Source organism: Archocentrus centrarchus, chromosome 11 (assembly GCF_007364275.1).
Source record: "Archocentrus centrarchus isolate MPI-CPG fArcCen1 chromosome 11, fArcCen1, whole genome shotgun sequence".
NCBI classification, from domain to species: Eukaryota; Metazoa; Chordata; class Actinopteri; order Cichliformes; family Cichlidae; genus Archocentrus; species Archocentrus centrarchus.
The window spans coordinates 12,237,431-12,505,280 of NC_044356.1; the positions used below are offsets into that span (position 1 = coordinate 12,237,431).

The 267,850-nt window shown below is 41.5% G+C and overlaps 3 protein-coding genes across 3 annotated transcripts; 1 reads left to right on the forward strand and 2 right to left on the reverse strand.

Moving 5' to 3' along the window:
* The first annotated feature begins 957 nt into the window (after positions 1-957).
* On the forward strand, positions 958-97,012 carry osbpl10a (oxysterol binding protein-like 10a). Its single transcript, XM_030741803.1, has 13 exons — positions 958-1,510; positions 16,239-16,414; positions 34,175-34,254; positions 39,335-39,403; positions 48,977-49,174; positions 60,751-60,991; positions 67,576-67,706; positions 84,454-84,603; positions 85,083-85,581; positions 91,494-91,680; positions 93,277-93,459; positions 93,559-93,712; positions 95,463-97,012. The coding sequence occupies exons 1-13, from the start codon at positions 1,230-1,232 to the stop codon at positions 95,505-95,507; spliced, it is 2,394 nt and encodes a 797-aa protein (XP_030597663.1). The 5' UTR covers positions 958-1,229; the 3' UTR covers positions 95,508-97,012.
* A 6,219-nt stretch (positions 97,013-103,231) lies between these two features.
* LOC115788632 (dolichyl-diphosphooligosaccharide--protein glycosyltransferase subunit STT3B-like) lies at positions 103,232-200,059 on the reverse strand. Its single transcript, XM_030741754.1, has 16 exons — positions 199,800-200,059; positions 160,653-160,761; positions 151,493-151,780; positions 136,764-136,829; positions 126,479-126,578; positions 124,934-125,032; positions 122,576-122,722; positions 118,844-118,892; positions 117,996-118,150; positions 114,586-114,797; positions 112,967-113,154; positions 112,048-112,219; positions 111,325-111,498; positions 108,917-109,030; positions 105,358-105,564; positions 103,232-105,193 (listed from the first exon to the last, which is right to left on the reverse strand). Exons 1-16 carry the CDS (start codon positions 200,057-200,059, stop codon positions 105,119-105,121), a joined length of 2,415 nt encoding a protein of 804 aa, XP_030597614.1. The 3' UTR covers positions 103,232-105,118.
* A 13,256-nt stretch (positions 200,060-213,315) lies between these two features.
* LOC115788070 (TGF-beta receptor type-2-like) lies at positions 213,316-237,432 on the reverse strand. The gene is made up of 7 exons (XM_030740958.1): positions 237,201-237,432; positions 234,508-234,649; positions 231,926-232,116; positions 227,341-228,113; positions 226,365-226,506; positions 217,152-217,276; positions 213,316-214,361 (listed from the first exon to the last, which is right to left on the reverse strand). The coding sequence occupies exons 1-7, from the start codon at positions 237,271-237,273 to the stop codon at positions 214,182-214,184; spliced, it is 1,626 nt and encodes a 541-aa protein (XP_030596818.1). The 5' UTR covers positions 237,274-237,432; the 3' UTR covers positions 213,316-214,181.
* Positions 237,433-267,850: the final 30,418 nt, after the last annotated feature.

The following is a 267,850-nucleotide window of genomic DNA, read 5'->3' on the forward strand; positions in this document are numbered from 1 at the left end:
CACCATGATATGACGCCAGATTGTTAATCTACTTATGTAGAACCTGCATATGTGCTTGATCCACTCTCCCCTAGCCTGAGAAATAACTCGCCTGCTCTAGAGACTGTAGTACTAGTAACCCAAGCCCTGAAGAAAGAGTGTAACTCTGCTGCAAGCCTGCTCACCTCCTTATTGTGGAAATCTGTCCCTGCAGCCTTTCAACTACAGACTTACCTGAGAGAATTCTTACCTGTCGCGAATCCCTGCTGTAGTGCTTACCTGCAAACATTCCTTGCTGTTGTTCATCTGTTCATTAAAACTGCTAAACTTTGTCGTGCATTGCAACACAACAGGGTATGATTTTTTTAGTAATTTGATGCTAAAGTATATAAAAACACTGAAGGCAGAGAGACCCACAAACAAGCTACAGCTGTAAACTTGACACTGTTTTGGTCAAATCTAAACCAAGATGGCGAGGACCAAAACTTCGAACTAGACCAAGGTGGATATTTTCATTTTAATATAAAGTCTATGGGTATTTATTTGTCAGAGCTAATACACACCGTTAGATGTTTAGACAGGCTATCCCCATAGATGCGTCTATAGTAAATATTTAGGGACTTACATTACACTTTCTTTCTTAAAATCCCTTCAGTAGGGCTTGTGCATCATTTTTGTAATTTTGGTAAACATATATGCAGATGTTATGGCTCACTGCTGTTCATTCTTCTGAAATATTAAAAAGTCAAGTGTATCAGCTTAAATATGTCATGTGAGGCTTTTCCTGCCCCTTCCTATCTTTATTTATTTTATTTTTTTTTTGAGGGGGGGGGGGGGGGGGGTTGTCTGATGATGCGTTTAATAGGAGAGTGCATAGTAGGTAATATCCGGGGGAAGGCTCAGAGTAGAGTGGGAGTGTCTGCGCTCTGCTGTCCTCCTACCAGGAAAACGCTGGATGAGACCCACATTGCCACACAGCCGCGCACTGCAGAGGACAGAGCAGGAGTCAAACACCATCGAGGAATATGTCAGCTTTGTCACGCACCGAGGGACGCGTAAAACACCGGAGCGGCGCAGTTTCTGCATATCCACTGCCTCTGCTTTAGTTCACCAGACACACATAGCCACGTTTAGCACTTATGCTTTGCTAAAAATCTGTCCTGCTGCTGCTGCTTCTGGTCCGTTCCTATCCCCTCCTCCCCTCTCTTCCTGCTCCTCCTCCTCCTGCTGTGTGCCGTCCCGTCGCCAGGATGGACAAGACGCTCTGCAGTCCGCATCCCGGGACCAACAAAACAAACTCTTCCTCCGCGGACCTCCGCGGGAGCTCATCGACGAGGAAGCACGGTGGGCGGCCCGGGTCGCACAGCCCCGGCTCCGGCTCCCTCGGCGGCTCGGCTGGAGCGGCAGGCAGTCGGGCAACTGCGCTGGGAAACAGCATGAATTTGCAGCAACAGCAGCAGCAGGCGCGCAAGAGGCAACTGGAAGGAGTCCTGAGTAAATACACCAACCTGATCCAAGGCTGGCAGAACAGGTAAGCACGTGGATGGGGTCGGGCACGTCTGACACGATTTACTTGCGATTCATGCCCCAGGTCAGGCTTCGTGTTGTTATTTGCCCCGTCCACGTTGCACTTTTACCACCACGTCACCGCGAGGGGGAGTGGGTTTAAGTCAGTCAAGCCTGGACGCCTGGTAATGAATTATTTTTCTCACTGTTTTCATGAGGCATACTTAAACTAGTAACGACACAGTGGACAGCAGACATTTCAGAAAACACAAACTGCCACGCAATTTTGTCATGTTGGTTTTTGCTGAGACTGAGTTAGAGGCGTGCTGACCAACTCTTTAGTGTCCTTTATTTTAGGGTTTTGTTAGAGGAAATCTTTCATTAAGAGCTGAAGCAGCTTGTGTATTGTTATTATATTAATGGTAAAGTAACTTCTGAAGCAAATGTACCAAAATACAGACACTATGCTGCCTTTCTTGGTCTGGTATAATAAACAGAATATATTTGGATTTTTGAGATTGTGGTGCATAACTTGAGCACTCAGAACTCGGGAAGGATAATATTTTCAAACTATTTTGGAACATTATTGATAATTCAAGAAAATAATGGATTAATCTGATTAGAATTATAGATGGGATGAAATTGGAAACTGCCAAAGTGATTAATCATTTGTTAAAGTTGCTGCTGACTCATCATCTGTTGATCCATTTAAGAGCTTGATGATTAATTGTTCCATCTTTAAAATATTGCTTACACTATTAACTAGGGACCTTATAAAATCTATTTATTAAAAAAAAGAAAAGCCATCCATCCATCCAACCATTTTTCTGCCACTTATCCGGCTCCTGGTCATGGGGGGCAGAGATGCCCAAACTTCCCTCTCTCCGGCCATCTCCTTCAGCTCCTCCCCGAGGTGTTCCCAGGCTAGCTGAGAGATGTAGTCTCCCCAGCGTGTTGTAGGTCTGCCACAGGGTCTCTGCTTAGTAGGACATGCTCAAACCACCTCAGCTGACTCCTTTTGATGTGGAGGAGTAATAAATGGTGAAGGTGGTAGTAGATGTTAGTCGTTTTTTTTTAATAATGTGTTATAATTAAGGCTTTAAGTACAAAAAGACCACTGTCTACAGCAGCGGTCCTGTCTGATATCCTCATTTCACAGACCAATACAGAGAGAGTTTTTATGAGAAGCCATGAGTGTGTTTTTAATTTTAAATGAGTGTGAGTCACATGCGAAACATCTGGTTGTGGTTTGGATTTTCTTTTTTCCCTCTGCAGTCTGAACAGTTAACATGATTTCTGCAGGATTGCCGCGTTTGGCAATGCAATTAGTTCTTCTCCACCTACACACAAAACTAACTGACTTAGAGCGTCCCATTGTTCACCGTAGCAGTGCTGCAGAGGAGAGTGAAGCTCACGTTGTATAGCCGTTGTGTGTATTGTTTGGGCTGAAAACAAGTGTATGTGTGAGAGGTGGGGTAGGGAGGCGGAGGGAAGAATGGCTTGTCCCTGCTCTCCCATCAAACTGACAGATGATGCACTGAACTGCATCTTGATACGCACCTGCAGGAGCACCTGTGGGAGAACGAGACAAATGTTCATTTCAGAGCGATCAAAGCGAGGTGACACCGGTTAAAAGAAGTCTTAACTGTGTGCGACGTTCTCGTGGGATTTGTCATCTGTCGCCTGTGAACTGCCTTTTAATCAAATAGGTCTGTGTGCCATGCGCATGGGTGTACTGATTTCTGATGTTTGCACAGAAGAACTGTATTACCGGATTGGTTTGGTCTTTGGGGGGTGATACTGCCTGTCCTGTCTCAATTTCAAAGTGCCTAAAGGTGAACGTGTAGCTTTCAAGGAGGGAGTCCTTTAAGTTCATCGACCCAAGCCGCTGCCAAGGCATCGAGCTGAAAAAATGTGTCAACACAGAGAGCAGTGACTAAAACATCCTGAAGACGTGGCGTGGAGCTGAAATGGCTTTTAGTTTTCACTTCGATTGTCTTTGCAGCAATACTAACGCAGGCAAATAGGCCTTCTGCTTGTAGCACTAACCTTACTAACGATGGCAAAATGTACAAACTAGTATCGTTTGAATTTGAATTCATAATTTCTAAATCCATTTCATCTTTGAAAGGAAGGAAAAGAGTTTACTTATCAGATTTTGCTTTGGATGTGACTAATCAAAGCAGCGATGTTTATCTGTACCTGAAATTCATTTAAAACTATGTAAGTGAATTAAGACCATTTCCGAAGTCGTGTTATTACCTCTGCCAAGGAGGACTGTGTATTTGTAGGATAACTCAAAGTTATGAATCGGTTTGCATCAACAGTTTTTCAGAGCTGAAGCTAGAAGGGATTCATTTTTGGAGTCAGTCTGGATCAGGATTTTTGAATTTTTGGAAGTATTCTTCACTAGTGTGGACTTTTTGTGTCATAGGTTCACAAATGCATACCACACTGAAATATATAAAACAAACCCTGGTAGACACTGTCTTGATGTTCTCAAGAAAATATCAAATATATTCTTCTGGATGTAGGGACCATGTAGTTCATGGATGGTGTGGAGCAGCGTGCAATCTGCTGGGATGGATAAAATCAGAAATCGACGTTAAGTACTTGTGCTCCTGTGACAGCAGAGATTACACAGCAAAGGGGGGGGGGGGGGGGGGGTGATGATCCAGATCTTGTCTGCAACTTTTCATTATGTCACCAGGCACCTGTCTGAGCATGAAAACCAGAACCAACGAAAAGGAGTCAGAGCATCAGTTTTACAGGAGACTCTAAAAGATATCATAGAAACACTCCTGCTGTCAGCCGCGTACTCATCAGAATTCCCAGCAAAGGTGAGAACAGCTCTTGGTATGAAGAAATTACATGTGGAGAAATGCATGGGAGTGGTGGGCGATATAGTCTCAAAATGATGTCATGATATATCAAGAAAAGTTTGAGATAAGGATATTTCTGATGATATATACAATGTATATAACACGTTACTCTGGTCTGACTACTTTTTTCGGTAATGAATAATCTAACACGTTACTATTTGCAGTCCAGTAATCAGATTAAAGTTACTTATCCAAGTCACTGTGCGTTACTATTTTTGTCATTTTCCTTGGGAGGGGAAGGGTGGGGTGTTGGGGGTGCCGGGTGTTGTGCCATAAAGTGATTTTCGATGTTTGCCAGAAAATGATTGCCTGTATTTAAACGGCTGTAAATGAATTGTTGACCTAGAATTTGTGAAACATGTCAAACATATCTCTCATGAATGATATCAGTTCATTTTGAGCAAGAAACAGCATTTCTATCATAAGGTAGAAACTGCATTCAGTTTTTGGCAAAGTGACTTTTATATATTTGTTTTTTTTATCAAGGTGAAAACTGTCACTGACATTAAGAATGTCTTTTTAAACAGAAATCTGTCTCAGAAGGCTGCAGAAATTGCAACAAATATAACATCACAGTCTTATAAAGATATTTTAAGTGGCCAAAAAGCACTGGATTGATTATAATGTAGTTACAATAACACAGACTCCTAAAAATTCTTGCAAAACAGGTTATTTCTTCATTTTATATTTAAGCCCTTCATAAATCACCGGGAGGAGGCCCCGTGGTAGACCCAGGACACGCTGGAGAGATTATATCTCTTGGCTGGCCGGGGAACACCTTGGGGTCCCCCCGGATGAGCTGGAGGAGGTGGCTGGGGAGAGGGAAGCCTGGGCTTCTCTGCTTAGGCTCCTGCCCCCGTGACCCGGCCCCGGATAAGCGGAAGAGAATGGATGGATGGATAAATCATGCTGACTGCACTGTATTTACTAATATAAGCAAAGACATTACACATAAAAGCACACAGAAACATCGGAATCGGAATCATATATATATATATATATATATATATATATATATATATATATATATATATATATATATATATATATATATATATATATATATATAAAAATAAAAATAATTATTGGCAGCAGCAGCTTTTATACATGCAAGTAAATGAAGGGCATTTTCCATCCTTCTTGTTCAATGAGCTCTCTCAGTGATGACACACTTCATAATTCAAAGTGTGAATCTTTTGAATCAAGGTGCCAGCAGCAGCATTGTAGTGCAATAGTAGTGATGCATCATGACTCAAATTTGAGCACAGAGATAGCCTTGGTAGTGTTTTCCCTAGAAATGAAGTAAAAGTGCAACATGACTGCTTAACACTTTAGTTTAACAATAACCAAAGTAACTTAACCTTTTAACTCGTCAGGAGCTGCACAATATCGTCACATAATAAAACTGAAAAATATTTAATGCCTGGAATGCTGTATGTTTTGTTGAGCTTTTTAACCAGCTGCTTAAAGCCTTGCTTTTCCACCATGTAACCACATCCATAATTTCTATCCACCATTTGCTCTTTCTGTCACATGGAGTGCAGTTAGCGAGCGCTCCAGTGGTTTGTTTATATGTGGGTCGCACATCACCAGCTACCGTATTTTTCGGACTATACGTCGCTCCGGAGTATAGGTCGCACCAGCCAAAAATGCATAATAAAGAAGAAAAAAACATATATAGGTCGCACTGGACTATAAGTCGCACTTTTTTTGGGGGGGGGGGGGTTGATAGAATCCGAGACTCAGAGCAGAAATTCCATCTTGAACGGCAATTTAAAATAATAATGGATTAAAGAACAGGACGAACATGGTTACGCCTACGTTACGCTAATGTAACACATTCAGCTACATGACGCACAACGAACACGTGTTCGGTATGTTAACGTAACATTAAGTTATTCAGATAACCATAGCATAAAGAACATACTAACAAGTTAACCAAACCATCAATCCATTGAATTCTTCATCCTCGGTGTCACTTCTAAACAATTCCGTACACTCCGTAGACGAAGCGCCGCTTCCTCTTCTGTGTCGCGTTAGTCAGACTCGTCGTCAGCTACAGTTCCAATTATTCCAGCCTTTCTGAATCCCAACAGGATGGTTTGTCACTGAAGCCCATGTTTTCTTGATCCATCCAATGACTTCCAGGAAAGTTGGGTGGCGCATTCTCCCAGTTGCCGTTAAGCTGTGCTCTCCATCCATCATCCACTGCGCTCACAGGTTACGCAAGACTGCCTTAAAGCTGCAGTTCACGTAGATGTCAAGTGGCTGGAGTATTTTGGTTCATGTGTTATAAATGTCACATATACGTCGCTCCGGAGTATAGGTAGCACCCCCAGCCAAACTATGAAAAAAAGTGCGACTTATACTCCGGAAAATACGGTACTAATATGTCCTCATTTCTAGCCTGGTTTTACTCAGCGGTGTTTTTTGCTTCAAGCGGTAAAACAAGTTTGTCGTTTCCACCTTTAGCAGGAGCAGTTTTCTTGCATATTTTGCAAAGCACTGTGCTTTTATGGAGGTTTTCAAAGTAGCTTCCTTTTTTGGTACTAAGTTGTCATCGGAGGCCGATGCGCTGCTCTTGCTCTTAGACATACCAGGCTTGTCTCGTTGCATGCACAAGGGAACGTAAACGCATACCATTGCTATAGCAGTTATATAGCTATATGACATTTTTATATCATGTAAAAATTCATACTGGTACAGTGTGATATGATGCAGCATTAGTGCTTGGTTTGTTGACTTTGCAGCTGATGGTGTAGCTGCAGTTATGGGCTGGCAGAGAGGTCACATTCCCACGTGAAAAGATCATCCCTAACCCAACTATGAGTCACTGCAGCGTTCACTGTTGTTCATGATGCTGTGGAACACATCACAGAGTCACTTTCACATGTTGATTCTTAAACTATGAAAGGCTGCTGCTGTTCTCAGTGAGCGAACAGTCGCCTTGTTCTCTATACAGAGATTTGTAGATGTGGAGCAAAATGAATCTACTGATGTGGAATATTAATTTATTCTTTTTTACACTATGTGCTGTTGCATTTTGAGATGATTTTATATTAAATATTGAAGATAAATGGCACTGCTGTCTAAATGGTGCCATATGGAAGGAAAAATTAACTCTGGCATGTGACACTTTTTGTGTTTTTACATTTGCTTTGCATCTGTCTGAAGAGGAAATGACAATATTGTGCACATTAATGCTGTGATTATACTTTTAAGTTCTGAACTTGTTTAGTTGAAGTTCATAATTATTCTATAAATCTTACATTAACAGCAGCAACTTTTCACAAGTCATGCTGTAGTGTGGAGGGAGTTTTCAGCCTTGGCGGACATATGGACTTACTGTGTTGCAGTGTGCAGGGCCAATATGCCATAAAGCCAGTCTATCTTTTTACTGTAGGTTGTATTATAGTGTTTATAGAGCAAATTTCCCATTTTTTAAAATGACATTTATTCTTTCCACAAAGTGATTATAGAATATTTTCAGTAAAACTGTAATCACTCTACAATGACTTTTTAACAGCCTTCAGTTTGCAGAGATGAGCAGCAATTCTGCAACATGTATTTTTTTAAGCTTTAAAAAACCCTGCTTTTATTGATGCCCTGTGAAGAGTTTGGCTTTCAAATGGAAAAAAAAAAAAGAATAATTTTGTTCTTTTTGGCTTAAAAAGATGAAAATGAGGGCATGAGTTTAATGGAGAAATCAATGTAAAGAAACTTTTACTGGCATCAGAAAACCTTTGTAATTAAACTAAATCTTGTAATTAAACCCATGAGATTATTTAATCGTAAAATGAATCAGGAATGAATGCTGGATTCAATGCTGCGTTTGAGCTTTTGTTCATATTTCTCCACAGAATTAGATTTTTATACCCTGCAATCTAGTTCTCCATCACTCTCTGGGCTCAAGGAAGCTTTTGCTGTCACCTGGGATGTCCATATAAAGGTATATTAGAGGTTTACTATTGTGTGTGTGTGTGTGTGTGTGTGTGTGTGTGTGTGTGTGTGTGTGTGTGTGGTGGGGGTAGACAGAGAAATATAAATCAGTCTGAGTGGATTTTAGAAGGGAAAAAAATAAAAGCTAATAAGGTTAAAAATGACAGGTTTTGTTGCAGCCAGGCCAGAATTCAAAACGACCTGTTTCTTTAAACCCATAAAGGAAGAAGAGCAGAAATGGGGTGATCCATCCTTCCTCAGGTTGTGTTCAGCTCACAGTTAATATCCGTAAGTGCCCGCAGCGTAAAAATAGAAACATCTGAAGGAGGGGAGGCCGTGCCCCGGTGGAAGACGGTGTTGGAGTAATTACGCTTGTCAGTCACGTTTCAGTCTTCATCATGCAGAGGAACACATTGTGTGTGTCTCTGTGTCTGTGTGTGTGTGTGTGTCTGTGTGTGTGTTTGGCAGGCCGTGTCTTGGTGGGCAGGAGACCTGAGTGGAGCTAATTCTGCAACTGTGTGGGCGGCCATGTGTCAGCGTGAAGTGCCGTTATGTTGAGTAGGTGCTGTGTGCGTTTGTGTGAAGAAAATGTGCTAGGTGGTCACTTTTGTTTCTATATGCACACACACAGTGCATGCTATACTTATGAGCACAGTGGATGATGCAAAGCTTTTAGACCTAAGCATTAAGGATAATCAGTTTGTATAATAATCATATTAATATATTATAACATTGTAATAACTTGCAGTGTGACTTTAATAAAGTGACATTATGGCAAAGGTAGTCACACACTCACAAGCAGTTGAACTGATGAAGGGAAGAAGTTTAATGTGCAACAGAGCAAATGGGCATAAAGTTTGCCTGAAGGTGGTGCAGAGATTAATTGAAATGTTTATCAAAAGAAAAAAGGGGTTAATAAGAATAAATGGTCTAAGGCAATGTAGACAAAACTAATAAACAGTGAGGAGTTGCTGATAGAAAGCGAACAATTTTGTATTAGTAAGGGCTTCAGTATTACAAGCATTAAAACTGCAGTAACTAGAAATCTTCCTCGTGCAGCTCTGTCATCTCTGTCATAAGCCCCTCCCACCAGCATAAGAACAGCACCTGTAACTTGTGTGCTAAAATAGCAAGGGCAAAAGTCAACAAGCAGACCTTTGGCCTCATGTGAAGCCATCCTGTTTAATTTACTCAACCACCACACCCTGTTCTGATCGCTACACAATATCACCTGATGGTCTAAAAAAAAAACCAAACAAAAACAAAGTCTCATCATTTTCTAGAATGCACAGAGGTGCAGAAAATTAGTTTCCTCTCAGACGACTTCAGTTACAATTAAAAATGATCAATTTTACTTTCCCACAAAGATGTGGGTGAACATGAAGGAGAACATAAATGTGGTTTGTGCGAGTCAGTATGTCCCTGATGTAAATGTTACGCAATGTCACAATAATTAATAAAGGAAGTGTTGATGTCAGATTGCAAGTCAGCAAGCTACTCAGCATACTGCGGGTGTTTTCCATACACAGACTCTTTGTATACAGTGTAGTGCGTTTGCATGCAACAGAGTTTATTCTAGTTGCGTGTTTGTGTGTGGTTTTTCTGTGCAATCTGAGTTTCTAACCACTAAATGCTGAATAACTTCATAATAAATACATTTTTTAGAGGCTTTTATCTCCCTATCATGCTATCTTTCAACATTAGCCTGATGACACATGTGCCACTAACATCAATAACTGTAATCGTATCTAACGATTGGCTGATATCACTCATCGATGCATCCATAACTTTCAGCTGTACCCCAAAAACAGGTGTTCTGGTTTATCTGGTTTTGCTTGCTTTATGTTTTTTTCTGACAGTCTCTTTGTTGTTGTACTTTTTTTCAGATCTCACAACTGGTAAAAACTATAGTGGTTGAAAAAAATAGACCCAGGTTTTAATAAAGTGAAAATTTTCCTCAACCATCAGGTGTCCAATCCAAACAGAACCATTATCTAAATCTTTAAATCAAGTCCTAATCCTCAAACGACTCTGCATAGAAATGAAAAATGACTAAAACGTAAAGGTGTAGAAGTCAGATCGGTTAGCAAGTCTTTAAGCATGCGTGCACGCTCGTTGATGCCGAACATGAGAACTCATCTGTTTAATGTTGGCCTGGAAGCCACAAGAGTCCATTTGAGAATTAATAGGTTGACATTATACAATCTCTAGCCTCTCAGACTAAACAATCTGTTTGCCACAGTGAAGTGTTTCCACTTAAAGACACTCAGAACATATTTAGCATGTCTGCAATGATAGGAAAATACAGAGTTCTTTTATTACAGGCACGTGGGCAGCCAGCTGTAACGCCTGATTTACCCCTTGCAGCTTTTGCGTTTCCATTTTAAAGTCGTGCATCACCTGCAGATGGTTACTGTGTAACCATTTCACGCTAGTGGACACAGTTTTTGTTGTTTTTAAAGTGAGTTTTGATTGTGGATTGTAGCTCACAGCTAGCTACCGGGGGGGGGGGGGGGCGAATGTTGATGACAGACTGGGGATCAAAGCAAGAAAAAAAAAATGACTTCAGATTCTGCTTTGCTTTAAAACTGCTGTTGTAAATGGGGACTTACATTCATCTTTCCATGCAGCAGATATTACTCTGTTAATGGTTTATAATTTGGTTTTCAGCATATGTATGAGGTACATTTTGCGTGCAGATCGCACATTTCAAAACATTTATAGCTCTCTCAATCTCCATTTTAGACGGTCTTCTTATATAAGAAGCTGTGAGCGTTGTTGCAGATGTTATATCCATGTCTTCCTAAGCGCTCTGCAGGGTGGGGAAAGTACTGTGATGAACAAATAATTTCTTTGCACTTGCACTCAGTGGAAAGGAGCTCTGCTGTGCTTCTTTGATCAAAGCTGTGAGTCGGGGTGGTGCAGCTCTGGTGGGTGTTTCTGTGGCTGAGAAAGGGAAGAAAACTGCAGGCGTTCGCTTCTCTTCATGTTGATATTTTTCTGTCTGTTTAGTGTGTGGCTGCCTTGTTTTGGCAGTTCACTTCATTTGGATCTTCTTTTGTACTCTTTCTCTGTTGTCAGTGACAGTTTTCACCCGTAATTTATGTTTTTGAAAGAGCAACTTTTACATTATAGAGGGCAGCAGGAAGGGAAGTGAGTTAGCATTTTGTGCTTCTGCTTCCTTTTAAGTCAGGTTCTTTTTAATAGTTTGTGAGTAGATGCCTAAAATAAGGTCTGTTTGTAACACAGTCTAGACATTTTCATGCTGCCAACTTGTGAAACTGCTACATTTCTCAGATAAGGCAGCTGGTAAAAAGTGCAGCCTGACCGATATATTGGCCAAAAATTTTGGCTGAGGATTTCAGAAACTGCTGATCTACTGTGATTTTTCACACACAATCATCTCTAGGATTTATAGAGAATGGTCTGAAGCACTCACTACAAACAGTGTATGCAGATGAGCATCTCTGTGTGCACAACATGTTGAGCCTTGACGCAGATGGGCTACAGCAAGAAGGAGGCCACACCAGGTGCCACTCATGTCAGCTAAGAATGCAAAACTGAGGCTACAATCTAGATGTGCTCACCAAAATTGGACAAGAGAAGATTGGAAAAACATTGCCTAGTTTGATGAGTATTGAAGATGACTGCAAACATAAGCTTGATGGGTCTGTGACTCTAAATGCATCCATGTTTCCTTACTTGTTGTAAATGTATCCATTTTCTTGTTATTTCTGATCACTTGATCGTCAAAATCAATGAATTGAATCAATGCCACAAAGAATTAAGGCAGATCTGAAGGCAAAAGGGGCTCCAACTTGGTGCTAGCAAGTTGTACCTAATAAAATGACCGGTGAGTGTAATTTTGTTTGGCCACAGTACAGTGTTAAGATCTTCTCATGATATTATGGGATTATAAAATGCCAGCAGTATGTAATCTCCTTGATAGTTGCCAATCGCTTTCTTATTGATCCCCCTTTGCCTGCCAATAGTCGGTGTGATTTACTCCTCCTGCCTCCTCTGACGTCTCTCCCAGCATATTTGAGAATTAACTGCCAAAAGAGCAGGGAGGAGATGCAAATCCTGCTGACGAGCCATTTCCTGCAGCACAATTGTTAAAGCCATTAGGAAATGGTAGCGTTTCTGTTGATGTTGACAAATGTGTTTGACTAAGCTCTTTTTAAAGTGCAAATATTGTTATGGTAGTGATTTATAGAAAGCTCTTTGTTGTCACAGATGTCTGTTCTCGAGCGCACACACGTGCCGAGGTTTGGAATTTATGTATAAAGGTTTAAATTAATCAGCCGTGCCGTCTTTAGAAACATTAAAACCATGTGTGACAAGATTCTCTGATATTTTCAGGCTGGATAAAGGAAAATTGACTGGAAATAATGATTTGTCTCATGATTGAATTGAGAGAATTGATTAGTCCATAAAGTCTTGAGTAATGCTTTGTCCACAAAGAGCCCTGCCTTAAGGCAATGTAATGTCTAACTTAAGTAACAAAGCCATGCAAGTTCATCATGCATTATGAGCCTCATTCACATCAATTTCTTTCAGTTTTAGTACCTTCCAATCTTTGTTTTCTCCAAGCTGCATTCTCTTTCTCTTTCTCTCTCTTTAAAAAAAAAAAAAAAAAGATCATATTGGATGCCTCTTGAAATCTGCTGGTTTCACATATCACCTGAAAGTGACAAAAGCCCACATAACAGATTGTGAGCCATATGCACAGCCTGCATTTTCCATACTGAGCATTTAAAATATTCTTCATGAGTCAAGTTTGATATTGGTGGGATATTAGATTTATTGGCTTAGCTCTTACTGGTTTTAAGTAGCAAAACTAATCATCTTTCGTTTGCTCGTTGATCCGCTGCAGCCCCGTGCTTCCAGAGGTGAAACCTTCTCTGCGGGCCGAGGCTGTGGCTTTGCAGGTCGGTATCAGTGTATCAGCAGCGCTCTGACACGAGAGCCCAGACTTTGCTCTGAGGAACTATTCATCATATCAAAGGTCTGCAATGTGGTTTAGCTGCAAAAGCAAGACTGCCCAGAGGGGGTCAGCGGTAAAGGCCTCCATTTTGCTGACTGAACAGGGGATAAGGCTTCATACTCCATACACTGTGTGTGTGTGTGCGTGCGTGTGCGTGTATGTGTATGCGTGTATGCGCTTGCTTAACATGCAGTGTGTGTGAGGCAGAAGAAGACAGCTCTGGATATAAACTGACGCAGGCAGATTGTTCCCTGGATGGCTGCGGTCAACATAAATCTCCAGCTCTCCTGATGGAAGGGGACAAGACTGTGAGCAGGGATCAATTTTCGGACAGCAGCGTTCCCTGGATGCTCAGTGGAGAGAGGGGTTGATGGGGAAAAATGCATCTTGTGAGGGGTTGATTGGTCCTTCATGATGCAAATTTCATCAGAAAGGAACTAATTAGAATATTGTGATATATCCATCGTTAAAGCAGTGATGTCTGAATAAGCTGCTCCATGTTTTTCTCAAAACTTGAAATCAGCCTTCACCTCGGTGTGCTCTGCTTGTTGTCACACAAACGCTCATTCTGCTTTCAGTGGAAACCTCATGACTCACCTTAAGTGTGAATTTAACAGAGTATTTTAATATCTCTATTTAGGGCAGCTTGTAAAAACTTCACCCTGCTGCATAAAAATTATTCAGCACCCCTCATTTCATTCATTAGCTAGAGCCTGACCTGGTGTCCGGGCCTCCAGCCCTTACAGTCGTATTGGTTTGTTTTGAGCTCCTTTAGATTAACAAACAGACACAGGCAGCATAAAACAAAACTAAAATGCATCCAGCATGAGGGTTTACCATTCATCATCCATCATGGTCTCAACAAAAAGGTGCTCTTTGCATTCATTTGCTGCTCTCATGCATTCATCGCTCTCCCCTCCTCCTCAACTCTGCGCTCCTGCCATCGCCCCTCTGACACACTCCTATTAATTACGACCCAGTTTCTTGAAAGCCGGGGAACCAATCAGAATGACCATCGTGCAAATGGAAAAAGAGGCTGGAAATTTCTGAAAAAACGAGTTAGCAAGTGTAACACTTTTGCTGTAGTGTTTCAAGACTATCAACAAAAAATAACCAATACCAACCAATGATTTAAAAAAACAAAACAAAAAATTTAAGTAGGACCCGTTAGTAAGTAATGTTTTGTTGGACACTCCATATGATATTTAGTAAGTTGACAAAAAAAAAAAAAAGAGAATAATCTTTAATAACTTCTTGATTGAGGAGCCAGCATATGTTTGAGGATCACACATCAATAAAGGTAAAGGTTGTAATGGTAAATATAAAGCAGTTTTTGGTTCAGCAGATGCTGGTTTATAGTTTATAGACATTTTTGTTCTTCTTTTTTTTTTTTTTTTTTTTAAAGTAATTAGAGAAATCCTCCCTAGGTGTTATTCTTTGGTGCTGAATCACAGAATCGATACGAGAGCTATTGTCTCTGCTGTGAGGATTTACTGCTTTTCCTAACCTAAGGTGTCTGTTTGGTCCTAGGAAACGGTGATGGATATTGTCACCTTTTATTTAAATAATGGTGCAGATAAATTGATAAAGAAAGTCGGTGTGTCGCCATAACACTGTACGACATACAGATTAGTAACAGGTGTAGATAGACAAGCTGCTGATATGATATTACAGAAGAAGGAGCAGTGCTTGTGTTTGAAATTGCAGCAGGAAGCAAACAGCCACCCAAACAACACATATGACATGGGATGGTGGACATTTTACACTTTTCCTTATTTCCTGTCATATACATGTATACTGTTACCATGGTGCCTGCGGCTCATATTATACATGGACAGAGTTTCCAATAGTGAGATGAGCGTATGTAAAAGGAATCCCTAATATCCAGCTGATGTTGCTTACAGGGAGGATGGATTTAAAGAGATGCGAGCTAAAATGTGATGAACTGAGGCTATGCATCACAGCCCAAAATAGGATGAATTAGCATTATTATGAACTGCGGACCATGCAGAGATACTCTAGTTGAGTCCATTAATACAAATATGGAGCTGGAAATGAGGATAATAGGTCTACTTAGGTCTGCTGATCAATACTGCAGCTTCTGTAATGGTGGGTGGATAGTTTTTACGCAGGGTGAATGTCAGGGAAAAGAGGGTGATACAGGGCGGTTCTGAACATGAAAACAAGACAAAGACAGCTCCCATTACCTCAGGCCTCTGTACACAAACATGAAAAGGTCAGCCATAGCCAACCAGTGCCACTGTGGTCTGTGCTGAACTGCAGAACCAGAACAAAGTGTTAAGCAGAGCCGACGGGCCAGTTTCTTGAATGTCATACGCGATCCTTTCCGGCCACAGGAAATGAAATGTGTCTTCCTCTGTGTGCCTGACCGGCTTTGCATCTTCCTGCCAGTGATGAGGGATTCAATTACCCAGTGATTGAATGTGATTCATTAATCACAAAGGAGAAAATGTGGGGTTTAATTTCCACGCCTCGGGCTGTGGGTTCTGCTCAAGATGACCGTGCTAATTGCTACCGTGAGTAATTTGGAACCAAGCTTGCCGGCTTCGTGGCGCTGAAAGCCGGCATTCATATAAATGAAGGGCTGAAGAGAGATGTGGTAAATAATATCCCGCAAGAATCGTTGTGTGGGAGGTGAGAAATGTAAAGGGTGTTGTTTGTAATTATGGCAGCAATCTTTTTGCCTTATTCATGTTCCGCCCCAGCTTATTTTCTTATACTCTCCCACATCCTGAAAAGTTTGTACAACAAGAATATATATATAAAGAAAAGTTTTTACCAGTAAGCAAGATAATGAGACCATAAAACTAAACGATGATGATAACACTCACGGTACTTCTTCTATTTCCCTTTCCCTGGTCTTTTTGTCTGGTTCATTACTTTCTTAACTTCCTTCTCCCTCTCTGCCTTTTCCTCCCGTGCAGGTACTTTGTGTTGGATCCAGAGTTGGGACAGCTGCAGTACTTTGTCAATGAGCAGGGGAAGAGCCAGAAGCCCCGCGGGTCCCTGCCTCTGATCGGCGCCTCGGTGATGACGAGTGATGAGGCTCCGCACATGTTCATCGTAAACTCCGTCAATGGAGAGCTGTACAAACTCAGAGGTATGTCCTCATGCTGCCCGAATACAGAAAAGAACAAACACTGAAGGGAGTGTGTGCGTTTTACTTTGGGTTCCTGTGGAGTGGAGTGTACATACTAGGGGTGGATGGATGAACAACAGGTTACGGATAGCTCATAAATTCAAACTGCAGTGTTTTTCTTTAAAGAGCATTGACTTTTCACCTCACTGTATTAGATTTACCTCACTGTTTTGCTTTGCTCTGGATAGTCTTAGCATTATTTTTTAGCAATAACAAGTAGTTGATGTTTTCAGCAAAATGCTTAATAGACACCTCTCAACACTACCTGCTCACTTCCAAACAGCAGACAGACACAGTTGGTGACTGGCTGCTGAAAATAATTGTGCATTTATGTGGGAGTCACGCTTCATTCAGTAGTTGGAAGAGGCCAAGAAAAGAGATAAAAGGGGAGGAACCTTGGATTTACATTCACAATGAAAACCCTGAGACCGGATGATTTTAAAGCGTGATGTGTTTATTTAACACTAGAAACGTCAGAATTCCAAACTTCCGAGAACCACCGGAAGAGGTGAAGTTGTTAATTTTCATCTACTTTTTCTAATTACAAGTGAGATTAGACAAAATAAGTATTTAAGCTGCCAAGGGGGTAAATATTTGCGATATTGATATTTCTGACGATATAGAAAAAAAATACTGAATAAGGTTTTCCAGTGATTGCAGCTTGCAGGCAGCAGCTTTTATTGGCAGCAGCTTTAAATGAAGGGTATTTTCCATCCTTCATTAGTGAGCTACCGTCACTGATGACAGAGTACTTAATTTGAAGTGTGAATCTATTGCAACAAGGTGCCAGGAGCAGCAGCAATATTCTAGTGGTGACACGGTGTAAATCAAATGTAAGCACAAAAGTAGGCCAGGCGGTGTTTTCAATGGAAATTTGAAGTAAATCTATAACACAATTGCTTAACACTTAAAAAAAAAACAAAAAAACAAAAAACTAAAGCAACTCTTCATGAGCCTGCACATCATTGTCACAAATGTTTTCTACCTGTGATGTTGCATCTTGGGTTGAGCTGCCTAAGTAATTTCCATCCACCGTTTGGTCTTGCTGTCATATGGAGCGTACCTAACGAGCGCTCCAGCGATGCTCAGTTCAGTTTTTTTTTGCTTTGGACATCACCAGCTGCTAGCCTCTCCTCCTTGCGTTCCTTTCTAGCCTCTTTTTTTTTTTTTTTTCTTGGTGGTTTGTTTTTGCCTCAAGTGGTGGAACAAGTATGTTGTTATTTTGCAAAGCATTGTGCCTTGTTGGAGGTCTGACCTCTGGTAGCTCCCTTTTTAGGTACTTGGAGGCTGACATGCTGCTCTCGCTCTCAGACATGGCTGGCCTTGTGTTGTTGTTGTTATTATGCACACTAAGGAGCATATCATTGATACCGCGAGATGATACTATTTTATCATGGGGAAAAAAAAATGAATACCGTGACATCATATGGGACAACCCTATTCCAGATCTAGCTTGATAGTGGTTATGTGAGTAAAAAAAACCCACAATAAACTAAAAATGACAACCTAAATATACTATAAACTCAACTTGTCTTTCTACTGTAGTGTGTTATGTATGTACATGAATTGTTTTTCATGCAAAAGTCTGTATGCACATGTGCCAAATCCAGCTAAGAAATCATGTTACTATGGCCATTCACTGAGTGAATTTGCACAAAGGTGGAATATCTCTTTAAGAAGTACTGCTGCAACATGATCCTTACACTGCTTACTGTGCTGAAGGCCTGCGCTTTCAGTGACCTGTATCCACTTAAACAAGAGAGACTCTTTTTTCTTTTGCTCCACTTGAGCTGCTGGAATGTCCCCTTACAATCTCTAGGAGGAGGATATCAGAGTAACTTGGCCTATATTCCCTGAATAACTCAGTGATCCGGTGAATCGAGTTAAAAGGAAACAATAATGCTACAGTGAAGAAGAGGCAGGGCTGTGGAGCTCACGGAAGAGGTGTTTCTATTTCCAGGGACTCATTCAGATGCTTGCCAAGCAAACTGCACTTCTGTCTTAACTGGTGCCAAGACCCCAAATTATACAAATATTTTAAAGGACATTATTGTTGTTGGGGTCAGCATCAAAGATATCCTTTTGAGATATTTTTTAAATTAAATTTAAAAACTTGTTGACAAAATAGGAAAATTTGTACTCACAAAACCTCACTTTGCTCAAACAGCAGGAGACAAAGTGGCTCAGCTGGGCTCTCTCAGCAGTCTGTGATTACGATTGGCTGGTATGCTTAGATCTGGTATTGGTTACCATGGGAACCCCTGAAACCTACTTGGATGTGGGTTTGGGGGAACTTTAAAAGTTCAGTCGGGAGTCATTTTTCAGTTTCTCCGGTTTAGATGATAAGCGGCGTGTAAGCCCACCAATGGTCTGAGTCCAAAGCTTTAAATGCCACCTTTATTCTCAGGCTGATATCTTTTCACAGGAGAGCTTTGAACAGCTAGCCGTATCCCTAGCCGCTGTAAGAAGATGCTGCATGCACACAATCTATAGACACAGCTATAAAGTATCCCGAGGGTTGTCTGCCTCTAAACTGAAGCGGCTCAGTGCTTTCACTGTCAGATGTAAGGAAACTGGAGGGCCGCGTGTTCTGTTGCTGAGCAAAGGTGAAGAGCAACTTGAATTTAATCATTTCTGAATGCTCAGATGGAAAATGAAAAGCTATTTATCATGTGAAGCTTCAGACAGGAAGCCGATGAAAGGGTCAAGTTTTTGTCAGTTGGGTGCAAACCGGCTCATTAGGATGCCCGGCACCATCTTAATTGTGCATCTTTATAATTAACACATGATGTTTTAAAGCCATTGTCAAGATTTATAATCTGATTAGGATTTGTATGTCTTGTATGGCTTCTTGGGGTGGTTCCTGTTAGCTGTGGACTGTTTTGGCTGTTGTAATTATTCAGCATAACTTTCACTGAATGATAATTTGTTGTTTGCCTGTGGACAAATGGATATTAGTTATTGTTGGATTTAGAGCATATATTTACCAAAAATGTGTCTGCATATGAAATAAAAAGTACTCAGCCTGTCTGTGACTTCACCCCTGTAGAATGTATATGGAGATAGTTGGTAATAACATGACTAAAATATTATAAATTCACTTGCTGAAAAAAAAAATGGAGCACAGGTGTATATATACAGGCTATACAGTTAGGCCCCAGTCATACACACCTAGAAACCTGGCAACCTCTGGTTGCAAGAGAAAAATGTGTATTCCCCCAATTGATTGGCAATCGGTTGGTGATTGGTTGCTCAAGGTTGCGGGCCAAGAGGGCGCGGCACCAAAAACCCTGACTTGTCTGCAAACACTCGCCAACTACTCAAGTAAAACTTGAAGAAATGCAGCGCAAACATTCCTCTTCAAAGTAAAAGTTGCATCCTACTTCTGCAAAAGCTGCAACTTTTACTTTGAAGGAAAACAGTCTCTGTTTACGGTTTACTTTTCACATTTTCACTGCTGCTCAGCGAGCAATTAGCAAGTGTTTGCAGACAAGTTTCCACCTTCCATGCAAACTACGAGGGACTGCCAGCAGAGGTCTTCAAAAAGTTGAACAGTTTTCAAATGAGTGTTGTGTGCGCAGGGGGTGGGGTGGGGTGTTGTATGCTAAGGGTGTTTTTGCACTGTGCACTCTGAGCACAGTCATTGCTGAGGACAGGACACGGGCCTTTAATCATGCATAACTTTAAGCCTTAATATAGCTTGAATACAAGGCAAAATCACCTTTATAGTCCAAAACTAGCTTTTGTACCAGGCTGTAAACATGTTTAATTTTGCTGTGAGGATTTTACATGGGAGTCTATGCAGAAAGGTAGCTATATATATGATAAAGAAAACAATACACATAACAACAGGTGATGTTTTACCAGAAACTTTTAGGGAGTACAGTATAACAATTGTTGATACACAGCATGCCCAAGCACATCTAACACCACCCAAGAAAAAGCAGTATTTGGCCTGAGTTAGGGGTGGTGCAGTTGTCAGCACTGTTGCCTCACAGCAAGGTTGTATTTCAGGATAAACACCTGACCTGAAAATCGTCTCCGGCTCTGCTCACTTTTGGTCTTTAGTAGAACTACACTGACCTAATTTTGTTTAGACAAAGGTGTCCAAAGGTGCTGTGTAAGGGAAAAAAAAAATTTAAGCATCCTTTTACTGCATTCAACTGACTATTTTTGATGCTGTGGTTTGAAAAATAATTGTTGCAACTCTCACATTTATATGCTGAGTACAGTAGTTTGGATACAATGGGTAAGTGTGTCCAAACTTTTAACCCAGGAGATGATTAGCTGACTCGTTGTTAATGTTACACAGCCTTCCAGTACTTAAAATCAAAGCACTAAAATTTTAAAAACTGATGTAAGTTCCCAGGGCTATCCTTGACTTTCTTGGAAGATGACTTCAAATATGGGCTTGATGAGTTTGTGTACATAAAGGGAATACACCTGTGTGTCCTTACTTGTTGTAAAACTATGCATTTTCTTGTTTCTGATCACTTGGTCATCAAAATCATTTACCCTCACCAGCCTCTTTGTTAGGTATAACTGATAAACTGCTCATTAATACAAATATTTTGATAAATATCACCTGGTCTGATGAGTTAAAGCAGCCCGAAGGCTTAATGTGGTCCAACCGGGTGCTAGCAAGGTGTACTTAATAAAGTGTCCATTAAGTAATAGTGCTTGAATAAAGTAAAAGCCAATTAACCCAGCTCGTTAAGAAGTAATTTTAATACAGTGCTCGTTATATTCTTTGTCTCTTGTTTGAACTTCTTTAGGGGGATACTAACAAAACTGAAACTACACGATCGACTTTTCTACTTTCACTGAAATAAACTTTTACTCTGGTACTTGTCTGAAGCAAATTAAGGAAGGACAGGACTACATCTGTTTTAGTCTTTTAGGGTGCTATCATCAAGGAACAAAAATCGTTAAAATCTGCCAATAATTGGGGAACACTCAGTCTTTTGTCTTTATTAGCAGCCACAGGTCACTTTCACACAGTAACTTTTAAGGCTTTGACTTTCTCAGAGAGTAAGTGCGAATTTCCTTTTAATTGGGTGTTTTTATTCTGCTTAAAGATGACATCCAATTCTTCTTTTCTGTCCTGTGTAGGAGAATTAAAATGAACTGCTTACTGCAAAAAAAAAAAAAAAATCACAAGGTGCAGCAGTCTGGAGCGTGAAAAAGCAATTAAACCTAAAGTTAAACCTGTAATCACGATGTTTCTTTGTATATAATGTAGTGGGACTGTTATAGCAAGAGTAATCATAGGGTTTAAATGTCATTGTGCTGTTCTGATGAGTGAAGGCTGGTTGCTCTAATTGCCTGGCAGCTCTTCCCTCTTTTCCAGTCTCTGTCAGCCGGTCCATTTTCTTGAAAATATATGTTTAAATTGCCCCGCTCATATCTCCCAGTGCTTTAATCAAATCTAACTGCTGGTCCAAGCATTAATCCTCAGACTCACCATTATCATAACCAATAACATCTTTCACAATGCTGTAATTAAAACATGTGTAATTAGGCGGCGGCGGTGGTGCCGTGATTGAGGGGGTTGGTGGTTTCTCTCTCTCTCTCGATCTCCAAATAATGTTCAGATATCGCTCAGCCGTCTCCCTGCGATGGATAGTGACTTTTAAATAAGACACAAAGACTGGGACGGGTGTCTGTTGTTTCTCATTTTGAATGAGCACACAGCTTCTCATTTTGCTGTGAGTATTCTCAGTTTCCACAGCAAATTTTGGGCATTCATCAAATGAATTGAGCTGTCAGTGTCACCTCTGAGACAAAACCCAGCAGAAATTCTTTCAGTATGAGAGTAATCTTCCTCAGTGAGGCAGCCATGCTTAGATAAGCACTTCTATTACTAAGTACTATTTTGCTTCCAAGGAATCAGACTTTTTAATATATTTTTGAAGTGGTTATAAGCAGGAGTAGTTCAGGCTTTTCGGAAGGTCTTTAAAGTTTTTCTCTGGACATTGGCTATTTTTTCACTCCTTTTCAGTCCAGTCCTTGTCCCTGACCATTTTCAGAGGAATGGGTTTTTGTTAACACTGATCTATGAATCATTCGAACATGAAAAGATGCCTAATTTAAGGGATGAATCAGTGTTGTGTCTACATGTAACAGAAAACTTGGCAAATAACCTATTTTAAATCTTTAGGCACTTTACTAGCAGCCCGTCACAAAAACAGTTTGTTCTAATTTATTTAACTGAATCTATGAAAAATGCCAAAGATAACAATTTAACAGGCATAAAATACGATTTTTGCATCAACAAGGTGATTCCCAAAGAGCTATTAGCTGAAAACTTGTCATATCTCAGCATGGTGTGCAGTGTGTCCTTAACAAATTTGAGGAAACTGGACAAAAGAAGAGGTAGGCCCAAAAAACTAGGAAAGTAATAGTGTCTGAAAGTCATATCCATAAGAAACAAATAAACATCCATCAAAGAACTGACACAGGACCTGAGAGATCCATCTACAGTTCAGAAATGGTCCCAGTGGAAGGGTGGCTGTCAAGAAGCCATTCTTAAAGAAGGGAAACGGGCTGAGTTATGACAAATTACACAAGAATTGGACTGAAAATCAATGCAAACAGGTCTGGAGAGATGAATCCAAACTTCAAGTGAGATGAGGTGAGGTGAGAAGTGCGGTAGTGAGTGTCTTCAGCCGTCTGTAAAACATGGTGGAGACTGTCCTGGTTCGGGGCTGCATTTCATCGAGCGGTGTTTAAACTGAGGCCACTTTGCTGCATTTATAATTCTGTCAGATTTTGAGCCACAATGCAATACCATGTGCAAAGCATCTGATTGACAGTAGCTTAATTTTTCAGCGTGACAGTGATCCCAAACACACTGCCATCACCATAAAAGCATACCTCGAAAAACACACCGAGAACAGAACAAAAGGCAGGCAGCATCCAAAGAAGAGTTCTGGCTGTCCTTCAAGAAGCCTGGAGAACTATTTTAATGTATGTCTGCACATGTTTCAATAAATTTACGCACCCCTTTCCCTATCAAATATAAAGAAATGAATAGGGGGGCTCAAGCCTTTTGCACAGTACTGTATGTATATCATTTGTATCAGCATATGCACAGGTGCACAGTAGCATAGCTCCATGCAGAGGCTGCTGCTCAGTACAGATGACTAATTATCTATAATCACAGCTGTGCTTGTGCACATCACTGATAAACATCAGATTTAGGCGCTTGCTCATCTGCGGGTAAGTTGTCCCTTTAGAGTGAGTGATTTTTGTGGATGATGAAAAGAAGAAGAAAGTTTTTTTTTTTTTTTGCAGAAAGACAGCTTGTTACAGGTGTTTCTGAGTGAATACTGTGTTCTCCCTGCAGGGGCGAGCAGCCACTCCCAGTGGGAGAGCACATATTGAATGCGGCGCTTGTGTGAATGTCTCATTTTGAGAGTTGCCTCTTCACTTAAAGAGACCTTCTGTAGCTGGCAGATGTTGGCAGTGAAAGAGATTGACAAGTGCAAATTGAATTCTTCCTGTACTAAAATAACCCCAGCCTCAAAAATAACATCTCAACTTAAAAAAAAAAAAAAAAAAAAAAAAAAATCAGAAAATGTTAGTTTGATTTTTTTTTTCTTTTTTTTTGATGATGATGCAATCCCTCATTAATCTACCGATAAAATGGTGCCGCCTTGTGTTGCAGTCACTAACAAGGAGGATGCCGCATTCGTTTTGCCATTTAAACAATTTCTGATAATTATAGTTGTGAGGGAACATATCAGAAATACTCTGGAACCAACGGGGAATTAATTTAGGGTCCAGTGCGCTTCAGAGAAACTGGTTTGTAAAATGTGATGAAAATGAAAATATTCTCAAATGTATCAATGGTGTTGCATTCAGTTACACATATAACAAGCAGCCAAAGTAGCTGTGTGAGGAGTTTGAACCTTTGCTTACTTTCAGTCCTGATCAACCAGCCAACTGCTGTGTAACACACAATGCTTTCCAGTGTTCCCAAAAACTGTTGGTGCTGCTTTTTCTTCAGACCTCTTCAAAGGGTACCGAGGACTCTCCTCTGCTTTGCTGCCCTTGGTCTCCAGTAAAGGAGTAGAGGCTTAATGGTGCACAGAGTGTACTATTTGGTATGAACCTTGAAACTGAGAAGTTTTTTTATTTATTAAAAAAAAAATCCACTGAGGCACTGTGGTGCCCCCTGAACTGTAATAATTTAAAGAGTGGACACAGTTTGACATGTTGAAGATAAAATTTCATAGAAAATAAACAAATACAGGTAAATGTGGCCTTTTTTTTTTTTTTTTTTTTGCATTTTAATCTAGAAGTTTAGGAATTTTAGGAAACAAAGTTTTAAAGTTACAATTTTGGACTTTACTCTGGTTTTGCATGTAACATCACATATTTTAATATTTTATTTATCATATTGAAATTATGATAAATTACATTGGTACTCCGGTTTCCCCCCACAGTCCAAAGACACTGGGGTTTGGTTAATTGGGTAAATTGCCCATAGGTATGAATGTGAGTATGAACGGTTGTCTGTCTCTCTGTGTTAGCCCTGCGACAGGCTGGTGACCTGTACGTACAGGGTGTACCCAAGGTCCCCCCAGTTGCAGGGAAGAGAATGGATGGTTGGATAATGAAATTAACCAATAAAGCCAGTAGGGCAGCTGTATGTTAACAATTGCTGAAAGTACTGCTGCATTTTTCTCTCGTCTGCACTGAGGACACATCCATATGGTTTGAAATTGTCACATCGTGGGAGCCCGAGTTGAGACGAGAAGGCGCAGATTCTGACTGAGCAGGAAGTCTGATTAAAAAGTGAAAATGAACATGAAGCATGACTTTACACATTTTATGTGTTTTAACAAAATTGGCACAGTGTCTGCCAAAGCTGTCTGTGCCAATCCTTTTGGCATGCCATGCTATAGATGATTTGGGGCGACTGCTGCTCTGCCAGAACATTTTGGATGGAGCTTGCGATCTTGAAATTTTGTTCTCCTTCTGCAGATGTGCCGACATGAATAGAATTCTGACAGAAACTTCTTGGCTCGCAAGCTGACACTGAACCAAATGCACTGAACCAAATGCCACGTAGGGAACAGTTTGGAATGAATATACATACCATTCGAGCCTGGCGCCTGCTGCTTCAGACACGTGCTTAATTCAGCGTGTGCAGAGTGGGAGTGCTGCTTTGTTTCAGGGTGCCATCAGGTTCAGAGGTTCAGCTGAGATTTATAAGTAATAAAATTTAGTAATGCCTCAGCTTGCTTTGTGCTTATGTGCGTTTTATGTTGTGTCTTAGTAGGAGTCACAAAAGGCAGCAGAACATTTGAAGTTGTGAGGGATGTTCAGTTTGAACTTTCTCTGTTTTCTCTCACTGTTCTGGCTCATCAAACCCAAAACACTGAGAGTTCAGTGTAGTAGTTTAAATCTGAATGAAGCCTGATGTTTCTGGGAGACCTGAAGCAGCGTTTAAGCCATGATCTATAAATAAGTCTTGTGGGCCTATTGTGCTCATTCATGTGAAGATTTTCTAAAGACTTTGGGCGTCCCTCTCCTGTTTTTCTGTTCCACAAAGATGCTCCCAAGTGCTGCTGTGAGCCTCAGATGGACTCTTTGGTAAAGTTTGCATCTGTGCAGACTTTACAGCAGCATTTAATCAGAAAGTATGTGACCTGCATAATTAGCACACCAAACCACTTTAGTCAGAATAAAATAGCTTTTAAACAAACAAACTAATTGAAATTACACTTTTTTTTTTTCCCCCATTGGCCTATTGTGCATTTCCCTTATATACACACTCACAGCCACTTTATGAGGTATACCTTTTCAACTGCTTATTAGCACATACACTATATTGCCAAAAGTATTCACTCACCCATCCATATCATTGAATTCAGGTGGTCCAATCACTTCCATGACAAAAACCAAGACAAAACCAAGCACCTAGGCATGCAGACTGCTTCTACAAATATTTGTGAAAGAATGGGTCGCTCTCAGGAGCTCAGTGAATTCCAATCCAGTGGTGAAATTTCCTCGCTACTAAATATTCCAGTCAACTGTTAGTGGTATTATACCACAGTGGAAGCATTTGGGAACAACAGCAACTCAGCCACAAAGCGGTAGGCCACGTAAAATGACAGAGCGTGGTCAGTGGGTGCAGAGGTCGCCAACTTTCTGCAGTCATTTGCTACAGACCTTCAAACTTCGTGTCGCCTTCAGATTACCACACAGGTTCCCCAAAATTCAACAACAGAAGATTGGAAAAATGGTCTGAGTCTTGATTTCTGCTGTAATATTCAGATGGCAAGGTCAGAATTTGGCATAAACAACATGAAAGCATGGATCCATCCCTTCTTGTATCAATGGTTCTGGCTGCTGCTGGTGTAATGGTGTGGGGGATATTTTATTGGCACACTTTGGGCCCCCTTGTACAAACTGAGTATCATTTAAAGACCACGGCCTACCTGAGTATTGTTGCTGATCAGGTCCATCTGTTTATGACCACAGAGTTCCCATCTTCTGATGGCTGCTTCCAGCAGGATAACTTGCCATGTCCCAAAGCTCAAAACTTCTCAAACTGCTTTCTTGAACATGATGATGAGTTCACTGTAATCAAATGGCCTTCACAGTCACCCATTCTCAGTGCAGTAGAGCACCTTTGTGATGTAGTGGAGCAGGAGATTCACACCATGGATGTGCAGCCAGCAAATCCACAGCAACTGTGTGATGTTGTCATGTCAACATGGACCAAAATCTCTGAGGAAATCTCTTCCAGCACCTTGTTGAGTCTATGGCAAGAAGAATTAAAGCAGTTCTGAATGAAAAATAGGATCCAACGTAGTCCTAGCAAGGTGTAACTAATAAAATATCCAGTGAGTGTACACTGTTACAGTGACAGATGGCCAAAGTTTTAAATAATGAAGTCAGTGTATCTATAAGTAATCTCCATGAGCCAGCTTGTTGTGTGTATTTTGGGGATGAGGGTTTAGGTTCTTTTTTTTTGATAAAGCAAAAAAAAAAAGTAGGTTGCCGCCTATGATGATTAATGCCATTTGTACTCCTAATTGCCATAAGGAATTAGGCCACAGTTCTTAAAGCAATGCTAGTACAGTCCTAATGAACCCAGTTCATTTAAAAACTAGTTTTTTAAGTGATTAATCTTTAACTTATTGCCCATTTTTCAAATTATTTCCAAAAACTAAACATCTGTGTTATTAATTAAGCCATTAATATTTGCAGTAGGCTCTGTCAAAGTCACAAGACAGTTCACACATCATACACATCAATAACACACTAAATCAGTGAGAAGGATGAGCCTCTCTCCCACAACTTCGCTTCTCTATTCCTGGAGTGAAGGATGACAAACAGATTCTGAGATCATCCTCCATTTTTAAATGAGTCCTGTACTTATTCTTCATTGCAGTCAAAGAGAAGTATGTGCTGAAGTGCTTGCTCACTGTAGCCACAGGCAGCTTGCTTATGTGGAGGAACTGACTGAGATTATTCTGTTTTGTGTCCTTCTCCATGGGTCAGTTTTCTTCATAAAGGCGGTGATTTTTGTTGCTGACTTCAAGAATAGACATGTACCCTCCTTGAATGGAGAAGTTGAGGCTATTGAGTATGTTGAAAATTTTGGCAACATTTGCCAACTTGGCCATACTCTCTGGGTCAAAAAATTGTGTATTGCTGGGTTTATCCTCTCTGCATAACACCTGCTGTAAAACTTTACCACGAGAGAGCAATCGCACATCTGAGTCTCATAGCAGTGCGTTAAATCCAGTATTCATATCCCTGCAAAGTTATCCAAACAGCCGTGATTGCAGTGCCCTCGACTTTAAAATTAACCTCAATCACAGCTGTGTTCAAAACACAGTGAAGATCCATGTCTTTGGCAGCAAGTTCTTGCTGTGCAGCATACAATGAGTAGTCATAATCCGTGGACATTATCTGCACAGTGTCTGTACTCTTTTTGCCCGTCATTGCCGCTGCGCTATCGGTACAAACAGCTGCACATTTTTCCCAGCTCAAAGATCCCTGGTTCAGTCTTGGGAAGAGACACTAAACCCTTTGGTGCTGCATTAGGAAGGGGATCCGGTGTAAAAACTCTACCAAATCAAACATGTGGAGCTACCTGCTGTGGAAACCCCCTGTGAGTAAGCAGCTTGAATATTTCCTCACCTCCTTACAGAATAGAAAGCTCTCCAAAATGTCCCCTTCACAGGGATACTCCATGAAAACAATCAGTTGAGCTGCACTGGAAATGTCTGACTTGGAAAACGGAATAGAAAATTGCTAAGATGAACAAAGTCTATCAGTAGCTGTGACTGAATGTCAGCTGAGAGCGCTTCAATTCTCCTCCTCACGTTGTCATTTTAAAGCGGTGCAGCTTTCAGTTTAGCTGCCTCTGTTAGCTCATCACAGGAGGGAGACAGGACAAAAGACATGCTGTGGAAGAGAGCCAGAGATTAATAATACCTGATTCAATTCAGAGTGGTGTATATATACATAGTGAAAAGAGGTGAATGAAAAAGAAACACTCAGTGCATCATGGGAATCCCCCAGCAGCCTAGGCCTATTGCAGCATAACTAAGGGATGTTTCAGGGTCACCTGATCCAGCCCTAATTATAAGCTTTATCATAAAGGAAAGTTTTAACCCTAATCTTAAAAATAGAGAGGGTGTCTGTCTCCTGAATCCAAACTGGGAGCTGGTTCCACAGAAGAGGGGCCTGAAAGCTGAAGGCCCTGCCTCCCATTCTACTTTAAAGTATCCTAAGAACCACAAGTAAGCCAGCAGTCTCAGAGCGAAGTGCTCTGTTGGGGTGATATCATACTATGAGATCTTTAAGATAAGATGGGGCCTGATTATTCAATTCCTTGTATGTGAGGAGAAGAATTTTAAATTCTATTCTAGATTTAACAGGGAGCCAATAAAGAGAAGCCAATATGGGAGAAATCTGCTCTCTCTTTCTAGTCCCCGTCAGTACTCTAGCTGCAGCATTTTGGATCAGCTGAAGGCTTTTCAGGGAGCTTTTAGGACAGCCTGATAATAATGAATTGCAATAGTCCAGCCTAGAAGTAATAAATGCATGAATTAGCTTTTCAGCATCAGTCTGAGATGTGTAGAGATATTGTGCCAATGCAAGAAAGCAATCCTACATATTTGCTTACTATGTGCATTGAAGGACATATGCTGGTTAAAAATGACTCCAAGATTCCTCACAGTGTGAGTGTAATGTCATCCAGAGTAAGTATCTGGTTAGACACCACGTTTCTAAGGTTTGTACGGTCGAGTACAGGAATATAAGTTTTATCTGAATTTATAAGCAGGAAATTCGAGGTCATCCAGGCCTTTATGGGTTTAAGACATTCCTGTAGTTTAACTAATTGTGTGTCATCTGACTTCATGGAAAGTAACAAAAGCAAGTGATGTGGGACAGATTGATATGATTGTGACACATCATGTAAGTCTTTATTGCCCCAAGCTAACATTTACTCAGGATATTTTTTTGTTGTTGTTTTTTGTTTTTGTTTTAGCACAGTGTTCCCCATATTTAGTTACACACTTCTTCTTCTTCTTTTTTTTTAAATTTTTTTTTTTATTATTATAATGATACACCTTAACTTAGTTCTAGGTTCAAGGACCCCAGTTTGAGAAGGTCTGGCCAAAGAGGTTTCAGGTATATTTTAAAAGAATTAATGGATTTAAAGACACTTATTAATAATACTAATTAAGACACTAATTAATAATATAAATGTACTTTTTAGTTCTTTCTTTTATTATAATAAAGCACAAAGTATAAAGAAGTGCACAGTGAAATCTGACCTGCATTCATCACAGCTTTTTTTCCTCTTCTGTTTGTGCTCCAGCTAGAGTTGACCTGCAGTCTGAAGGTTTTTTTTAATCAGTTCCATCACATATATTCTTTAATTAGTCAGTGAAATGAGATCAGATGGATAATATTTTCCATTCTGCCCTGGAAGAGGTCAACATGAGCAGACAGTCAGCGTCTTCTTGAACTGGAGGCTGCAGCTCACTGCATTAGTCAGCAAATCTGGCTGTTTGTGTTTGGATAGCAGGGTGGATTGTCTCTGTGCCGAGGGGAAAACCACATGCACGCAGAGAGTATCAAGCCACTTCCTGTGCTGTTCGCAAACTGGCCGAACAAATTGCTGTTGTTTCTTGGATACTGAATGCTCAATTTGGCATAGACGGGAAAATGAAGAGGTTCAAATGTGATACCAACCCTCAGGACATCATTCAGAAAGCAACATGATCAAATATTCAGGAACACAGTCAGCAAGTTCACTGATCATTTGGAAGCAAATGAGATTGCTGGCATCCAGCAGGTTGACCTCATTGATGCCTTTTGTGCAGCCCTCATCGCCCTTTGACAAACATCGTAGCTTAAAGCAGTCACTTGTTCATTCCATCTCAAACCCTGGTCTGGATCCTTAATTGTTTTACACTCTCCAGTCAGTAATGTAAGAAATGGTTTGATATTTTTTGGGGGAAATTTACTCACTTTCTTTCTGGACCAAGATTTAGAAGCAAAAGTTGATACCTCTGATGTGTACCCTAAAAATGAAGCTACACCCAGCAAGCTTAGCTTAGCAAATAGCCTGGAAGAAGCGGAAAACAAAGAGTAGGACTCTGCATGGCTATACCCCTCAGCACCATTAATTAACATGTTTGATCCATACAAATCGAAAGCGATGTGTAATGGGGTCATGTGGGGATGTGTGTGGTATCCTCATGGTGGCTACCTTCCAGTTCACTGTGCAGAACCACAACTGGATAATTAAACTTATGAAATATGTTAATTAGTGAGCTTTTGAGGTGCGAAGCTCATCTTGACTCTTTATGCTTAGCTAGGCTAACCGTCTGCTGGTGCTTTTATTCTCTGTTCTTTTCAGAGTTTGTTTTTTGTGGCACACAGACTTGTTTCTGTCTTTTTGGGTTAATTCTTTGGTTAAACTTGCTAAAGAGTTTGGATTTAACACAAGTAATAAGCACTGCAGGATGTTTAAAAAAAAAAGAAAACTGAACTTGCATACATTGCTTTCTTGAAACACTATAAAATGTGTGTCTCTGCTTCATTTTTGGTGTCAAAATATTGCTCATTGTTGTTTCACATTGACTCAGTCTGACTGTCATGAAGGAGCTAAAAATATTTACATGAGATTGCAGCAGATAAGCCTGGACTGATTTGCTAATAATTAACTCATTAGTCAATCAGTTTCAGTGTTGTAAATGTTGTTTATTAAGGGAAGAGTCTCTGGTCTCTGGATTGGCAGACCGGGGTGGTGGTCCCCATCTTTAAGAAGGGAGACCGGAGGGTGTGCTCCAACTTTCGGGGTATCACACTACTCAGCCTCCCCGGTAAGGTCTATGCCAGGGTGCTGGAAAGGAGGGTGCGTCCGTTAGTCGAACCTCAGATTCAGGAGGAACAATGCGGTTTTCGTCCTGGTCGTGGAACGCTGGACCAGCTCTTTATCCTCTCAAGGATATTCGAGTGTGCGTGGGAGTTTGCCCAACCAGTCTACATGTGCTTTGTGGACTTGGAGAAGGCATTCGACCGTGTTCCTCGGGGTGTTCTTTGGGAGGTTCTGCGGGAGTATGGGGTGTCTGGCCCATTGTTGTGGGCCATTCAGTCCTTGTACAACCACAGTGAGAGCTTGGTCCGTATAGCCGGTAATAAGTCGGATTTGTTTCCTGTGGGTGTTGGACTCCGTCAGGGCTGCCCTTTGTCACCGATTCTGTTCATAATTTTTATGGACAGAATTTCTAGGCATAGCCAGGTGGCGGAAGGCTTCTTCCTTGGTGGCCTCAGAGTCTCATCTCTGCTTTTTGCAGATGATGCGGTTCTGTTGGCTTCATCAGGGGGGGGCCTCCAGCTCGCAGTGGAACGGTTCGCAGCCGAGTGTGAAGCGGCTGGCATGAGAATCAGCACCTCTAAGTCTGAGGCCATGGTCCTCAGCCGGAAAAGGGTGGAGTGCCATCTCCGGCTCAGGAACAAGTTCTTGCCTCAAGTGGAGGAGTTTAAGTATCTCGGGGTCTTGTTCACGAGTGATGGGAGAAGGGAACGGGAGATCGACAGGCGGATCGGGGCTGCTTCTGCAGTGATGCGGACGCTGCACCGGTCCGTCGTGGTGAAGAGGGAGCTTAGCGTAAAAGCGAAGCTCTCGATTTACCGGTCGATCTACGTTCCTACCCTCACCTATGGTCACGAGCTTTGGGTAGTGACCGAAAGAATAAGATCGCGAATACAAGTGGCAGAAATGAGTTTCCTTCGAAGGGTGGCTGGCCTTTCCCTTAGAGATAAGGTGAGGAGTGCGGCCATCCGGGAGGGGCTCAGAGTAGAGCCGCTGCTCCTCCACATCGAAAGGAGCCAGTTGAGGTGTCTCGGGCATCTGATTAGGATGCCTCCTGGCCGCCTCCTGGGTGAGGTGTTCCGGGCATGTCCCACCGGGAAGAGGCCCCGTGGTAGACCCAGGACACGCTGGAGAGATTATGTATCTCGGCTGGCCTGGGAACGCCTTGGGGTCCCTCCGGATGAGCTGGAGGAGGTGGCTGGGGAGAGGGAAGCCTGGGCTTCTCTGCTTAGGCTTCTGCCCCCGCGACCCGGCCCCGGATAAGCGGAAGAAAATGGATGGATGGATGGATGGAGTCTCTGGTTTTTAAATGTTGCTTTCTTTTAAAGTGGTCTTGATCGATAATTCTCCAGACTTTCTGAAGGTTTTTCAAAGTTTTTCTTTGGACATTGGCTCCTTTTTCACTCATTTTGAGTCCAGTCCTTGTACCTGAATATCTTCAGAGGAATGCATTTTATTTGTTAAGCCACTTAACAGTGACCTATGAATCATTCAGGCCTTACAAAAGGCACCTAACTCAAGGGATGAGCCAGTGTTATCTACACATAACAGAGAACTTTTAGCAAAGAACTCATTTTAAATTGTATCTGTCCAACTCCATATTTTTTATCATTAGGAGGGTCACAGTTTTACTTCCTGTCCCTTTTAATCAAACTCTCTTCTGATTAGCTGCCTATCACAAACAGAAAGTGTGAACCTTAGGTGGGTGGAGCTTCTGTGCTTGATGACAGGTGTGAGCCTGAGAGGATTTCCACTCTCACGGACATCATGGAGATCCGAGAGTAGAAGTAAATTGTCTGGAATTGAGTGTTTAGAGCAGTCTAAAGCCGAAGCTTTTGCCTCATGTTGAGTACTTACACGTACGTTGACCTAATTTTTTAAAACTTTGGCTATGTTTAAAATCCTCAACTGTAACATTATGCCTATGGCAGAAAATAAAGAAAAGCATAACAGGTTCTTTAAATCTTTTTCTACAGTGTGTTGAGCCCCTAATTTCGAAGTCAGTGCAGTGCTGGAGTTCACTATAGACTGATAATAAGTGGTCACTAACCATCGGTGGATGTGGACACTTTAAGGCTTTCTTATAACTGCATATTTATCTGCACCTGAATGCATGCACTAATTTATCGGCCATGTCAGCAGTGTTCAAATAAATAGTTTGGTTGCAGGAGGTTGAGGGCTTTAATATTATTAATTATTAATTAGTTTTTGTTCTCTCTCTCTCTCTCTCTCTGTGTGTGTGTGTGTGTGTGTGTGTGTGTGTGTGTGTGTGTCTGTGTGTGTGTGTGTGTGTGGTGTGTGTGTGTGTGTGTGTGTGCGTGCGTTGCGTGCGTGGTGTGTGTGTGTGCGTGTTTCTGTAGCCTCTGATGCCAAAGAGCAGCAGTTTTGGATCAGCCAGCTCCAAGCGTGTGCCAGACGTCACTCTGACAGCAGTGCCAAGGTAAAACACACAAACACACACACAGAGTACACACACACTATTACAGAGTAACAGAGTTATAAACATGACCCTGGTCTCAGCTCTTGGCGTCTGTTGCTGTGGAAGATAAGTCAGCAGAGAACCTTGACATTTCCCTGAAGATTAATGTCCTGTTGTGTGTGTTTATAAATGCAACAGTTCTCCATTTCAGACACACTCATATGGGGTTCATGAGTTTTTTTATTTTTTATTTTTACAGGAGTTGGATTTCCCTCAGGTGAAATCCTCTGTGCAGTTCTGTTGTGCCTAAAGAAATTCATGCCCCGTATCTTTGCTGTTCTGCTCTTTAGCCTGCCGGCTTTGAGGAAATGGAAAAGTGACGGATTTCTTTGCTGCCATTTTAAGTTCTAAATGGCACAGACTCTCTTGACTCTCATTTAACAACCCTTCTCAAGATTCAATCTAACATTGTTTCCTCATTTTCTTCTTCTCCTGTCATTCTCCTCTTGTTGACCTGCTGAAAGAAATCTTACAAAAGCTGTTCGTGCAAAGGGCACCAGATCAATAAGTGGCGAGCTGCTGCCCAAGCAATCAAGTTATATACAGATTAAATGTGTCTAAATTTTTACATCTAGTTCCTGCTATGTGTAACTGCTGTACCATTTACTGACAAAAGCGTTAGCTTGCTGATATCTTTAGAGTGAAGTGACCGACAATGTTAATGTTGAAAGAACTCCCATAAGGCATTGCAAATCCCAGATTCCACACTTGAACGTCTTCCAGCCTTCTCAAATTTCAACCTTTTCATTATTGTAGTGTTTATGGTTAGTAATAGTGTTGTGCAATAATGCTTCTGAATAAATTTGTATTTTGTGTAGTGCAGTAAAGTATCAGTATGGTGCAGTGCTTCATTCCTGACTGCAATCAACACTTGGGCGGTTCCCATTTTTACTGTAGTGTGACTAATGGGAAGGAAACCTTGTGACTAAGTGACTGCACTAAAATGTTGGCTGGTTGCGAGTAGTTGGAGCCAGAGGTTAAACGTGCAACACCCTCTGCATGCACAAAATGGTCAAGAAAGCACTTCATGAAATACCAAAGGATGTGACAGCTTGAAACATCGCTTTGCCACACATGTTGCACATCACTTGTATCCTGTTAGATGGTGCTGATCATGCTCTTATTGGTCATGATCATGGGGGGAGTCCTTTTGGTTGACTGTCGCATTAGAAGGTGTGTTTGGGCCCTTCCTCTCACAATTATACTAACATCACTAATATGGTCATATGTTCATGCTTTTTATGACCATGGTTCCTACTGACTCCTACTGTTGTCATAATAAGTTATTGAGTTGTAACTTTATCGTGAACATTTCCAAAAAATTTGTATTATAGCTGAAAAAACATGAAGGTCGACTGCATCTTGAATTTCAAAGTGTTTGTATTAGATGGGCTCTGTACAATGAACCTATTTGACATTTTGGGGCAAGTTAATGAACTTGTACGATGATGAAACAAACTGAAATGGATGACATGAAAGTAAGAGTACTGAAAAATTATTTTTTTTTTAAATCTCAACACACCATTTGTATCTTCTTTCAGGTGATATTCAGAAGCTCGTTTCATTTTCCTTGGCTCTCACCCCATGAATGCTTATCAAAGTGAGCAAATCTACAGTCAAAGACCTTATTAAATGCCACGCAGATAAATGCCACATCTCTGCAGACAACAAGCGCTGTTATGCTTCCAGATGAACACTGTGCCTCTCACTTTGTAACTGAGCAGCCGTTTCAAAAAGGAAACAAATAACGTGAAAATGAGCGAAACACAAAGACATGTTAATGTGAGCGAGGAGGACAAGATTTCAAAAAGGAAAAATGAGGAGCATGATGTAAAACATCTTTAAAAATTTCAGAGCTGAGACCCTTTGCAGAGCTCATGTTTCTGTCATGTGAAACTTTGCTTGCTGTCTAATTTATGAATATATTTAGCGCTTCCTTAGAGACGGGACTTGGTGATTTAGGGAAATATTGTACAGTAATGCACTCCTGCTGCTTTATTAATGGATGCATGTGCAGCTAAGTGTCCCTGGCGGCGCTGTCCTCTTCTTATCTCTGTAGGCTTATTCCTAATGGATTACTGAGTTGGGTGTATTATTTCTACCTTCATCAAAAACTGTATTTTTTTCCAATTGTGGGTTTCATGGATTAATGTTTGGGCAGTTGCTTCTTTTAGGGTTTAGTGTGGTTGTCTAGGGATTAGGTTGTGTGTGTGTGTGTGTGTGTGTGTGTGTGTGTGTGTGTGTGTGTGTGTGTGTGTGTGCGAGCGCGCGTTCGCGCTGCCTGTATCTCTGTGGGGTGTATCCCCCATTCGCCTCATCCAGTGGCGATTGAGTCTTGTTATAGAGCTTCTTGTGGAGCTCCACAGCCGGCGGTGACAGTATGAAAATAAGCAGTGCATGAACGAGAGGAATAATACAAACTGTGTCATTTCTTCTGCAAACTTTTGATTTTAAAGTTGGGTTTGTACAGCTATTAAGATTGTGCTTTTATTGTTTGTTTTTGCTGCAGCTAGCAACAGACAAGCTGATTTTGGATGCTTATGTCTCAAAGGATCATTTTGTGACTGGTCCTTGTTAAAGCAGAGTAAAGTTTAGGTCTGAAACTTGTTTGCTTGGAAAAGCTGTGCATTTGCTGACTGTTAGGTGATTGGTTGCTGGCTGTCGCTAGGTGAAATCAGTCGCAAAGAAGGGGTTGTATCAGAAACCTCCTTTTGATTATTTTGGTATTTGGTAACGGCTGTGTCTGCATGCTTGACGCTGATTTCAAAGTAAAAGTTATGCCTTACCGCTTCAACCAACAAGTTTCAAACCGTGCAGCTTTTACTTTGAAGGTGAATGGTCTCTGATTCGCATCACTACCGCTCGACAAGTAGTTGGCGTGTTTGCAGACAAGTCACTATCTTCCAACGAACTATAGATGACCTGTAATCTGCTGGTGACCAAAACTGATCATGCTGAGCATGTGCATGAGAAAACGCACATTGATGACATCACTTGTGGTGTTAGATGTGTATATATCCACTGGAAGCTTTCATGATGATGCCTTTTTAGAAGCAGGGAATCAGTTTGTCTGTTCATACACTTACCAAACAGTGGAGGAACAGAGGATTGACCAACTACCATGTTGTGCACTTAGCTGAATCTAATCTGGCTATTCACAGCTTTATGAATTTAGATTAGATGTCAGTTCCAATGACGACAGATCCCAGATTTTTATATTTTCATCTTTTAGGTTATCCAAGTCCAGTGGAAACAGTCTCACTAGCTGCAGTTTTTATTATGTCCTTGATTTTTAAGTGAAAAATTATGTGTTCCCAGGCCATTCCGCTGAAAAATGTAGGACACAGTGTTACATGCAGGGAACGTCACTCACAGATTGTCAAACAAAAGTAATCTACATACACCAGCTTAACTATAACATTCTTGCTTTCACTATGATGGAAGTGGAAGTGTAAATGTGCTTTACATCCACACTGATTTATTTGCTCCCTTTCTGTTTTCCTCCACAAGACTTGCTGTGTCTTTTAGTAACTCTGGATGCTGCCAAACTGTCTGATTGAGACTGCCCAGTAGAGATTTAAGGTCCAGTCGCACAGGCCTAGATACTGGTCAATTACCCCCTGACAACCACAGGTTGCTAATGAAAACAAATATGTTTTTTCCCCACTGGTTGGCAAGTGGTTGCTGGTAGTCACTAGGTGAAGTTGGTTGTAAACAGGCATGTGGGGCTGAATCAGAAACCTCCTTGTGATTGTTTTGGTCAATGATTGATTACTGGGATCATGGAAAATATGGAAGACCCTGACTTCCTACTCTCCTACTCCAAGAACTGTAGTGAAACTTGGAAAAATGTGATGCAAACCAGAAACTGAGAAAGTTGTGGCTTACTGCTGCAACCCACATTGTTTAAGAGGCACAACTTGAACTTTCAAGGTGAAGTTCTCCCCTAAAACAGGAATGGTTTTACAGATGGATGCCACTGACATTTTTTCCATTCTCATCTTTTCTGTATGTTTTTTCACTAGTTTTGCAGTTGGCTTGGGTCAGTGTCACTACTGGTAGCATGAGGCGATACTTGGGCCCTACAGTGGTTGCACAGCTAGTCCAACTCCTCCAGGATGTGCCATCCTGGAGGAGTTGAAAGGACCTTCTACGGCCCTTTTCGTAGAAGGTCCTTCCCTTTTCTACGGACCTTCTACGGAAAGGGCCGTAGAAGGTCCTTAACCCATCAGCAGGACCAGTATCTGCTCCTTTGTGCAAGTAACAGGATGAGGACTTCCAGAGCCCTACAAATCCAACAGAGCACCTCTGGGACGTTATGTGCGAGTCCATCCTACGCTGCCAGGTTGCACCTCAGACTGTCCAGGAGTTCAGTGATGTTCTGGTCCAGATCTGGGAGGAGATCCACAAGGACGTCCGTCGTCTCATTAGGAGCATGCCCTGACATTGTCAGGCATGCATACAAGCATGTGGGGGCCATACAAACTGCTGAGTACCATTTTGAGTTGCTGCAATGAAACTTCAACAAAACTGCTGCATCATATTTTCATTTTGATATTTGGGGTGTCTTTGAATTCATCCCTCTGTAGGTTGATCATTTTCATTTCCATTAAATGCTGTCACATCCTTTCATTATTGAGTCCTTATCAGTCTAGATGGTTTTTAGTTTTTTGCAACTGAGATTTGAAGTGTTCCTTTAATTTTTTTGAGCAGTGTATATATATATTCCCCCCGTTTACATACTTTATATAACATGAGGGAGCTTGCAGAATTTTATAGCTAAAATTGACGATTTTCACAGAAACTTCTTTCAATCTGGTGATTGGTTTAAAGAGGTTTAAAGTTGAGCGTTCCACTTTGATGATGCTACAAAGACCACTGTGCAACATAATGTTTATGAATCCCGATGTTCTAGTGTCACAATTAAAAATGGTTTTATTTATGATACATATAATTTTTTTAAATCCATTCTTCGCTTTTTGGAAACAACTGCTTTTGTTCACATTTTTTTCTTCTACTTAGCTTGCCTGTTTGGTTTCAGGTGAGAAAGCTAAAGGGCTCAGATGAACACCTGAGTGTGGAAAGAGCAGGAGGAGGCCAGGAGCTGCTGGTGAGTAAATGACACACACGCACGGTTTCACCTTCAAATGCCAGACAGGGAAAACTGTCTTTCCTCAAGTGTAGAAATCTGTCCATGCCTCTTTGCAAAAACCCTCTTTCATGCAACTTTCTATTGAATAAATAGTTTAAATAGTTTACAGCCTCATTATGGTGCCTGATTCCTGACTAGCTTATTCAACATGTAGCTTTTCAACACATCAAACTGCTGCACAGCTGGAGCTGGTGGGGGGATTCCAATTACTGTGCTCGGCCATAATGAGAAAAGCAATCAAAAGATGAGAGAAAATTGGATAAGTAAGGAAAAAGTGGGAAGAGAAAATGTTTTATCACTCTTTTCCCTTCTGTCCTGTGGAGCTGAGTAACTGTGGGGCATTTCCACGGCAGCAGCTGTTATTACTGTACGCATTGCTGTGGTCTGATCCCTCGCCGAGCCACGTTGTCTGCCTCCCAGATCGTTATCGCAACGACTCCGATGATGAGGCAGCTGGCGGTGGAGGCACAGCTACATCTCTGATAACACATGTCTGTGACACAGAAAGTGTGGCAGGAATGATTTATTACAAACAGGGGCCAAGGATTTATTTTCCTTGTGAGTCTTTTATGGAAAAAAAAAAAGTGTTGATCAACTTCAGGTTCAGTCAGAGCTGACTTTTATTTTGAGCATGTAGCAGAAAATATGGTTGCATGCCATGCTCCTCTTCAATAGGAGGTAGGTGCAGATAACCAGGGGGGTGGACAAAATGGGAGCTAGTTAACAGTTTTGGAGTCAGCAGATCTTAGCAGATATCGCTCTCTTTACCTCCAATCACATACATGTAGCGCACATTTTAAGAATTATACAAGTGTGAATAAATAACAGCTGGTATGAAGTGTTTGCGCTCATATGCTGTGTTTGGGTTTTGCCAAATGTGGGACTGTGCATTATGCCCAAACATCTCTACCTTGGTCTTGTCTGTCCAAAGGATATTGTTCCAGAGGTTCTGTGATTTGTTGAGATGCAGCTTTGGAAACTTAAGCTGTGCTGCCTTGTTCTTTTTGGGACTCAGTCACAGAGGCTTAGAGACTGGTCACCGATCCCCTGACAATTACCAGGCGCTAAGGCAAAATGTGTGTTCCCCAACCAGTTGTCAAGTGGTTGCTGGGAGACTAGGTAAAATTAGTCGCAAAGAGGTATATGGTGCTGCACTGAAAACCCTCTTTGAGATTGCTTTGGTTGCTAGCAGATTGCTGAAGTTGCCTATAGTTTGCATGGAAGACACTGACTTGTCAGCAAAGACTTGCCGCCTACTCGCTGAGGGGTAATGAAAGTGTGAAACATGCAATGCAAACTGGAAATGGAAATACCTTGAAAGTAAAAGTTGTGTCTTACCACTGCAATCCACAGGTTTAAAAAAGGTTTGTGGTTTGTGTTTCACTATCTTTTGCATTAATTTAGCGAGTGTTTGCAGACAGCAAACACAAAAAAAGTCAGCCTCTTCCGTGCACACTATAGGCAACTGGGGCATTCTCCAAGCGGCCAAAGCAATCGCAAGGAGGTTTTTGGTGCAGCACCCTTTTTGTAACCAATTTAATCTAGCAACAGGCAGCAACCACTCACCAACTGTTTATCATGCTGAGGCCTGTAAAGTCTGAGATAGAGCTCTTTGGTTTTTTTGCAGTTTCTCTGAGCATTGCATGGTCTGACCTTGGGGTGAATTTGATGGGACCTCCAGTAATGGGTTGACACACACCTGAATGCTCCAGACCATGAAACTGTCCAAACTTCTGGTTTTATAGAGGTGCTCACACTTGCTGATGATCAATTTGTTAAATGCATTTGATTAACAGCAGCTGGCCTCTACTTGCCTTCCTATTTCCTACAGAAGTAGTAAGGTTGTCCTTAATATACCCTTAGTACTTTCTTTTTTATGTGATTGTCGTCAAACCTGTAACATTTATGTTGGTTTTGTGTGTTAGTTTGAGGAGTGCATTGGAAACATTGGTGCACATTTAAGTCAAATGCTTCATGTATGTTATGATTATTTCCTTACTCCTCAGCAAACATGGTTGAAACTGCAGTGTTATCTCCTGGGCCAAAACTGTTTGCTGTAGAAGGTGAAAACTGCACCACAGATGTTGATGATTCTGCACCAAGAGGTCCAGTCAGACAATGCATGAACTATCAGTCAGATTATTGCAATGAACTGAATGTGCTTCTGTTTTTTTTAATGTCTTTTGATTGGTAGTTATCTTTGGTGACTAAATGGTAGCAAACAGATGGCCACATGACTTCTTCTCCATGTGCACAGACTACTGTAGCCTGTTTTGTTTTTTTTATTTGTTTTTTTTATGAGCAACACTTTAAAGCCATTTACCTTCATCTAAATGTAAATTCATTCTGAGACCGTCACAGACATCATCTCTCTGCCCCTCGATGTCAGCATTATAAACACAACATCCAAGCAGTTCAGTGTGAAGTACGCTAGCTCAGCAGGATGGGAGATGAGCACGAAAGTAGGAGATGGAGTGGCCCTTGCAGCATGAACCAATTTTCTTTTCCTTTTTACTCTTCGCTGAAGATAAAAGTTTATTAACTTCATTTTTAAATTGATAAAACTGCAATATAAAACAGTTGTGGGTGATAGGGTGGTGCGGTGGTTAGTACAGTCACCTTCAAGCCTGGAGTCTGTGTGGAGTTTGCATGTTCTCTTGGTACTCCAACTTCCTCCCATAGTCTGAATACATGCATGGGGTCAGGTTAATTAATGATTCTTAATGAAAAAGGTGTGATTATGAATGGTCATCTGTCTCTCTGTGTTAGCCCTGGGACAGATTGGCAACCTGTCCAGAGTGTACCCTGCCTCCTGCCCTATTACAACTAGAATAGGCTCCAGTTTTGTTAATATTGAAAGCATATTTTTGCTGGAATATGTATTATGTCTTTACTAACCCAGGGGTGACTTAAAGTATGTGGGCAAGGCTTCCAAATTAGGACAAAAATAGTTGTGCAGAAGGTAATAAGATGTCGGCTGAAGTTTTTCTTTTCTTTTTTCTATGAAATGGGGCTGTAGTGTTACTTATTTTATATTTCCATTAATAGCAGGAAGATTTCCCCATCATTGATGGGTCTTGTTAACCAAGACTGGATGTGGAGAAAAGGCTGCCAGTCGATGGTTACTCAGGTCAAAATATTTGCTGGATTTCTTTCCACTGCACTTTTACTATTGATACATTTTGTACATTAACTACTTCACCTCAGCTAAGTTTTAATATTGTTTCTGTTTCTGCAAAGGTTTTTTTTTTTTTTAATGAGAAAACGTTATTTTGTTGGTTGTTTTGCCTGCTTAAACTATTTATACATAGCCAGTCCCAACCTCCTACGAATCCTCCTAATACTCGACCACTGAACCATGAAAATCTTTTGCCACTGCCAAAAGGATCGACCTTCTATTTATAGTATGGCTTTGTAGAACACTTGATGGTTATTATTTACTGAGGCGTGTGCATCCACATTTCTCAATATGCCCAGCTAATAACAATTTTAAATGTGCTATTTAATCAATTTCAATTCATTTCCTTCCATCGTGCTTTCGTCTCAAGCTGTAACTAATAATTATATTCTTATGATGAGTGCCATCAATGCCATTTATTGACCAGACTGATCACAACAGAAGTTTCTGCTAGGATGCATGTATTTCATTTCCTGTAAATAAGCACATTTACATATTTGATCAATAAATGGAAATGCATACCACTCACTTTTGTTAGGTGGAAAGTCACAAATGCACACAGCCCTGAAAGTAGCTGTGATCATGCAGCACAGGCAGACAAAGAGATGCTCTGCCAAGCTCAGTAAGAGAGAGACTGCAAGGCAGCACATCTTCATGTTGATATTACACAGTTGTTTTACTTTTTCCTCCTTTTATAACCAGAATAATTCAGCATACAGCTTCCATAATGAGTGTGAAGGGCCTTTTAGCCCAATTTATAATTTTCTGTTGTACATTAGTCACCCTTTATTTTATGTCTCTTAATCCTAGGTGCTAAGTCCAAAACAATCATTTGCATTCTCAGGCAGTTTTCAGGTCATAACAAAAATCTGAAGATGGGATTAAATTGTGTTAACCTTGTGCTGCTTTGTGTGTGGGGTGTGAAAGGGGAATGATGAGGGGGCAAAACACAGCAGGATGGCACCAAGTTCACAATGATTACTGTAAAAGGGAAGCCATGTGATTGGCTCAGTGTGTGTGTGTGTGTGTGTGTGTGTGAGAGAGAGCAGATTTAAATGAAAACTTTATCAGAGGTGTTACGTGGTCTCAGTTTAGAACTGACTAACTGTTAACCTCCAGGACTCTTTACAATTTGTGACAGAGGACAAAATTAAATAAATATAATTTAAATGTGACCTTTTTCCTATTTTAATAGCAAAAGGTCACATTTATGTGTCACATCTATGAGTCCATAGAGAAATAGTTCTGTGAAACAAAAACAGTAGTTAATACATGTAATTGCAAATCTGTGTAATTATGTGCATAACAGGGTTCGTCATTGTTTTTGTAACTGTGCCACAAGTTTGTCCAGATTTAAATTTTCGGTGGTTGTTGCCTCCCTTCTGCACCACTTGCTGCTCAGTACTCATCCAAGGTTTCCTTAAAGGGCTGAGGTGGGAAAAAATGAGTGAGAAAGCTGCATGTTCAACAAAGCACCGACTCTTTAATGAATGAATAAACGCATCTATCTCTCTGGCTGGAGCTCTTCCCATCAGTTCCCACAGGACGGTTTGACCTTGTTTATTGCAGTGCTGTCAGTCCTATCAGAGGTCGCATCTGGTGGAGTCAGCAAACCAGGTTCCCCTTTCCAGCCACAGCTGAGCCCAGCAGGTAGCCAGCTGCAGTTTCTTGTTGTGATAGTCTAAATTTATGTGACCTGGTTTCAGAGTTTCTCTGCAAAATCCTGCAAAGTGACACAAATTAAGAGGTACTGGACCACATAAGCCTGTTGCACAGCCTGAGAAAGCATCACCAGATGAGTACAGTTTTGTTTCCTAAGTAGACTTTGCATTGAAGTGGAAAAACCCCATAATAATGGAATCGACTGAGGTGAAGTGCGCCCACATAGAAATGCCTAAATAACCAGTTGCTTCACACGAGCTTCACCGTTATCTCGGCCATCTCCTGTTGTGTTCAGTCTTATGCAGATGTAGATCAAATTGTTGTGGTTGCCCATCCACCACTTTCTAGTTTTGTTTTTGCATGAACGAAGTATTTTTAGTGTCTCAAACTAACCAAGCAAAACATTTTACCCATCAAGTCTGTAAGGTGGAACGACCACCATAAACTGAGCCAGCTAAAAGGTGGAGGAGGCTGCCTATTTATTTAGTGAGCTGGTAACATTCAGTTCATCGTGCAGTGTTTAGCAGTTCCTGTTTCCTCTCTGGTAATCCTTAAACCAGAAAGGCTGAATGTAACTCAGCCATTGTTCTTCTTCTGTTTTTTTCCCCCCATTTACAAATTCAAATTAACACTTCCCACTTTAACATGCTGAAAAAAAAGAAAACCTTCAATAAGTCTTTATTTCTGTCCACCTTCCTGCACTTGTGTCTTAAATGGTGTGGTTTTAAACCCTGTTTAGAATTAGTGCTGCTCATCTGAGTGTGGAGCACAGCTGCTCTTTATCAAGCTGATTAGCAGCCTGATGACCATGTGATCCCTGTTTTGTTGTGAAGCTGGAAATGCACACACTCCTGACATGAGGAAGACGTGCACAAGAAGGCAAAATTTGCCCTGTAAGCTAGTCTGGTATCTGCTTGATACTTGATACTGTGTGGTCCCCACTTGTATGTTTATAGGAAGGCAGGAATAACTTGATATGTTGAAATACATGTCTTAAGCCCAACTTTGAGCAGTTCATTCTTGAAAGCTTCTCCTTGATATAACGTCATGGGGACACCCAGCTGGAGGTCAAAACCTGGAGAACCTGTCGAACCAAACCTGCCTCCTGCACAGCAACAGAGATTATCAATAGTGGGCCATTTAAACAGATATTGGAAATATGTTTTGATTAGATTTTTCAGTCAAAAGATTGCTGCATTATCACTACTGCCCTGGACCGCTGCACACAGGCACCCTGAAACTAACCGCCAGTATTAGTGCTGTATGTGGCCCAAAGCTGGGCCGCATGTCTTGGTTCTTTCATTTGAGATGCGATCCAAATATTTGTAGTTTGAAACAAATGAAAATTTTACAGGAATTTGACTTAAACTTTATTATTTCATTTTCATTTTACACTATATCCTCCTGAGAACTGAAGGAAAAAGCATCTTTCAGTTTAACTTTTTTTTTTATTTTTATTTTTTGGTGACCACTACAGAGGACATGGGCGAAAGTGTCAGGTCACACCTGTTAACCTTTGAATTCAGGAGTTTTCACTCCCATTACCACAGCTGTATAAAATCAAGCACCTAGCCATGCAGTCTGCCTTTACAAACATTTGAAAGAGCAGGTCATTCTGGAGAGCTCACTGAATGTGTATTGCTGTAATAGGATGCCACTGTTGCACAAAGTCAGTTTGTGAAATGTCTTCCCTCCTAGATATTCCACAATCAACTGTAAGTGGTATTATTGCAAAGTGGAAGTGTTTACCAACTCAGGCCCACTTATCAAGTCACAGAGCGGGATAGCCGAGTGCTGAGGTGCACGGTGTACGGTGCTGGCAGTAAGATCAGCACAAAAACTCTGCGCCGGGAGCTTCATGGCGTGGGTTTCCATGGCCGTGCAGTTCCTGCAGGTGTAATATGTAGGTGGCTCGGTACTCTTGTGTATACAGTGCATCTTTGTCGTGGCATTTCAGACTCTGTAACACAGTTTATTGCTGACTGGGTAATTGTGTGTAATTAGTGTTTTTCCCTGTCGTGCTGACTGGTCTATCTACCCATGATGCCCCACACAGGGCCAAGTCTGCCCCCACACAGGGCCAAGTCTGCCCACACCAGTGAAGCACCTGTGCTGTTAACATACGACTTCTTAATGGGTTTGAGTAGTGAATTTTAAGGCAGAAATCAAATATTTAGAGCGTTATTTACATATCTGAAAATGCTCTAATTCTTTAAATGCATGTCTGTCCTCCTTCCTTCCAGCACTGACCCTCTGTACAGTTTTCTTAATTTTTTTTTGTTGCAGTTTGTTGGAGTGTTTTGGGGCTCTGTGCGAGTTTTGAAGGACAGAACCTCAGCGTGCCTGCCTGCTCACACTCCTGAAATGCTGTCTTCTTTCCTGTTACTCATGGCTTGTGACTTAGCTGTGCACAATGCAACAACGTTCTCTCCTCTGAGCTGATTATTTTTCTGCTAGAAGATTTCTCAAGTACCCTACACTTAGAGTTTGATGAGGCATCTAATCAAATTGAAAATATTCTTAACTTGTGAGCAATTTTATTATGTGAAAGGAAGAGAACAAGCAGGGGCTCCCTGATTATCTCCGTGATCTGTTACAATGGCAGGTTCGTGATGGGTTTGATCTTCTTGGTTACTGCAGAGCGAGCAGCACTTTTTTTCCCCTCTCATTGTGTGGTTCTCTGGGGTGGAAGTTTATTTGATCCATTTTATTTTTACCGCTGCGGTGACCAGACCTCTGTGCTCTTCTGGGGGATAAATCTGTGCTGCCTCTCTGCTGCAGTATACTAATGGAGAGTAGTTGCAGAAGAGAGAGATAGTGGTCTGACATCGCTGCCTGTGTGAATGTGGAGGTCAGCGAAGTGAGGAGACAAGAGTCGCAGAGGGGAAGCAAAGGAGGCATCAAAATGAAAGATGTGATGTGATTTAAGCTTTGCCGCAGAGGGAAACAAAACAACAAAAGGGTGATTCTGTCTTTTGATAAAACTCAGCTGAGGCACCCACCATCTATCTGGTCACTTGTATCACGATAAAATATTTTAAGGTAACAGTTTTACTGGGGAATAACAACACACATCACACCGTGTCATTATTTATTTAACACAAACTAAGCCAAAGTGCAAAAGCAGTCCTGTGAAGTGCACCCCATGAGTTATTTGCTTGTGGAGCCACCTTTAGTAGCAATAACTTGATGTAATCACTTTCTCTTATATTGTTGTGGAGGAATTTTGGCCGTTCTTCTTTACAGCGTTGCTTCAGTTCATTGAGGTTTGAGGGCATCTGTTTATGCACAGCTCGGCCCCACCACAGCATTTCAATCGAGTTGATGCATTTGTTTTTTTATGTGCAAATCAAGAATATTTCCATTCACATATTGGTGAATGAGGGCCATTGTCCTGTTGCATGACCCAGCCAAGCTTTACTTGTCAGAGGGATGACCTCACATTTGACTCTAGAACAGGGGTCTTCAACTCCAGGCCCAGAGAGCCAGTATCCTGCAGGTTTTAGATGGCTGAATTACCTCCTCAGTATGTAGTCAAGTTCTCCAGAGTCCTGCTAATGACTTCTATATTTGACTCAGGTGTGTTGAAGCAGAGACACATCTAAAACCTGCAGGACACCGGCTCTCGAGGCCTGGAGTTGAAGACCCCTGCTCTAGAACATGTTGGTATACAGAGGAGTTCACGGTCTACTCAGTGCCTGCAAGGTGCCCAGGTCCTGTGGCTGTAAAACAAGCCCAAATCATCACCCCTCTACCACCATGCTTGACAAGTTGGAATGAGGTGTTCGTGCTGATATGCTGCGTTTAGTGGAGATGTTTGGGTTATGGCCAAACATCTCCACTTTGGTCTTGTTCGTCCGAAGAACATTGTTTGAGAGGTCATGAGTTTTTTGTTTGTTTGCTTTTTGTTTGTTTGCTTTTTCAGATGCAATTTTGCAAACCTAAGTTCTTTTTAGAGGGAAGAGGCTTTCTCCCGGCAGCCCTTCCAAATAAGCCGTACTTTTCAGTCTTTTTCTAATGGCACTGTCATCAACTTTAATGTTTAACATCCAAACTCAGGCCTGGAGAGTCTTATCAGTTAATCAAGTGTGTTTGAGTAGCAGCACCTGGCTGCTGCTAACCCTCTTAATTCCTATGGAAACAGTAAGGGTGCACTTCACGCGCTGCTTCTGCATTTTAGCTTAGTTTTTGTTAAATAAATAACAACATAACACATATGTCATGTGTTATTGTTCATGTGAGGTTGCATTTGCCTAATTTCAAGACCAACTAAGGATCAGATTATTTTTATTATGCCCTGATAGGTAAAACCTCAGAATTGAAAGCCGCTGTATATTCTTTGCCATATAACTGTAGGACAAAGCACTGTATGATTGTGTGTCAATGGATGAAAGTGGCTTATTGTGCTCAGTAAGTTTAGTACCGTGTAAGTAACAGTCTGTTTACCATGACTTACAAAGTGAGCTTAAACATTTAAACAAAGCCTCCATTGTGATGAGTTGGAAATGAGAAACCCATCTCATTAGATGATGTCGTCATAACAAACAACAAAGAACCTTATAAACATAAAACTATTTTCTGTATATGTGTAATAGTGAATACATCTTATTGAACCCTATTTATTTTGAATTCCTTTACATTATCATGTTCCTGTCATCTTTAAATCCCCTTACAACTCTCTCCCCTTTCAGGGCTCCTCTTCCTCTGGTCGGACCCGTAGTTTCTCTCTCCTTCCCCACCTAACCCCAACTTCATCCCCGGGATCTCCGAGGCACCTGGGCCACCCTGCTACACCCAGCAACATTGTCACAATCACCCACCACAAATCTCCAGCTGCAGCCCGGCGAGCCAAGAGTCAGTATCCAGGACGGCTGCTGGAGGTTAAAGAGGTGGGTGGAGGAGAACAGTATCAACAGGCCTGTGGACTTGTGGGCGCATGCTTTCAGCTTTTGCTTCTGTTCAACACAGATTTTCTTTCTTCAGTGCACCACGAGCCATTTACTTTCTTTCCAAAGAAAGTAAGAAAGTTGCTGAAGTAGAAGAACTATTTTTTTTTTTTAAAAAAACAAACAAAAAACCGCTAGCAATGATCAGTGTTTTACTCAGATACATCTTTTTGTAATAGTTACACCCTCTGTTATTACACTTAGAGAAATACTTAATACAGTCTGACTTGTGGTTTTGAAATTACGCTGGCGTGCTTTAGGTTGTTTATCTAATATTCAATTTCAATTTTTTTTCATCAGTTATTCCCATTAATAATAATGCTCTACTTGTTAAAACTAAAGCTGCTTTCCTGTGTAGGATAAATAATGTTCTGTTGAAGTAACATCATTCAGATGTGGGTCACTTTAACATTAATGCTCCTCACAGCTTCATTCAGACTTAGCAGTGAGAGAGCGCCGCGGTGCACAGACATCAAGTGATGTATAATGCATCAGGTCAGTTTTACTACAACACAACAGAAATACACAAGAATTTTTCTTTTTGGTCATTTTATCGGTGTTTACAGTGTCTTCCAAAACATCGTCTAAAATAACTTCCTGTCTTTGACCATCGTTACCCGTCTGTCACATGAGACTTACCTTAGTTTAAGAACGTGTGCCACTCACCTCCTGTGAAATAAAACTGTGTATGACTTAATGCCAGCTGGAACTCTGCATTTCCAGACCAGCTTAAGTCTGGAAATGATGGACTAAATAAAAAATGAGTCTGAAATTGTGATCAACTGGAAACTTTTCCAATTTTTATTAAACACAAACTAATTGTGGGTTGCCCTTTCCGACTATTGCACCAATACTTCAGGTTGAGTGGGCGATCCGTATGCTGAAAGGCCAGTGCAAGGCCTTTGGTTTCAGTCTGCCTCAGGCCATTTCCTGTGTCCCCCCCCCCCCCCCCCCCCGCGTGTGCGCTTTCCTGTCTGCTGTCAAAATAAAGGCCAAAAATAAATCTTAAAAGAGAAAAAAGCTGTGCTGTATTTGCTGTGACCTTTTGTCTTCAGAGTGTCTTCAGAGTCTCAGGTGAGACACTGGTGCAGTGAGCTCAACAGATATTTGTGGCATTGTGGCAGGCCTGACGCTGACTGCAGTGTGCTCACTCTTTATTATAAGTTCAGTTTTTTGGAGGGCATTTTTATTGCTGTGGCTTAGGAAGTGGAGTGGGTCTTCCGCTAATCGGAAAGTCGGTGGTTCGATCCCTGACTGCTCCAGTCTGCATGCCAAAGTATCCTTGTGAAAAATACTGAACCCTGACTTTCTCCCAATGCGTTAATCGGTGTGAATATGTTTGTATAAATGTGTGTGAATGGGTGAATGAGACCATCACTTTGAATGCTCAGAGAAGAAAAGCTCTATATAAGAACCAGTCCGTTTACCATTGTACTGATTAACGTGGCTGGTGACAGAGGGGGGAGCTGCTGGGAGTGTGCAATGATCAGCGGATGAAAAAACATCCAAAAAAAGGCTAAATTGTAAATCTTTAGTACTCTGCACAGTGTTGTCCAGCTGATCCCTGAAAGTATGTAATAAGTTATAGATTTTAAACAGTTTTATTGCTATTTCTATGAGAGTTTAAACTTGGAGGCACTTTGAGTTAATTAAAAATCTCCTCTCTTGACATTTCCCGTAAGTTTTGACATAGTTTGAAGTTCAAATCCTCATTAATTTTCTCTGCCTCAGTCACCAGTCCTGTCAGTTCTAGTTAGCACTTCGTCCCCATATGCTGCATCTCTATACTCTCAGAACAGTCGTTCACTCTTTTCTGCTTATCTCTGGAAAGATAAGCAGAAAAGAGTGGGGTTTTTTTTCCCTCCCCCCATCATTTTGTTAATGGGCTTGTCTGCAGTTGGTTTAAATTGATTAATTGCACAAGATTAGGCTTGAAGTAGGGTTTGTAAAGCAAAACTAATAGACATGATGAAGACATGATTGTATGCTTGGCTGGCAAACTTTATAGCCTTTGGCTGCAACAGTCTTGCTTTCACTCTTTTTGTTTAGAGACAAAATGTTCTTTTTGGATCATTGCCAGGCAGCTGTGCATCTGGCCACTGAATTATGGAGAGATGATGACAGTTAGGAAAAGGGAGGAAACATGGACAAGGAGAGACAAGAGGCTTTCTAAATGTAAAATACTTCTGCCCGTGTAAACTGTTGGTACTGAGCAGAGAAATAGAAGCTGACAGGGATGAGGTCATGCCGGCCATGATGGAAACTGTTGGTTAATCCCTATAAGATCCTTTCTGACATGTTTTTGTCCTTCAGCTGTGCAAACATAAATTTTGATAAGAAGTATGACACCCATGACTGTCATTATTACCTCAAATATTCTTGAATGTTTTAATTTTGCTTTAAATTGCTTTATTCATTCCCTAATTATGGCACAAGTAACTCTTCAGTATGTGAACATGTGTATATAGAGATAAACCCACTGAGTATTACCTGACTGCAGTTCCCACTAAAAGTCACACTGGATCTGTCAATTCCACGCTGTCCATTCATTATCTGTGTAATCAGCCATGCAGTGCATTTGGTTAGCACTCCTCATTCACATAAAGCTTGTCTAAGTGACTAAATAAAGTCAGCCATCTGACACTGAACAATGCCTCAGGAAATTTGTAAAAATACCATGAATGGGATTTTTCATCCTGCAAAAGGACAGACAGATGATTTCTATCCATTCATTTTCTGATCCACTTAGCCCACTGGAGCCCAGCTGTCACAGGGTGAGAGGTGGGGTACACCCTGCACAGGTCACCATTATTTCTCACCTCACATCTTTTCAGAAACACATTTGCTGGGCTGCTGTAGTCACAAAGTGTTTGTCCAGTCAAATGAAGCTCAGTGTGTGGACAGCTGTAAAATGATGGAGACAACCTGTCAATCATCTATGCTCACTTTATAATGGCCCGCCCATTGGAAATAGGTCAATAACTTGCATGCAAAAGACATTCTTTGACCTCCAGTGCATACAGATGCTGCTTCTTGTGTTTTTCATCTGTAAATAGGCAACTGCTTGCTAAAATTCTAAAAGATGTAATGCTTACTATAGTGTATGTAGTCCATAGACTCACACTAACTAAAAGGTTAGATACTGATTTGAATCATCAACCTTGACCAAATGCAAATTTGCCGCTGGATGCGAACAGCCGGTCGGCTTCATCTTCACTCAGTGCGAGTGAAGATGCAAAGTTCGCCAGAGTGAACTGCAGGGGGACGGCCACGAAAACAGTCATAACGAAAAAACCTAATCAGGCACTTAAATCACCCTCAGCCAGCTGAACATGGATATTTTAAAGACACTAACAAAGGCAATGTGGCTAAAGCCATTCAGAGCTCAGAACCAGCCACAAGCGAGCAGCCTCGGTATGAGCGATCAGAGCAGCTGCAGGAAAATGAAAGAGACGAGTGAAAAAGAGAAATGGTCAGTGTCCTGTTATCTGTTGAAGTTATAAACATGTTGGGTAAAGGTGAGAGGTTATTTTTAGCTCTTTCCAATTTGTTTTGGTGAGAGAAGAGCCTGTAACTTACTGCAGTTTGGGGGGAAAATGTAAAGTTGAATTATTTTCTCTTATTATAAAACAAATTTTGCTTTGAAGAACTATGCTGTCAGTTATAGCTCTTAGAAAGAGAATCGGAGTCGGTGAAAGTCAGTGGTGGCGCAGTGGTTAGCACTGCTGCCTCACAGTTAGCATAACATCTGGAAGGTGTGGGTTCGATTCCACCTTGGCCCAGGCCTCTCCCTCTCTCTGTGTGGAGTTTGCATGTTCTCCCCGTGCTTGCGTGGGTTTCCTCCTGGTACTCCGGTTTCCTCCCACCTTCCGAAGACATGCACTTACTGGGGTTAGGTTGATTGGCTACACTAAATTGTCCATAGGTGTGAATGTGAGTGTGAAAGGTTGTTTGTCTCTCTCTGTGTTAGCCCTGCGACGGGCTGGCGACCTGTTCAGGGTGTACCCTGCCTCTCGCCCTATGATAGCTGGGATAGGCTCCAGCCCCCCCCCCCGCGACCCTGAACAGGATGAGCAGAAGCGAATGGATGGATGGAAATTCTCATCAGTGCATCTGCAAAACCTTTTTGTATTTTTTAACTGTAAAAACATTGTTTTAGTCATGAGTCTTGTTCAGTCTTGTTTCTTTTTTTCGTTTTCATTATTGAACACAGTGGTTGACCTTGTTGCTCAGCTGAAGATTACAGGTATAACAATACAATCTTTCACCTGTGGATATCTGAGCTTTGGACCGGAATAACAACGACGCTTTATTTACTGTCTGCTTTGAGCTGGGACAGAGCAGCTTTATATGATGCCCACCAAACAGGAACCACAATATAAAGTAAAAGCTTCTTTTTCCTGTTAACGTGTCATGTATTTGAAACCTAACAGGACGATTGGTTAACCTTGTGCCGCTGTGTCACCTTTTCCTTAAACTGAAACACTAAACAGCGTATTAAAACCTGCCTTTTAGCTCAACAGTTTCCCTGCATGTGAGTGTGACGACACTCTTTGGAGGAGCATCAATGTTTCATGCGGAGCTCTCTTTCAAGCCTTTCCTCTCATTGAAGACCTGGCTGACTTCAAGTTGTTAAATTCCCCATTCAAGATGCGCCACGCTGTGCGTCTGTCTTGCCTCGCTAAGAATATCTCGCCTAAATGATTCACTCTCTGACAGAAAGAGAAGAAGCTAGTGATCAGCATGAGTGGAGGATAATTTCTCACCTCTCAGGAGCAGAGTGTCTCTCCTCAGAATGAACCAGGGACAGTTTGAGTAAATAAGAAGCAGATGGTGTGATCATTAAGCAAAACAAACATTCCTCTGGTGCCCGCGTCTCCTCCACAGACAGAGGAAACAAGGCCCTCTGTGATGCATGATTCATCCTCTGTTAGGCTTCACATTCTTTTGTTCCGGAAGAATTGGGTTGCTTCTTTCTGTGACCTGATTCATATCTCTCATCATTTAGCTCCTCTCCATCTCTCTTCATGTCTGCTATTTCACCTCTCCTCCCTCAGCCTCCTCCCGCCTTCCCTCCTTCCTCTTGTCATTGTTGTTTTCCGTCCTTTATTCGTGACGGGCTGATACGCCGGAGCCGACGATACAGGAGTGTGCTTGTGCTGTGATTTATACACAACTGCACACTGTAGAGGCCAGAAAACTGCTGCATGCTGATTACATTGTGGATTTATGATCAAACAGCAGCATCTGGGAGATTGTGTTTCTGGTTGCTGTAGCTGATAATATTCATAAACACCATTCAGTTGCTTCTTTTTCCTCATTGGTTTTTTCTTCCATAAGGGTCTCGTGAATCGCACTTGGTCTGGCCCTTCACCTGGAACCAGTTTGCCTCGGCAGACCCTACCAAAGGGCACGTTACCCCCCCCGGGCAGCATAGCTCCTAGGATCACTAGGACACACACAAACCACCACGATAAGGTGGCAGTGTCTGAGAGATTCACCCTTTTAGTGTATGGATGCGCTTTGCTAACCAAGCTTGCTAGCTTTACCTGAAAGCTTCATTCCTCTCACCCGTATATGGTGACTGAATGTGAGTGTTTGTTGTATGTGATGGACGGCAGAGATGAGGTCATCTGCGAACTTTCAGGTCATCTATCGGTTCAAACATGTTGTGTGAGTTGGCTGCTGTAAATTGACAGAGTTGTGTGACATTTCTGTTTGGTTTTCAACTAATTCCATTTTATTATGTTCACCAGTTTTTATTACAGTGTGAATGTTTATGTGGACACTCAGAACCTGGTTATTACAGTGACTCTGATATTATACAAATCACTGTATTAAATAATAAAATGGTGTCATACAAACTTGCTACATTTTTTTATATCTCTGAATATTGAGATTATCTATATTCATATGCTTTGTAGTCACACATTAACACATACAACATGCTCTATATGCCATAATAAGCTGCCATTCCTTATGCATGGTTTAGTATTTGGAATCTAAATGAAAGATACTTGTAACACAACCTGTTTCTATACAAATAATCTGCTGTAAATGTGTATTTTAAAATGTCATTCTATGGGAACCGTCCATTTCTGGTTATTGTCTCAGTACAGTTCAGTAATTTCTTCATCATGCAGAAATTCCAGTCCTGACATCTGTGAAAGGGAACGATATATGGATGAGGTTTTGTGTCGAATGTTTAGGCCATTGTCATGTTGTCACCTTCCATCCATCTGTCCCTTCACTGAATGCGTGACGGTGGCAGTCAGACCACATAACCGTCTCTCCACGGCCAGCTTGTCACAGCTGGCTGACGTGAATTCATCAAACGCCTCGACTTCTGGTGCAGCAGCACCACTGGGCACTTACACTGCCGTAGCAGAGCTGGATCACTGGGGTTATGCTATTTCTGGAAGCATCTCTGGTCCCGTTGGCTCCTGAGAGTGCACTGTGTGTGTGTGTGTGTGTGTGTGTGTGTGTGTGTGTGTGTGTGTGTGTGTGTGTGGTGGAGGAAGCTGCCATTATCAAAAGCTCTTTGATTTTTATTCTCATTTTTTACATGCTTACAAACCAAAACAAGGAAATTTTACCTATGTTACTGTTTACATACAGAAAGCAGTGGTTGTTACATGGATACACTTAATGTGATTCATAAGAGAAATAAGTCCTTTATTATTAGTAGTAGAAGTAGTAGTTGTAGCATTTTTTTTGTGTGTGTCTTTATGTATGTGTATTTATTTGAATTATACTTGAAGGTGACCCCTAATACCAGTGGAAAGGGAAAGTTGTTTTCTCCTCTTTTTTTGTTTTATTTTATTTTTCCATGTTTTGGTGTTCTGTTATTACTCCATACCAGATATTCTGATACATTCCAACATTATTTCACCCTCACTGACCAATTTTTTTTTTCCCCTTTAAAATATTACTTTATCTAAATTGAACTAATTTTCCTTTTGTGTGTGAACATGTCATTTTGTTCCCACATGAAGAAAAGTGGCTCCATTTTCCCGAGCACCATAAAACCCAGTGAGCTGTGTTATTTTTGAGCATGGTATGCTTTTCCTGAGTTGCTTTAGGTTGCATAGCAACACATTTGCTCTCCAACTTCATCGCCGCCTCCTAAAGGCCCCTTTAGTGAATGTAGACCCTCAGGCAGGTTCAGATTTCTGGCATTATTAGTGCAGCACAGACACAATTACGCTCCTAAAGTGTCCACTTTTCTGGCATGTTGCGTATGTACTGACTCTCATCTTCAGTATCATATTGACTATTTGTGCTGATAAAGCAGTAACCAAACAAAATACTTGTTTTACGTTTTGTTTTGTTTTGTTTTGTTTTACGGTGAAATCACTGCCGTTAGTTTAGAATCAGATCAGATGCAAACGAGAGACGAACAAAACTGCACGGCTTTGCTCTGCCGGGCCGTTATGTCATCCAGCTGATCACAGATTATCAGCTTCCATGTTACATGTTAGCTGATGAGCAGCAAAAAAAAAAAAAATACATTTAGAAAGAGTTATGCTATTACACAGACCACTGATGCTTTTTCATTGCAGTGGTCCTTTTTGTGACCACTTCCCGTAATGGAAGAAATCACTCATTTTTTTTTTCTGCAGTAAATTTTTTTTCATTTGCAGCCGTCATTCAGAACTCCTGGTCTTACAGTTGTGTGTACTGATTTGCAGATAAAAGCATGTTTTGCGTATTCATTTAGTCGGGCAAGGCATTTTCCACAAAGGAATAAAATTATAACGATGATAATCCGCACCCTCTGGACCCTCTCCAGCACTGCTGCTCCCGTGGTCATCTGTGATGTCTTCAAACTTGTGCATCAACGTCTGTGTCAAACTAGCCCGATTTCCATGTTGAAGATCATCGTTGTGATGATTGTCACGAGTGTGCTTGGTGTTTGTTTATTTTTTAAACATAAACAGGGGTCTTACAGCCTGATATTATGACCCATATCTTAAGGTGTGTAATGGAAGCATCCTGAAATGTAGAGCGGGCTGCTGTGCACCTGCTCGCACCACATTGATAACACAACATTTTTTTGACCACATCAGTGCAAACTTCAATCACCACCTGCCCTGCTTACCAGATTTGGATCTCAGATTTCAGGTCTCTGCTGCCATTCGGTTTCTGAAAAACGTATTTAAAGGGATGAAGGTAGGAGTGGTGTTTTTTTTTTTTTTTTTTTTTTTTTGTTTTTTGTTTTCCAGCATGATTTTGGAGTAATAGAGGATATATTGGATAAAGGTTATTTAATATGGAGGAAAAGAGGAAGACCACAGAGGAGATTCATGGATGTAGTGAAGATTGGTGTGACAGAAGAGGATGTTAGGGCAGGTGATCCGCGGTGGCGACCCCTAAAGGGAGCAGCCGAAATAAGAAGAAAATGGATGAAAATGTTTTTTTTTTCTTTTCCCCTCCATATTCCAGCTTCAATAACCCTGAAACCATTTACCTGATTTGAACTATTTTAATGTTTAAAGACTTGAGCCACACTCCTGAAAATCATTATTCATAGGGCCACAGTACCAAATATTTACCCTAAAAAAAGAAAAAAAAGATTTCTGGATAATGGAATTTTAAAATGACCCCTCAAAAAATGTCTAAAAACACTCCTGCCATCATCCCTTAAAATACCTGAACAGTTGGGACTTGATATTTTGCATTACTTAAGAAGAAGCAGATCTTTGACTTTTAATTTGATGGAATGAGCTTGAATGACTCTGTAATTTTAGGGGTCGCTGTTTTGACCCGTGCAAGTACAGAGAAAAGGCCTTCCACAGAATGCTTTAAAACTGGCAGCAGTGAATTTTTACTTTTTATAGCATAAAGTTGCTGCACCTTTTGATTGCACTTAATACTCTTGAAAATTACAGGATCATTAACCATGAACCACCATTAACCATAAAGAATTGTCACACGATTAAATAGAAAAGCAATAAATAACTATAATGCCCTATAAGTGTAGGAAAATTGTCTCAGAAACAGTGTGAAGGGTTTCAGCTGGAAAATTTTTGGGGAAAAAAGCCTGTTTGAAAGAATAAAACAGCAAGTTGTGATTGGCAGACAGTGAAACATAGTTGATATCAGCATGCACTGATACCATACACTGAGAATCTATTTATAACAAGCATTCAAAAAATGACATCCTTCTACCCGAGGACTTCAGCAGAGATGAATAATTGGAAAAGCACTGTGCGCTTTTTTTTTTTTTCTAAAGAAATTCCTTCACACGAACGTCTTTGCCACATAGATCCCCACTGCAACAGCTTTTCAGTGACTCCAGAATAGCTCTGTGTACTGATGCATGGAGACAGATGTGCTGTAGACGTGTGTGCAGAGGGCGAGTGTTTGTGAAGCCATTCAATATTAATGAATACAACATTTCCGGCGTGATAAACAAGCCAGATTCATTAGCCCTGAGAGAAGCTTATTACCTTGGAAGCAAGAACCGGCTTCCTTTTGTGATCCATTTAGACTCTGATAGGTGACTCATACAGAGATAATTTCAGGGTAAGAAATGCTCGGTGTGTCTGTGGCAGAACGGAGGAGAACTTTTCTGCTTTGACGAGTTTTCGCAGTTTCTTCTTTGGCACTCTCCTCCTTGGAGCAGATGGTTGTGTGGATCGCTCGTTTCCAGCAGTCAAGACTGAGGTTAGAGCACTAGAATTAATGCGGCATCACCACCAACACGGCAGTGAAGTTGTTGCATAAGATGATGATGATTGATGAATCACATTCATTTATCTTTTTTGCATATACTTAACATTTTTGGTTTTTATTTGTGCAAACAGGCTCCAGACCCTGTCCTCAGTGAATCCAACATGATCTGGTAACATTTAAAGATACCGTGAGCCATAATGTAAATAAAACTCTGCGTTCAGATTAGGATGTCCCTAATGCTAGTACCCAGCTCAGTGTTTTAATGTGCAAACAAACTGGTCTTGCTTTTAAAGATTTTCTCTTTTCGCAGTGAAACAGCACAGCTGGTACTAATTCGCTTTGCAATTCATGAGTCAGCATTGAAAATATCCGCTCTAGGATGAGGATACTTATTCTGTTTTTCTAATAGTCAGCAAATTCCACTAAGAGTTAGTGTTGAGTCCTCATTGTATACTTTCTGACTTACCTACCCAGCCTGTGACCACTAAAGACATAAATAAAGGGCATGCATCAATAGTTTCATCTTTTAAAATGGACAAATAATTTCCTAAAGCAGGTTTTGTTCTTAAATAAACTTTACTCAAAAAGCAGTCAGTTAAGCATTTATTGTTGGTACAGACTGTGCTGCTGAGTGTTCCTGACTGAGTCAAAATGACCTACAATGCCCGAGTTAGTTATGCTACAATCACAGAGAAATTGCAGTTTTTTTGCTTTTGAAATGGTTGCTTCAAAAACGGGAAGCAGGTCTGCAACCGCTCGCAGTCGGTGTCTTCAAAGCAACTTTGGTGCGTCAAGATGGTGATAAAACAGTGGAGAAGGAGTCAGTCTGCTGTCAGGCGGTGACCGAATGGGATCAGGATGGCAATCTGTTTGTGATAATATGGTGATTAAATGTGCTAAATTGCAAATCTGTTGCCGTCTGCATGCACAGAAATTCACTGTGGTTTATATTCAGAGTCCAGGCAGAACCTCAGAGATCTGAAACAGAAATTCCTCCACAAAAGCGTAGCTGTTGGAGAACTGCTGATTTAACTGCAAAATGTGCTCACAAACTTGCTTTTATATAAGATAATAACCAGGATGCAACCAGTTGAGTCAAGTCCCCTATGGCAAGTTGCAGACAAGTTGCGCTCATTGGCTCAGACTGAATCCAACGTGTTGGCAGTTTGTCTGGATTTATACATTTGATGGCAGTTATTTACAAACCTTTGTCAGTCTGTCTGAGAGTCGGACCACGACTCTCCTGAGACAGGTTGCCTCCCAGCAGGCAATCGCCTGGTGTTCAAAAGTGGATGCCCAGAAGTTGAGGACGTTGCACGCTCACATTCTGGGCAACCAGTTGGTCACCGCCACTGCTTACAGTCAATCTTTGACAATAAATAAAAAAATAAATTAATAATTTAGTGCAGTCACCAGGCAAGTTCTCATTTTTTTTAGAATGGAGGTTGCCGTCCTGCTTTTACTGTATAGTGACTGAGTCATTAATGAATGGCAGAGTAAAGTGTCGGTTTTAAGAAAGGAAATAAAAATGCTAAATATCACCAGCATGTTTTCTTTAAGCAGCTCAAAAACGAATGATGTGTGGGATGTTTCTGTCTACTGCAGTCGTATTTAAAGGGATAGTTTAGATTTTTACATTTAATGGTGTATTGATTAGCAGCAAAAACAGTGTTTTCTCACCCACCCAGTGAACAGGATGTGTTTGCAAGCTGAATTCAGAACCGCATCTTATATGCATCATATATGCTTATATGCATCTAAATCTGTTCACTCGCTGGAAATAATACTACTGCAACAGTTGATTCAGTATTTTAATGTCATGTGTAACTGTGCTTCCACAGGTGATGTCCCAAGCAGAGGGCCAGCAGAAGAACCTGGTCCAGTCCATCGACTCCCTGCCCACCAAAGGGCCGCTCTCCTGTCTGGATCAGGACCTGCTCCTGCTCAAAGCTACGTCGGCCGCCACACTCAGCTGCTTGGGAGAGTGTCTGAACATCCTCCAACAGACTCAGAGCCACAGCCAGGTGCCACCTCAGTCCCAGGTCTCCCAGCGCAACCACGCCTCCCATGGAGCCCCCTCTGGTGAGTTCGCCACGGGCCCCGTTCCAGTGCTGCTACTGGAGCCCCCAACCCCTTCATGCCCTACATCACCCTTGTCTTTTCAGCCTCCATCTCCCGAGCCCAGCTCCAGCAGCAAAGCCCAACTGGGGCAGCTAGACTGCGGCTCTTGTCCCTGCCTGATGGGTGCCATGAACTTAAATGTTTGCAGCAGTTGCTGTTGAATGTTGCCTTTGTGTGCTAAATTGTTTGTTTCTTCTTGTCTTTTCCTCATTAGTGTTGTTCTGTATTGCTTCCATTCATTTTTATGTCTTTTCATTGTTGTCAGTTGCATTGAAATGCCAACGGTTCCTCAAGATGGTCGTGCCAAGTACAAGCATGAATGTGAAGTGCGTATGAAAATGATTTTAATAGAAAGTATTGCTTACAGAGTCGGTTCAAACATTTCAGATTGTCTTCCTACATGCATGTGAGGAAAAAAAAAAATCAGGGTCTATGTGTGAATGAGTTAACCCTTATACTATGCATCTCCTCAAAGGATCAAGTCTTTGCCAAAGGAATCCACACTGGTGCCTAAAATGTCAGACCTCTGCCATGTTTAACCCTCTTTGTGCCAGATTACAATTGATCCAATAAAGTTGTTTCAATTTAAAAACCTTTACAGCCTGAGGGTGGTTATATGAGCATATAACACCAATGAAAAGGATAAAGGAGTATTTCTAAGGTTGAAGGAAAGTGAAGTCCAAAAAATGTAGGAGCCTAATCCTATTTTCCCAAGCAAAGAGGAATATTTATAATCTATTTATGTTCTCTGGGTTTCTATAGAACAACAGCATGTTAAAGGATTTCTCCAGGAAAGGAGAGGAGTGGAGCTGATGTAATACTCCTCTGAAAAGCTATTGAGTACCAAACAATCATTGCCTGTAGGCTTGAAAGGCAGCTCTAAAAGAAAATGGCAGATGTATTTTGTTTGTATTCACAGCAGTTACAGCAGAATGGATCACACCTTTTTATACACTATATTGCCAAAAGTATTCACTCACCCATCCAAAGAATTGAATTCAGGCGTTCCAATCTCTTCCACGGCATGCAGACTGCTTCTGTAAATGTTTGTGAAAGAATTTGTTGCTCTCAGGAGCTCCGTGAATTTCAGTGTGGTACTGTGACAGGATGCCACCTGCGCAACAAGTCCAGTCCAGTTTTCCTCGCTACTAAATATTCCACATTCAGCTGTTAGTGGTATTATAACAAAGTGGAAGAGATTGGGAATGACAGCAATTCAGCCACAAAGTGGTAGGCCATGTAAAATCACAGAGCTGGGTCAGCGGACGCTGAGGTGCATGGTGCGCAGAGGTCGCCAACTTTCTGCAGAATCGCTCACTACAGACCTCCAAACTTCACATGGCCTTCAGATTAGCTCAAGTGTGTAGAGAGCTTCATGGAATGGGTTTCCATGGCCAAACAGCTGTCTTACGTCAACAAGGGCAATGCAAAGCATCGGGTGCAGTGGTGTAAAGTAAAGCCTGCCACCACTGGACTCTAGAGCAGACGAATCACACTTCTCAGTCTGGCAATGTGATGGACGAGTCTGGGTTTGGTGGTTGCCAGGAGAACAGTACTTGTCTGACAAGTACTGTTCTCCTGGCAATGTGAAGTTTGGTGGAGGGGGGGATTACGGTGTGGGGTTGTTTGTCAGGAGTTGGGCTCAGCCCCTTAGTTCCAATGAAAGGAACTCTTAATGCTTCACATTTTAGACATGCTCTCAACAGTTTGGGGATGGCCCCTTCCTGTTCCAGCATGACCGCACACCAGTGCACAAAACAAGGTCCATAAAGACATGAATGAGCAAGTTTGGTGTGGAAGAACATGACTGGCCTGCACAGAGTCCTGACCTCAACCTGAAAGAAGACCTTTGGGATGAATTAGCGCAGAAGACAGCGAGCCAAGCCTTCTTGTCCAACATCAGTGTCTGACCTCACAAATGTGCTTCTGGAAGAATGGTCAAAAATTCCCATAAACAACTCCTCAACCTTGTGGAAAGGCTTCTCAGAAGAGATGAAGCTGTTATAGCCACAAAGGGGGGGCTAACATCATATTAAACTCTGGATTAAGAACGGGATGTCACTCAAGTGACAAGGCAGATGAGTGAATACTTTTGGCAATATAGTTTAAGTTAAAACACAAAATTGGATATTTCCTCATATTTTGCAGCATACTTTCCTTCTGTGCCGCTGACAATTCAATGGTTCCTTCCTAGTAATGGTAGCTGATGGCTAATAAACCATTAAATGTATATCTGTGCTGCAATATTGCCTTGTTACAGTTCCAAAGCTTTGTTGGAGGCACTGTATTCAGCCATTTATTGGCAAAAGAAGCATTGTTGGAAGTATAATAAATGAGTTTATGCTGTAGATTTTATTGCTGTTCTGTAGGGGTGAGGAATTAAATCAGACTTTGAGAGGCAGCTAGTCTCAAATCAAAGGTGTGTTCAGAAAGAAAGCCAGTTTACTTTGACCACCAGACCTTTTGTGCAGTTCTTAGTGAACCGCAGGGGCGGTGGCGGAGACTTGGATCTGATTTTATGGCTCCATCAAAATCACTATAAACGTGGTAAATACAATGGTTACATCTACATGTAAAATGATCTCTCAAAGCTCAAAGCTACAGAAACTTTCACACTGAAGGAGTGTTGGTCTTTTTTGAAAACAAAAAAAAAATCTGCTAGAGGGGGAAGTAATAGAGGCTATAACTGCTTTAGCACGGGTCTGAGCAAGATGGGTGTCAGGTAGCCAAGCTCAGATTATATTAATTTTTACTATTTAGAAAAAAAAAATCCAGAAACTGAACAGATACTGAAGAGCTGAATATTTTTGGCCCTGATATACAGATGCTAGTGATGAGATGGTTAGAAAAATCTGTCTCTGGTACTTCAGCATTTGACTGATCTGACAACTTTTTTTCTAATTCCCCAACTCTACTTTTCTGTTGACTGACAATCAACAGAAGCTCTCCTGCTCTCGTCTTTCCTCTGATTTCTGTCTGCATTTTCACTGCTTCTTCATCTCGGTTCTCTCTGAGCACACCTTTACAGATAGAGCAGGGAGCTGAACATCCAGAACAAGGATAACAATGGCTGGGTTTTGTTATGTATTCTGGCGCCGCTGCAGTCTGAAGCTGGTTAAGGTTTGAAAAATGGATGGATGTTTTCAAGTACCTTCTCTGTCCCCTTTGTAATCTGTTGTCACTGCTGTGAAACTGAACTGCTGTCCTCCCAGAGAGAAAAACTGCATCATTTATGCCCTGTGGGTATTCAATGGAGTGTTTAAGCCTTAAAGGTTGTTTTTCCACTTGTATCTGCAACTTTGGGAGGTGTCGTTTGGGTTTGGGTTGGAGGATCCCATCCTGAATCTGCCAGTCCTCACAGTTTGTTGGTCTTTTTTTTGCACCAGCAGTCACCCTGCCCTGTACCTGTTCATCAGACAGGGGGTGGTGTGGAGTGGGACCACCGGGCCGCAAGTACAGACCTCTTTCCTTCCGCTTCCTGGCTGATAAGTCCCGCGGGGGTCCAGCTGCTCCCTGCTTCCGGCATGTACCCACAGCACCTCAGTGAGGAGTTCTTTTTTGTTTTTGTTTTTTTTTTTAGGATCCTCGATTGTTAGCATAGCGTGGCTCACCAGCATGGGTGACACCAGCATGGGTGACATCCTAAGCAGCTGATAAAGGGAGTGGCTGGCTGGTTGAATGGTATTGTTATGCCCACAGAAGAAAGCATTGGCACTGCATGGGCAAGATAACTCTTCTAGAGAGCTGAGCATGAGGTTGGACTGAGTTTGGCTGGCACGTTGGTCCCTCCGGGCTCCTGTAGGTTTTACAAAACCAAAGCATCTTGTTTTTGAGTGAGCTCTAGTAAGAGAGTCACAAACCCAACAAAAACCTGCCAGTCACACACAAGACAGCATATTATCAGCTGATATCACGGAGGATCTTTGCTGCCCGCTCTCACTCTTTCTGGATCCCCTCCTTCCCTCCGCTCAGTCACTGTCATAAAGAGCTTGAAGCCCCACCCACCCTCCTTCTCCTTCCCCAGCACACAAGCAACATTTTCCTTTAAGGAACTGAAAATCCATAAAGGAAATTTACTTTGCAAACCAGTCCCCTTCAAGCTTAACAAAGAATTTTAGCAGAGAAATACATCAGTCCATGTAAATGAAAGTGAGAGATGAAAGTCTTATTAAGAGATGATAAAAGGAGGAACTCGTAGTGGAAAATTTTAATGTGACAACATCATCGCAAAGTCTGAATTGATGTCACGGCCCAGAAATGGAAGATAAAGCCATTGGAAAATATCTTCTGCATGAATGTTTGTCTCTCCACTGTTTGATCTCCAGTAGCCGTTTGATAACACACCTGCATGCCTCGCTCCAATGGCCCCGACATGCCCCGGCTCACCGAGTGCCTCTGCTTCTGGTGCTTCATTGTGACATCCCAAAAAAAAAGCATCACAGTACTTGTGAAATGGCAAAAACATCAATTATTTGCATCACTGTCAATTATTACGCCATTATTGCTCTTACAACTTTGAATTGAACTCTGAGGAAAACCATTTTCAAACATCTTGAATAACCTTTCAAAGAACGCACACATTGTGTTTCACACCGTATTTCGATAACAAATCTCTTGCCTTCAGGCAGAGCTGACTGCACTTGTGTCTCCAGTTTCCAGGAGTTCAGTATCACTGGAGGAGGTTGCTGCCAGTCAGACTGTCAGTTGACCAAAACAGAAGCTGGCCTGAGGGCTATTTCAGTGCATTTTCCAGACACAGACCCTTTGGGCCCAGCAGAATGCCAACCTGTGTCAGCACAGTTAGTTTCTCACTAATGGATATCAAAGAGCAGCCTCTTTGTGCATTAGACATTTAACCCAATTTTAGTGTAAAGACTGGAGATGAGAAGGATCTCTGGTGTTGCTCCATTAACAGTACTTTGAAATGGGATCTACGTCTGTGCTGTGTATTAGCAGCTTTTAAGAATGGAGTCTCGCAGCTTAAAATTTGATCTTTTTTTTTATTTAAGTGACAGTTGCAAATGATATAAAGTGACTGACTGATGAAGACACTTAACAGGAGACACTTAATAGCCCTTCATCAAGCGCTGGATTGGTTGCACATCATGTTAGAAGCCCTTCATAAGTGGTGGCTGAATTTAAAGTCTGAGGATGCAGTTTGGATGTTTCAGCAGATGTCCACGAGGAGCCTTGTTGTGATGTAACCTTTGTCTCCTCTTAGGAAATGCAGCTTTCAAGTGCAAACAGTGACTCATTGTGGTTGTGAAGGCTTAACACCTGCGCTGTTAAGTCTGTTTAAATCAAACTCCGGTTAGTTTTCCCCTTTGGTGCCGTTTGTTTGTGCAGATGTGAATACTGTAATTATATTTTGGTGTTGGCCAAAACAGCAGCACCAAAACTCTTTGAAGGAAGTGCGGTTCCAAATGAACTCCAGAGCGGTTCGTTTATGGTGAGAATGCGATTCGACCTCGATCCGACCCAACTAAGAGGTATACTCTCCTGGTTTGAGCTAAACAACAGGTATGCTTTGCAGATGTTGCAGAGCACCATAGACGTGCAGAGTACTCAAACTGAAGCAAATGGCTGTAAAATGATTGTAAATTCTCCATGTCATCAACTAGTCCGGAACACATCACCTATTGTTGCCCCCCCCCCAACCTCTGTAGACAAATCCGTTGTGACATTTTGTGAATATTCAGCTTCTGCTTTCGGTTTACCTGGCAGTCTTTTCATGCCCTCCTGCGTGGGAACCACTGCATGAACTGATTTTGCTTTGGAAAGGCGAATGTGAGAAAATTAAATTGGAGCAAGCGCTGATGTAACATTTAAAGGAGATGCGTGAAAATACTGATTATACAGGAACGCAGGACTCTTTTGATCCCTCTTAAGCATCCATGTTGTGCTCATTTGTGTACCCTGTAAGCACAGGTGTGAATTTTTAATTAGAATTTCTTTTTGAAATGTGTTAGAAAATCCTTAAAAAGGTGTCGGTTCTTAAATGTTGGCCCTTTTAATGCTGACATTTAACAACTATGCCTTCAAAAAAAAAGGTGGATGATTACCTCTGACAGTAAATGCCCAGTAAAGGTTGAGTATTTCTGGAGCATGATTTATTGTTAAATGCGCAACCACTGCAGTAAATGGCATGAAATCATTTGATTGATTTTTTTTTTTTTTCCTACTTGAACATTTGATCTTTTTCAGCCGGGAATCAAATTTAATCTCCATTCTAGTCACTTCCATATGTTTGATCATATGAATCAATGCAAGGCGTGATATAACACTGAACAAATATTAAATTCAAGCAGATTCATGCAGGCACACACACACAATTTCCTGGTGTCTCGGCTCCATCAGTCACGCACACACCTTCATATTGAGTGTCAGATATAAATAGGAGAGTCTGATATAGGTTATGTCCCTCATCCTTTTTTGATTCTTTCAACAGCAACAACAACAAAATCTGTAAACATAAACTACCTCTTCCTTAACCTCGTTGACTCGAAGCCTGCAGCTGGCTCTGACGCCGTGTTGTCGTTTTTCAGATGGTGCTCCTGTGTGGACTGTACCAAAGTCGCCCTCAGGGGAGCAGTTGAAGAACGGGGGTCTGACTCCTTTACAGTCAGCCGCGCCCTCCCCGGCCCTCAGGAAAAGGATTCTGTCCCATGGTGCTGAGGTGAGAAACATGTCATGCTGTCAATTATCATGTCAGCATTCTGTCTGTCTCTCTGGCCTCTGCTAACTTGGCTTGGTCTTGGTTTACATGGTATTGAGGATGCAAAAGAACTGCACAAAGAGTCTGTATGATTTCTAACTGCAGCGTCTTTTTGACAGATTGCTGTATAGTTGGTTGTTGACAGGGCTTGGTTGGACGGGTATAAAGAAAATCAATTTACATTGGCTCATTTGGCCCTAAGGTTCAGGCTTATCAAGCAAAGCATAGAGTATTTTTCCTTTGCTTCATTTTGCATTTATTGGATTGTGTCAGTGTATTATGAACAGGAAGCACAGTGAGCATGACATGCAGGAAAGGTCACTTCCTGTAATCAAACTGAAAAAAAATATGCGTCTACAGTGTATCAAATTCCACTGCCTGAAATATCTGCTTCATTTTCCTGAATCACTTTTTGTTGTATTGCCAAGTTTACCCGTATAAAAAATTTGGCTTGATATATAAAAATAGCTGGTTGCTTGGTGACTGCATTACATTTTTTTCTGTCTGCAACACACTGGTCACCCAGAGGTTGGGTGTGCAGGTCCCTCAGCCTCTGGGCGACCACTGTTGATCACAAGGCAATTGCGCAAGTTGCTTGGTTGGAAGCAACCTGTCTCCAAACAATCATTGTCCACTCAGATTGACTGCAGTCACCCTCTGACAGATTGCCAGCACGTCGCAATCAATCTGAGTCAGTCTGCTGGATGAGCGCAACTTGTCGGTGCCCAACTCAACTGGTTGCCAGCTGGTTGTATTCTGGTTATATTGCTATAGAGAAGAAAGGTTGCCAAGTGCCTACATCATTATTTGTGCATCCACAAATAATGATTTAATGATGATTTCTGAATTTGCATTTAACATGTGTGTGGTTCTGTCTGCACTCTGAATGTAAGTAGCTAATGTGAATTTCTGTGTACGTAGACATCAACACATCTGTGACGTATCACATTTTATCGTCGTATTTTCACTTGATCCCATTCTGTTGCAAACTGGTGCAGAGAGATTCCATCTCATTGCCATTTTATTGCCATCTTGATGCACCCAAGTTGCTTTGAGGACAGCAACTGACTAGAAGTGGCTGCAGGTGTGCTCCTTGTGTTTGAAGCAACCATTTCAAAGGCAGCAAGATTGCAAGTTCACTGCACACAGTTGCAATAATTTTGGTTGTGGCGCAGTTATAAATGATCTCAGTAAACATTTTCCTGATGAGTTTATGGTCTCCATCACTTATTCAAACGGACATGTTTATTTTGTACATTATGGTCTCAATTAGAGTCAAAAAGAAAAAAGGATAAAGCAGGGTTTGCTTTGGGGCAGGCCCACCTTTTGACTGGCTGTGAGCACATGCTCAGAGTTTTGCACTCTCATCCACCCTGCACTCATCACATGCTATTTCATCTTTAATATACAGTCTGTGGTCATGATGGAGTGCAGCATCCTTCCAGAGGGGACTGACTAGAAATATCTAGTTTATGTATTAACTGGCTGACCTTTGAGGATTTTCTGGAGCATTTATGTTTCCTTATCTTAGCTTTGTTGCCCTACCTATGTATATTATGCAGGTTTTAATTTCTGCAAACATTTTGAAGTGATTTTAGATTGATTTCTTTTTTTTTCCTCCCCAAAGTGTCTCTTTATTTATTTCAAGTTGTGCTTTACTGAAGTTGTGCAAAGTAAACACAAAGCATAAATCAAATACTTAAAGTTAAACTTTCAAAAAAAAAAATCTTAAAGATACCAACAAAGGCATTCTTCAGATCTTTTCGTGCTGATTGTGATGAATTAGCCTTTTGAGGCTCTGTAAGACTCATTTTCTTGCTTTAATGATTGCAAATAAAAAAAAAGAAATGGTACCTGCACACTGAAAAACAGGGCCAGTGGAAAACTCTGTTATGATTGCTCCTTTTAGCTGGAAAGGGGAGCACCTCACTCCTCTGAAAATTTTAAAAGAACTGCTGTCAAATAAGTGGGTCACACAGTGTACTGAGCCAGTCCCCCGGAGGGGTGTGTGTCTGGACCAACCTGTTTCAGTAACAAGAAATGGGGAGGGGGACCAGGTGACTGTGACGTAAATGTAGTGTGAGTTTGGTGGGGGGAGAGAGAGAGAGAGGGGCAGCTGAGGGAAAGGATTTTAATTTGCCTGTATTTACCCGTGAAGCCCTTAAACATAAACAAAACTTAACACTAAAGTTTAAGCAGCAAGTTTCACTGATTCCTACAAAAATGATCCCTCACAAAAGCATAAACTAATAATGTTTTCCCCCATTTCATCTTCGTTAATCCAGTATAACGTTCTTTGCAATGCCCTTTGTGGTAGGTCAGGACCTTCACTTAAGCATGTTGACTGACTCAGATATTTTTCCATGCCCACCAGCTACCTAGCTGGTTAATGATCATTGAGCTAGTACCAGTGTTTCATGCCAAAGCCCACCCTTGGAGGTCATGTGTCCATGACTGGACATGTTAGAAGAGTTTAACCAGCGCACTGTTGTGGTCAGTTGGGGGCATTATCATAAAAAAGCAGAGACACTGCTACAAACCTTTTAGAAGTATCATCATAGAAGCAGAAAATTAACCTTCAAGAAATGTAATCTTTGTATTAGTCTTCAACTGTTTATAAATCTGGTTGCTTTTGTTGTTTACAGCCACTTGTCTCTTTATTAGGTACACCTTGCTAGTACTGGGTTGGACCCCCTTTTGCATCCACAACTGCCTTAATTCTTCATGGCACAGATTCAGCAAAGTGTTGGAAACTTTTCTCAGAGATTTCGGGTGACATTGACATGACAGCATCGCACAGTTGCTGCAGATTTGTTGGCTCCTGTTCCACCACATCCCCAAAGGTGCTCTACTGGACTGAGATCTGACATGGTGCATTATCCTGCTGGAAGTAGCCATCAAAAAATCAGAAGTCCTTTTATTTTCATTGCATTGTAAAATACAGTGAAATTGAGGTGCTACTTCTGCAGGTGCCTCAAAATAAAAATAAAAAAAAACAAGCCATTCACACAATAAAACAGCAAATTCATTCACACAGTAATCAAAGCCCTTACAGCAGAAGATGATAAACAATTATGAATAAGAAGGAGTCAAGAATTAAATAGAAAGTGCCATGGTGCATTACAGTTGTCAAGGCTGTAATTGCACTTGGATAAAAAGTGCTCTTTAATCTGTTTGTCCTTGTTTTGATGGGTCTGTAGTGTCTGCCAGAGGGCAACAGGTCAAACAGCAAGTGTCCAGGGTCAGAACTGTCTTTTAGTGATTTTTAAGGCTCTCGAGTTAGTGTCTCTTTCCCAAGAGATTGTAAAAAGCAACACACAACCAGAATTCAGCCAATGATCTTTTGTGCTGTGTTTGTTATCGTCTGGATAGCCTTTGTATCTGCTGCAGGGCATCGAGCATAGCACACTGTTACACAGTACACCGGCATCCTCTCTGTGGTGGAGTGTTAGAAGGCCACCAGTAGTTTCTCATCCAGACAGTCCTCCTTCAGCAACATCAGGAAGTGAAGGCACTGCTGTGGTCATAAAGTGATATCCCTCACACCATTACACCACCGCTACCACCCTGAACTGTTGATTCAAGGCAGAATGGATCCATACATTCATGTTGTTTATGCCAAATTCTCACCCACTATCTGAATATCGCAGCCAAAATTGAGACTCATCAGACCAGGCAACATTTTTCCAATCTTCTATTGTCCCGTTTTGGTGAGCCCATGTGAACTGTAGCCTCAGGGTCCTGTACTTAGCCGGCAGTAGTGGCAATTGCTGTGGTCCCCTGCTTCAAGGTTCAGGGTGTTGTTCATTCAGTGATGCTCTTCTTGGTTGTAACAAGTTGTGATGACCCACTCTGCCCTGCCTTTGTGTAGCAGGTCTCCTGCAAGCACTGGAGGGCTGTGGCTCATTTCCACTCAGTGACACTGGCAACACCTGGGCCCAGTGTGTGCCAGTGCTCTGTGTAAGTGCTCACAGCTCATTTGATGGGTAGCTTTCCTCCCTGAGACACTTCCTTAGATTTTGGTTTGGTTTCTTGCACTTGACAGCATCGCATATCCTATTTCTTCACTCACTGACACTACTGACTGTACTGGCTAATTTAAGTTCTGCCTTTGTTCCTTTAATTTAAAATAGATAGTCTGTTAATTGGCATTTGTGTGTGCATCTCCCTTTTTTTTTCTCTTTTTTTTTTTTAATGGCCCTGCGGCCCGGTTCGTGACAAATTGCTTATTTGTGTTACTCCTTCACAGGAGCAGTCTGCTTTATGGGAGCAGTCTGTCCATTCACCTCTGGCATCAACAAAGCATTTTCACCCAGAGAACGGCTGCTTACTGGATATTTTCTCATTTTCAGCCCATTCTCTGTAAAGAGATGGTTGTGTTGGAAAATCCCAGCAGATTTTGCAGTTTCTGAATTACTCAGACCAGCCTGTCCCTTACCAACAACGATGCCACATTCAAAGTCACTTAAATCACCTTTCTTCCCCATTCTGATGCTTGGTTTAAACTTCAGCCGGGCATCTCGCCCAATTCTACGTGCCTAAATGAACTGATTTGCTGTCCTGTGATTGGCTGATTAGATATTTGCCTTAACAAGCATTTGAATTGGTATCCCTAATAAAATGGCTGACATGTTTATGTGAGCTTCTTGTGAGCATAAATCACTTTTTTAGGCACTTTTGTCACATGAATCACATTAATCCTTGCTTTTGTCATCTTTTTATTCAGACTTGGTGAAATAAAGTAACCCTCAGCTACAGATAAGATGAAGATTAATGGGTTAGGTGTCATCTCAGCAGTATTTAATGTTTTCCTTTTTATCCTTTTTTGTCAATGTTAGACTTTTATCATTACCTGTCAAAGCTTATGTTGCCTGTTAAACACTTGTCAGATTTTATAATGGCCTGACATTCATTTCAGTGCAATCGCAAAACAAATAATGGAGGGCTTCGAGGAACATTTTACCTTCTATAAAAACGTTTTTACACCGTGAGAGACTGACTGTGCCTGCAGCCGTCTAATCTGCAGCCACAGAGTTGTAATTTGTCATGTTAATGATCATTTTCTATTGACATATGAGTGTGAAATGGGTATTACAGTGTTGGAGTGTCAACCCATTCACAGACCAGCTGTACAGAACACTTTTTTGTGAGCAATCATAAGCAGAGAAGCGAGGGCAGCTCATAATAGTGATTTGGCTGCTTTTAAGACACTATTATGGCAGTTGTGATTCAGTCGGGCATCTCCACTGACATCCCTGCCTCTGTCAGTATGTTTTTGCCAACTTAAGTAAGGGATATGATGCTTCACTGATAGATAATGGCAAGCTATTAAGGACATCATAAAAATGACAGTGACTGTATTTTTATGGCGCTCGATAAGGCGGACATTGTCCTGCTTGTAACCTTCTTAATGATACAATGAATGTATGAAGAGAATTACGACTCATACTGAGAGTCTTTCAGCTCATTGTTTTTAGTTTGCTCTACTGCTCTTAACAGCATTGATTACAAATGTACAGTTCTGTGCAAAAGTCTTGAGCCACCCCTCATTTAAAAAAAAAAAAATAGTTTCTAGGAAAATGGGAAATAGGCTCAGTGATTTATTCAAGCATCTACAAACAAATGAAAAGGCAAAACCAGAGTTTGCTCAGTTCTAATGAGCTTTAGAGTCGGTATTAGTCTTCAGGAATAGTTCTCCAGGCTTCTTGAAGGACGTTCAAAGCTCTTCTTTGGATGTTAGCTGCCTTTTAAGCGGTTCTCTGTCAAGATGATCCCACACTGCTTCAATAATGTTGAGGTATGGGCTCTGGGGAGGCCAATCCATGACTGATAGTGTTGCATTTTGTGTTTTTCTAGCCAGGCATGCTTTTACTGCATTGGCAGTGAGTTTGAGATCGTTGTCAGTCAGACGGTATTGCATGGTGGATCAAAATCTGTCGGGACTTTTCTATGTTCATAATTCCATCAGTTTTGACAAGATCTCCAACATCACTGGCTGAAATGCAGTCCCAAACCATGACAGAGCCTCCACTGTGTTTTACAGATGGCTGTAGACACTCACATTTGTACCTCTCTCCTGACCTCCATACATACCGGTGATGATTTGAACTAAAATTTGAAAAATTTGGAGTCATTACTCCATAAGACCATTTCCCACTAATTTTCCATCCAGTTCTTGTGTAATTTGGAATACCTCATCCTTTTCTCCCTGTTTCCCTTCCTTAAGAATGGCTTCTTGACAGAAGCCCTTCCACTGAGACCATTTCTGATGATGCTTCAGTGAACAGTAGGTGGATCAACTGAAGGGCCAGATGCATCTCTCAGGTCAGCTCTGTGTCAGGTCTTTGCTGGATTTTTTTTCTCCCATTGCTTAAGAACATGACTTTCAGATTCTGTCCATCTGAACAGTTTTAAACCTGCCACTTCTTTTTTTTTTTAAAGACACACTGCACACCATGCAGAGGCATGCCAGGTTTTCAGCTAATAGCTCCTAAATATAATATACTGGTGAGCACTAAAAGTGCTAACTTAAATGCAGAGACAGTTAACTCAGTTAACTTAGCACTCCACTTGGGTTAGGAAGGTGTGTCTATAGGATGTATGTGTTCATAAAAAAACAAATATAGTAACTCCTAAGACTTCAAAGAAACTGGAAAAAAATTATTTACACAGTTAAGACATCCATCCGTCCATCTGTCCGTCCATCCGTCCGTCCATCCGTCCATCCGTCCATCCATCCATCCATCCATCCATCCATCCATCCATCCATCCATCCATCCCCACTTATCCAATGAAAGGCAGGGTACACCCTGGACAGGTCACCAGTGTATTGCAGGCCAGTCAAGAAACTATGAATAAATAATAATAAAGAAAAAAAGTAACTTAGTTGCTATCTTAGTGTTTGGCTAACCATGCTGTAAAAGTACCATATCAAGTGTGATTGTAAATTGTTACCACAAAGAATAAATGCCACTTTTTAAGGAAAGGCAGAGCTCTAATTTTAGGAAACATGCGTTTTACTTTTAGCACTCTGTCTCTCCTGCAGCCGGTTCCTCAGCACTGCCCTGCAGCTTGATCCAGATTTCATTAAAGCCTTTAAAGATGTTCTGGCTGCCGTTTGAAGGCGTAGGGCAGAGAGATGGAGGATGTACAGTGCGCACACATTACTCCAGCCTGGCGCCTGCGTTTATTCATCCTTTGAGAGGATTTTTTTAACCATCATAAATGCGTAGTCTAGTTGATTTAAATCATTAAGGGAAACAGAAGGTGAGACAGTGCGAGGGACTCGGCAGCCTTATCGTTAAGGCGATGTTCAGATAATGAAGGATAAAGATTGCTTTGGGATGATAATTTGGCTGATGTGTTGTGCTAAGTAATGGTAGTAATGGTGGATTTGGAGGGGCGCTGAGTTTGCCATCTTGTGGTAGTGAAACACAATGCAGAAAGAACTTGAATGAAAACAGCTTTAAAATATTATTAATAATGCTTTTGACAGAACTCTTAAAATGAACAACATTTCTGATGCAGGAAAGCTCAAGGTCAGTTTCTGATAATCTTGTCTGTTTGCCCGTTTAACATTTTCCACATAATCTCATGAGCAGTCTTGAGAGCAAGGAAGAAAATACATTACCCCAGAATAATAAAGGCTTTCTGTATGAATTATGTAGCACTGCTGTGGCATTTGATATTAATTCCTTTGCAGTCAGAAGGAAAAAGCTCAGGGCCGGTGCGTGACTGTGGGAAAATGGAGAGGAAATTGCTGGTGCTTGCAGAAATCTGGTTGGTTTATGCATCTGCAAGAGCTCCAGTGCAATCCCTTACCACATATTAGACTTGTCTACGGAATCACTGTGGTTATGAGCTGCTGCTGTAGAGCAGAAAGTTAATGATAAACAACTCTGCATTAGCAAGAAGAGGCTAAATACAAGAATAAAATGGTAAAAATCTATACAAAAAAATGTGGAAATCCCTTTCAATGTCAGTTATAAAGCCCACATTCTCACAACCAAGTTGTATGATATATGACATCCTCTATCTTCAGATCCAGGATTTGCAAAGAAACAGATGTCGTGTAGAGATTAGGCACAGATAACAATCAAAGCCACAGAAATCAAACTGTTGGATCTGAAGATGATTTCGTTACTCTTGGGTTCATTCTGGACAAAAATCCTTTATTGTTATTGTTCCTTTCTTGCTCCAGCAGAGGGCAGCAAAGTCCTCCTATGAATTGCTGTGCAGCTGCTTTGTGTATTCAGTATAGGAAAGTTAAAGATGTGTTATTTATTTATTTATTTATTTTTTTTTTTAGGTGGGGTCAAGTGTGGACTGACTGAATTTGTTTGGTTTCCCGCCCTCGACAGCAATAACACGTTAACACTGTGCAGCACTGACGTTTCCTCAGTCTTATTAATAGACAAAAGGTCCTGTCAGTCCCTGAGTCACAAAAACAAATAATGATAACTGTGTTCTCAGCTTTCATTCAGTCTGTTCAGCAACCCGTGAGTCACTCGCTGCTCTGTAATCTGTTTTTTATTAAACTTGCAGCTTTACTTTGAATGTGACGTCTCTCTGTTGGAAAATTCCTCCTCCTTTATCCCACTGAATCCTGAGATAGACACGTCATTTATATTTTAAAATTATTATTCATGAAAATGAATAATAATATAGTGTATCTATAGTTCCTTAATTTTCTCAGTTAATTGATGATTGATTTTTTTTTTTTGCATATTTGTCACAGTTACATGTTTCAGATTACCAAACAAGTGTAAATATCAGATATATTGGGTATATTAATAAGACAACCCAAGTAAAAACAAAATGCAGTTTTTAAATGATGATTTAATTTTTTAAAATTAGCACACGTGTCTGTGGGGCTTCTCAGTCATCCTGGAGCTTTAAAAAAGGGCGACTGGACTTCTATAAGTTTCTTGAAGACGTTTCACCTCTCATCCGAAAGGCTTCTTCAGTTCTAAAACTAGAAGGTGGAGAGACCCGGGTATTTAAACCCCAGTGGGCGTAGTCCCCTGGAGGTGGTTGTGAACCACTATTGTTCAATATGCATAACGCATGTGCCAAGGTGAGAAAGGAGGCGTGGGTCACCACAATCAATTTTTGGGACCTCGCCCCATTCTATCAAGTGACCTATTCAAGTCACCTGAACAAGGGTGTGGATGGGGGTTGAGGCGTCTGGGGGAGCTCAGGATTGGACTGTAAACAGGGGAAAGTTGGTGATGTAATCCACCTCCTCTGTTCAGTGATGGTTGTTCACAGTGGACATAGATGCTTCTTTTACTCCTCTTTCAAACCATCTGTCTTCACAGTCCAAAATGTGAATGTTGGCATCCTCAAAGAGTGCCCTTTGACCTTTAGATGCAGATGCACAGCTGAGTCTTGTTCTGTCGAGGTGGCTCTTCTATGTTGTGCCATTCGTTTGTGAAGAGGCTGTTTGATTTCTTCAATGTAGAGGTCCGAGCACTCTTCACTGCACTGGACAGCAGACACTTGCTGATCTTGTGTTTGGGAGTTTTGGGATGGACTCGTTTTTACCTTAGAGTGTAACGAGGGTTGAAGTATACTGGGATGTCAAGCTTGGAGAAAATGAGTTCCTCTGACAGGCCTGCCACATAAGGGATGACAATGTTGTTCCACTTGTCCTAGTTTGTGTCTGACCTTCATTCCTGTGCATCTTGGCTGATTTTGATTAAAGCCCAGGTGGGATAACCACATGTTTTAAGGGCTTTCTTTACATGTGTGTGTTCCTTTTGTTTCCCTTCTGCCTTAGAGGAAACACTTTCTGCCCAGTGTTGCAGGGTCCTGATTACCCCGAGTTTGTGTTCCAGTGGGTGGTGGAGTCAAAGAGTGGGTACTGGTCCGTGTGTGTGTGGGCTTCTGGTAAACTTATTATTGATTTAATATTGACTTCAGTGGCACATCCGTGCTTTTGTCTGTAGAAACAGTCAGTGTATTTGAAATATGAATCCTGAAGGAGAATGTCTGGCCATCAGTTCATGCCCTGAAGCTCAAGCACACTTGGTTTATGCATCAGACAATGATTTGAAACACATCAGCAAGACCAAAAAAACCAAAATGAAGGTTTTGGAGTGACCGAGTCAAAGTCTGGACTCGAGTCTGATTAAAATCATCCCAAAGCATCTTAAACAGGCCGTCCATGTTCAAAAACCCTCCACTGTGGATGAATTAAAGCAATTCTACAAAGAAAAGCGAGACAAAATTCCTCCACAATGATGTGAAATGATGTCAAACTCAGCACCTCCACCTTATTGCCAGATTTATTTATTAATTATTATAAAGAAAAAAATGTTTTGGGTGGTTTTATGTCTTTACGGGGCTGAACTGCTTTTTCATTCATATGCATTCATGTAGTCGGAGGCTGTGAATTATTTGTTGCAGTTGTGATATTGCATCTGGGTCAACGCCCACCTCTCTCTTTTTTTTTCTCCCTCCTCCGTTGTCCTCTAAGCATCTGCAGCGTCTCAGCTTGAACTCTTTTCATGGATTTCATTCGTTTTCTGAAGCTTTATGAGATCTAACATTCTGTTGTGATCTGGCAGGCGTCCCTCATCTTTAATGCATTACAGACATCTAAACAGCTTTAAGTGGATTTAAAACTGCTAATCACCCCATTGCCACATGGTAATTTACCTTGTTGGTAAGCAGTATGTACATTACTTGTATAAACTGGCAGAAGCAACTGCAACTCAAGCTTTTTAGTAACTCCCTGCCAGTTGACATTCACAATATCCCTGACATTTAACAAAAGAACAGCAGCTACACACACACACACACACACACACACACACACACACACACACACACACACACACACACACACACACACACACACACACACACACACACACACACTGGTTACTTTGGTAAGTGGTAGATCCTTCCATTTATTCACATCCAGTGCTCCACAGGCAGTGATTATACTACTTAGCTAAAGTGTAAAGCACACAGGTGAGAAGTTCATCGGTTGAGTAAATGTCAAACGATTGACAGAGTGATTATAAAGTGATTTTCATGTGGCTTCCTGTTAGTTTAAAGAGGACAGATATCTAGTCAGCTACAGTCTTACAGGTGGAAATACCAGAGTGATATAAGAGAGGTCAGGGGCTAACAGGCCGGACTCACAATAACAGCTCAGCACTACAGGAAATTAACGCGCTCTTGTGGGTGGACTTTGTTTCCCTGGAAGTAGGACGCATGATGACCGCTCTCACTATGAACTGTTTACGCAAACTTGTGATTATGCTTTTATTAAACATGACCAAATCTCCTACTAATCGCATCAGAGTGTCTACAAATAAGCTCAGGCTTCAGTCTTTTTTTTTTTTCTGCTGCTGACATCCTTATATGGTCATCTCAGGCGCACACCTTTGGCTGTGTCCACCAGCCTCTATTTCTACCTGGAAAACTGAGAAGCAGTTTCATGGTCATGTGAGGCCAAATGAAGCAGACATAACATTCTGAAGTCGATTCAAAGCTTCGAATTTGTATTTTGTCGCTTTTCACTGTAATGTTAAATATAAGGCCCAAAGAGATGTCAATGCACGAGAAAGAGGCTGAAACACCAGAATACACCCATCAGGGAGACGGCCAAAACAACAATCTGGTGCATTCTTACAAAGAAGGAACGCGCTGACCAGCTCAGCAGCACTGAAAGACCACAGAACTAAAGTGCACGATGACAGAATTACTTCCATGGTTGAGAAAAACAACCTCACAACATCTGACCAAGTTAAGAACGGTCTCGAGGAGGTGGGCGTACAATCGAGAGCCGCCTTCATGAATGGAAATACAAGTGTGTGTACAACAAGGTGCAAACTGCTGATTACAGTCAGGAAAAGGAAGGCCAGATTAGACTTTGGACAGATTAAAACAAGATTAACCGGAAAGATGGGAAGTGAAAAGTTTGGAGAAGGAGAGAAACGGCTCATGATCCAAAGCATACCACTCAAACATGGTGGAGGCAATGTTATGGCATTGACATGTACTGTATGGCTGCCAGTGCAACCGGATCACTAGTTATTATTGATTGACTGCTGATAGAAGCAGCAGGATGAACTCTGAAGTGTGCGGGGTTATACTCTCTGCTCAGATTCAGCCACAACCGATTGGACAGAGCTATGCAAAATGTAAAGAAAGACACAAACAAGGAGTAACAGACACATTTAGCATACACATAATTACCTGTATGGCATTGTTTTAAAGCTAGCAGTATATAATGATGAACGCTGATCTAACAGGGTGGACTGTTTGGTAGTTAAGTTCCCAGTTTTTTTGGATTGTTTGAAATGATTAGTTTCCACCTTAAAGCAGAGGACAGCACCGAGCGTAGCTGTGACATCCTTACACCGTAGATGTCGGCTCCCCATTATTAAAAGTGTCACTTTCATCATCTCAGGAAATCTCTGTGTGCATACTGCAGTAACAGGCTTTTGAACTGTAAGTGACTTTTATCTCATTCACTAAAAAAAAAACCCCAAACATTATATTTTCAAAACACAGCTCTCTCTTTAGCTGCTGTTTCATGTCCTAAACAAGCCTCTGGGTGTCTGCTGATCAGCTGCTGATCATGTTGAAGGCTGCCTCGCACGCAACAGAACAGAGCAACACTGAAGGTTCAGGGTCAGTTTTATGCTCTGCGTAGGTGGAAATGCTGCCGGAAACACCATCCAGCCAATTAAAATCTGAGTTTAAGCTGGATGCAGACAAAGCATTTCCTTTTTTTTTTTTTGTTCTCTCTCTTCTTTTCTGTGGACTGCTCCCAGAGGAGTAGAAGCAGGAGAAATCCACTTTACTCTGGTACAAACACTTCAAAGGCCGAGCTGGAAAGAGGACAGAGCTGTTGCAAATAGCAAGTGGTTTAGAAGTTGAGTCTCATACACCTCCAGTAGCATCCTTTTCTCAGATGTTGTTTTGACAAAGAAATGAGTGAAAATGGAAGTGATGATGATAGGGGATGAAGAGGACAGCTGGTGAATGAGGACAAGCCCTCCAAGTTGTAACTGAGAATGAAAAGGAGTCTTTGAAGTGCAGACTTGCACAATCTGAGCCTTCTGCAGACGCCTGCACTAGATAGAAAAATAAATTGGGGGGGGCATGTGAATGGTTGAGGAGACCATTAAGGAGAAAGATGATGATGAAACAGAATAGAGTAGAGGATGGTATGAATGAGGCGATGGGGCGGGGGGGGGGGGGGGGGGGGGGGGGGGGGGGGGGTTTGACTGAAAGAAACAATGACAGAGATGACAGTGTGAGGGCGGAGGAAGAGGGGAAGAATGAATCAAACAGAGGACTGGAGTTAGTTAAAAAAGAAGACAGTGAGTTAAGACCATTACAGAAGGAACGAATACTGGAAGAAGGAGGCATGGCAGAAAAAGGTAGATGAGAGTCCCGCCCCTTAAACTCCCAACCCTGCGTGTTCCTCAAAGAGTCGACTGCTGTAGGGGTGCAGAACTGCCAGACTAGTGGTAATTACAGGAGATGATACATACACCCATCCCACATATACTAGACATAAGAAAGGAGAGGAGGAGGTGTAGGAGGCAGGGAAGCCGTGTCAGAAGAGGACAGGAGGGAGGACAGCATAGGAAAAAAGTGATGAGGTAAGGGAGGAGGAGGAAGAGGTGAAAATGGAAAGATGAAGGGAAACACAGCAGATGGATGATGGGAGGGTGTAGAGAAAAGCATCACTGGGACTTTCCCTCAGCTGTTTTCTTCCCTCCTCCCTCATTTTAGAAAGGGGGGGGGGGGGGGGGGGGGGGTGGGGGTAGCAGAGGCGAGAGAGACTCTCTGTAAGTCATGCATAGCAACTTCGCTCAGGCACACTGTACGCCTTCTCTAAAAAAGACCCAGGACTCCTTCAAGGCGGCTGCCCACTCAGTCAGCAAATTCACACGAGGAAGAAGGCAGTTCGAGCTTTAATCACCTCAAGAGATCCAGATTTAGACCGGGTTTCCACCAAGAGAACACCTCTTAAATTGGATTTTACTCCGGCTGAAGTGTTGTGCAGTGGTTGTCCTGTTTGTGGAGCGAGAAGATTTAATTTCCCTCCTTCCTCTGGATTTTACTGTTGGTGCTGTTTACCTGAAGCCATTGTACCCTTTTTTTTGGTTTCTTTTTGGAAATGAGATCCAGTTTTATGCAGGTCAAGCCTGTAGCTGCACAACAATGCAGTGTAAGTGTTCATGAGCTGACATGTGTGCGTGCCCGCACCCTCATCTTTTTGTCTGTTTTGGGTGATAAAGTGTAGATGCAGCCTAAGGGGGTTACCCGGTGTGCACAAGCTTTGCATTTTCGCAGTAAACATCAGTGATGTGATATGGGAAGCAGCGAGTTTTCCTCCAATACTCGAGCGCCTTTGTTGACTTCATAAATTATAGAACAAATTAGCTGGCGGGGTTCATTCTCGTGGTAAACATTTTTTTTGCATCTGTTAAAGTTGCTGAAATGGTTTTTGAAATGCAAAAAAAGGCAGCATGCCAACACTCTTAGTCTCTCATTAATACATCTGATTTACCTAATTCTGTAACTAATAGTTGATAGAGATGCACTAATGTCTCATAGGTCTGCTATAAGCTATTAATAAAAATACATTCTTGGTGCTGCAGCTGAAAAATCTCCTTCCTGTTTGGTAATAATGCATTTACAAAGACAATGGTGGCATGTGAGAATTGCATTTTGGTGAAAAATATTCCACTACCACTCCACCTCATTTATTTGTCAGATCTAGCCACTAGTTACTTTACAGACTGAGGTTTATTTTTTGCAAAATATAAATCAAATCTAGTTGATAGACAACATTGTACATTAATCTATCAGGATTAATTTAAAATGAGCCCAACCTTTATGTAGCTATGACTCAATCTGCCATTCTTTATAAGCACTTGTGTTTTTTAGCCATTAGCTCATTTCGTCATGTTTTTAGGAGAAACCGTTTGACTAAAAAAACCTCAGCATTGTCTATTTATACACTAAATGTTCACATCAAACTTTTCTAATGAAACAGTGGCAGCGTCTTGTGAGCAGAACGTTGGGTGCTTAAAAGGTAAAACAGCAAGCATTCTTGCAAACAAGGGTGCATAGAAGTGGTTTTAAATATGAATATAGAACAACATTCAAATGAAGGATTTGATGCTGTACTGTTTGACGGCAGCAGCAGCAGGAACCCTCCTCTCCTTCTCCTCTCTCTGTCCAGGTAGGTCATAAATCTAAACACACTTTGTAGTTATTCATGATTTGAGACACATTATGATCCACTTTTGGCTGAGTTCAACTGCATTAAGAAGTCTGAGTTAATGCCAGCCACCGAGTCCACCAATATATCCACTTGAGGGTTTTCTGGAGAGCTGTTCTGACCTCCTCAGCAGTAATTTCCTGTCACTGTCAGGAACCTCTTTAATTAGTTAGAACCACTGAAATCATAACAGACCTCATCCTACCTTCCTCCCCTCCCTTTCATTTCTATATATATCACTCTGCTGCGAGAACCAGCCAACCCCAGGGACTCCTGTACATGTGTGCTCAAGCATGCTCGCTCCTGTGTGCGCTGATGTCTCTTGTGTAAAATGTTTTGGTGCAGAGAGCGTATACACTGTGTGTATGTGTGAGAGAGAGGATGTGTGGATCTGTTGGCATGTACCCATGGAATAAAATATTCAGGTGACAAGCGGGCACTCTAGTCCTGGAACACACTCGTTTTCTTCTGCTTCTCCCAGTTCTCTGCAGGAGCCCTCTGTGCAATTACACTGCCTGGAGTTTCAGATCAGACTTCCCTCAGTATTCCTGCCTGTTTACAGCTTTTTTCTTTCCCGCAGCAGCTTCACTAAAATAATCTAAAGTAGGAAAGAGGACATGTACTGTATGTATCTGTAAATGTTATTGCATAGAGTCACAGATGGAAATGGAGGATAAAGAGCAGAGGGGCGTGCAGAGAGTTGTTGTTGCCTTCAGGCTCGAGAGCACTTTCTGCATTATACATCAACCTCTTTCTTGTTTTTTTTTCTCCCCTCTTCCTTCCTGCTCCAAGTTGCTGCAGGAGATATCAAAGGCATCAGCTCTTCTTTAACCTCGACTGGATCTGTTTGTAGTTGAATGGTGGAACACAAATGAAGGGCACAACTTGTGTCTGCTATGACCACTGCAGACATTGCGAAGGTCAACGCTTGGGGCTCTTCAGTCCAAACAAGAGGCCACTCAGAGCACTGAGAGAAATTCAGAGCTCCTGTTGCCATTTCAAACACTCAGAGTGGCTTGAAAGGCCGGTTGGCATGGCTGGATGGGGTGCATTTAAAATGAAATGAAATGATTGACTGGTAATAATTGGTAATTGGTTGTGTCCCTATAGGTTGCTTCTCTAACAGCTCCTGTCCTGGCCTCTAAATGAGATGCATGACCTTATCACTGGGATTGACAGTTGAATGGTGGTGGAAGAAAATGGCTTTATCTTCCTCCTCTTGGCCTTTTCAGGGGACAGGTGCCAAAGCGAGCAGCATTGTGTCTGTGACTGTGGAATATTAAGTATGACTATCCTTTGGCGTTAGCTTTTGATCGACTTCTTGGTTTGTTTCATTTTGTGAGAGCTCTGAAGATGTCAGGATATAAAATATAAGCATAATTAGTATGGCAGATTTTTGCAAGCGATCTATGTGGGTCACTTACCTTTTCCCTCTTGTTTTCACAGCAGCACCCAGGGCTGGAAGACATCAGCCCCAGTGAGGAGGTGACGGATACGGAGGACAACGAGGAGGAGGACCTGGGTGTCCTGGATGACCAGCGGAGCATCATTCTCCACCTGCTCTCGCAGCTCAAACTGGGAATGGACCTCACACGGGTAAGGCACTGAAACACTGGCTCTTTACAAGAGAGATTGAGGATTGAGCACAGCATTAGTTCAGGCAGGCCACAAAGTCATGCATAGCCTGGAATCCAGATCATTTCATCTCACTTGCTCAGCTTCTGTGCACCCTAATGGCAAATCTCACACTGAAACAGGATTTTAGCCGGTTTGACTTACAGGCTGCGTCTGCAAGCTGCTTTGCAACTCACCTCTATCCCAGCTCTTTCTTCTTTAATGCTGTGTCTGCATTAATCAGCGTCATATCTGCTGTCACTGATGCCTGCTCGGCTCTGTAATTCAGCATCTTGCTGCTGCAGCTGCTCTTCCTGCCTTGGGCCTTTCATGGATGCAAATGGAAGGGCAGAACAAAGTCAAGCCACCAAATAGGTTTTGATTTTAGTGCTACTGACTGAAATAAAATGTGTGTGTCACAAAGAGTTAGCAATTTTAATTGTTTGTGTTGCTTTCCTTAGGTGGTGCTACCTACCTTTATTTTGGAAAAGCGATCACTGCTGGAAATGTATGCCAACTTCATGGCGCACCCTGACATGTTCCTGTCAATAACAGCGGGGGCCACAGCTGAGGACAGGATAGTCCGCTTTGTGGAGTACTACCTGACTGCCTTCCACGAGGGGCGGAAAGGTGCTGTGGCTAAGAAACCCTATAACCCCGTCTTGGGGGAGACCTTCCACTGTTCCTGGGACGTGCCTCGGGACAAGGTCAAACCTTTGGTGAGATCAAACCCAGGGTCAGCCCGGGAGCCAAGCAGAGGCCCTAACAACGCGCAGCAGGAGGAGGACTCACCAGACAGCTGCTACAGAGTCCGATTTGTGGCCGAACAGGTGTCCCATCATCCACCAGTGTCCGGGTTTTACTGTGAGTGCCAGGAGCGGAGGATGTGTGTTAATGCCCATGTGTGGACCAAGAGCAAGTTCATGGGCATGTCTATAGGAGTGTCCATGGTGGGAGAAGGTGAGTCAGTGTAACACAAAACTTTTATATCACAGGAAACAATCATAGCTTCCTAAATGTTTTGAACTTCTTTTTCTTTACTGAAGTGAAATTTGTATTGAATTTAAAATCTCAGATTCTAGAAAACATGATATGTTGGTAGGAAAAATTAGTTGCAAAGAATATACACTGCTCCTTGTGATTGCTTTGGTTACTAGCAGATTGATGTAGCTGCCAATAGACTTGTCTGCTTTAGGAGCATTTTTCCAAAATAATAGAAACTAGATAAAGGATGAACAGACATATAATCTAAACATGAATCAGACAGTATACAATGCAAACTCAGTTACAGCAGTTACAACAGGACAGCAAACTTTATACCAATACCAAAACAATGACAACCATATTAAACATGGACAAAGTATAAGAAAGATGTGGGTCAAAAAACAGGTTTCTAAGGATTTTCTACTCTTACCAGTGATGAAAAATAACCTTAATCTGGTCATCTCAGGCATAAAGCTTTAGCTGTACATGCACCTCTTCTTGTTACTTTCTGTTTGCAAGCGGCAGCCAATCGCAAGAAAGTTAGCTTAAAGGGAGAGGAGCTATATAAGCATTATTTTGAATTGTGAATCATGCAAATTTACTCCAGAAGGGTCAAGAATAAAGTATGAAACTGAAACTGAGAATAGTAGGTCCCCTTTAATCAAGAACAATCCCTCATATAATGTAGCTCACCTTCAGACACTCCCTGCCATTGTGTTCTGTCTATACGGGGACTATAAGACCTCTGCTGTGGCGATCGATAGCCCAGACCTCTCTGCTGCCACTGTTACATCATGTACAGTAAGCTGTCAGGGATGAGTCACCCTGAGCCGAGATACAGGAAGTCCTTGAGCCCAATCGACTAAATCTGGATAGATGAAATGAACACCTGCCAGCATGTTGTGATGCAGCACTTCGTCGTCATGTGTGGAGGCTGATGCTGCCGTCACGGCGACCGTCACCTCAGGATGTGATTGCTGGATTTTTATTTATTTATTTTGCAGTGGTGGCTTTCCTGACAGCAGCTGATACTGTATTTTTTTTTTTTTTTTTTTTTTTTTAAAGGTGCTGGTACTGATTGGCAGAGAGTCACCAGCAGAAAAAGAAATGATAGCTGATTTTTTTTTTTTTTAACATTTTAATCATTTTGGAACTGAAGATATTATTTGTTGTAGTTTTAGAGTTGAAAAGTTTGTCCAGTCTTGCTCGACATAACACTTCAGCTCAGCTCAGCAGTCTGTGGTCCCCGTTTCTCTGATTCTCCTCTTTATGAAGTGCCGTACATTTTAAACAGGAGATCGATCTGGGCTGGCAACGGGCCAGTCAGCTGCTCACTCTGTGTCCGTGAAGTCACATTTTTGTAGCTCACGCAGAACGTGGTCCTCCTGAAATACGCGTGGCTGTTCTGGAAAGAGATGTCATTAGTCTGTCTGAGAACGACTGGTTGTTTTCATATGAGAACTCGACGCCCTAAAACAGGCTGAACCGTGGACTCCTCAGACCACAACACACAGTTCCACAGTCTGTCCATCTGATTTGAGCTCACAGAACTCTGCAGTGTTGATATATGCTGTCCTCCTTACATAATACAGTTTCAAGTTGTCTGTTAGTTCCCAGAGTAGGCTTTTCTCGGTTCTTGAAAACATTTCATCTCTTCTACAGTTTCATGTCACATTTCTGGATGCAGGGACTCACTGTATTAAGTGACAATGATTTTCTGATGTACTTGCAAACTCGGGTGGCTGTATTTGTCGCAGCTACATGATGGTTTGTTGGGCAGTGTCGCCCGAGGGCTTGAAGCTCACGCACATCCAACAGATGTTTCCAGCCCTGCCTGAGATGTATTTTCTGAAATCTTTCATTGAGCAGTGTTCCTTTATGAACTGACTGTCGGTCCTCTCATGAATTTGGGCACAAAAGGGTACAAAGACTGAGCCTTTAATGGATGCTGCATTTATACCCAATCATGATACCTCACCTGCTACCAGTTGGACTGGTTAATGTTACAGTCATACTAGAGAAAATGGTGGTTGGAAATCATGCAACAACCAAAGTTATTGTGACAAATGTGCAATATTGTTGCCTTTGAAATGGTTGCTTTGAAGAGGTCTGCAACTACTTGTAGTTAGTTGCCTTCTTCAAATGGACTTTGGTGCATCAAGACAGCAATAAAACAAGAAGAAGACGGAGTTAGTTTGCTGTCAGCTGCAATTGAATGGGGTCAAGTTGGCAATTACATATAATCTGTGATAATATTAACTGTGATAAATCGGCAAAAAAAAAAAATCACAAATCTTTTGTTGCCTGTTGCCAGAATACACAGAAATTCACATTGACTACTTACATTCAGAGTCCGGCCAGAATCTTGATTTGAAACAGAAATTCAGAAGTTCCTAAACAAATACTGACGTAGTTTCATTGCAAAATGACACTCAACAACTTTGCTTTTATATAGGAATATAATCAGAATATAACCAGTTGAGTCGAGTACCCTGTTGCAAACAATGTTCACTCGTCAGTGCAGAGTGACTCAGAGTGATTGCAGCGTGTTGCCAGTGTGTCTAGATTTATAAATTAGATGGCAATTATTTGTAATCCTTCGCCAATCTGTCAGAGAGTGACTGCACTCGTTCCAAGTTGGATCATGATTGTTTGGAGGCTGGTTACCTTCCACTAGGTGACCTATGCAGTTGGCTTAGTGGTTGCCCGGCGGTTGAGGGTGTTACACGATTAACTTCTGGGTGACCAGTTGGACAAAGCAACTACTTGGAATCTGTCACCAAATGCAGGAAAATTCAATGCAATCAACAGGCAACCACAGATTTTTTCCCCCTAGTTGCGAGGAGGGTGCCTTCCTAATTTTACTCAAGTTTAACACTGTCCCATATTTTCAATATCAACTTCCCAATCTACTGATAATTAATTTGTTAAACATTATAATTTTTTTTTTTAATCTTCCAAGACTTCAGAAGCTTCATCATTTGAAAGGAGAAATTCTGCCTAATAAATATTCATTTCTTATATTTTGGGGTTGCTGCTTTAATTTGCTCTTAATGGGCTCTGAATAACTCTACCACTCCATGAGTTTAGACTCATTTACCATACAGACAGCTCTTTCAGCAATAACTGGTTAAGCCTGGCACTGCCTTCGCTCCTACAGGCCATTGTTGTGACTGCGATTAGGTTAATCTCTCACTATGTGTCATTATATACTCAAAATGGTGCCACAGTCCCCTGAAGGCATTTTGCAGTGAAACACAACAAGTGATCTCTTGTAAGCATGTGGTTGTGATGATAGAACAAGAAACTGTTCATAGTCACGAGACAGGCGCAGGAAAACTTGAGACCAAAATAAATCTGCTTGTGCACTGACTGAATGACACAGAGGATGCTGGTGGTGAGTGAATCACGAGAAGTATGCACAATAGTCTTTCTTTATAGGGATTCCTGCACCGGAAAGATGGAAACATAAACCCGGAGCACAAACACAAGGACATATGGACTGTTTTTATTGTCATTCACTAAAGGGGTTTCTCTTTTTGCTGAATATCCTCTATTAGACCCAACAGAAAATGACCATTGTTATTATTATTAGTTAAATAATTCAATAATAATGTAACATTTATTCCCAGTGTACACAGGACATGGAAACTTAAGCAAACTGAGTTTTCATTGTAGCAGTAATTAGAGCCAAAAATCTTTGTCATTCTTCTCATGTAAACATGACAGGAACGAAGATCAGATTCTGAGGTCCCTCCAGTGCAAGAAGAAAGTGGTCTGGTACCTGAGCTGATATTGCACATCATATCGTCATGTATTGCACAGTCAGTGGTTTATTTCACATGAGTATTATCAGTGATCTGATTTTAGTGAGGTGCAGAGTTTGATAGTCTGACAGCTCCAGGATAGAAACTGTTTTGCAGCCTGGTTGACCTCGCTCTAATGCTGCCTAATCTACGACCTGAGGGGAGTGGGGAGAACAGTCCGTGGGCAGGGTGGGAGGGGTCCCCGATTATGCTGGAGGCCCTGCTCGTGCATCTGCTGACATATTTTTAAACAATATAAGGACTACTGTGTTACTAGATAGGCTTCAGTATGATTTTTTTTTTTTTTAAAAAGGAGATTTTATCCCAGATATAAAGTTTAAACAAAGATAAGTTGCTTGTGGCTCATAAGCACACATGCGGTTGTGGTCCAAAGTTTACCTCCACTCACCACTGGCATGAATGTCATGGTAATTTGGGGATTTTAATTATTTCTTTGAACTGTTCTTTTTCCAGGGTGGAATGATTGCATTAGGGTTGAGGTCGGGACTTTGGAAAGACCATTTGAGAAGTTTAAAGTTAGCCTGCTTTATCTATTCCAAAACCAGTTTTGATGTCTGTTTGAGGTCATTGTCCTGTTGGAACACCCAATTGTGTCCAAGTTTCAACTGTCCAGCTGATGATTTGAGGTGAAGTGGAAGAATTTGGAGGAAGTCCTTTATTATTGGTTCCAATTTGTGCAATGTATCAGAACCACTGGTAGCAAAACAGCCCCTGAGCATGATGCTACCACCACCATGCTTGACAGTTGGTGCAGTGTGTGGATTAGACAAAATTAAATTCAAACTTGTGCACCCAGTTCTTGTTTTTTGAAGTCATTAAAGATTCATGATTCATAATCATTCCACCCTGGAAAAATAAATCATTAAATGTCCCAAATTACCATGACATTCATGCCCGTGGTGAGCGTATGTAAACGTCTGACCACAACTGTGCATCTTATACTGTCGATGCACTTGAGCATCTCAGAAGCAGAGCATGTCTGCACTTGATCTTTAATTTGAGAAACTGACCAGATTTTCTATGCTGTTCCTGTGTCTGACATACTGCCCCACATACCTGCTCTGTGCCACGTGACGCTGATTCTGCCACAAGTAGACCCAGTGCCATGTTAAGCAATCCAGAGCTGGAAGTGGTTGTGGTCATTTCCAACTCCTTTTTTTTTTTTTTTTTTGGTCTTAGATAATATTAGAGTGGCTTTGCATGATTCACATTTCAAAATAAGTCCTATTTATTTTAAACAGGACCTTAGTGGAGCCCTCAAGTTCATCCTCTGTCTGAGACTAGCTGTTTTTAAAACCACCTTCTCTTTAAGCCAACTTTCTTGTGATTGGCTGTCCCTCAAACAGAAGGTTTTACAAATAGGTCCCCACCTACATGAGACCATATTAAGTATATATATGCTGTCATTGCTGTTGTAAAGATGCAGTAGTTTAAAAAAACTCCACAGTTTAAAACGGTCTGGCACCTGAGAGGGATCACTTGCACATATGCTGACCTCATTACTAGAAACTTTGACCATATTTAATACAAGCATCCACAACTGTAGCAACGTTAAAGATCTTTCAGGTAAAATGTGAGCTAAAATACATCTGGATTATTTTCATACTTGTTTTAAAAAAAAAAAAAATAGATCAAACAGCTGTGGCCCAAAATTCATATGAGCGTAACTGTGGATGAAGATAATCGTTACACTCCTACGTGTAACTTCATGTCTGTGTGCCTGCTGCTTAATTCTCTAGTCTGCCTGCTGTTTTTCCACAAGTGAAAAATGCAAAATCAATGACAGGCACATCGTTGGCTTAGAGAAAACATCCACATGCCAGGTCCACGCATTTAATTACTTCAACAGCTGATTGTGTATTTAGACAAAGACAGACTGTGTGCAGGAAAATCAGCTGTGTTGGCATTCCTCACCTGATTTGAACTTTTAGGAAGATGGCATCATTTCTCTTGAATTACTCAGGCAATTTCTTCTCACAATGAACTTTAAAAAAAATACTTCTTATAGTTGCTCTCATCACAGGTTGGGAGTTTAACTGCTGCCTCCCTTTCTCCTCTCAGGAGTCCTTTATCTCCTGGAGCACGATGAGGAGTATGTCTTCACATTGCCCTGTGCCTACGCCCGCTCCATCCTCACTGTGCCCTGGGTGGAACTGGGGGGCAAAGTCTCCATCAACTGTGTCAAGAGCGGCTACTCAGCCACAGTGACCTTCCACACAAAGCCTTTCTATGGAGGGAAGGTACATCGGTGAGTGCTTTTTTTCCCCCCCTCTGTGATAGCCTCTCTTTATATGTGTGCTTCAGTTTAAGAAAGAACAGCTGGTTCTTATTGTTCACTTCAGGGAGGAAAAGAAATTATTCATCTGTGAGATAATCAGGCTTTGACATATAGCTGATTATGTCACCTACTGTTGTGCAGTAACAGCTCTTCATGAATGCAGCCCTTTTCACAGCTTATGCTTCGATCTTAAAGTACCTGAGAGTTATTTAATGTGAATGAAATATTTCAGCAGCTAAATATAAGCAGCTAAAATACAGGAAATGTTTGTCAGTAACTCAGGTTGACTTTGTTAATGTTGTTTATGACAATCTGTAGCACAGTTATTCCAAAAGACTTTTGCAGCATTAAGAGAAAACGTCTGCACACACTGAGTGGATGCTCCCATAAAGCTGATGTGTTAAATGTAGTTACGGTGGCACTACACCATCATCATCAACAATACGAATCAGGGATTTTCATATAAGATTAACTCAGACGTGGCTTCCTGATCATGGAATATAAAATTACTAATACCAAGGTAAGGTTGATCTTGTATAGTCCTAGGTATTCTACGATCCATGTGTGAGTCACAGGTTTTCTTGTAATCAGTCCAGGGGGTGCACAGATTGGTCAGTCTGGTCGTAGTCTCGAGTGACTGCTCTCTCTACCAGTAGCTGGTGTTTTGCTCCTCTGGTGTTACTGTCAATTCCTTTCTGTATGCCGCGCATGTATTGAGCCACTATGATACCTGAAAGGAGCTTCCATGTTGTTCTGAGACAGTTTATTGGCCAGTAGTTGGATGGGACTGGTCCCTTCTGGGGATCAGCACTGTCAGGCCTTTGGTCAGCCATTCCAGATGCATCTCATCCATTAGCAGCTGCTTCATTTGTGCTGCCAGGCACTCATGGAGTGCAGTTATGTTTTTTAGCCATTGGGTGTGACCTGGTGCTGCTCAACTCTTCATATGTGAGACTCCTTCTTGGAGGTCTGCCACTTTGATGGTTACTAGAGCGTTGTGGTCTGCTTTTAGATCCACTAGCCACTAAGCTTTGTTGTTATGTATGGCATCCATCTCCCATATGCTCTTCCAGTATTGCTCCATCTCCAGCCTTGGTGGGGGTTATTCTCATGTTGTTCCCCTGCCACTCAGTACGTCTTAGTTCAGTGGAGAACATCTGGTTTATTCTCCTGGCTTCTATGTCCTGGTGCATGTATGTCCATCCATCCACACACAGGTATATATGTGCACTTTTAAAGTGAGCATGGAAGGAATATTTTGAGGGGGCAGGGAGTGGAAAGTGGTTCAGTAGCCTGATGGCTTGCAGGGAGATGCTGAAGCTGCTAGCGAGGGTCTGGACATTGCATTGCTTATTGTGTCAGTGTTTTAAGGATTCATTTATTACTTCCTGAAACTAAGTGGAGTAGAGTGGTGCAGCTAGTAAGAACAGACAGGCAACTATTTAATAAGGATAAAGTGTCTACATTTTTAGGGTAAGTCTGAACTCTGCTTTAGACAGTGGTGGTGGAGAGTGAATGCATGCATGTTAAAGCATATTATTAATTTTCTCTGTCTTGCCACCATAGAGTGACAGCAGAGGTCAAACACAACCCAACCAACACCATTGTGTGCAAAGCGCAGGGAGAGTGGAACGGCACGCTGGAGTTCACGTACAGCAGCGGGGAAACCAAAGTGATCGACACGGCCAAACTTCCCGTCACCAAGAAGAAGCTGCGGCCTGTGGAGAAACAGACGAGGACAGAATCCAGGTGAACGGCAGCAGATTTTGTCAGCTTGTCTTTGGGTTTTGCGAGTGTCTTGCTGTGTTTTGTTCTCTGGCATGCTTTTAAATGTGCTTTGTCTTGTAGGCGGTTGTGGCAACACGTCACCAAGTCGCTGAAGGAAGGGAACATCGACGAGGCCACGGAGCACAAACATAGACTGGAGGAGTATCAGAGAGGGGAGGAGAGGCAGAGATCAGCTGATAACAAATCCTGGACACCCAAATACTTTACTAAAGAGGTACTGCTAGAGCCCTAAAATTCAGTCTGACCTGTTTTTTTTTTTTTTTACATTCAGTCCCATTTCAAATTATATCACAGGGCATGGCCATATTTACTCTACATTTTATACCTAGTGCACTCCATTTAGTCTGAATTCTAGGTGAAAAGCTTTGCACTATTAAGTCCTCCTGAAAAAGAGAAGAATTTTGAGTCTTGCTGTCTTTGTTTTTAACTCGAGGTAACGTCTCACCCCTCATCCTCATTAGCGGCACACAGCGCTTGTATCAGCATACAGTATAATCACACAGTGACTATACTGTATGCTGATACATATTTGGTCACAACAAACTAAATCTTGAGTTGCAGAATTCTGCAGTGGCAACTGACTACAAGAGAACTTCCTGGAAAGTCATATTTCTCCAATCCCCTCTTCCTCTGCTGTATTTCTGTCTAAAGCTTTTTAGATAAAACTACTAGTGCATCTCAAAAAATGTTATCAAACTGTTAAGTTTTGTAATTTACTTCCCAAAGATAAATTTTGTTCCATATAAAGTGAAATATTTCAATCCTTTTTTGGTTTGAAGTTGGGCAATCATGGCTCATGAAAATCAGAAATCCAGTATCTTAAATCATGAGACCATTTCATTTTGAGTTTGACTAAATTTCGATTCAGACAGCATAAATACCGTGCATCTCTCGATTTAGTTCATTACCACAATCACAGGGAAGACTGCTGACCTGACAATGACACCCTTCACATGCAGAGTGAGCCACAGGAAGTCATTGCTGAAAAGGCTGGCTGTTCACAAAGTGCTGCATCGAAGCATATTAATGCAAAGTTGACTGGAAGGGGGAAAGCGTGGTAGGAAAAGTTTGCATTGCTCGTGCAGCAGAGATGACTGCAGCCTTGAGAGGACTGTCAAGAAATTGATGCTAAAACCTGGGAGCGCTTCACAAGGACTGAAATGAGGCTGTTTTCAGTGCATCAACAGCCACCACACAGACATCTTAAGTAAAGGGGGCTACAACTACATTCCTGATATCGAGCCCCTCCTGAGGAAAAAGAACTGGACTGTTGCTCAGTGTTCCAAATTTTCACATTAAAGTAAAATTTTGTATTTAATTTGAAAATCAAAGTACTAGCGTCTGGAGGAAAAGAGGAGAGGCACAGAATCCAAGGTGTTTGAAATCCAGAGTGAGGTTTCTGCTGGGAAATTTCATCTGCTGGTGGTTGGTGGTTGGTCCACTGTGTTTTATCAAGTCCAAAGTCAACGCAGTCATCTACCAGGAGACAGGACACTTTGTGCTCCTATCAGCTGACAGGCTTTTCGGAGATGCTCATTTCTTTTTCCTGTAGGACTCCTGCCTATAGCGCCAAAACTACTACCTACTGTTTTACTGACCATGCTGTTACTGTGGCCAGCCAACTCACCTGACCTGAACCCCAACTCTGCGGGGTTCAGTAGCACCCCAGCAGTGCCACATGGTGCTCGTCTCCACGCCACATTGATGCAGTAATTTGTGGTGAAGGAGCCCATGAGCCAAGTATTAAGTCTATAAATAGCTATAAGTTATAGTTTTTAAAATGAGACCAAAAAACAGGCTTAAAATATTTCACTTGAAGCGCACTGAATATAGACATGAAAGTTCACCTTATTGAGAACTTTTGTGATTTTTACATTTTTTCTTTAGTAATGCTAGATACTAGTATTTTTGGGTAGGATTTAAGTTAGCTTCTCTTAAAAGGCTTTTTCTTCCCCCATGTGCAGGGAGATGGTTGGATCTATAACAACCCACTGTGGAAATCAACCTGACATCAAAAACACTCTTTTCTAAAGGATTGTAACAGTTCCTACTCCCCACACTGAGGAGGCCAGAGGTGAAACATGGAGAGGGGCGTCTTCCACGGACCTTCGAACCCACCCAGTGACACTACGGAGACACAAACAGGAATCAAGCAAGGTGCCAAAGGGATCTCCACGGTTTGGGACTCTTGGGACAGCAGTACATTTTTATATACGGTTAATATTCAAAGTAGAGTATTTCTATTTTTCACCTGCCAAGGCCTTTTTTTGCACTCACGCACAGTTATGATGCCTGCCACTAGTGTTCCACTTTGTATTTCTTTTTAACGATCAGTACGTTTTCTCAGAAATCAGTGTTTGTTCCAGGCGTTCAGTCGTGCCGCATTAGAATGGATCACATCTCCTGTAACACATAATACTGTAGTTAACAAATGAGTTTGTTTATAAGGCACTTTTACCATAGAAACGAATCTGCTATTTTCTATCGATGGCTTTTACCAATCAGGGTGATCTCTCAGAGCTTTACAAGAAATAAGGTCACCTAAAACTATTTAAAATTAATAAATGTATTACATTAGATGAGTTAGTATATATTAATATACAATATATTACAGCAAGCTACTAGAAAGTGAAGGTCCTGATTGTTTGTGTCTGCACTATGAATGTATCTTGGCAAATTTTAATTGTACAGTATGCTTTCCCATCTTGTACTGATGGCTACTACACATGCTTACTATGTTGCTCCATCACCTCTGCCTAACAGATGAGCCCCATTACTACCTCTCTTGTTTCGATATCCCAGGCATTACACACTTATTTTTTCCCCTCCAGAAGAAAAACACCAGTTTGTTTGTTGCCAAATGTTCGTCCAATCTGTTTTGTATTTGTGCCCCTCAGATGACGCTCGGATAATTAGGGAGTCCCTGTACACCCCGTCTGTGCCTCCTGAAGTTAATGCTTCTCAGTAGTTTCAGCTATGGTGGTGATTATGGATGAGGCGGGTTGCAGAAACACACAGCCATGTTTTCAAATCTCGGGGTCACTGGAAAGTTGCCTCTGTGAAGATAAGAGGATAGTCTACCAGAATAACAATCACTGGGGAACTGCAGGAACCAGCTTGTGGGATAGAAGAGGTTCGTGCCACTGTGTACTCGCGTTTTTATGTCTACATTTGACAAAATATGTGAAGAACATTCAGACTGATCAGCTTTTCTACAATAAAGTAAAAATTTTAAATGAAAACTTTTGTTTTATGATGAAAATAAACAAAGTAAAACTTCCTTCAGTTTTAAATGTTTGACAGTATTTGTATGTGGATCAGCTTTAACCAGTGCCAGTCTGTAGCCTCCACGATGGTCTGCATTATATAACAGTACAAAACAAACCTGTCAGCCATTCAAACCGCTGTTAAATCTTGTTTTACACCCACACTGACTGAATGAATGAATCCAACAAGCAGCTGCACACAAAAGGATGATCTGAGCTCGCTGAACTAGATGGCGATCGTGGATAAACAAGGGACTGTACATTAATAAAGATCTTCTACCTTTTTTATTAAACATGTCTTTTATGAGATCTGATAATACCCTTGCTCAGACAATACTCATGATTCACTCTGCACACTTCAGCTGTCATACCACAGATGTTGACTTTACCATGGCGATCCTCTCTTTTTTCCTTTTTTTTTTTTTTAAAGCCAATTTAACACAATCTCACATATCCCACTCAGATCAGCAGTGGCTGATTCAACAAATCCTTACATAACACTCAGCTGACAGTTCATGAGGGAAAACCTTGCTAGTAATGTGTTGGATCCCCTTATTTCCTTCAGAACTGCATTATTTCTGGCATAGATTCAACAAGGTGCTGGAAACATTTCTCAGATTTTGCTCTATACTGACATGATAGCATCTCTCATTTGCTGCAGGTTTGTCTCCTGCACATCCATGATGTTAATCTCCCATTCCACCACATTCCAAAGGTGCTCTGTGAGACTGAGCTCTGGTGACTGGAGGTCATTGTCATGTTCAAGAAACCAGTTTAAGCTTTGTGGCACAGTGTTATCCTGCTGGAAGCAGCCATCAGAAGATGGGTACACTGTGGTCAGAAAGGGATGGATGTGGCGGCAATACTCAGGCTGTGGTACTTAAACGATGCCCAGTTGGTACTAAAGGGCCCACAGTCACTTATATCACCTTTCCCCATTCTGATTCTCAGTTTGAACTTAAAGCAGGTTATTTTGCCATGTGATTGTTTAGATATTTGCCTTAACAAGCAGGTGAACAGGTGTAACTGAGTGGCCAATATGTGTATGTGATAAAAAAGCAAAGGAAATGTTACAATGTTACGCACTACCATGATAGTACCATGGGAACGTGCGAAATGACTGAAACAGACAACAGTCAATGAGCATGTTAAGTGGTACATGTTGCAGTTAACGTTACGATGGAAACACCTTACTCTGGCCCTTTACATAAAGCGTAGTGCATCAGCTAAATTAGTGTAGTCAAGTAACAGAGCTGTCAGAAAATCTGATTACTTACACTGTTGCTATTGTGATATCTGTAGAGTAGCTACTTTCAGCTGCTCCACTGTCACAAGGGGGTCACCACAGCTGATAGTGACCCATCCTGATGTAACCCCAAAGGGATGTGTGTCATATCTGTAGAGTATCAGAAAAAAATGAAATCCTCCTTTGTCAGTTTCTTAGTCTGCTCTTGTGGTAGCATAGACGGTATATAAAAGATGGATGTAACCACCATAACATCAACCACTGATTTGTGACTCAACATAGCTCTGAAAACTGATAATTTTTTTTTTTTTTTTACTGGCATGAAAGAATGCTAAGCTATCAGGTAATGCTAGCAAGCTTAGTATATGGCATTTATAAACTCCACCAATACAATGCAAATAAAGCACTAATTAGCAGATGTGTAATTAACACATCTGCTAATTAGTTAGTTAATTTTTTTTAAAATGCTACAATTTCACCAAAACCTAACCGGAAACTTCATGGAGTGGCTGTACCACACAACAAGCCTCCAAAAGGCACCAATGGCTTAATGTGGAGAGGTAAACGTAAGCGACGGAATTGGTGGACAGCTGTCCATGTCAGGCAACCTGTCAAAGCAGCCCCATCTCTAACTACAGTAACAAGATGGATGAGCTATAAAACAAATGTACTTCCTGTAGACTCCACAAACCATCCACAGAGGCCCTAACCTCTTTTTTGTACCAGGCTGTAAACATGGGAGTCTATGGAGGTTGTTTTTTTTGGCCTTGAGTGGCCACTAGAGGAACTGCAGTTTTACAGGTGTTGGCTTCAGATTTCATCCGCAGAGCCCCCCCCCAAAAAATTTTTTTTTAACACAGACCCCTACAGGCTTTAAGATGAACTATGTGAAAGTGTATGTATAATTAACATATTTAAGTATGACTCGTCATTATTGCAGCATATGCCATGTCCTCAAAAGGCCCATTTTACAGACTTGCCCCAGTAGGGAAAAAAACCCCATGTGTTCCCGATAACTGCATTTTCACACCTGTGCAGTGAAAAGGTCTGTAGCATATTAGCATCATCTTCAAAGGAATAACTTCACCTACAACTCCCAAAGCTTCGACTGGTGAAATCTGAGCCTGGACTGAAGTAATGGCCACTGCAGAAAGCAAGCCTTTTGATTTATGTGAAGTTGTCCTTTCTTCTGGCACCACCGTGAGGCCAATTCACTGCCCGACTAGTATTACTGTAACGAAGCCAAGACTTCCAGTCCTCGTGTGACTGCAGACTTCACGTTTAAGCACTGCTGCACGCTTTTTCATTATTGTTGGGACTTAAAAGGCCACCTGCTTTAATACATCATTCTTAGGCTTTGCCAAGCATCATTGCTCAAAGGAGACTCATCATGCTTTTCCTTATTTTCTGTTACATACACACTGTTACAAATGAGGTCAGCCCACATGCACAAGTAATGGCTATGAGCTCAGACTTTAAACTGCTCTTAAGGCTCAGTTTGAGCCCTTTTTTTCCTACTTTTAATTCTTAATGATGTCAGAGGGAGCAGATAATATATAATACTAATATTTTAATCTCAGGCACAGAAGCTGAGGGCACAGAATCACCTCCCGCCTGGCATTCAAACCTTTTGTTTCCAAGAGGCAGCCAATCAGAAGATGGAGGACTTAGAAATGAGAGGGAAGGGAGCTAAAACATGTAATTTAAGACAGGATGAACTGCTGGGCTTCACTAAGGCCCAGTTTAAGATTTTGACTGGAGAATCGTCAGCAACCACCCTCACCCATATGAGTGTTCTTTATACACGCTGCTGCAGACTCAGATGCAAATGTCTTCACCCAAAGGGTAATGCTGCCATCAAGTGGTTAATTTTGCATTCACCCATGTTTAAAGTCAGATCTGCAGAGGATACAAATGTAACACTTTCTCTTAAAGTGACGACATACTACAGTGTTTTGTCATTAAAGTGTATATTCAAAGATGGCTGAACAGAACAACAATGTAAAAATGTAAACTCTGAAGAAGAGCAGAGACATGTGGGAAGAAACTGCATTAAAGCAAAGATGGTGTCGGGGACAGATGCCACTGAGCTGAGAAATAAGGAAACTCAGGAACCATTCTGCTGTTCCTAATTTAAAAAAACAAAAAGCACAAAAGAGGAGCACACTGTACATCACATTAAGGCTTAGTCTGAACTCGGTCCTCTGTGTAACGGAACAAAGTGGCATCTGAAGCTTCAAATGGTGACAGAGTTTGAGAGATCGAAGCAGAAAAAAGTGATCTAGATACTTTTTTTTGTAAAGTATAAAGAAAAAAAAACAAACACCTGATATGAAGAAAAGTCACTTTTTGTGAGATGTGACAAAAGTATATCTGAATGATGAGTTAGTTTTTTGATGTCACTTTTTTTGATCAGGGGAAAAAAAAAAAAAAAGTTACAGAAGCGTGCACACAGTTTTTAGACGTAGCGTCTCAAGAACCCAAACACACAGAACAGTGCAATGCCCATAGAATAAGACAGGTTACCACTCAGAGCTGCGTCCCAGTTGCATACTGTACTACACTAAAGCCAAAACCATTAGGAGACATTGTCATAAGTCATTTTTAAGATACACACTCAAAAGTGGGCGTGTGCTGGTTTTCTTCTGAGTCATTATTAATATTTAGCTTTCCTTGTACAGAAGATGTAGCATGTAGTATGCATACAGGACAGAAAAAAATCAAATTAGTAAATTGAAAATCTTATATCAAGGCAGGAGCAGAGGTGGTTTCAGACCCATTTGTTGGTTTGCCCATTTCCCCCCATCAGGATTAAACAGAATGTTACTAAAACAAATTCAGTAAAAAAAAAAAAAAAAAAAATTAAAAATCAGAGGGAGAGGAAGTGGCCATTAAATTTGAGTGCAGATCCAGATCACTTTATCTAGCCTTGGCTCATTACTGTCTGTAAAGGTGCAACAACAAATTTACTGATAGTGTTTTAATAGTGAGATTCTGACCAAAACTGCAGGAGTCTTGTGAATTTATCTAATAGACTCCAATTTGTTCATGTAAATGGGGAGTCTTCTTCAGACACTAAGGTTAATTATGGAGTTCCACAGGGTTCTGTGCTAGGACCAATTTTATTTACATTATACATGCTTCCCTTAGGCAGTATTATTAGAAAGCACTGCATAAATTTTCATTGTTATGCAGATGATACTCAGCTTTATCTAATCGATGAAGCCAGATGACACACATCAATTAGTTAAACTGCAGGAATGTCTTAAAGACATAAAAGCCTGGATGACCTCTAATTTCCTGCTTCTAAATTCAGAGAAAACTGAAGTTCTTGTACTCGGCCCCACAAATCTTAGAAACATGGTGTCTAACCAGATACTTACTCTGGATGGCATTACTTTGGCCTCCAGTAACACTGTGAGAAATCTTGGAGTCATTTTTGACCAGGATATGTCCTTCCATGCACATATTAAACAAATATGTAGGACCACTTTTCTAAAATTAGAAACATCCTCTCTCAGACTGATGCTGAAAAGCTAATTCATGCATTTATTACTTCTAGGCTGGACGATTGTAATTCATTATTATCAGGCTGTCCTAAAAGCTCCCTGAAAAGCCTTCAGCTGATTCAAAATGCTGCAGCAGGGACTAGAAATCCATCCATCCGTTCACTTCCGCTTATCCTGTTCGGGGTCGCGGGGGGGCTGGAGCCTATCCCAGATATCCCAGCCTGTCGCAGGGCTAACACAGAGAGACAGACAACCATTTACACCTATGGGCAATTTAGAGTGGCCAATTAACCTAACCCCAGTAAGTGCATGTCTTTGGACTGTGGGAGGAAACCCACGCAGACACGGGGAGAACGTGCAAACTCCACACAGAGAGAGAGGGGTCTGGACAAAGGTGGAATCGAACCCAGGCCTTCTAAATGTTATTTTATCTGTGAGGCAGCAGTGCTAACTACCTCACCACAGGGACTAGAAAGAGAGAGCAGATTTCTCCCATATTGGCTTCTCTTCATTGGCTCCCTGTTAAATCTAAATTAGAATTTAAAATCCTTCACCTCACATACAAGGTCTTGAATAATCAGCCCCCAACTTATCTTAAAGACCTCATAGTACCATATCACCCCAATAGAGCACTTCATTCTCAGACTGCTGGCTTACTTGTGGTTCATAGGATACTTGAGAGTAGAACGGAAGCTTTCAGGCCCCTCTTCTGTGGAACCAGCTCCCAGCTTGGATTCGGGAGACAGACAGCCTCTCTATTTTTAAGATTAGGCTTAAAACTTTCCTTTCTGATCACGCTTATAGTTAGGGCTGGATCAGGTAACCCTGAACCATCCCTTAGTTATGCTGCAATAGGCCTAGGCTGCTGGGGGCATTCCCATAATGCACTGTTTCTTTTTATTCACCTTATTTACTTTGTTTATATTCCACTCTATATTTACTGGGAAATTAAGAAAACCTGGGCAGTTCGACATCTGTCAAGGCTGCAGACCCAGGTGGATGGGCTGTGCAGAGCCGTGCATACTCAGACTCAAAGCCTGGTGGACCTGAGCCGTAAGAACGTGCTCGCAGGCGAGAGGGGTTAGATCTGGAGATAAGGTTCGGTTCTGCACGGTGAGGACGGTAACAAATGAATATGGAACATTGGATTTACTGAATGGGTTCCCCAGTGAGACTGAAGGCTCCTGCCCCCGCCCTTACCCACCATATTGCTATCCTGGCTTTAAATGTGCAAATATGCTTTGCTAAGGTGTTTTTTTTTTGGACCCTGGTGAACCTTTTTTTTTTAACCTAACTACCCAATCATGTGTGTTTGTTTCCTTTTTCTGGGGACTGACTGTAGCGGCGGCGCCAGTGAAAGACAGCAGCGGCTGCGGACACCCATCTCCCCCATGTTAGTCTTGTCTGTTCTTCTCTGGATGGTTGTTCCGAACGCAATTTCGTTATGACAGAATGTCGTTATATAACTTGTTGTATAATGATTAATTTCGTTGTATGTATAATGACAATAAAGTTCTATTCTATTCTTCTAATCGATTATTAATCTGCGGCTCTCTTCGACAGCATGTCTTTTTTCTCTCCCCTCAGCCCAACCGGTCACAGCAGATGACTGCCCCTCCCTGAGCCTGGTTCTGCTGGAGGTGTCGTCCTGTTAAAAGGGAGTTTTTCCTTCCCACTGTCGCCAAATGCTGCTCATAGGGGGTCGGTTTGACTGTTGGTTTTTTCTGTATTATTGTAGGGTCTTTAGCCACAATACAAAGTGCCTTGAGGCGACTGTTTGTTGTGATTTGGCGCTATATAAATAAAATTGAATTGAATTGTGAGCGGACGGATGAATTTACTGGGATATTTTAAAAGTAAAATGTCATCTAATAGCTTTTTAAATGTAAGGAGTTGGCAGATCTCTCCATTCATATATACAACAGTGGATGCTCATATTAAGCAGTCTTTCTAGTTTTGGCTCTGTATGATGTCATCTCAGGCACACAACCTTCTGCTTGTGAGGGGCAGACAGACTTAGTTTCAGGACAATCTAAGAGGTTTCACAGATTAAATAAGAATTAGTTTGAACTGTGAATCATGCAAAGCTACTCCAGCAGAGTCAAAGAACAAAAACGGGGCACTTTAAAGACACCGCAGTCGGCTTTGAGGACCTTTTTCGGGAAAAACCATTACCTGGGAAATTATTCACCATCCGAATACCTGTACATGTCTGTATACATCAGGGGGCTGAAACACAACTATTACTGTTGTAGTAGCACACACAGTACAAGACTGGGACACAGCTTCAGAGTACCACAGAAACATTTGTCTATTACTCTCACTGATCCATCTGAGTTACAAGCAAAGATGGAAGTCAATTGTAGTTTCCCATTCAGTTCATCTTTTCTAGTTTCAGTGCCAGTTACCAGTTACCCCCCACCCCCCTTTCACAGTTCACCAGTCCAGTTGCAAATCTCGTGAGAATTTCCAGTTTCCAAATGCCTCAGTCTGGTTGACGCAGCCAGGCCGCCATACTGACGACACACGATGAGCTTAAACAAAACTAGACAGCCACGAACTAAAAATCAGGTGATGACCAGCGATGAGGCACTAGGCTTTGCTCACTTGAACTAGAGAGCTCCCCCCCGCACAGGAAGGGGGGCCTAATTTATTATCACTACTTTTTACACACAGTTGCTTGTTTCCGTCTTTAAAACCCTAGCAGCAGAAATGTACAATCTATGCATTTTAGGGGGGGAAAAAAAAGAGGTGTAAAAATTCACATTCAAATTCATCCTTTCAACAAAAATCTCGAGCCCCTCTGTACAAGAATTATTGCATTCACTGTTCTAATTGCTGTCAAACAAAAAAACGATCACACAAAGAAACTGAGAAAAATCAGAAACTGCATATTTAAGTCACCACAAGAATCCAATATATTATCATCCTTTTAGACATTTTCTTTATATCGCATATTTACATATTAGGCCAATTTCTTTTCCCCAAAAGAATCTGTGGGAAAAACAGGGGTCAGGAAGCCAGGCAGACAGAAAGGAGTCGATGACAAAAAGGTTAATATTACAGAAGGGCTGTGCGTAGACGTTGGCGTTCCTCCATACCGCATACTGTCCTCTGTACACGAGTCAGGAACAAAGTCCTCAGCTTTCACTGCTTTGCTTCCTCGCTCCCAGTAATGAGTTCACATGTGCCACGGAGCAAGGTCGATGGGTCTTTGGTGCAAATGTTCCTAGTCTTCTCTTGTTTCCCCCTTCACCCGATCCCTGTACTGATAAGCAGTTAATTAACATCACAAAAATTAAACCGACGCTGAACCAAGTAGAGCAGCCCTATGCCTCGCCACACATTCAAGTACAAAGTAAAAAAAAAACTAAAAAAACAAAAACAGAAGAAAAAAAAAAGCAAGACGAACGTCCTCAGGATAAAAACGGACGACAATTCTGGAGCTAGCCAGATATGACACTTCCTCGACACATGAGGGCGCTCTAACGACAAGCGCTGGAGACCAAGTGCCAGGTAAAACAGCACCTGTGTTCATCTTCATTGGTTGTTAGAGGTTTCTTCGCGTTTGTTCTCCTACAGTTCAGGATCCGTCACCGTTATTTTTTTTGGAGTTTCTTGCCCTTCTTGAGGGCAAGTTTGTTCTTGATGTGCCCTCGCTTTCTCTTGGCAGTCTGGTTGAAGAGGAACAAAAAAAAAAAAAAAGATTAATTAATTATTATAATTGGTAGGATTTGAATGACTTTCAGGAAACGTTTGGTACGTGAAAGTCAAACATTTTTGAAAGACAAAAATTAATGTTTAAAAAAAAGAAAAAAGAAAAGAATGAAAGGGTTACCTTTTTGGAAGTGTACTTCTGCTTGGGCACAGCACTCCGAAGCTTGTGGTCGAGTGGCTCTCTGTTTTCCAGGTCCTTCACCTTGTAGATCCTGACCAGCCAGTGCTCTGAAGTGAACGCCTCCTCCAGGTACTTGAACTTAATGTCCTTGTTGCCGATCTCAACGTTGCGTGTCCGGTCGAAGCCAGGCGGCGTCCTAAAATCCAGCTGAGAGAAGGGCAGGCTTGTTTGTATGATTTTCTGGCAGCTAACTGTGGATGTTAGTTACAGATTTTGTTTGACTGTAATTGTCCGTCTTCTTAGAGAGAGAGCGAGGAGAGGTGCACTGTAGAGGCAACAACATAGCTGCACAAGCAGACCACAGAAAGTTTGGAGGAGATTACGAAGAGAGCTGGCCACAGAAGGGCATCAACCACCAGGACCAGTATCTGCTCCTTTGTGTAAGGAGGAACAAGAGAAGAACTGCCAGAACCCTACGAAATGACCTCCAGCAGGATAGTGATGCACATGTTTCTGACCGTTTGGTCAGAAATGTGCACGAGGGTGCCATGAGGGCCTGATGTCCTTCAGTGGGACACCTGTGCTCACAGACCAGCACCGTGCAGCTTGATTGGCTTTCAGAGAAGACCAGATCTGGCAGGTCCACCACTGGTGATTAATTCTCTTCAAATTATGCTGCAGGGAACACCAGCAAATGCTGCATGGTGCTGGTCTATCACAAACACACACATAAACAGCCCACTGGAGAGAATTTTGGAGGGCTCTTGCAGCGTTCCTCTAATTCTGTCTTGCACAAAAGGAGCAGGTACGTGCCCTCCTGCTGGATTCATGTTTTTACAGCCCTCCTCATATAATGGTCTGTCTCCTGGTGTCTCCTCCACACTCTTGAGACCGTGCTGAGAAACACAGCAAACCTTCATGGGACAGCACATATGAATGTGGCATCCTAGAGGAGCTGAGCTCCCTGTGAAACCTGAATGGGCTTCAGGTACCGTCTCATGATATCATTAGTGACACTGATTAAAAAAACCAAAACTAGAGAAAATCAGTCAGGTGGGATAAAGAGAGCAATGGTCTGTGGCCACCACAAGCAAACTGTTTTGGGAAGGGCGGGGGTTGTCTCGTTGTCTCTCCAGTGCACCTGTTGTCACACTAATTTGCAACAAGGCAGCTGAAAAGGATCCGCAGTGTTTTATGCTTTCAAAACTGGACAGAATGATATCCCTCAAGTTTAACTGGCTTTGTGTTGTATTGTGATGAGCGGTACTTCATGCAAATCTAAATGCAAACAGACAAAAACATGACAGAGACTCCTGAGATGGAAGTTGTGCAATCCCAGCTCCCCAAAGAGCCAATCATGTTCCTGCACAGGCTGGCGTTATAGTTTCCAATTTGCCGTTATCATATTTTCATTTCAGTTCATTTCCAGGCTGAATGTGTTCATGTTAGTTTAATTTTACTTTGTTGAAGCATTTTTAGCTTTAGTTCAGTTATTAGTTTTACTGTTTTTAGAATTTTAATATTTAGCATTTGTCAGGGGCAAAATTTCTCAAGTTCAGCTTTGATATTGATGCACAAACAACACTTTGAAGGCTGCTGACTCACAGTAGCGCAGACATCCCAGTCTCAGACAGACGCACAGACTCCTGAGGCTGCTGGTGTTAATAAAACTGGAGACGCTTCCAGAAACAATCATTGATTTGGTTTACACGCAGATCATGTCAACACTCGGGATTAAGATGCTACTGAAGCTGTAAAGTTGTGAAAACTGAGCACGTAGTAGAAATATAACTTGCATTTTTGGGGTGGGGGTGAGGGGGGGTGTTAAACTTTTGAAGCAAAGCCAGCAAAACTTTTAAAACAATCACATTTTCATTTTTTTGGTGACCATTTCGTGTTACTGTTATACATTTACACAGAAGCTTTAAAACAGCTGCCCAGAGGTGGGGCCAAGATAACTGCAGAGGCTTCCAGAAAGACTCTGGCTGAATTATCTATAAGCTGCTTTAACTATTAAATTCACAACACCAGCGCTGGTATTTTGTTACCTCCTAACAGAAGCAAACTAACATTAGTTTTTAACCTGTTTCTGGTTAAAAACTATTAACTCAATAGACATAAATGTTATGAATATTCTCATCTTAGTGAATTTCTCAAAATGTCAGTGTCCTAAAATAAAACAAACAGAAGGCAGAAGCCTCTCCTCCCACAAACTGAAACTTCATATTTAATCTGTCTCGGCACAAAGCCGCTTTACGGATTTAAACTAAATTAGGGCTTAACAGATAAAGACAAGCGCAAACATTTTAAACTCAATTATGAAAGATAAACAGTGAGTTTGATTGCACCTTGATTACGCTTTGCAGCACCTTATGGCACAATTCCATCTCGCTTTGTATGAGCCACTTAAAACCTCTTGTCACAGTTATTCTGCTCTCAAGGACTCTGCAGCTACTACTAAGTACTTCTCAAATATATCACCTCCATTCTCAAAGTAACAGCCTCCATCTACGTTCCCTGTGTTGTAGTTTTTCCTCAGCCTGCTCCAGAGGACAAAGAGTATAAAATCATAGATTTCTGGATGTGTATTTATTAGTGTGGTTTAACCTGTCATTTTAATGTAAAGGAAATAAATGAGTTGGTTTGGAGGGCAGTCCATGGGTTGATTCTTTTCATCGTGAGCTCTATTCTCTACTGTATTATGCATTCTCAGTATTACAGTTTAATCTTGGTTCATGACTACAAAGTGCAACCATCATGAATGGCTGCCTCCACTCCACAGTCTTCTTCCTGATGTCCTCTAAGCCTCAGTTTCCACTTGTCACATCTTGTTTTCATAACCAGAATCTGCTCCCACTATTCTAACTCGTTCTCTCTTCTTTCTCCTCTTTGGGATCTCTCCATCCTGTCCTCCTCCTCCTTCTGTGCCTCAGTATCTCTACATCCTTACCCCAGAAAGAGCTGCAAGCTACACGGAGCTTTAGCCGTCTGTCCGCAGATGGCGGAAGCATGGATTGTACAGCAGGGATGTGAGCACCTGGCATGAAGGATCCCTCTCATCTCTCTTCTGCTGCCTGCCAGAAGTAGCCGTGGCGCATTTCAAAGCCTCAACCAATCCTTCATGTTTCCTCTTGCAACCTCTTTCCCCTCCAACAACCCCTCTCCGAACTTCAGATTCTCCCTAAGGCACCTTCTTAAAACCCCGTTCCACCCGTCTGTCATCCAGCTCTGCTTTTAAAATACTGTAAGTGAGACGTTTTTACACATTTGGCAGTTATACCTGCTTGTTACACCCTCATAAAGCTTCATATTACATAAAATACAGCAGTTTTCACTTCTATGGTGGTGGCAGCGGCTCGTTATTTCGTGCATCTGTAAGTGTAAAGTGATTCGCAATGCCCGAAAAAAATCTCAAATTCAGCAGAGTGTCTCTCTTCAGGCTTGAAATGTCCTCACATACATGAAAAATCGTCAGTGACCAGCACATATGCAAAGTTTCTGATGACGTAACTTGGCCACAAAGTGCTTGCAGTGTTTAATCAGAACTTCTCCCTCTCACCTGCATTTCACCAAATCGATAGTAGGACATCTTGTACATGAGGCAGTTGAGCAGAGTTGGTGAACCGGCCTTGTCCACTCTGAACTCTCCCTGAGGAGTGAAATAGTCACTCTCCTAAAGAAGACATGGAGGGAAATACAGGGGTGGGGGTGAAGGAGGGTCCACAAAATTACTAGATGGCATAAAGTACATAGCATCAGCATCAAAAATTTCACTCAAGCAGGACACAGCAGTAAGAACTGACTGAAGAAATAAATGATAAAGCCTGCTTGATTTTAGTGATGTTTAACAGAACAGGTCAGGGGGCCAATTATGAAGCATCTGAATTACAGAAAAGGTAATTCTAGAAAACAACCTGTAGTTAAAAAGCTGAAGTACTCAAACATTTTTTTTTGTGAAAAATCCTTTAAAATCATCCTTGCACTTTATTTCAAAAAGAGATCCAGCGCATCAAGTGTTCGGCAATAGCATGAAAATCTCTAGAATACAAACTTATTATTGTGTGCAGCTAAGGAATTAATGTGTTGTTGCAGCCATTAGTCTTAATTTTCCACCAAACTAACCACAGTCACACGAAATCATCTGGGAACTCTGATAACACCTAAGCACAAGTGCAGGGATTTGAGTCTAAAACAAGTGTGTGCAGTTTATCTACCACAAAGTAACCCAGTAATATTCATCATGTTTGATCCAGGTAGCCATTCATACAATTAGGCACACTCTTATTGAATAAAACAGGGGGCAGAGGATATAAGAAATACCTCCCAGTGAAGGGCAAAAAAACGAACATAACCTTAATGAAGGTTACTAAAAAAAAAAAAAAAAAAAAAATCTCCCCATTAACCACTCTGGTGAACCTTTGTAATATGGGAACAGCCAAAAGTAGCTTTCTGTGTAATTAATTAAATTAGTTTAGCCTTAGTGACACAGGCTGGATGGCAACCACGCATTCCCTGAGAAAAATGTGTAAAGAGTCCTCCTTGTTATTGCTTTGGGAGCTAGCAGATTGCGGTGGTCGCCCACAGTTTGCATTGAAGATGTTAGGGATAGGCCATAGACTGGTTTGCACCAAAAACCAGTCTTTATTTTCATTATATGAATTTTTCATATAAAACAATGCCAACGAAGGCCTAAACAACACCCAGAACGTGTGCGGCGGTGTCCGGAAGCGTTTCAGTGGGGACCTATTTCACCGTGGCACCGCAACGCTGCATGTGCACAAAAGCTTAGAGGCGAGGATGTCTGCTGGTGAAAGTTGTAAAAGCAAAGCAACTGTTGTTGAAGAGAAATTAAAACCAAAAAAGAGGAGCCGCGTCTGTGGTCGTACTGCCCAGTCGTAGACTGTGCCAACTTCTCTGCAAACGCACCAATCTGAAACATGCTAATTCAAGGAGTAAGGCAGCCAAAGCAATTACAAGGTTTTCCGTGCAGCACCCTCTTTGCGACCTGTTTCACCTAGTGACTGCCAGCAACCACTTGACAACTGGTCAAAGAATACACAATTTTCACTGCAACCTGTGGTTGCCAACTGTAGGCCTATGTGACTGAAGCCTCAATAAACTGGCAGCCCAGTGTACTGCTGTAGATTTTCAGGTGCAATGCAGCAATAATGATGACACACAATAGTGTCACTGCCCTTGAGGCCCATGTTCACTCTTTTCTCTTTGTATAAATTCAGTGTGAACCAGAGTTAAAGTGGAACAATATGCAGTTAATTCTTTGGTTTCAATTATATTGACCAAACAGTGAAAGTCAGGTAGCAACCAGCACTTGCAAACTACCGAATATTAAAAAAATTAAATGTTTCAAGTAATGAGGTCAGTCATCCCCGAGACAAAAAGGTTTAGACTTCAGACTGCTATAGACACAGTTTCAGTTTCTTCTTGTCTGCTTATGTTAGTGAGAGTGAATCATCCCAGACACACAGCTCTGCCTCTACTTACCCAGTGTTTACGAGGGGCAGCCAATTGCAAGATAGGTGGATAGCTGGTAAGAGCTGCACCAGTTCAAGAATAAAAATGTGGCATTGGAAATGAGCACAACAGGCCCCTCCTTTAACAAAGAGTGCTGTGGAAGTGTGTAGAAATGGGTTTGCAGTCTAAGACTCTAATTGTAGTCCCCAGCCCAAAACAAGTCCATTTTCTGTTTCTGTAAGAAAAAGCAGCTGTTCTCCAAGTCATGAATAACAGACCTTGTGAGTACATCTCAGGGTTTACTGTCTGAGCTCCAGTTTTTGGACAACAGAATGTGTGTAATTTTTACTTTTGTACAGGTGAGAAAGATATGAAAATGCACCTTGACTTTTATAGGAGGAAGCATCGATTTTACTGCTGTGTAAGTCCCGCTCAATTCTTTCTAAGAGGAAGCTGTGGCTCGGTTTACAGGTGCTGCTGCAGTCTTACACTCACCCTGATGTCCTTAGGGTGCTCTCCCTCGGCTATCCTCACCATCCACAGGAACTTGTTTATATCGTCGCCCGAGTAACCAATTACACCTCCAAAGATGATCAGCACGTAGTCCACATCCAGTGACCTCATGATCTGGTAGGCTGCACTCTCATTGGAAGACATGGCTTTCCCCACCTAGAAAGAAAGTGACGAAGATTGAGAAGCCACTGTTTAACTGGGGTTTCCTGTTTCATAAGAGCCGATGCTTCAGCACAGCAAGTGGCACAAAGGGGAATTATTAAACAGAGATCCATCATGCATTCTCTGTGATTACATTTCCTGTGGACAGATGCTGAGGAGACAACAGGCAGCAGGTAGGAAGTGAGAGGGAAGAAAGCTAGAGGGGCTTTAACGAAAAAAGACAAAAACATTTGTCTACATTTGGCAGCAGTGAGGGAAAAAAATAAATCAAACCCACAGAATCTGACAGCAATTAACTGAAATCTCACCACAGTGTAAATGCAATAGGAAAAGTTTAAGCAAACAAGATTATCTGGCTTGTTGGAAACAGCCGTTTTATACAATGTGGCAATTTCATTTTAGGAAGAAAAAAAAAAAAAAATTCACTGAAGTGCTCGCTAATCATCCAGCGACTGCGAGAAGAAACCATTTATTTCTCTGCATGTGCTTTCATCCACGAGTGAAACAGGAAAAATGAAGAAGACGGGAACAGAAAGGCCTTACCAGCGCTATGTGACTGTTATTCCATGTGTTGTTATCCACTAAAGTGGTTCTGTTGGCCATGCCCGCTATCTGATAACCATAGTCCCACCAGGACATCACACGTGCATGCTCATCTGTATTCTGTCTCAACCAGTAGTACGCCTCCCTGAAGTCATCCAGGATATTACGTGTCCTAACAAGGGGGAGAAAAAAAAAAAAAAAAAAGGTTGACAGGTAACCGCGTTGGCATGCATATGGCTGAGGAAGCCATTAATATTTCAGTTAAGACTTTGAATCAGAAGGGCAACAACAGCTGAAAATAGAGCATCCATATATAATGAACTGAGGGTTAAAAAACACCTTGCACTTTAAATGTTCATGTCCTAAATTTACCTCGAGCAGAGGGAGCAGACACGAATCCAGGGAACCAATTAACTGTAGGTATGGTAATCATATTACGTCTGTGTGTGTGAGTGTGTGGGTGTATACGTGCAAGAGAAAAGAGCAGAGTGACAGGCATGCTGCTCCCAGTAGCATAGCTAAACCACTGTCTGAGAACTATTGTAGTATCATTAATATATGCATGAGAACTTGCATCTACCACTTAGCCTCGGTCTTCAATATTTCCTCCTTAATGCTTTAAAAAGAATAATTATGCCTGTAAAGAGTCTCAGAGAGAATAATATATCAGGTTTTTTTTTTTTTTTTTTACTTGAGATGCTTACTGTGACCTAGAAGAATAAAAGTTAATCATGTACAGCCTCACATATCAATATTTCCCCAACCCCCCTGTGAAATATGCTCACTCTTGCTGCACAACATACACGTGCTAATTTGCATGCAAGGTGGAGGAAACCATCCTTCTTCATGGGAGATGAAGTTCTACGCTTCGCAGTTCCTTTACATCCATGAACAGTGCTCTGCATTGTGCGGCTCTCACCCGTCATGGTTGTATGAGGCGAGCACCACACTGGGACTGGAGTAGGCGTTGCTGGTGACCCACGTGCAGTGGACGGCAAACATCATGAGCAGCATCAACATGAGCATAGTAACTATGGACTTTATATTTGGACCCAACCCCTCCTCTGCTTTCTCCTGCTCTGACACATGTTTGCGCACCTTGCCAGCCTGCAGGGGGAGACAAACACTATCAGGACAGGTGGCAAAACAAGTCTGAAGCTTTCCAGAAATCTAAATTATTGAGTGTGATAAATTATTGAATGAACTAATTGAAGGAAATATTTTAGAGCATCCACAGTGTTTTTTTTTTGTTTTTTTTAAGGTAGTGTGAAGACATCAGTGAGAAATGCATGATGAACCTTGAGATGAGTTTGTTGGGTTTTTTTTAACAGCAGTTGAAATTTTTAACTAGAAGTGTGCAGAAGAGAAGCTCTGCATCAAATTAACACCTTCAGTTACGTCTTCAGCTAAACTGCACGCTGAAAGTCAAAGCGGGACAACATGTTGAGAAAAATGAGAATTTACTTGTGAACCAATCGCTGCAGAAAATGTGTGATTTCTTTCACTACCAACTGCCATGGAAGTGGAGATTAACTACTCTTCACAGGGATCTGGAAGCTGCATAGAAAATGTCCAGGAAATGTCAGGTGCTGAAGTGTAACTTCAATTTCTGGCAGTTCACCCCCTCGGCCAAGGGGAGGCTTTAATGTATAAATGATGCTGTGGGCAAATTCTAAATAGGATAACAGGGGGCCACCACTGCACTGCAAGTTCAATCAATTGTAAGATCTTCCCTGGTATCTTCTGTTGGTGTAACATCTGCCAGTGAGTTGTCCTAATGTGATGTGATATGTAATTTGTTCACACATTTGTCTTGTAAATGAGACTCTGGTCTTAATTAGACTACCTGAATAAATACATCTCAATTAAGCAGCTAATTAAGTATCCAAATGTAACCATGGCACAATCAGAGGGCAAAACTGAGATGCAAACAGGGGCTTTAACTGAAAAATTTCAGATCATGACCGTGATACTGGATAAACATGTTCCATGTCATTTAATGCTCCCAAAACTGTGCGTGCCCAGGACCTTCTGATATTTAAAAATTTCCCAGCATTTTTAATGAAATGTGTTCTTTGAGATAAAAATGCCTTTTAGAAAGGCATCTGGAAGAGAGGTATTTTGGAGGAAGCAAAGAGAAAGCTGGGATTACGTGGCAGGCTGGAACTGACGCATCCTCAGCCGTGACTGCAGAACAGAGTTCAAAATTCAACAAAGGCGGCTAAAATTATGGCAACAGAATCAAACAGTTGCCACTGAATCACAGCTGAATCACAGTTTACCCAAACTGGTGGGGGGTGAGGAGGGAAGCTGACAAATACGCAACTGATAAATCTAAACCCCAAAAGGTGCTATGAAAGTGTGAAACATCACATGGGTGTTCATTTTTGACATTTTTTGGGGGCTTTTCCATGTTATTACATTGTTTGCAGACAAAATTTTACCCTCATAGCAACATGACATCAACACAGTATAAAATTATTAACACTAAAGATCAGTGAAGTGTAAATTCAGCAGTTTTTCCTGACGCGTTTTGACCTTGTCATAGAGATTCCCGGAGTTCCTCTTGTCATCTTCGTCGCTGCTGTCCTCAGCGGGGGGTTTCTCCCTCTTTGTGTCGTCTCCCATGTAATGCTCAAAGACGCTGGAGAAAGCCACGGCTGACAGCATGCACACGACTGGAGTCAGAGTCAGCATCAGACGCACCATCACACCAGCAAAATAGACTGCGCTGATGGCATAGAGGGCCACTGAAAGGCAGAAGACAAAGAAGGCAGCGGGTGAGAGATGCTGAAATAGAGAATAAGGCAAGGAGAGCAAAGATGGCAAAGGTGAGACAAGGAGAAAGACGGCGTGAATGCAAAGGAGACAAAAAAATGAGTCAGAGTGGTGGAGGCAGATAAAGATGCGCAAAGAGAAATTGAGTTGTTAGAGTTACACTGAATAATCAGTCTATGTTAGTGCTGCAGATCTCAGACCCTGAACAGAGGGAGCACTGGCTGTTTTTTTGTCCTTGAAAAGTGCCGGCCCGGCTCAACAGGTGCATGGCTAATCAATAGCTCTAATTGGCTAATTAAATCTGTGGGATAAACATACTGCTGAAGGACTTTGTTTCCAGCACTTAAAGGTTTCCTACCCTGCATCCTGGCTGTCTAACCCCAAGTTTTATTTAAGTTGTTTTATAAAGAAGTTCAGTCTCATTATTTCAGGCTTTTTGAAAGCTGAGAGTGCTTAAAAACTACTGGAGAAAGGAAATGCTGTCCACAGCTAGTCATGATATTCTACCCAATTTTTTTTTTAAATAATCATCCATCTTAATCACAGATGATCAAATAAACTCCACTAAAAACAGAACCATTAGTAATTCAAGAGCTAATCCCAGCTGACAATGAATCAGGTATGACGGAGGAGCTATTTCAGGAGCCCCCTGGCTCTGAAAGTAAAATCCCCATTTACTTGCTCGCTCCATAAACAACATTAGAGGCCTGACTGTTGGAGAATTTAAGGCTATGATGTACAATGGAATTCTGCTGCTTGAATCATCAGTCATAACATTTTTCTAGACAATTTAGAAAAGACCTGGTTCTTCACTGTAAAATCAAAAGCTTGTATACATGACACGGTTACACAACTTGCCAAGTGCATTTCAGTAAGAAACATCCAGTTCCAGAGCTTAAAATCCCTCAATGCTCAACACTAGGCTGCTGACAACAGTAACAATACAATATGCATCCACCCGTCCATCATCTGCTTATCTGAAGTCAGGTCACAGTGGCAGTATGCTTAACAGGGTATTCCAGACAGCTTTCTCCCCAGCCACACTTTCCAGTTCCTCCTGGAGGAACGAGAATCTCTCCAGTGAGTTCTGGGTCTGCCCCGGCGTCTCTTCCCAGTTGGGCGTGACTAGAGCACCTTCAAAGGGAGGTGTCTGACTAGATGCCCAAACAACGTCAACTGGCTCCTCCTCACACACAGAAGCAGCGGCTCTACTCCGAGATCCCTGCCCCCACGGCAGTGCCCAGCCACCCTGCGGAGGAAACTCGTATTCGTGGCCTTACACTTTTGGGCATTACTCAGATTTCATGACCATAGGTGAGGGTTAGAACTGGTGAATCAAGATAGACTGCTAAAATAAAAGCTTTGCCTTCTGGCTCAACTTTCTCTTCATCACGGCAGTCCTGTACAATGTGAACATTACTGCTGACACCGCACCAATCTGCAGCCAGCTCACATGCCACCTTCCCATCACTCGTGAATAAGATATCCAGGTACTTGAATTCCCTTGCTGGAGACAGCCTCTCTCCCTCCAAACCAGAGAGAGCATCCCACCATTTTCTGGCAAAGAACCATGGCCTCGGGCCTGAAGGTGCAGACACTCATCCCTGCAATTTCACACTTGGCTGCAAACGGCTTCAGTGGATTTCAGCCTGTTTTTTTTGTGGGTTTTTTTTTTTTTCATGATACATCAGAATTATGTTTGTTTTAAACCCAAGTATTGGACCAGTGGCCACTGTCAGGGTTACTCATCACAAAAAACACCTACAGTTGTGGTCAGATGTTTACATCCACTCATCATGGGCATGAATGTCATGTAATTTGGGGCCTTTAATGATTTCTTTGAACTGTTCTTTTTCCAGGGTACAATGATTGTACAGAATATATCTTTAATGACTTTAAAAAACAAGAACTCTGAGCACAAGTTTGATTTATTTTGGATTTTTTGCAGTCCACAGCTTTTAAGTCTAGTCCACAAATTTTCAATAGGGTTCAGTTCGGGGCTTTGTGACGACAATTTGAGAAGCTTCATGTTAGCCTGCTTTATCCATTTTAAAACCAGTTTTGTGTTTGGGATCATTGTCCTGTTGGAAAACCCAATTGTGTCCAAGTTTCGACAAGTAGAGGAATGTGGAGGTAGTCACCCTCCATTATTCCATCCACTTTGTGCAATATACCTGTACCACTGACAGCAAAACAGTCCCAGAGCATGAAGCTACAACTACCATGTCTAACAGTTGGTACAGTATTTTCAGGTTTTACTCCTCCAAACAAATCTCTCATCATTTTGGCCAAATAGCTCAATCTTAGTCTCATCTGACCATAAAGCATTTCTCCAGAAGGCATTCGGCTCATCCATGTGGGCAGCTGCAAATTTCAATCAAGCTTGAAGGTGTGGATTTTGGAGCACGGGCTTTTTTAATGGTCGGCACCCTCTCAGTCCATGGTAATATAAAACTGGCTTCACTGTGGACAGCAATGCTGGTGTGCCAGATTTCAGTTCATGGCAGCCTGGGTTGTTCTTGCACATCCTAATCAGCTCCCTCTCATCTGAAGGTGATAAGTTTGGGTCTTCTTCCAGACCTCGGCAAAGTGGTAACGCATTTGAATAACTAGCAGTTATGTACATTTGTTTGAACTCAAGATCTTGGAATATAGTTTAGAAATGGCTCCATTAAGCTTCTGGAATGGTTTTACCAAAACCCTGACCTCAACCCTATTGAAAATTTGTGGACTATGCTTAAAAGCCAGGTATGTACCAGGAAACCAATTTAAATTAACTATGTCAATTCTGCTAAGATGATTGTAAAATATCCAGCCAGAATGATGCAAAAGTGTCTGATTGAGATGCAACTTGCTAAGGAACATTAACCAAATAGTAGTGTGTGTGTGTGTGTGTGTGTGTGTGTGTGTGTGGATTAGAGAAAATAAACTGAAACTTGTGCACCTAGTTTTTTTAAGTCATTAAAAGAAAAAAAGACTGTTTCTGTCTGTGATGAGTGGATGTAAACTTCTGACCAAAACTGTACATGTGGTTATTTTTAAAATCACTCACACATTTCAACTGCATTAGTGTCTGCAGTTATTCAAATAATTCGTGTTAGTCATAACGTTGATCACTACTTGATCTCCATGTTTTCATGCATTTATGTACCATTTAAAAAGACTCCTACCAAACACACGCTCATCATTGATGTTCTTGATGCAGAACCACAGGCCTGCTGGGAAGGTGCAGACCAGGATGTGGAGGTCAAAGAAGAAGGACACCCACGTCGTCGGCTGGTGCTCTGACACAGACGCTATGATGGGGATGTGGATCTTAGCGTAACTGTGTGGAGATGGGAGGAGGAGAGAAATTGGGAGGAGGGAAGAGATGGGTGTAATTCATGTTGAGCTGAATGCTTTGGGAGTGTTGAGACAAATTATACAATAGATCCTCCTGATTAACTCAAGAAATATGAGGGAGAGAAAAAAAAAAAAAAAAAAAAAAAGATAATTTCGCTCCCCCACATGCTTATGATAAAATATGAAGAAATTTAGCACTACTGATGAGTAATGTACTTTTCTGCTGTTAGTTTCTGATCTGTGTGTTCCCCATTTATTCCTAATGGGCTTTTACACAGCACTTTCTGTACAGTCTTAAATATTTCTCTCTCAAGTGTTTTGTTATTACAGCTGGGAAAGAAACAACACACAGCACATTAAGGAATTAGTATCAGCCTCAAAAGAGAGGGGAGGGGGTTGCATTTGTGACTGCTTCAGTCAGCAAACCAGGGCATGGGGGGGGGGTTGATTTGGTGTGCCGAAATATTAAACACGCTGCGGAGCATTTGGGGTGGTGGGGATAAAACAGAGGGCCTGGTGCTTTTTGGAAGTAAGGCAATACTTCAGCACAGGTGCGGCACAGTTTTCCCCTCTGGGATGTTGCAGGGGGGTTTACATCCGTCTCAGGAAACACACACGCACTCGGCTGAACAAGCATTCCATCGACAGAGAGAGTGTGAAGGTCAGCAGAGCTTACCCGGTGTCCCAGAGAGAATAGAAACGACCACTCCAAGGAGCAATGTATCCTAGAGGCAGAGAAGACGATCAATAAAGAAAAGCTCATCTTTAAATGCATTCCATTTAAGCCCTGAAATACGAGGACTGCTGTTGGGGTGGGTGTCCTGAATTGCGTTAATATAAAGATGAGCAAGATGAAAGTTGTTTGTTACAGCACAACGTGCTGAAGAACAAAATACATCAAAACCTTTAATTTGGCTGCCGTTTGTTGCAACAATATGTAATTATTTATAGGGTGAACTCTACCCAAGTGCGCAGCTCTGAATAAATAAAACAGGAAAAAAAAAAATACAATCCAACCTACTGGCAAGGAAAACAGCAGGACTGATTGCCTGAGGATAACAAAACTCAAACAGAATACACTGTTAGTATTAAATACAAGGGGAAAAAAAAATCTAATGTATAAGTATGTGGGACAGCAACTTTCTGATTGTACGTCTCCCCAACAATTACCAATAATGACCAAATAATAACACACACAAAAAAAACACCCTTAGTTGTCAAGAGGCACCCAGTGGAGGCTTAGGAAGTAATGATTTTATAACTGGGTTACATCTGATTTGTTCTGAAATATGGTGAAACTCTTCAACATCCTTGATGGCAAGAAGCCAGTGGAGAAAAAGGCATTTTCAGGGCTTTAATATCACTGCAATGTAGTGCAAAAAGCTAAACTTTCTGCCAGCTGTAGTTTAAAACCCAGAAACCTCTCAGTGGAGAACGTGTCAATGTTGAGAATGTATTCAACTGATGCTACTTAATTACCGGAATTGACTTGTTTATGAATGTAACTGAAACCATTTAGGCTGCAAATTAAGTCGCACAGCGTATTTTATGTGCGCATACAAATGTCTTATTTTGGTTGAGCTTTGATCTGAAATACATTTCAACCGAACTGTTGCCTGGGGGCTCTCACAGGCACTCACAGGAAGAGAAAAAAAAAAAAGCTTACCCAAATATTCTTACATTTTGTGACATGAACAACATACGGTTGTAACATGTCCTGTGCTGCTCTTCAAAATAGATTGTGAAGAGCGCATTTGTCTGTCAAAACTCAGAACAAAGCTCAAAACCAATGAATGACGGCGTTATTCAGAGCGGTGATTTAAAAGGATGACACTGATTTAACCAATCGATACTTGGCTCCGAGTTAAAGATACTGAGAAAACCCATCCGGCTTACTGTGCTGCATTTCAGATGGAAAACGTCTGACAGACCGGAGTGAGACGTGCGCAGTCTCACCTCAAAAACTGGCCTATCACCAAACAGCCATCAACTCCCACAGCTCCATTCAGATGGCTGACAGATCACAACATTTACCAGATGAAGCAAGGATCCTCATGAGATTGGGGCTCCTGCAGCTACACGAGAGGCCAATCAATTCTAAGGCAGGGAGGCGAACAGTCTGAGGATGCCAATATTACGCAGACTGTAACGTGCCACCATCTCTTTACTCGGAGCAAAAGCCGGACCAAAGTGTTTCGATAATCTGAAGCAGCATAGGAGAAGTGAAATATAGACTCTTGGCTTTAACTTAAAAGGGACAAAACTTTTTTTAATTAACCTTTGAAGAATTACAACCATTTTATCCAGTCATATTTTCAGGGGCTCAAATCTACTGTTTCATGGATAGATACACTCATTTTTTTCATAAATTAAGAAGGTGAATCATAAACTCCTTCATTATTCTTCATATTTTTATTTCCTTATGAACATAAAATAAAAAGGAAAGGAAAGTGGAGATAAAATATTATTTAAAAGGACAAGTAGCAGTTAAGGTGAAGTAATAACACCTTAACTTCCAACCAAAAAAAAAAAAAAACCTCATTCACAGATTTCCTTCTTGATTTGGTGGTAAAGAGAAAAATTCAATTTCTCTATTACGTAGGTCTCCATCATAAGTTTGAGAATCTTGCAGTACATGCATTTCTTGTTATCTTGCTTGCAGCCAAAAGTGTCTTACTGAGGTCACATTTACAGGAAACCGCAGATATAACATCAAACGTGAGAAAAATCTTTAGTACTCTCTCCAGGATCTTGTGCGTGCCTCGCCAAAATGAATGAATTTGCAAACTATCAGCGAACGTGCAACATGGGGTCAAAGGGCCCCTCAAGGGAAACAGGGAAGATTAAGAGTTTTGTAAATTCTTACAAAAATACATAATGGTGAATTCAGCACCATAAAAACATCTGGAAGTACCCAAGGCAGAGGTGGATGATCACTTTTTTCCTCCCCCTCTTTGCCATCCTTTTCAGGACAAAGGAAAAAGCCCTTCATAACATCCACACAAGTGAAGCCCACTCTCAGACATGTCATTACCAGGTTTACCCATAAAAAGAAAATATCACAAGAGAAAATACAAAGGGCTCACCACCATGTGGAAACCAGCCTCATAAACAGAAGGGCCAAATTAGAGATGTTAATAAGACAAAGACTCTCTGAAACAGGACTTGATCTATGAGCAATTTTGAGAAAATATTCTCATAATTAATATTGAACTCCTTTACAGTTAACTTTGTATTAGACCAGTTAACTACAGATGAGGCCAGTTTGATGTAACGCACTAGTTAAAGGAAGAAAATCCGGTGAGATGAAGGTGTTTTAAAGCAGCCTCTGGTGAAATGTGGAAGGGGGGGGGGGGGGTTCGTGTACCAAATTCTTCATATCTTAATGCTTTCCAAACATGATTGTAAAAGACTCGTGTAGCCTTTAAAGTCTAATCAGCTGTCTGAATTTGTGCTCTTAAATCTGAAGCCTTCAGCAGGAGACGTAAAAATCAATCAATAAACAGCAAGAAGGCAACATTTTAAACTGTCTGAAACCTTGAGCCCTGTGGCCACAAACTGAAGATAATGGGCAAAAACATCAACAAGGACAAAGTTTGACCAGCTGGCTGCATGCACTGGGGTCCAGGAGGGACAGTCAAAAACAGCAGTTCACTTGGCTGAGCACGATCCCAGCAAAGCTGCAGCAGTCGTATCAGTTTGCATTTGTTTATCGTTTCCCTTCCAGGTTTCATTTTCCGACAAAAAGAGCACTAGTTAAAAGCCCAGTGGAGAGGCCCGGAGGTTAGGGAATAACTTTTGGCTAAAAGAAGAAAACAAAAATGCAAAATGGCTGAAATCCCAGATCTGGATAAACATTGAAATTTTGTTAATGGTTCCTTTCACAAAAGGCAATTTTTTAATACAGAGAAAAAGCAGACAAGGATGAAAACATTACCACCCTCCACTTTCTCAGTCTTACTGATTATTAAAGTAATCAACTATAAAGTGATTTGCCTGCATCTTGACCAGTCTGTCCACATAACAGCACCCATCATCTGTGTTTGATTTACAGAATAGAACAGCATGGGCAGCAGTGGACAGCTTTATTTCTTTAAGGCTCCGCTTCAGTTCTCTACAAAGAAGATTTCTGTATTTGTTAGACTGGGTGGAAAGAAAATTTATTCAATGCTCGGTTGTGAACACTGTTTACTCTGGTCCCAACATGAAGCCATGCTAAAATGATTAAGAGTTAGAACTTCTCAAACTGTTCCCAGAGCAAAAGTTCACATTTTAATTTGCCGGCTTTGCCTGATTTTCAAATCTGTTAAAAATAAAGCTGAACCCCCCCGCCCCCCAAGATTATACCTCTGAAAACAACAATCCAACACAAACACAGGTACGGAAAGCAGCATGTGCACATACACACCTGTGTATGTGAGATAGATCACCGTGAGGAAGACCACACAGGCAGCGAGAGAGACTCCGAGGAAGAACAGTGTCTGGAATTCCTGTCTGGTCAGCCTGTCCTTTAGGTATTGGAGGAACGCATAGGCTTGGAGAAGTGCAAACACACCTGAGAAAAAGGCGCAAACAGATAAAAGAATGAGCCAAAGAATGAGGAAACTCGCACTGAATATTTGAGGAGGATCCGACTGATTCTGCATCCTGCTGGGAGCAAAGCAAGCTTATTTGGCCAAGAAGCACTGCTATTTTACTGGTATATAGCCCTGTTGGCTATTCATGCAGATATGAAAGAAATACTGCTGGACAGCATATTTCAAATGCATGGAACAAAATCTGTGTAAATAAACCACTGATGTTGTGTCTTGTTTTTCTTTTCCAGTCCCTTAGGTCATACTTCTTTTTCCCAGTTTCCTTCCTCACCTTCTCAGAGCATGTCTGTATTTGTCTGGTGATTTTGATATAAAAACTGAATAGAGTGAAAGGATTCTGTTTTTTTTTTTTTCCTCCCCATTTCATCACCTACCATCTTTCAACAAACCTTTTGTGATATTTCCCTGCTCTCCTGCTAGCGATCCATCGCCCACAGCAGGTCTCACCCATTTCCAAGGTTAAGCCCCTGCCTGTCTCCTGGTGTGCCGTCATGGTGCTAACATGCTTGTCACTCCATGCCACTCTGCTTTCCTGCCTCAGGGGCTGATATCTCAACGGTACCGACAGGTCCGTGGCTCTGTCACTCTCTTCCTGCCTCCCACTGTGCTCCATGAATGCTACCACCAGATGTTCTGAGCAGCTGCTACCCAGAGCGACATAAAGCCACACTTGCTCTTTGAGAGAGCGAGAGCGCGGGGAGCCAAAAACTCAGAGAGGCAGAGATGATGTTTGATGGTGCATTCTTCAAAGCCTCTTGTAACGCTGTTTGTGTTGGAGAGATCCAGGAAAACAGGGACACTTCAGTGTACACCTACCTGCTGCGGCGTTAAGTGAATTCTCCGAAAAGGCTCTGCTCCGCTTCTTAAAGCTGCCAACAACGTAAATGAATCATGCACATATGTACGCACCCATCCATGCTGTCAGGAAGCAGATGGGGCTCACACTTGAGAGGCGAAACTCAACAAGCTTTAATAAGCTACCCACAAGCCAAAATGAATAGTACTTAAAGAGCTAAGCCCATATGGGTGGCATGTAGGTGCTTACCCATATCCATTTTGAAGATGTACCAATGTTCTCCTACAGACAGAGCATGACTATCACTGTGGGCACATTGCATTCCTGCTAGTGGGTGCTTTGGATATCAACCAAGTCTGCAGAGTTCCAACTTTAATTCATGAACTGCAGTCAACCTCAACTTTCCATTTGGTATAAATGTGTATAAATAGATTACTTGCCCTCATATCTGGAAAGCACACAGATTGTACAGAAGCCTACAAGAAAATCATCCTTCAGCTCACTTCATTTATGATCCTTGGAAATATTTTCTTAATGACTTTCAAGTTTTAATCATTGGTTTCAAGTCTTCTCAAATACAGCATGGTCCCATTTAGAGTAAGCAGATGGTAAAGCAGGGCACGTGTCACACCATGGTGGTTTCATGAGTGACAGATCACTAACATATGAGCTTGCAGTTTCTGAGCGAGCACTCATTCATCACATCAGTGCACTCGTTAACACATCCTTAAGTGAATGACTGAAAGAAGACCAGGAAGAGACAAATCCAGGTTTGGGATACAAGTTAGAGTATTCCTTGTGTAGGTGCCAAGCCCAGATAAATGGGAGAGTTACATTAGGAAAGGCATCTGGTGTCAAATTGGTGCCAAGCCAAATATGCTGATCCATCCACTGTGGCAACCCCTTGGGAAAGAAGGGAGCAGCCGAAAGTACCTACTCGCTCATCGCATCCGGTTTCAAAAATCCAAGATGGCCAAAACGTTCGGTCTGAGGCTTTAAAATGGGATCTAACTAACGGGTGAAGCCATGGTGCCTTAAACTGCTCAATTATTTTATTTAACCATATTTCATATAGTCTTATTATATGAGATAAAGCGAAGATTATGAACATTTGTTTTATCAACATAAGCATGCTGATTAGATCATCTGCTAGCACAAATACCTGCTTTAGGTAAGAAAGAAAAATATGCTTGCACTTTCCTGTATTTGTGACATTTGGTTATGAGTGACTCATAAATTTGGACTAAAAAGCAGCAGTATCTTCCAAACACTGCTGACTTCATCATCAGATGGCTTGAGTTTTGTAGAAGGGAACCTGTTGTTCCAGGAAGAATAAAAGATCAGTCACCCTGCAAGCACAGAGGGTGTGACTTACCAGCGGCAGCCATGTGCTCACTCGTCCTGATTGGCTGGAAGCCGACAAAAGGGATCTGCATGGACAGTATGAGCCCCACAATGTAGAAAGTGCTGTAAGCTGTGAAGAGACGGGAAATAAAGGAGAAACAGGGAAAGACCAGATTTTTAAAAAGTCAAATCGTTAAAATAAACAACACTAAAGGGTGGGGGGGCAATTTGGTTCCCATTGAGGGAAAATCCACCTCAGTAGGGGTATTTAAAGTCTATTGATTTTCACTGTCGTACCTCAGAGGGAGCAAATACAAAATACCTAATCCAAAGCCATTTACTGAGAAAATGGGAGTTGGTTCAGCGCAGTGTGGCAGGGAGGCCCGAAGTGAGATGATGGTGCAGAGAACAGTGCAACTCACACCTTTTGTAGCTCGGGGAAACCAATTCGCAGATGCACCAGTTTAATTAAGATTTCATACTCTTCCTGAAGAGTGTGCCTCGTTTTTGAAGTAGCTTTGACCGCCCTCAGCGATCTTTTTCACACATCTGCTATTGACTCATGACAGACAGAGACGAATTGCAAGGGAACAGGCTATGAGGCATTTTATTAAACTAGGATTTTCTCCCCCACCTTTTTTTTTTTCCCCCCAACTGAACGACACCTGGTTCTGAAAAGAGCTGGTAAGGAATAGAGCAGGTGTCTTTTTTCTGTCATTGGAATACATCTACAAATATATTTCCCCATCTTTCATTTACTACCAAAAGGCGCACGATGAATGAAATATATTCTTGAGGAACAATGACAACTGCTGCAGATTTCCCACCTCCCCTAACAGCCCTGCTTCACCCAAGTAGAATTTAATTGTTGTAGGAGCAAAGGCAGGTCAAAGCTCTCTTACTGTGAAGAGGCCATAATTTATTTTCAATGCTCTCAGAGTCTGTGCTTTCCAGTTACAGTAAGTACAACATATAATCATGCGGAGATGATACTTGACATGGTATCGTTTATCTTGACCACAATAGGAGTGCCTGCTGTGAATTCATCCTAAGCTGAGGACAGATGTGTGGATGGTGGATGGTTCTCCGAGACAACAGATAACGTGCTGGAGCCTTCGCGTGCTTTGTGAAACTCAGATGTTATCAGGATACCAAGCCTACTCTCTTCACTAGTTCTCTGCCTGTGGTATATGCAAATAAGTAAATAAAAATAATAATAAAGAGGATCAGGTGGATGCATTTACTGCTAAGTGGTGTGTGGGTGTGTAGATGTCTGCACTGATGATGATGAAATGCTTGCTGTTGTGAGAGATGAGCACAGGCGTGACTGGGCATTTGAGCTTGTTTCAGGGTTAAATGCTTGGTCAAACATGTTGTGAGATGCATAGGAAGGAGCAGTGGTTTGTCTGCATAGTGCACACATTTCTATTCAAATAAAGTAATCTGAAGACAAGTGAGTCTCCATTACAGCATCTGTATGTGGGCGAGCTTTAAATATCAAGCCGAACAGTGAAAGTTATTGTCTCGCATAATTGCTTGTGCGCTGCGCGCTTGTGTTTGCGTGTGAGCATCTTACCGATATAGACTCTCCGGCTGTAGCGTTGCATCAGCAGCAGCACAAACACATGCAGTGGAATCAGGTTGATAATAAACACATAACCTCCCCACGCCGAAACCTGGAACACAAATACACACAGACATTAAATGGGCATTCATCGTTTCACAATTGTTTCGTGGAGGCGGGTGAAGCACATAAAACATGGAGGTAGCCATCGCATCAGCACATATTGCTTTGTAGACTCCCATTGGAGGCCTCAAGTTTAGCGTGTGGATTGTCACTGCCATGGCTTTTAAAACAGATCATCATGAGCAAGGTGTGTATTCAACTGAAACCAAGGAAACTGCAGGCTGATAGAATAACTTCAATCACAAGGTAACTACACCCCCAAATTATACCCATTAACTTTTTTTCCTCTCCTTTCTTTAAGTGGGGCCACAATTAACAAAATTACCATTAGGTGTATTGCATTGAGAAATAAATATAAACTAGCAGCTGATTAAATAAACTCATTAGGAAAGTGTGTAATGAAGGTTATATCATGAGAGCAGAAGGGTTTTTTTTTCTCTCAGATTTTTACATAAATGGACCTGGAGAAGATGCCCCCTGATGGCCATAGAAAACAACGCAGGCACTTCTAGACTGGGTACAATTTACAGACCCGGAAGCTAGACCCATCTTTTATAGTGTCTGGATCCACAGTGATGAACTATAGTTTTGTGCAAAAGTCTTGAGCCACTCTTTATTTGTTTATAATTTTCTAGAAAAATTGGAAGTAGTCTTCAGGAACAGTTCTCCAGGCTTCTTATAGGACACTCAGTTGGCTGCCTTATGTTCTGTTGTCTGTCAAAAACAACACACTGCTTCAATAACATGGAGGTCCAGGCTCTGGGCAGGCCAATCCATGACTGATAGTGTCCCATTGTGTGTTTTTCTACCCAGGTATGCTTTTACTGCATTGGCAGTGTGTTTGGGATCATTGTCACACTGAAAAATGAAGATGTTGCCAATCAGATGCTTTCCAAATGGTATTACATGGTGGATCAAAATATGATGGTACTTTTCTGGGTTCATAATTATATCCGTTTTAAAAAGATCCCCTAACACCACTGGCTGAAATTCAACCCCTAACCATGACAGAGCCTCCACCCTGTTTTACAGATGGACACTATTGTACCTCTCTGCTGATCTCCTCCTGATCTCCTGAATTGAACCAAAAAATTTCACATTTGGATTCATCACTGCCTAAGACCTGCTGCCACTGATTTTCAGCCCAGTTCTTGAGTACTTTAGCGTACTTCAGCCTTTTCTCCCCATTTCTCTTCCTTAAGAATGGCTTCTTAACAACAGCCCTTCCGCTGAGACCATTTGTGATGGAGCTTCATTGAAAAGTAGGTGGATCAACTGAAGGTCCAGATGCATCTCTCAGGTCCTGTGTCAGGTCTTCCCATTTTTTAAGGCCATAACTTTCAGATCCTGTCCATCTGCTGCAGATATTTTTTTAGGCCTGCCATTTGTCCAGTTCCCTCAAATTCTGACTGCCTGGAAGTTAAATATAAATTAAAGAGGGGTGGCTTAAGACTTTTACACAGTAATATAGGGAGGGGAATGAGTTTTGAATACTGGAATGTCCATTAAGTCACAAAAAAAGAACCCCCCCCCCCTTTTCTGTCAGTTTCCACAGTGCCTGTAGGATCTTATGTGCTACCAGCACCAGAAGGTGACAGTAATGTGCCTACAGACTGTTTGGCAAAAATCATTTAACAACAAAAACAGAAGAACAATAACTGCCAGACCAGGACAGCCTGTGTGGTGCTATGAGATTAGATGCTTCGGTAGAAACGGGAAAAAAAAAACAAAACATGTAAAATACGAGAGCCACCCAACTCTACTTGAACTCCTTCACAAAATAACAAAAATAAAAGCCTAATGTGAACCCCACCCAGTAAAAGTAGCAGGTCACAAATCTAACAACTATTCAGAGTCATTTGAGATTTTTTTCCTTCTTCAGGACACTGTAAACATTATGTGTCTGCTGGTTTGGGAATGCCTCGGTGCTTAGACTGTCGCTCCTGCAACCCACAGCCATGGATGGACGGACGGCAAATTGGAAGGCAAAATGTGGTCATGCAATTAGAAGTGTAGATTAAAATGGCTACTGTAGCCTATGATTTCAGTTATTCCAGTATGACAGAATTTGAATGAATGAAAGATCAACATCTGGCAACACTAAATCTGTTTAGTTGAATCAAACCATTCTAATCTAAACACTTAAACTCATATTTTCTCACTAGCTTCAGACAGAAGCCATACGCACAACTGGTGCATTTACTTTTATCATCAATTATCTGATCACTGTATATAATGTCAAATAATGGCATGGAAAATGCCCCTGCAGTTTCTCAGAGCTCAAGGCTGTTTTTAATGCCTTGGATCTTCTGACCAACCAAGAACCGAACAGACTAATTCAACGGACATAAAATCCTCTTTACTGCAGCTCCACTATTAAATGCAAGCACACAGCTGTAAAAAGAAAAACAGACATATACAGATTCAATAAAACCTTAGCAATCATATTTTACATGTTAGATGCACCAATAACTTTAAAAGCTCCACTAAAATTATACCATTTCTGAGGTCTGCTGGGTTTCACAGCTCTGGGTGTGGGGGCTATAAAACGACGGCACAAGAGGACAAAAAAAAAAAAAAAAAAATTCACTGACAAGTTTTCAATTGCCTGTACTTGCAAAGGGCAAATGGAAACGGTGAGAGCACTAGACAGAAAGTCAGAAGTGGATAGAGAAAAAGTGCAAGAACAGAGAGAAAGCATGGTGTTCAGAGTGAGCGAGAGACAGAGGAAGAGTGAAAGGATGTTTGTGCCAGAAAGTGGAACCTAGAAAGAGGTAGAGACAGCAGAGAGGAACGAATAACATATGCAAATTGTTTGCTCTTTCATTCACAGCAGCTTCTGTGAAAGATCCCCCATTGTACCTGCTAAAAGCGCTCAAAAGATCATTCATTATACTTTTGCAATCAGAGGGAAAAATAAGCATGTCATGTCTAATTGATAAACAATAATATCCCACACTGAATAAAAGAGAAAAGAAAATTTCTAAATATGTTCCTTGCAAGCGCAATTATCTTTTGGCAGTCATTCACGTCTGTTCACTCAGATGTTGACAGTCAATTAGTAGCAGGCGGACCGTAACTTATGTGGATGCAGGAGATGACTTCAATTTAAGCTTCGTTTCCACTATTGACACAAGGATGGCTGATCAAGTCCCTGCTGCTGACTGGTTGGGAACTAATTGTAAACATAACACTTGAAACGCAGTGACAGAGGCTAGCTGCTGCACTCCACTTGACTAAATACAACATGTCTCCTCTGTGTACCAACCGCGTGCATGCGTGTGTATGTCCAGCACTGCATTTTGCCACAATGCTGCCACAAAGTCTATTTTGAGTAGCTGGGCAGATGTTTATGTCTCTGCCCATAGATGCAGGTTGTCAAACCAATGACATCACAACCATGCAGGATACACTTGTGGCTGGTTTGATAAAATAGCAGCAGCATCTTTAGCAATTTGTGTAAGCATGACAAAGACAGGAGAACAGACGATGCAGAGTGGGAGTAAGGATGTGGAGGAGAGCTTAAGAAAATAATATTCCCACACAATATACCACCAAAAATAAGTGATCTCCTTAAAGATTTAAACACACTAAGAGCTACAACAAAACGTAGCTCTAAACAGCTCATTAACACCACTCTCTCTTGAATTTGGCAATTTAGAGAGAACTGTAATCCCAAAAGATACAAGGCACAAGTCTATACAGAACACTGCTCACACACGGGTTTTGTTTTTTTTTAATAACCTCAGGAAAATATTGATCCCTTTGACTCAGACTCCTTGACATTATTTAAGTGCATTGTTGACAGAGTCAAAGTTACATCAACACTTTTCCTAAAACTTGTTTTTTCCTTTGGGTATAAAACAGTATCAGGCCTGATGGCAAGCCACTGGTGTGGAAGGCGAAGTTTGGAAAAACTCCTATGGCATAACTGTTATGGACATGCGCGTGCGCATGCACACACTTCCATTTTTACTGGTACTTTCAGCTGCTCCCTTTTTCCCAAGGGGTCACCATCACGGATGACTCCACATGTTTCATTTGGTACAGATTTTACGCTGGATGCCCTTCCCGACACATTTTTCCAGGCCTGGGAACAGTGCTAGGAGTACACTAGCTTGTGACACCCACCCGGCAGCAAAACAGTGGATAAAAGTAATTTATAAACTGATAATGGCAGGTGATGAATTGCAATTCATCCTCTATGATCCATGACTTTGTCTAATGTCCATGATAAAAAGAAAATTCTGTGTGTTTGTGTGTAAGAGAGAGAGAGAGAGCAGGAACAAGCTCCATTTGAAATTATAGTTCTAGACGCCAGCCGAGTGCCCGAGTCACTGGGTAACAGCGGAGGGCAGGAATCAGAAAATGTCTGGAGCCAAGTCTTTTAGCCGCTATCATTCTCTGCATTTCATAGTCGGCTTATCTGATGACCACAGGGCCACTCTAAAGAGGATATAGAGAACACAGCATGCAACACAGAGAAGGGTTTTACTCTGCACGGGTGTGTGTGTGTGTGGTGTGTGTGTACACAAGTGTTTCCAGGCTACGTGCTCTCACTGGGAATCACTGATTATTTACAATAAAGACATTTTTTTGTGTTTAACTATTTGTTAAATGTGCTCTGTGTACCAACCATGACTATCAGATTCATTAAGATTTTGAGGTAGAATAAAAGTGTTTATGGCTGCTCTAGATATTAGTGTGCTTGGACAAAATCTGAAGCAGACTAAGAACCCCAACAACTAATAAGGCACTGACTGAACAAGTGCCATGAGGACACCTGAGGAGACTTTTGCGCAGTAGGACCAACCTGAATACCAGTTTTGGTGCTTTGGAGATAATTGACAATATTTGAAGTTGGGCTGGGCGATCTTCTCCATGATCCAATCATCCTAGTGTCCCTCCGTGACTGCCAATGACAAATACCAACCCCAATGGGTAGGGGAAGGTAGAGAAGTTAACATGCACGCACTAACATGATACAGCTCACTCCATAATACATACTCTGGGGCCCACGCATAAGACACAAGCCATCGCTTTCTCAGCAGTGCTCCTGCAACTTACTGGTGGAAGAGGGACGGAGACACACACCAGGGAGTTCATTTCTCACTTCCAGCATGAAGAGAAAGAACGTATGCTTTGCCAGTAGGAGAGCCTCATTCACATATGATGCGATGATTCAGCCTACTATAGTTAATGACCATAAGTCAGCGAATATCTGTTGAACTGCTAAAACAGTATTGCATCATAACATTTTTTAAAAATTTTTTTCTTTAGGCCTATATTCTACAGACTCAATTAAAAAAAAAAAAAAAGGAGCCAGTTGAGGTGGCTCGGGCATCTGACTGGGATGCCTCCTGGGCACCTCTTGGGTGAGGTGTTCCGGGCATGTCCCACCAGGAGGAGGCCCTGGGGTAGACCCAGGACACGCTGGAGAGATTATATCCCTTGGCTGGCCTGGGAACACCTTGGGGTCCCTCCAGATGAGCTGGTGGAGGTGGCTGAGGAGAGGGAAGCCTGCGGTTCTCTGTTTAGGCTGCTGCCCCCGCGACCCGGCCCCGGATAAGCGGAGGAGGATGGATGGATGTTAGATTCAACTCATTGTCACACAAGGCACACAACGAAATGATTGTTCCAGATCACTCATCCAGAGACGAGCATGTGTGGTCATGCAGCCAGAGACCGGCGCTACCTTTAGGCAATGTGGTTTAAGTGTCTTGCCCAAGGACATAACGCAGAGCAGGGACAGGGGCTCGAACCGACAACCCTCCGGCTGCAAGGCGAGTGCCTTGGATGGATGGATGGATTTTAAAAAAATAAATAAATAAATAAAAAATAAAAAAATAAAAATAAAAGGGTTCATCGATCCCTCCTCCATACCCTAATCTGAAACCACCACCTTTCATCTTCAAACATGGTGGGGGGAGAAAAAAATTTGTTCAAATTTGGGCTCATCACCCTATAAGACTTGTCTCCACTGATTTTCAGTTCTTGTGTAATTTGGCATACCTCAGCCTTTTCTCCCCATATGCATCCCTTAATGGTGTCCTGACACCCAGCTTCAATGAACAGCATCTCTCAGGTTCTGTGTCAGGTCTTTGCCATCTTTGCTCCTATTTCATAAGGGTATGACTTTCAGATACTGTTTGTCTGCTGTAGATAATTTTTTTTAGACCTGCCATTTCTTTTGTCCTCCATTTCTCCAGTTTTCTAAATTTTGAAGGACATATTGCACACCATGCGCAGATATAACAAGTCTTCAGCTAATGGCTCTTTTGGAATCACCTTATTGGCTGCAAAAATACTATTTTATGCCCGTCAAACCGTGTTATCTTTGGCATTTTTGCAGATTCAACCAAAGAAAAGGGAACAAATTCTGTGTTTTTTGTGACAGGCTGCTAGTAACAAAGTGCCTAAAGATACAATTTAAAATCAGTTCCTTGCCAAGTTTTCTGTTATGTGTACACAACACTGATTCATCCCTTGAGTTAGGTGCCTTTTTAAGCTCAAAAGAGTCATAAGTCAGTGTTTAGTGGCTTAACAAACAAATGAAATATTCTTCTGAAAATGGTTAGGTACAAGGACCGGACTGAAAATAAGTGAAAATGCAGCCAATGTCCAAAGAAAAACTCTGGAAGGCTTTCAGAAAGCCTGGGAGAACTATTGCTCAAGACCACTTTAAAGTTTTATGAAGGTCTAAGTCATTGGAAGCAAAATATAAATAAATGAGGGGTAGTTAAACACTTTTGTACAGCACTGTAACCTCCGTCAGTTTTCTCTCATTTGGAGATGATGGCTCAGTCTAGCCGTTCCACTCATACAAAGAGAGGGGAAAAAAAAACCTGAAGTTGCTCTAAAAAGTTGCTAAATGTAGGGACAATGAGGTGAACTGAAATGGTCCAAAACTCAGGTACAGCTCTAGTGTTCAGAACAACAAATATCTGGTTAAGCAAAGGATCTGGCTACTTTACAACAGGAGGGTTTAAAAGGAAGAATAAGCCAATGCTTTTGGATTTAACAAGCAGACAGTGCAGCTGATCCATGCATTTGCTTTTGCTCTCTACTCCCCCTTCACTCCAGCCTCACCGCTGGAGGGTTAAAAGGAGGATTTTGCACAGCTGCCAGAAAGGTTCCTGTGGCTCCTGTCCATCACTCTTTCCAACTGCTCAGATCCTCCTCTTAATCTCATCCTTCTCTACTCTCTCTTCTGATTATACCAACATTTAGGCAGGGGATTTTACCCTCATCGTCTCCATATCTGCCTTTAAAATGACGCATTCAATTAAACCCTAGGGGAAAACACAGTCGTGGCTATTTCCTGATTAAACTGACAGCATCAGGTGATATGGCCAGTTTAAAAAAAATAAATAGTGTGGGTTAACCAGTGTTTGTAGTTCTTTGTGACCAAGATCAAAATGAGAAAAAAAGCAGGTGCTGCTGGGAGCCTGGTGGTGTTGGAGACATACAAACGTAGTGTCATCTGCAGGGGTAGGTTGGCTGCAGATACAGTACAGAGAAAGATTGCAGAGAGGGAGAGAGCAGGTGTGAAGGAGAGTAGTAATAAGGAGAAAGGCGCATGGAGGCTCAGTATTCCCTTCCATCACGTTTTCTCCCTCTGTTGTCTTATCGTTCTGCATTTGTCACCATCTCTGTCCCCTCTCTCTGCTCCCTCCTTATCTTTTCACATCTTTGTTTCTTTGTCTCCATTCTCTGTTCTGTCTCCTTTTCTATTCACCCTTCCACTACTCCTCTCTGTAGTCCTCTCCATCCCCTCAACCCTTGGACGGAGTGTGATCGATGAAGCTGGATTTTAGTAATCTGTTTCATTTGACATCTTTCCCACTGATGGCCACAGAGATTTTAGCCTGGAATGAGTGGGAAGCCCGAGATTTCACTGGCACCCGTGACCATGACACACACCAACAAAAACAATGAAAACAATCTGTCTCTGATGCACTGTGCTTGGACTGTCTTTTTATCCAACCCCTGTCATCAACCCCCTGGATGAGCTTGTGCCTGCATTCATAAATAATGCAGAAAATACTGGATAAACTGCCCCTCCAAGTTTCCATGTAACACCATGTCACTGCTGGGAAGAGTGGATAGCCGCTCCAACCAGCCATTCCTGGGCCTGTTACTTTATTTTATTTTTTTAAATCATGGCCCAGTTCTGAATTGGAACAAGCCACACACACACACACACACACATACACACACAGACACACACAGACACACACAGACACACACAGACACACACACACACACACACACACAGACACACACACACACACAGACACACACACACACACACACAAAGTGGGGTTTGCCAAGAAAGAAATCCTCTTCAAAACACAAAAGGTCCTTTTGCCTTTTAGTTTTTAGTAGTGAACAGTTCAATTCAGCACATATTCAAATATTAGTGTTCAAGTGCCTTAGAAATTACAGACAAGAGCTACAGGTAGCACTTTACAGACGTCAGCTGCAGTCTAAGAAAATTATTTCACAGTAGGGAGGAAGTCTGACTAACATGACGACGTATTCCCTTCAGCACGAGAACAGAAAGAATCAGCCGGTACCAGCGCATTCATCTAAACTATAAACTACTGTGAAACCTTTTAGAACGTTGCTTTATATACAATAGATAAACACAGTATATTAGGTGCACCTTTCTAGTGCTCAGCTGGACCCCCTTTTGCCTTCAGAGCTGTCTTAATTCTCGTGGCACAGGTTCAATAAGGTGCCAGGAACAGTCCTCAGAGATTTTGGTCCATGTTGACATGATAGCGTCACACAGTTGCTTCAGATTTGTCATTTGCACACCCATGATGTATCCCATTCTACCACGTCCCAAAGGGGCTCTACTGGACTGAGATCTAGTGACTGTGGAGGCCATTTGAATACAGTGAACTCATTGTCATGTTCAAGAAACAACTTTGCCATGATGTGAGCTTTGTGACATGATGAGTTATCCTGCTGGAAGCAGCCATCAGAAGATGGTACACTGTGGTCTTAGAGCGGTGGAAATGGTAAGCAAAAAAAAACAGTCAGGTAGGCTGTGGCACTTAAACTGCTCAGGTGGTAACTAAGGGTACTAAGTGTGCCAGGAAAATATCCCCCAAAACCATTACACCACCAACGCCAGCCGCATGTTGCAGCAGAAATCGAGACTGATCTGATCAGGCAATATTTTTCCAATCATCCACAGTCCGGTTTTCCTGAGTCTGTCTGAATTGTAGCCTCAGTTTCCTGTTCTCAGCTGACAGGAGTTGCACCCGGTATAGTCTGTAGCCCATTTACTTCAAGATTCTACATGTGAGTACAGAGATGCTCTTCTGCATATCTTGGCTGCACTGAGTGGTTATCTGAGTTACTGTTATTTTTCTATCAGCTCAAAGAAGTCTGGCCATTCTCTGCTGACATCTTCACCTAGAGAAATGCAGGATGTTTTCTTTATTTCAGAAAACTCTCTGTAAACTTTAGAGATGTTTGTGTGTCAAAATCCCAGCAGATCAGCAATTTCTGAAATACAACAACCGTGCCGTGTTTAAAGTCACCTAAATAACTTTTCTTCGCCATTCTGGGGAGTGTGAATCTCAGCAGGTCGTCTTGACAATGTCTACATGCCTAAACGTACTGAGTTGCTGCCATGAAATTGGCCCATCAGACATTTCTGTTAAGGAGCAGCTGAGCAGGTGTATCTAACAAAGTGGCTGCTGAGCTTGTGTTAGCTCACATTTTGAAAAGAAATAAGCACAAATACACAAATGACATTTTATGGCAATCATGACTAAAATCTCAGTCATAAATATCAAGACAAGAAAAGAAATGGGAGCAAATTGTCAAGAGTCACTATTAATCAAAGCCTGGAACCAGAATTACACTAGGCTCCAATTCTGATTATTTTTGTTATTGATCACACCGTCTCTTTTTCTTGGTCATTACAAAAAAAAAAAAAAAAAAAAAAAAAAAAAAAAAAAAAAATTTTAAAAATCCTTGCAACAATGACCTGGAAACACAATGTGATAACTTTATTTTATTCAGTATAAAAATGATCAAACAAAAATGGAAACCTTTCAATTAGTTTGCAGGTCTAAATTAGGCAACCCTACTTAGCTGAATTTAATCAAAAGTTACCTGTTGTGTTTGTATGCAAAAAAAAAAAAATTCTTACCATGTAGAAATAGGAGAGACAACAGCCAATGGTCCAGAATACTGAGCCTGTCTTCACTGATTTCACCTAAGAGGACAAAAAGCAGAAAATAACTCGTTTCATTTTTTTTGAACATATATAATTTAATAACAAAAATGATTTGTGTTTCAGGGACAGCAGAAAGTAAAGTAACAAAGACTGAACATTTTTTGATGATGAGACACTGCACTATTCCCAGAAAAATATGATGGACTGAGTGCAGACAACAGACTGTGCTGAGGATTTGCTTTATTCCCTGCTGAAACACCGTTATAGTAAAAACTCATGTATTCTGAAACTGTATAAAACAAACTTGTGTACCCTTAGTAAAGTGCTACAAATACATTACTTTTAAACCTTAAAAGCAGTTTACTAATCACAGTGTAATGATCACAGCAGATATGGAGCAGCCAGCTGCCGTGAGAGAGATAAGGCTAGTCCACCGGCAACATCTTGTAAACAAGCTCTTCTTCTGAGCCACGGGCTGATACAGAAAGCAGGTGTACACATTAACATTAAAAAAAACAAAACAAAAAAAAAACAAATGTGCGTGCACGCATACACACTCACAAATAGAAGATGCATCCAACAGTGACCTTTAAAATGATCAATCTCAGAGGGACTAGCAGTGAGAATGCCAGCGTGCAATGCTGTCAAGAAGCTTTATTGTGTCAAGCAACGCTTAAAATAAGCCCAAGATGGGGAAATCAATAACTGCCAGACCAAGGTGGTCTCACCTCCTTCAAGGTACCCAGCCCCTGGATTAGCCAAATCAACTGTAATGCAAAAAAACAAACACAAAAAACCCAATCCTCAAGCAGTTCTTCTCTTGGCTGATGGGATATGCTGCTGTATCTGATTATGAATCTCATCCATTAGAAGATAGAACTTAGCATTGTTTGTGGAAAAAGTGACAATATTTTAAAGCCTTGTGGCGCAGTTTGGCTCAGCATGGCAGAACAAATTAAGATGAGCTCTTTTTCTCTATGGGAGATGGGACTGGTTTAATATTACAACCCCTGATCATTGATTTAATCTCAACAGGAGCCCATTTATCTTTTTTTTTTTTCTTAAAACCCCACAACCACACTGTTATTTGGCAAGCTCATTGGGTCCATAATTTAAGTCTAGTCAAGACAGATACTTTGGATAAAAAGCACTTTAAAAAGCAAAGAGCGACACATCCCTTTTTTTTTTCTAATCACTCTGACACATAAGCGAGTAAAAAGTAGAGGATTAAAAAGATCACTTGTTTTTCAACTCATACCCCACTTCAAAGATTAATCATCTATCAAAACAATCCTGGAAGAACTAAAGATGAACTTTATGAGTGTAAGTGGGTTGTTGTATTGTCACCGTAAAGAGGATTCTGTTCCAGCTGGTCTTTCTTTGTGTAGTGAGCTAGTTTAAGTACTTAACAGTGTCACAAATGTCAGCTGATTTTTTATTTATTTATTTTTTTTAATTGTAAAAGTGCTGCGCCACTCACCTCTAGGAGGACGTACTTTGCAGCAATTTGTGCTAACAAATAGATCATAGTTCCTAACAAGAGGTGCCGGGAACGACAAACCACCCCCAGCAGACAGTTTAGCTGATTTGAATGATGTCCGTCTCTCAAATGTGTCACCCTCCAAACATTAAATCAGAGTGATAACACAGAGGTCCTATTGTTCATGCCCATGATTTTCCAAGGTTTAAAAAGTGAACTAAAATAACTTTCATTTTATGAATGTAAATGGAGTTTCCCGTGCTAAATTTAAGTGGCCTGCAAATCCAGAATCTCGATTGGATCAGTTTAACTTTTAAACCAAATTTAAGCATGAAAAGATGCTTTCAATGACGAACAAAATAAATAAATAAATAAATACTGTTGGCTGCCAGTGCTACCCCTCAGCCTCTTGGCAGTAGAATCTTTAGGTGGCACAACTCCCCTGGAAGTACAAGTTGTAGAACATGTAATTGCCGGGTCTCAGTAGATCTTAATGCGGTGGTGCATATGAGCCTTAGTGACTTGCAAATGGTAAGAATCAGGAATAAGAAATGCTAAAATCGTAATAAATATAAACCACTGAGAATACTGTCACTTTCTGTGATCGGCATTATTATGATAAACACCAAGTCGTTCGAGATGTTTAGTAGATGCATCAATGTATGAATTTGAACAAGTTAGGTCACATCGTTCAAGTTATTGCATTCAGTTCAATTCCATTCTATTCAATTTTATCTGTATAGCAACAAATCACAACAGTCGCCTCAAGGTGCTTTATATTGTAAAGACCCTACAAGAATTACAGAAAAACCCAACAGTCAAAACGACCCCCTATGAGCAAGTACTTGGTGACAGTGGGAAGGAAAAAACTTCCCTTTTAACAGGAAGAAACCTCTAGCAGAACCAGGCTCAGGGAGGGGCAGCCAGGACTTGTTTTTAAGACTGATATCTATATTTGGTGATTTCCAATATATCAGCCAATATAACTCAGTATGGATGAGTTAGAAAGAATTTAAAAAAAAAAAAAAAAAAAAAAAAAAAATCACCCTACAAAGAGTTATTAAGGGAGAACCTATGCATAGACCAAAACAGTGTTTTGTACCAGGCTGTAAATGCTGTAAAGTTGTGCCATTTTAACATGGAACTCTGAGGGGACTGACTCCAAAGTGACTCCTAGAGGAACTGCAGTTTATGCCACTTCCACACTGGATTTATTTTTCAGCTCCAGAGGTTGGTCGATGGCTTGAGATTACACTATTCACAACAAATTCATTGTGGACATTCCCCTCACTCATTTTGAAAGTTCAGTCACTGCTAACCGATTAATCTGAGCTCGGGATGTGCGCAATTACTTGACCAGACAACTAATCGTTGCTATTGTTACTCCGTGGTACCAAACATACTAGTCGGTTAGCCTAATTATCCATCCATCCATTTTTTCCCCCCGCTTATCCGGGGCTGGGTTACGGGGGCAGCAACCTAAGCGGATGCTGCACCGGTCTATCGTGGTGAAGAGGGCGCTGAGCATAAAAGCGAAGCTGTCGATTTACTGGTCGATCTACGTTCCTACCCTCACCCATGGTCACAAGCTTTGGGTAGTGACCGAAAGAATAAGATCGTGAATACAAGCGGCAGAAATGAGCTTCCTTCGAAGGGTGGCTGGTCTCCCCTTTAGAGATAGGGTGAGGAGTGCAGCCATTCAGGAGGGGCTCAGAGTAGAGCTGCTGCTCCTCCACATCGAGAGGAGCCAGTTGAGGTGGCTCAGGCATCTGACTAGGATGCCTCCTGGGTGCCTCTTGGGCAAGGTGTTCCTGGCAAGTGAGGAGGCCCCAGGGTGTACCCAGGACACGCTGGAGAAATTATATCTCTGTTAGCCCTGAATGCCTTGGGCTCCCTCCGGATGAGCTGGTGGAGGTGGCTGGGAAGAGGGAAGCCTCTTTAACCCTAATTAACCCAGTGCAGGTAAATGTTTGTCTTAAAAGTTATGGAGCCATCTGCCACCAGGTGGAAATGCAGCCCTGACATCTTATAGAAAAATGCCATAATGTAACCTGAAGCGCACCTCCCAAGAAACACCCTTCCTTCCCTGCATTTCGGCTGCCCCCTCCAAGTTTGTACAAAGAAGCAAAAAAAAAAAAAAAAAAAAAAACTAGAAGGACAAATGTGTTTGTGCCTTAAAAAAATGAAAATAAAAAACTGACCACAGGAACCAAGAGGGGGAAAAAGTGCCAGCATTTTATGTTTGTCAGCCGATACCACATGAAAATCACTGGGACACGATCGAAAGGTAATTAACACACGCAATGCGCCTGCACAGGCAACAACATCAGCCACTTGCGTAGATTACGTCATAGCAACTGAAGTCTGAATTGGGGGTGAGCTGGAGGAGGCGGCTGGGTGAGAGGGAGGTCTGGGCTCCACTGCTCAGGATGCTGCCCCGGATAAGAGGAAGATGATGGATGGATGGATGGATGGATGTTTGTATTGTTTTGATGCGTGTCATGAATTGTAGAGCAACGATCATAATGCGCGGCACAATGCGCCACACTTAAGTCGCAATTTATTCTTTTTTTTTTTGGATGTCATTTTCTCAAATTCAGTGGTGTGTGAACATTGTTTGCAGTAATGCATTTTCATATATTTGTATCAATTGATTTTATGTTTTTATTCTTTGTTGTTTGGAGTGTAACGTGCAGTGTTCATAATGCGCGGTGCCACACAGTTAAGCAGCATTTAAAGAGCGATTCATTATAGAAGAATGCAATTAATGGTCTCAAAAGCCTTTGTTTAGATAGTTTTTGATATTGTCCATTAAACAGGCATAAAATTTTATTTGATATCTGAGCGTTTCTTAGTTTTAGACTAGTCTGTTAGTCTATTTTTTTCCCAGATTTAGTCGACTAAGAAATTAGTAGCCAGGAACATCCCTAGTCTGAGCCCTTCCATAACACCATCTTGGACTGCAGCTGGCAATGATAAACTTTCTTCTGCTGTGGAGCTCTACTAAGAGCTGGAGGGCGGCTTTAACAGAACCTGCAGCAGGTGGAAATCTGGTTCATGCTATGCCAGGCTGCAGAGCAGAACAAGGGCCACTGTTACCAGCAGCAGCTCAATACAGTACAGCTGGAGATACTACAGGGGCAGCTGATTTACGGCATAACAGGATCTGAATTTTAATTTCCATCTCTCTCTTTTTTTCCAAACATTCTGGATGAATCTTTTCCATTGATTTTTTTCCCCCCATGAAACGACTAACAAATTCAACTGGTTTCTTTTGCCATAGAGCAGCCTTCAGCTGACAATATTTTACATGTCACAAAACAATTAGCGAATAAAATTTTGCTGATAAACTTCTAAATGCAACTGTTGAACTGTATTCAGCCACATTAGGCTGCATTAGTTTTAGATACACATATCTATACAAACCTAAAATATAAAAGGGGGGAAGGAACCTAGCGTACATTGCCAAAGGCAGAACCACTAAAACATTAATTCTGTAAATGGCTCCATGCTGAGTCTACTTTTCTTTGTTTCTGAATGAAAACCAGCACTGTGGCAGAAAATTATGACAGTAGTTACTGTATAAGCCTGGGCCAAGGCTAGCATGTAGCCTTTTATTATCCTTTCAATGCATGTACAAAGTTGTGTTCAACTGGTGCCTCCCCCTGAGCCCAGCCCAGCCCCTGCTCCCTTTGTGAGGGCAGATGCTATTCTGTCTTATACCAGTCGAGCTAATTAAATGGGCAGGGAGAGAGTGGAATTTTTGTTACAGCCACATATGGAGAAGATATGAGGTCAGAGCAAGAGAGGGAGGCTGCCATTGTGTGAGTGTTGCTGTTCATCTTGGCATGTTAACCATGCAGCAGCTCTGCTGTGTGTGAGGGATTCAATTATAGATTGTGTGAGGGTATGCATGTTTTGGTTTTGGGGAGGTGGGTGTAAACAGAGATTATACAAGTGGTGTTGAATGGGTTAGCAGCAGATGAAATAAAGCAGTCTGTTAATGAAGATTGGGTTAGGACTTGAGGGAACCGCTCTGAGCTTTCACCATAGAGTGGGGGAGGACTGGAGTAAACAGAAATTGAAGGAAAGGAATCAGCAGTAAGATAGAGGAAGAGAAAGTAAGGTGAGCAAAACAAGAAATAGGAGAGAAAGCAGAACAAAGCACAAGTTCAACAATGGCAGGGACAAAGAAAGACAAAGACAATTAAAGGGAGACAAGATGGAAGCAAGACAGAGAGGAGGAAAGGAAAACATAAGAGACAAATGTGGGTAAATGAGACTGATAATGGGAAGCAGTGGTGCATGGCCAGAATGATTGTTTTTCGGGGGCCTTGCCAAATAGATCAGAGGACTGAATTGTGCTAGGTGAGTGCACGGGGATTTTTTAAAATTTATTTATTTATATAGTGCTGCTCTGCTGAGGACACGTCGCCTTAAGAGGTGAGGTGAGGGCTGCCATGGGGAACACCTGCCTCACTTGAAGATATATTATTCACATACACACAAGATGACAAAAAGCCATTTTATCAATGCAGAAAAACAAACAGATGTCCTTATCACACCCTAGTACACAAGCAGAGGTGAGATAAATGGTTGGAGGAGTTTTTGGACAAGCCCCTAAAAGTTAGCTGACATCATGATTTGGCACTGATCTTCTCAACAGTGACATATATATTTTTTTTCCCATAACTAAAAACTTTTCCTTATAATTAAATTCAGGAAACAGATGTGAAAATTATCAATTCTCAGTCATCCAGGACATGGTCATTTTGAGTGCTTGAAAAGCCAACTGGATTTCTTTATCTTTATGAAGTATTGCCTCTCATCCAAGAGGCTTGTTCAGTTCTACACAACTGATGGAGAATACCAGGGCCGCTGACCCACAATGATGTGAGTCAGCATGTGAGCCAAGGTGTGAAAAAGGGCGTGGGTCAATACCATCACTGGGGCCAATATACGAAACCTCTGTAGGATATTGCCCCAACGTCATGTGACCTATTGAGGTCATTTGAGGGAAGACGTGATCGAGGGTTTAAACTCCTGGGAAGGGATCTCAAGATTGCACTGTAGGTGGCTGATAGCTGGTGTCGTAAGCCACCACCTCTGTTCAACAATGGTCATTTAGTGGACAAAGGCCTCCTTTACTCCTCCCTCAAACCAAAATGTCAACACTGACATCCTAAAAAGAGCGCCCTCTTCTTTAAGTGCAGGTGTACCGCTGAGTCTTGTCCCGCTGAGGACACTCTCCTATGCTGTGTTTTTGGAGTGGCTGTCTGGTTTCCCTGATGTAAAGTCTAAGCACTCCTCGTTGCACTCTGCTGCACAGCATACAATATGTTGTCCAGTTTGTGTTTGGGTGTTGAGATGAACCAGTTATGGTCTGAGGTTGTTGCTGGGTTTGAAGTACATTGGGATGTTATGCTCAGAGAAAATTATTTTCCAAAAATGTTTTTCCTGAATTATTTTCTGAGAAAATTCTCTTGTTCAGTTTCTCCCTGTTTAGTGTGTCAGAGGTTCTTTCCTGCACATCTCAGCTGATTTAATGAAAGCCCAGTTAAGATAACCATGTTTTAAGTGCTGTCTGTGTATTCCTTTCCTTGCCCTGCTGCCTTGGAGGTCCTGATCACCCCGTGTCTGCTTCCAGCAGGTGGTGGGTGTCAGTGAGTAGGTGCTGGTCTCTGTATGTGGGTTTCTGGTAAACTTCAATGTCGAGGTTTCCATCCTCCTTAATGAGCACAGTCTGGGAACAGTACCCTGTTTTCAAAAGTATCCTCCCCAGTGAACAGTGATGGTGGCTTAAAACACCTGCTACAGCCACCTACAACGCAGTCTGGAGATCACTTCTCAAGCATTTCAATCCCCACTCACACCTTACCTCAAGTGACTTCAACAACTCATAGGATGGTGGGGTGGAGCAATGCCCTACAGAGGTTTCACACCTTGGCCTGGTAACAGTAATGACCCACGCCTTTTTCACACCTTGGCTCACGTGATGGTGATGAATCAATATGATTAGTAGTGGGTCAACAACCTTGAGGACAACCTCCAAGGGGATAGCCCCCCACTATCAGTTGTTTTAGAACTGAAGAAGACTCCTGGATGAGAGGTGAAGCATCTCCACAAACCAAAAATTCCAGCTGCCTTTTTTTTTTTTTCCCCAAGCACTCGAGAACTCAATGCATTTCATCCAGATTTGGTGCAGAGCCACAGCTCACCTCAAGTTCACCTCTCAAATATTCACTCAACTGCAGCTCTGCTGAGTTTGCAGTCTTTCCTGCTAAACTCATCTCAACGAAACTTTTTAATTTCCCTTTGTTTCTTTCCATTTCAATATCTATTAGCAAGTCAAATTTTCATAGATGTCACTTATTTTGGTAAAGCTGCATGTGAGCTGTCATTTAATGTAAAGCTCTTTGTTTTTACTCATTTAATCTAGTTCTGGAATGTATGATCAAACATTAGTATCACAGAAAGCTTCTGGTGGTTTCACGATATTATTAGCTTGCATAAATAGGCCTTTATATAGGTAACATTTTAATGTTACCATCAAAAAAAAAAAAAAAAAATCAAGCTACACAGCCATACAAACATTTTACTCTTAGTCTCTGTTGACAAAAATCAAATATCTGGCACAGGCAGGCTATCCTTTAACAGGCTGCCTGTTATGCTTTTCACTCATTACCACCATTTTCAAAGTCAGCATATGGTCATTAGTGTTAATGTTCCTATAGTGGAGCTGTATGGCGCAGCTTTGAGACACCTTTTGGGGGGGAGACACCTGTTAGCCTCGAGGAGCTGCCAGAGCCCCTGCAGTCCAAGTCCAGTACAAAAGCAGCGCAAGCAGGAATGAAGCAAAACAAGTTGTTTTTTTAAACTGGAAAAACTTCCAAACAGTAGAGGTAGCTCATCCTCATCCTCCATCTGTCTTTATGCTTCTTGTATGTAGCGAAAGAGCGCCTCTCAGCTCTTAACACACTGTTACTGCTAACTGGCTAGCTAGCACACCCAGCATGCCATCTGTAGATATAATTTTGCAATTGTGCAACTTTTAATAGCACAAATTGTCTATGATTCATTAATTACTGTGTGCTATGATGTTTGGTCAATAAAAAACATGAACGTAGCTTCCAGGTCAGAAAAGTAGCCAGTGAGGAAGTGCCTTAAACCTGCATTCATTTTGAGACATATTAATTCAGATAATGTTACTGATCTGAAAAAAAGAGCAATAAATTTGCAGCTAACTCACACACACGACCTAATAAAAAGGTCTAACCAGATCAAACAGTAAACCAGTAAATAAAAAAATGTTAAGACTTTCAATGAAGGAACTAAGAAACAAGAATACAAGAATGCAATTACTAAAGAATTTTACAAAAATACAAAATATTAAGGGAAAAAATTAAATCTTTTGCCATCGCGCAGCAGACAACTAAATCAATCTTTCAAAAGTGGATACAAGTTCCCAAATTTGTACTAATTTGAAAAATTCAACTTTGGTACTCATATCGATCTGTGAATGATTTCTCTGTAATGTTCAGCTGCCTGCTGCACTCCCAATCGTGGTCATACTATGTTTCAAAATGGAGGATTATTCATTGTACACTCAGACACGCCCGTGCTCGTCACGTCTAGTTTTTGGAAACCTAGATAGATGAGTAAAAGCTAATCTCGAGGGTTCAAAATAGGACTTTAAAAAAAAAAAAAAAAAAAAAAAGCGGGGGAGGGGGGGGGGGGGGGAGGGAGAGAGAGAGAGAGAGAGAGAGAGAGAGAGCGAGAGAGAGAGAGAGAGAGAGAGAGAGAGATCACGGTAGCTACATCCATCTTTCATACCATCTATGCTCGCAGCTAATATCATAATACATCTAAATGCCTGGAAAGGCCACAGGGGATTTTTTTTTTCCTGTTCACTGGTATTAGTTTTGAAAGTACCACCACATTATGCATGATGCTGGTACAACATCAGGTATACTGCCCAATGCAAATTTAATCCCTTCTGACTTTTGAGAAAACATTATGAGTGGGGTGTTTATCATTTGCTGGTCCCAAAACTCTTAGCTTGCGATCCTACTTTACATCACAGGAGAAAAATACTTCTAAATGGGTTTTTTTTAAAAACCTCTGAAATGCCAGTAACTTATTAGGTCTCTAAATTTGCATGAAATCCTGCATACATGTGTGCACACAGCCTAAATATGTTTGGCTTACCAATACTCATGGCATATTTGAGGTTAAACTCTCCCACTGTGTGCAAGAATCATCAGTTCAGTTTCACTCTGCTGAGCCACTACACAGGCAGAGACAGCTAGTGCTGTTGTACTGGGACTTAAATTATAGGCACAACAGCAGCGCTCAGGCAGCCACCTGGACACTAAACTGCAGGGCCATTGCCAGATCAGTGACAGCGAGCGAGTTCAAACAAGGGCCGCAGAGCTGTCCGCAAGCACACTCCAGTATAGCGACCCGTGCTACCTTGAAACCACATGTAGAGATTCATCCATACATGATTTGACAAAGTGACATAAATTTGGATGGCTAAAACCTCGGATGGATAAAAAGGTCCCTTCAAAGCCGGCGGCAGCTTCACTGCCAAGCTTCTTACGCTGTGACACACAGCAGTGAGTCACAATGTGATGAAATATCTGCATCACTACCTGGATAAAAGCCTTCACTACTCACAATGTCGCTGCACTTGAGTATAAAGGAAATCAACACCTTGAAGGAAAATTAAAAACCGCATAAATAATCAATGTCCTACTGCTACAAATTAGCTGCGACATGTGCAATGAAAGCACTTTTCTGATCACTTATTGAACCGCCCTTGGATGAAGGTTATGAATACGAGTTTAATAAGCCCTTCTAACATTGGGTGCCATTACTATTCAGCAGATAAATCATATAAAGAAAGAACGAAAGCTTCATGTTTTTAAGAACATGAAACATTAATTAAAACAGTTTAAATAAAGACTTGCCACAAAGTCAAGTCTACTTTGAATACAAACATGCTGCCTTTTGCAGTTGAGGTTAAAAAAAAGAAGGAAAAAAAAAAAAAAAAAAAAAACAGAAAGAGATAAAGCCTCATTTGTTTCTATTGTCACTGGCACTGCATGTAAAACACTGGGACATGACTACAAGGTCATTAACATGTAATGAACCACACACGACATCTGTCACATATGTAGGTTATGTTGTCGGCTCTACAGAGCCATTATTAGGCATTATGTTGAAATTAGTGCTGGTGTTATGACCAAAGATTTCACAGTATATAAAGAATAAAACTATTAGTCTCCATTAAGCTAATATAATGTATATTTGGTACAGGGCTACAGAGTCGGTCCTTAACAGGCTGCTTGTTCTGCTTTTAGATACAGTGAAATGCCACCTTTTGTCACCACTAATTAAAAGGCAACATCTGGCTCATTGGTGTTAATGTTTGCAGAGTGCAGCTTTGCAACAATCTCCATTTTGACTTCAAACTTTGTGGCACAAATGGGTCTATCACAGAGAATACAGGTGCTCTTCAGCACTTTGGGGAGAACATTGCTTTAGATTTAAAACACATGGAAAGTCAAGCGAAGTTATTACTGGTAGATCTAGCAGACTGCTCACCAGCTTTGCCAGAAATGTTAGCGTGCCCCCCCTTCCCCCCCAAAAAGTAAGCAAGGATAGCCCCAGTTTATTTAAGCTAATGTAGACGGTTTATAAATGAAGCGGGGCGCTGCTCATAAGTTTAGCAAGATTCCATTTTAACCATTCAATCTGTCAAAATACAGTGCTGAGAATGTGTTTGTTTCTGGTAGCATTACTCTGTGTATGTGTGTCAGTTTCTATTAATCGTGTTTATTTTGAAATTCATTGGTTGATTATGATGGTATTGAGGATTGTAAAAATTCTGCAATGCTGGCAACTGACTACAAAATTTCTCCATCATAACTTAATCTTTACCCATAAAGCAATAAACACATTTTTTAAAAAAGCCAATTAAAAAAATTCACTTAAGGGCGGTCATAAAAACATTTATGCACACAGAGGCGATGTGAAGAAAACCCAACCTCCATTGCCATGTTTACCAGTTATACATATGCAAAAGCTCAGGAAACCATGCTCGTGCATTTGTTGTGTGTGTGTGTGTGTGTGTGTGGTTTAGGTTTAACAGTGGCTTCAACTTGTCACAGCGCTGTGCAGTAATTGACTGAAGCCAGCATGAGCCGAGATAGAACATTTGTCCTGAACGCTTTATGTGCGGTGCTGTACATCATTCAAATACACATCTGCATAATTGTGTGACTTCTGCAGGCCATGTACAGCTTTGAGCCGTAAAAGCATTTTTCTTTTAATCAGCTGCATGCGGTCGCATTACATCACTGATATTATGAAAAATAAGGTTTTCTAAATAAATTGGTTATATAAATAGGTTACATTTGTCTGGCACATTTCTGTGGATCTCATATATTGGATGTGACCCAGCCAGGAATTATGACTTCCTACAATCACACAGCTACATTCAGGCAATAATAGACATGTGGCTTAATATGCATAAGTCCCCTGGCTCCAATAGGATTGTAGTATTCTATCACGTAGTAATCTTTTCTAGATAATACCAAAGCTTCTAAGCATTAAAACAAAAACAAAAAATCTATGTCCTTTGCCAACATAAACTGAGCCACAGAATCAAAGGAAAGACGCTGAAGCTCCAAAAGGAATTAAACCTTGAAAGCTTTTGTGATCGCTTTACTTTTATATTTATATTGCCTAATGTAATGTTCAATGATTAAATCCAAGGATAATGGTTTATGATTGTGGCAAAATCTGTATGTTTTATCAAAGCTGGCCCTGCTTATGTTTACAGCTAAGCATTTTGAGTGATTTCAAAGATAAACTCAGGGAAAAGGACGTTTTCACAGGTGTATATGAAAAACTTAGCACACCCCATGATTTAATAGCTTGTACTATAGCAACTATAGCAGCAGAAATTTGAGGTAATCATTCTCTGTATGACCTTCAGTCTCTCGCATCGCCTGGGAACCCTTCGAAACAAGCCATACTTTAGTCTTCTGCACCTGAGCAAGTATGGCTTGTTTGACATGACAGCTCATGACTGTACTGTCATGAGCCTTAGCGTTTAACATGCCAACTGAGGCCTGTAGAGTCTGAGATGTAGCTCTTCCGTTTTTCTGCACTTTCTCTGAGCGCTTGCACGCCTTCCAAAACTGCCAAAACTTCTGCTTTTTATAGGTGCGCTCACACTCGCTGATGATAAATTAATCAAGTTCATTTATTATCAGACCCTGCCTGCCTCTTAATTCCTACGGAAGCAGTAAAGGTGTACTTCGTTTTTCACAGGTCTGATTAAAGTCCTGTGAATACAGCACCTGTACCGTGTTGTACAGGCGCCGTTTCGCTTTTGCACGCATGTTTGAAAGATTTGCATAGGGTGGCAGAATTTTATTAAATAAGGCCTATACAAGTTGCTATCTGAAAAATCTTCCTTGCAATCAATTTTGTCTCTTCAGTGATCACTTTTATATTGATAACGTCTACAATATTAAATTTGTCCTCCCTGAAAATACCCTGCCATTTTCATTTGACATCTGCTCAGCACAGGTTAACTGTGGAGGTGGTAATTGCTTGTCTGTAGCCTGCTGCCTTTATATTCTATCCCTGCAATCCACAGGAACAAGAGGCTATTTCATTAAAAGATAATTTCACAGACTCAATGGGACGGCACAATACCGTACGAACAGGAAGTACTGTATGCTCACTTTGTGCTAATGAAAGGTGGTATTATTTATGCTTTCAAAGAATCTGCAGTTCTCCAACAATTCTCTTGAATTTTACGTTCTTCATGCCAGAATGATGACTAACAGATATCTTTCAAGTCTGAAGTAGTTGATATGTTGGAAGCATATAGCAAGACTATAATATGCCACATTCATGACTTTCATTTCATTTTGAAACATTTCAGCTGCATTTTTTTCCTCCCTCATCTCCATTAGCACTTTAACCTTGAATTCGTGAACTGCATCATTGCTGCAAAGCATTTTTCATCATCTGCTCTTAATCTGTATTTCTCTATGGCCAATACAAACTCAACTCAGCTCTTTAGTGTCAAGAGAAACCCAGTTATCGAGAAAGACAATTACTTCCATTTTCAATAAGCTGGAAATATTAAATATTTTTCTATCTGAGGATGAGTTTAAGCAGAATGGAGGCAAAAAATAAATTAAAAAAAAAATCCAGCAACTAACCGTGAACTAACACAGCTCAATACAAAATGAGAAAAAATCCTCAGTACTTGTCAAGGTCAACTCCAATAACAAGGAAGAAGTGGATGCTGATAAAACTGTTTGCAAAGCAGAGCTCTTCATTTTCACACTGACAAATACAAACACACACTCGCACACACAGGTACACAAGACGCATTCATAGCAAGAAAGCTGCAGGGCTGAAAGGCGGATGCTGATGCAACAGAAAAAAATAAATAAAAAGTGGACGGACTCAAAGTAAAAGTTTGTTTCAGGCATCTTTCAACTTGAAAAGCTCATTCCTTTCACCTGCTGTGGAAAGATGTGTTGCGGTGCAGCTGTTGCAAAGATTCAGGCTGTATTCCAAAAGGGGGAAAAAAAAAAAAAAAAAAAAAAAAAAAAAACTCTTTTTCCTCATCTCTGAAACTGCTTTGTTAGCTCAAGGTCTGTGGTACCACAAAGATAACCTGCAGAAATAATGTTTGATTGATTGAAAATAAAATTCTAATAAACTAATGAAATTGTTGAAGGGAAGAAAAACTAAAAAGATTAACTGCTTTCTAAACACAAATGCTCTGTGTTCAGTTCATGCATTTTTAAAAAAGGAAGGGAAATTGGAAGAGGGGATATTCAACCTTTAACGGGCGATCTCCTCAATTCTACTCTTAAAGGTCATCATATTGTGAAGGTTTTACAGTGCGGCATGTCGTTTCGACGGCTTCACGTGGTCGATGAAGAAGCCTGGCATATCTTTAAAGGATGGGGATAAATAATTCAACATCTGCAGCAAGTAAGATTTCAAAGTAGGACTATATTTGCAGCTACATAAAGCCTGTCCCCTATAAAGTGACAAAATTCTCCCAGGGAGTGAGCATGAATCGGATTCCTCACAAGCTGTCAGTTCATTATAACCATCTACATTGCACAATGAGATTCCTCCTCATGGCACTTTTAAATTGAGTCTCCACTATACTCACCCAGAGGTAGTAGGTGAACTGCAGGGCGAAGATGGCGATGCCTTCGTTGTCAAAGGAGCCAGCAACAGAGCGGGATATATAGCCAGGTACGATGGCGATGAAGCAGGCTGCCAGCAGCCCTGCACCCTGGTTCCACAGCTCCCGTGTCAGCAGGAAGGTGGAGATGGCGGTCAGACCGCTGAACACCGGAGCTAGAAAGACGCAAACATCGCGGATGTGGACGGTGATGTGGAGCATGTTGAGCACGTAGTGGATAAGGCCTGCTGTCACCATTAGCCCTGGGTACACCTGAGTGAGGGGACAAAGAAGAAGAGAGGCTGTGTGAGAGAAACAGGAAGAAGAGCAAAATAAAAAGCAGTGAAGTACTAAGTTATAATGCAGCATCATCAAGTTAAGGGTTTTCCTGTATTTAGGCATTTTTGGCACCTACCAAAGAGATTTTAACTCCAAGGAAAACTACACTTCACCAAATAAAATTTTAATTTTGTAACCATTTTCTTAAAATTGGGGTTTAAATTTACTCAAGCGTAACAGCCACTTGTTTATGGAATGGAATAACAGAAAAATGCATAGATTTCTTTCACACAAAGAAAAAAAGCTCAGCGCCTTTACTGAAATAAGCAGGTATGTGCCGAATAATTATGGTATTATCTATGTTGACAGACAGCAAAGTGCAGTGCAGAGAGTTAATTTGTTCCATTACTGCAGAGAGAATTATGGATTGCCTTTTTCATAAACCTTGGGACAGATGAGAACAGCACCTATAATCATGATAACTGCACACACACAGCTGCAGCTTGGGGGGGGGGGGGCTTACTTAAAAATGCAAACAAAGCTACAAAAAGATGCACATTTGCATCAAAAGACTAAAATCAGCATTAGGTGCCAAAATCCAATTGCTTTTAAGCGGATGGCGGGGGGGTGGCATCAGGCTTTCCTCGACTGACTGAATTTTTTTTTTCTTTTTTTCTTTTAATTCCCATGATGAGATACTCATACACTTTTACTGATTGCTCTTTAATGTTTACAGAAGGAGAAAAAAAAATATGCATTTGTATAATCAATAGTCAACTGGCCCGGCAATATTGTGTAACCAGTTATAATAGAAATACATCAGTTACTGAAAAAACAAACTTAACAGAAACAAGAGAAGAGTTGCAAACTGTTACCGCTTATGAATGTGAATCAGACCAATAAGACCAGACAGGTTGTGAACGACTTCCGAACGAAGAGGACAGCCAATCGTGTCAGAGCTGGTGACAGCAACAGACAGGATAAACTGATTATGAAGGCTGGCTCTGATTGGCCGCAAAACTGAACACTTGTGATGCTGTGGAGAGAGGACGTTACTGAACCGTTATCCATCACTGACCACACTCTGCACCACTTACCGAACAGGCATCAGAGCACCTTCTCTAACAGACTGACTCAGCTCCACTGCCGCAAGGACAGATGACCACATGCCATCACCCTCTATAATACAATATATCCATCTGACAAAAAGGCGGCTACCAAATTGACTACTACTACTACTTCTTCATCATCTCAAGTGCTTTAACAGCAGTCCCCATAATCTCAAATATGGGGATAAATTAAGTACAGTACTGTGCAAAAGTCCCTAATCACTGCTTATTTCTTTATATTTTGCTAGGAAAATTGGAAATAGGTACAACCGTTTATTAAAACATAAGCAAACACATGCAAATATACAGAATAAAAGGCAAAAATAGGTTTTGCACAATTTAATCACACTGGAAATCAATATTTGGTATTACCACATTTATTCTTCAACCCTGAACTCTCTTTAGTAGCTTTCTTGTCATTTCTTTAAGCAGTCCTTGGGAATAGTTGTCCAGGCTTCTTGAAGGACATTCAAAGCTCTTCATTGGATGTTGGCTGCCTTTGGTCCCGTTCTTTGCTGAGTTTTCTATTACAAGTAAACAACACCGGTTCATCCCTTGAGTTAGATGCCTTTTTATGCTTGAATGATTCACAGGTCAGTGCTAAGTGGCCTAACAATTATACGGACTGGACAGAAAATGATAAAGCAGCCAATGTCCAAAGAAAAATTCTGAAAGACCTTCAGAAAGCCTGGAGAACTATTCCCTTAAGAAAAATTTACCAGAAAATCTGACTCCTTGGAAGCAAAATATAAAGAAATGAGTGGTGACTCAAGACTTTTGCACAGCACTGCATTTCTCATTTCAGTAGGTCAAAATTTCACTGAGATTAAACAAGAGGTAATGTGGCCATTAACAAGCTCCATTAATGATGAACAAGTTATTGCTGGGTATTTAGGCACTCAAACACCAGCACGCACCTCCACAGAGCCAGTACTGTCTATCATATATCATAAGGGCCACCACAATGAAAAGAAATATTCAGGTCAGCCAGATCTAATTGCAAATAACCAAATTAAATGCAACTAAATTGGCCTTGAATAACACAGGGCACAATCAGAGGTTGGAACAACAATTATTTCCACTATCAATTTGTTGATTATCTCATTAATAAATCAGAACCTCCATCTTTCTGTCTGTTCTTCACACTCTCAACAACCCATCATCCAAGTCCCTAAACTTTGTGATCCTGAAATTAACTCCTCATTTGAACAACAGTCAGATCCTAAAGACAAACACTAGAAAAGCAGGATGAAAAGGAAATAGGAATCATTTTTGGCTTGCATAAGTGTTGCCATGTATCATGACAACAAGAATATAATTATTAATACCACCATCTACTGAGTCAAAGCTGGGGCCTGAGTAGGCGAGGCTTAATGCCCCTGTCTCATCTATACATGAGCAGATCCAATTAGAGCCTTGTGCAGTGCAATGTGGATGTCTGACATAAGACGGAGAATAAGAAGAAAGAATGGTTATGTTTAATATGTGAGTGATCCTTAATGTTTTTTTCACTGTAGCCCGAGTCCATACACTACTGCTAATAAATTTAGGTCTTCACATCTCCAATTAGCCAATGCCTAAAGCTTCACCGGCAAATCTGCTTCAGTGTAAATCAACCACATCTTGTCTCATAGCTGTGCAGATTGGACACAGTCTAGTCCTGTAATTATTACCCATCCTAAACTCTGCAGTATGGCCCAGGTCCCTCCCAAATATTACAGATATGACTAAGACTGTTCATTACAGTCAAGGATATTTTGCAATGAGGTCTGACTTGAACGAAATCTTTGTACATAAGTTAAAATCAACACTTATCTAAACTGGCATTCAAGAATGCACAACACAGCCTGCTCATTTTGAAAACGGCGTCAGCTAAAACTGCTAAAAGGCCTTACAAAAACGCACTTGAGTCATTGTCATTACGATAACAAAGAGCGGTTTATTGGATTGACAGCCCGCTGTTGTTCTGGACTGTCACATTAGAGAAGCCTTCCTTCCTTATCTGTGGCTCGGGAGAAAGAGCAACTGGCAGTCATCCTCTGGGGAGTGGAGGCTGGGTGGGAGTGAAAAGGGAAATAAAAAGGGAGAGGGCAGCTGGACTGGCGTGAGCATAAAGGCACTCAACTGTCACATTAACTGACATCGACTCATCTTTCTTCCAAACGGTGTGACCCATCTGAGTGCTTAGAGACTTAATGCTATCATACACAATTAATGCAGACTGTCAGGATCGTCTGTCTAATTTGGAATAAAGGACGGTGGGGGGGGTGTAAGGATGAGATTGGAAGCACAGTGGATGTGTGAAAGGCAGAGGCAGGCAGTAGAAAAGATATAATGAAAGATAAAGAACCAATGAGACTCGTGAGAAAGGAGGAGACAGTAAGACATATACTGAAAGGTGAGACCAGGTGTGTCAAACAAGAGTGAATATAACAGCAGCAAGGGTTTTTTTTTTTTTTTTTAATAAATCAATTCTACTGGGTGTCAGAGGTCACAGGAAGGAGACTCGGTGTTAAAGTGCGCAGCCCAGCCAGGCTATTACAATAGAGTGGAGAATATAACTTTGTAATTCACAAACTCCTAAGTTTTCCTAAACAAAAGTCATGGATTGCATTTACAGGCTTACTGCAGCAGTCTGAGATGAACCCATGCACACCCCTGCATGTTTTAAAAGCATAGGCTTGATGCAAATAAGGGCTCTCACACATTCGTTTTATGATTTCAAAAGCAGTGTGGGAGTAAAAGTAAATGCCCTCCTTCCCTGAAGCCTGTCTATGTTCACAAAATTATCTAGCTCAGTCATGCAAACAAGTGGGATTTTCACGATAAGCCTACACACTAAATAAGCGAGCGGCTTTCTGTTACTCCAGCAACTGGCAGCACAGTGCCCCTGAGCAAGGCACTGGCTGTTTGCAGCTGATTTTTCGCGTTAAACCACGTGCTGAAATCACTCTTTATATATCAGTGCTGACAAATCCCACTCTAGCTTCTAACTGTGAAGCTGGTTTCAACATTGCAATCTTCTTTGAGCTGCTCCCATCTGCCTCCATCTCACTTTCCAGCATCCACTTCTGTCACACCAAACCTGCATGTTGTCCTCCACTACACCTATGGTCTTCCTCTTTCCCTCCTGCGTGGCAGCTCCATATTCAGCATCCTTTGTCCAGTATATGCACTCACTCTCTCCTCTGTATCTCCAAACCATCTCTTGCTTCTACTGATTTCTTTCCCCTTTTCTCCAGAGCATACCTCCACCTCTTCAGGTCCTCTTCCACCTGCTCCCTGCTCTCGCTATAGATCACAATGTCGTCTGCAAACATCATAGTCCACGGAGACTCCTGCCTGATCTCATTTGTTAACCTGTCCATCACCACGGCACACAACGAGCAGCTCGGAGCTGATCCCTGATGTAATCCTATCCCCACCTCGAAGCCATCTGTCACTCCAAGCAATAAAATAATAATCTGAAAAATAATCCAGTTATTGTGACTCATTTTGAATGTGATTTCTGTTTCTCAAGTGTGCTTAAATGTGCATTTCCTTACCTTTAATACTGATATCTCTGTTATTTAGACAGTTCTGGGAAAAGGTAACAGTCATAGTTTTTATGCCGTTTGCATTTATTCCTGCAAAGTTTTTCCGGTTAGATGAAGCAAAATGGAACAAAATGGAAAAATATTAAATTGATCCTGAAAGTAACTTACTTTTAGCTGCAACTATGCCATGGTTCTATCAGATGTATCAACCTTTAGGCATCATCTCCTAGATGCTGCATATTTACATATAATAAACGAGACATTTGCATTTAGTGTGGCCAATATAATGACCCACCCATCTGCCAATGAAATGCCTGCACATCCTATAAGGTGATGTGTCACTTGCCATCTGGAACTTAACTTTTTCCATGTCCACTGTGGGTTACGGCGGACTGTTTTGTGTAGCCAGAATATGTAAATCTTAAAGAGAGCTACAGTAATGCCCCAGAATAACTGGGCATTTTAACAAACAGGAGATTAGTATGCATCCGGTAAGTGAGTATTTACATCAGCAAGATGAACAGGACACTGATTTAAAACGAAACTCAAAGCTAATATTCACGGTAAGGAAGCAACATGTCGCTTAGTGAACCACGCTGTTGCACCACATGACAGCGACATAGTTTGGGGGCAAATGAAGCGCTATAGCACAGAGAAATATGCTATATCCAGCTTTGGCTTGCATACAGAACTTGCTAGAAGGATAAATTCATTATTCACTTCTGTATAGTCAAGGGATTTCTTGACAATGAAGGGAGGAAAAAAAAAAAAAAAAAAGTCTCACTTTTTGAGATGCCACGGCCATTCTGCTGCAGTGCATCTTTCTAACATTTTTCTTCCAGTCAGATTAATTTGGTTGCCAAAGCAACTTGTAAAGCAGTATATTAGTTCCAGCATGATTTATGTGAATTTATTCCAGTGGTATAAGTATCACGCCTTGGCATCCAGAATCAGGCATTTTTAAAATGCCAAATTTTAAATAAAAGGTATGCAGTAACACTCTGCCAACAATGTTCAAAATAATAATGCTGGAAGTACTACAGGACCTCTGTAATTGCTTGGTAATTTAAGACAGAGCAAGCCGTACCTTAGGCCCAGCAGAATCACTCCACAAATTATACCAACTGAAATGGCTCCAGTCACCTTTTCAGAACCACTCAGCTCTACACTTCCAAGAGAAGTTCAGAAATCTTACAGGACCTTGTATGTTTTAGTCAGGCTATATTTGCTCCATTTTTATTTCCTGCATAATAAAGATGTTAGAAATCCAACCAAATTCCCTGTTTAAACTGACCTTAATTCTAATCTTATCAGGATTTAAATGCTAGTTTATTTTGTTGTTTGTGGATGTTTGGAACAACAAGCTTGATATTAATAAAAATGAAACAAGGAAAGGAAAATATAAAATGCAGCTACTGCCTGTCAATTTCCAAACCCCAGCTATAATAATGCTCAACCTCTGGTACTTCCTCCCTTTGCAAATTGTTTTAGCTTGAGGGTAGTCTGCTGAGGACATTAAAATATTTAACGTCCAGCATGAAAATAAAATTAATCTTAAGTGAAACTACTTTGAGCAGAGAGGGTTTTTGAAAAGCTTAATGCAGTCCGCTTCAAATTAACTCTGTGAATTACTCTGTTTGCCGTTTTTAACTCATAGACCATCAATACAAATGCACAGAGGAAGAATCTCAGCTCTGTGCATGCTTATATTTATGCTGAAGACAACACGCTGTACAGTCAAGGAATCTTGTAAATGTCATGAAAATTAACTTAAGACTATACGCCTTCCAGTTCTGATTACCAGTCTAATCATGAGTTTCAGCTCCCACCCTCTGGGTACACGGCTTAGCCCAAGCGTCCGTGTACTGAAACAGAACCAGTGCATCCACTATTACAAGCCAGGCTTGTCATGTGCAATTACCAGAATTTGATGGTAATTGCTTATGACAGATAAATCCTGATGGATGGGCTTGGGATTTTTAATTCCTTGGGTTGCTTGTGCAGTAAAGAAAACCATATTCAAACATCAGTATGTAAAATGGCTCCCACCTCCAGCTCTGGACCGTTTGCTTGGTGCTGCAGCGATAACATAAATTTAAATAAATGCACAGCATTAACATGCCTCGTTGTCTCAACTGTGTGGAGGATCTCCCCAATCAGCCTGAAGGGCAGAGACGGGAGTCACACTGCAGGCTCTGAGGTTCAGGCCCTAGTTCAGCTTTTTTAGCTGGGCTGGAAGAGGTAGGAATTTATTTCCACATTTATCCGGCACCGAGGACCTGGATTCTATAGTCCTGATGCACCATTAGCTGGTGCAATTACAGCTCAGAATGTAACCCTGGTGTGTCCATGAAGCTCGGCTGAGAGAACAGACAGCAGGTGGGAATGTTAAGGAGGAAAGGGAGATAGACAGGCCAAAGGTATTTAACTCACACAGACGTCACTGTTTACAGGATGACAAGATGAAGTTGGGAGAAGAGTTGCACAGAGGACGGGGATCAGGGAAGTGTTAGATGCATTTTGTGGAATCAACATCTCCCATTTCTCACTCAAAAAGTTCAATATTTTATCACAATCATTGTTGGTCACTGGGGTGGCAGCCGAGGGGAATCTGTCAAGTTAACTGTTGTTCCTGGATTGTGACTTAAATCCATGCTCTTTGGCAGAGGCTTACAGGGCTCTGTGGTATCCCTGAACTGCCAAGCCTGACTTTATAAATACTTCTCCAGTGCACGTAGGCAGGCCTGTATGGTGGTAGCTTTGATATGTTTATGCAACAGCTTCTTTATTCTTATATGTAGTATGCTTGTGTTTGTTTTTGTCTCTGTATTGAACCCGTGTGCTGACAGAAGATGTGTCAAACAGCCATCTCAATATGCCGGTCGACTCCTGTTTGAGCCTCTGCCTCCGTATCTCCCCGAAAAAACAACTGAAACCAATGTGTCACCAAACCAGGTCTGCCATCTTTTTTTTCCCCTCTAAAGCCAGAAATTATGGCTCAATTTCCAGGCTAGGTATGATGTCCTTATGTCCTGTCAGCCTTAAGACTGTTTTTGTCAGGTGGGCTCTTAACATTAAAAGCTTTCACTCCATTTCATCCTTAAAGTTAGAAGACTCAAAGTAGTTCTATTGTTTCAAGACCAGTTTATCTGCCAGCATCAGGCTTCATCTTACTCTCCTTCATGGACAAGACTTCACTGTGTCACATGGGCCAGCAAGTTGCTCCCAAGTTGAAAGGGGCAATCTAGTATAGTGCCATGGGCTCAGCATTTGTTGCTGACACTTATCCCAACCCCTTTTAGTGTGATACACAGCAAGCTAGTTCACACTTGAGGTCACTGTGTGATTAAACAAACTGCAGTACATCTTCAGCAAAATGTAACGCTGCAATCCTGAAATGACCAAACTGGAAACTACCTGCTGCATTTAATTCACCCATGAAAATCAAGAGATTTGGCAACACTGTGGTGGAAAAACCAAGAGGATGAAACACTAGTCTGACCTCATTTAGTAAAATAACAAAAATCAGGGGGAAAAAAGGGCAACTAGTTAAATAGAGTATCCTTGGAGGACTGAGTGTTTCAGTTAAGGCTGATCTACTGGGATTTTCCCACATATCTATCTCTAGGGTTTACAGAGAATGGTCAGAAAACTGTAAAATATCCAGAGTATTATGACACTGATGTAGGCTGTGTGCACCATTTGGTCTTCTTTTTCTAAAAAAAGGGTACAAACACTGGCTGTTCCCCGCTCACACTGGTCTTTATCCAAGTCAGTACTGCTCAGGTTTCCTCTCCATTATTTGTGATCACAAAAACCACTTTTTATTTTGCAATGCTGTGATGCTCATGGGTCAACAAGGTGATCCAGTGGTTAAGTGCTACCTGAGTGTTTCCTCCTACAGCCCAAAGACATGCTTGTTAGGTCAACTGGCAATTCAAAATTGACCGTAGGTGTGGATGCGACACTGTGTGGTGGGCTGTTGACTTATCCAGGGTGTACCCCACCTCCAGCTGCATGCGAGCTGGGATCGGCTCCAGCTGCCCTGCAGTCCTAAAACTGAATAAGCTATTAAGAATATGCATCAGTAGAGATACTTATGGCTCTTATGGGGATCTTATTATCAAGATTTAAATCTGTAGTTCTCTAGAGTGCCCTGGAAATGAAAAATTGATGAATAAATATGTAACACATGGAGCTCCATTTTGATGAGATACTTACTGTGCCACCAACGATCCTGCCCAAGGGGTACCAAGCCCTTTCGTCAAACCAATTGAGGAACTCATAGAAGCCATTGGTGGTGAGATGATGTGTTGATCTGTAGTTGAACCTGAAATGATGCAGAAAAAAGAAGAGGGATTACTGAGTATAATGCAACACACACACACACACACACACAGAACAAACATCTATTTCCATTTGTAGGCCAATTTTGAGCAGGAGAGAAAAAAAGATAAAAGACAAGACTCATTTCTAGGAAAGAATAGAATATTTACAGATTCTCAAAGATAAAGCCTCGATTCACAACGTGAGCCTTTGTGCTAATGCCAACAGCTCTCAGGTCAGTTGCAGATATACAGTACCAGAGTGGTACTGTCTGTCTATCTCTATCAAAAAAATGAGAGCGAATGTGAGCGAGACAGATGAGATAATGAGATAAAGGGCTTTTATACATACTGTGACATTTTCAGAACAAAGCCTGCTTATTGTACAGATAATTCCAATTTCAAGCACTGGCATGTGCTGAGGTGACAAAGACATTAAAAATAGGTCTGGTATTAGAACAGAGAAATAATGACCAAAGGGGGGGGAAACTAATAATAATACATATCAGGAATATCACTGCAAACAGGCCTCGATTCACACTGTAGCTGTGGTAAGCCGGGGAGGTTGGAACATTGTCAAGCAGCAGAACCAAAGAGCTGACAGTGCTGGGAAGAAGGCTGCCAAAGAGAACGACGTAAGCGTTCAGTAAATTTTCAGAGGCAGCTTCCTTTGCCACCGAGCTCATTAATGTAGGCCGCGTATGTTCAAAGGCTCATGTAACAGCATTCATATATAGAGAACCTATAGGAAAGCCATAACAAATCACTAAAGCACTATTATTAGCCAAATGTATATCACAGAAGACACGGCAACTTCATCTTTGTGACTAATAGGCTCTGGAAAAATTCTTTGATTCATATTACATCAATTCTAATAATATTACCAGGCTAGTTTTGCTTTAAAGCCTTATTTTCTGCCTATCTTCAGGCCAAACATGCACATATGGCTGTTGCTGCAGCAATGGCAGGCTCAGGAGTTTCAACATTGTGATGCTGTAAATTTATGTTTATGTGCATCTTAAAGAAGCATATACATGCCAAAGTTTAGAGGCTGTAAAGAGGCTCCTGCTGCACACATCAAAAGAATCTAAGTAGAGAGAAGTCTGGCATTTTAACACTACAAAACATTAAGACGTTTTCATCTGCATCTAAATCTGCAACAAAAAAAAAAAAGACAATCATACTGACTCAAAAGTGCAATCATTTTCTTATTTACTGGCAACAGTTAGTGAGAAAATTGAGATTAAAAGTCACTTAATTAACTTAAATACTGAACTTGCATTCTGATTTAAATCTGAAACCAAACAAAATAGTTTATTTTTTCCATCACAGAGCAACACACAAACTGCTTGGAGGAGCCAATTATAATCAAATTCATCTAACCTTAAAGAAGTGTCAACAGAAACACTAAAGCACAACAAGCACACACACAAAAAAAAAAAAAAAAAAAAAAAGCACAGGTGGCTCGAGCCTGACAACAGCTGCAAATCCAATCAACTACATTTTCTTACTTCCAATATATCCCACTCTCTAAGGGTTTGTGCCTGTTCACAATTAAACACTACTCTTTCAAAGATGGCTGTAATTTTAGCTACAAAGCTCTCATTTTGCCTTGCGTTACGACTCAAGAACACACCCTCTTCCTCCCCCGACACCCGGACTCACTCGCCATTTTGTTCATCTCTGGCTTCAGATGCCTGAAAGAGAGCCTCTGGACAACAAGATCAATTCAGAGGAAAATAGGAGTCGTAACAAGGTTTCCGTAGGTAAACCCGCAGAAGGATAATGTTTCCTGCAGCTGCCTTTGCCTCCTTTGCCTGAGGGTCTGTCACCCGGTCCACATCTTGCAGAGAGCGACCAAGGTGTCTGGTAGTTACTGGCTTCAGCTCTCCATCAATCACCCCATCTGCTGCCACCTGTGCTTCTCTTCACCCCCATATGCCACTGTCGACATCCCACGGTGGAGGTTGTGGGTTGGCAAGGACCAACAGTTGTCCTTGCAAGGTGGCTTCGCAGTCTGGGTTCAACCTCCTACTGATAAACCCCGTCTCTCCCATAAACTCCACATCTTAACAGTTTTAAGATATTTAACTATTCAAAAAAAATGTGATTATCATTATTATGTATGACAGTTATTCAGTATATTGATAAGTCAATGGGAGCAAAATGATCATAAATTAGAAGTCCAATATTTTCTATGCGTCAGATGAAAAAAGGGGCAAATACTCACAGGCACTGCGCCTCTTAAAGTGATCTTGAAAAGCTATAAAGAAGCTGACATGAGTGTTTATCCTTGGAGCTCCTCAGGCAATCACATTACTCAACAACCTGAGGCCTGAGGGTCTGAATCTGGGTAGAGAACAGACTAGGACAAACAAACCACCCAGCCGGAACAAAGGAGTCACACAGAAAAGAATACAGAACCATTTCAGATGCATCTCAGTTTTTCTGCTACCAAAAAAAAAAAAAAAAAAAAAAAAAAAAAAAAAAAAACCATTAAAGATTAGATTCTGTCAATTTAAGTGGTTATTATTCTTTATGCACACTTCTTTCTTTCTTTCAATATGAGTATTTCATTATATACTGAGGCATGGAAAGAAGCTCAATGCCACAAAGTAATAAAAGAAAAAAAAAATACAAAAGAAAACTACAGAAGCAGCCAGGTGTAAAAGTTCGACCACGGAGGGACTCTGAATGCAGGTGCTGGACAAAACTGGACAGGCAATTCTGCCTCATTGTTCTGAAGGTGTCGAAGCAGTGAGGCAGATGCACAGCAAATTCAAGGAAAGGCTTTATAAAAAAAAAAAACTTTGCGCACTGCCAAACCATATCCACACAGCCCATTTTCCAAAGATCTCATGGACAGCTGAAGGGAGCACTCTCTCTCTGCCCTTGTCACTTGGATGGGGCGGATAATGTAGCTCTGCCAGGCACATTAGCAATTTAATGCATAGCTGCCGATATGGTTTTCAGGCCCACAGAGCACACGATGACTAGTGATTCCACTGCAGCACCTCTGAAAACCAGCAAGTATGCTTCAAGCAGAGCAACACACCCCAAATACCATTTTTACAAACAAAAAAAAAAAAAAAAAAAAGGAAACAAAACCCACACACATGCACACTTCTGGATTAATATCTGCAGAACACCTCATATGAACTCCTCAGATAATATCTCAAAGCAAAACAAAAAATAGGAGCTGCACATTTGTGCACTTGATATCACAGGAAGCCTCCTGCAAGCACTGTCATTTATTTTAATCAAGGTCCGTTTCACTGATTACCAGTTTCCTGTTGAGACTGTGCCATCATCAGCAGCATGACTAAGTGGGCTCCATTCCTGTTTATAAACCAGTAATGCCTCATTCAGCATCAACTGCATAATCAGATGCATCATTGGCTTTTCCCTACTGGTCCATGTTTTGGTGAATATCTGAATGATCGTTTGTTCTGGGGGTGTAATCACCACCTTGACTAATTAACAACCTCCGTGAACAACCTGTAAATGATAACTGATAACTGTTTATGGACCAGAAAGGCAAATAACTTCACACAATGAAGCACCCGTCAGTCGAGCAGGTTTGACCATCGTCAGGGAGACGTTATTGTTCTTTAAGGGCAACTTAGTCTGAATTCCTGTCACAGTGAGCAACGTTGCTGTTTGCATTGTGAGCTGGTGTGTCTGCACTGCTCTGCAATCATAAGCGAAACCAAGTTGTTCACGTTGGACTTGGAGCTAATAAACCTTACTTGTACTGAAATGCAGGAAAGGACTCAAGAACAGACTCAGTCTATATACTGACTGAGCTATAAAAATGAGAAAAGCATCTACACCGGCAAAATGAACCTGACAATTACAACCCTTTACATTTTGTTTCACAGTAATATCTTTGCACTAATCAACTGACAGTGTCTGCACTGCACACTACCACCATACACATCTCTGAGTTCTGCATCAGGCTGCAGCTTAGAGTACAGAACTACATTATAAATACTGTTTTGTACTTAAATTAAATATTATGTTACACAGACAACTTTTTCCTATTTCATGCCAGCAACATGTTTCAAAAAAGTAAGAACAGGGGGAACCAAAGATAGAGTAGCTGGGTGATGGTAAAAAGAATAAAACAGCTGGTGAAAAACCCTCACAGCTAATAAGGTTAATTACCAACATGATTATGATGATTGCTATGGAAAGAACATCCGATGGAGGCAGAAGACAGTTACCACCACTCAGGCATTTATTTAAAAAAAAAAAAAAAAAAAAAAAAGCACCTAACTCCAGTGTTGTCTACACATAATAGCTTAGCAAAGAACCAATTTTAAACTGTATCTTTAGGCATTTTGTTGCCAGCAGCCTGTTGCAAAAACACATAATTCAGTCCAATTTCTTTAGTTGAATCGATGGGAAAAAAAAAAAAAATGCCAAACACCGTTTGACAGGCATGAAAGGGTATTTTTGCACCAACAAGGCAATTCCCAAAGAGCTGACAGCCAAAAACCTGGCATATTTCACCATGCTGTGAAGTGTGTCCCAAAAATAAAAAAAATTGAGGAAACTGGACAAGTGGAGGACAAAGAAAGAAGTGCAGTACTAAAAAGAAAACAAAAACACTATCTACAACAGATGTATGTGAAAGTCATGTTGCAGCAAAGATCTGGCACGGGACCTGAGCGATGCACTGGCCCTTCAGTTAATCTGCTGAAGCTTCATCAGAAATTGAAGTGAACTGAAAATCAGGAAAAAGGTCTTTTGGAGTGATGAATCCAGATTTGATGTTTTTGGTTCAAATCATTGCCAGTAAGTAGAGAGAAGATCAGGAGAAAGTTACTAAGTGTCTACAGCAATCTGTAAAACACGGTGGAGGCTCTGTCATGGTTTGGGGCTGCATTTCAGCCAGCGGTATTGGGGATCTTGCCAAAATTGATGGAAATATGAACTCAGAAAAAGATTTTGATCCACAATGCAATATAATCTGGAAAGCATCTGATTGGCAACAGCCTAATTTTTCCAGCATGACAATGATTCCAAACATACTGCCAATGAAACAAAAGCATATCTAGATAGAAAAAACACACACTGGCCTCCTCAGAGCCCAGATCTCAAGATTACCGAAGTGTGATTACCTACAGTGTGGGATCATCTTGACAGAATGAAACAAAATGCAGCCAACATCCAAAGAAGAGCTATGAATGTCCTTCAAGAAGCCTGGAGAACTATTCCTGAAGACTACTTAAAGAAATGACAAGAAAGCTTGACAGTGTTCAGGCTGTGTTGAAGAACAAGTGTGTCCATACCAAATACTGACTTTCAAACACCGTTTCTGCCTTATATACACACTGTAGTTCCATTTATGTTTGCATGCTTCAATAAATTGCTGCGTCTATTTTCCCATTTTTCTAGCAAATTGATTGGTGGCTCAAGACCTTTGCACAGTACTGCACATTTGCAAATATTTCAATTTAAGAATAAAATTTCCCAGAATTTTAAGATTTTATCATCTGTGGTGCAAATCTTTGGAATGAACACAGCGGAAAACCAAGACTGGATGGTGTTTCTCGTCTGGCTCTCAGATGGCACTGCATGAAAAACATACATAACATAATTTGAAAGAAAAATCCACGGCATGAGCTTATGTCCATATGACAATTGTGTCTGGGCTACCTGCAGAAAGTTTCCATATATGCTTGCGTAAAACGCATCTATAATATTATATATCATTAGTTGCAATACTAATGGTATATGATTATAGGCGACAGTGCACTGGGCTCTTTTAGCCATCGTAGATGGGACATTTGAAGAACAGGATTACAGCTATCAACAGCCCACAAAAACTTGCCTTGCAATATCCCCAAAATAGGATTTTCTGGTTGGATTACCACAGAATTGGATGATAGTGAGTTTTCAGTCACACTGCACACTTTTTCTAACTGTTCCCCAAACTAATGACTCAGTACTGGTGGGAAAGGTTATACTCAGCAGCTGACTGGACAGCTGCCAAAGCTTTAATGGTGTCTTCTGGTCCTGCCATCATGTGACAAGGTGAAGCATCCTGGCTAGCAGCGAAATCTCTTCATTGTTCAAGTTGTTAGACCCAGCAGTGAATAGAACTGTCCACCCAGAATCCACAAGAATTCTGTGCCAATATTGGAACAGGAGAACTACATAAGTCTACAAACTTCAGATACTGCTGCAAGAAAAGTGTGATAAATGATTTAGCCTACTATAAACAATGAGTGCAAGCAAAAAGAAACCTAAATAACTAGGTGAACTGTGTTCATAACATTATTTCTACCAATTAATTCAGGCTGTTTTTTTAATATGTGTTAACAGTAAGAGCAGGCCAATGACATATACATTAGCTACCTTTAATAGCCAACAGCAATAAAAAAAAAAAAAATTCCCCAATGCATAAGCTTGCAAAGGGGTCAACTTAAAATGTACTGGTATTTACTCTTAATTGAGCACTCAAAGCACTATGTACTATACTCAAACAAGCACTATTTTCTGTGTGTAAGCACTTTTTAATGTAACATTTACAACCTAACAACATTCACATGTGTAAATGTTAAATATAAATTGATTACATTCTGAATTACACATCCTAACATTCACAAACAAACCCGCACTTTTCTAATGATGCATTGGGAGCAACTGGGGGAGGAATATTTTTGCCAAAGGCATGGGCAGACATGCCGAATGGAGGAGCCAGAACTACTGACCTTCCAATTAGTAGACGACCTGTTCTACCTCCTGAGCCACAACCACCCCCTTACTTAACTTTGGCCTGACACGTAGCTAGACTTGAAATACTCTGGCAGCTACCCCAAAGGCATGACTGATAAGAGTCAAACAATATCACTTTCCCCTGCTTACAGTGCTGTCCTGAGCTCCCTCCCCAGGCGCCTCAACCCCCTCACTCCTTTGTTCAGGTGACCTCAATAGGTCACTTAATAGAATGGGGCTAAGTCCCAAATTGGTTTACCCCAAAACCATTGATTGTAATGACCCACGCCTCCTTTCACAGCTTGGCACATGTGATTATGCACATGAATAGTGGGTCACAACCACCTCCAGGGGACTATCCCCACTGGGGTTTAAATACCTGGGTCCTTCCACCTTTTGGTTTGAGACCTGAAGAAGCCTTTTGGATGAGAGTTGAAACGTCTTCTAGAAACAAACAAAAAAAAAAAAAAGTCGCCCTTTTTCAAGCTCCAGAGATCACTTTCACTAATTAAAAATATTGGTCAAACTTCAAGAAAACAATTACCAACTATGCAGAACCCAATTCTGCGCCACAGTTTGTTCTCTGTGGGCATAATTCAGAAATGTGAAAGGTTTGAACCCATGTTGGGAATAATCAAATGAAACCTATGGGCAATTTTTAACAGCTCTAGTATTTTCATATGTTTGAACACCTGTGAAGGCAGATTTCAGCTAGAGACCAATCACAGTGATGACATTTTTGCATTTTGAGAATATTACGGCAAGTTCTCGCAAATTCAATGTGTGAAGGTTAGTTTTTAATGGAAAGACAGGTTCAGGAAAGTAAGTATTAGGATTAATATAAATCTGTGATAGGCTGATACTGTTTGGCTGATATCAGTCAGGCTCAAGTATGATAGCCTTTGTTTTATTTTTTACTCAATAAAACACCATTTTTTTGGCAATATTGTGCATATGCACCTTCGAAAAAAAGAACTTGGTCAATCTGAAATTCTGTTTAGACTGGCAGAATATGCAGTAGGCTGACTGAGGCACTCAGTTGATTATGTGTGCACAAACTGGGGCGGGGGGGGGGACAATATTATGAGATAAACACCAAATGTGCAGCTAATTATTCTGCTAGGTCAACCATTTCCAAAGCTCCAAATAGGCTAAATATATAATTATCTTAATTTCAATATGTTAACACTTGCTGACACTGCAGAGAAGATTTTTTTGTCCAATTTAACCTGAAGTGCACAGCTCATCATTTGAGAGGAGGTCCAGGAAGAGCCTTTTAAACCTAATGCTACTGGAAATGAGGCATTACATTAAAATTGAACTCCACCCAAAAGATTTTTGAATATTAAACACTCATCCCACACAGCTGAAACATAGCTGTGAAAATTTGTCATCATTTATAATTTACAGTTGTCTTCACTGTAAATTACCCATAGATTTAACTAGTCTATCATAGTCCAGACTTCATTTAAATTAATATCTGGCATTTAGTTCATTTAGCATGGTCAAAAATGTGGATAGCGAGATCACAGGAGGTGCATATCCTACTATGTTTACCAGGGATGGTCCATACATTTTATAATGATGACAGACTGCTTTAAACCTGAATCCAAAAACTATTAGCTTTCTGTTAGTAATAATTATGCATCAATCTGGTGTACAACTTAACTGTTGTATCCACTTCTTCAAAAGGATATTTATACATTAAAATGCATGCTTGCATCAACATCGGAGCAAGAGCGGTTGTTTTACCTGTGCTAATAACTATTATAGTACAGACCTGCATCAATAAATGAAAAAAGATCAAGCCAATATTCTCTATTTACAATTACATTTTTGAGTGCAACGTTTTCCCCACAGACCTTACTTGGTTGAACAGCTCATGCATATTTTGCGATTAAAATTAAAAAAAAAAAAAAAAAAAAATTCCATCTAGCTGGGATGATGACTCAATCAATTTACTAGCCGTCGCCTGACAGCCATTTTAAAAGTTCAGTCACTGATAACTAGGGGTAGGTGATATAGCCTCAAAAATAGATTATTCAAGAAAATTTGCACTAATGATGAGGATACAGGCAAAAGATGCTGAATGTTTTATCACTGCTTGCAGCATTTATAAGCAAATGAAAAGCATTTTCCATCCTCCTCCAATACTGTCACTGATTACAGACCACCTAATTTGAGGTCCAAGCCTATTGAAACAAAGTGCCAGCAGCATTACAATGCAATTGTAATGACACAGCATAAGCCAAACATAAGCACAAAAGTAGCCTAGGTAGTGTTTTTTGCTGGAAATTTATAAAAGTATAACATAACTGCTTAACCCTTTAGTTTATCAATAAAGTAACTTAACCTTATAACTCTTCAGGAGCTGTATAATATTGTCACATAATAAAACTGGCAAATATTTTCTATCTAGGATGTTGCATCTTGAGTTGAGCTTTTTAAAGCAGCTGCTTAACAGCTCTGCTTTTCCACTATGTACCCACAAGAGTGATTTCCATCTTCCTGTTATATGAAGTGTAGCAAGTGCTCCAGTGATGCCCGGTGGAGTCATTTGTTTACATCTGGCTCACACAATCATCAACAGCTGGTTATAAGCTAACATTCTGCCAGCTAAAATTAGGCTCGAGTGTCCTAAATATCTCACTTTCCCTCTGATACACAGTTTGATGACATTCTCACATCATATGAGAGTTTACTTGCTAAGTGTCTGAGTCCTCCACATTAGATCCACCTTGAAGAAAGTTTCAGCAATACGGGATAACAGCGGCCAAATCAGCAACACTTACAGACAGAAGCCCCGGAAATCCTCAACAGCTCACCTCAGTATCGATGTCATAGGACAGACGTGAGCTTCTCTGACTCATCGACTTGTTTCAGACCCTTTTCAAAGTTTTACAGCCTCCTCGAGAGTAAACAGACGTGGACGCTTTGTACGGTAAACAGTGATCTTACAGCCTGCGCTCACTAGATAAACGCCAGCCAGAGCCTTTGAGGGGACTCTTGAGTAAAAACGTAAAATATTGTACAATATTTAAATAACAAATTTATTTCTGATTTATTTTTAAGCGTTGACATTATTAAAAGTATGTCAAAATATACAAAAACATTTTTATACTCATACAGTAGACAAAATATGCTGCCTTGTGCTGCCCCATAATGACCATAAGTGGCTGGCAGCTGCCGCTATGGGGAACGGAGGGTAAAAACATAGAACCTGAATTGTGATCCGTGGCTTCTATACCGCGGCTATCGGCTAACCAGTTAACAGCCTGTTCACATCTCATTTTTCCCCCCATACTGAAAGCCTGATGAGGTCAGCTGTGGTGATCCTGGAGTTTCTTGTCTAATGGTTGGACAGACTTAAATACCACCATCCTGGTCTGCAGCTGGTGACAGTGACCCTTGTTCTCCTCTGGAGATGTGCTGTGAGAAGCAGGGACACAAAAACCTGCAGCTCACAGAGGCTGCAGAGCAGACCGAGACTACTGTCGCATACTGCAGTTCAAGAATGTGGAATTTGAGTTCATACACGATGAGAAACTCAGTGAGACAGCTGATAACTGTCTCATTATTGTCAAATAATATATAAATATGCTTCATTGATGTATCTAAAAGTATACCTTGTTATTCATAACTAGACAAAACTAAATAAAAATGAATAGTGTACAACCTAGTTTAAAACCTCAAGACCAAAGAAATACCAACATTGAAATTTCTAAAGTAAACAGCCTGAATAAATAAATACATATTCTGACTAGTAATAAACATTGGACTAATAATTTGCTTTAAACTTTCCTGGATAGATCAAGGCGGGACAGCATGTTATCCCAATGTGCATCTTCAGGTACTACAGCTTCCTCCCACAGTCCAAAGACACGCATCAGGTGAACTGGTGATTCTACAAATCGGTCCTAGGTGTGAATGAGAGTACAAATGGTTGCCTGTATTTCTGTATGCGCCATGTGAAGAGCCAAATTAAATCATTAGTTTCGGCAGGCAGTAAAGCTTAGATTATGTGACATGCTTTAAAAGAAGTTGCTATGCTCCAGCTCTAACTGGGATCATTTAGACATACAGTAGCTGTAAACCAGCACTGTATATTTGCTCCAATACCTCCACACTTTGACAGTCACAATAAAAATTCTCTGTTCTGTTAAAAAAGGAAGAAAAAAAGGCTGTGGGGAACAGAGTTATTCAGCTCTGAAATGGAGCCATCTCATAAAGACTTTTCTTTGACTAGGTGTTGTTGTGTGAATGTAGCAATGTGGTGTCTGTTTCTGTAACAACAAATGTTTAAGGAAGCTTGTGGCTGGAGATTTCTTCAGTGTTTGGATGTGCTCCTTTTTGTGTAAAATACAGAGTTATTTGAAGGCAGTAGGCCACTGAGCTCTACATTCTCCTGACAGACTTCAAGAGTCCCTCCTATTGACATCCTAATTATCTTCTCACACACATTTAGACTGTTATTCACACCTGTGTGCAGCCTGGCAATACTTACCTATCACAAAGACCCAGACTTTTAATACCTTATGGGCCTAACAGGACAATCAATCTTAAATTGGGCCATATTCTTGGCAAAGTAAGAAGATGATTACACATGCTGAAAGACGACAATGAGAGTCACTCAAAGTAAACGATCTAAACAGAGTCAGTGATACACAGTGGTGACTACAAAAAAAGAAAGTCTGAAGCAAGAATGCAACGCACTGTCTTCATATGTATCGACTTACTGAGATGGCTGAGCATACACAGCTGAATTAAACAATTGCTTAATTTTTTTTTATTTTTAAAAATACAGGATGAAATGCAAAAAACAGGCACGTTAAATTTCAAATTTATTATTACAAAATTAAATTTAGGCGTCTTGTGGTTGCTAGTCAAACACCACCTTAATTGATTAAAAAAAAAAATGTTTGGAGCAAACAAAAGTAGCTAAGAGGTTTTTAATAAGAATCAGCCTCAAACATTTCTAATTAAAACCTGTCTCAAAATTAAATATCCGATGTAAGCATTTTAATCTCTCTCTCTCTCTCTCTCTCTCTCTCTCTCTCTCTCTCTCTCTCTCTCTCTCTCTCTCTCTCTCTCTCTCTCTCTCTATCTCCTCTCTCTCTCTCTCCTCTCTCTCTCATCTCTCTCTCTCTCTCTCTCTCTCTCTCTCTCTCTCTCTCTCTCTCTCTCTCTCTCTCTCTCTCTCTCTCTCTCTCTCTCTCTCTCTCTCTCTCTCTCTCTCTCTCTAAGTAAATGATCTAAACATACACACATTTATTCAGTGCCTATCCGGCTCATGATCCATCACAATTCAGTTTTATAATGTCTGAATCTAGAAAAGTTTACATTTTATTATTGACTATACTGCACAAAATAATGACAATTAATTTCCTAATTAGCTCAGAAGTTAAGCAGGCTTGCAGTCATATTCGGGACAAATTAATCCTGTTTGACTGAAATCGGACTGATACTCTGGGAAGAGCAACAATTCTTGTGAAAATGGAAAAGCACCTGTGAAACGACCAATGTGACCTTGATCGTGATTTCGGTGAAGGCCAATTAGAATCCAGTCACACGAGACTAAAGACCAGATGGTGACTCTCTGACAATCACCCACTGCTAGGAAAAAAAATTGATATTCCCTGACCAGTTGTGAATGGTTGCTGCAGTCAGAGTGAAATCGATTGTTAGGCCCCAGTCACGCAGGACAAGAGACTTTGTCAGTGATCTGGTAGCCACCAGTCACAAGGGAAGATTGTGTATTCCCTAACCGGTGGGCGAATATCGCTGGGGGGTGGCTGGCAGTTGCAAGGTGAAATCGATCACAAAGAGGAAAACAATGACGTACTGAAAAACTGCCTAATGATTACTTTGGTCGCTAGCAGATTGGGGTGGCTAACCCATCTCTAGGCCTCTATGGCTGAGACCTTAGATGATCATTGTGTGCAAGTTTCGCTAAAATCTGACCAATAGTCTAGGAGAAATCTTATCTTGCCCAGTGACACTCGTACATTTGGACATGTAGACGTGCTGCTGCACCTCCCAAGCCACAGCTGCCCCTGTCTCATGATTAGGGCTGCAAAGATTCCTCGATGCAATCGATGACGTCGACTACAAAAATTAGTCGACTTGGAATTTCAGCATCGAAGCGTCGTATTTTATAACCCATCCATCCATTTTCTTCCACTTATGTGATTTTGTAATTGCAATACACTACAGGAAGATATGGGGCAGTATTGCCTCCATTGTCTCCCAATAACAATACCAACGAAGAACATAAAGAACGAAAGAAAATGGAGACCGACTGTCAAAGGTGTGGGAGCATTTGACAGAAAAAGTTGAATGCAGACTGTGCAAAGCAGAGCTTTCTGTCCACGGCATCATCACTGCAGTGCTGAGCGTTTAAAACGCCGGCGCCCTGGAGCTGTGACGTCAGCTCTGGATGGGTACGCTTTGGAGAGTTAGTGCGTCGCTTTGATACCTGTTAATGTTTGTACAGTAATGTTTCTGTTGGTTTACCTGTCGGAAAACAAGCTCTCATGGATGATGTTTGCTAAACGCCACCATTTCAGTTATGTTAGCTAACGAGTGAAGGAATATAGGAGCAGCTACGTTGGCCATTTATTTTTCTCACATTAATATTAGTATTCATTCCGAATAGTAAACTGCTTTATGAACTGAATTGTCTAAACTTTTCAGGTGTTTCCATTCATACATTTTCTTCTTTTTTCAGTTTTTGCTTTCACTTGAAGCCTTATTTGAACTTTTGGACAGAGGCCATTTTTATTTACTTATTTGTACATTATATTTTCATTTTAAAATAAAAATTGCATTCACTTTAATATGCACTGTTTGATATTTATTGTGATGTTACATTAATGTTAAAAATACATCTGATTAGTGTCAAACTTGTATTTTTATGGGTTATTTTAATTGTGAGAAGAGACACAAGGTGATGGTAACAGGTGGGCAGGCTTGAACAGGTGAGACAAGACTGAAATAATCGTTGACTAATCAATAAAATTGACAGATTATTCAACTACCAAAATAATCTTTAGTTGCAGCCATATTTATGATACACATATCTCCAGGTGCTCATGAATATAAACCACTAATGGTTGGCAAGAACTTTAAATATGTACAAAAGCTTGGTACACAGAGAAGATGGTGACTATTAAACCATCTTGCATGAGGTGAAGGTCTGCTTCTCCTACCTGTGGAGAGGACAGAGTTGTGGAGTTGAGAAATTTAAGCCAAAGGTTTGGCACAAAGATTCATTTCACACTCCATAGATTTCTGCATTTTGAGCTAAACACCTACAAAGACGTTAGCGACCTACACAATGCACTCTCTCAGCATGATCTTCCAGCTCTCTGTGATAAAGAATGTGCTTGGTCAACTGAATCCAATGAGGCCAACAGAGACATTAAGAAGACAACTAAGGTCAAGACAAGCCCAACCCCAAGTTCCAATGATACCACAGCAGAGCTTGTTTAACTGCTGGTCTGAACATTTGGCTGAGTAAACATAAAGCCACTACTGTAATTTAACCTTTTACAACAAATATTTATCAACCTCACTGTGGAGAAAAATATTATATATATTTTCACAAAAGCAGAACATAAGACTGATGAGACTCAGTGCCATGTAATGTTTATGGCTTGAGGGGAGATTTTAAAGAATTTTGTGCAGGCATAGAAATAAAACTTTTATGCCTATATTTTTCCATCCTCTAAAACTAAGACTTTCAAGTTTTGTTTGAAGTAAAGGCATTATTTTGTTGGCCATTCAGTAGGCAGAGGAGAATGGAGAGGGGATGTTTGAGGATATAGCAAGAAAGCTTTATATCAAATAACCCATTGGAATAGACTGTAATACCAAAAGCAAACAGCAACAGTGAGTCAGTCTCAATAGGCTATGTTGAGATTATCAGCACTTGTGAAACTGTAGGCTGACGTGCAGAGAATCTGTCAATGACAAAGCCATTAGGTGACTCTGATTTCTGTGTTCAATAACACTATACCGAGGTGCAGCATATAATTAACCAACCGGGGCTCGTATTGATTAGAATTTTCAGAACAAAAATGAGAAATCTGAACTCCAACAAGTATGGGTTTAACACCAAAGCAATTACTGTGTAGAAAACTTAGATAAGATGGAGACATACATACAACAAGATGAGGGAGCCACAGTAAACCACAACCTTAATAAAACAAGAGCATTTACCATGATCCGTCTCCCTTCACCGACTTTGTTTTCTCTTTCAGAGATCAAAGCCAAATGACCAGCTCCAGTATTTCTCTAAAGCTCAATAACAGGCTGCAACAATTTCTTTAGAGATAGCCGTACCTCAGATTCTCAGACAGCATACAGCTTGAATACTGTCAGCTAAGCAGGCAAATAAATAAATTAAATGAATAAAGGCAATTATGTTACCTCAGTGAATGTAAATGGCTCTGGTTTTGCAAGAGCAACATGGACAAGTTCTGCTTCATTTCCCATCATTTGTATGAAAAGATGGAGCACTGATGGACTGATATCACGGGAGCATTGGAATTTCATATCAGGAAAGAAAAAGGTTCCTGCTGACCTGCTAATTAAGGCAATTACAATCAAACCATTCCAAGTAAGAATCACCAAGCTGAAAATCATTTGCATTGACTAAAATTTGTATGTTTAGCAATGTTATAACAAAAATATGGGAGTACTGCATTGCTGCTACAGTAGGTTTATTCTGCAATATTTCTATTGTTATATTCCTTCAGTTATTACCAGTCAGTGATGCTTTATTTTAAATATTGATAGACATTTTTTTTAAACAAATGATGCATACAGACACAATTTCAAGGTCTGTTTGTTATTGTGTCATATGTTAGAATGTCCATAACATTAAAAAGATACAAATACAGATTTGATTTTTTTCACCATATCATTCAGCCCTATAAATACCCATCTTTCAAAAACACCCACCTGCAGCAACCTGTGACACATATCAGCTGTTTACCAACTCACAGCTGCTTAACTGGGGCCTTTCATCTGCAGCATCCCATTAAATTTCCAAAGGATCTAATAATTTGCAGGGTAAATCCATCATCTTTAGCCAAAACAACGGTTTTGAGACATGTAGCATCCGCCATAATCTCATATGACTGCTCCAAAGCAAAGCTCTCAAATATCCCATCTGATGAATATGCTGGATTGACAACTGATGAGTCGACTTCAATTGCAACAGATGTTTCGGTGACATTCGCTGCATACTACATGGATGCCAGATGGGAAATTAAAAGCGTAGTTCTTAGCGCTGAAGATTAAAAGCAAGCACAAATATGTGTCTCGCTAACTGCTGTGTGGACAAACTGGGCGACTGCCACATGGTAAAAGGTCAGTGTATTACAGAAATCATCCTTGGCCATCACTTATTTGAATGATATTTTAATCATTTCGACAGTTGATGTAATTGATGGTTTTAGTGCTTCAAATTCCCTCAGTTTTTTTAAACCACATTTCTGACTGCAGTCCTTGGAGGGCATGAATTCTCCTTTCTTAACTCCATCTTAAAAGCTGCTGAGCCTATAAGCTAAGCAATACAAAATGCAGGATTTAGAATTATGTTAAGTGCCTCTGAAACAACAGTGATTCAAAGGGAGCTAAAGATTTGTACTTTGAGTCCATTTAAAAAGGTAAGGAGGGAGATAACAAATGTGATGCTCCCAAAAGCACAGAGTCACTGAAATTCAAGTTGTGGCGTGTGAATCAAAGGAAATGGATGAAAGGCCTGCCAATTCCACATTTAGCCAAGGAGTCCACTGGGGCAGAGGCTTCTCTTTTATCAAAACCCACTGTTGCCATCGACCAAAAATAGGGAAAGCACTGGGAGAGCCAAGCGGAGACAGCAGGCAGCAGTGAATTCCAGAGATAGGGAGTAATTACTGGCACAGAAAGAGCTTTGCTGTCATAACGGGTGGCTAATCAAATGGATATCACAAACACAAACACTGAGGACAAACAGCAGCAATAATTATAGGCCTAATCATCACAGGCTGAAATCTCTATTGAAGGCATTCTGGGGGGGGAAAAAAATGGAAAAAAAAAGTAATGTCTGAATTGATTCATGTTTTGGAAAAGTTTCAAGTTCAACTACTGACAAGGTGTGACAAGGAAGGCAATGACCAGCTATGCAATACTGATACAGTAGTAGGCCAATTTCATTCTGTTACACATATATATTTTGGTATTGATGCATATGTTGCCATTATCAAACTCCTCAGTTTCCAATACAGCAGCAAATGTAGCAGAGTATGCATCGTAGGTAAGCAGACAGTGGTGTTGAGTCCAATGGTGTTATCACAGCAACTTGCAATAACATCAGTGACACAATTTTTAAACTGCCTGATATAATGAAAAAATATATAGCATAAATGTAAGGTGCATATATGACAAATTTGAAGATTATCTTAGGCAGTGCCTAAATTTTTTTTAGGTTGTCTGAGGTGGTGCAGTGTTTGTAGTGACCCTTTTTCTTTTTTTTTTTTTTTTTTTTTTTTTTTTTTTAATTCCTGATCAGCTGTAAAAATACACTCACTGTTGTGTTCTAAGGCTGTAATGCTTAGAGAGACCTGTGCATTTTGGAGCTACACAAACACACACTAAATCCACCAATGTGAGGCTCTAGGTTGAAAATCCTGCAGTGAGGGGTAAACTGAAGGCAGCTGCCCACAGCCAACTACAGCTTGAAAATCATCTTCCCTTCATTCAAACATCCACCTGCTGGTGGAAAGGTTGAGATGGGGGAAAAAAAAAAAAAAAGCTCTATAAAACTCTGCAATGGCCAGAAATGGAACCATAAAAGTAGAAGTTAAAAAACCCAGCTGTGGACAATTACACTGTCTACATACAATTGATTCCCCTGGATAAAACATTACTGCTCTGCCTTTGAGCATAATGGCTTCACTATGTGCTATGGAGTCACTAAGCGATAGTAGAGAAAGCCAGTGAGACATTTATGGCTCATTGGCTTAAATATCAGTGCGAGGCACTCAGTAACACCCCAGTCAAGATTAGCAGATATGAGACGTTTTCTACAACCTCCCTCTACAAACTCAACAATCATTAGGACAGTTTGCCTACATCACAACACAAGTTATTGCTGCCCCAAAGCTGCCATATCTGCATGAATGGGCTTGCCGCTGTGGTTCGGAAATCCTGAGGGGTCAAAATTTACTGCAAGGGCTGAGTAATTATACACCGTCTTCTGTACCACTGCGGTCCCTTCATTATTTCCTAACACATGGCTGCCTCTGCTGTTTCATACTCTATGGCTGTGAGATAATGGGAGAGGACAAAGTGGCATACTTCCCTCTCCTCCTCCTCTGTTCCTCTTCTACTATAGTGGTGACAAATCAGTGTTTCAGTCTTACACAAGGGAGTCTGAGGAAGTTTAAATTCCCAAAACTTACAGCCTCTTCAGTGCACAGGAGAGCACAGACAGACTGAAGTCTGTGCAACCTAATGCAGGGCTTTCACTACTGTATTGCATGCCCGGCAGCACGCCAAACCTAAACTGACCACCTGCCGGGAATGAGCATCAGGGAGTTTTGTATTACAAATGTTAAGTTTGGAAATGCATTTCATTATCCTACTGTTACAGCTACCTTTGACCATAAAAACAGCCTGAAAGAGTGCACAGAACTATAATGAATTTTAAAAAAATAAATAAATGAGAACCAAGCAAATATCAAGCAACACAGTTTTACCTTCAGGTGTTGAGCTGATATCCATCCACTTACAAAAACCAATTAAGGAGGGCTAAATCTTTCATCTAATAGCCTATCCTACTTTCTGTTAATGCTGAAAGTGGGAAATGAACAGCCTACTGTGCCTCTGTCCTCGCACCAGCAGGGCTGTGTCTGTATTGCAGACACAAAAAAGGAGGACGAGGAAGAAGGAAGCAAGGAGGACGAGTTACATTAGTGAGTTTCCAAAAATAAAAATTAAAAAAATTAAAAAAATAAATAATAGATAGACATAGCTCCCAGGTCTGGAAAGTAAACAGAAGGCAGAAGTGCCTTAAACCTGCTTTCCGTCTTTCACAGCACGGGGGGGCTTATCTAGTTTAAATCAAGATTATCCAGGATACATTAATTGGCTAACAATCTGTCAATCACAAGTTGCTAGCCAATGAGCGTAGTGTCCTCAGTTTGTAAGACGTCCCTTCACTCATCACACCCAGTTTTAAAAAACAACTAACTGGACTTCTTTATATACACATTACCTCCACAAGAGATATCACCAAGTATCTGGATGGACTGAAGCACTGTTTATCTCAAAGACTCCAGTCCCAGCTAAGATCCTTGAATCTCAAGTAAATTTACAGTTAAAACACTGTCTATGCTGTCTGAATCATGAATGGCTGCTGAAGAAACTTACTAATGTTGGTTTTGGGCTACTATACTGGTAAATGATTTTGAAATTGCCATGTAAATCTATAAAACTGTTAATGTGATTTAGGCAAGGACATTCCAGCAAAAACAATACCGCTATGCTGACGATACCGTCATTTATACACTCTGTAGTGCAGGCAGTGCAAGAACCCATTTCACCCATTACAAACTGCTCTGCTACATTTAAACCTACTTTTAAATGCTCACCAAAAAAAACCTCAAAAACTCGCCCACAGGGGTTTAATGATTTTATCATTAAAATAATTGCAAATCTACTGAAAGGGTATGTGCATACAAGAACCTGGGTACATGGACAGATAACGGATGATCTTTTTAGGAAGCTTAAAGTCAAGATTGGCTTTTATTTTAGTATCTTTTCTTTTTACTCAGAAAAAAAAAAAAAGAGAGAGAACTTGTAGAAGGAAGCTACTATTCTGTCCAATTATGATGACGATATACTGTAAGTGCCTGCCACATCTTCAGTTTTACAAAGTCTTGAATCAGTGTGCCATGAGGCTCTGGGTTTCATTACAAATGTCAAGTCTCAGATTATAGACTACATTCTTTATGATTTTGTGGGCCGGCCATCACTGACCCCTACCAGAAAGCAGCACTGATATATTTTTATCTATAAAAGCTACACTGGGTAAACTTTCTGTCTGAGCTCCGGCAGTCACCAGCTACGCTGCTCCAAATGGTTGCTTTTTGATGTGCCCAGGGTTCTACAAATGGCTTATTCAGCCACTCAATAATGCATAACAGTGGCAGCACAGATTACATGTTTTACAGTCTTACTAGTGTTTATGTGCACCAGCACCATCTTGGATTGTGTAGTTGTGATTGGTGGGCTGGTCCAACTTTCCGAGGCGCATGTCTGACTTGGAGGGGGGCTTTTTAGTTGAAAATTCCGACATCAAATGGAACGCACCATGTATATCAGATTTATATCCTGCATTTTATGTTGTATTTGGTACATCTTTAATCCGTTTTGAGTTTGTACAGCTGCTACCTTGGCCAGGTCTCCCTTGTGAAAGAGATTTGACTTCAATGGGACTTAAATTAAAAAAAAAAAAATTAAAAACACATGACTTTCACAGACAGGAAAACTTCCTAATTTTTTCTATTTGTAAAGGAATAAAAGGTTGCTTTAAAGATTTATTATCAGATCAGGTCTCCTTTGTAGAAGCTAAAGGTGAACATGAACAACACAGGCAACACAAGCAACCCAAAGAGCGCTTGTTTGATGTTGCAGCCTTTAACGATCCACACGGTTTAATGAGCTACCACGCCAAATACTGATCTCACCACAGGGGGCTTTTTGACTTTGTACAACACAGAAAAGACTACTGCATCAAAAATGTGACTCTGCATGCATAATTGCACTAAAGGAAGGGGACACTGATTCACTGATGTGTTTTTTTTTGTTTTTTTTTTTTTTTTTTTTGGGGGGGGGGGGGGGGGGGGGGGGGGTGCAAATTACTGTAGTCATTTCCAGTAGAGAAAAGACAATGAGCCTTTTGTTATTTCCCCAATTAAATGTCACCCCAGACATAGCAAAGCTTCCACACTTTAGGCCTTCTGTGCCAAGGATAAAAGATTGCTTGTGGCTAAATAGAGAATACTGTAGCTGTGTGCCATGCTACTCTTAATTCAGGCCAAGGCTTTCTGAATGCATCTTAGTGTCTGAAGCCATGCAGCAAGACTTCCTAATGCTTAGACTGAGTCACTGTTGTCTGAGTTAACAACATTTTATACACCTCTCAACATGCGGTGCCCGATAAAACAGCTGTCTGACCTATTTTTGTCTCAAGGCATTAAAAGAACTGTGAGACTATGGGAGAACAGCTCCAAATCCTCCTGCATGAATGACAAACTAAACCAAATACCTTTCCAAGCTTGTGTTATGTGAAAAGACGTTCTTTAAATTTGGTCCCATCAAGTCATTACTGCCCGTTTCTGCCTGTCAAGCTTGTGCAGCTGCCCCACTGCCTAAGGTCATCACTAAAGAAAGCCAACAAAGCATGTGAAAATGATGGTCAAAATGACAGCTTATGTAGGAGGAACATCACAGCTATGCTAGGCAAGCGGTCAGCACTGCTATAATATGAACACGGTGTTTGCACACTTCCAGTGAGCAGAAATCTTATCACTCATTCCACACTGAAAACAAACGATTGCCCTAATCCGACTTTGAAACTTCAGCAAAGATAAAAATCAAGCAGCACAGCACAGATAATGTATCTGTGTGAAATGCACAGTGATAGCGTCTTAGTAGAAAACTGGGCTTAGGGCAAAGAAAATACATAAAAGGCAACAATGAGCTCATCTTGGATAAAAACTCCACTCTCTCTCACCCATACCCGATAGATTTGGAGTGGTGGATGAGAGCAAAGGCTTCCGCTCACTCTCTTGTCTGTGTAGCAAATCTCCAAATCCCAGCCAGAGGCAGAAACAGATCCAGCACACTATTACGGGTGAGCCTGAGAGACGGGAGTACAGTTCATTCGCAGCCAAATTCGGCTTTTGTCTAGCAGGCCCCCTCAAACAGGGCCCAACCTTCGCTGGAAGTGTCATAATGATATTATGCCGGCTCTGGCTGAAGCAACTGCAAGAAGGGTGTGTCTGTATAGGTGTGTGTGTGTCTGTATGCATGTTCAAAAGGAAGCGAGCGATTGAGAAGGTGAAAGCCCCAAATTCTTCATTCAACTGCAGCCCAGAAATGCACACAGAAGAAACTACCCCTCTGATTTCTAGAAGTAAATGATGCTGAAGGATGAGACTAATGTCAGTTTGTGCAGTCAGCACTCTAAAAGAAACAAGCTTTGTGCCAATGTCAGGCTGCCCCTATCAAGAAGAGGCGAGACCGTTTCAGAGATTACTCATCTATCTTTCATCAAAATTCCAAGTATTTGTAGAAATGGTGTGGCAGAAATTTAAAACCATAGTTGTACACTGTGCCTTCAATACGAGTCAGTATCAGGTCAGGTTAAAAAGCTCATTAATTCTCATTCTGAATGAGATGAGCTTATTAACACCTTAACTGGACTTGAACAGCCTGACCCACCCCGGTCGGAACAAAGTGTTTATCAGGCTGAACCAGCCATTCCCTACTCGTCAGAAAAGGTCGCTTATATGCACCTACCGGTCAAACCTATGACCTCACAACAATGCACCTCTGTGCACCAGTGTTAATGCTTATGGTACCCACATTACTGAAGCTCAGCTCAGATTAATACAAGCACAAAATTAAGCTTAATTAATATTTCTGCATTGAGCCTATTTAGAACAGGTGTGGGCTATTAATTTTCCTCAAGGAACCACATGAGAAACTGGGATTGCTGTGGAAGGCCACACCAATAAGCTGAATTTAATTTTACTCTTTATATGCTTCTTTGTACGGCCCCACACAATAGTCCCAGTTTCTCATGTGGTCCCTTGAGAAAATTAATTGCCCACCCCTGATTTAGAGTCTGTGATGTAGCCTACGCAGTTGCCACCATTTACACTTCTGCTTTGTGTGCCTGCAGTGGTCTGCAATTTATCTCTGAGTTCTCTTCCAGTGGATGTGAAAAACGGTAGCAGAAGAACTCGTAGCTGGAAATGCACAGGGGTAAAGAGGCCAAATCACAATTGTTTCAGTCTGTTGACACATCATGTAGTTAAATTTATAGGGAGGTACATTTCAGGTTATAGCATAGGCTTTCAGGAGGGTTTGTAGTTGTGACGTACCTAAAATGGAAATGTAATGCAGAAGTATAAATCCCACTTTGTATGTGGTAAAAATGAACTGCCAACAAGCCCTCAGCAGGGCTTTGTGCTTATTTTGCATTTAGATAGTAGGGTTTAGTACAAATATAAAGAAAGGGGAAAAAAGAAAAGGTAGGACCCCAACATATTTGAGTTCAAGATGCAAAACATGGCCAAAAGAATTATAATAATTACTAATCCATTTATTAGTATTTAGTATATTACAGTTTAGATGTGGTAAGTTTAAAGTAACATAATACAAAGCTGCCAATCTTCCCAGCGGAGGGAACAAAACTGTTAATGTTTGACATTTTCAAGCAAAATGCTAAAGTATTATCATTAAGAGCTGACCAGCGCAATTCTGAAAGGCTACCCTAAGACTGGTGAAGTCGGGTCCAGTTAAAATGGTGAATTTTGACTGAGAAATCTCATAGGAATTCACATCATATGAAGTTCCAGATAGGAACTCTAAGAGCATTATATAAATAGTCCTTAACTACCTCACTTGCACATTAACTGAGTGTAGGGTGTTAATAGCAATCAAAGTCGCCGAAACCCTAAAATGCCTGCACTTGGTCTGATCACCAGTACAGGCTTTTTGAAGAAACGGGGTGATGGCTAACAAGTTCTTCTTGCTTTGAAACAAGTCCGGAAAGCTGGAAGGGTCAGGCGGGAGTTAAAACAGTACGAGAACAAGACTTGCTCGCAAAGTTACAAAAGTCTTGCTCATGGGAAGAGAACAGACACACAAAAGAAACAACAAAAAAAAAAAAAAAAAAAAAAAAAAAAAAAAAAACAAAAACCAAACACCACAACTGGCAAGTACAAAAGTAAGAATGGCAGAAAGAAGAGTACCTCAGTTTGTCACCTCGACTAAAAGTATGTTTCAAGGTCAAGATAAGCAGTCATGGTAAATGAAATTCTAATGACTGTGGTAATTGCCAAATTGCTGGAACTATACTGAAAGGGAAATGTCGAAGTCTGAGGTCACTTATCTCTTGTGAGTTAAATCATTTCAAGTGCTTAATGATCTCCTTCGTATATCCCAATGAAACTTTGGGATCATTTTTAATGGAGCGGCGCCATCGTCAGCGCTGGATTCATTTCTTAAGTGTCGGAAATATCCCCCCTTGATCTCACTAACTAGACTCTCTGCTTAAAAAGGGAAACATGCTTTGAAGGTCACAGGTTGAGATGAAAAACTGTGGAAGTGAAGATGACAGGCTCATCACAGGCGTACATTAAGTTCACACTCTTTGATTTCAGTGCCAAAAGGGAAGGACCAGGAGAGGAGAGGCAGGAAGGCAGCATTTGTCACACAAAAAAAAAAAGATAGCAGGAAGAAAATAAAAGTAAACAACCTGTCATAGATATTATACCTATTGAAAATGTATAACTGAAGACATTTACATGGAGTTGGGAATTTATTATACTCCAAGCAGAGGTATCATTAGGCTGAATTTAGAGCGGGGTCAAGAGGAATCCAGATAATTAACTGAAGCTACAAGACACTGAGGAATATGCAAGTTAGTTTTACACTTTATGGACTTTAAAAGACATGCTGTAAAAGCACATCCATCATCATATAATTAATGCTACAGGAATCCCTCAAAAAAGTACTATGTATTCATTTTCAATGAGGCAAAGTTCAGCCAAAATTTGACAGCAAAGAGAATCAGGAAAACACAGATGACTGAAATATTAAGTATGTTCAACATATGGGGCATTCCATTTCCAATCATCAAATTTTTAGAGCATTCTCTGCTTGACCAGCTCCGATTTGCATAAAATTTTATGGTCCAAAGTCTGGGTGTATATAATGATTGCGATAAAATTTTAGCTTCGTATATAAAATACTTTAATATTTTTTCTTTTCATCGTAACCATGAGTATTAGGTAGTTAAAATGCCACTTTCATTCAACTTTGTCTCAAATGCAATGGAATGACCCACAGGTTAGAAACACTGTAACAGAAGATTGCCCCTGTTGTGCTTTTTGCACAACCTTAGATGTCAGTGATGGTGTAGCATCCGTGGTGGTCAACCAAGCCCAGTGCATTTACAAACACTATACAAAAGACATGCACACTTTTTAAAAAAGTGCCTTATACCAGCAATTTCTGCCAAACAAGGGAAAATGTAGATGTAGCAAAAATGATGTCACACACAGACTTTTTTGGATTTTTTAAGCATCTTGGCTGCCACCATGTTTGTTTTTTTGGAACCAGAAGTTGGCTATTTGGATGACATGTTGGAGCTGCAAGTTATCAGCAAAGGTTATCAAGCTGGGTGAGCAACTATAAAATGTACGGGCAGTACACCACACACAGCTTGCTAAGTAACAGACTAATAAAAAAATTAATTTAAAAAAATAGAATTTTACCAAAAGCACACATTTCTTGGACACTCTTCCCCAAACAGCAAGTCATTATTTGTCCAAAAATTGTCCTGAAACCACCAGTAATGCAAACATGGTTGAGAGGTCTTGGTCAGTGAGTGATTAGTAGAAGTGAGGTCTAGCAGACTGTCACTGTGGACACAATCCAAACTAAAGGATCCAGATGGATGAGTTCTATAAGAACCTACTCAGAGGCCTAAATCATGTTTTGGTCATTTTAAGATGATAGTCTGTGGATTGACTTGCTTTTAGAGCCGGCATCAGGTGGCTACTAGAGAAACTGCAGTTTCTGGCACTTCCACACTGGCTCAATTTCACAGCTCCAGAGGCTGCCACATCTTTGTATATTGTTCTATTATAGTTCATGTACTGGTGAAATGACATCTTTGCACAATGATTCTTTAACACAAGAAGAACAGCAAACAAGTAAGCTCAACTTCAGATCCTTCCACCTCTCCAAACCAGCAAAACCTGTGCTTGTGCAAATGGCATGACTGTGCTAAATGAATGAGCTGAAAGACAGCATAATCCATACTTCCTTCAGACCAATTACATGTTCAGCATTCCCACAGCAGCATGAAATAAAACTTGATATTTGCTCTTGTTTTGCAGACCATCTGTGTGCATTACACAGCAAATGCAGGGGATCAGCCAGAAAAGTTGTTAGACTTGGGGGCCTATGTGCTCTGTCCACATCCATCTTGAAGTGCATACAACCTGTTCAGTTTGCCATCCCACAATGCACACACTTTTCCACTATTTTTCACAAAACAAGAGAATGTGAGGGATATGTTGGCATGACTCTGGCATCCATATGGTGGCTGACTCAGAAAAAGAATTGAGCGTGACAGCCAGTTTGCTGTGGTGACTCAATAACAGAGCCCAGGAACGGTTACTTTACCTAACCCATCAAGCAAAAACTGTTTCACACAAAAAGGGGAACAAAGAAACAGATGGCTTCAAAAGATGACAGCAATTTTTCAGGATGTGTGTGGATTACAGAAACGAACCTCCCATTCAAATGGGTCATTCCAGCCTAATGTTAGGAAATCTAGAGGGACCGCAGCAGACATAATACTCAGAACAATGATTATAATTTTGAAGGAAAAAGATTTCTCTGCTGCTGGGGTGCTACATGTCTCAAGGACATATTACGTTGTAGAGTTGGCTGGGTGGGGGGGGGGGGGGGGGGGGGGGGGGGGGGGGGGGGGGGATCATTTCTTGTATTAATTTCAGAAAATCTGCTCTGAAGGCTTGGCTTGAATCAGAAGGAAGCTTAATAAAAAAAAAAGAGCAAAATGAGGCAGCAAATTTGTGTCTCTGCAGACTTAAAGCGCTGCAAGATGAGACTGTCAGAATAAAAAAAATATACAACATTTTAAACCAACTTCATCTTGTTGAATATGAGAATTTCAGCTGTGATTGTGGGAAAGAGAGTTAAGTTCTGCAGTGCCATTTAGTACCTCTGTAATCCCACTTTCACCTTTGGCAGACTGATGGACATAAAGCACAGCGCAACATTATCGACCAGATTAGTACTTCAGTGGAGTCCAACACACACAAGAGAAAGCATACAACTTTGTGATGCTTGAAGACATTGTCCGCAGTATTGGAAAAGCTGAGTTGGTGCCGCAAATAGCCAGGTGTGCAGAGCGTAGAAAGCAGACGAGGTTTAAAAGTCTGCCTCTACATCCTCTCCTAGAGAGCTCAAACGTGTCAGCTTTTATCCCCTCCTGAATGGTTATCAAATCTCTCCCTCCTCTGTGAGAAATGCTTTTAACCAGTCTGTTGCTATTCCAAAACTTGTCCACAGTACAGACGGTAGTGTACTCCATTTTTTTTGTGGACTACTAGTGAAAAAACATCCCCATTCATAAAAGACCCCTGAACAGATTAGTTTGGGGGGGGGGGGGGGGGGGGGGGGGGGGGAGTTAAAATCTAACTGATAAATCTATAATGTCTCAGTAGAAATTCAAAGGGCTGCCTTTTTTAGAATTCAATGTGTCTTAAGGCCGAAACAAACTGTTTATCTAATGGCCTGAAAGAGCACTGATGCCTGCTGTGACTTGCCTGGAGCCACAATGAGTCATGCAATGCTCAAAGCACTCCTCAGACATTTTTAGCAGCAGGTTAGCTGCATACAAACAATGGCCACAATTTTCATGAGGGAAACCTGCACTCTGAGAGCCCTCACACTACACTTCCATTGAAATGATGGTGGAAGGCAGGTCCTTGAATCCTGACAGAGTCTGCAGCTTCTGATGCCAAAAAAACTATTATCTGTGGGATATCTATATGGACGCAAATGCTATTGTGAATACATTGTAGTAGTTTTTACACTAATTTGTTTAAAATAAATAAAAATTTGCAGGTCCTGGCTGAACAGACACCCAACAGACCAAAGGAACAACTGTATAGGTCTATGCAGGCAGGGGTTAAATGATCCCACACTGGATATTAAATGTCGATAATGGATTTTTAGAGGCTTTTAAGTTTCTTGATTAACTTGTTTCAGATGATTAATTTCAATCTCAGTTTCCCTGCCTTTTCCTGCTCAGCAGAAATTTCACCTTTGCCGTGCAGACATCCAGAACTGTCAACTCTCTTTTTTTTTGAAGCTGGCACCAAAAGGAGTTGTGCAGAGGGCTAATCTGTCTCTGACAATATCCGAGAAAATCGGAAATCTTAGTTATCATTTGGAGACTTGGACAAAAGAACAGAGACCTCATAATTCAAATGTCTGTGCTAACTAAAAAGGAAAAACTAATCCAAACATAATACTCCTCAAAAGCATTGATCCTGCTCTTAATAAAATGTCTATTAATTATTTTACTGAGCTGTTACAGTCATTCCAGGGAAAACCTAAAACGAGTCCCGAGGCAGACCAACATTTTTTGTATTCCGTGTTCGCATTCGACTCCAACTCGCACATAATCACACATCAGGCTCATTTCAGCATTTTTTTGGCATAAAAATGTCACCTTGTTTCATAGTTGTGTGGCTCACCCAGGCTAACTGCCAGCTGCTTTACTGGATAACCCTGATGAAATGACAGGCTGTTTTTTTGCGGCCGGTCGGAGATTGACAACCTATTCCAGCTGTCATTCTGTCCTGCTTGACATGCCTCCACCCATCCATCTGGCATTTCTCATTCTCTGCCCTGAGCCCTCTTCCACCCGTTCCTCCGTCAGGCCCAGCCTGGCTTCAGGCTGTTCTTGCGCCTTGAAACAAAGCTGTGGCCTCAGACCGTAGTGATCCATAATGTCACACCAGGTGAGCTTACCAGCAGCTAGACTGTGACAATAAAGTCATCCACTCGCAATGGGCCAAGGGGAATGAACACAAACACAAGAGCTGAACAATGGACACATCTGCACCAGAAAAACAAGAGACGGGGTGCTGCCAAAATGGAAAAATGCCCACTGGCGGACTTACAGTGGGCAGACTAACAGTGTACTCTGGTCTGATTATATTAAAAAAACAACAACCAAAAAAAAAAAAAAAAAGCATTCAGCAAATCAATATTTATTCTGAATATTAAAAAGTCGACTAAAATCTTTGAATACAGCTATAAACTGCAGCTGTGTTTTCATCCCACTTTTGTCTTCACTTTCTCTTAATATAAGCGCATGTGTCTGCTGATTAATATAAACTGAACAGCTCCCTGCAGCTGCGGTTGACTTTAAGTGCATAGAAACCAAAAGTCTGGGGAGAAACAAACAGAACTACAGCTTCAATGATTCACAGATCAATCAGTCCTCTGCAACACTTTTAACTGATTAATTCCTTTTCAGGTCACCGGGTCCAGCCTCACAAATGCAAATTTTCCTTGGTTTCAGAGTTTTATGGCAGTCAAATCTAAATCAAGTCTTGTAAACAAAATCACAAATATAAGCCTCATGAATCCAAACTCCAATTTAAGTCAGTCTAATTTCAGGTTAGTTTTAATTTATCACAAAGTAAAACTGTTGAATCTCATAGTACCACATCACCCCAATAAAGCACTTCGCTCTCAGACTGCAGGCTTATATGTGGTTCCTGTGGTATTTAAAAGTAGGATGGGAGTCAGAGCCCCTCTTCTGTGGAACCAGCTCTGAGACTGGATTCGGGAGACAGACACCCTTTAATTTATTTTTAAGATTAGGCTTAAAACTTTCCTTTTTGATAAAGCTAATAGTTAGGGCTGGATCAGGTGATTCTGAATCCTTCCTTAGTTATGCTGCAATAGGCCTAGGCTACTGGGGGGCTTCCTATGATGCACTGAGTATTTCTTTTTCACTCACCTCTTTTCACTGTGTTTATACACCACTCTGCATTTAATCATTAGTTATTATTAATCTCTGTCTCTCTTCCACAGTGCATCTTTTGTCCTGTTTCCCTCCTCTCACCCCAATCATTCACAGAAGATGGACCCCTTTCCTGGTTGAAAATAGGCCTGTACATGCAAATCCAATTAGTCTGGTAATATTTAAAGGCAGAGATTCTGAGTTATTCTAGTTAAATGAAATTGTGTAGTTTCATCTGATAAGCAAAAATGTATTTTAAGCTGGAGTAAATTAAACCCATCCATCCATTTATACCAGTGTTTCTCAAACTGTGGGGCACATCCTATTGGTGGGGCGTGTTAGCAGGTACGTTAGCACGGTGACCTGAGAAACTCTCCGTCACCGTCTGCTGTGTACGCAGAGCCATAGAAGGACGTCCCTTCCCCCTGGACTGCGATTCACAAGGGGCATGAAAAGATATCATTCAGCAAAGTGGGACATGATGGAAAAAGTTTGAGAACCGCTGATCTATACAAACATCTTATCAAGAACCCTTTGGTGGAAGGCCAAGACCTCTTTGGTGGGTGTCAGAATTATTTTACATGCTAGAAAAACCCTTATCTCCTCCTAAAACTACAAGCCTTTGTTACATGATTTCCATTAGGAAGTAGTAATTTCTTAAGAGCTATGGGAAGCAGATACATGAGCCCTCAGGGACCAACTTAAGTTCTGAGGCCAGTGGCTTAGTCAAGGGCAATAGCAGGAGTGCTTTTAATCCCAAAACATCCCTGTTGGAGGAGGAAACCAAAGCACCCAGAACAAACCCATGTAAACCCAGGAGACATGAAAACAAATGGACCTCCAGAGTATATCAATATTCTAAGGAGTGAGAATACAGTGATATATAACACAGGAGGAGAAACAGAGGCCTTTATAGAAAATGCAACAGGGATTTGATTTATTTTATTTACAGAGCGATCAAAGACTGAAACAAACAATCTGAAGACTAGATGAGTGATTCATACACCTGAGATGTAAAAATATGCTAGAAGATTACACAAAACCTACCTTGAAACAAGGAAATTTAAGCAAAAGACTTCAAATGAAGACAACTAAATCTGAACGATGCAGAATAAAAAGCATTTAAGAGGTGCCAAACTGAACGCTAGCCAATCCTCCGACAGGGGAGCCAGGCAGTGGGCATAACAACCAACACAACATTAAGCCGGGGAAATCTTGATGTGAAAAATGCAACGGAAACTAAATAGCATAACCAGCTCGTGGAGTAGAGAGCCTGAACAACCACCACTTTAACACCAATCACCACAGTGTGGATAAAACTGCTTGACATTCACAGTGACCCCTACTTTGGCATTTATTTGATTAAACCGGCTCTTAGACAGTCTACCTAGCTTCCCTGCTAATGCAAAGCAGCAAGTTTCTAGGGACTTTCTGCAAAAATGTTGGAGGGATTAAATTGAAAGGAGGAAAAATTACTCAAGAATAAGCTGAGTTGAGCTATTTGAACCATTCAGTAATGCTTCAGAGATGCTTTAAGCAGCTGATCTTATTAAATGGGCTCTGGTGTAAGTAGTCTTTCAGCTACAGAAGACATTCAATTTAACCTGAGGCAGAGGCCGACAAAATAATAAATCAACCCTCCATAAAACCCATACAGCACATATATTACACATGAACATGCACACAAACAAACTGATAAAGCAGTTATTTGGAACAATGAAATTTCTTTGGCTTCACTGGCAAAATCTCCCTTTGTTTGAATGCCTGGCGGGCATTAATTTCTTCTCTCTTTTTCCACCTCCTACTATCCTATCGCCGTTTCTCTCACTCCTCCTTTCTTCTCCTCTCTGTATGCAGGTGCGCTCGCCCACAGAGCTGCATGCTGACTCCTGTCAGTAAGAGGACAGGGATGTATGATAAGCACAGATCTTCTTTGTTCCCTCCACCCCACTTCGCCCTGAACCATCCAGAGGGCATCAAGGACCACTTCAAAGCCAAAGTGAAGGAGAAAAAGAATGCAGTAAGAATGAGGCAACATTCAGGGCTTGTCAGACCGAAAATAATCCACAGCACCAAACCACAAACAAGGTAACAAGTCTGTCTTAACAAGCAGATATTAGGTTTCCTGCTTCAGTCAAACTCTACTCTTTCCCCTTAGGGAGGAGCACTACTTTTATGCTGGTGCTGCACGAGCATCACTGTACCTGTTGGCCTCGCATTGTTTAGTCAAGCACAAGAAACAATTCTCACTTGTCAAGCCCTTCACGAAGCTCTAAAAATAATAGAGGTGCACCTAAAAGAACTATTATTCCACAGATGGAAGAATGAAGGCATGTCTTGATAGAGGTGCTGCAAAGGAAACTCAAAGCATGCAAACTTACTGCTGACCAAAACAAAAAAAGTACACTGGTATTCAAAGAGTGCTGTCAATTACAGCCTTGCATTTTTTTTTAATTTGCTGCCCCCCCTTCCCCGATGGATGGATTCTCCAGGCTGAGCGGTCACGGAACGACGATCACGTCAAAGAGCCCACGACAACACCGAACAGCTGGATAAAAGCTGGATCAACCACGCATTTCCACTTTGCGTGACACACACCAAGCTGTTAACTGTCACCGTGATCATTTTTACAACTTGCTAACCATCGTTTTTCGCTTCCTTTTTTTCTCGGTCGTGTTTGTCTGGAGGTTCTGGGCAGCGCTACTACAGCATGTGCACATTTTAAGATCACTAGCCTTCGCTTTAACGACAACGCAGGCATGACGACAAAGAAGCGCGCCTATCTGTAGCGGTCCAGCCCCGCAATCTGCTATGTGGATGTTTGTGGGCAAAGTCAGCAGAAAGGTTGCATTTTACTAAGTAGACAGCAGATAATCATCCTCAGCATCTGGCAAATCTATACCATTAGACAGGCCACTTTGGCAATAACTGGACATCTGCACAGTATGCTGCACTGATATGTGGTATATTTGCCAGTATTTGAATGCATTGTAACAAAAGAGCCTTTTGTTTTTAACTGTGGCCTAAATTGATGAGACTGGAGGTCCAGAAAGGTGAATGAATGGCTCAACAGTGGAAACACTGCCATTTATATCATAAATGTTAAAAATTATGAAGTGCATAATCATACTCTCAGCCTTGAACAAGGAGCACAATGTTGGAACCCACTTTTCAAAGCTTTCAAAGGACAATGCTCTTAAAATCTCATTAGCAAACGGCTGCCAAAATTTATAAGACTGTTTTAGAAAGTTGGGGCAGAGGACAGGCTCAACCTAATTTGTAATGAATAATAACCAAGGTTCTTTTACACCGTGCCCTATATAAGCCATGGACTATGTTGAAACCTCTGACAATAATGTAATTAAATGTAAAGTTAAACAAATACTTAACTGGCTTCACACATCCTTTAAAGCTGCTAACATGTAGGTGAGCTCTGAATGTGAGGCACTGGCAATTTATCACTAACATACTGAACTACCTCTGTGCCATTACCCTGCATGAAGGCGTCTGCAGAGTCGTGTGGCCTCCAGACAGCTGACAAGCAACTGTACAGAGGTGGCAATCTTGCCAGCGCTTTCAGAAATGGCTAACGAGCAACACTGGCAAAGATGTAGATGCTTACAATGTGTCCATCCGGGCAGCACTAACACCACTGTTTACAATACACTCAGCACTGCCTGCAGTACGTGTGCTTAGCACGAGTCACATGCCGTCTTCGCGATAAGCCGTAAACTAGTTTAACTATACAGTTAACCCATTATTTCTTCTCTTTTATGCATATCCCCACAATACAACCCCAGAAAAAAAAGACAAAGAAAGGAGATTCAAGCAGTCTGTTTGAATCATGAACACACATTTAAAACAAATCTAAAACCTTGGCCTCTGTAAGACAAAGAGATAAATGTGTAGAATCAAATGACAACTGAAGACTGGGTTGTTTGTATGACTTTCATTGTACTATGCAGCAGCTAACCCAGTCCTGATGCCGCTTCCTGCCAGGAGCAGCTCATCCACACGCGCCCCAGGTGCCCTGGAAGAGATCTGTCGCTTCCCGTCTTCACACATGGAGCACACCTCAGATTCGCAAACCTCGCTGCGGTGCCTGACACTAGTCCGTTGGGAGGCACTGCCTGCGAAACAGCACTTAATAATCACAGGGTTGATATCAAGTCTCCTGACTGGGGAGAAAACAGAAGATGAAAGTTCTGTAAGGAAGAGGGGGAAAAACTACTTCCTGCATCCTTTAGGTGCTGTGGCATGACTTCAGCATGAGGGTGGAATAGAAATAAATGGCTAGAGCAAAAACTATTATCTTTGGCAGTGGGGTATGCTGTAGTAACTACAATCTATTAAGCAATGTAAGTACCCAGAACCTATTGTGACACAGGTATCACAGTTTCACATGTTCTGGAAATTCTTAAATAAGTCTTTAATTGAAAAAGTTTTTGAATTTCTGAATACATTTTCCTTCAAGGAGAAATCGGTGTGGACTCTTTTGGGCTAATGTCAGCGAGGATGGGCTCCCACTAATTTTTTTTCTTTTTCTGCTTCAGGTAACTGAACACTATATCCATGCTGAATATTTTATAATCTGCCGGACAGTTGGGGGGGTTTAAGCAGGGATCACAGCTCCAGCCAAGTGTCTGGTGGGAAGATCAATCGCAACTTATTCACCATTTTCCCACACTACAGTACTAGCTCACATGTTGCTGTGCCAGCAGCTGTTCCCGGGATGGCCTAATCTACTTTCAGATAAAAGTTGTGAAAAAGACATAAGAGGAAAAATAAGGAGAGAATGAACGATCTCTCACACACACAGAGCTAATTGAATTGGTTTTAAAAAAAAAAAAAAAAAAAAAAAAAAAAAGCTGAGGTGGTAACATTGTAACACAACTACCATCAGAGACCAGAGAGGGTTGAGGGACTGTACAATCTATATGCAAAACCGCTGACATTTAGGGTGTTCGTCACACATCTAACACTCAAAAGCAGGTCATAATATCATTGAATGTCTTCCTCTGTGTCTTACAAGGTCCCAACCTCCGAGGGGCAGAGGGGATTCTTCCCAGCCACAATGATCAAGAACAGAGTTAAAATTTTAAAGCTCTTTATTTTTGGTCATTTTAAGTCCGAAATGAAGAGTCAAGTGAAAGAGAGAATGTAGGCAAACATGATGAAATATGGAGAATGTGCTTTAGAACATGTTGGGCAGTTTTCCAGTGGCTCTCTGGCTTCAAAATCTTTTCTTGACCCAGTAACACTGCTTTCGCAGACTGCACGACTTCCACGGCAGAAGAAAGGAGGAGTTGTCTCTCACCTTAACCTGAACGTGACCCTTTCAAATTCACAATTTCCTTAGCTTCAGCATTAGAAATACAGCTATATGCAGATATCCAATTTGAGCTGTCCTTATATTATCCGACACTGGAAGTGGTGCGCCAATTGCACAATACAGAGAAGCTATACTTTATTTTCCCCAAGGCTTGGGAGATTCCTGATAAATAATGTGGGCTGCAAGTCTGAAGATGACACTCCACATGTCAGATTTAACCCCTGACAACTGCTGCCTACTTGCACACCCAGCTCTCAGCAGGCTGAGCTAATCCCAAGGAAGGTTCAGGCTGACTCTCTCAACTTCATGATAAAATTTAATCTTTCCACTATCATTTACATTCATTTTGTCATGACAGGTCACCAACTTCATTTTAGTAATTCCAGATAGGGAAAAAAAAAAAAAAGCCTCATATCAGGCCAAGACTAGAAGCAGTCAACTGGAGCTGTGCTGCGTCTCACACACACACACACACACACACACACACACACACACACACACACACACACACACACACACACACACACACGTTACGTGCATGCCTCACACTCTTCATTTCATATACCAGACAAAGCCTCCCAGTTTGGTGGTCTAGTTAATGTGCAGCTCTTCCCATTTCTCCCTCTAACCTTTCACTGCTGCCAGGTGGATATTTACTCATCACTCCCCACGTTTATGCTTAACATATCTGTGGCAGCGATGAGCTTGGAGCCTAGAAGCCAGACCGACTAATTCTGATGCTTTAATGAATTTCAATTAAGAGTTATCTGACTGAAATTAATTCATGTAAAAGGCAATGCCTGTGCATTATAACCCTGAGCTGAAGTATCTAAAAAAGTACTGCACCACCGGTGGGTTTTCCGAACACCAGCCGAAAACCCAATTCATTCAATTCCCAATCGTGTGATGCAGATGCCTTACCAAGCAACTCTTACAGCTAACCTCACAAATGAGTTTGGCATTTATGCTTGATAAAGCTACTTCTGGCTGCTCCCTTATTCACAAGGGGTCACCACAGCGGGGGTAGCTCCACATGTTTGATTTGGCACTTTTTTTTGGAAGCCCTTCCCGATGCAACCCCAGGGAGATCTGTGTCTCCTCACAGAATCAAACTGAGGATCTTTTGCTTGTTAGGTGAATGTATAAACTACTACACTTCTTCAAAGCCCTCTCAAATGACACATTACCGTGGCAGATTTGTGACATGCTAGCTTTACCTGGTGGACTTCATTTTTTGAAGGAATTCCAAAGAAGACATTTGAAGAGGTTTGGCTTTGCATTGCATGTTTCTCCTGTTTGTGAAGCAGTGTAATCTCTCAGCTCTACACATGCTACAGGTCCCACACCTGGTCCTTCAAAACGTGTTCTTGTCAAACAGCATGTAGGTGTATCACCACCATCTTCCAGTGGTAGTGATGCATAATGTCCGACCATGGACAAGTAAATTTAACGGAAAATTCACACAGCACAGCCCAAAAAAAAAAAGCAAACAAAACAAAAACTATACCATATAAAAAGGTGCTTCACTGCAAATACTAGTAGGCCCACTATATGACCAACAATGGGGTAATAATCTGCCTCTCCAGTGAGACTTCAACTCCCTTTTCTCCCCTGGAGCCTAGGTAACCAGTGCATGAATGCCAGTAATTGTTCAGCTGATACCCATCTCCTTATGCACCCCAATCATTGTTGGTTAAATCATCATTTATCTTTATGTAAATGAGATTAACTGACTTTTTTGTTCCCCCGCTGATGTATTTCCACATTATTTTTCTTTATGAACCACCAAATGTCTCTCTCCTTCCCCGTTCATCAGCAACTGCATAGTGAAGCTGCACAAAAGGAGGCGAAAGTGCTGCACCTAGGCAGGTCTACTGTTCCATCTGTGTCCTCCACCCACCCTTTGCCCAGTCCCAGCCACAAAGCTTTACAACTTTCCTGGCATGAACCCTAATTAGTTCCATCAGTGGATGGGAAAAAAAAATAAATAAAAAAATCCCACCTGAATGCCAACTAATCCCCCGATTTTTAAATAAACAAATATTAGGAAATTAAAATTAGCACAGCCGAATCATGGCAGCAACCCTTCTGCAAAAAGAGTCAGTACAGCTCGGAGCATTTGCATACTGCAGAATAAGCTTGACATTTGGTTGCTTGTAAATCCAATCTTGATTCTTCAAATTGCCAGCTTGTTTAACGTAATGGTTAGCTGCAGATAATTTGAAGCTCTGCAGAGGGGGAAAAAAAAACAATAAGCGCTCAGACAACAACAGCACTAATCATGTGTATCTGGATGCTGACTTCCAATCAGCATCCAATGTGCACGCAGTTGCTAAAACACATTTTCTGTCAAGAAGGTGAGAAAGTTATAATTAAGAAACTCTTTGAAAGATGTTCAACAAAACAACAATTCATGCTTAAAGAGGATAATCAAAGTAAAACTTGGAAAAAAAGCTCGTGGTGGAGGGTGGGGGTCAGGTTTACTACTAATCTATACAAACCTATTAATTGTTAGGAGTATAAACTATTATTAATTAAGATGCAGTACCAGTCTCTGTTCAGGACTGAGGTCCAGAGATGACATGAGGGGAGGTGGACCATTCAATGTTTATGAACAGCTGACTGTACATATTTTTCTGATGTAATCCTCCACTTTGATTAATGTGTTTGTTTTTTTATAGTCCCATTGTGGTTGAATTTACAGTTTTACACATTTAAGCTGGCAACAGAAGGTTCCTTTGAAATGCTGCTTTGTTTTTGCAGTACAAGAGAAAAGGGAAAAAAAGAAAAGATATTGAGAACAACAGATGTAGGCTACTCGTGGCTGCGAGGGCTTTTTAAAACTTCTGAATATCAAAGAATGCCTTTGCTTTCTTTTCTGTGACATGCTGCCAAAGAGCTGTGCCGTTCTTGCTCTGCAACTGTGGAAACGGGTGCCACTTTATAGCCTTATACCGAGGCAAAACAGCTCCCACTACTACTGTGAAATGCAGCACTGTACCCTACACTATATGCACCAACTCTTTGACCACCACAGTCTTTAATCGGATATATGAAGGCTGTAAAAGCAGCTTTTAATGAGTGCAAGACACATGGGACCACTCATTAACAGCGCTGAGGTCAGTCCTTTGAGCAAATTCCAGTCTTAAAGAAGGATCAAGCTCATCTGAACCATGCAGAACCCCCACAGCCATAAGCCTCGGCCCTTGGCCGTAAAATGCAATCAAGTTATCAACATAATTGAAGACGCACGTGTCACGCTGAGCTAGATTGAGCACCTGTCCTTGAAAATTAATGAATGAATCCATCAGCCCCTGATGCCTCGTTGAAGGCCACAGAACATAAGAGCAGCGAGGGAATGACAGCGCAACCAGGCGGCTGCCTGTGAATCCATGTGACGGTGTAACAAAGCGGAATAATTCTGCATTGTGATGGCAAACACACCAGACCGGATCCATTGGCTTCCGGGTTACAAACAACCTGCTGTTAACGAGAGGCACCGTGAAGCAACAATAAGACACGAGAAAACTCAAGGAGGAAATCTCAGCTGCTCCGACCAATCATATCACCCACACCAGTAAAGTAATAAAGCAATTAACCATTTTTATCTTTCCACAGGTTTAAAATGCAGAGGAACGTTTTCCCTTCAATCCGAATAAGTTGTACCTGCAGGTGAAGACTCCTCAGGTGAAGACTGCAGCAAGTACACAGACCCACTGTTGGGTAAGACACAACTGGACAAGTGGTCAAACCAGGCTAGTCAGCTAGCCGTTTATCACGTTTAAATGTCAAGGTCCCGCAGATAGGCACACTGGGCTACTGACCCCCATATACAAGTGTCTGTGCCAGGGACACGGGAGAAAAAAATCCGCTTAATCACAAGCATGAGGCTCTAAAACGATGACACAGAATCAAAATAAAAGTTAAAGCTGCATTCAAAACTTAACAGCGCTGAAGAGTGCCAACTTTTATAAAGCATAAAGCAAAGCGAGGGAATAAATATGGTAATGTTTAATTTAAAATTGTCCCCTGTGAGGATTTAGTCCTCAAGTCTTTCATTTCCATTACAAGCAACTGTAACTAGCGCACAAACATGAGCAGACAGTAGTTAGCTAGCTTACCACGGGTCGAACTCGTGGATGATGCTCTCGAACCGGATCACCGCAAAAAGTCTGGAGCTGAATCCCGCCAGGCAGGCCAGAAAAAGAATGCTAAACGAGAGTAAAGACTGCCACCCAGCTGGCTGTGTCAGTCCGCCAGACAGGCCTCCTTTGCCCCCTCCTCCACCCGCGGCGCCGGGTCGACTGTTCCCGTGCACCGAGCCCCCGGCGTTGGTGGACGCTTTGTGCTTGCCGTCGCTGGCTGCGTGTTGCTCCGCCATTTCTGCGCGCAGTGTCGGCTGGATTTGCTCCCGCCACGCTCTCCGTCTTTCCCTCCGCTCCGTACTGTCGTGTACTTCCCTAGGCTGTGCCCGCTCCTTTCAGGTATCCTATCATCTAAGTCCTTCGACTGTAAGGTATAATTTAATTCAGTATCACTACTCCGAGAGACCGCCGTCACATCCCGAAACGCACACTCATGCGCCACATACCGGGGATGCAACAGTCAATCCGCTTCACGATTGAACGCTGGTGGAGAGGGGCGGGAGGGATGCGAGGGGCGGGCTCTAGGATGATCAGGCGGCCTCTCACGGATCGACAGGTACGAGGGGGCGGGATTCTGTGGGTTTAGACCAATCAGAGAGCAGAAGCTACCAGAACGACAGATAACTTTACCAATTGAAACACACTAAATTACGGCTGCAACTGATTGAAATAGGGATTATCCTCATTATACAAAGTAATTCCGATACTAACTATAAATAAAATCCTAATCACTAACTAAAAGTTAGCTTTGTATAATTTAATTAAGTATTTTTATAGATAATAAATTACAGACCGAATGCGCACAAAGTTCTTAATCTCGAAAGAAGCACTTTTTCGTACCCAAAGGTATATAAGCAGGTGTGCGAAGATAAATGGTCTGTGTTACTGCAATATTTCTGTTGCCCTTGGATGTTCTGGACTGACGGAGGAGTGGTAATACAGATTGATGTGTCTCATCATTACTGTGTCCCCCAGCAAAGACAAGAACACAGCATTCATCATTCCCTTAAAATCAGGATGTACTTTCACAAGTTGCCCCAAAGCCTTGAAAGACTGCATTGAAATAAAACACTTTTTTTTTTTTTTTTTTTTTTTTAAAATTTCGAATAAATCCTCAAGTTTTTTTTTTTTTGATTGATTGTGTACGTTTATTTTGTACTTGTACTGTTTCAAGTAACCATGAGACAGAAGTAGGAAGTATTATTGATTTCTCTGAAGTGTGATCCAGTCCCACAGGGGAAAAAAAATAATAGTCCAACAGCCCTCTTTGGTGTAATTTGATAGCAAGAAATAACTTTTTTTCTGAAGTTACTGTGGACCAAATATATTTTCCTCATCTTCGCTAACATTTTTATATCTATTGCTGCTTAAAGTAAATGTAGTAATCTACTACTTATACAATTAATGCAAACATTAATTAATAAAACATTTCCAAACAGCAACATATGGGACCCATCCATCCATCCATCCATTTTCTTCCGCTTATCCGGGGCCGGGTCGCGGGGGCAGAAGCCTAAGCAGAGAAGCCCAAGCTTCCCTCTCCCCAGCCACCTCCTCCAGCTCATCCGGAGGGACCCCAAGGCGTTCCCAGGCCAGCCGAGATACATAATCTCTCCAGCGTGTCCTGGGTCTACCACGGGGCCTCTTCCCGGTGGGAAGTTTTTGGTGCTTCAGCATTGTGCCTGATTTCAGTACTCTTAATGGGTTTATTCTGATCTTTTTAGTAACTTGACTTCAGGCTTTTGAATTTATGAGATAAAAAAAACTAACTAAATCAGCTAATACCCTACACCGGTTTGAAAACTTCTCAACTTTTCAAAATTCACCTCCCTATTTTGCATCAACACTGTTTACAGCTACCCTGTCAGAGATGATCATTCTGAAAATACAAATGAAAAATTCATGTAAGCGAACAGGACTGAAGTTTGAGCCAGCTTAATGTGGCTGTGCATTGATGCTGTCCTCTGGTGAGATGAGGAGGGGATAAAGAGGGAGATGAAAAATACAGCTTTGGAGAGGCGGCGAGATGGAAAGCTGATAATAAAGGAGAGTAAAAGGATGATTATGAAAATTGATGGAGGTCATCATGGAAAGTAGATGGAGTGGCAGAAGTGGATAAGAGTTTTAAGTTCAGGAAAAGATCATGCCGACTGAAAGAGAGACACCATCAGCATCTGCAGCTGGGAGTCGGTGCCTAAATGAATTGACACACAAAGACTAAACGCAGGCAGACGGCGGCGTGTGATACATGTAAACACATGAAATCCCATACACACACATAAGCACATGCATATTGATGAAACCTTCCCTGTGTATGCTCACAACAGTGTGTTCATTCACACACGCGTGCACCCGGCGTCCCAGTCATTCGTCAAGGCCTGCTTATGCCACGAAAAATGCTCTAACCCTTCACGCTTTCTACTCTACCTTAACATTCTGAATGGGTGACCTTTGAAAAGAAGAAATTGAGGCTGTGAAGATTGCTTCAATTGCATCTCTTGTCAAAAGGCTAAGCCCAGATGTAAACCAGCCGAAATAAGTGCTGTTGCCAGGCTGGAGCAGCTTTGCTTTCACCGTCTCTCTTTAGAGGCAGACTTGAATGTTTCTGTTTTGTTTTTTTCTTCCTTTTTTTTTTTTTTTTTTCATCTCACAGGATCACAGACCTGCAGAGTTCTTAGGTGTCTACACCTTTTAATTTTGTTAAAGGGCAATTGTGGAAAAAAAGGAACTTAAATGCCTTCCACAGGTCAGCAAGAGAGGTGTCATAAATGATTAAGTGGATCATAATAACAATGTGCCAGTTTTTAAACTTTTCCCCAAATGTCACTGAAAACTTTACAAGAGTTAAATCCCATAAGCCAGAAATATCTATCATCTGTTGGTACAGTATTGATCAGTTTAAACAGTTTGTCTGGAGATGCATAATAATCTCACAGTCTGTTGTGCGGGTGTTTTTTTAACTTCATGAAAAAAAAAAATCCTTTAATAAGATGTCTCTGATGAGTGCAGTTGCTGTACAGTTTTAAAGGTAGCCTCCCATCTAATACATGCATCATGCGTGAGGCAAACATAAGAATGAGTCTGGAGGCCAAAATTGGTGTTAAGATTCCTGTCCAGTAGGCACAACATGTTCCCAGATTCTTGATTTTTCTTACAAAGTCTGAGGATTTGATAAGGAAAAAGAACATTATAGATCTATCTGTTATCTCTGCCCACTGTTTCCTATTGAGGGCCATTACTGGGGGCTGGAACCATTCCCAAGATACAATCGTTTGAAGGCAGGAAGACAACTAGATTGATTACCAATCCATCACAGGGATGGCAGGACTATCCGAATTCATATAGCCACAAGTCTTCAAATCACCAGCTTCATGTCTTTCAAAGGCTGAATGAAAATTTAAAACTAAGGTTTCTTTCCTTCATCGCCCTGAGACAGGCTGGCGACCTGTCCAGTGTGTACCACATCTCTCACCCTATGGCAACTGGCACAGGCTCCGGCCATTTCATAGGAAGCTCTGAAACCTTTTTCCCCCCCTGTCATGCTCTAATCCATTATAGCAGGATGATTAGCCAGCGCCAAGGGACTGCCACTGCACACCCAGATCTGCAATGAATTGAGAGCACTTAAAACAAGCACTTAGTATTCCAACAAGGTGCAGCATCCAACTGTTAGGAACTATTTATGTACCTGTAGCCAGCAGAGAGTTGGGCAGTCTGTTTTAATGTGCTTTAAAAATCTGATGATTAATAATAACAGGCCCCAGGTCAAGTTTCACGTACCACTCAAATAATTCCTTTTTTTATTTTTAAAACCTGGCTATTCAGGGTCTGCGAGTTAAATGACATCTTCAGTGCAAGCGTTAGCGATGAATCATGGGAGAAGAAATATCACAAGCAACAACCTGAGTTAGCTTCTGCTTTATGATGTGGGGTCCGTGACCAAGTACACAGGGGTTACCTGTGCGGCCTCATCAGTGACACACCATTTCACACTGAGCATGCCTCATTTCTCCACAGAGGGCCACAGAGAGGTAGTTAAATCAATCGGATGTGGTCATAGCCCTCTCAGTCCCCACTAACACACTTGGATGATACTCTACAACTGCGCGACGCGCTGATCTCGCCTTTGATGGGAGGAATGTTTACATGGGATTGGCATTCCTTAGCTATTCAAATATGCACTGTGCACAGTCAAGATAACTGTGAAATAGTGCGATACATTTCTATATTTTGCAACAGAATACAACACAGTCTATCATCCCAGAGATCAGAGCTTCATCTGCCTCAAGATGATATTGTATTCAGTGTGCTCATCTGCCATTTTCCCAGAGTGTGTGAAAAGTTTTCTCTCCCCGAGAGGCTGTGAAGCTGCGGAGACAAGGGCAAGTCTTCTTATTTGCTTGCAAAAATACTTGAATCAAGTACATATGCAAAAACAAAATAAAGCAATCAATGTAATATATTTTTCATTTATTATTAAACTGGTATTTGCACCTTTATTCGGTGTATCGTTTTAATGTCTTTTCAAGCTTTTTGTCACAATTACTCCACAAAATGATACAATAATTAGGCAATTCTAAAATTAAATTTTTTTTTTTTTTTTTTTTTTTTTTTTTAAAGCCTGTCATGTCTGGTAGATCTTGCAAGCAGAACTGTGATCTGAATGCGTTGTTGTGCCAAACATATTTGCTATTTCAAGATGAGCTCTATAGGTTCTCAATAGGCTCTTCTTGTTGTTGTTTTAACCCTTTATTTTATTTATCTGAGTTATTTTTCCACATACTATGTAACAGCCAGAGCTGACAGGCTGAAGAAGAGGAAAATAAAGAGAAGAAAAAGGGAGAGAGAAAGGGAGCAAAAAAAAAAAAAAAAAAAAAAAAAAAAAAAAAAAAAAAAGTGGAAAGAGCACAAGTCTATTAATCAGATACTTCATCACTTTAACATATAAAAAAATACTATCAATACTTGCAAAAATAAATTTGTGTGTGAAAAACAAAACTAACAAAGCATGTTACGCACACCAACAATTTTGTTGAGTTGTGATTGAGTGGGCGTTTGTGTCTGTGTCATGTTTGTGTCTGTGTCATGGAACGTACTTACCAATGAGGGCAAAACGCTGCAGCTCCACCCATCAGAAGCCAGAGGCAGGTACGGAAAGCCCCCAGAACCCCAGGCCACCAGCAGCCCACCAAGGGCCAGGAAGACCCCCGGCCACTCAGTCCAAAGACAACCGCACACCTACCCCAGCAGACGGGAGAGGGTGGTCTCAGACGGAGCCCCCCCAGTCGAGGAGCGAGGGCTCCAGGGAACCCAAGGCGATGAGAAGCCAGCCCCCCCCCAGCGGCCAGCCCCCTGCACTGGCCGGCGGCAGGGCTCCCGGGCCCACGGCACCCAAGGACCGCCCGACCCTCCACAGAGCCCCCCCCCACGCCGAAGAAGCCAACGCAGCCCCGCACCGCACCCCCAAGGGGGGCAGGCCAGTACCCACGCCAGAACACCCAGCCCCACCCAGGAACCCCGAGGCACCCCCATCCCAGGGGGGTAGGGGGGAGGAGGCAACCAGCAAGGAGTGGCCAGGAGGCAAGGCACAAGGCCCAGACCCAGGTCCAGCCATACATACAAACACACCCAGACACCCGTGTACACATTTATACACAGATACTCATATATGCCCATACATACTTACCCACACACAGATATGCCATACATACACATTCACTCACCCACCCATACTCACGGAGACGGTGACAAATACACAAAGACACACATTCATCCATAGCTACCCACCCTCTGAAGGCGGGGCAAGTGGAAACCACCCCAGGGCCAACAGCGACCCCAGGACGCCACCAGCCCGGTCCCCAAGGAACCACCCGACCCCTACCCCGGGCGAGACGCAAGAAATCGGGGTGTAAGATGACCCATCCACCCCTCCTCCTCCCCAACTTGTAGGTCTATGTGTTAATGTTTGTGAGTGAATGAGGTGTATAGGGTGCAGTTAAAATTGAGGGGACAGTTATGCCACAAGCGCCAACTGTTGGTCGTCAGCGCTTGCCCACACTGCCCCCCCAAAACCCTCCATGTCTAAAGTGCAAATAAAATTTGGAGACAGACAGTGACGAGGATCCGAGTGGGGCCACCTCAGCGGCCCATCTCATCAACCTCTGAGTAACATGCCTGCCCCAAAGGTCCTATGTGTATCAGGGTGTAAGTGTGTATGTGTTGTGAGTTATAATGACTAAAGTGCAATTAAAACGGAGAGGCAAGTGGTGGTGCAGCTCTCCACGTGGCCTCTCCATCCTACATCTGTGAGTGATGTGTATTCTGTGTGTGTGTGTGTGTGTGTTTGTGTATGGGGAGGGGGAGGGGGGGGGGGGGGCATATGACCAGGAAAAATCCTGGAAGAAGAGAGCCAGCTGGCCGCTGGCTCAATAGGCACCCCGACCTCCCACACCCCAGCACAGGGCAGGGGGAGGTGAGCCCGGGGCCGCGGTGACAGCATCCCGGAGCACTGCAGCACCCGAGGTTGGCGCCCTCGCCCCCACCGCAGAGGGCGGCCCGCTCCTCCTAGATGCCCATTCACTCAACAATAGACACAAACAGGCGACAGGACATACTGGCCTGGGCATGGAAATGCAGTGCCCAGTCCCCCCCAACCACCCCACCGCGGCCCCATCCCCCACCCCACCCCCCTGCAATGCAGGCACCCCAGGGCCCCAAAAGCGTAGACCGGACATCCCGACGTCAGGCCAACCCACCCCACCCGGCGGCGCGGCCGGGCCAGCAGAGGCCCCCCCCGCGCCTGGGGGGGCCCACCGGGAGCCGGCGCGGCCCCAGTGCCGGGGCCCCAGACCCCAGCCCCCAAGCCATACAGGGAAGACCAGCCAACCGACCGAGGGCCGGCACCACCCCCCCAAGCACCCCGCCCACACCCCAGGACCGAAGGCAGCACCATCCAAGCCCCCACCACCATCAACCAGGACAGGCACACAGACATCACCAGAAGGTCGCCCCAGGACCCCAGCCTCAGGAGGCTACCAGCTACCCAGGCCCCCGGAGTCCCCCCCCACCCCCCCACAAAGCACATCAGGAGCAGAGCCCGCAGCCCACCACCCCCACTAAGTAATGGAGCTGAGCAGTGGGAACCAAAGAGAGTCAAATTCCTCCAATTTGTTTTTAGAAGAAGCAGACATTCTCTCTAAACTAACATGATCTACTAATAAATTTCTGTACTGAGTAATACATAGTTTATTTTTTGTCTTCCAGTTCATGAGGATCATCTTCTTAGCGATGCACAAGGCAGTAAGAACTATGTGTGATATATTTAACTCCATAATTAATTCACTGACATCACCTAAGATGCATAGTCTGGGGGAAGTTGGGATATGACAGCTAAACCATGTGGATAGATCTTCACAAATCCTCTGCCAAAATCTCTGAACTGGTACACAAGACCACAGAGCGTGTAGATGATTATCCTCTGAATTGCTTGTACAGTGGGTGCATATGTTTGAGTGTGTAAGGCCCATTTGGAACATCCTTTGTCCAGTGTAGTATGTTCTATGGAGAATCTTATATTGTACAAGTTGTATTTGGGGTCTTTTAGTCATTTTGAAGATATTTAAACATATTTCTGTCCATAAATTTTGATCCAGGTTGACAGAAAGATCACGCTCCCATTTTGTAATTGGGAGGGAAACTGAAATTAACTAAAATTAAATTAAAAAACAGTGTGTGCATGCATAAAGCAGGCGTTACACACAAATGAGTAAAAAGAAGAACATTCACTCAATCCCTTTTTTTGTACTAAGAATAACTCTCAAAAGCGTATCAGTAGAGAAAATTGTCTGAAAACATTCACAGTTCACCACATTCATCAAGATTGATTCTGACTTGTCGACACGGCTGAAAGTGCCTGCAGTGACGCTTCAAATTTTATTGGCATGCTGCATAAAAATCTATATAAGAAAGCTTCAATTGATGGAGCACGAAATGAGAGAGAGAGAGAGAGAGAGAGGGAGAGAGAGAGAGAGAGAGAGAGAGAAGCAGATATTGAAAAATAAGGACAACCGAAATACTTACCTGAGCTCAACAGAGATATCAGCTGTCTGCAGGCAGAATGTCAGACTCCGAGAAGTTGGCTTGCATTGCTTCCTCTTCAGAGTAACACGCGCCTTATCAACATTTCCCTGGCTTTGGTGTGGTTCGCGAAGCCTCGGCATGCTGTCTATTGAGAAGACATGCTGTTCAGATATGAGAAATGTAATGTGTAAGACACGGTTGGAACCTGGCCTGACATTATCCCTGCAGGAGAGAAAAAAATATGACTCACGTGCTGAAAATTGAAGTATGCCTCCCAGTTTCCCCCCAGCTGCCTCCGTTTGACAAATGACCATTCTTTCACTTTCCTGAGTGGCCGACATGAGGTGTCTCAACTCAGAACACGACTTATTTATGTGATATTGCTTCAGTGACATCCCCAAAACCCCCGTGGCAAAAAAATTACGATGGCAGAATTCAAAGCAAGATGGGCAGATATACAAAGCACCTCACTGGGATCTTTCTGCTGTGGTTACATGTGTGTCCAGTTCCTCTGGAGTTCTACAGGAACGGCACATATTCATCTCAAAAACAATGCATTTTGACTTGAAGTCCAAGAAAGCTTCTGTCATTCTCATGTCTTGTTTCAAGCCACTGTACTGCTGAACTGTACAATAAATGTTTAAATTTTTGCTTTGTACAATAGTTTAAATTAAAGGCCAACTCTGGTCTATTTTCTGGCCAAATAGCAATCTGTACAGGGTGCTCAATACCAAGTGGCCCCTTGGTCCACAGTATGCATCTCTCTGCTGCGCCTGTGTCCAATCAATTCGTCTCCCGGCCGCCCTCGATAGGTCATCTGACAGAACACAATTCACACCTTTCAAGTAAAGTTAAACTTAGCTTGCCTTTCCAATGAGGATAGGAGAGATGGGACAAGGTGGGAGGAGAGGAGGCTGCAGGATGAGCAGACTGAAACAGCCGGAGAGCGAGGATGGACGATAGCCAGCTCTCTGCTGGATTATTGCTGCTCGTCTCTTTTTTTTTTTCATGTAACATATGAAGCCAGAGTAAGAACAGATTTAGGCTAGCATAACAACTCAGCATTTTTTAAAGTTCAAAACTGTGTCTCCCAGCATCTCTAAACCTTCCTAATTATCATCTTTTGTCTCTTTCTCTTTTTTAAATCCATACACAAACAGAAGTCTGTTTTTTTACTCTACTGCAAACTATTGCTGATCAAAGGAAATGAGGGTAAAGTGAATTTTTATTCCTTTCCTTCCATTTTATATTTTACAATCAACTTTGGTTGACCTTTGAACAGAGCTTTTCTGTGGGTTATTTAATAATGAGTGATCTCTGCCATTTCCTTCTTTTCTGCCATGGAACATTAACTAAAACGGGGCATCAACCAGTAAATTATTTATAAATAGATAAATTAATATGGCACACAGATAAACTGAGCCAAATTAGTCCCAAATCATTATCACATTTCCTGCAACTAGGAGATGATTGATGTAGAGAATTAAATGGACAAGCTGTCCTTGCAGGAGAGAAATTACAGCACCTTCATTTCAAACATGCTTCCATTTATGACAGCTATGTTTGCCCTCAACAGGCTTTATTCGTTTTTTTTTTTTTCTTATTGAGTACCCTGAGAGGCTTACAGCTGAGCACATAATGACACAATAGTTCATTCAGACATGAGGAAATTAAAGTAATATCAGAACTATCAAGTACACTGCCATGAGACAAAAATATCTAAGGGGACAGGAGGGGTAATGGCCTCTAATACAGAAGCAGTCTCATCTCTGAATCTCCGGGCCTGGGCTGCCAGCTGCTCTTATCTTACCAGGCACATCACCCCCTGGACAACTGCTGCATGCAACTGTGACTCAGAAAGTTTCCTCAAGAATGTGCCTCCTTCTGTTGCCAATCCCAAAGCTTCATGTGGCTCAGAGCAGCTTTATAACATGTTGAGCGAGCGTCTAAATCAGATGGGAATTTGGAATGGGAAAAAAGCAAAACAAAAACAGACAAAAAAAAATCCCAAAAACAAAACAGGGGGCTGTAAATGCCTGGACTGGTGGAGAAAATGATGATAACTGGACCCACAGAAATCTGACTGAGGAGTAATTTGTCTCTCTTCTCATCTCCTTACTAGGGTTTAAAATATTGTTTATAACGCTCACCAACCAACGCACTCCCCAGCAGCTTTGATTGATGTACGAGGTGTCGCCATGGCAACCAGCATGCGGGAATGATAAGTGACTTTGGCAGGAGAGTATCTCCTTCTGGATGATTAAGACCACCTAAGGGTTCTGTGAGCATTTCGCCTATTTGTATATAAGGGGAAGGAGGAATGAACTCTTCTTGGCTAACTACTCTGCCTGCTGTTGCCACCCACTCAAAGGGTTAATCAGATTAGGAAGTGTGATGATTGAGCAGGTGACATAGATCTATATGGTGCCACAGGTATGGAATTTGGCATTCATAGAGAGGTGCAGACTGGTGGATTTAGCTTCTATTTTCTGATATTTTTTTTTTTGACAAGCAGTGTTAGGGAGAGAATCTGAACAGAGGGAGTGAAATAGACAGGGAGAAATTTAAGCATTGTTTGCCAAGAGCGACTGTTTAAATGCAATTAGCTCCCACCAGGATAGAAAGTGACTGTAGTGTTTGGTGGCTTGTTGGTTCCTCTGAGTATGAGCCTTGGTAATAGAAAGACCTGTCACATCTTGAGCTCAGCCCCCTCATTCTCCCAGTGCAGTGCTCCCATGTTTTGCCCTCAAAGCACAAATGTAAGCTCACTGGATCTTGCACTTCAGCACTTGTGAATCCAGTTGGCTGCAGAAGGCACAAGCGATGCCTTTGTGCACCCTTTGCAGCAGAACCACCACTCCCTCTCCTGGTGAAGAGACAAAATGCAGGTATTAGACATATTTAGGTTAATATTATTCTGTTGTGTTGCTGGCAGTGATGTAAATAAGTGTGCTCAAGGTCCCATGATGCATTAAAGAAAACAAACACTACATTAATATCACACGCTTGAGGATATTAAGATATGCTAATAATTATTAATGTTGAACAGACAGCTAAGAGTTTAAATAAGATGCAAGAAAATGTCACACAATTTAATTCATTTGTCCACTTTAGTATATTGCTGCTAAAGCCTAAACTGAATTCATCTGCAAGGCACAGCAATGCAAGCCACCATAACGGCATTAAACATAACAGGATTATTCCTGACTCCATGTGCCACATGATTCATATGTAATTGCTTTAGCCAAACTGCACCTGAGAGTATAGACTTTTCCCAGAGGATCCGTGCTCTGCGGCTCCTGCAGTAAGACACTAAAAGCTCGTTTGAATTTGCTTTGGGAAGACATTATTCTTTCACTCACAGTTTTAAAAAAAAGAGGAAGGCATTTAGAAGCTTTCACTTTCTTCAAATATGTATTTTCCTCTTGAGAACTTGGCTTCGCTGCTGCAGGAAAATTGGCGTCACATGATGTGATTGTGAAAAATTACGAGAAATGTTACTTTTGACACCCCTGTGGTAATCCATTTATAATGCAAAATTATAAATTATTTATCATCAGCATGCACTGTATATATGGCAGCCCACACCCAGAGTGCCTGTGGCACAGTTTATGTAAAGAGAGCTTGTAAACTGTAGGAAGGGTGCAGGAAACCTTCCTGTGAGAGGAAAACTTAGTGTAGCAGAAAAAAATCACTTAGTGCTCCCCAGTGCATTTCTTTAAGTTCATGCACTTTCAGCAGCAATTATTCACACATACAGTCTTGATTAATGTGTTTTCAGTGAGGGCAATTTTGACATAATAGATTCACCACTAGAATCAACAGCTCTTACATAGCACATGGCTTGTTAGAAGAGAGCTAAATAACATACCGATACATACCACTTGAATTTTTTCCCCAGCAGATTATCATCTCAGTGTGACACTGATTTATAGTTTAGTGTAATTAATCAGATTTTTGCGAAATGCATTCTGGAGTTCAGTTAATGAATTAAAAGCAGCCACCTGCAGCCACAGGCAGCTGAAACAGGCAAACAGTGGCACAGACAGGTAGGCAGAGATTCACAGACAGACACGTGTTGCAGTCTGAGTCAGCTTTGGGCTGAGGATAAAAGGCTCGTCAAACACTGCAGACGCGCCATTGGCAAACACAGCGCAGGCCTCCTGATTCCCTTTTCTTTGCTTTCACCAGTGCACACACCACCACTGCAAAAGCATCAAGTATTATCTGTCAGTCAGCAGATAACTGTCACTCAGTGTAATCATGAATTTAAGATAAACCATTTTCAGCACTTAAATGAGTGAGAGCGAGTGTGTGCTTGTCAATATGAGCATGCAAATATGCTGCAGATCCTGTATACTGCTGGAAGTGATATCATCAGGATATAAACTGTTTAAAGCCTGAGATCAGATGATGGGCAAAAACCCATCATGATTTTAGAGAGCTTCTCATCCTTCAGAAGCTAAGTGCTCTGGCAGTAAATTAGATTATATCGTTCCATAGTAAAAGCATACTTCAGCACCTCTAATGAATGGCACTGAGTGTATTTTTTTGAACTTTCTCTATGAAGGAAATATTGATGAAGAGGGGGGAAAAAAAGGAAGAAGGCAAAAAAAGAGGAGAAGCTGAGAAACACAGGATTCACACTGTAATATCTAACACCACCTGAATAAACTACAAATGCTCCCAATACACACTCGTATCAATATAAACAATCCTACACGTGAATCCTTGTTTTCTGGTGTAGACTGAGTATGCTAGAAGTGATTGGACACAGTTTTATATGTGAGGCTGGACTTCAGTCTCAATTTTAGCAATATGCAGTCATTGATCACTTTAATGAGTATACCTTGCTAATACATGGCTGGATCCCCTTTGTTTCCTTTAGAACTTCTTTAATTCTTCATAGCACAGATTCAGCAAGGTGGTGGAAACACTCCTCGGAGATTTTGCTCCATATTGACTGGATAGCATCACACAGCTGGCGCAGATTTGTTAGCTGCACGTCCATGGGGAGAATCTCACAGTTGCACCCCATCCTAAAGTGCTTTATTGGAGTGAGATCTGGTGACTGCGGAGATCAGCGGTTTCTGAAATACTCAGACCAGCCCATCTGACACCAACAATCACACCACATTCAAAGTCACTTAAAAGTCACATTTTGATGCTCCGCTTGAATTTCAGCAGGTTGTCTTGACCATGTCTACATGCCTAAATGAATTAGTTAGCTGCCATGTGATTGGCTGGTTAGATGTGTGTTAATGTGCAGCTGAACATGTGTACCTCATATAGTCTCCGGTGTGTGTGCGAGAAAAGTATAAAGCAGCAATTAATTGTAAAAATAAGTGTCTCACAAAATCCCAAAATTAAACATTAAAGCACAACAGCAGACGAGAGCATTAATAAGAACACCAAACTGAAGCAGAGAGTACAGTAACATTTTTTAATAATGATTTCTATACAAAAAGTCCTTTAATACAGATAGTTTGAGCATTGGATCTGAATTTCCTTCTCTGTATAACAAAAAAGAGAAAAAGTTCAGCTTTTATAACATAGGGACTGACTGGATGCTCCAGTTTAGAGTCCTTAATACATCTCTCCATTCCCGTTAGTCTTTTTGTCTTATTAAACAGACTTCCTTTTTCAGTTTAGAGTCCTCTGAGTAAAATGCCCCCCCCCCGTCAGGGTGATTTTTCTGTCTTTATTTTACAGTTCATAGTCCTTGACATATGATCAGCTATCCCTGCAGATTACTGCTTTGGATGTTATTTTTTTCTCCTACTTCTTTGCTGTGAATAATTTCCACTTCATACCACAGGTTCTTTTAGCACCTTGAATGTTGCTTCATTCCACTCCTTTGACTTTGATCCAAGACCACCTGGCCACCCCGGAAAACAAAGTAACTGCAGGGGATCTTAGTGTCTGAATATTTTCCATTGCTCTCTTTTGCCCCATTTTTAATAAAAATATGTGCAGTCTGTTTAATTCCTATACCTGAAATGTCAAAACAAATAAGACACAAAATATATATAATTTGGTGTGCATAGATGTTTATAAAGTGCAAATAGTATTTGGTGAAGAAAAAAAAAAAGAAGCTTTATGATGTGATCTCCCTGTTTGTTCATGACTTAATCCAAACTATGTAAGCCCAATTTCTTCCTCTGCCGCACATCTCTGCTGATCCAAACCATGCAAACAGTGCCTCCACTCATATTCCCCTCAGCAGCTTGTTAGCAATTCCTCAGCCACTCTGGAGGGGGCGGTGTTTCTGTTAAACATTTACTTCTCATCCACCACAAAGATTTCTTCAGGGATTTTCTCCTCTGAGTCAGAGCAATCTGACAGCTTGTCCAGGTACTCCATGTCATCGAAGCGCTCAGCCACACAATGGGCGGTGAGACGGGCCTCTGGGTCGTGGTCCCAGCACTCCTCTATGGAGGCACACACCATCTGGATGCCCTGGAAGAGGAGAAGAGGATCACAGTTCTGATTAGTTCTCAGGAAAGTTTTAGCAGTTACAGACAGTGCTTGGTTTCCTTATCTGACCTTTCACATTTTGTGTTAGTTTTGTTTAAAATATAATTATTTGGATGATAAACACGAGTCATTATTTTCCAAGAAGGAACTTTCCCTGAGGACAAAGATCCTTTCAGGAAATGAGGACTTTTGATGCATTTCTACTAGAGAAACTAGCACCAAGAGTTATTTTTTTTAAATCAATGAATTTGCAGGAAAAATAGAATGCAATTCTTTGATCATAAATGCTACAGCTGCTTCATCTTGTCATCGTCTTGATTTAAAAATATGGAACAGGTAGCTAGAGACAGGGCTAATTCTAACAACTTAACAGTTATCTTTCAGGTGCCACAACAATCCTACACAAAGAAGAGCAAAATAACGCGAGAGAGGCAGAGTGTGTGGGAATGAGCTGGGACAGCTTGTAAGTGAATGAAGCGTTTTATTGTGACATACAGGGGTTGGACAATGAAACTGAAACACCTGGTTTTAGACCACAGTAATTTATTAGTATGGTTTAGGGCCTCCTTTTGCGGCCAATACAGCGTCAATTCGTCTTGGGAATGACATATACAAGTCCTGCACAGTGGTCAGAGGGATTTTAAGCCATTCTTCTTGCAGGATAGTGGCCAGGTCACAATGTGATGCTGGTGGAGGAAAACGTTTCCTGACTCGCTCCTCCAAAACACCCCAAAGTGGCTCAATAATTTTTAGATCTGGTGACTGTGCAGGCCATGGGAGATGTTCAACTTCACTTTCATGTTCATCACACCAATCTTTCACCAGTCTTACTGTGTGTATTGGTGCATTACATTGAATCATTAGATGCACATGGTCCTCCAGAATGGTTCAGTAGTCCTTGGCAGTGACGCGCCCATCTAGCACAACTATTGGGCCAAGGGAATGCCATGATATGGCAGCCCAAACCATCACTGATCCACCCCCATGCTTCACTCTGGGCATGCAACAGTCTGGGTGGTACGCTTCTTTGGGGCTTCTCCACACCGTAACTCTCCCGGATGTGGGGAAAACTGTAAAGGTGGACTCATCAGAGAACAATACATGTTTCACATTGTCCACAGCCCAAGATTTGCGCTCCTTGCACCATTGAAACCGACGTTTGGCATTGGCACGAGTGAGCAAATGTTTGGCTATAGCAGCTCAGCCGTGTATATTGACCCTGTGGAGCTCCCGACGGACAGTTTTAGTGGAAACAGGAGAGTTGAGGTGCACATTTAATTCTGCCGTGATTTGGGCAGCCGTGGTTTTATGTTTTTTGGATACAATCCGGGTTAGCACCCGAACATCCCTTTCAGACAGCTTCCTCTTGCGTCCACAGTTAATCCTGTTGGATGTGGTTCGTCCTTCTTGGTGGTATGCTGACATTACCCTGGATACCGTGGCTCTTGATACATCACAAAGACTTGCACGTCTTGGTCACAGATGCGCCAGCAAGACGCGCACCAACAATTTGTCCTCTTTTGAACTCTGGTATGTCACCCATAATGTTGTGTGCATTGCAATATTTTGAGCAAAACTGTGCTCTTACCCTGCTAATTGAACCTTCACACTCTGCTCTTACTGGTGCAATGTGCAATTAATGAAGATTGGCCACCAGGCTGGTCCAATTTAGCCATGAAACCTCCCACACTAAAATGTCAGGTATTTCAGTTTCATTGTCCAACCCCTGTACATAGCAAAGCATAAATAAATAAGCTGAGAGGAGAGGATTTCAAATCCTCTAGAATTCCATTTTTATGTTACACAGCTGAGTACAGCAGCATGAATGTGCTCCAGGTGACTGAAAATATGTGCAGTTATCTCCAAATCTAAACAACACTGTCTCACTCTTTATGACCATGTTTCCCCATGTTTGGAATGACCATAAACACTTCTGATTTAAAACTTGGCTGCCAGTGTGGAAAATAAAGTTTATTTATGTTTTCTGGGTCTTATAAGATTTATAGGCCCCAATCTATGATTCATGAGTTAAAGTGACCACATTTGAATTGTTTTTCTTGGTATTTTCTTGGTAAATCTAAGTATTAGGAAAAAATCATGTTAAAATAAAGCTGGATGAAAAAACTACTTGTTAACTATGTAAACCATAGTTTACACACACACACCCAGTGTGCATGATGCACAGTGCAGGAGACAGCCTGCGTCAGTCGAGTTCCTCCTGTTGGAATGAGGTGAGTGAGTATAGAATTGACACACTGAACACAGCACACCATTACCTGCACTGTTCTCACAGCAGCAAAGCAGACTCCTAGGGTCATGGAGCTGGCACATTAAAGACTGCTTAAAGTGGGCCGGTTATGCTCATTTCTGGCTCCATATTTTTTTATTCAGCTAGAATAGATTTGCACAATTCAATGTTATTTGTCTTAAATTTGGCCTTAGCTTGGCAACTCAGTGCTTCCTCTGTGTGAAACCAATCATTTTCACTCCCTTCCCCCTCTGTTTAAGTCAATTTTCTTCTGATTGGCTGTCCCTGATCCCACTTATTTGGGCATTTGCATTCTTGCACGCACCTCTTTCAGGTAAAGGTCAGGGCTGCAGTGCATGTGTAAAAAAAAAAAAAAAATGTTTATTTTATTTTTTGGGTAGGCTTGTGCATTTAAATTACTTCTATTTGATATCATCTCACAGGAGATTAAAAAATTAAGACTTTGTGGTTACAAGTTAGCAGTTTCTAAGACAGCATGTTCAAATTTCTTTGGCATGTCTTACTATGTGGTTGATCCAGTTGTTGGGGATCTCAGGTCTTCCTCTGTCTCTGAGGACACTATCCTTCATGCTCTCTACACACGGGTGTTCCCTCAGGTTTCCAAACGGTGGCTCGTATGCTTTCACCTCTGCATGTGAAAACAGAAACAGGGGGTGGGTTCAGAGAATTAGCCCGTGCACTTCTCAAACTGTCAAGTTCTGGCTTTTACACAGGCAAAAAAAAACAAACAAACTTTGAAACAGATCACATCTGACAGATGAAGTTCTGTGGAATAGAGAGACAAGATCAGATGGCAGTGCCCCACAGCACACACATCAATAACACCTCTCAAAGGATTCACTGTGCGCTCTAAATTGAAACTGCAGGATGCAAACTTTAAATAGCACTGAAGCGGCACAAACAACTAAAGAATCCTGAGATGCTGATAGAAGGGCCACGGGGGAGATTTGCTGAAGAGAAACATTATCATCACATTTTTACCCTTAGTGTTGATGATTTTAAAGAACCTCACCAGCACAGTTCCAGCTTTGTGTCAGCTCTCCTACACAATTCCAGAGTGCTTGTCAAAGGGCATTTACCAATTGTGTTTACTTAGGGCAAAATTTCTGCAGGAAAAAGCTTGAAAACTGAGAGTCAACAGTTTTTAAAGAAATGTATAAAATGTATCAATTCAAATTCCTCTTTGTTTGAAGCATGGATCCCTTATTAATTATGCTGATCCCTTATTAATTATGCTGAAGTAAAAACTAGCTCAAGCTAATTTTCATTGATTAAAAGATGACAACAAATCATGCCTGAAAAAGACTGCTTACAAAATCAGACCAAGAGAATAGAGGGAAAGATATATAATAAGGTCTTTAAACTACAACAAAGTCTTGTACAGCCTCTGAGTATAATCCTTGTCATATGTGGCAATTACTTGTCAGAATTAACACAGTTTATAATTTTCTCATCTAGAAAGATATGCTCCCTAACAACACATTTCACAATGCATTCTTTTTCTTGAGCAAGTTTAAACCTGACAGTGAATTCTGTAAAACACAGTGCGCTCTTACATAACTGTCTTGAATTATTGCAAATAGGAAGCTTAAAATGAATCATTTTAACAGGAACAAAAAGCTGATGATCAGGGTACTGCTGGTCATCAGGTTTTTGTTGGCATGTATGGCTGCCAGTGGAACCGGGTCACTCGTGTTTATTGATGATGTGACTGCAGATAGAAGTAGGAGGATGCATTCTGTAGTGTACAGGGCTAAACTCTGAACAGCACAGATGGATAATAATCCAAAGCATACTGGTTAATGCAACCCTATAGTTTCTCAAAGTAAGGAAATGGGATATTCTTCAAGGGTCATGTCAGTCACCTGATCTCAAATCATGCTATTCAGTTACTTAAGACAAAACTTAATGCAGAAAGACCCATAAATAAGCAGCAACTGAAGGTGGCTGCAGTAAAGAGCTAGAAGAGCATCTCAGTGGAGGAAATGCAGCATTTGGTGATGTTCACTGGTTCTAGTCTTCAGTCAGTCACTAACGGCAAAGACTTTTTGCATCTGGAAATCCCACTGGATCTTAGCTCGGTGACTCTCAACCACCCTTGGGGGTGTATCCCATCTTGACCTCTGGACTTCCAGGTCATACTTGGCACAGATGTTCCTGTATACTATGTCAGCCACTTGATTATGACGTTCCATGTATGCCCTGCCTGCTAGCATCTTGCACCATGCTGTTATGTACTGGATTATTTGAGGGGCATCTCTGCACAGCCTACACCTGGGGTCTTGCCTTGTGTGGTAGACCCCAGCCTCCATTGATCTTGTGCTTAGAGCTTGTTCCTGTGCTGCCATGATTAGTGCCTCTGTGCCGTCTGTCAGTCCAGCTTTGTCAGAATTTTTCCATAACAGCCACTTCTTCTATCTGCCATGCAGGGGCCTGTCCTTCCAGGATGGTTCCAGTTCTTGTTCCTCTTCTTGCTGAGGATTTTGCTGCCTGAGGTATTCACTAAGCCGATGATCAGTTGTGGGCATCTTTCTGATGTACTCATGGATAATTGTTGTTTCGTGGATAGTGGTTCTGACACTCACTAGTCCTTGGTGTCCTTCCTTCTGCTTAGCGTACAGCCTCATTGTGCCTGTGGGCTTCCAAGGTACTTGTAGCTGTCCTCAATGCCTGCAATGTTGCCTTCTGGTAGTGCAATCCCCTCAGCTCTGACTACCTTCCCTCTCTTTGTTACCATCCAACCACATTTCTCCAGTCCGAATGACATTCCGATGTCGTTGCTGTAGATCCTAGTGGTTTGGATCAGTGAATCGATGTCTTGTTCACTCTTGGCATACAGCTTGATGACATCTATATAGAGGAGTTGGCTGATGTTTGCTCCATTCTGTTGTCGGTGTCTGTAGCCAGTCTTGTTATTGATCTGGCTAATCCGGTTCAGGCCTATGTAGAACAGCAGTTGGGACAGTGCACGTCCTTGGTAAATCCTGCACTTCATGGTGACTTGTGCAATTGGCTTGAAGTTGGCCTCTGGTGGTGTTTTCCACATTCCCATTGAATTCCTGATAAAAGCTATTAGGGTCCTGCTGATCTTGTATAGTTCTAGCAATTCCAGGATTCATGTGAGGATCCATAGATTTTCTTGTAAGGAGGCAATCTCAATGCAGAGAGATATCGAACTGAGATTCTGCAACCACTGGCAATCCCATATCTCCATCGTTTGGGACTGAACTCTATCCTAAGCCTTTATTTTTAAATAAATTATATATATATATATATATATATATATCCCCCCCCAAAAAATATATATATCCTTCCTAACACCACAATACATTGCAATCATTATAATTAACTGCTGGCTACTACATGTGCCACTGCATGCACACAGTTTGCAAGCATAGTGAGTGAAAAACACAATGCAGATTTGTCTCGCATCTTCCCATGTAAATCTCACAGAGTTTACATGAGACTGAAGAACAAAGCTGTGTCAGCTGTCAGTGGGTTCTGAGGTTGTCTATCCAGTCATAAGGCCAACACGCTGTCGCCGCCAGTCAACCAATATTTTGTATTACTTAAACTGCAAGAATGTCTTAAAGACAATGAGCTGAATACCTCTAATTTCCTGCTTCTAAATTCAGATACTTCTTATTCACCCACATCTTTTCACTCTGTGTTTACACCCCACTCTGCATTTAATCATTAGTTATTATTAATCTCTGACTCTCTTCCACAGTGTGTCTTTTGTCCTGTCTCCCTCTGCTTACCCCCAGCAGATGACTGCCCCTCCCTGAGCCTGGTTCTGCTGGAGGTTTCTTCCTGTTAAAAAGGAGTTTTTCCTTCCCACTGTCACCAAGTGCTGCTCATAGGGAATCTTCTGTTGGGGTCTCTCTGTATTATTGTAGGGTCTTTACCTTACAATATAAAGAGCCTTGAGGTGACTGATGTGATTATGAAAATAAAGAATCTAAGGAAATTAAGAAATCTCCAATAGTTCATAGCTGATTGAAATAAACTACTAGGACAGATAGTCCGCATGTTTACACTGTATGATGTTCCAGTCAATGCATTTTATTTCTTTTAAACATGTTAGAAAGAAGCTCAGAGGAAGTTATGTTATGCAAAGACAGGAACTGGAGAATTCTGGGACATAGACAAAAAAAAAAAAATTCCTTTTTTGCACTAGAGTCTGAAACTCAACATTATTGCAAGCAAAGTACTTCTAGTTTCTTATTCAAGCTTAAACACAAACCCAGTCAACCATTATTGAGAGAACAGGAGACAGATGTTGTTTGTTTTGTTTTGACAGGTCCAGGGAGTGTATAACTATGTTCTAGACAGCAAATCCACTTTGTAAACTGTCAGCAAACATGCTTATGTGTTCATCTCCAAACAGCGGTTCCTAAGTACAGGACTTGTACTACTTCATAAACAAAAAAAGTGTGTATTTCAGGACAAAAAAAAAATAAAAAAAATTGCCCACTCCGGCTCTGTTTATTAAAGGTAAACCTTAAATTAAACTCTGCCCTAGCAGAAGCTTTTGAAAACACAATACAGGGTGAGTGAGGATTGCTGGGGTTTGCAAAAGTCACACACTGCATACTGACAAGATTTTCTGCAAAGCTCTTTAACAACTTCAGCACAGTAACAATGAGGAACTTACACTATGTGTCCAACAGCTGACATATAGTGATTGAGTTTTGCAATGCTAGCACATATTTCCTCCTTAATGTCTATTTTCCATCCCACTTGCCATGCCTGTAGAAACTGCCTGTGAATATGCAGCTAAGAGAAATTTCGTAATTTTTATCTACTGCAAACAAGGAGAAATTCTCGATGAATGGCACCATTTCAAAGCGTTGTAATTTACATCCATCACACTGCACATTTTTTCTCATAGACTGACCACTCGCTCCCCCTTCCCACATCCCAAACTCACCAGTCTTATTTGACATACTGAAGTACTAACCTCACTCATGTCTGCTAAGAAAAATCAGCCAGCGCAAGCATTTCCCATTTTGTTTTGATAGTCTCTCTGCTGCCCTTCCAAGTTAACATTTTTGTCTAATTATGGCCTATAAAACACAAACACTGAAAATAAGAAGAGAAATCCTGTCACCTAAACACATAAATAATACGGCAAAAAAGGTCCAAACGGTTTCATCATGTACTTGGAAATAAATTAGTAATGTGATCGCAACAACTGTGTCAGTTTCCCAAAGTCTGTCTGAGTCTGGAACAACAGCTTGACTAATCCACTCCCAGCCGCCGCTGCTGGTTTTCATTAGTTTGCGGTGGCTCTGACACTTGTTTGCTGTTGTTAAAGTCATGCAGTACAGATGTACGCTGGAATATTACACATTAGCAAAGCTTAATTTTAGGGCATATGGCACCAGCTTGCCCTGGAAGCTTACCCTACCATTAACTGCAGCTGATACATTCCTAACCATTGCCTAACCCCATTAAGGAAAATCCAAAAAATATTTTTGCCTCCCTTTGAATGCAGCTTCTGAGAAACCAAATTGGCTGCACATATTTTGACCCTCAATCAAGTCTAAAATTTGTCCCCTAATGTGTATTATGGCAGACCCCCCACGCCCACCCCCACCCCACCCCACCACATGCATTAGGCCATCCACTTCTGAAGGGTTTGATGGTCTGACATCTGGAGAGCAGCTGCCCTAACCTCTCCTCCTCTCCAGTCAAGCTCAACATCTCCCTTCAGGGAATGGAGGCATTTCTTAGTCTGCAGCTCCACATTCAACACCACTCCGCTATTATCCTACTACTTTGCCCCACCCGCTTGAGGAACGCCCTCATAGTCTTTCTAAGCCCTAAATCTGGACCAGCTAAATTATACAGCAGAGACATTTTAAGGAACAGAGACTGCGATAAAAAGGTCGGAGCCTGGAATCTGGCTTTTCCTTCTCTTGGCAGTGTGCTGATCTCTCTGTTTCCCCCTTGCTCCACCTTCCTTAGTCTTGGAAGATAAAGAAGCCAAAGTGATGGTTTGTGCCTGGCTGGCTGTCGGCAGACAGCTTTTTTTCCCCCTCTTGTCTGGCAGATCTCAGATCAGACGACGGCCTCAGGAGCTGTGACAGAGCAGCCATGTGCCTGCCTGCAGTTATCAGACATCTTCCTTACACTCACACAGGCAGGTGGCAACAGAGATGAGAGAGACAAGAGGAAAAAGCAGGGCATCGCCCTAGTCATTATATTGATGCTCTGGGATGTGTCATTCTGAATTTATGAGTATGGGTTCACATGTGCTCATATTTTGTCTCAGGTGAGGTGAGCGCTCAGGGAGTCATGAGTGACTCACCGACCTCCAGGGAAAACTTGGCAACTTCATTAAAACCCTCCCAAAAACGAGCAGCAGTGGGAAAGCAAGCAACTCTTAAGTGTACTCTGTAAACACATCAGCTTTGCTCTCATGCTGCTCCGCTCCAGAATCAATACCAAATTACTGCCAGAATAATATCTGCAAGGAAATTTTTAGCTGCCAGTGAGGCAAAACCAAATTACATTATCTCACTTGTTCTTTCCACCTTTCTCATGGTCTGTCAAGGTGAGAGTTTGGCTTTGTTTGTACAACGATTTAATCTTTAAACAGGAGAACGTCTCCTTGGGTTTCAGCCCTAATGAACTACAGACGTCACCCTTTTGCGTCTCTCTCGGAGAAACGCCAAGTCTGAAAAATGGAAACAGAGATATAAACATGTGAACCACCCTAATGGCTTCTATCTTTAGTCAAAAGGTGGGATGGGAACCTCTGTGCTTCCTTTGTCTAGTAAATTTACACTGGCCTGCCCTCTCTGTGCCTGCATCAGTAAAGCTTGACAACCATCTACAGTATTGCACAGCAGTGGGAGAATAATTAACTGCTGGCTCACCTACCCCTGTGTAAGAAGAAAAAGACAGAAACATGAGGAAGAATTTAGAGTAACAAAGTGTCTTTCTGAATATTAGTTAATTCTATATACAGCATTAATGTTAGTGCTGTATACAGTGTTAATGTTAATTAAAGCTAATGCATGTAACAGATAGAGAGAAATGCAGGATAAATAAATAAAGATGCCCATAAAGACTTCCCAAAATCCCTCAAGAGGAAACCAAATGAAGCCAGAATGAACTTGGATTAATTTGCTGCATCTCTGCTCATCTCTGTATGCTGCCTCTTGCACTCTCAAGAGACATTAGCCACAAAATGTCCTAATATAAACCATACTTACAAAGTTAAAATCACTCTAGAATCACCGTGCCTTGGGACCATGCTCTTTGCAAAACAGGAAATACTCTATTTTCTTTTCAAATGTGTACCCACAGGGCACCCATTTTGTTGCAGTTTGGAAAGAAAAGCAAGAGGAATTGTGGGTCACTTGCTCATGTTTTTGATTCAGAGGACTCATGGGCAGCATAACAGTGCGATACACTTCAAGGAAGCCCCCTGGGGAGGAGGGTTCGGGGTTAGTGGGGGCAAAACAGGAAAACGCAGAAGTGTTCATGCCCAAACCTGGTATTCAATCACCGCTCTGACACAATGGAGACAGGAGCAGTCTTAGAAACAAACGGGACCACAGAGACACTAAAGGAAAGGAAGCAAAAACAAATAACCTTCTGTCGACATGAAATACTGCAGCGCACTGGCTTCAGATAATCAACCATTTCTATTATTTGCACATACCTCGACCTTGTTTTTGCTGCAGAATGACAAACACGAGTAACGGTACATTAGTAAAGTGAAGGCTGATCCTTGAGGCTTCTACAAGATGGATTGCGGGCTTGACACGTTTAGATTTTGTTCCCACCATGACTAATGGGTCATCGAATGCTCACACATAAGTCCTGTCACACAGCTAATAAGTGAACTCACTGTGGAGTTGGTCACTTGGTGCTTGTATTGCTCAGAGGTCAAACAAGCTTTTACAGTATTTCTGAGAGTATTTACACAGCCTCCAAAGGGAATTTCATCAATCAGAGCTTCTATTGGTTTCCTATACATTCAGTGACCCAGGCTAATTTACAAAGGAAATTGATGGTTCTCTGTAAAGGTTAGAGGAAGTGTTAAATGTGTGTACACTACTAGTCAGGCAAACTGTTTAAAACAGGCATCAAAAAATGCAACAGGAAACAACAAGCAAGAGATAAAGTGTCAAACAGTAAGCTCATATTTACTTAACAAATGAGTGCCCCCCCCTTCCCCCAAATGTTGTACTACTCTTAAGTAGGCCATATTTCAGGAACTAGATGCATAACATGAACTCTTTCTTCTGTATTTCCTGTGTGATAAGGTTAAACTGACTCTGGCAATACACCAAGTCTTAGTTCCCTGACATCTTAAGTGCACCCCCCCCCCAACACACATTAAAGCTAAACTCTATTTACTTAACCATTCGCTGATGTTCTGCATCAATTAATAATTCATTTTATGCCTAAATTACCAGCTAAATCTATGGAAAATATTTGGATAAAGCTAGTGGAGGATTTGGATAACTCGTTCTCAAACTATTTTTGATGGGAGTAATGATTTTTTTTTTGTCCTCCTCAATAAAATGAAGGAATATGAACCATCATGCGCTACTGGATCACCGGAAGAATAATGTTTGACCAGGATATGTCCTTCAGCACGCACATTAAACAAATATGTAGCTTTCTGTATCACTAAAACTAGAAACATCCTGCCTCAGAGTGACGCTAAAAGCTGTTCATGCATTGTTAATTTATAGGCTGGACTATTATAATTCATTATTATCATCAGGCTGATCAAAAAGCTCCCTGAAAAGCCTTCAGCTGACCCAAAACGCTGCAGAGAGAGTACCGACACATTAGCTTCTCTTCATTGCATCCTTGTTAAATCCCAAATTTAATTTAAAATCCTTGGTCTCACATACAAGGTCTTGACCCTGTCATATCTTAAGGATCTCACAGTAACAGATTATCCAAATGGAGCACTTCACTCTCAGACCACAGGCTTACTTGTGGTTCCTAGACTTTCTAAAGGCTCCTCTCCCCTGGAACCAGCTCGCAGTTTGGATTTGGGAGAAACACCCTCTCTACTTTTAAGATTACACTTAAAAGTTTCCATTTTGATAAAGGTTATAGTTAGAGACCCTGAACCATCCCTTAGTTATACTGCTATAGGTTCAGGATGCTGGGGGACATACCATAATGCACTGAGAACTTCTTCTCCACTCCGCATGTGTTTATACACCGCTATTGCATTTTGTCAACTTTTGTCTTGTGAGTGTTCCTCTCTTTCTCCTCACCCCCTACCAGTCACGGCAGATGGCTGCCCCTCTCCAAGCCTGGTTTTTCTGGAGGTTTCTTCCTGTTAAAAGGGAGTTTTCCTGCCCACTGTCAACAAGCGCTTGCTCAAATGGGATCGTCTAATTGTCGAGGTTTTCTCTCTGACATTGTAGAGTCTTTGCCTTACAATATAAAGCACCTTCAGTGACTGTTGTTGTGATTTCATTGTACATCCTGTATAATGACAATAAAGGCATTCTATTTGGCGCTATATAAATAAATTGAATTGAACTGTTTTTTTCTCCACTGACAGTTTGGCAACCAAACAGCAAACAACATCAGCTTAACTGTAGTGACTGTGATCTCCAGTGCAACTTGTTAAGTGGTTAACATACAGATCTGATATAAAGTATTTAATGTTGTTATGAGCTCATAAATGTGAAGCAGAGTTGCATATAAGCACTTCATAATCTTACCTCCAACGGCACTGCACCTTGAGATAATCTCCCACAGCACAAGAGCCATGGAATAAACATCTGCTTGTTTGAAAGACTCAATGTTTTCTAGGTTGATTCGGGACTCCAACACCTCGGGGGCCATGTACCTGGCAGTGCCCACCTGAGGAAATGCAAACAGAAAGAAAGAGATTAATTATTGCGATCTTTGACCACTGTTGCAAATAGCAGATGTGCAATTTTGCTTTGCATGGTTTAAATACGGAGCTACATGTAAGCCACTTTTTTAAAAATCAACAAAACAATGTTGCTTTGTTGAAAAAGGCTCGTTAAGCAGCAGCTCCATTAATCAAGCAACAGGTAGTGATATTGTCCTGTGTGTAGTAAGAGATTACATCACAGTTATCTACATGAAAAAAAAAAAATGTTGATGTATAAAATAATTAGAAGAAAGGGCACCGCTGAGCTCATCAAAACCTTGCTTGTCTTTACATAATTACCATCCTTGAAAATGTGTCCACTGGAGCTTCCTCCAAATGCATTAGGGGCATCACAATGCATTAGGTGTGCTGCGCTGCAAAGGGTGAGTCCTTTTCATAACAAGACATTTTCATAACAGAGTGCAAATTGTCTCTGGCCTATTACATCTTTGTAATGAGTCCATTAAGAATCAATCAAGCCTGTTTGTATTGTGACTATGATAAAACAACAACCAACCAAGAGCACTTACAGCACTATTTCTATCAGCATTAGCCTTCTGGGGACAAGACAGAGTGAGTGCCATATATTTAGAGACGGTGTCCTGAAGTTGTGAGGGTAAGAAAATGAAAAGTTTGATATATAGCTTGGCTCTTTTCAAAGTCTGACAGAAGAGTTATACGATAGGGCATAGAGTGGTTCATGTTTAGGGTGCTGGCACATTTTATGATCTCTGAAGTGATCGACAGCCAAGTGAAAACAATTGATCACCTAAGATTTAGTATTAAGTAAGCCTTACCTGCCCACTGTTGGCCAGCTCATCCACAGACAGAGAGCTGTCCAGCCGAAGCGCGAGGCCAAAATCACACAGGCAGCAGGTCAAGTCATTTTTCACAAGTATGTTGGAGCTCTTAATGTCCCTGTGTGCGATAGGCACCTTGGAGCGGCCGCAGGGGGTGCGGTCACTGTGAAGGTGCGCCACTCCAAGGGCTAGCGAACTGCCCAGCAGCCACAGGTCATGCCAGTTGATAATGTTATGAGTCAGGTACTCTTGGAGATTCCCTCGTGGATAATAGGCTGTGATCAGCCAGTACTGTCTCTGCGCCTTCCTGTCCTCTGCTGTCAGGAAGTGAAGCACATTCTCGTGTCTCAGGTCTGCATCTGAGAAGATTTCCTTCTCATTCTTCCAGGATGGATACTCCTCGTGTGAGAAAATCTTAACTGCTATTGTCTCAAAGCCCTGCTCCATGCTAACAGAGGAGCCCTGCTTCAGCTTGGCTCTGTAAACTTCTGCAAAGCGCCCTTTTCCAACCTGGACATCCAGCTCGATTGGCAGCAGCTCAGTGTTGTGGTTGAGATTGTTGGCGTGCGTGGAGCTGCTGTCTGAACCTTCCTCTTCTATAATGACAAGACGATCGCTGTCCAGCAGAGGACCTTTCTTGTGTCTGGAGTGAGCATTGCGCTGACGGCAGATGCGGTAAAAGTAAAAGAAAATGATGACCATGACAGCCATAACCAGAAGAGGCACCAGGCTTACTAAGATGACAGTCATCACTTGTGGTTCTGAGGGTCCTAAAAAAGACAAAAGAATCAGTATGTGTTAATGAAGATAGTTGAAGTTGCAGTTTTTACACTTTAAATCTTATCCAGTTCTGATACAATATGACAGATTGTATCAGAACCTAGCTAAGAGTAAAGTAATACTCTGAAGACACCAGAGAACCCTGGTCCTTCTTTGTGGAACGTCCATAAGGATCACAAAGCTAAAGTTAGAGTCTCAGCCACAAATGTAAACTGCTCCAAACCCTGACCCAGTCAAGCTCTTTACAGTGTATGTCTGATTCTTGTAATTTGTATAATTGGTGTGTCTGGAAGCTGCTATGGCTTTGGCAAACAGTGAAAGTTTATACTTGCACTGTGTTTATGGTCCAGTTTTTTAGAGCTGCAGCAATAGAAGAAGAACTATAAAAAGTATCACCAGACATAATACACTAAACAAGAAAACCTCAAATGTCCTGGTTTGAAGTGCTCTAAATTTAGTCATTTATATGTTGTTTTGTCAAAGTGAGTGCCATGCTTTTCTTAACGGTCTAGCTTACATTTGGGTTGCACAATTTTAGTGGTAATAGTGTCAAAACAGAAACATAAAAGGCATTATTATTTAAAAAAATATTATTTAAAAATTACAAGAAAATGAATTTAGCAGCAAGTGTAAAGGAACAGAGTCAGGGTGACAAATGGAGAAGGCATCTAGCTGACTGCCCAGTCAAGCCCTCAACTTCTCTCTATTTTTTTTTTCCAAACAGGAAACCACATGTCTGAAATCCTCTACAGGGCCCCAGCCAGACTGTTTGTTTTGATTTTTGTGGAGTGAGAAGCTATTTCTCACAACAAACCTGTCACTGTGCCTACAAACTCCCCCAGGCTTTAGCCAAAATCCTTACTTGTTGTATGAAATATTGAAAGCTCAGAAGTAATGCTACATTTAAGGTGTAGGGATGAAGCGTAAAGCCATGTTATTTAGAGTTCAAAGGGCAAAATACTGCATCCAAAAGGAAAGAATACTTTGAAGGAAAAGGTTTTAAGAAATACGCTTGTTGGTGAGAATTGGATAAGATCCATACTACCCAGGCATCTGCCAGCTACATATGATATCTTAGCATAAAGAGCAGAAACAGTGGCACCCATTCTCTCATCTAACTCTCAGCAAAATAACAAATACACGTCTTAAATGAAGCTTTTAAGGCTGTACTGGAGCATTTGTTTACACAACAATCAGTCACAGCATTAAAACCACTGACAGCTGAAGCGAATAACATTGATCATCTCGTTATGTCTTGTTCGATTTTGGCATTCATGTGGATGTGACTTTGACCAGCCGCCCGCTCATATTCAATATAACTGCCGACACAGCTTGTTTTCACTCAAGCTAGGTCTCATTTCGTACCATTGCCGTTCCCAGTAGGTTTTGTTAATGCATTTCTGATAATAGGGTTGAAAACACCATTAGCCGACTTCTCAAAGCAGCAGTGTGACTGTATGAAAAGAAGGCAAATTGCAAGCAAAAGCTGAATAATTAAAAAAAAAAAAAGCTTTGTACAACAGGTTCAACTGGTTTCCACAGTGTAGAATTTGCCTACAATATACAATTTACACGTGAAATCTCTGGTATTATTGCCCTGTTGTTGAAGTTCATCTGCAGTGCCTTTACTACAAAACTGACCCACTTCAGTCGCTGAAAGCTTACAGAGTCCACAGACATTCCCAACAGTGAGCAAATGTGTTTCCATGACGTGCTTTACTCCACGCAGATGCTTTCAATTTGGCTCTCGGTGCAGAGCCAGGTCTCGGAAATGTACCTTAGTGTTATTACTGCCGGGACACTGTAGTCAAAATACATCTGATTTCAGGCCCAATGTTGTAACTGGAGTCTAGAAGCCAATGTCTACATGATCTCCTAAACCTGTTTGTAATCATGCATCTGGAGAGCATCCCGGTGCACATGTGTTAGCACTCATGCATGGCAAACTAATAGGAACTGATATCGCCTGTGACGCCATCATGTGATCCTTGCGAATGTAAGCATCATACAACTCCACATCTAACGTTTTAAACTAGTTCTACTCCACGTCGAAAAGAAAGGCAATGTTGCAAGAGAGATGTAGTAAAATTTAAAGATTGGATTAAATGAGTGGTGTGTAATGTGCAAGGTATGACTCTCCTAGTGATGAACTCTCAGAAAATGATTTCCAGGCAGAACTCTGAGCCCTATTCATAAGCAATCGCTTTGGGACCCCTTCCTTTTTTGATCCATATCTCTTATGAGTCTTTTGATTTTTGTTTTTTAAATAACTGAGCCGGCAACTGTACAACAACCTGCAGCAGCCATTATAATATCCAGTAATAACCTGCTTATTTACCATATTTAATATGTCTATGAAATGTTTGCATACAGCCTGAAATCCTCCCACATCTCTTAACATACTGTTTGCTTTGAGTGGCAAGTTTAAAAGTGCATTATCATAAGTATTTATGATTCTCATGTTATAAAATGGCAATCTTCTAACACTTACATAAAGACATCAGTTATAGTGAGCAAAACGTCACTAACCTGCTGTGTGTCCAAACTTATTTGAGTTTACTAACACCTGCACTGTAATTACAGTACTTTGGTGGAGTCAGGGTATGTTAGGAGTATGCTAAAATGAATTACGTTAAATTGTGTTTATAATATGTGCAGTGATATCACCTATAACAGCCACTTTCTGTTGGTGTTCTTCTCATCTGCTCCCTTGTGACAGCAGGTAGCTCCGCATGTTTGATTGAGCAGAGGTTTTATCACTCATGGCCTTCCTGATGCAACCCAAAAGTGTAAACCACTACACTGTGGAGCCAGTGTCATAAACAACACTAAAGGTCTTGCAGATGACTGGATGATTCAGTAATATTCAGTTCAATTTGATCTATATAGCGCCAAATCACAACAAAACAGTCACCTCAAGGGTTGGTGTGCTGCCTGACACCATTATTTTAGATTTCTAAATGAAGGAGTGTTATTGTAGTATTTAAATACGTTATTTCATCAGCCTGAAATGCACCGACTTCCTCAAAACGCTTGCATCACAGCCTCACTGGTCCAGCATACCAATAAAACTTAATGCTGCTTGATGTTAGTGTTGCTAAACTGCTAACCACAGGAATTACTGCTCTGAATAACTTTTATGAATTCACCTCGTGTCACATCATTTGTAGAGGGACCTGCTGCTGCTTCACTCCCTCTGCCTGTTTGGGAGTTTCATGGTTTTAAGTTGTGCTGGGTCATTTTGGTAGCTATATCTGACATCAGCTGAGAGCTAAACCTTTCTCAACCTGTGAGCTGTGCTCTGCTCACCTTTCTTTTGAAAGAAATTTGTTGACTTCCCTCAGTTTGCTTATTTGACCCTCTCCTTTCTTTCTGTTGATCATTTGATTTTGCTTTCTTGGATAAAGACACGGCTCTTGGTGCACATTAGCAGTCACCTAGACAGAATAGATTAAAAGTGGTGTAAAAGGTAACTCGGTGCAGGACGGGCTAAACCATTTTGTCTCATTTGTAAGGGGTGAAATCGGCATACACAGTCTCTACAATTCCCTTCACGGCATTGAGTTATATTCAAAAAGCTTTAAAAGCAAAAATCTTGCCAGGCGCTAGTGTTCCTAGACTAACAACTTTGCAACTAATTGGTGCACTTAGTTGAGCACGTAACATTTAAAGATCCAAACATCTCTGATGGAAGAGGAAAAGGCTGAGTAAACGTCTATCAAGCTGCAATACAAATGGAATATAAATACTGAACTGTTTTCAAACACATTTACTTAATTTTAAAATTGCTGTTTGAACTTACTTGGGTTAAAAAAGACGTGCTCATTGCATTCATCCTCCGAGCACGAACAGATGAAGAACTTCGAGTCCTGGCGACTCAGGTCCTTCATGTCACACTTGCTGTTGTTGTAGTCCTCCAGCACCAGGCCATACAGTTTTTCAGCTGGGTCGTGGCACACTGTATCAAAGGTAACATTGTCATCTTTCTTCCTCCTTGGAAAGAGAAGACAGAAAACACTTCTTTTTACTAGTCAAGTCTGATTATTGGTCTTCCTATACCCCTCATTTCTTTATATTTATATGGAAATACAGCATATAAAGCAAAAACAGAGTTTATGCAATTCTAACTAGATTCAAAGTCAATATTTGGTATGACCACTTTTATTCTCCAACACAGCCTGAACTCTTTAGGCAGCTTTCTTTTAATTTCTTTAAGCAGTCTTCAGGAATAGTTCCATCCATCCATCCATCCATCCATCCATCCTCCCTCTTCTGCTTATCCTGTTCAGGGTTGTGGGGGGGCTGGAGCCTATCCCAGCTGTCATAGGGCGAGAAGCAGGGTACACCCTGTACAGGTCGCCAGCCTGTCGCAGGGCCAACACAGAGAGACAGACAACCATTCACGCTCACATTCACATCTATGGGCAATTTAGAATGACCAATTATCCTAACCCCAGTAACTGCATGTATTTGTACTGTGAGAGGAAACCAGAGTACTTGGAGAAAACCCACATAAACACGGGGAGAACATGCCCGGGCCAAGGTGGATTCGCACGCAGACCTTCTTGCTGTGAGGTATCAATTCAATTTTATTTAGATAGCGCCAAATCACAACAGTTGCCTCAAGGCGCTTTATATAGTAAGGTAAAGACCCTACAATAGTTTTCCAGGCTGACTTTGTTCTATTTTCTGTCAAGATAATCCCACACTGCTTCAATGATTTCCAGTTTCTTCAAATTTCTTTAAAGGACACACTGCACACCATGCTGAGATATGCCAAGTTTTCAGCCAAACTCTCTTTGCAAATCACCGTTGATGCAAAAATGCTGTTTTATTCCTGTCAAACTGTTATCTTTCATAGATTCAGTTAAAGAAATGGGAACAAATCATATATTTATGCAACAAACTGCTAGTAACAAAGTACCTTCTTCTTTTGGCTGCTCCCTTTAGAGGTTGCCACAGCCGATCATCTGCCTCCATCTCACCCTCTCTCTAGCATTCTCCTCTGTCACACTGCATGTCCTCCTTCACTACACCTCCTCTGTGATTTTCCTCTTTCTCTCTTGTCTGGCAGCTCCATCTTTAACAGCCTTTGTCCAGTGTATCTACTATTACTCCTCTGCACATGCTCAAACCGTCTCAGCCTTGCTTGTCTAACGGTCTCCAAAGTGCTCAGTCTGAGGTACTCATTTCTAATCTTGTCCATCCTGGTCACTCCCAACAAAAAAACTTAGCATCTTCAGCTCCACCTCCCATCTTTTTGTCAGTGCTACTGTCTCCAAACCATACATCATAGGTCTCACTCCTGCATTGTAAAACTTTCCTTTCACTCTCGCTACCATCCTTCGGTCACAAATCACCCCAGACACTCGTCACCACCCATTCTGCCCTGCCTGCACTCTCTTCTTCGCCTTTCTTGTGCGCTGTCTGTTGCTTTGGATGGATGAGCCCAGGTATTTAAAACTTATCCACCTTCACCACCTCTACTCCTTGCATCTTCACCTTTACGTTGCTCAAGACCACTTTAAAAAATACAAATGTGGCTCCTTGAAACCAAAATATAAATTAACGAGTGTTCCAAAGAACACGTCGCCTGCAGTTATATTGAAAGCGTGATGGACAGACGGCTGGATGGACGATAGAAAAGTGATCCCAGGCGTTTAAAAAAAAAAAGAAAAAAAAAAAAAAAAAAAAGTGGGGTGACTCAAGACTTTTGCACAGTACAGTAGGCACATAATGCAGTGATGAATTGGTAGCTGTAAATGGCATATTTTTCTATAGTATATATACACACACGTGACTAAAACACTGAATTCAACATTTCAAACAATAGAAAGAAAAAACTGGCCCTGTGCAAATTGATAATATTTACATCTGGAATTCCTGCTGAGCTTTGCTACCTGGGTGGTTATGACAGACATTTTAAAGAGGTGCTGCTGTCCATGTGCCATTAGCTTTCTGCTAACCTCAGCTCATAACAAGCCCGCTACACTGCTAGTATAATGAGAAACAGCAGCACGGCTTTAAGCTTTTAACACCAATACAAATTTCCTTCCTACTGCTTCTCACATTCAGAGTCAGATTCGATGCCGACGGGTGATCAGGCGATCACGGGCTGTCGTAATCTGATTGGCTTTTGAGCAAAATGCTGATGGACAAAATGAAAAAAGTGAACGGTCACCACATGAAGGAAATTTTAGAGCTTCAGGAAGGAAACGATGCCTGATTTGATGAATAAATAAGTAAGGATGGAAGGATATAAAAGATTAACAAATGTCATGGAGCAAATAAAGTAATAAAGAAAAGATACTGCCACAGTTCATTAATTTACACCCTGAACTATTGCATTAGAACCACAAGACAGGAAGTTGAGTGGACACTTACCAAATACTGACACACACTTCTTCCTCTCTGGGGCAAATGGCAGTACGAGCACACTCCACCTTACAGCTCCCTTTACCAGAACAGTTAGTTGGCTGTATATCACAAAACTTGCACAGCCTTTTTAACTGCATTATAGAGGCCTCTGGAAAAAAAAATAAGAGGAAGAGAAAGAGGTGACACTGAGTTGTGAATGCAAAACAAGTCCATTCTACTGCCTGTAAGGACATAAAACAGGGTTGCAGTAATTTCCTTGTATGAAACTACTGAATTGTTAAACAACCTAATAACATTTTATATTAAAAAAACTGATTATGATCATTAAGATAGGTTTGTATGATATTCATTAGCCTTAAAAGTCTGAAGAAGTTGAAATTTAATAAAAGGATGGGGATATTCTGAAATTTGTCAGTATGTAGAAACAGATATTCCACATAACCAGAAGAAAATCCAACCAATTTCATACTAGAGGGCTGAATGCATTTTTTTTTTTCCCTGTGAGGTCTTAACAGAGTAGAGCAGTGGCATTCATCTCCTTTGGTCTTGTTCAGACTTGCCTCGCCAGGAGGTAGACCCATATCAGTGAGACATACAGGATTGTGTGATGAGTGCCTGTGGGTTTGATAATCATCTAAGGAGACAACTGCCAGACAGGCAAGAACAACAAACAAAGGAAACGCAGATGCATTTTCTTGCCGAGAGATCTCTAATTTTTCAGCCCGATGAGTCGGCTCCCCATCAAGAAAGGTGTTGTGCCAACACCGCTGATGATTTGTTGATGGAGAGCGAAGTTACGTGTCAGTGTCTGTGAATGACTGGAGAGAAAGAAATGTGCCTGCGAGTGTTTGTATTTCCACAAATATTCTCAGGGTGCAATTCTGCAATTTGTCCTTGCATTGAGGGGCCTTTAATGATGAAAGAAAGAAAAAAAAATCCCAGGCAGGATGCTCGTCACGCACAGAGAGACAAAACAACACAAACGGTGAAGAATCTCTTCTCCAATTTTGAAGGGCGTGCTCGCTATTACTGTATATAAAAAGTATGAATGGAAACTGGGTGCTAAGAGGAGGAAGTGGTCCAAAACGGGGCTATTTCAAGGATTGTCTAGGATTAATCATAAATATAGGAAACAATCATGGTGTCTCTGCGCCACTTGTTGAGGTTCTATAAGAGAAATAGAAGTAAGACTTTCATGTGGAGACAGTGCATGTCTTATGCAGACTGAAAACACGTGACCTTAGTTCAGTAAAACCACCTAACCACATTTCAGCTGTATGCAGACTTCACGTGTACAGGAAGTTGAACCTGTTGTTTGCCTCAGATAATTTAACTCGCAACAAAACCAAGAAAGAAAGCAGGTTAATTTCCACCAAAAACACCATAACGCTGAAGTGGTAGATGTCTCAACATGGCACTTTAATTAATCACACGGCCACAACAGAAGATGTTTCAGAAGAGGAAGTGTAAGTGAAAGCATGCTTCTCGACAGTGTCAGCAAAAAGAAAAAAAAAAGAAAAAGTCTAACTGCCTGGGCTTCACACCAACTCGTGGGAAAGGTGCTCTGTGTGTGCGCTCTTAACCTTACACAAGAATCCTACTGTGTCAGTTCACCCAGGTTGCAGGGTGGAGTCAGCAACAGAGACACTGTACAACATGCAGCCTGGAAGGGCAGCAAAGTTAGATCACTGCTGGCGGATGGCTGTGTCTGACAGTCAGCAGCAGAGTGAGACACTTTCACAAGAAGCTATCAGGCCATCGCAGGTCTTTTTTTTTTTTTTTTTGCTTTCAGGACTCATCTCTACTGAGATTCCTTAACAAATAAAAAATATTACACCTGAACTCCAGACTAAACTACATGACAGAGCAATTTAAAAGTCTGCCCAGCGGGCTGGTGAGGTGTTTTGAAGTAAATCAGCACTGAGGGGATAGTCCATGCCTGAGTGCTGTAGGAAGGTGGCTGAGCCTGAGTAATTATATCATTAGAGCAACTCCTCTGAAAGAGCATGTCATTTTAACCCAGGAGGAGGCGGGTAAAGGAAGGGATGAATGGTAGTAATTGTCACCCAGGGCTACATATAATTGCAGAGAGGTGGGGGGGGGGGGGGGGGGGGAGGATTAGGAGCGGCCAAAGCCACTTGGTGCCGCTGGGACTGAGTCTGAGACGGATGAAGGTAAAACACTGTCTTCCTTTGGGGGGGTCTGTTAGACCTGTGGTTACACATCAAAGATGCAGATAACTAAAGGAGCGCTATAAAGGCTGTGACTTACAGCAGGTGATATCTTCCCAAAGCTGCTGCATTCACAATGATAAAAGTTGCACTACAGACATTCACAGAGTCAGCTGAACTTAATTTGCATTTGAGGCCAGGCTAGCAAATGAAGTATGCCGAACATACAAGGCATTTAAAGCTTAATAACATTCGCACTTGGGTATTTTGTGTTTTTATGTATTTTAGCATGTGCGGCGTGCTTTTAGCTAAAAGCGAATGAAACACCTGTTTTTTTAAAAAAAATAATTACTGTCTCATATTTTGCCAAAAAGGAAGTAGTTTGTCACTTTGTATCGACCCCGCTTCTTCAGAGTTTCCTGAAGAAAAAGGAGAAAAAAAAAAAAAAAAAAAGAAGCTCGCAGCTGTGATTAAAAAACGCAGCCGGAGATTTGACAACTTTTTCTGGGAGCTTAAAGTTCAACTCACCCGCCTCCTCGAGCAGAATACTACCAAAGAGTATCATTCCACACCAAAAAGCGGAAAACCGACGTAGCTCCATTTAGAACCGGACTATGCACTGCCCTCTTTCTCATTAATTTACCGAAGCCTTGACAGCGGGTTAATATCCAGTCTCCTCGGACTTTTCTTCGGCCCGCCTGTAGCTCCCTTTAAACGCCTTCACGACTCAGGGTATGAAGGAGACTGAGTAAACAGCAGGCAGGTCTTTACCCTATATGACTCACAGTATGTGCGCTTTTCATGAAACAGGAAATCTTCAGAGGGGTTGGACATTTTTCTTCTTCTTCTTCGTATTTTTTTTTTTCTTCTTGGTCAGACTCATGCGGCCGTGAACCATGTCATTAAGAGGCTGAAACCCAGCAGAGCACGACTAGAAACGACATGCTCAAAAATAGCTTAACTACCTATAAGTTTTAAGTCCATGCAAACAGCCTTTTTCTTCAAAACAGTCACTCACTGCAGATCTTATTTAGCGTTGTCAGCTCTGAAGGGTATCTGCTGAGTTCGTATTGTATCTGCGTATTACCACTTTTTACACCCTTAGCAGCACACTGAGCCCACTTAGGCGTCCCCTCCAAGTTTAAAGTTGAAATTGCATTCCTCTGCTGCTGCATGATTTGCTGGAGAGCTTCCAGGCTCACAGTTTGTCAAGGATGACACAAGAAGCTGTGAGAGTCTCTTTATATCTCATAGTGTTGGATTTTATTGAAGACACACAGAGGTTAAGTCCACTATAACACTGATAAATTACTGGTCTATTGCCAGGGTTTTGCAGACATATTTTTGCTCAGCATACTTGAGCTGCGATGTCAGGTTTCAGTTCTGACCCTGTGACCCTGTGGTTTATAACTCTCAGACATGTACTTCTTCCCGTACCACCAGCTCAGTGAGCTTTATTAACACCTCTTGTATTACTTCTGCAGCCTGCATCAATGTAGGTGCAGTGTAGAAAAAAATAAATAAATAGAAGTTTCTTCAGAATAATGATAATCATATTTTGAGGTTGTCTTCAGTGATAGTGGTCTCTACATTCAGGGGCACAATGTGTCTAAAGCACCTGGTCTATATTTTAGTCACATTGATTTATATTTTCCTATTGACTCTCAGTCAGTGGGTGCGTGTGGTTAGGTTTACACTAGTGTGTGCATGTTTTTGTTAAAGCCTGCATGGCACTGCAAGATGGGGTCCAAGCCACAAGGTGGAGATCCGACAGCGTTGTGAGGACATTCCCCACAGAGCGTAGAAAACCTGGCCCCAAATAGATCACAACATCCTGCTCGGTGACCACAGCGCCCGAACAAAACGCCTTCAGAACTTTATAAATATACACCTAACTCTGTGACTCTGCTTCAGCGCAACAGGAAGCATAGGACATTCAAGTGTGCCAAGAAAGGCTTATTTACACATGATCTTTTTTAGTTACTTTTAGCCCAACCCAACCTTGCACAAGTTTCTCCATGTTCTGCTACCTTTTGAACATTTTTCCTTTTGTTTTTTTTTTTTGTTTTTTTCCCCAGCTCATCGCACAAACACAGATAAACAAGCACCAGGCAAACATCCCGAGTGGTATTATGCTCAATAGCAGGTGCTCAGCGTTTCTGTAAACTGCTTTGGTCAAGTGAAAAGGTAAACAGACCAGCCTGATGACAAATCTCTGGACGCATGCCTTGAGATAACACCGATGGCAAACAAGCGCTGCATGCAGCCTATTATAAAAGGCTTTTAGGGATGTCAGCCTCTTTGCACCTTTCTCTGTGTCTCTGTAGTTAAAATAATGATAAAAACAAGTGTTGTGTCTTTCCCACGCAAGATTTTATGCATATAATGCATGCTCACTTCTTACAAGATCTCTTCCCCCGCATGTGCCCACTGGAGGTATACCACAAAAGGAGAAGGCGCACAGGGACATTGAATCATCACTAAATCCTAAGCTGAGGAGTCGGCAAGTAGTCCAACGTGAGAAGAGAAAGACGTTGAACTGATGATCAGGTCAGTGGGTTTTTGGCACTTAAAAAAAAAGGATGTTTTAAAGTTAAGACATAAAGTGAAGGTTTTATTTTCAGTAGCTGTTTTGATCAGAAAAGTATTGCCTTGAAGTTCTACAACATTTACTATGTGAGCATTTTGTAACCTTTAAAGACAGTTCTTCATGGTCCCCTACAACTATTGGCCACTTTATTAGGCACACCTGTTCATCTGCTTCTTAATACAAATCTCTAATCAGCCAAGCACATGGCAGCAATTTAATACATTTAGGCATGGAGACATGGTCAAGATGACCCACTGAAGTTCAAACTGAGCATCAGAATGGGGAAGAAAGGTGATTTTAAGTGACTTTAATGTGGCATGGTTGTTGATGACCATCTGGTATTCCAGAAACTGCTGATCTGCTGGGATTTTCCCACACAACCATCTCTAGGATTTACAGAGAATGGTCTGGAAAAAAGAAAAAATATCCAATGAGTGGCTGTTCTCTTGGCGAAAATGCCAGAGGTCATAGGAGGATAGCCAGACTACTTTGACCTGACAGGAAGGAAGCAGTAACTCAAATAACTACACTTACAACCAAGGTAAGCAGATATGCTGAAGACCACACTGGGTGCCACTCCTGTCAGCTAAGAATAGGAAACTGAGGCTACAATTCATACAGTCTCACCAAAATCATACAAAGGAAGACTGGAACGCCTCGCCTTGTCTGATGGGTATTGATTTCTGCTGTAACATTCAAGATGGTGGGGTCAGAATTTGGTGTAGGCAACATGAAACATGGATCCGGCCTGCCTTGGATAAATGGTTCAGGATGCTGCTGCTGGTGGTATAATGGTGTGATTTTTTTATTTATTTTTTTTGGCACACTTTGGATCCCTCAGTACCAATGAGCATCATTTAAATGTCACCGAGTATTGTTGCTGACCGTGGCCGTCCCTTTGCAACCACAGTGTACCCATCTACTGATGGCTGTTTCCATCAGGATCACACACCACGTCACAAAGCTCAAATCATCTCAAACTGAACACGAGCGTGAATTCACTGTACTCAAATGGCCTCCACAGCCACCAGCTCTCAGTCCAGTGGAGCACCTTTGGCATCACACACCTTTGCAGCTGTGTGATGCTATCATGTCAATATGGACCAAAATCTCAGAGAAATGTTTCCAGCACTTTTTGAATCTATGGAATGGAGGATTAAGGGAATTCTGAAGGCAAAAGGAGGTCCAACCCAGTACTAGACAGGTGAGTGTATATGAGGGATGTCTCTCCCACTGGCAGATAACCATTCTGAGCCATACATGTTGACTGCAATTGCAAAAAAAGAAAACTACCCCTAATAGCTTATAGCTTGTTAATTTATACATTTTTAAATCTGCTACAGAAGTCATGATCGTTCTTTTTAACTAGCGTTGGTTTTTAGTCACTGTAGAAGTGGCAGGACAGGTTTTCTTTATCAGGATGAAGAAATGTTCCCACAAAGAGCAGAGCTTTGCGGAGGTATCATCAAGAAATCTGTATCTCCAGGTCACCTTCAAGGTAACCGATTTATAAAAATGCCTTCTACCCTTTAAGGTATATGGACTTGTAGCTGAACAGATTCCCTCTCGCCTCAGAAGAGGAGGTTTATTCACTCACTCCTTTGGTGTGTTGTTGGTACAGCGGGTATAAAAGCAAGCAAGCTGCAGGCTGCAAGCCAGCGACCTCATGCTGTCTATATATACAACCTACTTTCAATCAGGACTTTGTTACAGGATAAAATGCTCAAGTACTGCTCATGCCAAAGGAAAAACACAAGTCCCATGAGTGCAGATGCGTATTTGTACAACAGAGAGATGTAAAACAACTTGCAAATTACTCATGAGAATAGTGGCAAAAACAATCAAGTCATTTTGAATCCGTGTATTCGTCACTTAAATTGCACCTGATTAAGATGCCTGCCTACGCAACTAGAATATGAAATGTTTTATTAGCTTCTGGGGGCTTCTTTTCTCCTTTCCAGTGAGGGGAAAACCTCTTTTTGATGTCAGTCTGTCAGGTGTATGTGCCTCAGGATGCGCCTCTTCAATCCTTCAGATGCTACTTTTGCCCCAGAGACCTCACATCATCTTTAACAGTATTACAGTCAAGCTGCACAGGATACAGTGCAGCATAGTTTCAAGGGTCTTTTAAGGATTTAAGATGACTGCATACTTGGACCTAAAGAAGCACTGAGAGTGAGGAGGAGCACTCCAACATGGCTAATGGCCTACATCTAAATTTTGGGAAAAAAAAAAAAATTGGATCTGTGCCAAAATTTAATGGGTTCTCCCTTTTTTTTGAAGCTCTACCAGGTTTACTGCAATTCTGTTAATACATCTTCTTCAGCTGATAGTGGGGAAGACACGGGGTACACATCTAACTGGTCACTATCCACCAGTCCATCAAAGAGCTAAAACAGAGACAGTTCACACCCCCATACACACCTAAAGCAAATATAGACTGTGGGAGGAAAATGACTCAACTTGTGGAAACTCGTGTTAAGAAGGGCCCCCGACCTGCAGATTCAAACCCAGAAACTTCCTGCTGTAAGGCAGAAGCGTTAACCACGACATTACTGTGCCACCCCTTCATGTACTTCCACCTGGTAGTTTTTGCGTAATCTTGCTGATAAGGAACTGGTCAATAAGGCCACGGAAAGTGGGGCTGCTGAGGGTGGCTCATGGCAAAGGATCTGAATGTTCTTAACTACAATTAATGAACAAATAATTTTAGCTTAATTTTTTTTTTAACTAAATAGAGGTTGTAAACAGGTATATTATGCAGAAAACCATCTTGTGATTTCTTTGTCTGTTAGCAGCTTGTCTCAGTTGCCTGTAGTTTGCGTGGAAGATGCCACTGACATGCCTGCAAGGACGTCCCAAATATCCACAGAGTGGTACTGAAACTTGAAAAAGTGCCACGTTAACCAGAAATGGAGGCCGTTCATGTTCAAAGTGAAAGTTGCACCTTTTGAAAGGTGTCAGTTGTAGTGACATGGCACAACTTTAAAATAAATACCATAAACTACACACATGTGCAAGAACATACATCTGACTAAGATGCCTCCTGGGCACCTCTTGGGTGAGGTGTTCCGGGCATGTCTTACAGGGGAGGGGGGCCCTGGGGCAGACCTGGGACATGCTGAAGAGATCATATCTCTTGGCTGGCCTGGGAATGCCTTGGGGTCCCTCCGGATGAGCTGGTGGAGGTGGCTGGGGAGAGGGAGGCCTGGGCTTCTCTGCTTAGGCTGCTGCCCCCGTGACCCGGCCCCGGATAAGCGAAAAAAAAATGGATGTGCAAGAAACCATGCCCCATATAGTAAAGATAGGCAGGTCAGGTAAAGTACTAATGAACATTTTACTTGTAAGTTCACAGCATGCACTTTGCCACATAGTATTACTTAGTATAGTACATGACATAGTATACTTTGCCCTGAGTATTTACTCAGTACTCAGGAATTGTGAGGGCAGCGTGTCCTGCATGAGAGTCACACAGTCACACTTAACAGCTTTAGTGACACAGCTACATGGTCACAAACAGTAACACACGTTCCCACACAATGGCTTGGCACAGTTTTCTTGGTACCACTGGCGAACCTAAGGAAGTTGAAATGGCCCATTCTGACAACAACAGGCTCTCTCTGTCTTCTCCTACCGCTGTGAACACGCTTTGTCTCCCAGCATTAGTCAGACGCTGTGAAGGAAGGGAAAGTTTATCTTGAAAGCTCCAAAGGTTACAACCTTTGGTATCAGAACACTTTTAGGCCTATTGTTCTCAGGCATAAAATTGATATGTGTCTCTAACTGTGCCAAGACTTGTTTTAGAAAGAGAAGCAAATGTGAACAAACGCTGCGGCATGTGACTCCCCTTTTCTGTGCGACGGGGAACATCCTGTTGCTCGGTTTGGATTATGTGTAGTGAAATAAAAGCCGTGAACTGAAACTACGCACTTTTATCTGTAATCAGCGTGCGTGCACTTATGTAAGTCCAGGCTAAACGCACTGTGTTGCATCAAATTCTGTCTCATGTAACACAAAGTTGAAGTAGTACCATTAATGTAACAATATAAATGTGACAGCAGCTCCTTATTCTTTTATAAAAGATCATAAAGCAGCAAAAAGAGAGAGAATGAAACAACAGAAAAGAAAACATTAGCTGATATTGTTTGGAAACCATCTCTTCCCTTAGAGCATAATGGCACACATCAAACGTTCCAGCGGCTTTCACCACAAAATGCGTGCATTAAAGTATGTGACTGCTTAAAGGGGAATTGCCCAGCATAGGGTTAAACCAGCTTGAAGTCTCTCCTGTCATTGGTCGCCAGCCTGTAACTACATCTGTGGTGCAACAGAGCAGAGAGAAAATGATGAAGATGATGGTCGTGCCATTCTTCAAACCAAGATTACAGGGAGCGGACTATTTAAGCAAAGAGGGGAAAGATTCATTCGCCCTGCTGCCAATAAAATGTTTCAATATGAGTCCCTAATGTGGCCGAGGATACGGTTACACACATGCGTGCTCCAGGTGGTTTATGTTGTGATATATTGCGTGCCGTTTATCTGAGAGTTTCTCATGCATACTAAAAAGGAAACATATGCTTTGTAAGTGATCTCTGCATTGATATAAGATGTATTTTGTTTGGATTTAACAACCATAAAGCATCTACCTGTAAGATCAGGCGTATATATTTCTGTATTAGTGACACTAGTAATACATATCAGGTAGCATAATGATGTGTTAAGACGTGTTCAGCAGGAATAAAACATGCAACTTAATGCTGCAAAAATTAATTTTGTGAAGGCAGCAGCTCATAGAAGCAAAGTGACATCTCACTCTGCAGTTCTTCATGACTTCACATCATTTTAGTTGCTTATTGTCTTGTTTATTAGAGCGCATATCTTTTACTGTCTTTGCTTCACTTTCTTTCACTGCTCTCATTGGTGTTTCCTTATGAAGGAGATTTTTTTTTTTTTTTAAAAAATAAAAACAACCAAATAACCTTCACCAAACACAAAGAAGGATTAGAACACATTCTTGATTATTGGTAACAGGCAGAGTTTATGCAGGTCTTTTTGACTTATGACAGTAGGAAGAGCACATAATAAAATTAATGATGGCTGAAAAAGCTACTTGCACGTCAGGGTCCCATGAAACACTGTCATGGTTTACTTGGAGGAAACGTTAATGCCAATAAATCAAAAATGACTTCTATTTACTACTATAAATTCCAGACTTTCCAGAGTCACTTACAATATTATTATAGTAGATGTGCACAGAATAGAGTTAAAGTGTAGCAGAAATATACCTATAAATGGTGTACAACTACATCTACACACATACTACACACAGAAACTCAAAATATTTGAGTTGGTACTTTTTTTTTTTCTGTTTCATTACTTTGAACATTTGGGTTTAAGGTGCAAACGTTAATTTGATTGCATGCGATGAGACCGAACACACAAAGACAAGCAATCGGCCGCCTTTCAAATGCACCCACTGAGCGAGCCCAGTGATGATGGTTTCCCAAGAAACCCACTTCTAATAAACATTCAACATCAGAGTGTTTGAAGGGCAAGCCCTCCATGGTCTCAGTGGCTGTGTGCATATTTACAAACATCTGCAGAGTCCCTTGATGAGACCAAAGATTCTTCTGTGCGCTTCCCATGGGAAAGGCTGTGCCGAGACGGAGATGAAACAACAGTGCAGCCAAATGAGTAATAAAAAACAGACAGTATATTAATGTCACACACAGAGGCCTCCCCTACCCAGAGGGGTCCCTTTGGAGTCACAGGGACTACTAAAATATTGCTACAAAAAGATCACTCAGCTGGATCATATTAACCCAAAATGTAACAGCATAAAAGTCAAAGTTAGAATAATCATTGGTTTGCTGACAAAGTCAAATATTGTAACGTATTTATCAAATAACTCTTTAATCCACTGGTTATCTGAGGGCCTGTAAAAAATAATTGGAAGCCACTCTAATTTTAATCCTGTGATTATAGGCAGTCATTATAGATTTCACTACAAATTTAACTCCTGCGATCTTATATCTCAAATGCTGCTTGAGTAGCATTTTACCCATGCCGATAATAAAGAGGAATTTTAAAGTATACTCAGGTTTTAAAGGAAAAAAACAATGCAATTCCTAATCTATGAAAGCCTGGACCTGTTCTGCGCTGAGGCGGATCCAAAACCACCTCAAACCCCTCTGCACCTTTTCCCTGTCACTTCGATGCATGTTGTCATGCGAGGACAGCCGCTTTCCACAAACCTCTCTCTACTACTCATATTCTCCACAAACTTCTCTCTACTACTCATATTCTTGCAGCTGTCATTGATCTCGGGCAAACTGCCATATGAAATACCACGTGAAAACATCCACCATGCACTGGGAGCAACCGCTACAACTCCCTCCTCTGAGTTCAGAGTGGATGTGGCTGCTGGTGGGTACATGCTGGGTGTGCCAACGCAGGAAGCAGCACTCATCCTGTGCCACCTTCTGCTCTTGTTGCAGACAGGAAATACCAACATGACCCGACACTGATAAGCACAAGGAGCTGAACCGTGGCCACGTGGTAAACATTGCAAGACAATAGAGAAACCATATATTATGTATTTCTGTGTACGTAAGAGTGAGAAAGCAAAAGATGGTATCTGTGTCTGTACAGTATGTTATTCCACACTAATTCCATCTTAAAATGTTATCCTTTCTGCCTCAAACTACACTCCAGTGTGCTTCAGTGGTGTTAATGTTGTTTATTAAAGTGAGGGCTGAACATGATGTGTTACAGACTTCAGCTGTGTTCCAGTATTACTGCAGAAGATAAACACTTGTAACGCTCTCACCCCAGAGAATGTCAGTGTGCTCCAAATGCGTTTAACATCCACTACGCAGTCAGCCAACATGTTCACTCCCCCGGCCCAGTAAGAAATATGTCAAACATTTTAAGATGCACTTGAAAAGCATCGCTGTGACGTCAACAGTCCAAATGGATTTAATTTAACGCCTCATTCCATGAGCTTCTCTGCGGCTGAGGCGCTCATTTTCCCTCGCTGCACTGTAAATTTACCATGACTGTGAACATGCATTTATTTTCAGCCACTCCATGGAAATTGGGAGTGGAAGCTCAGCTCTCGTGGATGACTTTGATCACAGAGAACCTGCTCGCAATTTCCTCTTTCTAAACAAACTTTTGCACGACACCAGAGCGAGATTGGATCTCTGCGCGTTCCCTCGTAGCCCGCGCATCAACACAGCACAAAAATGACAAGAAAATTACAACCATCCTCTAAAAGAGCCACTGTAGGCTTTATTCAGTACAGCCACTGTACCGACGTTGCGTGTGGTGCAGCTAATGAGGCTCAGAAGAAGCTGCTGGTGGAATATCATAAAATAATCTCCTGATTTACAGATGTCAAGGTTGGATTTGTATGTTTCACATTTACTCATTTCCCCAAATCATATCTAATGAAGTTCAATTTGGCTTTTGGAGCCAGCCACCTCTTTTTTTTTTTTTTTTTCTTGCCAGATCCCAGTGAGCTTATCCAAACAGAGAGACTGCCAGCTATCTCGCTGAGAGGAATTTCCTTACAGAGCGCTCCCGCCACCGCCTCTCCTGACACTGGGATGATTTAGACGTTTCAGGGATTCAGACTCTAGCTTCCAGTTCTGCCGCGGTGCAACAGCGAGACACTGGGGTTTTTATTTATTAATCATTCTGGTTGGAATTTCATCAGAAAGCCTAGTTTTAAATATGATGTTCTCAGACTCCCTGAGAGCTTCTGGCCATTTGATGAAGGCATTTAGATGAAAATGACATTCAGTATTGGCGTCTTGGTGTCACGTTTATATTAACTAACAGAGATTGTGTTTATATTAGAAGATATCCAGCTGATAAATTTGATTTCAGATGCAGAAATGACTTACCTGTGTTTATCCGCCACCGTTAAACGTTCCCGTCTCTCCTGTTTAGTTCTACATCACAGAGAATGAGGGGAGGAAAGAGTGTGTTTGCCACATTGTAGAAAAAGGGTCTTACAGCATAATCAGCTGCTGCACGCACAATACCAACACTGTCAGGGGTGTGTTGGCCTCTGCTGACATGGATAACACAGCTAGTCTTTTCTTTGTAAAGGCTGCTTTCTCAAGCTGTTCTCTGTCACTGGCTGTGAGGATCAAAACTCGAAATGCTTTAAATGATTCAGAGGAATGTTGAAATTTTGCATGTTGGACAAGAAAGTGAGTTCACGGCTCTTTTTAAATACAAAATTAAGAAATCCACGGGCATTCAGAGTAACCAATATATTACAGTGAATTTATAACGTTTATACGTCTCTCTTGAGCAGCAGAGTAGACCAGGCCTCGAGCATAATAGATTAGCAAAGGAAGATTTCCTTAAATGTGCTTTCAGCGTGCTAAGATTACATTTTGAGTGGGAGTAGGAAGAGCAGTCCACAGCGATCCATTCAGGAATATATATTTCGGCATAATGTGTTCTACATAAAAGCCCATTTTCCCCACAGCAGCCCATTTTCATGCACGCTGGCCCTGTCCTAAAAAAAAAAAAAAAAAAAAACTGGAGAGGAAATGGCCCACACTGCGTTTATTTCCAGGACATCCTCTGTGGTCCTGCCTCATTAAAATGCATTGCCGTCATAGCTCAACTTATACTTTAAGCTGCTGCCTAAGCGCTTTGTTTTAAGTGCGGCCCGGCAAGTGAACTGAAAATTTAACCTGAGAGTGGAGACGTCGTCTCTGCGGCACACGAGATGAAAAGGTTTAATGTTTCCAATCTGATAATCATGACAGAGAAAAACAGAGCGGGAGCGCATGTGTGCGGGTCCATCTGGGCTTATCGTGTGGAGATTTTCCATTTGACCCTGTCTGCGTTATCTGACCGCTGGCTTGAATACATGAACAATGATAGCAGTGGCTGTGCATTGCAGGATTGTTGTATTGTATGCACAGGAAAAGCTGCTGTTGCTGCCGCTGGTTGCTGCTGTCCAGAGGAAAGAGTGTGGTTCAATGAAACCAGCCACAGAATTACAGCTCAGCCTCATGGATTGTTTCATTTAAAGCAGACCTATTGTGTCTGAGACAATTTGTGGTGTGCTCAAAAAGGAAAATGTTGCAACAAAGTATGCAAAATATTTTGAGATAACAGTTTGCATGACTATAAATGAGAATTTCCTAGTGTCAATGATAATTGCGCTGTTTTAAATTGTTTTAATGCTTAAATATCGGCTGTTTTGTGTGTTTTTTTTAATGTGTGTTCTGCCGGTTCAAAAATAATAATAATGATTAAAAAAAGTCACACTAATATTTACATTTTTATAATTCTGCCATTGTCATCTGGGAATACTCACCAGTGAAGAAAAACATAAATTGATGGAAAAATCTGCTCATTCATTTTATAGTGCAACACTTTTTGCGGCCCACTTGCAGTACCATCACCACCCACCAGGGGGCTGCAGCCCACACTTTGGGAACCACCAAGTTAATGCTATCCTGTAATCCTGAGGAGGTTAGAAATCAGATTCACTCTGTTTTAGTGAGCTAAGATGTTATTAAAGAAAACAGAATGACTGAAGGAAGGGACATAAAAACAGGGTGGCAGTGAGATTTTAAGCCTGAACTGGAAGTCCTACAAGCAGCCCAATCAAAGGATTTTTTAAATGTTATTGTTGAAGATACTGAAAATTTCAATCAATCTAGTAGTTGTTAGAAGAAAGATGCAAACAGGTGTAGGCTTTGTCTCAGTCCAATAGCAGGTCAGCAAAGTCAATCCAAAACTCTGCAGTTCATAGTAAACACTCCTGAGTCACTACCAGCCAGAAGCAAGAGGAAAAATGATGTTTTTCTTATAATATGATCTTATGTTCAGCATAGTTTTTGTTACTTTGGGAAAATCCTGTTTGAATGAAGCCTTTCAAACTGGTCACAGGTGTATTAGAAGGATGCATTTCTCTTTCAAGCTCTCTCTTTTTAGTTCTTACACAACTACAGCGGGGGAAATAATTATTTGATCCTCTGCAGATTTTCTAAGTTTGCTCACTTCCAAAGCAATGAACAGCCTCTAATTTTTATGGTAGTTTCATTTTAATGGAGAGACACAGAATATCAACCAAAAATCCAGAAAAAAACACATTACATAAAAGTCATATGCATGTCATTGAGTGAAATAAGTATTTGATTTCCAAGCAAAACATGACTTAGTACTTGGTGAAGAAATCGTTGCTGACGAGCACAGCGCTAAGACGTTTCTTGTAGTTGGTCACCAGGTTTGCAAACATCTCAGGAGGGATTTTGGCCCACTCCTCTTTACAGAAACTCTGAATCCTTTAGGTTTCTTGGCTGCTGCCTGGGATTCTCGAAGCTTCAGGTTCCTCCACAAATTTTCTATAGGACTGAGGTCTGAAGACTGGCTACGCTGCTCCGTTAACTTCATGTGCTTTTCTTTAGCTACTCCTTTGTTGCCTTGTCTGTGTGTTTTGGGTCATTGCCATGCTGGAAGACCCATCCATGACCCATCTTCAGTATTCTGGCTGAGGGAAGGAAATACTCGTCCAAGATTTCCATCCATTGGGCCCTCAGTGCAGTGGAGTCTTTCTGTACCCTTTGCAGAAAAACACCCCAAAGCATAATGTTTCCACCTCTGTGCTTGACTGTGGGGATGGCATTATTTGGGTCATGAGCATTTCCTCCAAATGCAGAGGGTTGAGTTGATGCTAAGGAACTCGATTTTGGTTTCATCTGACCACACTTTTCTCCCAAGTGCAAGCTGAGAAACAAATTTCTAGACATTTCTAAGGCGTTGGGACTTTGTGGTTGGGGTCCTGTGACATCAGGCATAAAATTAACACAGCATTTCACAAAAAAAAGATCATATTAACAGTCAAACATGGTGGTGGTAGTGTGATGGTCTGGACCTGGACAACTTGCCATAATTGATGGAACCATGCAGCAGGACAAAGATCCAGCAAGTCCACTTCTGAATGGCTCAAAAAATGCCCAAATGAAGGTTTTGGAGTGGCCTAATCAGTATTTACTCAGGTTATCTTTGTCTAACATTAAAATTTGTTTGATGATCTGAAATATTAAAGTGTCAGAAATGTGCAAAAACTAAGAAACCAGGAAGGGGGTAAACACAACACTGTAAGTTGGCCTAGAAGGGCTTTGTAAATAAACAAAAAAGGCATGATATAATTTACCTTTGGACAGAAACCATCTGTCTGTTTTCCACTGCATTCAGTCTTTATGCTAAACTAAGCAAAGCAATTCTGGCTATAGCTTCATATTTAATAGACACGTATGATTATTTTAAAGTCTTTTGATCTAACTCAGTGCTGTCAGTGTACAGACTACTTTACAGGTTTTACTACATAAACACAGAAAGTTAATTTGAGACTTTTCTGGTCTTTCTCCTAACCTCCCATCAGCAGTGACAAATGAAGACTCCACAGAGACTATGTTATACAGACTATATATTTATAGTGACTACTCATCCAGCCCTCCTCTTTCATCTAATGAGGCCCCGAATTCCAGATGTTCTGACTGCAGCAGCTGCCAGCTGTATCCGTCCACTGTGTCAGCACTTTCCACACTTCTCGTATCTCTGTCTTTTTTTCTGTTTCGGTTCAGAGTCTCACGAAATCTTTTTTTGTAGTTTCACGGAAAAGTAAGGAATGTCCTGGCACTCGGATGCAGCATCATTAGCCACAGTCTGCACACTGCCAGCTCCAGCCTACACGTCTTAATCTTCACCGCTGTGTACACTTGTTGTCCAGCTGGTGCCATGGCAACCAGGCTGCATTTTGCTAGACCTTTGCCATGCTATTTGGAGTTAAAGAGAGATGCACACACATTTGGGCAGAAAGACGGGAGGAAAAGCAGTAAAGAGAAGCATTAAAATGCCAGAGCAGCTGATAAAGCAGTGAAATGTTGGATGAGGCACTTCTGTATAGCTCTGTTGTTCTTCAGTGATTGTCTTTCTATGATGCTCGGCCTTTAGCACTCATCATTAGCCATTTACAAGCTCCACCTGAGGATGCACCGCTTGTCAGAAAATAGGCCCCAACTTGCTTAAATATTGGAAAACATTACAGTCGTAACTGTGTTATTAAAAGCAAACCAAATTGCTTCTGGCAACATAAGCTGGGCCCATGTCCAAACACATGGAATAAAACAACTACATAACACGCTGTTCTTATATAAACTCAGCAATAAAGCAGATTTTTAGAGGACAGCAGATGCTTTAGGCTCAGTTCCTTTGGTGATCATGTGGCAGACGGAACTAAACAACTTTTACGTGGCTTACACTGAGCGTCCATGCAACTCATGCAGGCCTACACATGTCCGGGCATCCAAAATGTCAGCATTAAATGAGTGAAGATTGTCTGCATGACAAAGTATCCTCGGGCAAGATACTAAATCCCAAGTTGCTCTCCGATGTGTAAACTGGAGTGTGAATGTGTGTGAGTGGTAGATAGAAGGCACTCAGGTGTAGGAAAAAGTGCTTGTATGAATGGGTGTGAATGGGTGAATGAGGCATGCTGTACAAAGCAACTCTATATAAGAACCAGTCCAGTTACCATGCTCTGTAGTTGCTGCCGTCATTATCACACACAGCACTGCAAAGACAAACAAGTGTTGCCCACACTAAGAATCAAAACGCTCATCAACAAACTGCTGCTTGAAGGTCAAACTGAAATTGTGGACCAAGCTGAGTGGTTTAAACCTTTTAAACTGTCGATGTTGCAGCAACAACAGTGATTTCAAATGTTTTTTTTTTTTTTGCTTCTGCCTCCAAATAATTCAGCTGTATCCAAACCTGATTTCATTTTTGGTGGCAATTTCCAGCTCAGAATTGGATTCACTTCAAAAGCAGGACACTGAAGTAGGACCATTTATTTCTGCATTCATTGAAACGACAGTCTCTAACCCTAACCCTTTCACTGTGATCGAGAGAAAATCTCTGGTTTGATGGTTCTTTAAGGACAAGGACTCAAACAATAGAGGCTCAACCTCAACTAAACGATGCTCAGTTGGCACTAACGGGCCCAAAGTGTGCCACAAATATATCCCCCACACTGTTACACCACCAGCAGTCTGAACTGTTGATACAAAGCACGATGGATCGATGCTTTCATGTCTACGTCAAATTCTGACCCCATCATCCGACGGTCACAGCAGAAATCAAGATTTATCAGACAAGGGAAGGGTTTCCAATCTTCTCTTGTTCTAATTTGGTGAGTCTGTGTGAACTGCAGCCTCAGTTTTCTGCTCTTGGCTGACAGAAGTGGCAGGGGTGTGGTCTTCTGCTGCTCTACCCCATCTGCTTCAAGGTTTGATTATTGTGCTTTCAGAAATCCTCTTCTGCATATCTTGGTTATACCGAGTAGTTATTTGAGGTGCTATTGCCTTCCTGTCAGCTTGAAGCAGTCTGGCCACTCTCCTCTGACCTCTGGCATCAACAAGGAATTTTTACCCAGAGAACCGCTGCTCACTGGATGTTTTCTCTTTTTCAGACCATTCTCTATAAACCATAGAGATGGTTATATGAGAAAATACCAGTAGATCAGCAGCTCAGACCAGACCTTCTGTCACCAACAGCCGTGCCACGTTGACTTAAATCCTCGTTCTTCCCCATTCTGATGCTCGGTTTGAACTTCAGCCGATCTTGACCACATCTACACGACTAAATGTGTTAGGTTTTTGCCATGTGATTGGCTGATGAGATATTTGCATTAACAAGCAGGTGAAGAGGTGTACCCGAGGAAGTGGCGAGTGAAAAGATACAAATGCAAAGGCAAGTATCCAACAATGATCATGCAAATGATAGAAAAAAAAGTACTTTTCTGACACTCATATAAAACATTGTATTCATTTCACCACTGATGCTGTGACACTGTTACTGCTGCTCCAATACTCTCCGAGTGGGACTGTTTTTACCAGAAAAGGTTGGAATTTTCAGATGAAACTGGAGCAGATGGTTTCCAGAGAAATGTCTTAGACAGTTAATCTCTTCCAACTAGCTGTTGACCTAAACTTTGTATAAACACATAGATGAATAATGATGTAAAATGAAGTAATAAATTCATATGGGTTGACTAGATTCCAAAATATTAAAACAAAAGGCACATGCAGACGTGTGCAGCACTTGCTGTAACCAGAAGGCTCAAAAACCAAACTGTTTTTTTTTTTTTCAAACTTGTTTTTTGTTCCATTTTTTCCTTCATATCCAAATATTTGAGTCACATAATCTTTTTCCAGTTTTTGACAATTTCCTGTCTGGAGTCACTTTCCTTTCTTAGGAACATAAATAGCCTGAAGAGTCTCAGAAGAAGCCTTCAGAAGAGGAGCCTTTAAAAACAACAATTAAACCCACAAATACTCAGGACACCCAACAAGCCAAATATACTGCTTCTTTAATCAGGGCAGCAGTATCCACTGGTGCTAAAACAAATAGAAGGAATAAAGGATTTATTCTGATTATTATTTGGCTATTTAACATGATAAAATTGCATCAGGTAACACTGTGCCAGTTAGTTCATTAGTTGTCATGCACAACATCTCAAATCTTTATAGCTTTACATTAGATACATTAGTTAGAGAACAAATGTGCTTTTTAAAAACAGAGATTTCAAAATGATCCCAAACTAGGTCATATTAGAGGTGAGACTCAACTTTAAGGCCACGGGCACAGTCTGAAGCTCGTCTGTAAAAAGTCACTGTAAAATTAAAGTCTCTTTAACTTTGTGTCCTATGAAAATGCACCAAAATAAAAAGCTCAAACAAAACTTTGAGCTGAAAGAAGACAAAAAGGTCTGCAGATCGTTCTCTGTTTGGTGCCACTGCACCTCAACGCCGATGAGACTGTCAGGGTGGGAGCATAGAGTCACAAGTTTTACTTGAAAAGGTTGAATTTTTCACAGGAAACAAGACCAGCTGGTCTCAAAGGGAATTTTTTTCCACAGTTAGTCTCCCTCTTTTGGCCGTTTTGCTCTGTTTTATCATGAGGTCTTATCTGTGGCTCACACATGCCCTCCTACACACAGACAAAAATTGATACAAAAAAATGGGGTCATGAATTCTTGTGGGTTGGCAACAAAAAATACAGACATGCTTGAACAAAACGTGGCACATGTAGACACGTCCAGCGCATGTGGGAACATTTAAGAAATTTTCAGGCCCCCGTGTCGAGTTTCTTTGTTGTTCAGGAGTGGGTTAGTCTGCCGCAGCCATAACATGTGTAATGTACCATAACTGCACACATTAGAAAATATTCTACTGGACTCCAGAAACACAGCGAGCACAGTGAGTGGGTCTAAGCATGTGTGAGAAAAAGAACGACAAAAAAACCCCCTTTGCAGTCCCATATATGAGCTTAAGCTGTGGAAGGTGTGCAGGTCTGTGTGTGCAGGGCATGGCCCACTGACCCAGAATAATGAGCGCTCATTTCTTTTCTCTGCTCACAGTCCACGGTGCTTTGCAAAGTCTTAAATCCAGAACCGCCCCAGTCAATCAACACCAACCTTCCACAGACCTAGACACAGCACTTCTAACGAATTTATAGCGAGTGTGGTATTTCCTCTTCTTGTTGCCCTTAACCAAGTCCACCTTCCATTGTTATTCTTGCTGAAGAGGGCATGACATTTGGTATATGCACCATTCTTTCACCGAGCTCTCATAACGCGCCGCCTGATGAGGGCAAAGGGTTACCCAGATGACAGATGAAACGAAGATCGAGCGACGCGGAAAGCAGGAGGACCAACAATGACATTTGCAGCTTTACTGTATAATAGGAAATGCGAGATAAAGGATAAGATAAAGTAAATCAATTATCACACCCCACATGGCTGCAATCAAAGCTTCACAGACAGAAAAGAACAGCGCAGATATTTTAGACAGCAATGATTGCAGCTAAAAGGTCAGTGCGTTCAGTTTGTTTACTTATCTAATGACGAGCTTTTCATTTAAGGCTGCGAGAAATAAAATGAGAACATTTTCTTCAAGTTTAGAAAATATTCCTCAAAAAAAACAAGGGTCTGCTTATCTGCACCTTTCAACCACATCTCGAACTTTCCCTGCTGCTGAAGATTATGTTTTATGGCCTTACATAGCTTGCATGAATTCCCATTACAGTCCCACAAACCTGCAGCTGGCCCCTGGAGCATGTGTGGTCTTCCTCTTCTTGCCAGGAAGACTGTTTATTCACCTGCACACTCTTGCTGTAGATCACTTCCCTGGGCCTGGGAATGATAGTGAGCTATTAAGACCTCATCCTGCAGTCCTTGAGGTCTGATGGCTGCAGGGGAGAACGGGGGGAGGTGAATATTGATTCTTCACCTCTTCTGGGTATTTTTATGCTCATCCCTTCTCTCCCTGGCCTCACAAAATTTTGCATCTCTTTTGGAATAATTCCCATTGGCTTGCAATAACTTTTGGACTGTAATTGTGCATTACTTACAACCTCCAATTCCAAAAGAGTTGGTATGCAGTGTAAAATGTAAATATATGTAAATAAAAACAGAACACAATGATTTGCAAATCTCATAAATCCATTTATTCACTATGGAAAAACACGACATATGCTTAAATTGAGACATTTTACCGTTTAATGAAAAATATTAGCTTGTTTTGAATTTCATGGCAGCAACATGTTTCAAAAAAAAAGTTGGGATGGGGGCAACAAAATGCTGGAAAAGTAAGTGTTAACTGCTAACAGGTCAGTAAGATGATTGGGATAAAAAGAGCTTTTTAGAAAGGCAGAATTTCTCAGATGGGCAGAAGTTCACCAATCTGCAGAACAACCGAGTTCTTTCAGAATAATGGTCCTCAAAATAAAATATGTTTTCTATGTTCTGTTGTGAATGAAATGTGGATTCATGAAATCTGGGAAATCATTGCGTTCTGTTTTTATTCACACAGCGTCCCAGGTTTTTTTCTCTGGCTGCAATGCACGAGTCTGTATCATCACAGCTTTAAAGAAGCAGAGGACCCAGTTCACTCAACTCTCTCAGCCACTGCTACAGGCTGTAGCTGTGATTATGACTGCAGCCATGTGATGACATAGCTGTTGCTGTAATTGCGGCTGCGCTTTGGTTGTTAAGCTGCGACACGTTTGTTTATAATGGAAGACAAACGACACGCATGGTTTCTGTCAGTGCAGCGAAGTGACACAACTGAGCCGGGCGAGTTTGTTAGATCTGATTAAATACCACAAGACTAGGTTTTGTGTGGCAAACCATTGCTTTACTGGTAGTTTGTCCAGTAGAGTAGCACTGACTCCAGCAAAGTCCAGAGCACCTGTAGCTGCAGACGTGGGTAAAGCAACACAAGGTTCAGAAAACAAAGATCTGCACTGTGACCCTTAGAGAGCAGCGGCGCGTACAGCTCAAAGCCTCTGATCGCCTAAGCATGCTCATTTAGTAAATACCAACATTTAAAGCACTGAGCTGAGCAGTAAGTGAGACTGCAGTCAATTTTAGATCTTGGTGAAAGTCCAATCATTTCGACCCTTCCTCTACACTTTAAAAGCTGTGACACACCCCTTAAAACCCCCCCAGCTTGTTAAAAAGTGATCAGATAGTAAATAAACTGGGCGGCCAGCTCAGTGAAAACCCAACATCAGCTTCAATCATGAGAATTTTATGTCCTTCCTGTCTTTCCTCAGCATCTCAGCTGCTCGAGGAAACACATGTTTTCCTTCACGCTGACTTTTAACCTCAAGTTACCTCAAAGGATGATTCTGGATTATTACCAAGTTTAAACGTTTGACAGGTTGTAAGTTCAGATCAGTTTTTGCGTACAGAAGATTAAAGGACTTTTTCTCCTCCAAAACAGACATTTTGACTTGAAACTAAATCAGCTATTCAGCCATTATAATAATAATACTATTAAAAGCCAGTTTTGTCCACGTTCCTTAAAGCAATTTTAAAAGCTGAATAAACTCAAACGTGTCTGAAACCTTCGCCGGCCTTTTCAAATTACTGACAAACTCAAACGGGGTTGGTTACACGCAGGTTAATGACAAAAAAAGGGGCATGCATGGAGTAGTGCCTCTCATCATATCCTCAATTAACACCTATTGTCATCGGTTTATTGGGAGCAGAACTGGGCCCTTGGCACAGACCCACAGCTACGCCACCTGGGGAACAATGCCTTCTGTGCAGCCCCCAGGATCTCAAGGGACACAATTGTTTAACTAATGTCATTGAAAACTTCAATAGGCTTTGGCCGTGCTCCCAATTCCTGCAACACAATGATAGTAATCCATCATGGGAATGTTGAAACGGAGCTGCTGTCTGAATGAGTGTGTTGTCACATGGGATTCTATTGTGGTCGAGGGGCAAGACATCCATGTTTTTCACTTGTTCTCCTGTTGGTTTGAGCAGCGCATCTGGCAAAGACGTTTACACCTTGCTTAGTGTCGGATTTGATAAAGCTCTTAAAGTGGCTGAACATCTTTTTGGAGCAGAACTTCACAACAAGCTGACCTAATAAAGTCATAATCACTAAGATAAGAGCAAATGATTGCCTTTAAAGACTTCCAGCATACGTGGAGCAACATCAGTATTCAGCTGCAATCACATCTCTGGTTAGTTAATAGACAGAAGTCATATTTTTACTCTTCAAAGGAATTGGCTATGTTCAGCAGCTAGTCACTAACGGTCTGCAGTTTAATGCTGGGTAAGTAGACTGCAATGTGTTTATGGAGTTGTTAGTGAAAACAGCTGTGCGGCGATGAGCTGAGCGGGAACCGAAACAGTCAAACTGAAATAACAATAAGCTAAAAAAAAAAAAAGGGTCTCCAAGCTGAGAGGAAACACAGAGTCAGGTGATAATCACCACTCGCTGATGACCAACAAATGAAATAACATAATAAATGTGTCATTTGGCTCTTCTGTCCAAAACTGTTACAGATGATGCTGGGGAAAAAAAAATGGTGGTCAAGCTTGGGCAGATATATAACATGGTTAGAGAAATGATGGGTTAAAAACAATTTAATTTAGTTTTGGGGTCACGTATTTTGGAGCTCTTTAAAAAAGTGACCCCCCCCCCCCCCCCCCTCCCAAAAAAAAGGCCTTGTTCTTGTAGCTGTGACCATCAGTTTATTATAAAACATGAAAGTGGTCCATCTCTCATGTTAAAGCCATCAGCCAGTTGTTTAACCAGATTATCTAAATGAGCCATTCCCAAATCTTAAAAAATAAAATAAATTAGTAGCAGAAATAACACAGCTTCACAGCACAGGGCAGAGAGGCTTTCTCCCAGCAACCCTTCCAAACAAGCCATACTTCTTCAGTCTTTTTCTAATTGTACTCTAATGAACTTTAACATTTAACATGCTCACTGAGGGCGATAAAGTCAGAGATGTAACTCTTGGGTTTTTTTTTGTTTTTTTTTTGCAGTTTGTCTGAGAACTACGTCGTCTGATCTCGCAGGCTGACGATCAATTTATCAAATGCATTTAATTAGCTGCATCTGACTGTTACTTACTGCCTTAATTCATTCAGCAGTGAGGATGTACTTAGTTTTTCACAGGACTGCATGAATGGATCAAAAACAGGACAGATAATTAAGAATAACAAAGAACTATCATGTTTAATCGTTAACATTTGACAGTAATTTCAAACCTCTGAAATAAAAGTTATTATTTATTGTAAAATACCAGAGGGCTGTGATCAAAACCACCCCTTACGAAGGCAATAGAGAAGGTGATAACCCTTTAAACACGCAGGAAAACTGTGTGTGCAGAACAAAACGCAGGAGTCAGCTTATAATTATTATGTATTAACCTCCATTTTCCTCTCCCAGTTTAAGTATGCCCTTCTTTGCCCCACGTCACTTATTACGTCAGTGATGTCACTGCAGCCCCGCATCTCAGCAGTTAAACTAGTGAATACAGACACGTGATAGTCGCTGGCCAAGTTGTAGTAATTATGCCGCATTAGTTTTTACTCGTGTCTGCTTTCTAGAACTATTACTATCCACTAATGCTCCCTGAATCTAATAGAGCTAGAAGGTGTATAAAGATGAATCTTGTATTCTTCACCTAATGAGATATCCATATTTAGTTTTGTGTAATGAGGCTTTCTGGCCCCGTGTTACATTCATATATTTTCAGGATTAAAAAAAAAAAAAATCCCCCTCACAACACACAATCCCCCTCTTGGGTATTATTTAGATTTTAGCCCAGCAGTGCAGATACTCCTTTTGGTTAATTATGTCTCTCTTAGCGGAGTCTATAATAATAAGGAAGCAGCAGGTGTGTTTGTTGGTGCTGATGATCACAGATTCTTAAAAAATGCTTGCGCTGCATCTGGAAGTTTGGGGGTCATTAAAGGTCCCAATCAAGGCAATTTTACTCAATTCTCGAGATCGATCGGGAATAAAATCCACTGCGTGCAACTACCCCGCTTTACCACCCCGCAGGTCTGCACAGATCATTTGTTGGGAGGCAGATTGATATCCTTTACAACCAAAATAACAGTAACATCTAATTACTGCTGCTTGTTTTGTGCTACGCGAGTCATGTTTATTACATCAACACAATTTGGAGAGCGCTGGGCTTGCAATCAAAGTGCCCTGATGAAGACATGCAGCAAAACAAAGCTTATTAAAGCTTGTGAACTAATTAACGTGCACCAGTTTTTCAACATTTCTGTCTGTTTGTGCTTCTACAACATAATCCTTCTCACTGAAGTGACGTCTTGCTGTAATGTGGGTAGTTACTGTACTGTTTTTTTAAAAGAAACCCCAGATTCACTCTCTCATTCATATCTAAACTCTAAATAGATGTGGGATTCACCGCTGGATTTATCATCAGCTCCTTCATCAACAAGAAGTGCTGCATCCAGGAACCCCTAAAGGAGTGTGTTTATCCTATATAAGTGTGCATCAAGCAATTTGTACTGCAAGTAGGGCAGATATATTTAATGCATGTCCAGGCTCTTCCTTCCCAATCACTGTATATATTCAGCAGATGCTTGATGACAAGGCTGGTTGTGTTGTTGCGTTGCTGAGTATCCCCCAGTGGAGATGTCCTTGATCTGTATCCAGTGTTGCTGTTTGTGTGTGTGTGTGTGTTTTTAAAGCCGAGGTTCTCACTCCTCTGTGAAATATACACAGAAGATAACATCTGTGTTGGTATGCTGCACTCTTGTGGTGCTCAGCTGCTACATCTCTATAAGTCCAGATAAGGAGGCCGCCTGGTTTCAAGGGAGTGAGATTCAATCTGTGGCATTTCACTCGATAAAGGATCCCACTGCATTTGCCCAGATTTAGCAGCCGTGCAGCGTGTGGTGGAGAAAACCATGGCACCTCAGAGGGCTCTCTCAGAGAAGTTAAATGTTTTAAATTGCTGTAAATACACCACAGACAGTTATCTCTGTTGAGCGCTGAGCTACTTCTGTATACTCAGAGGAAGGAAGGAAGGAAAGAAAGAAGGATGCTGAAGCTGCAGACAGTCAAATCAAGTGCATTCAGATGCGCGAGCGTGCACTCAGTCCTAGCAAGTCAATTGTACTCTATTAAGATGTCCTTTGTCTTAGAGTACTGGTCCTGTTGCCTCGATCTTGTAAAGACGTCTCAGGTAGCAGCTACTGTGCAGCGGTGGTATTGACAGTACAGGCGTCCTAGGAGTTGACAAGGACAGCAATTGATTGGGCCTAAATGAGAGTGAAGAGGAAGATTGATGGCCATCGATCCACTTCCTCCTCCAGCAGAATCCTTCATCTTTGATTATGACCACTTTACGTCCAATCAAGTGTATAGGAGCAGTGATGGGGGAAATCCCATCGAGAGGTATTAGCTCCATTTGTGAAGGCTGTAATTATGAGAGGATGTGAGGGCCCAAGGTCAACATGCAGCAGGTGCCATCAGCCTGGTTCATAATGACAGGGCTTCCTCTTACTTCCCACTGCAATTTAGTCATATAGATAATAGGCTGTGGGAGAGATGGCGTGTTCTGTGTGTGTGTGTGTGTGTGTGTTTTCCTCGGAGGATACTCGCCGCATAATAAATGTTTCAGTAATGATGGCTCGAGGAGAGGGAAACAGCTAGCTGTGATGAAACACAATCAATTGTTGTTGCACTCTTTGATGCTTTTTTCCACATTTTTTTATTGAAAGCTTCATCAGAGAGAAAAAAGAAAACAACTCATAAAATCCAAATCCTAACATCCACAGATGTACAGATAATTTCTCCAAGATCACACACACTAAGCAGCGTGTGCGAGGCGTGACCGTGTCCTCCTCGGTGCTGAAACGAACAAAATTGGGGGAAAGAAAAAAAAAAAAAAAAGAACAAAAAGGAGAAAACTAATAAGAAAAAAAAAAAAAGAAAAAATTAAAAACCGCTCTGCTGTCCTAATAAATAGCTCCACTTTTTATCTGGTAAATGAGTCCCATGCCTAACGCACTTCCTGTGCCATCTATCTCAACATGCTTGGTTGGCCATTTCCTGGCGATTGTTAAGATTCTGGATTTCGCAGGGAGACGTTTGAACTCCACAAGGGCCGCGCTGGCTGGCTGAGTGGCAGAGCTCCTGGGGTTGTGTGGCCAATCGATCAGCTCTCATCAAAGGTGGACCGAAGCATCAATTAAAAGCACAGGGCCTCGCTCTTGCAGGGGGGTAGCCGGAGCAATTTTCCCACTGCATTATGTGTTCGTAAAGAGCGTGTGTATATGTGTGAGAGTGTGTGTGTGTGTGTGTGTGATTGTGCTGGTCTGTGATGAGTTATTGAGCCACAGTTCTCCTTTACACCCAGTCTGCGAGAGTGACTCTGAACTACTGTTTTCCTAACACACACGACAATCAATGAGGAATGGCTATGACTCCGTTCACAACGAATGAATCCACAAGAGCCTCATGAAAACTGAGCATGACGTGCAATACATCTAATGAGTTTACTCCTTTGACAGTGTGGGAGCCACACCACACAAATGATTTTCTGGGGCATGTCAGATTTAGGGAAGGCGGCAGTGATTGTGAGTAATTGTGAGTAAGGGACGGATTGAGTTTTTTTTTTTCTTTTTTCCTTAAAGGCAGTGAAATAAGCACCTCGCCATGAAAGACTTACACCAGAGAAAACCAGGCTGTAGGTAACGTCTCAAGATCTGTACTTCATTAGCTATCGCAAGCTCACATAAGATCAGAGCCATCTTGTAGAGAGTGTGAGGAAAGAAATCACACACTCTCATTTCCCCATACTCGCTCTAAACATACAGCATTTTTCATCTTCCCGCATCAAACAGAAGTTGGAACAAAATGCTGAGCATCTGATTCAGTTTCTTTAAGGGTTCAGATGAGTGAGATTTAGACAGAGACAGAAATATCTAAACATAAACGTGTTTAGACAGAAATTTAGGTTGTTGATATGGTGATTGCAGAAACTTTACGACGACTTTTTTTTTGGCACACTGGCAGCAACTGTTTATCCTCCTGACAGCTGAGTAGGGAAAAGAGAGGTGTAAAGAGCACAAGTGGGGCCCATAATATGAAAAACACGCCAGCATGGATATTACCCCTCCAAACTGCTGTCCCTGCTCAGTCAGTAGGTGTCACATTGGACTACAATCCAGGGGCCTGTTTCACTACAGCGATTTGTGAGGACCCAGATGGTAGGATTCACAAATGATTGCTGCTCACAAAATTTTGATTCCAACAGGACTCTCACATGCTCGTACGCTGAAGGAGCAGAGAAGGGAAAAATGACACTGCCAAACCTTTTCTCAACTGTGGATAATGTCTCCTCCTTTCTACACTGGATGGCCACAAGAGGTCCTTCCTTCCCTCCAGAGTCCTACAAGATAGTTTCATTCTGACGTTCTCATTTTTAAGTATTGGTTTGGTATCTCAACGGTATTGTAAGAGATCACAGGACACGGGGGCAGCGGTCTAAGCACAGATGCCCACACCTCCCTCTCCGCAGCCACCTCCTCGAGCTCTTATGGTGGGACACTGAGGCATTCCCATGCCAGCCGAGACACAATCTCTCCAGGGTCTGCATCAGGGTCTTCTCCCAGTTGGACGTGCGCCAGACCCCTCACCTAGTAGGCATCCTAATGGCCAAACCGCCTCAGCTGGCTCCTTTTGAAATCATGGTGTCTTATTACAAACTGCAGGCTGCAGATGACATGTTTGGTGAAATGGGGCCCCAGCACCTTAAAGTAGTGATGATTTCCTTCTAAATGCTGAAAGGGCCGACTGCGGCTACTCTGAACTTCAAGAAGGGGAAAGTTAAGGATGCAGCTGGAGGAGTGACAGTAAAGTACCGCACGTCGCGCAGAAAACTTGAGCACGACAAAGGTATAAAATGATGAGCAGCTGTGTACAAAAGGAAGAGTCTGTGTTGGTGTGATGGACAAAGAAAGGGTAAGAATGTGCTCCTAATTAGCGCGGGGTCACGCCGGTCACCTCCTAGAGTCCTGCGCAGGGAACACACTGCTGCACTGAGACAAAGAAACTAGAGGCTAGGGCCACTTCTGCCCGGCAACAGGAGCTAATGATCACCCCCTCTTTTTCTTCTTACACATCCACTTTCTCTCTGGGTATGGCTGGCTTCTGGTTTGTGCTGACACATGGGCTGAACGGGAGCAGTTTTCTGCTCCAGCCTCCTTAAAATTGCAGGCATGCCCTCTGTACACTTCGAAGAAGGTATTTGTATTCTGAAAAGGTACATTATGCCATTGTGCTATTAAGAAAAAGCCATTTCTGTTTGTTGGGTAATCTTTCAGATCTATGTGAAATATTGGTACTGTGCACTAGTAGCAAACACCTGCCTTAACATCTTTTTCTTTCTTGAATTTCCATTAGCAAAATAGAACTGATATCCTTTTGTTGTGCATTTTTTTCCATAATCTCTTGGCTATTTGTAATCCCATTTCCCATAATGCCATTACTATTGAATCTCAGGCCATTTGTAGGACGCTCTGCTCTCTGATGTGCAACTCCTGCATTATGAGTCCTATTAAGCTTCAAAATGTCTCCTGTACTCTATAAAACAGCAGCTGTAAAAGTCTAGAGAACTCGGTTTTAGCTATGCTGTACTCATAACCTTGCTAAAGGTTGAAACATTAAGACAAACAACTCTTCACATACACGCAGACACACACACACACACATACTAGCTTAAAACTGGTAAAGTGTAGCAGCTCTGTTGTTTCATCAGGACACTTAAAAATGAAAAGCTGTGAACAGACGAGCAGCGTTGGCACATCCAGGGAACCCTAAAGCTCAGCAGTGAGTTGCTAGCAGTTGGATGTGGAGGGGACTTGTTCATTGGGAGATAAGAGCAAATCGTAGCCTGAAGGCGACTGAAAGCAGATGCTGAGTGGTAGATCAGATGAAAAGAAAGGGCCGCGTGTTGATGTGACTGGATAACTGTCACTGAGGGATGGCCTGAACGACGCGTCTGGCTTCTGATGTCTGTCGATGGATGGAAGACAGGAATCTTCAGCAGGTGCTTGCTGTGTGACTGAGGGAAAATAAAATATGGCTTTAACAGTGTAGTTCACTTCAGGAACTCTCTTTTGTGTCATCAAGTGGACAGGCGGCCGGTTAAGATTGAGCTCACAGCCAAATGATCAACAGTGGCCAGCTCACCACAGAAAATCACCACAACACAATGAAGGCAGAAGCCCGAGACAGCTTCATCTTTAGCACCATAGAGTAGCATTTCCTCAGCACAGCTTCTTTAACAAGCTCGTCCATGTGCTTTGCTTTGTCAACAACGACACAGATGATCTGGAATTATTTGGAAGCTTTGTTAAAAAGGCACTCAAAGTACAGTCTGATTGTTGCTTACAAAAATCACCATGCACGATGACATACCGTAGTTCACTTTGTAATGTGCACACTACCAGTAGCACTGGATTTGAATGAGTCACATGAACTGCAAGAGCTCAATTGCAATTGTCACCAAACAAAAAGCTCCCTCTCTGTCTGCAAGAAAGGGGTCTTTTGAGGGACACGGGAGTGGATCCTATTGCCCCGAAGGGAGACAAATTGGGCCCGTCAAGCCTCATTGCGAGAGTGACTGAAATTGGTTTGTGGTTCTGCTTCTGCACCATCCAATAAAGAGAAGAAACCTCAGAGAGAGAGAGCGTGAGAGACGGGAGGAAGAGGGGGAGGATGACAGCGAGGGAAAATGAGAGCAAAGGAGGGTGGCTTGACCGTGGCACATTAATGGTGCTAGTGAAGCCGCGGTTCTTTTTAGTGCTGCAGCACCGCAGTCGGGGCCGGGCGGGGAGGCCACGGGTGAACAGAACACAGATGCACACAGCATTCCCGACACACACACAGAGGCTGCTGTAATGCAGGCAGAAATGACCCACAGGCAATTTCTCTGGGGACAATCCACAGAGATGAAGTCACTGAAAAACCTCACGCAGCTCAGAGATGGAGAGACTGGATCAGATGAGATGGGGTTGTTTGTGCAACAAATTGGGACAACTAAGGGTGTAACTGACACTCAGTGGCAGGGTTGAGGAAGAAGCTGCCACGAACATCCTGTTATGGCTGGTAAGAAGCCTAGTTACTTCCCACAGGTGTGCTGACTTTTTACAAATGATCAGGAGGACGTTCAAGAGAAGCAACCATTTTCTTGCTTTTAAACTCTCGCCTTCCATGCTTTGTTAGTGTCACAGTGATGGCAGGTGGTAGTGATGGCAGTCTTATTATACAAACAATATCAAGCAAAGTGACTGGTTTCCACATATCCACTCAGTTAAAATGTGATTTAAAGGAATATCCATCCATACATCCATCTTCGTCCTTTTATCCAATTCAAGGTCGAGGTGGGGCTGGAGCCTATCCCAGCTGCCACAGGATGAGGCGGGGTACACCCTGGACAGGGCGCCAGATCGTTGCAAGGCTAAAGGTGTTATTTTTGTATGAAACAAATGAGATACAACAAGTTAATCAGGGACTTAGGTAGAGGTGCTGCAAGGTTTTCTGCTCCAGTCCAACCAGCTGCTGGTTGCAGCTTCCCATTTTTGACTAAAGCAACATGATTATAAACTTCTAAAGAAAACGATTAAGGTAATTTTCCCCAAATGTCCAACGACTCCATTAGACATTTGTACTGGAAGAAAAAAAAAGGCTGCTTTGGCTGCCATACACACGGGGTCAGTGCCATTAAGTGCCGTAAAGTTTAAGCAATCACAACTTACAGACTTCAGTTTTGTTCCTTTTTGGGATCAGTTCAAATACAATATGCAGCAAACATGACTCCACTGATATTCTGAGCACATAAATATGAAATATAAGTGACCCACATATGTCGAGATGACCTACTGATTAACATAAGGTCAAACAGCAGCAGGGGGATTCCCACTGAAGCTTAGTACACTGAGAAATGGCTGAGATAGTTATGGTTGAATCAAAGAGAGAAAGCGAGACGGAGACAAACAGACTGAAATTAGCTGGAAGCGATGCGTCAACGACCACTTGGCGGACTTAGCAACATTCCCCAGTCTGATTCCTAAAGTTTTCCCTGCAGGATTTGAGAGAGAGAGACAGAAAGGTGGAATGCACCCACAGTGTGTGAAAGCAAAGAGATGAGACATACAAAAGAAATTAAAAGACAGAAAGAGGACTTTTGATAGAACTGCCACTGGTTGTGTCACACAATTCAATACTGTCTGATGTGTGTGTCTGAGTCTGCGTATGCATGTTCCGATATGTGTGCACGTGAGCATGTGTGACAGCTCGGGCAACTATGAAAAGTGTTCTTAAACCCGGTTAAGAAGGATAGTAAGGACTGGTCCGGCCATTAAGGTCAAATGAAAAGAAAAAAAAAAAAAAGAAAAAGAAAGAAAAAAAAAAAATTGACAACAGCAACAACAACAACATCAACATTAACATCATCAACAACAACAACAACATCAACAACAACAAAATCAAACTGAAAAATGAAAAGGAAAAAAAAAAAAAAACCCCAAAACAAACAAAAAAAAACTAAACTCTGGTTCAGAGTGTCTCTTCATCTTTGGTATAAAAATGGCCATCCATGGGCTGCATTTGATCCACAACTAGGAAAGACTACAGAAATTGTCAACAATTTCTTCTATTGCTTTTGCACTGATTGGTTTAAACCATAAGCTCCTACTGAATCTAACATTTTTTTTTTTATTTTACTGCCAGAATTTTTTTTTTCTGTAGTTTTTTTTTTCCTGCTCATTTTATTATTTTTTTTTTCTTCCTTTTTTTTTTTTTGTGTGTGTGTGTTTGCGTGTGTGTGTGTGTTTTTGCAGTGTGACAAGCAAAGCGGGCTAAAAACATCTTAAAGCTCATAAAAAAGGTAAAATGTGGCAGATAAAAAGCACTAATGTCGTCGACAGCAACTTTGCCATGTAAAATAATAATGACAATAAAAAACAAGTTCAGCGTTTGCAGCAGACTGCATCCTGCAGGACTGCAGCACATTTTCGTATGTTTTCTTTTTTTTTTTTTTTTTTCCTCAATGTGAAAAATCTCTTCAAAGCATCACCCCCACCCCCCCCCCCCCCCCACCCCACCCCGAGTCTTTTCTCCCCCAACAGACATTTTGTTTACTTCTGACACTTAGTTACCTCTGACATAATAATTATCAAAGTTTT

What these genes read in the sequence shown, in the direction of transcription:
- osbpl10a (XM_030741803.1), top strand. Translation starts at nt 1,230, where the DNA reads ATGGACAAGACGCTCTGCAGTCCGCATCCCGGGACCAACAAAACAAAC. An exon ending in GAGGAGGCCAGGAGCTGCTG is followed by an intron (nt 39,404 to 48,976) that starts GTGAGTAAATGA and finishes CTCCCCTTTCAG; the next exon opens with GGCTCCTCTTCCTCTGGTCG. An exon ending in CTCCCATGGAGCCCCCTCTG is followed by an intron (nt 60,992 to 67,575) that starts GTGAGTTCGCCA and finishes GTCGTTTTTCAG; the next exon opens with ATGGTGCTCCTGTGTGGACT.
- LOC115788632 (XM_030741754.1), bottom strand. Translation starts at nt 200,059, where the DNA reads ATGGCGGAGCAACACGCAGCCAGCGACGGCAAGCACAAAGCGTCCACC. An exon ending in AGTTCACCTACTACCTCTGG is followed by an intron (nt 136,830 to 151,492) that starts GTGAGTATAGTG and finishes TTGTCCTCTTAG; the next exon opens with GTGAAATCAGTGAAGACAGG. An exon ending in AGCACCCTAAGGACATCAGG is followed by an intron (nt 109,031 to 111,324) that starts GTGAGTGTAAGA and finishes TGTCTTCTTTAG; the next exon opens with GAGAGTGACTATTTCACTCC.
- LOC115788070 (XM_030740958.1), bottom strand. Translation starts at nt 237,273, where the DNA reads ATGGAGCTACGTCGGTTTTCCGCTTTTTGGTGTGGAATGATACTCTTT. An exon ending in TATTCTGCTCGAGGAGGCGG is followed by an intron (nt 234,650 to 237,200) that starts GTGAGTTGAACT and finishes TTTTTTTTCCAG; the next exon opens with AGGCCTCTATAATGCAGTTA. An exon ending in AGCTGGCCAACAGTGGGCAG is followed by an intron (nt 226,507 to 227,340) that starts GTAAGGCTTACT and finishes GCATTTCCTCAG; the next exon opens with GTGGGCACTGCCAGGTACAT.